At 47.5% G+C, this 288,358-nt stretch overlaps 1 protein-coding gene across 1 annotated transcript; it reads right to left on the bottom strand.

The window, feature by feature from the left end:
* Positions 1–48,320: 48,320 nt before the first annotated feature.
* Positions 48,321–279,435, bottom strand: DQX1 (DEAQ-box RNA dependent ATPase 1). Its single transcript, XM_063926029.1, has 12 exons — positions 279,332–279,435; positions 251,233–251,742; positions 240,847–241,040; positions 187,432–187,810; positions 187,090–187,332; positions 176,150–176,246; positions 162,040–162,198; positions 86,891–87,082; positions 84,005–84,127; positions 64,953–65,137; positions 60,013–60,194; positions 48,321–51,176 (listed from the first exon to the last, which is right to left on the bottom strand). The coding sequence occupies exons 2-12, from the start codon at positions 251,704–251,706 to the stop codon at positions 51,008–51,010; spliced, it is 2,397 nt and encodes a 798-aa protein (XP_063782099.1). The 5' UTR covers positions 251,707–251,742; positions 279,332–279,435; the 3' UTR covers positions 48,321–51,007.
* Positions 279,436–288,358: the final 8,923 nt, after the last annotated feature.

The raw sequence follows: 288,358 nt of genomic DNA, 5'->3' as shown, positions 1-288,358 counted from the left end.
CCGCGCTGTGACCTCCCATTATACATCTACAGATGCTTATATCCCCGCGCTGTGACTTCCCATTATACATCTACAGACCCTTATATCCCCGCGCTGTGACCTCCCATTGTACATCTACAGACGCTTATATCCCCACGCTGTGACCTCCCATTATACATCTACAGACGCTTATATCCCCGCGCTGTGACCTCCCACTGTACATCTACAGACGCTTATATCCCGCGCTGTGACCTCCCATTGTACATCTACAGACGCTTATATCCCCGCGCTGTGACCTCCCATTATACATCTACAGACGCTTATATCCCCGCGCTGTGACCTCACATTGTACATCTACAGACGCTTATATCCCCGCGCTGTGACCTCCCATTATACATCTACAGACGCTTATATCCCCGCGCTGTGACCTCCCATTATACATCTACAGACGCTTATATCCCCGCGCTGCGACCTCCCATTATACATCTACAGACCCTTATATCCCTGCGCTGTGACCTCCCATTATACATCTACAGATGCTTATATCCCCGCGCTGTGAGCTCCCATTATACATCTACAGACGCTTATATCCCCACGCTGTGACCTCCCATTATACATCTACAGACACCTATATCCCCGCGCTGTGAGCTCCCATTATACATCTACAGATGCTTATATCCCCGCGCTGTGACCTCCCATTGTACATCTACAGACGCTTATATCCCCGCGCTGTGACTTCCCATTGTACATCTACAGACGCTTATATCCCCGCGCTGTGACCTTCCATTATACATCTACAGACGCTTATATCCCCGCGCTGTGACCTCCCATTGTACATCTACAGACGCTTATATCCCCACGCTGTGACCTCCCATTGTACATGTATAGACGCTTATATCCCCGCGCTGTGACCTCCCATTGTACATCTACAGACGCTTATATCCCCGCGCTGTGACCTCCCATTATACATGTATAGACGCTTATATCCCCGCGCTGTGACCTCCCATTGTACATGTATAGACGCTTATATCCCCGCGCTGTGACCTCCCATTGTACATCTACAGACGCTTATATCCCCGCGCTGTGAGCTCCCATTATACATCTACAGACACCTATATCCCCGCGCTGTGAGCTCCCATTATACATCTACAGCCGCTTATATCCCTGCGCTGTGACCTCCCATTATACATCTACAGACGCTTATATCCCCGCGCTGTGACCTCCCATTATACATCTACAGACACTTATATCCCCGCGCTGTGACCTCACATTATACATCTACAGACGCTTATATCCCCACACTGTGACCTCCCATTATACATCTACAGACGCTTATATCCCCACACTGTGACCTCCCATTATACATCTACAGACGCTTATATCCCCGCGCTGTGACCTCCCATTGTACATCTACAGACGCTTATATCCCCGCGCTGTGACCTCCCATTATACATCTACAGACCCCTATATCCCTGCGCTGTGACCTCCCATTATACATCTACAGACGCTTATATCCCCGCGCTGTGACCTCACATTGTACATCTACAGACGCTTATATCCCCACGCTGTGACCTCCCATTGTACATCTACAGACGCTTATATCCCTACGCTGTGACCTCCCATTATACATCTACAGACGCTTATATCCCCGCGCTGTGACCTCCCGTTATACATCTACAGACGCTTATATCCCCGCGCTGTGACCTCCCATTATACATCTACAAACGCTTATATCCCCGCGCTGTGACCTCCCATTATACATCTACAGACGCTTATATCCCCACGCTGTGACCTTCCATTATACATCTACAGACGCTTATATCCCCGCGCTGTGACCTCCCATTGTACATCTACAGACGCTTATATCCCCACGCTGTGACCTCCCATTGTACATGTATAGACGCTTATATCCCAGCGCTGTGACCTCCCATTGTACATCTACAGACGCTTATATCCCCGCGCTGTGACCTCCCATTATACATGCATAGACGCTTATATCCCCGCGCTGTGACCTCCCATTGTACATGTATAGACGCTTATATCCCCGCGCTGTGACCTCCCATTGTACATCTACAGACGCTTATATCCCCGCGCTGTGACCTCCCATTATACATCTACAGACGCTTATATCCCCGCGCTGTGACCTCCCGCTATACATCTACAGACGCTTATATTCCCGCGCTGTGACCTCCCATTATACATCTACAGACGCTTATATCCCCGCGCTGTGACCTCCCATTGTACATCTACAGACCCTTATATCCCCGCGCTGTGACCTCCCATTATACATCTACAGACGCTTATATCCCCGCGCTGTGACCTCCCATTATACATCTACAGACGCTTATATCCCCGCACTGTGACCTCCCATTGTACATCTACAGACGCTTATATCCCCGCGCTGTGACCTCCCATTGTACATCTACAGACGCTTATATCCCTGCGCTGTGACCTCCCATTATACATCTACAGACGCTTATATCCCCGCGCTGTGACCTTCCATTATACATCTACAGACGCTTATATCCCCGCGCTGTGACCTCCCATTGTACATCTACAGACGCTTATATCCCCACGCTGTGACCTCACATTGTACATCTACAGACGCTTATATCCCCGCGCTGTGACCTCCCATTGTACATCTACAGACGCTTATATCCCCACGCTGTGACCTCCCATTGTACATCTACAGACGCTTATATCCCCGCGCTGTGACCTCACATTGCACATGTATAGACGCTTATTTCCCCGCGCTGTGACCTCCCATTGTACATGTACAGACGCTTATATCCCCGCGCTGTGACCTCCCATTATACATCTACAGACGCTTATATCCCCGCGCTGTGACCTCCCATTATACATCTACAGACGCTTATATCCCCGCGCTGTGACCTCCCATTGTACATCTACAGACGCTTATATCCCCACGCTGTGACCTCACATTGTACATCTACAGACGCTTATATCCCCGCGCTGTGACCTCCCATTGTACATCTACAGACGCTTATATCCCCACGCTGTGACCTCCCATTATACATCTACAGACGCTTATATCCCCGCGCTGTGACCTCCCATTGTACATGTACAGACGCTTATATCCCTGCACTGTGACCTCCCATTGTACATCTACAGACGCTTATATCCCCGCGCTGTGACCTCCCATTGTACATCTACAGACGCTTATATCCCCGCGCTGTGACCCCCCATTATACATCTACAGACGCTTATATCCCCGCACTGTGACCTCCCATTGTACATCTACAGACGCTTATATCCCCGCGCTGTGACCTCCCATTATACATCTACAGACGCTTATATCCCCGCACTGTGACCTCCCATTGTACATCTACAGACGCTTATATCCCCGCGCTGTGACCTCCCATTATACATCTACAGACGCTTATATCCCCGCGCTGTGACCTCCCATTATACATCTACAGACGCTTATATCCCCGCGCTGTGACCTCCCATTGTACATCTACAGACGCTTATATCCCTACGCTGTGACCTCCCATTATACATCTACAGACGCTTATATCCCCGCGCTGTGACCTCCCATTGTACATCTACAGACGCTTATATCCCCACGCTGTGACCTCCCATTGTACATGTATAGACGCTTATATCCCCGCGCTGTGACCTCCCATTGTACATCTACAGACGCTTATATCCCCGCACTGTGACCTCCCATTGTACATGTATAGACGCTTATATCCCCGCGCTGTGACCTCCCATTATACATCTACAGACCCTTATATCCCCGCGCTGTGACCTCCCATTGTACATGTATAGACGCTTATATCCCCGCGCTGTGACCTCCCATTGTACATCTACAGACGCTTATATCCCCGCACTGTGACCTCCCATTATACTTCTACAGACGCTTATATCCCCACGCTGTGACCTCCCATTATACATCTACAGACGCTTATATCCCCACGCTGTGACCTCCCATTATACATCTACAGACCCTTATATCCCCGCGCTGTGACCTCCCATTGTACATGTATAGACGCTTATATCCCCACGCTGTGACCTCCCATTATACATCTACAGACGCTTATATCCCCACACTGTGACCTCCCATTATACATCTACAGACACTTATATCCCCGCGCTGTGACCTCCCATTATACATCTACAGACGCTTATATCCCCGCGCTGTGACCTCCCATTATACATCTACAGACGCTTATATCCCCGCGCTGTGACCTCCCATTGTACATCTACAGACGCTTATATCCCCGCGCTGTGACCTCCCATTGTACATGTATAGACGCTTATATCCCCGCACTGTGACCTCCCATTGTACATCTACAGACGCTTATATCCCCGCGCTGTGACCTCCCATTGTACATCTACAGACGCTTATATCCCCACGCTGTGACCTCCCATTGTACATCTACAGACGCTTATATCCCCGCACTGTGACCTCTCATTGTACATCTACAGACGCTTATATCCCCGCGCTGTGACCTCCCATTATAAATCTACAGACGCTTATATCCCCGCGCTGTGACCTCCCATTATACATCTACAGACGCTTATATCCCCACGCTGTGACCTCCCATTATACATCTACAGACACCTATATCCCCGCGCTGTGACCTCCCATTATACATCTACAGACGCTTATATCCCCGCGCTGTGACCTCCCATTGTACATGTACAGACGCTTATATCCCCGCGCTGTGACCTCCCATTATACATCTACAGACGCTTATATCCCCGCACTGTGACCTCCCATTGTACATGTACAGACGCTTATATCCCCGCGCTGTGACCTCCCATTATACATCTACAGACGCTTATATCCCCGCGCTGTGACCTCCCATTGTACATCTACAGACGCTTATATCCCCGCGCTGTGACCTCCCATTGTACATCTACAGACGCTTATATCCCCACGCTGTGACCTCCCATTGTACATCTACAGACGCTTATATCCCCGCACTGTGACCTCCCATTGTACATCTACAGACGCTTATATCCCCGCGCTGTGACCTCCCATTATACATCTACAGACGCTTATATCCCCACGCTGTGACCTTCCATTATACATCTACAGACGCTTATATCCCCGCGCTGTGACCTCCCTGTCACGATCCGGGTATCTGGACGCCATTTCTTACCCATCAGATGCCTCCTAAGGCTGGCTCAGCGCTCCAGGACCGGATCCCATCTGTTATCCTGATGTGTACATTCCTGTATCCTCTCCTGTCACTCTGGGACGCTGTCACAGTAAACGCCATATTACACCTGGCATGGCGTCTCCCGCGGCCTCCGCCGCCGTCCCTGAACTTCTGCGTGCAGAGTGTCTGAGTGGCGATTACGTCAGCCGCGGCCTCCGCTGTGTCCGCGTGGTTGGATGTGCATCTGTCAGCCTGGCGCCTCCTGTCTCCGGTGGCCGGCGCCGCCATTACTGTTTTCATTACCACATGGATTACAAACCAAACTTCCCTCCAAGTGTCTGCATGGGCGCAGCCATCTTGGATTCTGTCAGCTGATCATTTCCACCAATCTGTTCTCAGTATTGATAATCTGCATAATTGCCTAGCCAATCCCTTCCTTGCTGCAGGTATAAATACACTGTGCCTGAGCAAGGAAGGCGTCAGTGCTTTGGTTGTCAAACCTAGTTCCTGTTTGTCTCTCTCCTGTGATTGTCTTCCAGGTTCCAGCTCCTGTCTCAAGACTTCCACCATAGAGACCCGCACCAGCATTCCACCTGCGGTGTAGCCTGACTCTCCAATCCATTGTGGATTCATCTGTTTCCAGCTACAACATTACCTGCTTCCAGCTCAGCTTCCAGCAGAGTACAGCTTCCCTTAAAGGGCCGGTGTCCTTTCTACACTTTACCACTCTCCACCGGTATTATTATTTCTCCGCTCTCAAGTTCTACATTTCAGTTCATATTTCATCGCTCCCAAGTTCATTTATTATTTAACTGGTTCCAGCCAGTATCCACTCCGTGCTAACAACAGTCTGGTTCCAGCCAGTATCCACAGCAGCTGTTTTATCTTCAGCAACCCAGCTTTTCCTGGAACACCAGCTGGCACAATCCTGGGTTATCTCCATTGCTACAGTCGGGCCTGGTAAGGACTTTCCATCTAGAAGATCATAAGAACTATCTCACACTACCAGTGCCCTGTGGCTCCTGCCATCCTGTAGTACCCAGGAACTGTATTTATTATTTGCTGACTTTTACGTTTTCTTTTACTGCTGCTGTGTTGCGGAGTTGTCATAATAAACATCATTGACTTTTATCCAAGTTGTCGTGGTCACGCCTTCGGGCAGTTATTATTCATGTTACTTACATGTCCAGGGGTCTGATACAACCTCCCAGGTTCCGGTACATCTCAGCCCCTACAACTGAGGCTGCCTCCCGTCAGCTCAGGCCCTCAGTTGTGACAGTAAGCACTGACCTAATGAATCCAGCCGGAGACCAGGATCAAGCGGCCAGGCCGATGCAAGAACTGGCAGCCCGACTAGAACATCAGGAGGCTGCACAGGGCCACATCATCCGCTGTCTCCAGGATCTCTCTACTCGGCTGGATGGGATTCAGACAACTCTCCGTGGATCAGGCGCGTCTGGTGCGTCAACCACAGTGACTCCAGCTATAACCCCACCCACCTTACCCATTTCTGCTCCACGTCTTCATCTTCCAACGCCAGCAAAATTTGACGGATCTCCAAGATTCTGCAGGGGATTTCTCAACCAGTGTGAGATTCAGTTTGAGCTACAACCTGGCAATTTTCCCAGTGACCGTACAAAAATTGCCTACATTATTTCTCTTCTCAGTGGCTCAGCCCTTGATTGGGCATCACCGTTATGGGAGAGGTCCGACACCCTGCTATCTTCCTACACTGCCTTCGTGTCAACATTCAGGCGCATCTTCGACGAGCCAGGCCGGGTAACCTCAGCTTCATCCGAGATTCTCCGTTTACGCCAGGGGTCACGTACTGTAGGACAATATCTGATACAGTTCCAGATCCTGGCATCCGAACTGGCATGGAACGACGAGGCCCTGTATGCTGCATTCTGGCATGGCTTATCTGAGCGTATTAAAGATGAGTTAGCTACCAGAGACTTACCTTCTAAGTTAGATGAGCTAATCTCACTCTGCACGAAAGTTGATTTACGTTTCAGAGAAAGAGCAACTGAGCGTGGAAGATCATCTGCTCCAAAATCTTCTGCTCCTCCTCCTCGTCAACTGTCACCATCTAAAGATGAGCCCATGCAACTTGGCCGTTCCCGTTTAACTCCTGCTGAGCGCCGAAGACGTCTCTCCGAGTTTCTCTGTCTCTATTGTGCAGCTCCGTCTCACACCATTAATGCCTGTCCCAAACGTCCGGGAAACTCCAAATCCTAGCTCGCCAAGGAGAGGGCCGGCTAGGAGTAATGATCTCCTCTCCATCTCCTCAAGATTGTAATCTCCCAGTCTCGCTTCAAGTTGCTCAACGTTATCGGAACGTCATTGCCCTCCTTGATTCCGGAGCAGCTGGGAACTTTATTACCGAAGCCTATGTTAAACGGTGGTCCCTACCCACCGAGAGACTTCCTTCGTCCATTTCTTTAACTGCCGTGGATGGCAGCAAAATTTTTAATGCAGTTATTTCTTTAAGGACTCTACCAGTTCGTCTGAGAGTGGGAGTTCTTCATTCCGAACTTATTTCTTTTTTAGTGATTCCAAGAGCCACACATCCTGTGGTCCTGGGCCTTCCATGGCTCCGTCTTCACAATCCTACAATTGATTGGACGACTACGCAAATCCTGGCATGGGGTTCCTCCTGTGCTGAGACATGTTTGTTTAAAGTATTGCCTGTCTGTTCTTCCTCCCCCAGGTCGTCTGATGTTCCACCTCCTCCATATCAAGATTTCACGGATGTGTTCAGTAAAGCTTCTGCTGATATCCTTCCTCCTCATAGAGAATGGGACTGTCCGATTGATCTCGTTCCAGGGAAGGTTCCACCTCGAGGCCGAACTTATCCGTTGTCTCTGCCTGAGACGCATTCTATGGAGGAATATATTAAAGAGAACCTAGCAAAGGGGTTCATTCGACCTTCTTCTTCTCCAGCCGGCGCAGGCTTCTTTTTTGTAAAAAAGAAAGATGGTGGTCTGCGGCCGTGCATCGACTACAGAGGTTTGAACGACATTACCATCAAGAACCGTTATCCTTTACCCCTGATTACTGAGCTCTTTGACAGAGTTAGCGGAGCTACCATCTTTACAAAGCTGGACTTGCGAGGTGCATACAATCTCATCCGGATCCGTGAGGGTGACGAGTGGAAGACCGCCTTTAACACCCGTGACGGACATTATGAGTACCTCGTCATGCCCTTCGGATTGAGCAATGCTCCAGCTGTCTTCCAGCATTTTGTCAATGAGATCTTCAGAGACATTCTATACCGTCATGTCGTGGTCTATCTAGACGATATCCTCATTTTTGCCAACGATTTAGAGGAACATCGTTTTTGGGTTAAAGAGGTTCTGTCCCGTCTCTGTGTCAATCATCTCTATTGCAAATTAGAAAAATGCGTCTTTGAAGTCAAGTCCATTCCGTTTCTAGGGTACATTGTGTCCGGTTCCGGACTAGAGATGGATCCTGAGAAACTACAAGCAATCCAAAATTGGCCGGTACCCTTAACCCTCAAAGGGGTCCAGAGGTTCTTAGGGTTCGCCAACTATTACCGAAAGTTTATACGAGACTTTTCCACCATTGTGGCGCCTATTACTGCTTTCACTAAGAAGGGTGCTAACCCGTCCAAGTGGTCTGAAGAAGCCATGCAAGCATTTCATCTTTTAAAACAAAGGTTCATCTCTGCGCCTGTTCTGAAACAGCCTGACATCGACTCTCCTTTCATCTTAGAGGTGGATGCCTCCTCCGTTGGAGTAGGAGCGGTGTTATCTCAGAGGGCTAAAGATGGCCATTTACACCCTTGCAGTTTCTTCTCCCGGAAGTTCTCCCCAGCTGAGCGCAACTATGCCATTGGCGACCAGGAGTTGCTAGCCATCAAGCTCGCTCTAGAAGAGTGGAGGTATCTGTTGGAGGGAGCTTCTCATTCAATCACCATACTTACAGACCACAAGAACCTTTTATACCTGAAGGGCGCACAATGTCTCAACCCTCGTCAGGCCAGATGGGCACTTTTCTTTTCCAGGTTCGACTTTAAACTCCAGTTCTGTCCGGGCTCTCAGAATCGCAAGGCCGATGCCCTTTCCCGCTCATGGGAGCAAGAAAATGAGTCAGAGTCTTCAGACAAGCATCCTATTATAAATCCGTTGGCATTCTCCACGGTAGGGATGGACTCTACGCCCCCATCAGGGAAAAGTTTTGTGAAGCCGATGCTAAGGAAGAAGCTCATGCATTGGGCCCATGCTTCCCGTTTTGCCGGACATACAGGTATCCAAAAAACCCTGGAGTTTATCTCTAGGTCCTATTGGTGGCCAACTCTGAAAAAGGACGTCTTGGAGTTTATTGCATCTTGCCCAAAGTGTGCCCAACATAAAGTATCCCGCCAGTCGCCTGCGGGGCAACTGGTTCCACTATCCGTTCCCCGTCGACCATGGACCCACTTGTCGATGGATTTCATTACAGACTTACCCATGTGCAACAAGTTCAATACCATCTGGGTGGTAGTTGACCGGTTCACCAAGATGGCACACTTCATTCCTCTCACCGGTCTTCCGTCAGCTTCCAAGTTGGCTCAAGTATTCATACAAGAGATCTTCCGACTCCACGGTCTTCCTGAAGAAATTATCTCAGATCGAGGAGTTCAATTCACAGCCAAATTCTGGCGAAGTTTATGTCAAGTCCTCCAAGTCAAGCTAAAGTTTTCCACGGCTTACCATCCTCAGACCAATGGTCAAACCGAGAGGGTGAATCAGGACTTGGAGGCCTTCCTCCGCATCTATGTGTCCTCCTCTCAAGATGACTGGGTTCAATTACTTCCCTGGGCCGAGTTCTGTCATAACAACCAGTATCATTCTTCATCTGCTTCAACACCATTCTTCACTAACTTTGGATTCCACCCTAAAGTCCCTGAGTTCCAACCGCTTCCAGCAACTTCTGTTCCCGCAGTGGATATCACCTTGCATCAGTTTGCCAATATCTGGAAGAGCGTACGATCAGCTCTGCTCAAGGCATCGTTCAGGTACAAGAAGTTTGCGGATAAGAAGCGTCGAGCAGTTCCTGCTCTCAAGGTGGGTGATCGGGTATGGTTATCCACGAAGAATTTGAGGTTAAGAGTTCCCAGTATGAAGTTTGCACCTCGCTATATCGGTCCATTCAAGATTGAACAAGTCATCAATCCTGTTGCTTACAGACTCCAGTTGCCTCCCTTCTTAAAAATACCCAGGACATTCCATGTTTCCCTGTTGAAACCGCTGATCTTGAATCGGTTTCATTCCTCACTTCCTCCAACTCCGAAAGTCCAAACTCAACGAGGCGTTGAGTATGAAGTGGCCAAGATCCTGGACTCACGTCACCGTTACGGTCAACTACAATATCTTATTGACTGGAAGGGTTATGGTCCTGAGGAACGTTCATGGACCAATGCTTCTGATGTCCATGCTCCTGCCTTGGTCCGGAGATTCCATTCCAAGTTTCCTCAAAAGCCAAAGAAGTGTCCTGGGGCCACTCCTAAAGGGGGGGGTGCTGTCACGATCTGGGTATCTGGACGCCATTTCTTACCCATCAGATGCCTCCTAAGGCTGGCTCAGCGCTCCAGGACCGGATCCCATCTGTTATCCTGATGTGTACATTTCTGTATCCTCTCCTGTCACTCTGGGACGCTGTCACAGTAAACGCCATATTACACCTGGCATGGCGTCTCCCGCGGCCTCCGCCGCCGTCCCTGAACTTCTGCATGCAGAGTGTTTGAGTGGCGATTACGTCAGCCGCGGCCTCCGCTGTGTCCGCGTGGTTGGATGTGCATCTGTCAGCCTGGCGCCTCCTGTCTCCGGTGGCCGGCGCCGCCATTACTGTTTTCATTACCACATGGATTACAAACCAAACTTCCCTCCAAGTGTCTGCATGGGCGCAGCCATCTTGGATCCTGTCAGCTGATCATTTCCACCAATCTGTTCTCAGTATTGATAATCTGCATAATTGCCTAGCCAATCCCTTCCTTGCTGCAGGTATAAATACACTGTGCCTGAGCAAGGAAGGCGTCAGTGCTTTGGTTGTCAAACCTAGTTCCTGTTTGTCTCTCTCCTGTGATTGTCTTCCAGGTTCCAGCTCCTGTCTCAAGACTTCCACCATAGAGACCCGCACCAGCATTCCACCTGCGGTGTAGCCTGACTCTCCAATCCATTGTGGATTCATCTGTTTCCAGCTACAACATTACCTGCTTCCAGCTCAGCTTCCAGCAGAGTACAGCTTCCCTTAAAGGGCCGGTGTCCTTTCTACACTTTACCACTCTCCACCGGGATTATTATTTCTCCGCTCTCAAGTTCTACATTTCAGTTCATATTTCATCGCTCCCAAGTTCATTTATTATTTAACTGGTTCCAGCCAGTATCCACTCCGTGCTAACAACAGTCTGGTTCCAGCCAGTATCCACAGCAGCTGTTTTATCTTCAGCAACCCAGCTTTTCCTGGAACACCAGCTGGCACAATCCTGGGTTATCTCCATTGCTACAGTCGGGCCTGGTAAGGACTTTCCATCTAGAAGATCATAAGAACTATCTCACACTACCAGTGCCCTGTGGCTCCTGCCATCCTGTAGTACCCAGGAACTGTATTTATTATTTGCTGACTTTTTACGTTTTCTTTTACTGCTGCTGTGTTGCGGAGTTGTCATAATAAACATCATTGACTTTTATCCAAGTTGTCGTGGTCACGCCTTCGGGCAGTTATTATTCATGTTACTTACATGTCCAGGGGTCTGATACAACCTCCCAGGTTCCGGTACATCTCAGCCCCTACAACTGAGGCTGCCTCCCGTCAGCTCAGGCCCTCAGTTGTGACACTCCCATTATACATCTACAGATGCTTATATCCCGCGCTGTGACCTCCCATTATACATCTACAGACGCTTATATCCCCGCACTGTGACCTCCCATTATACATCTACAGACGTTTATATCCCCGCGCTGTGACCTCCCATTGTACATCTACAGACACTTATTTCCCCGCGCTGTGACCTCCCATTATACATCTACAGACGCTTATACCCCCGCACTGTGACCTCCCATTATACATGTATAGACGCTTATATCCCCGCGCTGTGACCTCCCATTATACATCTACAGACGCTTATATCCCCGCACTGTGACCTCCCATTATACATCTACAGACGTTTATATCCCCGCGCTGTGACCTCCCATTGTACATCTACAGACACTTATTTCCCCGCGCTGTGACCTCCCATTATACATCTACAGACGCTTATACCCCCGCACTGTGACCTCCCATTATACATGTATAGACGCTTATATCCCCGCGCTGTGACCTCCCACTGTACATCTACAGACGCTTATATCCCCGCGCTGTGACTTCCCATTATACATCTACAGACGCTTATATCCCCGCGCTGTGACCTCCCATTGTACATGTATAGACGCTTATATCCCCACGCTGTGACCTCACATTATACATCTACAGACGCTTATATCCCCGCGCTGTGACCTCCCATTATACTTTTACAGTTGCTTATATCCCCGCGCTGTGACCTCCCATTATACATCTACAGACGCTTATATCCCCACGCTGTGACCTCCCATTATACATCTACAGACGCTTATATCCCCGCGCTGTGACCTCCCATTGTACATCTACAGACGCTTATATCCCCGCGCTGTGACCTCCCATTATACATCTACAGACGCTTATATCCCCACGCTGTGACCTCCCATTGTACATCTACAGACGCTTATATCCCCGCACTGTGACCTCCCATTGTACATCTACAGACGCTTATATCCCCGCACTGTGACCTCCCATTGTACATCTACAGACACTTATATCCCCGCGCTGTGACCTCCCATTATACATCTACAGACGCTTATATCCCCGCGCTGTGACCTCCCATTATAAATCTACAGACGCTTATATCCCCGCGCTGTGACCTCCCATTATACATCTACAGACGCTTATATCCCCGCGCTGTGACCTCCCATTATACATCTATAGACGCTTATATCCCCGCACTGTGACCTCCCATTGTACATCTACAGACGCTTATATCCCCGCGCTGTGACCTCCCATTATAAATCTACAGACGCTTATATCCCCGCGCTGTGACCTCCCATTATACATCTACAGACACTTATATCCCCGCGCTGTGACCTCCTGTTATACATCTACAGACGCTTATATCCCCGCGCTGTGACCTCCCATTGTACATGTATAGACGCTTATATCCCCGCGCTGTTACCTTCCATTATACATCTACAGACGCTTATATCCCCACGCTGTGACCTCCCATTGTACATCTACAGACGCTTATATCCCCACGCTGTGACCTCCCATTGTACATCTACAGACGCTTATATCCCCGCGCTGTGACCTCCCATTGTACATCTACAGACGCTTATATCCCCGCGCTGTGACCTCCCATTGTACATGTATAGACGCTTATATCCCCGCGCTGTGACCTCCCATTGTACATCTACAGACGCTTATATCCCCGCGCTGTGACCTCCCGCTATACATCTACAGACGCTTATATCCCCGCGCTGTGACCTCCCATTGTACATCTACAGATGCTTATATCCCCGCGCTGTGACCTCCCATTGTACATCTACAGACGCTTATATCCCCGCGCTGTGACCTCCCATTATACATCTACAGACGCTTATATCCCCGCGCTGTGACCTCCCATTGTACATCTACAGACGCTTATATCCCCGCGCTGTGACCTCCCATTATACATCTACAGACGCTTATATCCCCGCGCTGTGACCTCCCGTTATACATCCACAGACGCTTATATCAGCGCGCTGTGACCTCCCATTGTACATGTATAGACGCTTATATCCCCGCGCTGTGACCTCCCATTATACATCTACAGACGCTTATATCCCCACGCTGTGACCTCCCATTGTACATCTACAGACGCTTATATCCCCGCGCTGTGACCTCCCATTATACATCTACAGACGCTTATATCCCCGCACTGTGACCTCCCATTATACATCTACAGACGCTTATATCCCCGCGCTGTGACCTCCCATTATACATCTACAGACGCTTATATTCCCGCGCTGTGACCTTCCATTATACATCTACAGACGCTTATATCTCCGCGCTGTGACCTCCCATTATACATCTACAGACGCTTATATCCCCGCGCTGTGACCTCCCATTATACATCTACAGACGCTTATATCCCCGCGCTGTGACCTCCCATTATACATCTACAGATGCTTATATCCCCGCGCTGTGACCTCCCATTATACATCTACAGACGCTTATATCCCCGCAATGTGACCTCCCATTATACATCTACAGATGCTTATATCCCCGCGCTGTGACCACCCATTGTACATCTACAGACGCTTATATCCCCGCGCTGTGACCTCCCATTGTACATCTACAGACGCTTATATCCCCGCGCTGTGACCTCCCATTATACATCTACAGACGCTTATATCCCCACGCTGTGACCTCACATTGTACATCTACAGACGCTTATATCCCCGCGCTGTGACCTCCCATTATACATCTACAGACGCTTATATCCCCGCGCTGTGACCTCCCATTATACATCTACAGACGCTTATATCCCCACGCTGTGACCTCACATTGTACATCTACAGACGCTTATATCCCCGCGCTGTGACCTCCCATTGTACATCTACAGACGCTTATATCCCCGCGCTGTGACCTCCCATTATACATCTACAGACGCTTATATCCCCGCGCTGTGACCTCCCATTGTACATCTACAGACGCTTATATCCCCACGCTGTGACCTCCCATTGTACATCTACAGACGCTTATATCCCCACGCTGTGACCTCCCATTATACATTTACAGACGCTTATATCCCCGCACTGTGACCTCCCATTGTACATCTACAGACGCTTATATCCCCACGCTGTGACCTCCCATTGTACATCTACAGACGCTTATATCCCCGCGCTGTGACCTCCCATTGTACATGTATAGACGCTTATATCCCCACGCTGTGACCTCCCATTGTACATCTACAGACGCTTATATCCCCACGCTGTGACCTCCCATTATACATCTACAGACGCTTATATCCCCACGCTGTGACCTCCCATTGTACATCTACAGACCCTTATATCCCCGCGCTGTGACCTCCCATTGTACATGTATAGACGCTTATATCCCCACGCTGTGACCTCCCATTGTACATCTACAGACGCTTATATCCCCACGCTGTGACCTCCCATTATACATCTACAGACGCTTATATCCCCGCGCTGTGACCTCCCATTGTACATCTACAGACGCTTATATCCCCACGCTGTGACCTCCCATTATACATCTACAGACGCTTATATCCCCACGCTGTGACCTCCCATTATACATCTACAGACACTTATATCCCCGCGCTGTGACCTCCCATTGTACATCTACAGACGCTTATATCCCCGCGCTGTGACCTCCCATTGTACATCTACAGACGCTTATAACCCCGCACTGTGACCTCCCATTGTACATCTACAGACGCTTATATCCCCGCGCTGTGACCTCCCGTTATACTACAGATGCTTATATCCGCGCGCTGTGACCTCCCATTGTACATGTATAGACGCTTATATCCCCGCGCTGTGACCTCCCATTGTACATCTACAGACGCTTATATCCCCGCGCTGTGACCTCCCATTATACATCTACAGACGCTTATATCCCCGCGCTGTGACCTCCCATTGTACATCTACAGACGCTTATATCCCCGCGCTGTGACCTCCCATTGTACATCTACAGACGCTTATATCCCCGCGCTGTTACCTCCCATTGTACATCTACAGACGCTTATATCCCTACGCTGTGACCTCCCATTGTACATCTACAGACGCTTATATCCCCACGCTGTGACCTCACATTATACATGTATAGACGCTTATATCCCCGCGCTGTGACCTCCCATTGTACATCTACAGACGCTTATATCTCCACGCTGTGACCTCCCATTATACATCTACAGACGCTTATATCCCCGCGCTGTGACCTCCCATTATACATCTACAGACGCTTATATCCCCGCACTGTGACCTCCCATTGTACATCTACAGACGCTTATATCCCCGCGCTGTGACCTCCCATTGTACATGTATAGACGCTTATATCCCCACGCTGTGACCTCCCATTGTACATGTATAGACGCTTATATCCCCGCTCTGTGACCTCCCGTTATACATCTACAGATGCTTATATCCCCACGCTGTGACCTCCCATTATACATCTACAGACGCTTATATCCCCGCGCTGTGACCTCCCATTGTACATCTACAGACGCTTATATCCCCGCGCTGTGACCTCCCATTATACATCTACAGACGCTTATATCCCCGCGCTGTGACCTCCCATTATACATCTACAGACGCTTATATCCCCGCGCTGTGACCTCCCATTGTACATCTACAGAGCCTTATATCCCCGCGCTGTGACCTCCCATTATACATCTACAGACGCTTATATCCCCGCGCTGTGACCTCCCATTGTACATCTACAGACGCTTATATCCCCGCGCTGTGACCTCCCATTATACATCTACAGACGCTTATATCCCCGCGCTGTGACCTCCCATTATACATCTACAGACGCTTATATCCCCGCGCTGTGTCCTCCCTTTGTACATCTACAGACGCTTATATCCCCGCGCTGTGACCTCCCATTATACATCTACAGACCCTTATATCCCCGCGCTGTGACCTCCCATTATACATCTACAGACGCTTATATCCCCGCGCTGTGACCTCCCATTATACATCTACAGACGCTTATATCCCGCGCTGTGACCTCCCATTATACATCTACAGACGCTTATATCCCCGCGCTGTGACCTCCCATTGTACATCTACAGACGCTTATATCCCCGCGCTGTGACCTCCCATTATACATCTACAGACGCTTATATCCCCGCGCTGTGACCTCCCATTGTACATCTACAGATGTTTATATCCCCGCGCTATGACCTCCCGTTATACATCTACAGACGCTTATATCCCCGCGCTGTGACCTCCCATTATACATCTACAGACGCTTATATCCCCACGCTGTGACCTCACATTGTACATCTACAGACGCTTATATCCCCGCGCTGTGACCTCCCATTGTACATCTACAGACGCTTATATCCCCGCGCTGTGACCTCCCATTATACATCTACAGACGCTTATATCCCCGCGCTGTGACCTCCCATTGTACATCTACAGACGCTTATATCCCCACGCTGTGACCTCCCATTGTACATCTACAGACGCTTATATCCCCACGCTGTGACCTCCCATTATACATCTACAGACGCTTATATCCCCGCACTGTGACCTCCCATTGTACATCTACAGACGCTTATATCCCCACGCTGTGACCTCCCATTGTACATCTACAGACGCTTATATCCCCGCGCTGTGACCTCCCATTGTACATGTATAGACGCTTATATCCCCACGCTGTGACCTCCCATTGTACATCTACAGACGCTTATATCCCCACGCTGTGACCTCCCATTATACATCTACAGACGCTTATATCCCCACGCTGTGACCTCCCATTGTACATCTACAGACCCTTATATCCCCGCGCTGTGACCTCCCATTGTACATGTATAGACGCTTATATCCCCACGCTGTGACCTCCCATTGTACATCTACAGACGCTTATATCCCCACGCTGTGACCTCCCATTATACATCTACAGACGCTTATATCCCCGCGCTGTGACCTCCCATTGTACATCTACAGACGCTTATATCCCCGCACTGTGACCTCCCATTGTACATCTACAGACGCTTATATCCCCACGCTGTGACCTCCCATTATACATCTACAGACGCTTATATCCCCACGCTGTGACCTCCCATTATACATCTACAGACACTTATATCCCCGCGCTGTGACCTCCCATTGTACATCTACAGACGCTTATATCCCCGCGCTGTGACCTCCCATTGTACATCTACAGACGCTTATAACCCCGCACTGTGACCTCCCATTGTACATCTACAGACGCTTATATCCCCGCGCTGTGACCTCCCGTTATACTACAGATGCTTATATCCGCGCGCTGTGACCTCCCATTGTACATGTATAGACGCTTATATCCCCACGCTGTGACCTCCCATTGTACATCTACAGACGCTTATATCCCCGCGCTGTGACCTCCCATTATACATCTACAGACGCTTATATCCCCGCAATGTGACCTCCCATTGTACATCTACAGACGCTTATATCCCCGCGCTGTGACCTCCCATTATACATCTACAGACGCTTATATCCCCGCACTGTGACCTCCCATTGTACATCTACAGACGCTTATATCCCCGCGCTGTTACCTCCCATTGTACATCTACAGACGCTTATATCCCTACGCTGTGACCTCCCATTGTACATCTACAGACGCTTATATCCCCACGCTGTGACCTCACATTATATATGTATAGACGCTTATATCCCCGCGCTGTGACCTCCCATTGTACATCTACAGACGCTTATATCTCCACGCTGTGACCTCCCATTATACATCTACAGACGCTTATATCCCCGCGCTGTGACCTCCCATTATACATCTACAGACGCTTATATCCCCGCACTGTGACCTCCCATTGTCCATCTACAGACGCTTATATCCCCGCGCTGTGACCTCCCATTGTACATGTATAGACGCTTATATCCCCACGCTGTGACCTCCCATTGTACATGTATAGACGCTTATATCCCCGCTCTGTGACCTCCCGTTATACATCTACAGATGCTTATATCCCCACGCTGTGACCTCCCATTATACATCTACAGACGCTTATATCCCCGCGCTGTGACCTCCCATTGTACATCTACAGACGCTTATATCCCCGCGCTGTGACCTCCCATTATACATCTACAGACGCTTATATCCCCGCGCTGTGACCTCCCATTGTACATCTACAGAGCCTTATATCCCCGCGCTGTGACCTCCCATTATACATCTACAGACGCTTAAATCCCCGCGCTGTGACCTCCCATTGTACATCTACAGACGCTTATATCCCCGCGCTGTGACCTCCCATTATACATCTACAGACGCTTATATCCCCGCGCTGTGACCTCCCATTATACATCTACAGACGCTTATATCCCCACGCTGTGTCCTCCCATTGTACATCTACAGACGCTTATATCCCCGCGCTGTGACCTCCCATTATACATCTACAGACCCTTATATCCCCGCGCTGTGACCTCCCTTTATACATCTACAGACGCTTATATCCCCGCGCTGTGACCTCCCATTATACATCTACAGACGCTTATATCCCGCGCTGTGACCTCCCATTATACATCTACAGACGCTTATATCCCCGCGCTGTGACCTCCCATTGTACATCTACAGACGCTTATATCCCCGCGCTGTGACCTCCCATTATACATCTACAGACGCTTATATCCCCGCGCTGTGACCTCCCATTGTACATCTACAGACGTTTATATCCCCGCGCTATGACCTCCCGTTATACATCTACAGACGCTTATATCCCCGCGCTGTGACCTCCCATTATACATCTACAGACGCTTATATCCCCACGCTGTGACCTCACATTGTACATCTACAGACGCTTATATCCCCGCGCTGTGACCTCCCATTGTACATCTACAGACGCTTATATCCCCGCGCTGTGACCTCCCATTATACATCTACAGACGCTTATATCCCCGCGCTGTGACCTCCCATTGTACATCTACAGACGCTTATATCCCCACGCTGTGACCTCCCATTGTACATCTACAGACGCTTATATCCCCACGCTGTGACCTCCCATTATACATCTACAGACGCTTATATCCCCGCACTGTGACCTCCCATTGTACATCTACAGACGCTTATATCCCCACGCTGTGACCTCCCATTGTACATCTACAGACGCTTATATCCCCGCGCTGTGACCTCCCATTGTACATGTATAGACGCTTATATCCCCACGCTGTGACCTCCCATTGTACATCTACAGACGCTTATATCCCCACGCTGTGACCTCCCATTATACATCTACAGACGCTTATATCCCCACGCTGTGACCTCCCATTGTACATCTACAGACCCTTATATCCCCGCGCTGTGACCTCCCATTGTACATGTATAGACGCTTATATCCCCACGCTGTGACCTCCCATTGTACATCTACAGACGCTTATATCCCCACGCTGTGACCTCCCATTATACATCTACAGACGCTTATATCCCCGCGCTGTGACCTCCCATTGTACATCTACAGACGCTTATATCCCCGCACTGTGACCTCCCATTGTACATCTACAGACGCTTATATCCCCACGCTGTGACCTCCCATTATACATCTACAGACGCTTATATCCCCACGCTGTGACCTCCCATTATACATCTACAGACACTTATATCCCCGCGCTGTGACCTCCCATTGTACATCTACAGACGCTTATATCCCCGCGCTGTGACCTCCCATTGTACATCTACAGACGCTTATAACCCCGCACTGTGACCTCCCATTGTACATCTACAGACGCTTATATCCCCGCGCTGTGACCTCCCGTTATACTACAGATGCTTATATCCGCGCGCTGTGACCTCCCATTGTACATGTATAGACGCTTATATCCCCACGCTGTGACCTCCCATTGTACATCTACAGACGCTTATATCCCCGCGCTGTGACCTCCCATTATACATCTACAGACGCTTATATCCCCGCAATGTGACCTCCCATTGTACATCTACAGACGCTTATATCCCCGCGCTGTGACCTCCCATTATACATCTACAGACGCTTATATCCCCGCACTGTGACCTCCCATTGTACATCTACAGACGCTTATATCCCCGCGCTGTTACCTCCCATTGTACATCTACAGACGCTTATATCCCTACGCTGTGACCTCCCATTGTACATCTACAGACGCTTATATCCCCACGCTGTGACCTCACATTATACATGTATAGACGCTTATATCCCCGCGCTGTGACCTCCCATTGTACATCTACAGACGCTTATATCTCCACGCTGTGACCTCCCATTATACATCTACAGACGCTTATATCCCCGCGCTGTGACCTCCCATTATACATCTACAGACGCTTATATCCCCGCACTGTGACCTCCCATTGTCCATCTACAGACGCTTATATCCCCGCGCTGTGACCTCCCATTGTACATGTATAGACGCTTATATCCCCACGCTGTGACCTCCCATTGTACATGTATAGACGCTTATATCCCCGCTCTGTGACCTCCCGTTATACATCTACAGATGCTTATATCCCCACGCTGTGACCTCCCATTATACATCTACAGACGCTTATATCCCCGCGCTGTGACCTCCCATTGTACATCTACAGACGCTTATATCCCCGCGCTGTGACCTCCCATTATACATCTACAGACGCTTATATCCCCGCGCTGTGACCTCCCATTATACATCTACAGACGCTTATATCCCCGCGCTGTGACCTCCCATTGTACATCTACAGAGCCTTATATCCCCGCGCTGTGACCTCCCATTATACATCTACAGACGCTTAAATCCCCGCGCTGTGACCTCCCATTGTACATCTACAGACGCTTATATCCCCGCGCTGTGACCTCCCATTATACATCTACAGACGCTTATATCCCCGCGCTGTGACCTCCCATTATACATCTACAGACGCTTATATCCCCACGCTGTGTCCTCCCATTGTACATCTACAGACGCTTATATCCCCGCGCTGTGACCTCCCATTATACATCTACAGACCCTTATATCCCCGCGCTGTGACCTCCCATTATACATCTACAGACGCTTATATCCCCGCGCTGTGACCTCCCATTATACATCTACAGACGCTTATATCCCGCGCTGTGACCTCCCATTATACATCTACAGACGCTTATATCCCCGCGCTGTGACCTCCCATTGTACATCTACAGACGCTTATATCCCCGCGCTGTGACCTCCCATTATACATCTACAGACGCTTATATCCCCGCGCTGTGACCTCCCATTGTACATCTACAGACGTTTATATCCCCGCGCTATGACCTCCCGTTATACATCTACAGACGCTTATATCCCCGCGCTGTGACCTCCCATTATACATCTACAGACGCTTATATCCCCGCGCTGTGACCTCCCATTATACATCTACAGACGCTTATATCCCCACGCTGTGACCTCCCATTATACATCTACAGACGCTTATATCCCCGCGCTGTGACCTCCCATTGTACATGTATAGACGCTTATATCCCCGCGCTATGACCTCCCATTGTACATCTACAGACGCTTATATCCCCGCGCTATGACCTCCCGTTATACATCTACAGACGCTTATATCCCCGCGCTATGACCTCCCGTTATACATCTACAGACGCTTATATCCCCGCGCTGTGACCTCCCATTATACATCTACAGACCCTTATATCCCCGCGCTGTGAGCTCCCATTATACATCTACAGACGCTTATATCCCCGCGCTGTGACCTCCCATTGTACATGTATAGACGCTTATATCCCCGCGCTATGACCTCCCATTGTACATCTACAGACGCTTATATCCCCGCGCTATGACCTCCCGTTATACATCTACAGACGCTTATATCCCCGCGCTATGACCTCCCGTTATACATCTACAGACGCTTATATCCCCGCGCTGTGACCTCCCATTATACATCTACAGACCCTTATATCCCCGCGCTGTGACCTCCCATTATACATCTACAGACGCTTATATCCCCGCACTGTGACCTCCCATTGTACATGTATAGACGCTTATATCCCCGCACTGTGACCTCCCGTTATACTACAGACGCTTATATCCCCGCGCTGTGACCTCCCATTATACATCTACAGACCCTTATATCCCTGCGCTGTGACCTCCCATTATACATCTACAGACGCTTATATCCCCGCGCTGTGACCTCCCATTGTACATCTACAGACGCTTATATCCCCGCGCTGTGACCTCCCATTGTACATGTATAGACGCTTATATCCCCGCGCTGTGACCTCCCATTGTACATCTACAGACGCTTCTATCCCCGCGCTGTGACCTCCCATTATACATCTACAGACGCTTATATCCCCGCGCTGTGACCTCCCGTTATACATCTACAGACGCTTATATCCCCGCGCTGTGACCTCCCATTGTACATCTACAGACGCTTATATCCCCGCGCTGTGACCTCCCATTGTACATCTACAGACGCTTATATCCCCGCGCTGTGACCTCCCATTGTACATGTATAGACGCTTATATCCCCGCGCTGTGACCTCCCATTGTACATCTACAGACGCTTATATCCCCGCACTGTGACCTCCCATTGTACATCTACAGACCCTTATATCCCCGCGCTGTGACCTCCCATTATACATCTACAGACGCTTATATCCCAGCACTGTGACCTCCCATTGTACATCTACAGACGCTTATATCCCCGCACTGTGACCTCCCATTGTACATCTACAGACCCTTATATCCCCGCGCTGTGACCTCCCATTATACATCTACAGACGCTTATATCCCCGCACTGTGACCTCCCATTATACATCTACAGACGCTTATATCCCCGCGCTGTGACCTCCCATTGTACATCTACAGACGCTTATATCCTCGCGCTGTGACCTCCCATTATACATCTACAGACGCTTATATCCCCGCGCTGTGACCTCCCATTATACATCTACAGACGCTTATATCCCCGTGCTGTGACCTCCCATTGTACATCTACAGACGCTTATATCCCCGCGCTGTGACCTCCCATTATACATCTACGGAAGCTTATATCCCCGCGCTGTGACCTCCCATTATACATGTATAGACGCTTAAATCCCCGCGCTGTGACCTCCCATTATACATCTACAGACGCTTATATCCCCACGCTGTGACCTCCCAATGTACATGTATAGACGCTTATATCCCCGCGCTGTGACTTCCCATTATACATCTACAGACGCTTATATCCCCGCGCTTTGACCTCCCATTGTACATCTACAGACGCTTATATCCCCGCGCTGTGACCTCCCATTGTACATCTACAGACGCTTATATCCCCGCGCTGTGAATTCCCATTGTACATCTACAGACGCTTATATCCCCACGCTGTGACCTCCCATTATACATCTACAGACGCTTATATCCCCGCGCTGTGACCTTCCATTATACTTCTACAGACGCTTATATCCCCGCGCTGTGACCTCCCATTATACATCTACAGACGCTTATATCCCCGCGCTGTGACCTCCCATTGTACATCTACAGACGCTTATATCCCCGCGCTGTGACCTCCCATTGTACATCTACAGACGCTTATATCCCCACGCTGTGACCTCCCATTATACATCTACAGACGCTTATATCCCCGCGCTGTGACCTCCCATTATACATCTACAGACGCTTATATCCCCGCGCTGTGACCTCCCATTATACATCTACAGACGCTTATATCCCCGCACTGTGACCTCCCATTATACATCTACAGACGCTTATATCCCCGCGTTGTGACCTCCCATTATACATCTACAGACGCTTATATCCCCGCGCTTTGACCTCCCATTGTACATGTATAGACGCTTATATCCCCACGCTGTGACCTCCCATTGTACATGTATAGACGCTTATATCCCCGCGCTGACTTCCCATTATACATCTACAGACGCTTATATCCCCGCGCTTTGACCTCCCATTATACATCTACAGACGCTTATATCCCCGCGCTGTGACCTCCCATTATACATCTACAGACGCTTATATCCCCGCGCTGTGACCTCCCATTGTACATCTACAGACGCTTATATCCCCACGCTGTGACCTCCCATTATACATCTACAGACGCTTATATCCCCGCGCTTTGACCTCCCATTATACATCTACAGACGCTTATATCCCCGCGCTGTGACCTCCCATTATACATGTACAGGCGCTTATATCCCCGCGCTTTGACCTCCCATTATACATCTACAGACGCTTATATCCCCGCGCTGTGACCTCCCATTGTACATGTACAGACGCTTATATCCCCGCGCTATGACCTCCCGTTATACATCTACAGACGCTTATATCCCCACGCTGTGACCTCCCATTATACATCTACAGACGCTTATATCCCCGCGCTGTGACCTCCCATTATACATCTACAGACGCTTATATCCCCGCGCTGTGACCTCCCATTGTACATCTACATACGCTTATATCCCCACGCTGTGACCTCCCATTATACATCTACAGACGCTTATATCCCTACGCTGCGACCTCACATTGTACAGGTATAGACGCTTATATCCCCACGCTGTGACCTCCCATTGTACATGTATAGACGCTTATATCCCCACGCTGTGACCTCCCATTGTACATCTACAGACGCTTATATCCCCGCGCTGTGACCTCCCATTATACATCTACAGACGCTTATATCCCCACGCTGTGACCTCCCATTATACATCTACAGACGCTTATATCCCCACGCTGTGACCTCCCATTGTACATCTACAGACGCTTATATCCCCGCGCTGTGACCTCCCATTATACATCTACAGACGCTTATATCCCTACGCTGCGACCTCACATTGTACATCTACAGACGCTTATATCCCCGCGCTTTGACCTCCAGTTATACATCTACAGACGCTTATATCCCCGCGCTGTGACCTCCCATTATACATTTACAGACGCTTATATCCCCGCGCTGTGACCTCCCATTATACATCTACAGACGCTTATATCCCCGCGCTGTGACCTCCCATTATACATCTACAGACCCTTATATCCCCGCGCTGTGACCTCCCATTATACATCTACAGACGCTTATATCCCCGCGCTGTGACCTCCCATTATACATCTACAGACGCTTATATCCCCACGCTGTGACCTTCCATTATACATCTACAGACGCTTATATCCCCGCGCTGTGACCTTCCATTATACATCTACAGACGCTTATATCCCCGTGCTGTGACCTTCCATTATACATCTACAGACGCTTATATCCCCGCGCTGTGACCTTCCATTATACATCTACAGACGCTTATATCCCCGCGCTGTGACCTCCCATTATACATCTACAGACGCTTATATCCCCGCGCTGTGACCTCCCATTATACATCTACAGACGCTTATATCCCCGCGCTGTGACCTCCCATTATACATCTAGACGCTTATATCCCCGCGCTGTGACCTTCCATTATACATCTACAGACGCTTATATCCCCGCGCTGTGACCTCCCACTGTACATCTACAGACGCTTATATCCCCACGCTGTGACCTCCCATTATACATCTAAAGACGCTTATATCCCCGCGCTGTGACCTCCCATTATACATCTACAGACGCTTATATCCCCGCGCTGTGACCTCCCATTGTACATCTACAGACGCTTATATCCCCGCGCTGTGACCTTCCATTATACATCTACAGACGCTTATATCCCCGCGCTGTGACCTCCCGTTATACATCTACAGACGCTTATATCCCCGCGCTGTGACCTCCCGTTATACATCTACAGACACTTATATCCCCGCGCTGTGACCTCCCATTATACATCTACAGACGCTTATATCCCCGCGCTGTGACCTCCCATTATACATCTACAGACACTTATATCCCCGCGCTGTGACCTCACATTATACATGTATAGACGCTTATATCCCCGCGCTGTGACCTCCCATTGTACATCTACAGACGCTTATATCTCCACGCTGTGACCTCCCATTATACATCTACAGACGCTTATATCCCCGCGCTGTGACCTCCCATTATACATCTACAGACGCTTATATCCCCGCACTGTGACCTCCCATTGTCCATCTACAGACGCTTATATCCCCGCGCTGTGACCTCCCATTGTACATGTATAGACGCTTATATCCCCACGCTGTGACCTCCCATTGTACATGTATAGACGCTTATATCCCCGCTCTGTGACCTCCCGTTATACATCTACAGATGCTTATATCCCCACGCTGTGACCTCCCATTATACATCTACAGACGCTTATATCCCCGCGCTGTGACCTCCCATTGTACATCTACAGACGCTTATATCCCCGCGCTGTGACCTCCCATTATACATCTACAGACGCTTATATCCCCGCGCTGTGACCTCCCATTATACATCTACAGACGCTTATATCCCCGCGCTGTGACCTCCCATTGTACATCTACAGAGCCTTATATCCCCGCGCTGTGACCTCCCATTATACATCTACAGACGCTTAAATCCCCGCGCTGTGACCTCCCATTGTACATCTACAGACGCTTATATCCCCGCGCTGTGACCTCCCATTATACATCTACAGACGCTTATATCCCCGCGCTGTGACCTCCCATTATACATCTACAGACGCTTATATCCCCACGCTGTGTCCTCCCATTGTACATCTACAGACGCTTATATCCCCGCGCTGTGACCTCCCATTATACATCTACAGACCCTTATATCCCCGCGCTGTGACCTCCCATTATACATCTACAGACGCTTATATCCCCGCGCTGTGACCTCCCATTATACATCTACAGACGCTTATATCCCGCGCTGTGACCTCCCATTATACATCTACAGACGCTTATATCCCCGCGCTGTGACCTCCCATTGTACATCTACAGACGCTTATATCCCCGCGCTGTGACCTCCCATTATACATCTACAGACGCTTATATCCCCGCGCTGTGACCTCCCATTGTACATCTACAGACGTTTATATCCCCGCGCTATGACCTCCCGTTATACATCTACAGACGCTTATATCCCCGCGCTGTGACCTCCCATTATACATCTACAGACGCTTATATCCCCGCGCTGTGACCTCCCATTATACATCTACAGACGCTTATATCCCCACGCTGTGACCTCCCATTATACATCTACAGACGCTTATATCCCCGCGCTGTGACCTCCCATTGTACATGTATAGACGCTTATATCCCCGCGCTATGACCTCCCATTGTACATCTACAGACGCTTATATCCCCGCGCTATGACCTCCCGTTATACATCTACAGACGCTTATATCCCCGCGCTGTGACCTCCCATTATACATCTACAGACCCTTATATCCCCGCGCTGTGAGCTCCCATTATACATCTACAGACGCTTATATCCCCGCGCTATGACCTCCCGTTATACATCTACAGACGCTTATATCCCCGCGCTGTGACCTCCCATTATACATCTACAGACCCTTATATCCCCGCGCTGTGAGCTCCCATTATACATCTACAGACGCTTATATCCCCGCGCTGTGACCTCCCATTGTACATGTATAGACGCTTATATCCCCGCGCTATGACCTCCCATTGTACATCTACAGACGCTTATATCCCCGCGCTATGACCTCCCGTTATACATCTACAGACGCTTATATCCCCGCGCTATGACCTCCCGTTATACATCTACAGACGCTTATATCCCCGCGCTGTGACCTCCCATTATACATCTACAGACCCTTATATCCCCGCGCTGTGACCTCCCATTATACATCTACAGACGCTTATATCCCCGCACTGTGACCTCCCATTGTACATGTATAGACGCTTATATCCCCGCACTGTGACCTCCCGTTATACTACAGACGCTTATATCCCCGCGCTGTGACCTCCCATTATACATCTACAGACCCTTATATCCCTGCGCTGTGACCTCCCATTATACATCTACAGACGCTTATATCCCCGCGCTGTGACCTCCCATTGTACATCTACAGACGCTTATATCCCCGCGCTGTGACCTCCCATTGTACATGTATAGACGCTTATATCCCCGCGCTGTGACCTCCCATTGTACATCTACAGACGCTTATATCCCCGCGCTGTGACCTCCCATTATACATCTACAGACGCTTATATCCCCGCGCTGTGACCTCCCGTTATACATCTACAGACGCTTATATCCCCGCGCTGTGACCTCCCATTGTACATCTACAGACGCTTATATCCCCGCGCTGTGACCTCCCATTGTACATCTACAGACGCTTATATCCCCGCGCTGTGACCTCCCATTGTACATGTATAGACGCTTATATCCCCGCGCTGTGACCTCCCATTGTACATCTACAGACGCTTATATCCCCGCACTGTGACCTCCCATTGTACATCTACAGACCCTTATATCCCCGCGCTGTGACCTCCCATTATACATCTACAGACGCTTATATCCCAGCACTGTGACCTCCCATTGTACATCTACAGACGCTTATATCCCCGCACTGTGACCTCCCATTGTACATCTACAGACCCTTATATCCCCGCGCTGTGACCTCCCATTATACATCTACAGACGCTTATATCCCCGCACTGTGACCTCCCATTATACATCTACAGACGCTTATATCCCCGCGCTGTGACCTCCCATTGTACATCTACAGACGCTTATATCCTCGCGCTGTGACCTCCCATTATACATCTACAGACGCTTATATCCCCGCGCTGTGACCTCCCATTATACATCTACAGACGCTTATATCCCCGTGCTGTTACCTCCCATTGTACATCTACAGACGCTTATATCCCCGCGCTGTGACCTCCCATTATACATCTACGGAAGCTTATATCCCCGCGCTGTGACCTCCCATTATACATGTATAGACGCTTAAATCCCCGCGCTGTGACCTCCCATTATACATCTACAGACGCTTATATCCCCACGCTGTGACCTCCCAATGTACATGTATAGACGCTTATATCCCCGCGCTGTGACTTCCCATTATACATCTACAGACGCTTATATCCCCGCGCTTTGACCTCCCATTGTACATCTACAGACGCTTATATCCCCGCGCTGTGACCTCCCATTGTACATCTACAGACGCTTATATCCCCGCGCTGTGAATTCCCATTGTACATCTACAGACGCTTATATCCCCACGCTGTGACCTCCCATTATACATCTACAGACGCTTATATCCCCGCGCTGTGACCTTCCATTATACATCTACAGACGCTTATATCCCCGCGCTGTGACCTCCCATTATACATCTACAGACGCTTATATCCCCGCGCTGTGACCTCCCATTGTACATCTACAGACGCTTATATCCCCGCGCTGTGACCTCCCATTGTACATCTACAGACGCTTATATCCCCACGCTGTGACCTCCCATTATACATCTACAGACGCTTATATCCCCGCGCTGTGACCTCCCATTATACATCTACAGACGCTTATATCCCCGCGCTGTGACCTCCCATTATACATCTACAGACGCTTATATCCCCGCACTGTGACCTCCCATTATACATCTACAGACGCTTATATCCCCGCGTTGTGACCTCCCATTATACATCTACAGACGCTTATATCCCCGCGCTTTGACCTCCCATTGTACATGTATAGACGCTTATATCCCCACGCTGTGACCTCCCATTGTACATGTATAGACGCTTATATCCCCGCGCTGACTTCCCATTATACATCTACAGACGCTTATATCCCCGCGCTTTGACCTCCCATTATACATCTACAGACGCTTATATCCCCGCGCTGTGACCTCCCATTATACATCTACAGACGCTTATATCCCCGCGCTGTGACCTCCCATTGTACATCTACAGACGCTTATATCCCCACGCTGTGACCTCCCATTATACATCTACAGACGCTTATATCCCCGCGCTTTGACCTCCCATTATACATCTACAGACGCTTATATCCCCGCGCTGTGACCTCCCATTATACATGTACAGGCGCTTATATCCCCGCGCTTTGACCTCCCATTATACATCTACAGACGCTTATATCCCCGCGCTGTGACCTCCCATTGTACATGTACAGACGCTTATATCCCCGCGCTATGACCTCCCGTTATACATCTACAGACGCTTATATCCCCACGCTGTGACCTCCCATTATACATCTACAGACGCTTATATCCCCGCGCTGTGACCTCCCATTATACATCTACAGACGCTTATATCCCCGCGCTGTGACCTCCCATTGTACATCTACATACGCTTATATCCCCACGCTGTGACCTCCCATTATACATCTACAGACGCTTATATCCCTACGCTGCGACCTCACATTGTACATGTATAGACGCTTATATCCCCACGCTGTGACCTCCCATTGTACATGTATAGACGCTTATATCCCCACGCTGTGACCTCCCATTGTACATCTACAGACGCTTATATCCCCGCGCTGTGACCTCCCATTATACATCTACAGACGCTTATATCCCCACGCTGTGACCTCCCATTATACATCTACAGACGCTTATATCCCCACGCTGTGACCTCCCATTGTACATCTACAGACGCTTATATCCCCGCGCTGTGACCTCCCATTATACATCTACAGACGCTTATATCCCTACGCTGCGACCTCACATTGTACATCTACAGACGCTTATATCCCCGCGCTTTGACCTCCAGTTATACATCTACAGACGCTTATATCCCCGCGCTGTGACCTCCCATTATACATCTACAGACGCTTATATCCCCGCGCTGTGACCTCCCATTATACATCTACAGACGCTTATATCCCCGCGCTGTGACCTCCCATTATACATCTACAGACCCTTATATCCCCGCGCTGTGACCTCCCATTATACATCTACAGACGCTTATATCCCCGCGCTGTGACCTCCCATTATACATCTACAGACGCTTATATCCCCACGCTGTGACCTTCCATTATACATCTACAGACGCTTATATCCCCGCGCTGTGACCTTCCATTATACATCTACAGACGCTTATATCCCCGTGCTGTGACCTTCCATTATACATCTACAGACGCTTATATCCCCGCGCTGTGACCTTCCATTATACATCTACAGACGCTTATATCCCCGCGCTGTGACCTCCCATTATACATCTACAGACGCTTATATCCCCACGCTGTGACCTCCCATTATACATCTACAGACGCTTATATCCCCGCGCTGTGACCTCCCATTATACATCTAGACGCTTATATCCCCGCGCTGTGACCTTCCATTATACATCTACAGACGCTTATATCCCCGCGCTGTGACCTCCCACTGTACATCTACAGACGCTTATATCCCCACGCTGTGACCTCCCATTATACATCTAAAGACGCTTATATCCCCGCGCTGTGACCTCCCATTATACATCTACAGACGCTTATATCCCCGCGCTGTGACCTCCCATTGTACATCTACAGACGCTTATATCCCCGCGCTGTGACCTTCCATTATACATCTACAGACGCTTATATCCCCGCGCTGTGACCTCCCGTTATACATCTACAGACGCTTATATCCCCGCGCTGTGACCTCCCGTTATACATCTACAGACACTTATATCCCCGCGCTGTGACCTCCCATTATACATCTACAGACGCTTATATCCCCGCGCTGTGACCTCCCATTATACATCTACAGACACTTATATCCCCGCGCTGTGGCCTCCCATTATACATCTACAGACGCTTATATCCCCGCGCTGTGACCTCCCATTATACATCTACAGACGCTTATATCCCCGCGCTGTGACCTCCCACTGTACATCTACAGACGCTTATATCCCCGCGCTGTGACCTCCCATTATACATCTACAGACGCTTATATCCCCGCGCTGTGACCTTCCATTATACATCTACAGACGCTTATATCCCCGCGCTGTGACCTTCCATTATACATCTACAGACGCTTATATCCCCGCGCTGTGACCTCCCACTGTACATCTACAGACGCTTATATCCCCACGCTGTGACCTCCCATTGTACATCTACAGACGCTTATATCCCCGCGCTGTGACCTCCCATTATACATCTACAGACGCTTATATCCCCGCGCTGTGACCTCCCATTGTACATGTATAGACGCTTATATCCCCACGCTGTGACCTCCCATTGTACATCTACAGACGCTTATATCCCCACGCTGTGACCTCCCATTATACATCTACAGACGCTTATATCCCCACGCTGTGACCTCCCATTGTACATCTACAGACCCTTATATCCCCGCGCTGTGACCTCCCATTGTACATGTATAGACGCTTATATCCCCACGCTGTGACCTCCCATTGTACATCTACAGACGCTTATATCCCCACGCTGTGACCTCCCATTATACATCTACAGACGCTTATATCCCCGCGCTGTGACCTCCCATTGTACATCTACAGACGCTTATATCCCCGCACTGTGACCTCCCATTGTACATCTACAGACGCTTATATCCCCACGCTGTGACCTCCCATTATACATCTACAGACGCTTATATCCCCACGCTGTGACCTCCCATTATACATCTACAGACACTTATATCCCCGCGCTGTGACCTCCCATTGTACATCTACAGACGCTTATATCCCCGCGCTGTGACCTCCCATTGTACATCTACAGACGCTTATAACCCCGCACTGTGACCTCCCATTGTACATCTACAGACGCTTATATCCCCGCGCTGTGACCTCCCGTTATACTACAGATGCTTATATCCGCGCGCTGTGACCTCCCATTGTACATGTATAGACGCTTATATCCCCACGCTGTGACCTCCCATTGTACATCTACAGACGCTTATATCCCCGCGCTGTGACCTCCCATTATACATCTACAGACGCTTATATCCCCGCGCTGTGACCTCCCATTGTACATCTACAGACGCTTATATCCCCGCGCTGTTACCTCCCATTGTACATCTACAGACGCTTATATCCCTACGCTGTGACCTCCCATTGTACATCTACAGACGCTTATATCCCCACGCTGTGACCTCACATTATACATGTATAGACGCTTATATCCCCGCGCTGTGACCTCCCATTGTACATCTACAGACGCTTATATCTCCACGCTGTGACCTCCCATTATACATCTACAGACGCTTATATCCCCGCGCTGTGACCTCCCATTATACATCTACAGACGCTTATATCCCCGCACTGTGACCTCCCATTGTCCATCTACAGACGCTTATATCCCCGCGCTGTGACCTCCCATTATACATCTACAGACGCTTATATCCCCGCGCTGTGACCTCCCATTGTACATCTACAGACGCTTATATCCCCGCGCTGTGACCTCCCATTGTACATCTACAGACGCTTATATCCCCGCACTGTGACCTCCCATTGTACATCTACAGACGCTTATATCCCCGCGCTGTTACCTCCCATTGTACATCTACAGACGCTTATATCCCTACGCTGTGACCTCCCATTGTACATCTACAGACGCTTATATCCCCACGCTGTGACCTCACATTATACATGTATAGACGCTTATATCCCCGCGCTGTGACCTCCCATTGTACATCTACAGACGCTTATATCTCCACGCTGTGACCTCCCATTATACATCTACAGACGCTTATATCCCCGCGCTGTGACCTCCCATTATACATCTACAGACGCTTATATCCCCGCACTGTGACCTCCCATTGTCCATCTACAGACGCTTATATCCCCGCGCTGTGACCTCCCATTGTACATGTATAGACGCTTATATCCCCACGCTGTGACCTCCCATTGTACATGTATAGACGCTTATATCCCCGCTCTGTGACCTCCCGTTATACATCTACAGATGCTTATATCCCCACGCTGTGACCTCCCATTATACATCTACAGACGCTTATATCCCCGCGCTGTGACCTCCCATTGTACATCTACAGACGCTTATATCCCCGCGCTGTGACCTCCCATTATACATCTACAGACGCTTATATCCCCGCGCTGTGACCTCCCATTATACATCTACAGACGCTTATATCCCCGCGCTGTGACCTCCCATTGTACATCTACAGAGCCTTATATCCCCGCGCTGTGACCTCCCATTATACATCTACAGACGCTTAAATCCCCGCGCTGTGACCTCCCATTGTACATCTACAGACGCTTATATCCCCGCGCTGTGACCTCCCATTATACATCTACAGACGCTTATATCCCCGCGCTGTGACCTCCCATTATACATCTACAGACGCTTATATCCCCACGCTGTGTCCTCCCATTGTACATCTACAGACGCTTATATCCCCGCGCTGTGACCTCCCATTATACATCTACAGACCCTTATATCCCCGCGCTGTGACCTCCCATTATACATCTACAGACGCTTATATCCCCGCGCTGTGACCTCCCATTATACATCTACAGACGCTTATATCCCGCGCTGTGACCTCCCATTATACATCTACAGACGCTTATATCCCCGCGCTGTGACCTCCCATTGTACATCTACAGACGCTTATATCCCCGCGCTGTGACCTCCCATTATACATCTACAGACGCTTATATCCCCGCGCTGTGACCTCCCATTGTACATCTACAGACGTTTATATCCCCGCGCTATGACCTCCCGTTATACATCTACAGATGCTTATATCCCCGCGCTGTGACCTCCCATTATACATCTACAGACGCTTATATCCCCGCGCTGTGACCTCCCATTATACATCTACAGACGCTTATATCCCCACGCTGTGACCTCCCATTATACATCTACAGACGCTTATATCCCCGCGCTGTGACCTCCCATTGTACATGTATAGACGCTTATATCCCCGCGCTATGACCTCCCATTGTACATCTACAGACGCTTATATCCCCGCGCTATGACCTCCCGTTATACATCTACAGACGCTTATATCCCCGCGCTATGACCTCCCGTTATACATCTACAGACGCTTATATCCCCGCGCTGTGACCTCCCATTATACATCTACAGACCCTTATATCCCCGCGCTGTGAGCTCCCATTATACATCTACAGACGCTTATATCCCCGCGCTGTGACCTCCCATTGTACATGTATAGACGCTTATATCCCCGCGCTATGACCTCCCATTGTACATCTACAGACGCTTATATCCCCGCGCTATGACCTCCCGTTATACATCTACAGACGCTTATATCCCCGCGCTATGACCTCCCGTTATACATCTACAGACGCTTATATCCCCGCGCTGTGACCTCCCATTATACATCTACAGACCCTTATATCCCCGCGCTGTGACCTCCCATTATACATCTACAGACGCTTATATCCCCGCACTGTGACCTCCCATTGTACATGTATAGACGCTTATATCCCCGCACTGTGACCTCCCGTTATACTACAGACGCTTATATCCCCGCGCTGTGACCACCCATTATACATCTACAGACCCTTATATCCCTGCGCTGTGACCTCCCATTATACATCTACAGACGCTTATATCCCCGCGCTGTGACCTCCCATTGTACATCTACAGACGCTTATATCCCCGCGCTGTGACCTCCCATTGTACATGTATAGACGCTTATATCCCCGCGCTGTGACCTCCCATTGTACATCTACAGACGCTTATATCCCCGCGCTGTGACCTCCCATTATACATCTACAGACGCTTATATCCCCGCGCTGTGACCTCCCGTTATACATCTACAGACGCTTATATCCCCGCGCTGTGACCTCCCATTGTACATCTACAGACGCTTATATCCCCGCGCTGTGACCTCCCATTGTACATCTACAGACGCTTATTTCCCCGCGCTGTGACCTCCCATTGTACATGTATAGACGCTTATATCCCCGCGCTGTGACCTCCCATTGTACATCTACAGATGCTTATATCCCCGCACTGTGACCTCCCATTGTACATCTACAGACCCTTATATCCCCGCGCTGTGACCTCCCATTATACATCTACAGACGCTTATATCCCAGCACTGTGACCTCCCATTGTACATCTACAGACGCTTATATCCCCGCACTGTGACCTCCCATTGTACATCTACAGACCCTTATATCCCCGCGCTGTGACCTCCCATTATACATCTACAGACGCTTATATCCCCGCACTGTGACCTCCCATTATACATCTACAGACGCTTATATCCCCGCGCTGTGACCTCCCATTGTACATCTACAGACGCTTATATCCTCGCGCTGTGACCTCCCATTATACATCTACAGACGCTTATATCCCCGCGCTGTGACCTCCCATTATACATCTACAGACGCTTATATCCCCGCGCTGTGACCTCCCATTGTACATCTACAGACGCTTATATCCCCGCGCTGTGACCTCCCATTATACATCTACGGAAGCTTATATCCCCGCGCTGTGACCTCCCATTATACATGTATAGACGCTTAAATCCCCGCGCTGTGACCTCCCATTATACATCTACAGACGCTTATATCCCCACGCTGTGACCTCCCAATGTACATGTATAGACGCTTATATCCCCGCGCTGTGACTTCCCATTATACATCTACAGACGCTTATATCCCCGCGCTTTGACCTCCCATTGTACATCTACAGACGCTTATATCCCCGCGCTGTGACCTCCCATTGTACATCTACAGACGCTTATATCCCCGCGCTGTGAATTCCCATTGTACATCTACAGACGCTTATATCCCCACGCTGTGACCTCCCATTATACATCTACAGACGCTTATATCCCCGCGCTGTGACCTCCCATTATACATCTACAGACGCTTATATCCCCGCGCTGTGACCTCCCATTATACATCTACAGACGCTTATATCCCCGCGCTGTGACCTCCCACTGTACATCTACAGACGCTTATATCCCCGCGCTGTGACCTCCCATTATACATCTACAGACGCTTATGTCCCCGCGCTGTGACCTTCCATTATACATCTACAGACGCTTATATCCCAGCGCTGTGACCTTCCATTATACATCTACAGACGCTTATATCCCCGCGCTGTGACCTCCCACTGTACATCTACAGACGCTTATATCCCCACGCTGTGACCTCCCATTGTACATCTACAGACGCTTATATCCCCGCGCTGTGACCTCCCATTATACATCTACAGACGCTTATATCCCCGCGCTGTGACCTCCCATTGTACATGTATAGACGCTTATATCCCCACGCTGTGACCTCCCATTGTACATCTACAGACGCTTATATCCCCACGCTGTGACCTCCCATTATACATCTACAGACGCTTATATCCCCACGCTGTGACCTCCCATTGTACATGTATAGACGCTTATATCCCCGCGCTGTGACCTCCCATTGTACATGTATAGACGCTTATATCCCCACGCTGTGACCTCCCATTGTACATCTACAGACGCTTATATCCCCACGCTGTGACCTCCCATTATACATCTACAGACGCTTATATCCCCGCGCTGTGACCTCCCATTGTACATCTACAGACCCTTATATCCCCGCGCTGTGACCTCCCATTGTACATGTATAGACGCTTATATCCCCACGCTGTGACCTCCCATTGTACATCTACAGACGCTTATATCCCCACGCTGTGACCTCCCATTATACATCTACAGACGCTTATATCCCCGCGCTGTGACCTCCCATTGTACATCTACAGACGCTTATATCCCCGCACTGTGACCTCCCATTGTACATCTACAGACGCTTATATCCCCACGCTGTGACCTCCCATTATACATCTACAGACGCTTATATCCCCACGCTGTGACCTCCCATTATACATCTACAGACACTTATATCCCCGCGCTGTGACCTCCCATTGTACATCTACAGACGCTTATATCCCCGCGCTGTGACCTCCCATTGTACATCTACAGACGCTTATAACCCCGCACTGTGACCTCCCATTGTACATCTACAGACGCTTATATCCCCGCGCTGTGACCTCCCGTTATACTACAGATGCTTATATCCGCGCGCTGTGACCTCCCATTGTACATGTATAGACGCTTATATCCCCACGCTGTGACCTCCCATTGTACATCTACAGACGCTTATATCCCCGCGCTGTGACCTCCCATTATACATCTACAGACGCTTATATCCCCGCGCTGTGACCTCCCATTGTACATCTACAGACGCTTATATCCCCGCGCTGTGACCTCCCATTATACATCTACAGACGCTTATATCCCCGCACTGTGACCTCCCATTGTACATCTACAGACGCTTATATCCCCGCGCTGTTACCTCCCATTGTACATCTACAGACGCTTATATCCCTACGCTGTGACCTCCCATTGTACATCTACAGACGCTTATATCCCCACGCTGTGACCTCACATTATACATGTATAGACGCTTATATCCCCGCGCTGTGACCTCCCATTGTACATCTACAGACGCTTATATCTCCACGCTGTGACCTCCCATTATACATCTACAGACGCTTATATCCCCGCGCTGTGACCTCCCATTATACATCTACAGACGCTTATATCCCCGCACTGTGACCTCCCATTGTCCATCTACAGACGCTTATATCCCCGCGCTGTGACCTCCCATTGTACATGTATAGACGCTTATATCCCCACGCTGTGACCTCCCATTGTACATGTATAGACGCTTATATCCCCGCTCTGTGACCTCCCGTTATACATCTACAGATGCTTATATCCCCACGCTGTGACCTCCCATTATACATCTACAGACGCTTATATCCCCGCGCTGTGACCTCCCATTGTACATCTACAGACGCTTATATCCCCGCGCTGTGACCTCCCATTATACATCTACAGACGCTTATATCCCCGCGCTGTGACCTCCCATTATACATCTACAGACGCTTATATCCCCGCGCTGTGACCTCCCATTGTACATCTACAGAGCCTTATATCCCCGCGCTGTGACCTCCCATTATACATCTACAGACGCTTAAATCCCCGCGCTGTGACCTCCCATTGTACATCTACAGACGCTTATATCCCCGCGCTGTGACCTCCCATTATACATCTACAGACGCTTATATCCCCGCGCTGTGACCTCCCATTATACATCTACAGACGCTTATATCCCCACGCTGTGTCCTCCCATTGTACATCTACAGACGCTTATATCCCCGCGCTGTGACCTCCCATTATACATCTACAGACCCTTATATCCCCGCGCTGTGACCTCCCATTATACATCTACAGACGCTTATATCCCCGCGCTGTGACCTCCCATTATACATCTACAGACGCTTATATCCCGCGCTGTGACCTCCCATTATACATCTACAGACGCTTATATCCCCGCGCTGTGACCTCCCATTGTACATCTACAGACGCTTATATCCCCGCGCTGTGACCTCCCATTATACATCTACAGACGCTTATATCCCCGCGCTGTGACCTCCCATTGTACATCTACAGACGTTTATATCCCCGCGCTATGACCTCCCGTTATACATCTACAGACGCTTATATCCCCGCGCTGTGACCTCCCATTATACATCTACAGACACTTATATCCCCGCGCTGTGACCTCCCATTATACATCTACAGACGCTTATATCCCCACGCTGTGACCTCCCATTATACATCTACAGACGCTTATATCCCCGCGCTGTGACCTCCCATTGTACATGTATAGACGCTTATATCCCCGCGCTATGACCTCCCATTGTACATCTACAGACGCTTATATCCCCGCGCTATGACCTCCCGTTATACATCTACAGACGCTTATATCCCCGCGCTATGACCTCCCGTTATACATCTACAGACGCTTATATCCCCGCGCTGTGACCTCCCATTATACATCTACAGACCCTTATATCCCCGCGCTGTGAGCTCCCATTATACATCTACAGACGCTTATATCCCCGCGCTGTGACCTCCCATTGTACATGTATAGACGCTTATATCCCCGCGCTATGACCTCCCATTGTACATCTACAGACGCTTATATCCCCGCGCTATGACCTCCCGTTATACATCTACAGACGCTTATATCCCCGCGCTATGACCTCCCGTTATACATCTACAGACGCTTATATCCCCGCGCTGTGACCTCCCATTATACATCTACAGACCCTTATATCCCCGCGCTGTGACCTCCCATTATACATCTACAGACGCTTATATCCCCGCACTGTGACCTCCCATTGTACATGTATAGACGCTTATATCCCCGCACTGTGACCTCCCGTTATACTACAGACGCTTATATCCCCGCGCTGTGACCTCCCATTATACATCTACAGACCCTTAAATCCCTGTGCTGTGACCTCCCATTATACATCTACAGACGCTTATATCCCCGCGCTGTGACCGCCCATTGTACATCTACAGACGCTTATATCCCCGCGCTGTGACCTCCCATTGTACATGTATAGACGCTTATATCCCCGCGCTGTGACCTCCCATTGTACATCTACAGACGCTTATATCCCCGCGCTGTGACCTCCCATTATACATCTACAGACGCTTATATCCCCGCGCTGTGACCTCCCGTTATACATCTACAGACGCTTATATCCCCGCGCTGTGACCTCCCATTGTACATCTACAGACGCTTATATCCCCGCGCTGTGACCTCCCATTGTACATCTACAGACGCTTATATCCCCGCGCTGTGACCTCCCATTGTACATGTATAGACGCTTATATCCCCGCGCTGTGACCTCCCATTGTACATCTACAGACGCTTATATCCCCGCACTGTGACCTCCCATTGTACATCTACAGACCCTTATATCCCCGCGCTGTGACCTCCCATTATACATCTACAGACGCTTATATCCCAGCACTGTGACCTCCCATTGTACATCTACAGACGCTTATATCCCCGCACTGTGACCTCCCATTGTACATCTACAGACCCTTATATCCCCGCGCTGTGACCTCCCATTATACATCTACAGACGCTTATATCCCCGCACTGTGACCTCCCATTATACATCTACAGACGCTTATATCCCCGCGCTGTGACCTCCCATTGTACATCTACAGACGCTTATATCCTCGCGCTGTGACCTCCCATTATACATCTACAGACGCTTATATCCCCGCGCTGTGACCTCCCATTATACATCTACAGACGCTTATATCCCCGCGCTGTGACCTCCCATTGTACATCTACAGACGCTTATATCCCCGCGCTGTGACCTCCCATTATACATCTACGGAAGCTTATATCCCCGCGCTGTGACCTCCCATTATACATGTATAGACGCTTAAATCCCCGCGCTGTGACCTCCCATTATACATCTACAGACGCTTATATCCCCACGCTGTGACCTCCCAATGTACATGTATAGACGCTTATATCCCCGCGCTGTGACTTCCCATTATACATCTACAGACGCTTATATCCCCGCGCTTTGACCTCCCATTGTACATCTACAGACGCTTATATCCCCGCGCTGTGACCTCCCATTGTACATCTACAGACGCTTATATCCCCGCGCTGTGAATTCCCATTGTACATCTACAGACGCTTATATCCCCACGCTGTGACCTCCCATTATACATCTACAGACGCTTATATCCCCACGCTGTGACCTCCCATTATACATCTACAGACGCTTATATCCCCACGCTGTGACCTCCCATTATACATCTACAGACGCTTATATCCCCGCGCTTTGACCTCCCATTGTACATGTATAGACGCTTATATCCCCACGCTGTGACCTCCCATTGTACATGTATAGACGCTTATATCCCCGCGCTGACTTCCCATTATACATCTACAGACGCTTATATCCCCGCGCTTTGACCTCCCATTATACATCTACAGACGCTTATATCCCCGCGCTGTGACCTCCCATTATACATCTACAGACGCTTATATCCCCGCGCTGTGACCTCCCATTGTACATCTACAGACGCTTATATCCCCACGCTGTGACCTCCCATTATACATCTACAGACGCTTATATCCCCGCGCTTTGACCTCCCATTATACATCTACAGACGCTTATATCCCCGCGCTGTGACCTCCCATTATACTTGTACAGGCGCTTATATCCCCACGCTTTGACCTCCCATTATACATCTACAGACGCTTATATCCCCGCGCTGTGACCTCCCATTGTACATGTACAGACGCTTATATCCCCGCGCTATGACCTCCCGTTATACATCTACAGACGCTTATATCCCCACGCTGTGACCTCCCATTATACATCTACAGACGCTTATATCCCCGCGCTGTGACCTCCCATTATACATCTACAGACGCTTATATCCCCGCGCTGTGACCTCCCATTGTACATCTACATACGCTTATATCCCCACGCTGTGACCTCCCATTATACATCTACAGACGCTTATATCCCTACGCTGCGACCTCACATTGTACATGTATAGACGCTTATATCCCCACGCTGTGACCTCCCATTGTACATGTATAGACGCTTATATCCCCACGCTGTGACCTCCCATTGTACATCTACAGACGCTTATATCCCCGCGCTGTGACCTCCCATTATACATCTACAGACGCTTATATCCCCACGCTGTGACCTCCCATTATACATCTACAGACGCTTATATCCCCACGCTGTGACCTCCCATTGTACATCTACAGACGCTTATATCCCCGCGCTGTGACCTCCCATTATACATCTACAGACGCTTATATCCCTACGCTGCGACCTCACATTGTACATCTACAGACGCTTATATCCCCGCGCTTTGACCTCCAGTTATACATCTACAGACGCTTATATCCCCGCGCTGTGACCTCCCATTATACATCTACAGACGCTTATATCCCCGCGCTGTGACCTCCCATTATACATCTACAGACGCTTATATCCCCGCGCTGTGACCTCCCATTATACATCTACAGACCCTTATATCCCCGCGCTGTGACCTCCCATTATACATCTACAGACGCTTATATCCCCGCGCTGTGACCTCCCATTATACATCTACAGACGCTTATATCCCCACGCTGTGACCTTCCATTATACATCTACAGACGCTTATATCCCCGCGCTGTGACCTTCCATTATACATCTACAGACGCTTATATCCCCGCGCTGTGACCTTCCATTATACATCTACAGACGCTTATATCCCCGCGCTGTGACCTTCCATTATACATCTACAGACGCTTATATCCCCGCGCTGTGACCTCCCATTATACATCTACAGACGCTTATATCCCCACGCTGTGACCTCCCATTATACATCTACAGACGCTTATATCCCCGCGCTGTGACCTCCCATTATACATCTAGACGCTTATATCCCCGCGCTGTGACCTTCCATTATACATCTACAGACGCTTATATCCCCGCGCTGTGACCTCCCACTGTACATCTACAGACGCTTATATCCCCACGCTGTGACCTCCCATTATACATCTAAAGACGCTTATATCCCCGCGCTGTGACCTCCCATTATACATCTACAGACGCTTATATCCCCGCGCTGTGACCTCCCATTGTACATCTACAGACGCTTATATCCCCGCGCTGTGACCTTCCATTATACATCTACAGACGCTTATATCCCCGCGCTGTGACCTCCCGTTATACATCTACAGGCGCTTATATCCCCGCGCTGTGACCTCCCGTTATACATCTACAGACACTTATATCCCCGCGCTGTGACCTCCCATTATACATCTACAGACGCTTATATCCCCGCGCTGTGACCTCCCATTATACATCTACAGACACTTATATCCCCGCGCTGTGGCCTCCCATTATACATCTACAGACGCTTATATCCCCGCGCTGTGACCTCCCATTATACATCTACAGACGCTTATATCCCCGCGCTGTGACCTCCCACTGTACATCTACAGACGCTTATATCCCCGCGCTGTGACCTCCCATTATACATCTACAGACGCTTATATCCCCGCGCTGTGACCTTCCATTATACATCTACAGACGCTTATATCCCCGCGCTGTGACCTTCCATTATACATCTACAGACACTTATATCCCCGCGCTGTGACCTCCCACTGTACATCTACAGACGCTTATATCCCCACGCTGTGACCTCCCATTGTACATCTACAGACGCTTATATCCCCGCGCTGTGACCTCCCATTATACATCTACAGACGCTTATATCCCCGCACTGTGACCTCCCATTATACATGTATAGACGCTTATATCCCCGCACTGTGACCTCCCATTATACATCTACAGACGCTTATATCCCCGCGCTGTGACCTCCCATTATACATCTACAGACGCTTATATCCCCGCGCTGTGACCTCCCATTATACATCTACAGACGCTTATATCCCCGCGCTGTGACCTCCCATTATACATCTACAGACGCTTATATCCCCGCACTGTGACCTCCCATTATACATCTACAGACGCTTATATCCCCGCGCTGTGACCTCCCATTATACATCTACAGACGCTTATATCTCCGCGCTGTGACCTCCCATTATACATCTACAGACGCTTATATCTCCGCACTGTGACCTCCCATTGTACATCTACAGACCCTTATATCCCCGCGCTGTGACCTCCCACTGTACATCTACAGACGCTTATATCCCCGCGCTGTGACCTCCCATTATACATCTACAGACGCTTATATCCCCGCGCTGTGACCTCCCATTATACATCTACAGACCCTTATATCCCCGCGCTGTGACCTCCCATTATACATCTACAGACGCTTATATCCCGCGCTGTGAGCTCCCATTATACATCTACAGATGCTTATATCCCCGCGCTGTGACCTCCCATTATACATCTACAGACGCTTATATCCCCACGCTGTGACCTCCCATTATACATCTACAGACGCTTATATCCCCACGCTGTGACCTCCCATTATACATCTACAGACGCTTATATCCCCGCGCTGTGACCTCCCATTATACATCTACAGACGCTTATATCCCCACGCTGTGACCTCCCATTATACATCTACAGGCGCTTATATCCCCGCGCTGTGACCTCCCGTTATACATCTACAGACGCTTATATCCCCGCGCTGTGACCTCCCATTATAAATCTACAGACGCTTATATCCCCGCGCTGTGACCTCCCATTGTACATCTACAGACGCTTATATCCCCGCGCTGTGACCTCCCATTATACATCTACAGACCCTTATATCCCCGCGCTGTGACCTCCCATTATACATCTACAGACGCTTATATCCCCGTGCTGTGACCTTCCATTGTACATCTACAGACGCTTATATCCCCGCGCTGTGACCTCCCATTATACATCTACAGATGCTTATATCCCCGCGCTGTGACCTCCCATTATACATCTACAGACGCTTATATCCCCGCGCTGTGACCTCCCATTATACATCTACAGACGCTTATATCCCCGCGCTGTGAGCTCCCATTATACATCTACAGACGCTTATATCCCCACGCTGTGACCTCCCATTATACATCTACAGACGCTTATATCCCCGCGCTGTGACCTCCCATTATACATCTACAGACGCTTATATCCCCGCGCTGTGACCTTCCATTGTACATCTACAGACGCTTATATCCCCGCACTGTGACCTCCCGTTATACATCTACAGACGCTTATATCCCCGCGCTGTGACCTCCCATTATACATCTACAGATGCTTATATCCCGCGCTGTGACCTCCCATTGTACATCTACAGACGCTTATATCCCCGCGCTGTGACCTCCCATTATACATCTACAGACGCTTATATCCCCACGCTGTGACCTCCCATTATACATCTACAGACGCTTATATCCCAGCACTGTGACCTCCCATTATACATCTACAGACGCTTATATCCCCGCGCTGTGACCTCCCATTATACGTCTACAGACCCTTATATCCCCGCACTGTGACCTCCCATTATACATGTACAGACGCTTATATCCCCGCGCTGTGACCTCCCATTATACATCTACAGACGTTTATATCCCCGCGCTGTGACCTCACATTGTACATCTACAGACGCTTATATCCCCGCGCTGTGACCTCCCATTATACATCTACAGACGCTTATATCCCCACGCTGTGACCTCACATTGTACATCTACAGACGCTTATATCCCCGCGCTGTGACCTCCCATTGTACATCTACAGACGCTTATATCCCCACGCTGTGACCTCACATTGTACATCTAAAGACGCTTATATCCCCACGCTGTGACCTCACATTGTACATCTACAGACGCTTATATCCCCACGCTGTGACCTCCCATTATACATCTACAGACGCTTATATCCCCGCGCTGTGACCTCCCATTGTACATGTATAGACGCTTATATCCCCGCGCTGTGACCTCCCATTGTACATCTACAGACGCTTATATCCCCGCCCTGTGACCTCCCATTGTACATCTACAGACGCTTATATCCCCACGCTGTGACCTCACATTATACATGTATAGACGCTTATATCCCCGCGCTGTGACCTCCCATTGTACATCTACAGACGCTTATATCCCAGCGCTGTGACCTCCCATTGTACATCTACAGACGCTTATATCCCCGCGCTGTGACCTCCCATTGTACATCTACAGACGCTTATATCCCCACGCTGTGACCTCACATTGTACATCTACAGACGCTTATATCCCCACGCTGTGACCTCACATTGTACATGTATAGACGCTTATATCCCCGCGCTGTGACCTCCCATTGTACATCTACAGACGCTTATATCCCCGCGCTGTGACCTCCCATTGTACATCTACAGACGCTTATATCCCCGCGCTGTGACCTCCCATTATACATCTACAGACGCTTATATCCCCACGCTGTGACCTCCCATTGTACATCTACAGACGCTTATATCCCCACGCTGTGACCTCCCATTGTACATCTACAGACGCTTATATCCCCACGCTGTGACCTCCCCATTGTACATCTACAGACGCTTATATCCCCGCGCTGTGACCTCCCATTGTACATCTACAGACGCTTATATCCCCACGCTGTGACCTTACATTGTACATGTATAGACGCTTATATCCCCGCGCTGTGACCTCCCATTGTACATGTATAGACGCTTATATCCCTGCGCTGTGACCTCCCATTGTACATCTACAGACGCTTATATCCCCGCGCTGTGACCTCCCATTATACATCTACAGACGCTTATATCCCCGCGCTGTGACCTCCCATTGTACATCTACAGACGCTTATATCCCCGCGCTGTGAGCTCCCATTGTACATCTACAGACGCTTATATCCCAGCACTGTGACTTCCATTGTACATCTACAGACGCTTATATCCCCGCGCTGTGACCTCCCATTGTACATCTACAGACGCTTATATCCCCGCGCTGTGAGCTCCCATTGTACATCTACAGACGCTTATATCCCCGCGCTGTGAGCTCCCATTGTACATCTACAGACGCTTATATCCCCAGTCTTGCAACAGTAAGTTTGTTAATGTTGTCTGAAAATAGACATTATTACTCCTACTATAGCCTACAATCTGATCAGGCGCAGAGGTGGACGTCTTAGGCTCTAGTCCTACCACAGTGTGGTTCCCTGGTAGACAGACCATCCCGATGTCCCTTCCCCTGTGTCACTGGCAGAAGTTGCTCCCCTTACTAGGTATTCCATGGAACATCACGTACAGTCCGTCACTGCAGCACTTTAGAAACAAACCACAACTTACTGACATGAAATTAATCATAAGGTTTATTGTGATATTTGGAGACACCACATGCAGACTCTACACAGATACGTGTAGTGATAAATATTATTTTGGCAAAAAAGCCAGAAATTTGGACACAATTCATAATAAGCAGCAACATTAGTGTACAGAATTCATTGCACAAAGTCCATTATCAGGATCCCTGGATCATGTACAGACCACAATTATATGATGTCCCTGACAAAAATCTCTACACAGAGCACAGAACTATATACAGTAATCAGCAGGATCAGATGCTGGTATATTATCCGCATGTGCTGCCATGTCCTGTGTATACAGCTATTATCCTTCTTCATATACTGTAGGCAACCCACACCTCCATCAGACCCCGGTCACTGGCTAATGCCTCCTAAATATAGGCCATCCAAACCTCCATCAGATCCCAGTCACTGGCTAATGCCTCCTAAATATAGGCCATCCAAACCTCCATCAGACCCCAGTCACTGGCTAATGCTTCCTAAATATAAGCCATCCAAACCTCTTTCAGACCCCGGTCACTGGCTAATGCCTCCTAAATATAGGCCATCCAAACCTCCATCAGATCCCAGTCACTGGCTAATGCCTCCTAAATATAGGCCATCCAAACCTCCATCAGATCCCAGTCACTGGCTAATGCCTCCTAAATATAGGCCATCCAAACCTCCATCAGACCCCAGTCACTGGCTAATGCTTCCTAAATATAAGCCATCCAAACCTCTTTCAGACCCCGGTCACTGGCTAATGCCTCCTAAATATAGGCCATCCAAACCTCCATCAGATCCCAGTCACTGGCTAATGCCTCCTAAATATAGGCCATCCAAACCTCCATCAGACCCCAGTCACTGGCTAATGCCTCCTAAATATAGGCCATCCAAACCTCCATCAGACCCCAGTCACTGGCTAATGCTTCCTAAATATAAGCCATCCAAACCTCTTTCAGACCCCGGTCACTGGCTAATGCTTCCTAAATATAGGCCATCCAAACCTCCATCAGATCCCAGTCACTGGCTAATGCCTCCTAAATATAGGCCATCCAAACCTCCATCAGACCCCAGTCACTGGCTAATGCCTCCTAAATATAGGCCATCCAAACCTCATTCAGACCCCGGTCACTGGCTAATGCTTCCTAAATATAGGCCATCCAAACCTGATTCAGACCCCGTTCACTGGCTAGTGTCTCCTAAATATAGGCCATTCAAACCTCCATCAGACATCAGTTACTGGCTAATGCCTCCTAAATATAGGCCATCCAAACCTCATTCAGACCCCGGACACTGGCTAATGCTTCCTAAATATAGGCCATCCAAACCTCCATCAGACCCCAGTCACTGGCTAATGCTTCCTAAATATAAGCCATCCAAACCTCCATCAGACCCCGGTCACTGGCAAATGCTTCCTAAATATAGGCCATCCAAACCTCCATCAGACCCCGGTCACTGGCCAATGCTTCCTAAATATAGGCCATCCAAACCTCCATCAGACCCCGTTCACTGGCTAATGCTTCCTAAATATAGGCCATCCAAACCTCCATCAGACCCCAGTCACTGGCTAATGTCTCCTAAATATAGGCCATCCAAACCTCCATCAGACCCCGTTCACTGGCTAATCCCTCCTAAATATAGGCCATCCAAACCTCCATCAGACTCGGTCACTGGCTAATGCTTCCTAAATATAGGCCATCCAAACCTCTTTCAGACCCCGGTCACTGGCTAATGCTTCCTAAATATAGGCCATCCAAACCTCCATCAGACCCCAGTCACTGGCCAATGCTTCCTAAATATAGGCCATCCAAACCTCCATCAGACCCCGGTCACTGGCTATCAACTGTTACATAAAAGCCACCCAAACCTCCATCAGGCCCTCTTACATATAAAACAGCCAAACCTCCATCAGACCCTGGTCACTGGCTATCGCCTGTTACATATAAACCACCAAAGCCTCCATCAGGCCCTCTTACATATAAGCCACCCAAACCTCCACCAGGCCCTCTTACATATAAGCCACCCAAACCTTTACCAGGCCCTCTTACATATAAGCCACCCAAACCTCCACCAGGCCCTCTTACATATAAGCCACCAAACCTCCATCAGACCCTGGTCACTGGCTATCGCCTCCTACATATAAGCCACCAAAGCCTCCATCAGGCCATAGGGAAAAGAAGATACATAAGCACCTGACTGTGTTATCTGGAAAGAGAATGGAGGTAGTGATGCAGTTCAAGTAAGCACCTCTCTGCAGCACGCAAAGGTGCGGGAAACATTATATCAGACACAGACAAAGTCCACTCGTTCATTAGGTGGGTCACCCACGCGTACGGCTGTCAGGGCAATTTCAGGCTCAGCAGGTGACATTTCTAAATAAAAATGAAAAGTGTAAAAACAGTAACGAAAAAATGCTCTCTGTGTATAAAAACTATAAATACCGTGTCATAAAAGTCGCAACGTCCATCTTTCATAGTCTATCTCCTCAGCATGTACCATCAGATGACGTGCTAGGACAGACAAAAATGTAGGGACACCTTACACACTAAGCTACATATAGACCCCGCTGTAATCTCAGGCGGTTATTGGCAGGATTACGTCAGGACTGGTCCTTACTCCTGAGAGCAACTATGGTGCTGGAGGCGGCTGCTCCCGCCTTGGCTCAGTAACTATATAAAGTGCACACGTCTTCCTCACTGCACGCAGCAAGAGTCCTTCCCATCTTCCTCCCTCACAGGATCATCTTCCTCCTCCAGGAACGTCTCATGGTCCTGAAGCGTCTCCCGCAGTTCCATAAGAAGATCCCGGCTCTCACTCGCAGGGAGGTTACTCAGGTAATACTGAGGTGCAAACTCCAACAACCTGTTACATAAAAAGGACCATCAAAGGTTGAGACCACAGATCAGAGGGTAGGAGATCAGAGGGTGGCAGATTGGAGGGTGGCTGAGGGAACACAGAGAGAGGCATGCTGTGGCAGGATGGGGCCTGAGGCCACAGATCAGAGGGTGGAGTTCAGAGGGTGGCTGAGGGAACACAGAGAAAGGCATGCGGTGGCAGGATGGGGCCTGAGACCACTGATCAGAGGGTGGAGATCAGTGGGTGGCTGAGGGAACACAGAGAGAGGCATGCGGTAGCAGGATGGAGCCTGAGACCACAGATCAGAGGGTGGCTGAGGGAACACAGAGAAAGGCATGCAGTGGCAGGATGGAGCCTGAGACCACAGATCAGAGGGTGGCTGAGGGAACACAGAGAAAGGCATGCAGTGGTAGGATGGAGCCTGAGACCACATATCAGAGGGTGGAGATCAGAAGGTGGCTGAGGGAACACAGAGAGAGGCATGCGGTGGCAGGATGGAGCCAGAGGCCACAGATCAGAACACAGAGAGAGGCATGCAGTGGCAGGATGGAGCCTGAGACCACATATCAGAGGGTGGCTGAGGGAACACAGAGAAAGGCATGCGGTGGTAGGATGGGGCCTGAGACCACAGATCAGAGGGTGGCTGAGGGAACACAGAGAGAGGCATGCGGTGGCAGGATGGAACCTGAGACCACATATCAAAGGGTGGAGATCAGAGGGTGGCTGAGGGAACACAGAGAGAGGCATGCGGTGGTAGGATGGGGCCTGAGACCACAGATCAGAGGGTGGCTGAGGGAACACAGAGAGGGGCATGCGGTGGAAGGATGGAGCCTGAGACCACATATCAGAGGGTGGAGATCAGAGGATGGCTGAGGGAACACAGAGAAAGGCATGCAGTGGCAGGATGGAGCCAGAGGCCACAGATCAGAACACAGAGAGAGGCATGCGGTGGCAGGATGGAGCCAGAGGCCACAGATCAGAGGATGGCTGAGGGAACACAGAGAGAGGCATGCGGTGGCAGGATGGAGCCAGAGACCACAGATCAGAGGGTGGCTGAGGGAACACAGAGAGAGGCATGCGTGGCAGGATGGAGCCAGAGGCCACAGATCAGAACACAGAGAGAGGCATGCAGTGGCAGGATGGAGCCTGAGACCACATATCAGAGGGTGGCTGAGGGAACACAGAGAAAGGCATGCGGTGGCAGGATGGAACCTGAGACCACATATCAAAGGGTGGAGATCAGAGGGTGGCTGAGGGAACACAGAGAGAGGCATGCGGTGGTAGGATGGGGCCTGAGACCACAGATCAGAGGGTGGCTGAGGGAACACAGAGAGGGGCATGCGGTGGAAGGATGGAGCCTGAGACCACATATCAGAGGGTGGAGATCAGAGGATGGCTGAGGGAACACAGAGAAAGGCATGCAGTGGCAGGATGGAGCCTGAGACCACAGATCAGAGGGTGGAGATCAGAGGGTGGCTGAGAGAACACAGAGAGAGGCATGCAGTGGCAGGATGGAGCCTGAGACCACATATCAGAGGGTGGCTGAGAGAACACAGAGAAAGGCATGCAGTGGCAGGATGGAGCCTGAGACCACATATCAGAGGGTGGAGATCAGAGGGTGGCTGAGGGAACACAGAGAGAGGCATGCGGTGGTAGGATGGGGCCTGAGACCACAGATCAGAGGGTGGCTGAGAGAACACAGAGAAAGGCATGCAGTGGCAGGATGGAGCCTGAGACCACATATCAGAGGGTGGAGATCAGAGGATGGCTGAGGGAACACAGAGAGAGGCATGCAGTGGCAGGATGGAGCCTGAGACCACATATCAGAGGGTGGAGATCAGAGGGTGGCTGAGGGAACACAGAGAGAGGCATGCGGTGGCAGGATGGAGCCAGAGGCCACAGATCAGAACACAGAGAGAGGCATGCGGTGGCAGGATGGAGCCAGAGGCCACAGATCAGAGGCTGGCTGAGGAACACAGAGAGAGGCATGCGGTGGTAGGATGGGGCCTGAGACCACAGATCAGAAGGTGGCTAAGAGAACACAGAGAAAGGCATGCAGCGGCAGGATGGAGCCTGAGATCACATATCAGAGGGTGGAGATCAGAGGATGGCTGAGGGAACACAGAGAAAGGCATGCGGTGGTAGGATGGGGCCTGAGACCACATATCAGAGGGTGGAGATCAGTGAATGGCTGAGGGAACACAGAGAGAGGCATGCAGTGGCAGGATGGAGCCTGAGACCACATATCAGAGGGTGGAGATCAGAGGGTGGCTGAGGGAACACAAAGAAAGGCATGCGGTGGCAGGATGGGGCCTGAGACCACAGATCAGAGGGTGGAGATCAGAGGGTGGCTGAGGGAACACAGAGAGAGGCATGCGGTGGCAGGATGGAGCCTGAGACCACATATCAGAGGGTGGAGATCAGAGGGTGGCTGAGGGAACACAAAGAGAGAGGCATGCGGTGGCAGGATGGAGCCAGAGGCCACAGATCAGAGGGTGGCTGAGGAAACACAGAGAAAGGCATGCGGTGGCAGGATGTAGCCTGAGACCACAGATCAGAGGGTGGCTGAGGGAACACAGAGAAAGGCATGCAGCGGCAGGATGGAGCCTGAGATCACATATCAGAGGGTGGAGATCAGAGGATGGCTGAGGGAACACAGAGAAAGGCATGCGGTGGTAGGATGGGGCCTGAGACCACATATCAGAGGGTGGAGATCAGTGAATGGCTGAGGGAACACAGAGAGAGGCATGCAGTGGCAGGATGGAGCCTGAGACCACATATCAGAGGGTGGAGATCAGAGGGTGGCTGAGGGAACACAGAGAGAGGCATGCGGTGGCAGGATGGAGCCAGAGGCCACAGATCAGAACACAGAGAGAGGCATGCAGTGGCAGGATGGAGCCTGAGACCACATATCAGAGGGTAGAGATCAGAGGGTGGCTGAGGGAACACAGAGAGAGGCATGCGGTGGTAGGATGGGGCCTGAGACCACAGATCAGAGGGTGGCTGAGAGAACACAGAGAGAGGCATGCAGTGGCAGGATGGAGCCTGAGACCACAGATCAGAGGGTGGCTGAGAGAACACAGAGAAAGGCATGCAGTGGCAGGATGGTGCCTGAGACCACATATCAGAGGGTGGAGATCAGAGGGTGGCTGAGGGAACACAGAGAGAGGCATGCGGTGGTAGGATGGGGCCTGAGACCACAGATCAGAGGGTGGCTGAGAGAACACAGAGAGAGGCATGCGGTGGTAGGATGGGGCCTGAGACCACAGATCAGAGGGTGGCTGAGAGAACACAGAGAAAGGCATGCAGTGGCAGGATGGAGCCTGAGACCACATATCAGAGGGTGGAGATCAGAGGGTGGCTGAGGGAACACAGAGAGAGGCATGCGGTGGCAGGATGGAGCCAGAGGCCACAGATCAGAACACAGAGAGAGGCATGCGGTGGCAGGATGGAGCCAGATGCCACAGATCAGAGGATGGCTGAGGGAACACAGAGAGAGGCATGCGGTGGCAGGATGTAGCCTGAGACCACAGATCAGAGGGTGGCTGAGGGAACACAGAGAGAGGCATGCAGTGGCAGGATGGAGCCAGAGGCCACAGATCAGAACACAGAGAGAGGCATGCGGTGGCAGGATGGAGCCAGAGGCCACAGATCAGAGGGTGGCTGAGGGAACACAGAGAGAGGCATGCGGTGGCAGGATGGAGCCTGAGACCACAGATCAGAGGGTGGCTGAGGGAACACAGAGAGAGGCATGCGGTGGCAGGATGGAACCTGAGACCACAGATCAGAACACAGAGAGAGGCATGCGGTGGCAGGATGGATCCTGAGACCACATATCAGAGGGTGGAGATCAGAGGGTGGCTGAGGGAACACAGAGAGAGGCATGCGGTGGCAGGATGGAGCCAGAGGCCACAGATCAGAACACAGAGAGAGGCATGCGGTGGCAGGATGGAGCCAGAGGCCACAGATCAGAGGATGGCTGAGGGAACACAGAGAGAGGCATGCGGTGGCAGGATGTAGCCTGAGACCACAGATCAGAGGGTGGCTGAGGGAACACAGAGAGAGGCATGCAGTGGCAGGATGGAGCCAGAGGCCACAGATCAGAACACAGAGAGAGGCATGCGGTGGCAGGATGGAGCCAGAGGCCACAGATCAGAGGGTGGCTGAGGGAACACAGAGAGAGGCATGCGGTGGCAGGATGGAGCCAGAGACCACAGATCAGAGGGTGGCTGAGGGAACACAGAGAGAGGCATGCGGTGGCAGGATGGAGCCAGAGGCCACAGATCAGAACACAGAGAGAGGCATGCGGTGGCAGGATGGAGCCTGAGACCACATATCAGAGGGTGGAGATCAGAGGGTGGCTGAGGGAACACAGAGAGAGGCATGCGGTGGCAGGATGGAGCCAGAGGCCACAGATCAGAACACAGAGAGAGGCATGCGGTGGCAGGATGGAGCCAGAGGCCACAGATCAGAGGATGGCTGAGGGAACACAGAGAGAGGCATGCGGTGGCAGGATGGAGCCTGAGACCACAGATCAGAGGGTGGCTGAGGGAACACAGAGAGAGGCATGCAGTGGTAGGATGGGGCCTGAGACCACAGATCAGAGGGTGGAGATCAGAGGGTGGCTGAGGGAACACAGAGAGAGGCATGCGGTGGTAGGATGGGGCCTGAGACCACAGATCAGAGGGTGGCTGAGAGAACACAGAGAAAGGCATGCAGTGGCAGGATGGAGCCTGAGACCACATATCAGAGGGTGGAGATCAGAGGATGGCTGAGGGAACACAGAGAGAGGCATGCAGTGGCAGGATGGAGCCTGAGACCACATATCAGAGGGTGGAGATCAGAGGGTGGCTGAGGGAACACAGAGAGAGGCATGCGGTGGCAGGATGGAGCCAGAGGCCACAGATCAGAACACAGAGAGAGGCATGCGGTGGCAGGATGGAGCCAGAGGCCACAGATCAGAGGATGGCTGAGGGAACACAGAGAGAGGCATGCGGTGGCAGGATGGAGCCTGAGACCACAGATCAGAGGGTGGCTGAGGGAACACAGAGAGAGGCATGCAGTGGTAGGATGGGGCCTGAGACCACCATTATTAGATCGACACTAAAAGGATCTACAGGTAATAGGTCTACCACTAATAATAGACATGCATTAGGCCGACAGGGTCAAATGGTCAACATAGAATATGTAGACATTAGGAAAGGTCGACATGGTCAAAAGGTCGACATGGAAATGGTTGACACAAAAAAGGTAGACACAATTTTTTTTGTTTTTTAGAGTGTTTTGTCACTTTTCTGCCACAAAGAAGCTTTATTAGTGTACCGCTTCGCTCGCCATGCTTCGGGCAAGGAGCCGCGCTCCGCTACCGCAGCGCCCAACACAGGTTACTATTCCCTGCTGTAGTCCACGTGGATGGTACAGTATGAAAAAGTTGAAAAAAAAACTGGAAAAAAAAACCCTTCTGTCTACCATATGTGTGTCGACCATCATGATGTCGAACGTTTGACCCTGTCGACATGTTGTACTGTCTACCTTGTACATGTCGACCTTTTGACCCTGTTGACCTAATGCATGTCTACTATTGGTGGTAAACCTATAGACTATAGATCTATAGTCTAGATCTGGGAGGATGCAGCCATTGTTGGGGGTGGAATCTCTGTTGTTGCAGCTGGTGTTGCGGGCAGGACCTGTAATGATGTAGCCGATGCTGAGGGTGAGCTCTGGAACAATACAGTCATGGTGGGGGCCGGATCTGGGACAATACAGGCATGTTGGGGGCGGGATCTGGGACAATACAGGCATGTTGGGGGCGGGATCTGGGACAATACAGGCATGTTGGGGGCGGGATCTGGGACAATACAGTGATGTTGGGGGCGGGATCTGGGACAATATAGCCATATTGGGGCGGGATCTGGGACAATACAGCCATGTTGGGGGCGGGACCTGGGACAATACAGTCATGTTGGGGCCGGGATCTGGGACAATACAGTCATGTTGGGGGCGGGATCTGGGACAATACAGGCATGTTGGGGGTGGGACCTGGGACAATACAGGCATGTTGGGGGCGGGACCTGGGACAATACAGTGATGTTGGGGGTGGGATCTGGGACAATACAGCCATGTTGGGGCGGGATCTGGGACAATACAGTCATGTTGGGGGCGGGATCTGGGACAATACAGTCATGTTGGGGGCGGGATCTGGGACAATACAGGCATGTTGGGGGCGGGATCTGGGACAATACAGGCATGTTGGGGGTGGGATCTGGGACAATACAGTGATGTTGGGGGCGGGCTCTGGGACAATACAGCCATGTTGGGGGCGGGATCTGGGACAATACAGGCATGTTGGGGGCGGGATCTGGGACAATACAGGCATGTTGGGGGCGGGATCTGGGACAATACAGGCATGTTGGGGGCGGGATCTGGGACAATACAGGCATGTTGGGGGCGGGATCTGGGACAATACAGGCATGTTGGGGGCGGGATCTGGGACAGTGCAATCCATGGTGTGGGAGGAATCTGGGACAATATAGTCATGTTGGGGGCGGGATCTGGGACAATACAGTCATGTTGGGGGTGGGCTCTGGGACAAAACAGTGATGTTGGGGGCAGAATCTGGGACAATACAGTCAATGTTAGGGGTGGGATCTGGGGCAATACAGTCATGTTGGGGGCGGGACCTGGGACAATACAGTGATGTTGGGAGAGGGATCTGGGACAATACAGTGATGTTGGGGGCGAGATCTGGGACAATACAGGCATGTTGGGGGCGGGACCTGGGACAATACAGGCATGTTGGGGGCGGGACCTGGGACAATACAGTGATGTTGGGGGTGGGATCTGTGACAATACAGTGATGTTGGGGGAGGGACCTGGGACAATACAGTCATGTTGGGGGCGAGATCTGGGACAATACAGTCATGTTGGGGGCGGGACCTGGGACAATACAGTCATGTTGGGGGCGGGACCTGGGACAATACAGTCATGTTGGGGGCGGGATCTGGGACAATATAGTCATGTTGGGGGCGGGATCTGGGACAATATAGTCATGTTGGGGGCGGGATCTGGGACAATATAGTCATGTTGGGGGCGGGATCTGGGACAATACAGTCATGTTGGGGGTAGGATCTGGGACAATACAATGATGTTGGGGGCGGGATCTGGGACAATACATCACATTGGGGGCGGCACCTGGGACAATACAGTGATGTTGGGGCGGGACCTGGCACAATACAGTCATGTTGGGGGCGGGACCTGGGACAATACAGTCATGTTGGGGGCGGGACCTGGGACAATACAGTCATGTTGGGGGCGGGATCTGGGACAATACAGCCAATGTCGTGGGTCGGACCTGGGACAATACAGTCAATGTAGTGGGCGGGACCTGGGACAATACAGTCATGTTGGGGGCGGGATCAGGTACAATACAGGCATGTTGGGGGTGGGATCTGGGACAATATAGTCCTGTTGGGGGCGGGATCTGGGACAATACAGTGATGTTGGGGGCATGATCTGGGACAATACAGTGATGTTGGGGGCGGGATCTGGGACAATACAGTGATGTTGGGGGCGGGACCTCAGACAACACAGTCATGTTGGAGGCGGGACCTGGGACAATATAGTCATGTTGGGGGCGGGATCTGGTACAATATAGTCATATTGGGGGCGGGACCTGGGACAATACAGTCATGTTGGGGGCGGAATCTGGGACAATACAGTCATGTTGGGGGCGGGATCTGGGACAATATAGTCATGTTGGGGTCGGGACCTGGGACAATACAGTCATGTTGGGGGCGGGACCTGGGACAATACAGTCATGTTGGGGGCGGGATCTGGGACAATATAGTCATGTTGGGGGCGGGATCTGGGACAATATAGTCATGTTGGGGGCGGGATCTGGGACAATATAGTCATGTTGGGGGCGGGATCTGGGACAATACAGTCATGTTGGGGGTAGGATCTGGGACAATACAATGATGTTGGGGGCGGGATCTGGGACAATACATCACATTGGGGGCGGCACCTGGGACAATACAGTGATGTTGGGGCGGGACCTGGCACAATACAGTCATGTTGGGGGCGGGACCTGGGACAATACAGTCATGTTGGGGGCGGGACCTGGGACAATACAGTCATGTTGGGGGCGGGATCTGGGACAATACAGCCAATGTCGTGGGTCGGACCTGGGACAATACAGTCAATGTAGTGGGCGGGACCTGGGACAATACAGTCATGTTGGGGGCGGGATCAGGTACAATACAGGCATGTTGGGGGCGGGATCTGGGACAATATAGTCCTGTTGGGGGCGGGATCTGGGACAATACAGTGATGTTGGGGGCATGATCTGGGACAATACAGTGATGTTGGGGGCGGGATCTGGGACAATACAGTGATGTTGGGGGCGGGACCTCAGACAACACAGTCATGTTGGAGGCGGGACCTGGGACAATATAGTCATGTTGGGGGCGGGATCTGGTACAATATAGTCATGTTGGGGGCGGGATCTGGGACAATACAGTCATGTTGGGGGTAGGATCTGGGACAATACAGTGATGTTGGGGGCGGGATCTGGGACAATACATCACATTGGGGCGGCACTTGGGACAATACAGTGATGTTGGGGTGGGATCTGGGACAATACAGTGATGTTGGGGGCGGGATCTGGGACAATACAGTGATGTTGGGGGCGGGACCTGGGACAATACAGTCATGTTGGGGACGGGATCTGGGACAATACAGCCAATGTTAATGGAAAGGTTTGTGATGAGGCTGATAATACTGAGAAGGGAAGTTGGGATGAAAGGAAAGACATAAGCGGAGAATCTGGGGATTGAGGACTCACATGTCAGGCAGGATCTCTGTAGCGACACTGATACAGTTGTCCTGAGAGATGCTGAAGTCATGGTATAACACCCAGGCGGGAGGAGAGGCGTGGCCATAGTACACGGATGAGGGATGTAGATTAGCCACGTGTTTGTGTGTCAGCATCACGTAATTCCCTTGCCCATCCACATCACGGGCCACCTGGTGAAGAAGATATATAGACATCTGTGATATGAGTAATGCAGGACTTCCCTGGTACTAATGCTTTATGCAGCGTTCTCACCATAATTATATAAATAGAGGTAACAAGAAAAATGCATTTTTTCTCACGGTAAAATCTCTTCCTCGGAGTCTATCTGGAGGACACTGCGTCATTACCACTGGGAATTCCCAAAGCAAGCTAACAGGGATGGGGGGGATTTCATGTTTGGCAAAGACGCTCACAAAATCTTATTGCCAAAGTTGTCGTCTGCCATCCTGAACATGTGAAAATGGTAGAATTTTGTGAAAGTGTGCACAGACTACCAGGACGCTGCTTTGCACAGCTGCACCACTGAGGCGCCATGATGAACTGCCCAAGACGCGCCCAAAGCATTCGTGGAGTGAGCTTGCAGTGGGATAGGGAGAGGAACAGCAGAAGACAGAGGTGACCGAATTGCAGAGGTGACCGAATGAGCAACAGTGTTTTTAGAAGCTGGCCAACCCCGCTGAGGATCAGCAAAGAATCCACAGAGGAAGCATCCTGCGGGAAGGCCAGAAGAACAATGTCTTGAATGAGATGGAACGCGAATACAACCTTAGGGAGAAAGGAAGGCTTAGTTCTTAAAACCATCTGATAAGAATGGAAAACGAGCAGAGGAGGTTTGCATGGCAAAACAGCCAATTCAGAGACTCTACGAACACCACTTTCAATATGAGGAACCTCGATTCATCAAATTCCAGAGGCTCAAAGGGAGCCTTTTGAATATGTGCCAGTATGAGATTCTGTTCCCAAGGAGGGACAGGAGGCACGTACGGAGGCTGGATAGGAAAGACCCCCTGAAGAAAGGTTTAAACGACTGGAAAGGAGGATAATTTCCTCTGGAAAAAAAATAGATGGCCTTTCAATGAGGAAAGACGGAAGCCTTTGGTCAACCCATCCTGGAGAAAAGACCAGAGCCGAGGCAAACGAAAAACCTCAGCTGAAGACTTAGGCGCTCACACCAGGAGATATACAACCTCCAGACGCTGTGATAAATTTTGGAAGTCACTGATTTTCTGGTTTGATCCATAGTCCGAACCATTGATCAAGACAAACCCTTCACCCTCAAGACGTTGGATTCAAAAGCCATGCCGTCAAAGCCAGACGGTATAAATCCAGGTGCCGACCTTGAAGCAGAATGTCTGGCCGAAGGTGCAGATGGTTGAGTCGCTTGCAACATATGCAAAAGAAAAGCGTACCATTGACAACGTGGCCAGTCTGTAACAATAAGGATGACTAAGGTGAGCCAGTTGCCAAATGCGTTGAGACAATCTTGGAAGCACTGCCAGAGGTGAACATGGATATCCAAGGCAAAACTGCCAAGGAATCATCATGGCATTCACAAGAGTCGACATCATGGCGTCCACAAAAGTCGCGTAAGGGTCTTGTGAGTGATCGCTGTACCGAGGAAGCTTCTGTTCAAGCGATGAAATCTATGTTGGGAGTGGCCCACATAGACACGAGAGTCTGAAACACTTCCTGATTTAGTTCCCAATTGCCTGGATGAAGAATGTGGTGGCTGAGAAAATCCGCTTCCCAGTTGTCCATTCCCGGGATGTAGACTGACACCATGGCTGGAACCCAACGCTCCACCCAACATAGGATGTGGCAGACTTCATGCATGGCCCTCCAGCTGCAAATACCACATTGTTTGTTGATGTAAGACACCGCTGTGGCATTGTCCAACTGGAAGAGAACCGGGTGACCCTGAAGGATGGGTTGAGCTTGAATTAAGGTATGTCGGATGGCTCCCCAGTTCTAGTATGTAAATCAGTAAGGATGTTTCTAGTGCGGCCCAAAGTCCCTGAAAATACTGATCCTGAAATGCTGCGACCCAGGCATCCATGGTGACAATGACCAAGGTTCAAATTGAAAACGAGGAGCCCTTGAACAGGTTCAGAAGCTGAAGCTACTACATGAGGGACTGATGGGTTTGAGGAGAGGCAGAGAAGCTGTTTGTCCAACCAGGAACCAGTCATGAAGAAGCTGAAGTTGAAGCGGGCAGGCATGGAATCGGGATAATGGACCCGCCTCAAAGGTCACCACCATCTTGCCTAGGAGTTGCATGCATATGAGAAGCAACTGCAGCAACGACCGAACATCCTGAATCTTGTCTGGGGTAGAAACACCTGTTAAGGTGTGGAAGTGGAGACCTAGAAACACCATCTGCTGAGAAGGGATGAGCTTGGACTTGGGAAAGTTTACCAGCCAGCCAAAAGACTGGATATAGTCCACAATGAGCTGCTGAGAAGGGAATCGGAAGAAGTTTTGAGCAACAGGTTGTCCAGATATGGAATTATGCTGCCACTGTTGCATCTGAGCAAGGCCACCATGTGAGCAATCATTTTTTTGAACACCCGGGGGCTGCCGAGAGCCCGAATGGTAAGGACTGAAACTGAAAATACAACAGCAAACTGCAGAAGATGGTTGTGGGCATCGCAGTTTGTCACGTGTCATGACTGTATGCATTCTGTGTGCCCTGGGTAAACTGTTCTCACGGTACTAGAAGTAATAACCTGGCCGTGACCATGATGTGAATTATTAAAATGTTTATTTCATGAATGTCTGTTTGGTATTAATGGCTAGTTTCAAAACTGTGTCTACATTGTGTAAGCTACTTGCTGAACCAAGTGGCAAAGTGTGAACTAAGAACCTTTTGAAGGCTAAACTTCCTTGGGAATAGAGTTTGCTGTTCACAGTAGAGGCCCTTGTTCAAGCTTTGGGCCCAGACAAACAAGCTGGGAGAGTGTCTGCTTCATACCGCTTTCAGGTCGCACTGCCAGGTCCTTCCCAGGATACCCAGCATTGGACCCTTTCTCACTGACTTCCTGACCTGGCAATATGCCGGGTTGGGTTGCCATCGTGGGCGGGGATGGAGGCGGCATCAGGGGCGGGTGCAGAGGTGGCGCTGGGAGATGAGATCATATCCACGCCGCCTCTGCCTATACTGTGAACGGGTCGCATCGCCCTCGGCAACCCGTTCACACTGCACCTGACCCGGTAATAACCCTTCTTTATTCCCGGGTTGAAATACCGGGTCAGGCGACCTGGGAATTCGTCAGTGACCCTTTTCACACCGCACAGCGGCCCTCGTCGATCCGGCAATATACCGGGTCGATACTGGGCTATTTGTGCAGTGTGAAAGGGGTATTAGAATGTATTCAGCCTTTCCTGCCATAAATACTATCCAAATTGTGGGATCCAATATTCTACCAAAAGGTATAACTATTAGGCCATGTGCCTTTAAGGTTCCATATGCCCAACTTCCTGAATAGCCAAAATACATTTCTGTCTATGGAAGCCAAAAATTCCCCAGCCTTCATGACGCCTATGACAGAACGGATGGACTCCATTTTGAACTTGTCCCAGTAGAAAAAAGGGTTCAACAGTTTGAGATGTAGGATTGGAAGGAATGACCTGTCTAGTTTGCCCACCAGAAAAAGACTGGAATAAAAACCCAAACCCTGCTGGTGAGGAAGTACTGGAATAATGACGCCGGAAATGGAAAGAGATGAAGCGGCCTGGAGGAGAGCCCATTTCCTGCCAGGATCATGAGGAAGAGGGGTAACAAAAAATAGGTCTTGAATGGGAAGTTCAAGATCCAGAATGTACCGCTCACCCAATGATCCGGCTCTGTTTGAAGCGAAACATCCCAGAACTTGAGCAAGCGGGCCCCCACTACCTGAGGGCTGAGCGCCGATTGTGGAACATCATGCAGAAGGCTTGGTTCCAGGTCGACGGATGACAAGGGATCCACGCCCATGGAAAGCGTCTCTGCAGGGAACATGGAAAGTTCTTCAAAATGACTGGAAACTTCTTCTACCTTGGGGCTGAGATGATCAGGATCTAGGAGCCCTCTGCTATGGAGCCAAGACTGGGAAGTAAGGACTTTTGCCCCCAGTGGCTTGAGAAATAATATCATTGACAAAAGCTTCAGAAATCTGTTCCACTAAAGTAAAGGCCTCAGAAGGATCATTAGACTGAATGCCCGACACAACCTTAACCGCCCGAGCGCTAGTCAAAATAGGGTGAAGTGAAACGCCAGAAAGAGTGAATACAGATTTAAAGATGGCCTTGCTTTTTCTATCCATATGATACTTTAAAGTAACTGTCTGGACTTAAGCAATAACAGTTGCTTTAGTCAACCACGTAATCGGTATGTCCACCTTCGGGAAAATCACCCACAGTTGTGTGTCCTTGTCGGCAAGAGGATAAAGAAATTTACATTTTTTGGGGGCCTGGAACTTAGTATCAGGTTTAAGCCAGGCTTCTTTTAATACCTCCTGAAAGTGGGAAAAAGACGGAAAAACGGAGACCTGCTTCTTCTTGTGTTTGAAAAGAGTGGTGGAACTCAACTCCTGTAGCTGTAGGGTCTGACGAACATCAATTAAAAGATCGACTCCCAAACCTGCCATGAAATCCTCTTCCCAACCACTAGTGTCTCCCCATTCAGGGTTACCTCACCCTCCTCTGGAAATGAAGCAGCTGAATCTGGATCGCCACCAGGAAAGATCAGTGAAGCAGGCACGGATTCACGTTTGGTGACCCTAGATGATGCGACCATTTTATTTAAAGAGGTTGCCATTTTGGATAAACATCTGCCCATATCAGTGTGAAAGTATACGGGAAAACGATGGGGTAAATATGGAATGCCCCATGGTGTGATGAAATACGTATAACCTCTAGGATCTCCGTTCTCACAGTTATAATAATCCCACCTTCAGGAAACCTCCGGATAACAGCGCCTTTGTGATGTTCAGCATGCAGTCCTCGTCAGGGAAAGCCGGAGCAGAGATTGGGAGCTCGATCCTCTGCATGATATCGGTCAGTTCTGCACGGAGCATATCAGCCTGGTGCAGAGCCCGCGGGCATACTGCAAAATGGGCACACCAGCTGTCACCCTCTACAAAATACAAAGGTAGCTCGTTACTATTTCATTATACAGTGCAGAGAAGAGAAAGCAGGACACTACCCCCTGCCTATAGGGAATAAAGAAACACAGGGACGATGGAGGAACAATAATAACAAGACAATCTTACATAATACATTGTTAAATCTCTTTCTGCGAGGTACGCTGGGGTTCCACAGGGAATAACATTGGGGTCTAGAGTTGAATCTTGATCCGAGGCACCAACAGGCTAAAGCTTTGACTGTTCCCAGGATGCACTGCACCGCCTCCTCTATAGCCCCGCCTCCAGGCACTGAAGCTCAGTTTTGTTAACCAGTCCAATGCAGTAGCAGGTAAGAGAGACGGAAGATGTTAGTCACATAGAACCACATTCTCACGACAGGAGAAGGTATCAGCGGCTAATGCAATACAAACCCAAAGAAGCTAAGTGCGTCAGGGTGGGCGCCCTGTGGAACCCAGTGTACCTTGCAGAAAGAGATTTAACAAAGGTAAGTTCTTACTATAAATCTAATTTTCTGCAGCGGGGTACACTGTATTCCACAGGGAATAACATCAGGGATGTCCTAAAGCAGTTCCTCATGGGAGGGGACGCACTGTAGTGGGTACAAGAACCCGGCGTTCAAAGGAAGCATCGAAGGCATAGAACCTTATGAACGTGTACACAGAGGACCACGTAGCTGCCTTGCACAATTGCGGACGCGCCACGGTGGGCCGCCCAAGAAGGTCCAAAAGACCGAGTAGAATGGGCTTTGATAGCAGCAGGAGCTGGAAGTCCAGCCTGTACATAAGCTTGTGCAATCACCATTCTAATCCATCTGGCCAAGGTCTGCTTATTCGCAGGCCAGCCACGTTTATGAAAACCAAACAGTACAAAGAGAGAATCAGATCTCCTAAGGGAAGCAGTTCTCCTCACATAGATACGGAGAGCCCGTACCACATCCAAAGACCGCTCTTTGGAGGTCAAACCAGGAGAGACAAAGGCCGGAACCACAATCTCACAATGTCTCTGTCACAACTGAGGGCTGGTGCTGACCAGGGGGAAGCCTCAGTTGTAGGGGCTGAGGTATATGTGTACCTGGGAGGCAGTACAGGGTTCTTGGACATGCAGGGAACCTTTAGAACAAATGCCCGAAGGCGTGACCACGACAACAAGGGAAAGTTCAAAGGTTTTATTAAACACAGTTCAGAGGAATACTGATGACTTGGTACTGGTAATAGGAAACACAGTTCAGAGAAATACTTGGGATCGATGACGGAACACCGATGGTGACTTTGGGATCGTTGGTAAGCTTTGAGTGAAGCTGGGGTTCGCAGATAGAAATGCTCTATTGTACTTAGAAGCACAGGTGAAGCATGAAGTGATGCTGGGGATCGCTGGAGAGCTGTAGAAGAAGCTGGAGAATGGCTGCTGGAAAGCCGGAGTTCAGACACAGGTGAATCAGGGTAGACTGTAGAGGGTTAATCACTGGAGTGTCGGGTTACACTGCAGAGTATAATCACCAGGGAGTCAGGCTGTACTGCAGAGAAAGTCCATGGGAGGACTGCACACTGGAATCACTGAAGACAATTGAAGCACTGACATCTTTCCACCCCAGGAACAGGATATTTATACCTGCTGGGAAGCAGGGATTGGCTGGCTGATTAACCAGAGACCAGAGTGCAGCTGCTGTGTAATCAGGCTGAGAACAGAGTGCAGCTGATAGGCTGAAAGGTAACATGTGATTAGGAAAACATGGCTGCGCCCATGGTAGCTTTTGGAGGGAAAGATTGTTTGTAACTTGAATGTGAGCTTTAACCATGAAGCTGCCAGAATCACAGTAAAGAGATTTGAGACAATGAGATGCAGCGTGCTGCACACAGACAGTGCAGATGGAATCCAGGCTTGGAACACTGGGACAGTCTCAGGAGGCATTTGGAAGGTAATTACTGATAAGGAATTACCTAGATCGTGACAGCACCCCCTCCTTTAGGAGTGGCCCCAGGACACTTCTTATTAGTTCTTTACCTGAACAAATGGAAGGATCTAGATTGAATCCTGATGAACTTGAACTGGCTGGGACCAGAGGAGACTGTACCGGATCTATGGACGAGACCAAATTAAGTCCAGACAACCTTGAACCGGTTGAGACCGGCAGAGACTTTAGACCGACGGATAGGACCGGATTAGATACGAAGGTATTGGAATCGGCTGGAACCGAAGGAGGCTGATCCGGACAGACGGATGGGACCGGATTGGGTCCAGAAAAGCTTGAACCGGCTGGGACCGGAGGAGTCTTCGGATTGATGGTTGAATCAGCTGGAACTGAAGGAGTCTTTGGACCTACGGATGGAATCAGATTGGGTCCAGAGATAACGGAATCGGCTGGAACCGAAGGAATCTTCAGACAGACGGATGGAACCGGATGGAGTCTAAAGACAGTTGAATCAGCTGGAACTGAAGGAGTCAGAATCCGGTTAGAACCGGAATGAGTGGTATCCGAGTGTTCAGTTAGACCATCCTGGACCTGGTCCATGCTGGATGCCAACAGGGTGGTGCTCTCTGAAGACGGCAAACAGGAGTTCATAACTGCATCTGTAGCACAAAAATTTCCATCTGGGAACTTGGCTCTGGATACTTCCCTTGGGACTGAAACTTTGGTGACCCCTCCTGGGGTTGATGAATCAGACACCTCTCTCAGGGTTGTTTTCTCCAGCACCCTCCTGGGGTTGACAGATCAGAAACTCCTTTTTGAGAAGACTCATATGCCCCTACTAGAGCTTGAACATTGGATACCCCTCCTAGGGCTGTAGACACAGACACCCCCCCTCCTTGGGCTGTAGACACAGACGCCCCTCCTTGGGCTGTAGAAACAGACGCCCCTCCTTGGGCTGAGTAAAGAGCATCATCATTCCAGGAAAGTTCGGACGCTAGGATCTGGTACTGTACCAGATATTTACCGACTGTTCGTGTCCCAAGACGTAGCCGGAGGATATCAGAGGAGGCAGAGGTCACACGACCTGGTTCATCAAAGATGCGCCTGAAGGTTGCCACGAAATCTGCATATGAAGAGAGCAGGGCATCAGACTTCTCCCATAGAGGTGATACCCAATCGAGGGCGGAGCCACTGAGGAGGGAGATGATGTAAGCAACCTTGGTGCGGTCAGTTGGGAAACTGCCAGGCTGTAACTCAAAATATATCTCACACTGATTTAGGAAACCCCGACAGGCTTTTGGGGAACCATCAAACTTGGCAGGTGTCTGTAAATGGAGACAAGGAGCAGAAACGGGAATGGTGGGTGGGGATACGACCAAAGGTACTGCAGTCGGCACACTGGATGCCCCTGAACCACGGAGGGTTACTTGTATTCCATCCAGCTGAGAGGAGAGGTCCTGGAGACAGCGGATCACATGGCCCTGTGCAGTCTCCTGACGTTCAAGGCAGGCTGCAAGTTCTTGCATCGGCCTGGTCGCTTGGACCTGGTCTCCGGCCGGATCCATTAGGTCAGTGCTTACTGTCACAACTGAGGGCTGGTGCTGACCAGGGGGAAGCCTCAGTTGTAGGGGCTGAGGTATATGTGTACCTGGGAGGCAGTACAGGGTTCTTGGACATGCAGGGAACCTTTAGAACAAATGCCCGAAGGCGTGACCACGACAACAAGGGAAAGTTCAAAGGTTTTATTAAACACAGTTCAGAGGAATACTGATGACTTGGTACTGGTAATAGGAAACTGTTAGGCGCCGAGGGTCCGCTCGTCAGTGCGGCCCGGCGCCTAGCAACTAGGGACGCCGCATGCGGACAGCCGCCGGTTCCCTAGCAACGCTAGACGCCGGGCGCACGGAGCCGCACAGACCCTAGCAACGGGGACGCCACTGTCGGACCGCGTTCCCCGTTGCTGGGTCTAAGTTAATCACCTCACTGGTTCCTGGCCGTGCAGCATGCAGCTGCACGGCATGTTGTAATTAGCCCTGTCTGGCTCCTGATTGGAGGGCTTCCATTTAAAGGCACTCTCAGGACTTCTCACAGACGCCGGTTATAGCTTCCTGTTTGCTGTGTCAGTTGCAGAGAGTTTTCCAGTCCTGTTCTATCCGGTCGTTCCTGTCCTCAGTGATCCAGTACTCGGAAGTTGTCATCCTTTCCTGGAGTCCAGACCGAGCACCTTTAACATCCTGTGGTGTTCGTGAGTCGCGGCGTAGCCGTGTGTTGCGGCTTGACCGCTTACTATTTATTATTTTGTTATATTGTGTTTCGGAGCTTTTTGCGGAGGATTCCGCTCCCACAAATCCACTCTGGTATCCAGCGGTGCTGGATAGGAGTAACGGATTAGTGGATTTTTGGTTGTCCTTTTCCCTGGCGGTTTGTCCGCACATACTTCTGGTTTAAGTTAGTTAGCTTGTAGCCCCTGGCCTGGTTGCTGAGTCAGAGGGCCCCTTGTTATCACCCTGTCTCGGATTTCCCTTTGTCTCCCATTAAGACCTGAGGGGGCATCGGAGTTGGGCAGACATAATCCGCCCTTCAAACGCGGCTGCCATGGGCTCAAGCAACCATAGTCTCGCAGGGGATTTCTGATTACACGGGCGAGACAACGGAGTTAGGGCGCCAGGGGTTACTAGGCTTTCCCGCTCCCGTAACCAGCATTTCCTTCCAGTACTCTGGCCTTTGTCATAAGATCTCCTCTGGTCAGAAGTACTGGAATCATAACATTATAACCGGCCAGACCAAAACTTAAAATTTAACAGGGTTTGATTTTTTCCCTTATTCAGTTTTGAAGATTTGTCGGCCTCATGAATCCCACTGGTTTAGGGCCAAATCCTGGCCAGCTTCTAGTTAGCCAGATTCAAGAACTTACTCAGATGGTTCAGGATCTTTCCCTTCGGGTGAGGTCACAGGAAGATCTTTTACGGACTTCCCCGAGGGTCGTTCCTGAACCGAAAATGCATTTGCCTGACCGTTTTTCTGGTGATAGGAAGCAGTTTTTTAATTTTAAAGAGTCTTGTAAACTTTATTTTCGTTTAAGACCAGTCTCCTCAGGTACGGAATCTCAGCGGGTCGGAATTATTATTTCTTTACTTCAGGGGGATCCCCAGACCTGGGCTTTTGGTTTAAGAACAGAGGATCCGGCATTGTTGTCTGTAGACGCCTTTCTGGGGTCTTTAGGGCTATTGTATGATGACCCTGATAGAGAGGCATCCGCCGAGAGTCAGTTACGTGCTCTCAGACAGGGTAGGAATCCCGCAGAGATTTATTGTACGGAGTTTCGCCGTTGGTCGAACGACTGTGGATGGAATGACCCAGCCCTGCGCAGTCAGTTTCGCCTCGGCTTATCTGAGTCTATAAAAGACAGTCTCCTTCAGTATCCCGCTCCTGAGACTCTCGATAAACTCATGGAGCTTTCTATTAAGATTGATCGTCGTCTCAGAGAGCGGAGGGCTGAAAAAGGAGCACCTGTCGGGTCTACCCCTTGTGTTTTTTCCATTCCTGTGGACATAGAGGAGCCCATGCAGATGGGTCTCTCCAAGCTGTCTCCTGAAGAAAGAACCAGAAGGCAAAATTCTGGTCTTTGTTTGTACTGTGGGGGTAAAGGACATTTTGCCCGTAATTGTCCGAGCAAGTCGGGAAACGCCTCGACCAAGTGAATTGTGAGGGGGTTCACTTTGGTCTGCAGCTTATCTCCTCGAATAATTCCCTGTTAGTCCCAGCTAAAGTTTCCTTTGGCAGCCTCTGTTCTTCGGTGTCGGCTTTCGTTGACAGTGGAGCTGCAGGGAACTTTATGGACTTAACGTGGGCCAAGGCCTTAGGTATTCCTCAGTTAACCTTGGGTAGGCATATCACCATGCATGGTTTAGATGGGAGTCCCTTATCCAATGGGGTTATTTCTCTCTGTACACCCCCTGTTCTACTTTCGGTTGGAGCTCTTCATTCCGAAAAAATTGAATTTTTCCTTACCCATTGCCCAGCAGTTCCAGTGGTTCTGGGTCACCCTTGGCTGGCCTTTCATAATCCCATCATTGATTGGCAGTCGGGGGAGATCTCACAATGGGGTACCATCTGTAATAAGGAATGTATTACGCTTCCCCTCAGAATTGCTGCTGTCATTCCCGCACCCATTCCTGTGGAATACCAGGATTTTGTTGATGTATTTTCCAAGGGCAATGCGGACATTCTGCCTCCCCATCGGCCTTATGATTGTGCTATTGAGCTAATTCCTGGTGCCACATTGCCAAAGGGAAGGTTATATGCATTGTCCGGACCAGAAACTGTGGCCATGAATGAGTATGTTAAAGAGAGCCTAGGGAAAGGATTTATCAGGCCATCTAAATCCCCTTTAGATGCAGGCTTCTTCTTTGTGGAGAAGAAAGATGGATCACTCAGACCCTGCATTGACTTTAGAGCCTTGAATAAGATCTCAGTAAAAAATACTTACCCTTTGCCGCTGATTTCTGTCCTCTTTGATCAGCTGCGTTCGGCTGTGATTTTTTCTAAGATTGACCTGAGAGGAGCGTATAACCTCATCCGAATCAAGTCAGGAGATGAGTGGAAAACGGCATTCAGTACTCAATCGGGTCACTACGAGTATCTGGTGATGCCATTCGGCCTGTCTAACGCTCCGGCAGTTTTCCAGGATCTCATTAACGATGTGCTCCGTGATTTTCTTGGAAGATTCGTAGTCGTCTACTTAGACGATATTTTGATCTATTCTGACTCTATTGAACAACATGTTACCCAGGTGCGTCAGGTTCTTCAAAAATTACGTGAAAATCACCTATATGCCAAGCTGGAGAAGTGTGAATTTCATGTCACGGAGGTATCCTTTTTAGGGTACATTATTTCCCCTCGGGGATTCTGTATGGAACCAAAGAAGCTCCAAGCCATCCTTAGTTGGGCGCAACCCACCAACTTAAAAGCAATTCAGCGCTTTTTAGGGTTTGCGAATTATTATAGAAGATTTATTCATTCTTTCTCCGACCTGGTTGCTCCCATTGTGGCACTGACTAAGAAGGGAGCGGATCCAACCAACTGGTCACGTGAAGCTGAAGTATCTTTTCAGGCCTTGAAACAAGCCTTCATCTCAGCCCCAGTCCTCAGACATCCCAACCCAGAATTGCCTTTCATTGTTGAGGTTGATGCCTCGGAGGTTGGAGTAGGGGCTATCCTGTCTCAGAAGGATCCGGACTCTCTAGAATTACATCCTTGTGCCTTTATGTCCAGGAAATTCTCTTCTGCTGAATCCAACTACGATGTTGGTAACCGGGAATTACTGGCTATTAAATGGGCTTTCGAGGAGTGGAGGCATTGGCTTGAGGGAGCAACACATACCATTTCAGTTTTGACTGATCACAAAAATCTTCAGTACATCGAATCAGCTAAACGGCTGAATGCCCGGCAGGCTCGTTGGGCTTTATTTTTTACTCGTTTCAAGTTTTTTATCACCTTCAGGCCAGGTTCCAAGAATACCAAGGCGGATGCCCTGTCACGCAGTTTTCTTCCAGTTCATGATAACAGTCCTGTTACTCCCATACTTCCTCGGGCAGGTCTCACACAAGATTTATTCACCCAGTTAAAGCAGCTTCAACATCAAGCTCCTGGAAATACTCCTGCTGGTCGTCTTTATGTCCCTGAGTTTTTGAGAGCAACTGTTTTGACTGAGTTTCATGATAGCAAAGTTGCCGGGCATCCGGGGATCTCTAAGACTTTGGAATTAGTCTCCCGCTCAGTATGGTGGCCTGGTCTTTCCAAAGACATTAAGGAGTTTGTTTTTTCTTGTCAAGTCTGTGCACAGCATAAAGTTCCCCGTTCCTTGCCTATCGGTCAACTTATGCCCTTAAATGTTCCTCTCAGGCCATGGTCTCATATTTCCATGGATTTTGTGGTAGACCTCCCTCTGTCAGCCGGATGCCGAGTCATATGGGTAGTAGTGGACCGTTTTAGCAAGATGGCCCATTTCATTGCTCTTCCCCGACTGCCATCTGCCCAGGGATTGGCAGTTTTGTTCCTCCGCCATGTTTTCAGACTCCATGGATTACCCACTGATATTGTTTCTGATCGGGGTCCACAATTCATTGCACAATTTTGGAAGTCTTTTTGTGCCTCATTAAAGATGAAATTGTCTTTAACGTCCGGCTACCATCCCCAATCCAACGGGCAGACTGAGCGAGTTAATCAATCATTAAAACAGTATTTGCGTTTGTACTCGGCCAAACTCCAAAATGATTGGTCCGAGTTTCTTCCTTTGGCGGAGTTTGCTTACAACAATGCCTGTCATTCCTCCACCAATGTGTCTCCATTTTTTACAGTTTTCGGTTTTCACCCCAGGGCTAATTCCTTTTTTCAACATTCCTCTGTCTCCTCGCTGACCTTGACCTCTCATCTCAGACTCATTTGGAGAAAAGTGCACCTTGCTCTCAGAAAAGCGGCATTTCGGGAGAAAAATTTTTCTGACAGGCTCCGGCGGCCTTGCACTTTTAAAGTAGGAGATAGGGTATGGTTGTCGACTCGCAACATTAAACTTCGACAAACCTCAGCCAGATTGGGCCCCAAATTTATTGGACCATTTCATATTATAAAAAAAATCAATCCAGTTGCTTTCCGGTTACATTTACCAAGAACTCTCCGGATCGGAAATACGTTCCATTGCTCCTTGTTGAAACCATACGTTTCTTCCAGTAGATTTCCTCGAAAGGTCTCTCAGGGGAAATCACCAGTAGATGTACATGGTCAGCAGGAGTTCTTGGTGGAGAAGGTTCTCGATTCCAAGTTGTCCCGGGGTCGGCTTTATTTTCTGGTACATTGGAGAGGTTATGGTCCAGAAGAAAGGTCTTGGGTCCTGGATAAGGATCTCCATGCCCCGAGGCTCAAGAGGGCATTTTTTCGAGAATTTCCTCAGAAACCTGGCCTTAGGGGTTCCTTGACCCCTCCTCAAGGGGGGGGTACTGTTAGGCGCCGAGGGTCCGCTCGTCAGTGCGGCCCGGCGCCTAGCAACTAGGGACGCCGCATGCGGACAGCCGCCGGTTCCCTAGCAACGCTAGACGCCGGGCGCACGGAGCCGCACAGACCCTAGCAACGGGGACGCCACTGTCGGACCGCGTTCCCCGTTGCTGGGTCTAAGTTAATCACCTCACTGGTTCCTGGCCGTGCAGCATGCAGCTGCACGGCATGTTGTAATTAGCCCTGTCTGGCTCCTGATTGGAGGGCTTCCATTTAAAGGCACTCTCAGGACTTCTCACAGACGCCGGTTATAGCTTCCTGTTTGCTGTGTCAGTTGCAGAGAGTTTTCCAGTCCTGTTCTATCCGGTCGTTCCTGTCCTCAGTGATCCAGTACTCGGAAGTTGTCATCCTTTCCTGGAGTCCAGACCGAGCACCTTTAACATCCTGTGGTGTTCGTGAGTCGCGGCGTAGCCGTGTGTTGCGGCTTGACCGCTTACTATTTATTATTTGGTTATATTGTGTTTCGGAGCTTTTTGCGGAGGATTCCGCTCCCACAAATCCACTCTGGTATCCAGCGGTGCTGGATAGGAGTAACGGATTAGTGGATTTTTGGTTGTCCTTTTCCCTGGCGGTTTGTCCGCACATACTTCTGGTTTAAGTTAGTTAGCTTGTAGCCCCTGGCCTGGTTGCTGAGTCAGAGGGCCCCTTGTTATCACCCTGTCTCGGATTACCCTTTGTCTCCCATTAAGACCTGAGGGGGCATCGGAGTTGGGCAGACATAATCCGCCCTTCAAACGCGGCTGCCATGGGCTCAAGCAACCATAGTCTCGCAGGGGATTTCTGATTACACGGGCGAGACAACGGAGTTAGGGCGCCAGGGGTTACTAGGCTTTCCCGCTCCCGTAACCAGCATTTCCTTCCAGTACTCTGGCCTTTGTCATAAGATCTCCTCTGGTCAGAAGTACTGGAATCATAACAGAAACACAGTTCAGAGAAATACTTGGGATCGATGACTGAACACCGATGGTGACTTTGGGATCGTTGGTAAGCTTTGAGTGAAGCTGGGGTTCGCAGATAGACATGCTCTATTGTACTTAGAAGCACAGGTGAAGCATGAAGTGATGCTGGGGATCGCTGGAGAGCTGTAGAAGAAGCTGGAGAATGGCTGCTGGAAAGCCGGAGTTCAGACACAGGTGAATCAGGGTAGACTGTAGAGGGTTAATCACTGGAGTGTCGGGTTACACTGCAGAGTATAATCACCAGGGAGTCAGGCTGTACTGCAGAGAAAGTCCATGGGAGGACTGCACACTGGAATCACTGAAGACAATTGAAGCACTGACATCTTTCCACCCCAGGAACAGGATATTTATACCTGCTGGGAAGCAGGGATTGGCTGGCTGATTAACCAGAGACCAGAGTGCAGCTGCTGTGTAATCAGGCTGAGAGCAGAGTGCAGCTGATAGGCTGAAAGGTAACATGTGATTAGGAAAACATGGCTGCGCCCATGTTTGCTTTTGGAGGGAAAGATTGTTTGTAACTTGCATGTGAGCTTTAACCATGAAGCTGCCAGAATCACAGTGAAGAGTTTTGAGACAATGAGATGCAGCGTGCTGCACACAGACAGTGCAGATGGAATCCAGGCTTGGAACACTGGGACAGTCTCAGGAGGCATTTGGAAGGTAAATTCTGATAAGGAATTACCTAGATCGTGACAGTCTCCCTTAAAAGGGATCACCTCCAAGGTCTTTTTTCTTACGTCCTAGAGGATGCTGGGGTCCATTTTAGTACCATGGGGTATAGACGGTTCCGCAGGAGCCTTCGGCACTTTAAGACATTTCAACAGTGTGAACTGGCTCCTCCCTCTATGCCCCTCCTTCAGACCTCAGTTTAGAAAATGTACCCGGGAGACTGGATGCACACTAGTGGAGCTCTACAGAGCTTTGCTGGAAAAAGACTTTCTCAGGTTTTTTAATTTTACAGTGAAGCTGCTGGCAATAGTCTCCCTGCTTCGTGGGACTTAGGGGGTGGGAGTAGGAACCAACTTCTCAGTTAGTTTAATGGCTCTGCTTCCGCTGACAGGACACCATTAGCTCCTGAAGGGTACTGAACACAGCCCAAGCCTGGCCAGCGTTCACTCCCACAGCACTGCCGCCACCCCCTAACAGAGTCAGAAGGCTGGTGAGTATATTGCCGGAGGCCTGCAGAGAGGGGACACGCGCAGCGGCGGGACACTGCGCACCATGTCTCTCAGCACCAGGGTGCAGAGCGCGGGGGGGGGGGCGCGCTCTGAGGGCATGTTTTAAAACCTTACTCTCTCTGGCAAAAAGGGTACATACATGTACAGCCGCTGATGTGCCATCCCCAGCCAGTATAAATATTACATTGCTGAGGCTGAAGGGCGGGGCTTCTCCTCAGACTTGCCAGAACACTCACTGGGCGCCATTTTCTTCTGCAGAAACTCCAGTGTGAAGCTCCTGAACGCTGTTTCTCCTCATGACAACGCTGATGCAAGTACAGGGTGTTATAGAAGGGGCAGAGAGTGGTCATTATAATTAGGTCTGTGTGCCTATTATTGGTATATGCGCTGTAAGTGGGTAATATTTCTGCAATTCATAATAAGGCGCTGTGTGTGGACTGGCAAATCCCTCTGTGTCTCTCTGACAGACTTTAGTGTGGGTCTGGCCCCAATAGCTCCTGTGTGATGTGTGTGTGTGTGTGTGTGTGTGTGTGTGTGTGTGTGTGTGTGTGTGTTTACAAGTGTGTAACATGTCAGACATTGGGGAGGGTTCTTCCCAGGAAGAACCCATTTTAGATGCACAAGAGGGTAATGTGGTGGCCCTTCCCTCTCAGAAGGAGCCGGAGTGGGTGAGAATGTTGCAGAAGAATATGTCAGTGCTTGCAAAGAAATTCAACAGACTAAATATTGGAGGCAGTCTGTGGAGGATGCACTGTTTACTGACCCCTCCATATCATCCACTCAGGTCCCATCCAGTTCCCAGAAAAGATCTCTGGCACAGATAATGCAAGGGGACACAGACACAGATTCCGACTCTGATGTCGACACTGGGGATTTGACAAGGGTAGACCCCAAATTAGCCAAAAGCATACAATGTATGATAGTTGCTATAAAGGAAGTGTTGGAGTTTCCTGAAACAACACTGGTCCCAGAGGAAAAGGATTATTTTAAATCAAATAAAAAGCAGGTTGTGACTTTTCCTCCTTCAAAGGATTTGAATGCGTTCTTTGAAAAATCCTGGGCTAATCCTGAGAAGAAATTTACCCTTCCCAGAAGGATACGTGTAGCGTACGCTTTCCCAGAGGAAGACAGGCACAAATGGGAGACACCCCCAATGATAGACACCTCAGTTTCTCGGCTGTCTAAGAAAATAGTTTTGCCTGCTTTAAAAGATCCAGCTGACCATAAATTAGAAACAACCCTAAAACCCATATATACGGCTAACGGAACGTTACTCAGGCCCACCATTGCTTGTGCATGGGTGGGTAACGCTGTGGAAAAATGGTCTAACAACTTGCTTGTTAACATAGACACAGTTGACGGGGATGAAATAGTCCTAACTCTCGGCCATATCAAAGATGCTGCAGGTTTCTTAGTTGAAGCTATGAATGATATTGGGTTGCTGAATTCAAGATCCTCCGCTATGGCGATTTCAGCCCGCAGGGCGCTGTGGATCCGCCAATGGAATGCTGATGCGGAATCAAAAAAGAATATTGAGGCGCTTCCTTACAATGGAGAAGCCCTCTTTGGAGACAAGCTGGATGCCATGATTTCAACAACTACATCAGGCAAGTCAGCATTTCTGCCATCCGCCGCTGCTCCACCTAGGAAAGGATTTCATTCTCATATGATGCAATCCTTTCAGCCCAACAAGTCCAAAAAGGCAGAGGGTACCCCCTTCTTCGCAGGAAGGGGTCGAGGAAGAGGTAAAAAATCTACAACACCATCAGGCTCGCAGGAGCAGAAGTCAACAGCTACTTCTGCTAAAACCTCAGAAGGATGCTGGGGCTCCCCAGCGGGAGTAAGATAGGGTGGGCGGCAGCCGCACCAGGCATACCTGTGGTTTGCGGTGCAGGACTGCCACTACCAGTTCCAAACATTGCCTTTCGGGCTCTCCACGGCTCCGAGAATATTCACCAAGGTGATGGCGGAGATGATGGTTCTTCTTCGCAAGAAAGGAGTCAAAGTCATCCCATACTTGGACGATCTCCTCATAAAAGCAGGATCCAGGAAGAAACTAGTGCAGAACATTGCACTTTCCCTGACGGTGCTGCAACAGCACGGTTGGATCATAAACCTTCCAAAATCACAATTGGAACCCACAATGAGGTTATCATTTCTGTGAATGATATTGGACACGGAAGCACAGAAAGTATTCCTACCGGTGGAAAAGGCTCTGTAGATCCAGAGGATAGTCAAACAAGTTTTGAAAACAGCACGCATATCGATTTCATCAGTGCATCCGCCTGCTGGGGAAGATGCGGCCTACAAGGCTCTACAATTTGGCCGATTCCACGCCAGGGTGTTCCAATGGGACCTACTGGACAAGTGGTCCAGATCGCACCTACATATGCACCGGAGGATAATCCTGTCAACAAAAGCCAGTATTTCACTCTTGTTGTGGCTTCAAAGTTCTCACCTCCTGGAGGGACGCAGGTTCGGGATTCAGACTTGGATCCTGGTGACCACAGATGCAAGCCTCCGAGGTTGGGGAGCAGTCACGCAAGGGGAAAGCTTCCAAGGAAGATGGTCAAGTCAAGAAGTACTCCTTCACATAAACATTATGGAATTGAGAGCTGTGTACAACAGCCTTCATCAAGCGGCACACCTTCTTCAAGGTCATCCCATACAGATCCAGTCAGACAATGTAACGGCAGTAGCTTACATAAACCGCCAGGGCAGAACAAAAAAACTGAGCGGCAATGGCAGAGGTGACAAAGATACTCCTCTGGGCAGAAAGACATGCAAAAGCTCTGTCGGCAATTTTCATTCCAGGAGTGGACAACTGAGAAGCAGACTTCCTCAGCAGACACGATCTCCATCCAGGAGAATGGGGCCTTCACCCAGAAGTCTTTGCAGAGGTAGCAGATCGTTGGGGCATTCCTCAAGTAGATATGATGGCATCACGTCTCAACAAGAAGCTTCAGAAATATTGTTCCAGGTCGAGAGACCCACAAGCAATAGCAATGAAGGCACTGGTGACCCAGTGGGTGTTTCAGTCGGTGTATCTGTTTCCCTCCACTTCCACTAATACCAAAAGTTCTCAAGATCATCAGAAGAACAAAGGTTCGAGCAATTCTCATTGCTCCAGACTAGCCAAGGAGGGCTTGGTATCCAGATCTTCAGGAGTTTTTACTGGAAGATCCTCAGCCTCTTCCCCTTCACGAGGACCTGCTTCGGCAGGGGCCGTTTGTTTATCAAGACTTATTGCGGCTGCGTTTGACGGCATGGCTGTTGAGCGCCAGATCCTAGCCCGTAAGGGTATTCCCAATGAAGTAATTCCCACACTTATTCTGGCCAGGAAAGGGGTAACGTCCAAACATTACCATCGTATTTGGAGAAAATATGTATCATGGTGTGAATCCAAGAAGTCTCCTGCGGTGGAGATTAAATTAGGACATCATCTCCTATTTCTACATGCGGGTGTGGATGCTGGCTTGAGATTAGGGTCTATCAAGGATCAAATTTCGGCCTTGTCCATTTTCTTTCAGAAACAGTTGGCTTCCCTTCCTGAGGTCCAGACGTTCGTGAAGGGGGTTCTGCGCATCCAACCTCCCTTTGTGCCTCCTGCGGCGCCATGGGATCTTAATGTGGTGTTGCAGTTCCTTAAATCGGACTGGTTTGAGCCTCTAAAAGAGGTAGAGTTGAAGTTTCTCACTTGGAAAGTGGTCATGCTGCTGGCCTTGGCCTCAGGCAGACGAGTGTCTGAATTAGGGGCTCTGTCACACAAGAGTCCTTATTTGATTTTTCATGAAGATAGAGCTGAACTGCAGACGCGTCAGCATTTTCTTCCAAAGGTTGTGTCTTATTTCCATATCAACCAACCTGTGGTGGTGCTAGTGGCTTCTGACACCTCAGCTGTTTCAAAGTCCTTAGATGTCGTCAGAGCGTTGAGGACTTATGTTGCAAGAACGGCTCGGATAAGGAAAACAGAATCTTTGTTTGTCCTCTATGACCCCAACAAGATTGGGGGTCCTGCTTCTAAGCAGACTATTGCGCGCTGGATCAGAGGTACCATTCAGCACGCTTATTCCACGTCAGGATTGCCGTTACCGAGTTCGGTAAAGGCCCACTCTACAAGGAAGGTGGGTTCTTCCTGGACGGCTGCCCGGGGTGTCTCGGCGTTGCAAATTTGCCGAGCAGCTACTTGGTCAGGGGCAAACCCGTTTGCTAAGTTTTACAGGTTTGACACCTTGGCTGCTGACGACCTTCAGTTTGGTCAGTCAGTTCTGCAGGAACATTAGCACTTTCCCACCCGTACTGGGAGCTTTGGTACATCCCCATGGTACTAAAATGGACCCCAGCATCCTCTAGGACGTAAGAGAAAAAAGGATTTTAATTACCTACCGGTAAATCCTTTTCTCGTAGTCTGTAGAGGATGCTGGGCGCCCGCCCAGTGCTCATTTTCCTGCAAATTACGTTTTGTCTTTTTACACAGGTTCTCATGTGGTAAGATGTTCACAGCTGTTGCGCTATGCATGCACGTTAGCATGGGTTATGTTATGGCCATGTTAGGCGACATGTTGTGTATGGTGTGAGCTGGTGTGAATCTCGCCACTAGTTTAATAGTAATTCTTCTCTCGAGAATGTACGTCTCCTCGGGCACAGTTCCAATACTGAGGTCTGGAGGAGGGACATAGAGGGAGGAGCCAGTTCACACTGTTAAAAAGTCTTAAAGTGCCGAAGGCTCCTAGGGAACCATCTATACCCCATGGTACTAAAATGGACCCCAGCATCCTCTACGGACTACGAGAAAAGGATTTACCGGTAGGTAATCAAAATCTTATTTTTAGAGTCCAGGTCCACCGACCAAGACCGCAACCACAGAGTCCGGCAAGCCAGAATAGATGTAGTAGACGCTTTAGCCGCCAAAACACCGGCATCAGAGGCCGCCTCCTGAATGTAATGGGGGGCTGTGGTAATATATGATAGGCATTGTCTGGCATCATCAGGAAAAGAGGGTAGCTCCGCCTCAACAACCCCAGGGTTCAATACCTTTTGCAGCCCAAGAAGCTGGTATAGTGGGTCTATGCACAGCTCCAGCATGAGTGTAAATGGACTTCAAGCAACCCTCCACACGCTTATCCGTAGGTTCCTTCAGAGAGGTGACGGTAGTGACAGGCAGAGTAGATGACACCACCAGACGCGCGACATGTGAATCCACCGGTGGTGGTGTTTCCCAATACTTACGTAACTCTGTAGAGAGGGCATAACGAGCTAGCATCTTCTTAGACAGGGAGAATTTCTTTCCTGGAGACTCCCAGGATTCCTGACGTATGTCACCTAAATGGTCAGAATGTGGCAAAACTAATTTAGTAACCTACCGAAGCTTGAACTTATCAGGTTTCTTAGACGTATCTGGAGGGTCAGTTTCATCATCAATCTGAAGAATCAGTTTGATAGCCTCCAATAGGTCAGGAACATCAACCTGTGGAATAGATTCCCCATCAGAAGCGTCTGCATCAGTGTCTGAGGGGTCAGTATATGCGCCATCTTCATCGGAAGATGTATCCGAAACATGTGTGGATTGTGAGGAAGTAATGGTCCCGCTTAGATGACCCTTTGGACCTAGGAGGGCGAGGGTTAGGCTTTTGTTTAACCAAAGACTGATGTAATTGCTGTAACTGAGTTGACAGAGTTCTGCCGATGGCGGATTAACTGCAGGGACAATATGTGACTGTAATGGCTCAGGAGGTCTCACATGGGGCGCAAATCTAGTTACTAGCGTAGTCAGTAAATTAGAAGCAGCCCAAGGTGGGTCTTGGTGAGCTCCCGTTACTGCAGACTAACTGGGGGGTATAGAACCCCCGGTACCCGGACCCTCAGCTGGAATATTTTCCTCAGATAAATCCGCAGTGTCAGCCACGGATCTCCCGCCCTGTGCAGCAGACATTATATGGAAACGTAGCCTTAGGGCGTAACAGTACAACATAGCCAGACACAGTACCTGACAGAAACCCCCTGTGGAGTGCGACTGCAAATGCAGAACACAGACAGAGGATTTAAGTGGTATATATTGTGACTGAAAACACAGAGAAAAATAAAAAACAGTATATCCTGTGAAATTATATATATATATATATATATATATATATATCCATTGAGTCCACACTCACTGCTACAGTCCACAACAAAGGCGGTGCTCCATAAAGGGCTCCCAAGAAGTCCAAGATATATCCAGAGAAAATACAGGCACTCACCACTTCCTTAATGATGAAGAAATGGGCTGCTGGGTATGTACCTGCTGTGATCTTATTTGTCTTGAAAAAGGCTCAGACGGAGCCGAAACGTCGACATGATATGCTGACATGCTGTTGACTGTCTCTATGTGAGACACACCTGTGATTGGTAATAAATTTCTTCATCATTAAGTAAGTGGTGAGTGCCTGGATTTTCTCTGGATATATATATATATATATATATGACCCTGATGCACTTAGCCCCCCTCAGGGTACAGAATATAGGGATAGCAATATGTGTGAGATACACGGAATAGAGACCACACAGCAGCTATAGGCACACACAGTCACATGTACAATGCAGACATTATTACACACAACAATAAAACTGCACTAGACTAGCAATACTAAGTAACTGGACTACTGAGTAAAGCTATGTATGAATACAGATATAACAATGCACAGTAAACACTGGATATATATCACACGGTACTTGTAGTAAATATCCCTGTAGTAATGCACTTGTTCTTAACTAACGCTGTCTAAACGACATGTAGAATACTTAAGTGTATTCTTCGACGGAGTCAAGCGCAACACAGCCCCTTGCGGGCTTGCTGCGCTCGCCATGCTGCGGGCACGGTGCCTCGCTACGCTCGGCACACTAATTTATTCTCCATCTACGGGTGTCGTGGACACCCACAGAGGGAGAATATGTCGTGATTGTGACGGTCGGGATCCCGGTGTCGGTATTCTTGATCGCATCCCACTATGGAGCCTGTACTAAACGGATTTTAGTAAATCCGACCTGTGCTCCTTGCCCTGGTGGATATAGCGGTGTCCCTGCACGGCCACAGAGTCCACGCCAGCGGTGCGGTCTGTCTACAGAGACCGCAGCCGGATCGCGATTTCAGCGGGTCCCACCTGGGGGACCCTCTTACCTCCTCCCTGAAGTGCGGCCACGCGATCCAGGAGAGCAGCAGCGGTGATGTGTGCCTGATGAGACCGGAGCCTCCGCTGTAAGTACCCGGCAACCAGGGCGCGGGAGTATACAGCGCTGCTGGGGGAGATGAGGGAGCCGCAGCACGATATGTCAGCGTGACATATAGCATCTAGTACCTGTGCTGCGGTCCTTGTAGTCTTCAATCTTCAGAAAATCTCTTTTCAGTGCTGCCCAGCGCAGCCCCCCATTACCTGCCTGCACTGCAGACACCAACTTACACACTGAGCTCCAGTGCCTGGAGGCGGGGCTATAGAGGAGGCGGTGCAGTGCATCCTGGGAACAGTCAAAGCTTTAGCCTGTTGGTGCTTCAGATCAAGATCCAACTCTACACCCCAATGTTATTCCCTGTGGAATACCCCGCTGCAGAAAGTAATTTTCCATATCACTAAAGCTACATGAAAGAATATATAGAGAAGATGTAAAATAACCGACATCCCAATCTAAAAGCTGAGCCCCCAGAGAAATGCCTCCATTATAACCTACAATCCTTCTAGTGATCCTAGCCAGAGTTACAGAGAGGACAATGGCAACGGGAGTACCCACCTTCTTTGTAGTGATTGTAGACATTAATCAGGGTCATGTGATCGCCTTCAGGAACCTGCAGATCACGACGAGCGCTGAGCACAGACTCACTATGTGGAGGCGGCAGGAAGCAGCAAGGGGCAACTAGGGCAGAACACAGGATAATTACACTATGGAAGTGAAAGTGAGCGGGCATTGCCGATACCAAATATCCCACCCTATAACTCCTCCTACATCTCATCCATATATCCCTCCCTATAACTCCTCCTACATCTCATCCAAATATCCCTCCCTATAACTCCTCCTACATCTCATCCATATATCCCTCCCTATAACTCCTCCTACATCTCATCCATATATCCCTCCCTATAACTTCTCCTACATCTCATCCATATATCCCTCCCTATAACTCCACCTACATCTCATCCATATATCCCTCCCTATGACTCCACCTACATCTCATCCATATATCCCTCCCTATAACTCTTCCTACATCTCATCCATATATCCCTCCCTATAACTCCTCCTACATCTCATCCATATATCCCTCCCTATAACTCCTCCTACATCTCATCCATATATCCCTCCCTATAACTCCACCTACATCACATCCATATATCCCTCCCTATAACTCCTCCTACATCTCATCCATATATCCCTCCCTATAACTCCACCTACATCTCATCCATATATCCCTCCCTATTACTCCTCCTACATCTCATCCATATATCCCTCCCTATAACTCCTTCTACATCTCATCCATATATCCCTCCCTATAACTCCTCCTACATCTCATCCATATATCCCTCCCTATAACTCCTCCTACATCTCATCCATATATCCCTCCCTATTACTCATCCTACATCTCATCCATATATCCCTCCCTATAACTCCTCCTACATCTCATCCATATATCCCTCCCTATAACTCCTCCTACATCCCATCCATATATCCCTCCCTATAACTCCTCCTACATCTCATCCATATATCCCACCCTATAACTCATCCTCCTTCTCATCCAAATATCCCTCCCTATAACTTCTAATACATCTCATCCATATATACCATCCTATAACTCCTCCTGCATCTCATCCATATATCCCTCCCTATAACTCCTCCTGCATCTCATCCATATATCCCTCCCTATAACTCCTCCTACATCTCATCCATATATCCCTCCCTATAACTCCTCCTACATCTCATCCATATATCCCTCCCTATAACTCCTCCTGCATCTCATCCATATATCCCTCCCTATAACTCCTCCAGCATCTCATCCATATGTCCCTCCCTATAACTCCTCCTGCATCTCATCCATATATCCCTCCCTATAACTCCTCCTACATCTCATCCATATATCCCTCCCTATAACTCCTCCTACATCTCATCCATATATCCCTCACTATAACTCCTCCTACATCCCTCCCTATAACTCCTCCTACATCTCATCCATATATCCCTCCCTATAACTCCTCCTACATCTCATCCATATATCCCTCCCTATAACTCCTCCTACATCTCATCCATATATCCCTCCCTATAACTCCACCTACATCTCATCCATATATTCCTCCCTAAAACTCCTCCTACATCTCATCCATATATCCCTCCCTATAACTCCTCCTACATCTCATCCATATATCCCTCCCTATAACTCCTCCTACATCTCATCCATATATCTCCCTATAACTCCTACTACATCTCATCCATATATCCCTCCCTATAACTCCTCCTAAATCTCATCCATATATTCCTCCATATAGCTCCTCCTACATCTCATCCATATATCCATTCCTATTACTCCTCCTACATCTCATCCATATATCCCTCCCTATAACTCCTCCTACATCTCATCCATATATCCCACCCTATAACTCCACCTACATCTCATCCATATATCCCTCACTATAGCTCCACCTACATCTCATCCATATATTCCTCCATATAACTCCTCCTACATCTCATCCATATATCCCTCCCTATAACTCCTCCTACATCTCATCCATATATCCCTCCCTATAACTCCTCCTACATCTCATCCATATATCCCTCCCTATAACTCCTCCTACATCCCATCCATATATCCCTCCATATAACTCCTCCTACATCTCATCCATATATCCCTCCCTATAACTCCTCCTACATCTCATCCATATATCCCACCCTATAACTCATCCTCCTTCTCATCCAAATATCCCTCCCTATAACTCCTCCTACATCTCATCCATATATCCCTCCCTATAACTCCTCCTACATCTCATCCATATATCCCTCCCTATAACTCCACCTACATCTCATCCAAATATCCCTCCCTATAACTCCTCCTGCATCTCATCCATATATCCCTCCCTATTACTCCTCCTACATCTCATCCATATATACCATCCTATAACTCCTCCTACATCTCATCCATATATCCCTCCCTATAACTCCTCCTACATCTCATCCATATATACCATCCTATAACTCCTCCTACATCTCATCCATATATCCCTACCAATAACTCCTCCTACATCTCATCCATATATCCTCCCTATAACTCCTCCTACATCTCATCCATATATCCCTCCCTATAACTCCTCCTACATCTCATCCATATATCCCTCCCTATAACTCCTCCTACATCTCATCCAAACATCCCTCCCTATAACTCCTCCTACATCTCATCCATATATCCCTCCCTATAACTCCTCCTACATCTCATCCATATATCCCTCCCTATAACTCCTCCTACATCTCATCCATATATCCCTCCCTATAACTCCTCCTACATCTCATCCAAACATCCCTCCCTATAACTCCTCCTACATCTCATCCATATATCCCTCCCTATAACTCCTCCTACATCACACCCACATTACCCCTCCACTCGATTTATCCCATTACACGGTAACACCCCACTCATACCGGTCAGCATGGCCGCCAGTGTTAGCATTTCGGAGACACACTGAAACTCGCAGGCAGCTATGAGAGTCTTTGAGATTTGCGGATCCAATGAAAACTCCGACATGACTATTCCAACCTCTGAAAGATTTCCATCATCGTCCAGAGCTGCAAGGTAGTCCAGGTCCTCCAGAGCCTGCATGAGAGTCTCAGGGGCTGGGGAAAAGACAGAACATCACCCGTATAAGAGAATGGTGAGAGGATATACAGCATGAGTAACAGAGGTGACAGAGAACACATAGAATATCACCCGTATAAGAGAATGGTGAGTAGATATACAGCATGAGTAACAGAGGTGAGAGAGAACACACACAGAATATCACCCGTATAAGAGAATGGTGAGGAGATATACAGCATGAGTAACAGAGGTGAGAGAGAACACACAGAATATCACCCATATAAGAGAATGGTGAGAGGATATACAGCATGAGTAACAGAGGTGAGAGAGAACACACAGAATATCACCCGTATAAGAGAATGGTGAGGAGATATACAGCATGAGTAACAGAGGTGACAGAGAACACACAGAATATCACCCGTATAAGAGAATGGTGAGAGGATATACAGCATGAGTAACAGAGGTGAGAGAGAACACACAGAATATCACCCGTATAAGAGAATGGTGAGGAGATATACAGCATGAGTAACAGAGGTGAGAGAGAACACACAGAATATCACCCGTATAAGAGAATGGTGAGGAGATATACAGCATGAGTAACAGAGGTGACAGAGAACACACAGAATATCACCCGTATAAGAGAATGGTGAGGAGATATACAGCATGAGTAACAGAGGTGAGAGAGAACACACAGAATATCACCCGTATAAGAGAATGGTGAGGAGATATACAGCATGAGTAACAGAGGTGACAGAGAACACACAGAATATCACCCGTATAAGAGAATGGTGAGGAGATATACAGCATGAGTAACAGAGGTGAGAGAGAACACACAGAATATCACCCGTATAAGAGAATGGTGAGGAGATATACAGCATGAGTAACAGAGGTGACAGAGAACACACAGAATATCACCCGTATAAGAGAATGGTGAGGAGATATACAGCATGAGTAACAGAGGTGAGAGAGAGAACACACAGAATATCACCCGTATAAGAGAATGGTGAGAGGATATACAGCATGAGTAACAGAGGTGACAGAGAACACACAGAATATCACCCGTATAAGAGAATGGTGAGGAGATATACAGCATGAGTAACAGAGGTGAGAGAGAACACACAGAATATCACCCGTATAAGAGAATGGTGAGGAGATATACAGCATGAGTAACAGAGGTGACAGAGAACACACAGAATATCACCCGTATAAGAGAATGGTGAGGAGATATACAGCATGAGTAACAGAGGTGAGAGAGAGAACACACAGAATATCACCCGTATAAGAGAATGGTGAGAGGACATACAGCATGAGTAACAGAGGTGACAGAGAACACACAGAATATCACCCGTATAAGAGAATGGTGAGGAGATATACAGCATGAGTAACAGAGGTGAGAGAGAGAACACACAGAATATCACCCGTATAAGAGAATGGTGAGAGGACATACAGCATGAGTAACAGAGGTGACAGAGAACACACAGAATATCACCCGTATAAGAGAATGGTGAGGAGATATACAGCATGAGTAACAGAGGTGAGAGAGAACACACAGAATATCACCCGTATAAGAGAATGGTGAGAGGATATACAGCATGAGTAACAGAGGTGACAGAGAACACACAGAATATCACCCGTATAAGAGAATGGTGAGGGGATATACAGCATGAGTAACAGAGGTGAGAGAGAACACACAGAATATCACCCGTATAAGAGAATGGTGAGGAGATATACAGCATGAGTAACAGAGGTGACAGAGAACACACAGAATATCACCAGTATAAGAGAATGGTGAGGAGATATACAGCATGAGTAACAGAGGTGAGAGAGAACACACAGAATATCACCCGTATAAGAGAATGGTGAGAGGATATACAGCATGAGTAACAGAGGTGACAGAGAACACACAGAATATCACCCGTATAAGAGAATGGTGAGGGGATATACAGCATGAGTAACAGAGGTGAGAGAGAACACACAGAATATCACCCGTATAAGAGAATGGTGAGGAGATATACAGCATGAGTAACAGAGGTGACAGAGAACACACAGAATATCACCAGTATAAGAGAATGGTGAGGAGATATACAGCATGAGTAACAGAGGTGAGAGAGAACACACAGAATATCACCCGTATAAGAGAATGGTGAGGAGATATACAGCATGAGTAACAGAGGTGAGAGAGAACACACAGAATATCACCCGTATAAGAGAACGGTGAGGAGATATACAGCATGAGTAACAGAGGTGAGAGAGAACACACAGAATATCACCCGTATAAGAGAATGGTGAGGAGATATACAGCATGAGTAACAGAGGTGACAGAGAACACACAAAATATCACCCGTATAAGAGAATGGTGAGAGGATATACAGCATGAGTAACAGAGGTGACAGAGAACACACAGAATATCACCCGTATAAGAGAATGGTGAGGAGATATACAGCATGAGTAACAGAGGTGAGAGAGAACACACAGAATATCACCCGTATAAGAGAATGGTGAGGAGATATACAGCATGAGTAACAGAGGTGACAGAGAACACACAGAATATCACCCGTATAAGAGAATGGTGAGGAGATATACAGCATGAGTAACAGAGGTGAGAGAGAGAACACACAGAATATCACCCGTATAAGAGAATGGTGAGAGGACATACAGCATGAGTAACAGAGGTGACAGAGAACACACAGAATATCACCCGTATAAGAGAATGGTGAGGAGATATACAGCATGAGTAACAGAGGTGAGAGAGAACACACAGAATATCACCCGTATAAGAGAATGGTGAGAGGATATACAGCATGAGTAACAGAGGTGACAGAGAACACACAGAATATCACCCGTATAAGAGAATGGTGAGGGGATATACAGCATGAGTAACAGAGGTGAGAGAGAACACACAGAATATCACCCGTATAAGAGAATGGTGAGGAGATATACAGCATGAGTAACAGAGGTGAGAGAGAACACACAGAATATCACCCGTATAAGAGAATGGTGAGGAGATATACAGCATGAGTAACAGAGGTGAGAGAGAACACACAGAATATCACCCGTATAAGAGAATGGTGAGAGGATATACAGCATGAGTAACAGAGGTGACAGAGAACACACAGAATATCACCCATATAAGAGAATGGTGAGGAGATATACAGCATGAGTAACAGAGGTGACAGAGAACACACAGAATATCACCCGGATAAGAGAATGGTGAGGAGACATACAGCATGAGTAACAGAGGTGACAGAGAGTACACACAGAATATCACCCGTATAAGAGAATGGTGAGGAGATATACAGCATGAGTAACAGAGAACACACAGAATATCACCCGTATAAGAGAATGGTGAGGAGATATACAGCATGAGTAACAGAGGTGACAGAGAACACACAGTATATCACCCGGATAAGAGAATGGTGAGGAGATATACAGCATGAGTAACAGAGGTGAGAGAGAACACACAGAATATCACCCGTATAAGAGAATGGTGAGGAGATATACAGCATGAGTAACAGAGGTGACAGAGAACACACAGAATATCACCCGTATAAGAGAATGGTGAGAGGATATACAGCATGAGTAACAGAGGTGACAGAGAACACACAGAATATCACCCGTATAAGAGAATGGTGAGAGGATATACAGCATGAGTAACAGAGGTGACAGAGAACACACAGAATATCACCCGTATAAGAGAATGGTGAGGAGATATACAGCATGAGTAACAGAGGTGAGAGAGAACACACAGAATATCACCCATATAAGAGAATGGTGAGGAGATATACAGCATGAGTAACAGAGGTGAGAGAGAACACACAGAATATCACCCGTATAAGAGAATGGTGAGGAGATATACAGCATGAGTAACAGAGGTGACAGAGAACACACAGTATATCACCCGTATAAGAGAATGGTGAGGAGACATACAGCATGAGTAACAGAGGTGAGAGAGAACACACAGAATATCACCCGTATAAGAGAATGGTGAGAGGATATACAGCATGAGTAACAGAGGTGAGAGAGAACACACAGAATATCACCCGTATAAGAGAATGGTGAGGAGACATACAGCATGAGTAACAGAGGTGACAGAGAACACACAGAATATCACCCGTATAAGAGAATGGTGAGAGGATATACAGCATGAGTAACAGAGGTGAGAGAGAACACACAGAATATCACCCGTATAAGAGAATGGTGAGGAGATATACAGCATGAGTAACAGAGGTGTGAGAGAACACACAGAATATCACCCGTATAAGAGAATGGTGAGGAGATATACAGCATGAGTAACAGAGGTGAGAGAGAACACACAGAACATCACCCGTATAAGAGAATGGTGAGAGGATATACAGCATGAGTAACAGAGGTGACAGAGAACACACAGTATATCACCCGTATAAGAGAATGGTGAGGAGATATACAGCATGAGTAACAGAGGTGACAGAGAACACACAGAATATCACCCGTATAAGAGAATGGTGAGAGGATATACAGCATGAGTAACAGAGGTGACAGAGAACACACAGAATATCACCCGTATAAGAGAATGGTGAGGAGATATACAGCATGAGTAACAGAGGTGAGAGAGAACACACAGAATATCACCCGTATAAGAGAATGGTGAGGAGATATACAGCATGAGTAACAGAGGTGAGAGAGAACACACAGAATATCACCCGTATAAGAGAATGGTGAGGAGATATACAGCATGAGTAACAGAGGTGAGAGAGAACACACAGAATATCACCCGTATAAGAGAATGGTGAGGAGATATACAGCATGAGTAACAGAGGTGAGAGAGAACACACAGAATATCACCCGTATAAGAGAATGGTGAGGAGATATACAGCATGAGTAACAGAGGTGACAGAGAACACACAGAATATCACCCGTATAAGAGAATGGTGAGAGGATATACAGCATGAGTAACAGAGGTGACAGAGAACACACAGAATATCACCCGTATAAGAGAATGGTGAGGAGATATACAGCATGAGTAACAGAGGTGAGAGAGAACACACAGAATATCACCCGTATAAGAGAATGGTGAGGAGATATACAGCATGAGTAACAGAGGTGAGAGAGAACACACAGAATATCACCCATATAAGAGAATGGTGAGGAGATATACAGCATGAGTAACAGAGGTGAGAGAGAACACACAGAATATCACCCGTATAAGAGAATGGTGAGGAGATATACAGCATGAGTAACAGAGGTGACAGAGAACACACAGAATATCACCAGTATAAGAGAATGGTGAGGAGATATACAGCATGAGTAACAGAGGTGAGAGAGAACACACAGAATATCACCCGTATAAGAAAATGGTGAGGAGATATACAGCATGAGTAACAGAGGTGAGAGAGAACACACAGAATATCACCCGTATAAGAGAACGGTGAGGAGATATACAGCATGAGTAACAGAGGTGAGAGAGAACACACAGAATATCACCCGTATAAGAGAATGGTGAGGAGATATACAGCATGAGTAACAGAGGTGACAGAGAACACACAAAATATCACCCGTATAAGAGAATGGTGAGAGGATATACAGCATGAGTAACAGAGGTGACAGAGAACACACAGAATATCACCCGTATAAGAGAATGGTGAGGAGATATACAGCATGAGTAACAGAGGTGAGAGAGAACACACAGAATATCACCCGTATAAGAGAATGGTGAGGAGATATACAGCATGAGTAACAGAGGTGACAGAGAACACACAGAATATCACCCGTATAAGAGAATGGTGAGGAGATATACAGCATGAGTAACAGAGGTGAGAGAGAGAACACACAGAATATCACCCGTATAAGAGAATGGTGAGAGGACATACAGCATGAGTAACAGAGGTGACAGAGAACACACAGAATATCACCCGTATAAGAGAATGGTGAGGAGATATACAGCATGAGTAACAGAGGTGAGAGAGAACACACAGAATATCACCCGTATAAGAGAATGGTGAGAGGATATACAGCATGAGTAACAGAGGTGACAGAGAACACACAGAATATCACCCGTATAAGAGAATGGTGAGGGGATATACAGCATGAGTAACAGAGGTGAGAGAGAACACACAGAATATCACCCGTATAAGAGAATGGTGAGGAGATATACAGCATGAGTAACAGAGGTGAGAGAGAACACACAGAATATCACCCGTATAAGAGAATGGTGAGGAGATATACAGCATGAGTAACAGAGGTGAGAGAGAACACACAGAATATCACCCGTATAAGAGAATGGTGAGAGGATATACAGCATGAGTAACAGAGGTGACAGAGAACACACAGAATATCACCCATAAAAGAGAATGGTGAGGAGATATACAGCATGAGTAACAGAGGTGACAGAGAACACACAGAATATCACCCGGATAAGAGAATGGTGAGGAGACATACAGCATGAGTAACAGAGGTGACAGAGAGTACACACAGAATATCACCCGTATAAGAGAATGGTGAGGAGATATACAGCATGAGTAACAGAGAACACACAGAATATCACCCGTATAAGAGAATGGTGAGGAGATATACAGCATGAGTAACAGAGGTGACAGAGAACACACAGTATATCACCCGGATAAGAGAATGGTGAGGAGATATACAGCATGAGTAACAGAGGTGAGAGAGAACACACAGAATATCACCCGTATAAGAGAATGGTGAGGAGATATACAGCATGAGTAACAGAGGTGACAGAGAACACACAGAATATCACCCGTATAAGAGAATGGTGAGAGGATATACAGCATGAGTAACAGAGGTGACAGAGAACACACAGAATATCACCCGTATAAGAGAATGGTGAGAGGATATACAGCATGAGTAACAGAGGTGACAGAGAACACACAGAATATCACCCGTATAAGAGAATGGTGAGGAGATATACAGCATGAGTAACAGAGGTGAGAGAGAACACACAGAATATCACCCATATAAGAGAATGGTGAGGAGATATACAGCATGAGTAACAGAGGTGAGAGAGAGCACACAGAATATCACCCGTATAAGAGAATGGTGAGGAGATATACAGCATGAGTAACAGAGGTGACAGAGAACACACAGTATATCACCCGTATAAGAGAATGGTGAGGAGACATACAGCATGAGTAACAGAGGTGAGAGAGAACACACAGAATATCACCCGTATAAGAGAATGGTGAGAGGATATACAGCATGAGTAACAGAGGTGAGAGAGAACACACAGAATATCACCCGTATAAGAGAATGGTGAGGAGACATACAGCATGAGTAACAGAGGTGACAGAGAACACACAGAATATCACCCGTATAAGAGAATGGTGAGAGGATATACAGCATGAGTAACAGAGGTGAGAGAGAACACACAGAATATCACCCATATAAGAGAATGGTGAGGAGATATACAGCATGAGTAACAGAGGTGTGAGAGAACACACAGAATATCACCCGTATAAGAGAATGGTGAGGAGATATACAGCATGAGTAACAGAGGTGAGAGAGAACACACAGAACATCACCCGTATAAGAGAATGGTGAGAGGATATACAGCATGAGTAACAGAGGTGACAGAGAACACACAGTATATCACCCGTATAAGAGAATGGTGAGGAGATATACAGCATGAGTAACAGAGGTGACAGAGAACACACAGAATATCACCCGTATAAGAGAATGGTGAGAGGATATACAGCATGAGTAACAGAGGTGACAGAGAACACACAGAATATCACCCGTATAAGAGAATGGTGAGGAGATATACAGCATGAGTAACAGAGGTGAGAGAGAACACACAGAATATCACCCGTATAAGAGAATGGTGAGGAGATATACAGCATGAGTAACAGAGGTGAGAGAGAACACACAGAATATCACCCGTATAAGAGAATGGTGAGGAGATATACAGCATGAGTAACAGAGGTGAGAGAGAACACACAGAATATCACCCGTATAAGAGAATGGTGAGGAGATATACAGCATGAGTAACAGAGGTGAGAGAGAACACACAGAATATCACCCGTATAAGAGAATGGTGAGGAGATATACAGCATGAGTAACAGAGGTGAGAGAGAACACACAGAATATCACCCGTATAAGAGAATGGTGAGGAGATATACAGCATGAGTAACAGAGGTGACAGAGAACACACAGAATATCACCCGTATAAGAGAATGGTGAGAGGATATACAGCATGAGTAACAGAGGTGACAGAGAACACACAGAATATCACCCGTATAAGAGAATGGTGAGGAGATATACAGCATGAGTAACAGAGGTGAGAGAGAACACACAGAATATCACCCGTATAAGAGAATGGTGAGGAGATATACAGCATGAGTAACAGAGGTGAGAGAGAACACACAGAATATCACCCATATAAGAGAATGGTGAGGAGATATACAGCATGAGTAACAGAGGTGAGAGAGAACACACAGAATATCACCCGTATAAGAGAATGGTGAGGAGATATACAGCATGGGTAACAGAGGTGACAGAGAACACACAGTATATCACCCGTATAAGAGAATGGTGAGGAGACATACAGCATGAGTAACAGAGGTGAGAGAGAACACACAGAATATCACCCGTATAAGAGAATGGTGAGAGGATATACAGCATGAGTAACAGAGGTGAGAGAGAACACACAGAATATCACCCGTATAAGAGAATGGTGAGGAGACATACAGCATGAGTAACAGAGGTGACAGAGAACACACAGAATATCACCCGTATAAGAGAATGGTGAGGAGATATACAGCATGAGTAACAGAGGTGAGAGAGAACACACAGAATATCACCCGTATAAGAGAATGGTGAGGAGATATACAGCATGAGTAACAGAGGTGAGAGAGAACACACAGAATATCACCCGTATAAGAGAATGGTGAGGGGACATACAGCATGAGTAACAGAGGTGACAGAGAGAACACACAGAATATCACCCGTATAAGAGAATGGTGAGGAGATATACAGCATGAGTAACAGAGGTGAGAGAGAACACACAGAATATCACCCGTATAAGAGAATGGTGAGAGGATATACAGCATGAGTAACAGAGGTGAGAGAGAACACACAGAATATCACCCGTATAAGAGAATGGTGAGGAGATATACAGCATGAGTAACAGAGGTGTGAGAGAACACACAGAATATCACCCGTATAAGAGAATGGTGAGGAGATATACAGCATGAGTAACAGAGGTGAGAGAGAACACACAGAACATCACCCGTATAAGAGAATGGTGAGAGGATATACAGCATGAGTAACAGAGGTGAGAGAGAACACACAGAATATCACCCGTATAAGAGAATGGTGAGGAGATATACAGCATGAGTAACAGAGGTGAGAGAGAACACACAGAATATCACCCGTATAAGAGAATGGTGAGGAGATATACAGCATGAGTAACAGAGGTGAGAGAGAACACACAGAATATCACCCGTATAAGAGAATGGTGAGGAGATATACAGCATGAGTAACAGAGGTGACAGAGAACACACAGAATATCACCCGTATAAGAGAATGGTGAGGAGATATACAGCATGAGTAACAGAGGTGAGAGAGAACACACAGAATATAACCCGTATAAGAGAATGGTGAGGAGATATACAGCATGAGTAACAGAGGTGAGAGAGAACACACAGAATATCACCCGTATAAGAGAATGGTGAGGAGATATACAGCATGAGTAACAGAGGTGAGAGAGAACACACAGAATATCACCCGTATAAGAGAATGGTGAGGAGATATACAGCATGAGTAACAGAGGTGAGAGAGAACACACAGAATATCACCCGTATAAGAGAATGGTGAGGAGATATACAGCATGAGTAACAGAGGTGAGAGAGAACACACAGAATATCACCCGTATAAGAGAATGGTGAGGAGATATACAGCATGAGTAACAGAGGTGACAGAGAACACACAGAATATCACCCGTATAAGAGAATGGTGAGAGGATATACAGCATGAGTAACAGAGGTGACAGAGAACACACAGAATATCACCCGTATAAGAGAATGGTGAGGAGATATACAGCATGAGTAACAGAGGTGAGAGAGAACACACAGAATATCACCCGTATAAGAGAATGGTGAGGAGATATACAGCATGAGTAACAGAGGTGACAGAGAACACACAGAATATCACCCGTATAAGAGAATGGTGAGAGGATATACAGCATGAGTAACAGAGGTGAGAGAGAACACACAGAATATCACCCGTATAAGAGAATGGTGAGGAGATATACAGCATGAGTAACAGAGGTGTGAGAGAACACACAGAATATCACCCGTATAAGAGAATGGTGAGGAGATATACAGCATGAGTAACAGAGGTGACAGAGAACACACAGAATATCACCCGTATAAGAGAATGGTGAGAGGATATACAGCATGAGTAACAGAGGTGAGAGAGAACACACAGAATATCACCCGTATAAGAGAATGGTGAGGAGATATACAGCATGAGTAACAGAGGTGTGAGAGAACACACAGAATATCACCCGTATAAGAGAATGGTGAGGAGATATACAGCATGAGTAACAGAGGTGAGAGAGAGAACACACAGAATATCACCCGTATAAGAGAATGGTGAGGAGATATACAGCATGAGTAACAGAGGTGAGAGAGAACACACAGAATATCACCCGTATAAGAGAATGGTGAGGAGATATACAGCATGAGTAACAGAGGTGACAGAGAACACACAGAATATCACCCGTATAAGAGAATGGTGAGGAGATATACAGCATGAGTAACAGAGGTGACAGAGAACACACAGAATATCACCCGTATAAGAGAATGGTGAGGAGATATACAGCATGAGTAACAGAGGTGAGAGAGAGAACACACTGAATATAACCCATGTAAGAGAATGGTGAGGAGATATACAGCATGAGTAACAGAGGTGACAGAGAACACACAGAATATCACCCGTATAAGAGAATGGTGAGGAGATATACAGCATGAGTAACAGAGGTGAGAGAGAACACACAGAATATCACCCGTATAAGAGAATGGTGAGGAGATATACAGCATGAGTAACAGAGGTGAGAGAGAACACACAGAATATCACCCGTATAAGAGAATGTTGAGGAGATATACAGCATGAGTAACAGAGGTGACAGAGAACACACAGAATATCACCCGTATAAGAGAATGGTGAGAGGATATACAGCATGAGTAACAGAGGTGAGAGAGAACACACAGAATATCACCCGTATAAGAGAATGGTGAGGAGATATACAGCATGAGTAACAGAGGTGACAGAGAACACACAGAATATCACCCGTATAAGAGAATGGTGAGGAGATATACAGCATGAGTAACAGAGGTGACAGAGAACACACAGAATATCACCCGTATAAGAGAATGGTGAGGAGATATACAGCATGAGTAACAGAGGTGAGAGAGAACACACAGAATATAACCCGTATAAGAGAATGGTGAGGAGATATACAGCATGAGTAACAGAGGTGAGAGAGAACACACAGAATATCACCCGTATAAGAGAATGGTGAGGGGACATACAGCATGAGTAACAGAGGTGACAGAGAGAACACACAGAATATCACCCGTATAAGAGAATGGTGAGGAGATATACAGCATGAGTAACAGAGGTGAGAGAGAACACACAGAATATCACCCGTATAAGAGAATGGTGAGAGGATATACAGCATGAGTAACAGAGGTGAGAGAGAACACACAGAAAATCACCCGTATAAGAGAATGGTGAGGAGATATACAGCATGAGTAACAGAGGTGTGAGAGAACACACAGAATATCACCCGTATAAGAGAATGGTGAGGAGATATACAGCATGAGTAACAGAGGTGACAGAGAACACACAGAATATCACCCGTATAAGAGAATGGTGAGAGGATATACAGCATGAGTAACAGAGGTGAGAGAGAACACACAGAATATCACCCGTATAACAGAATGGTGAGGAGATATACAGCATGAGTAACAGAGGTGAGAGAGAACACACAGAATATCACCCGTATAAGAGAATGGTGAGGAGATATACAGCATGAGTAACAGAGGTGAGAGAGAACACACAGAATATCACCCGTATAAGAGAATGGTGAGGAGATATACAGCATGAGTAACAGAGGTGAGAGAGAACACACAGAATATCACCCGTATAAGAGAATGTTGAGGAGATATACAGCATGAGTAACAGAGGTGACAGAGAACACACAGAATATCACCCGTATAAGAGAATGGTGAGAGGATATACAGCATGAGTAACAGAGGTGAGAGAGAACACACAGAATATCACCCGTATAAGAGAATGGTGAGGAGATATACAGCATGAGTAACAGAGGTGACAGAGAACACACAGAATATCACCCGTATAAGAGAATGGTGAGGAGATATACAGCATGAGTAACAGAGGTGACAGAGAACACACAGAATATCACCCGTATAAGAGAATGGTGAGGAGATATACAGCATGAGTAACAGAGGTGAGAGAGAACACACAGAATATCACCCGTATAAGAGAATGGTGAGGAGATATACAGCATGAGTAACAGAGGTGAGAGAGAACACACAGAATATCACCCGTATAAGAGAATGGTGAGGGGACATACAGCATGAGTAACAGAGGTGACAGAGAGAACACACAGAATATCACCCGTATAAGAGAATGGTGAGGAGATATACAGCATGAGTAACAGAGGTGAGAGAGAACACACAGAATATCACCCGTATAAGAGAATGGTGAGAGGATATACAGCATGAGTAACAGAGGTGAGAGAGAACACACAGAATATCACCCGTATAAGAGAATGGTGAGGAGATATACAGCATGAGTAACAGAGGTGTGAGAGAACACACAGAATATCACCCGTATAAGAGAATGGTGAGGAGATATACAGCATGAGTAACAGAGGTGACAGAGAACACACAGAATATCACCCGTATAAGAGAATGGTGAGAGGATATACAGCATGAGTAACAGAGGTGAGAGAGAACACACAGAATATCACCCGTATAACAGAATGGTGAGGAGATATACAGCATGAGTAACAGAGGTGTGAGAGAACACACAGAATATCACCCGTATAAGAGAATGGTGAGGAGATATACAGCATGAGTAACAGAGGTGAGAGAGAGAACACACAGAATATCTCCCGTATAAGAGAATGGTGAGGAGATATACAGCATGAGTAACAGAGGTGAGAGAGAACACACAGAATATCACCCGTATAAGAGAATGGTGAGGAGATATACAGCATGAGTAACAGAGGTGACAGAGAACACACAGAATATCACCCGTATAAGAGAATGGTGAGGAGATATACAGCATGAGTAACAGAGGTGAGAGAGAGAACACACTGAATATAACCCATGTAAGAGAATGGTGAGGAGATATACAGCATGAGTAACAGAGGTGACAGAGAACACACAGAATATCACCCGTATAAGAGAATGGTGAGGAGATATACAGCATGAGTAACAGAGGTGAGAGAGAACACACAGAATATCACCCGTATAAGAGAATGGTGAGGAGATATACAGCATGAGTAACAGAGGTGAGAGAGAACACACAGAATATCACCCGTATAAGAGAATGTTGAGGAGATATACAGCATGAGTAACAGAGGTGACAGAGAACACACAGAATATCACCCGTATAAGAGAATGGTGAGAGGATATACAGCATGAGTAACAGAGGTGAGAGAGAACACACAGAATATCACCCGTATAAGAGAATGGTGAGGAGATATACAGCATGAGTAACAGAGGTGAGAGAGAACACACAGAATATCACCCGTATAAGAGAATGGTGAGAGGATATACAGCATGAGTAACAGAGGTGAGAGAGAACACACAGAATATCACCCGTATAAGAGAATGGTGAGGAGATATACAGCATGAGTAACAGAGGTGAGAGAGAACACACAGAATATCACCCGTATAAGAGAATGGTGAGGGGACATACAGCATGAGTAACAGAGGTGACAGAGAGAACACACAGAATATCACCCGTATAAGAGAATGGTGAGGAGATATACAGCATGAGTAACAGAGGTGAGAGAGAACACACAGAATATCACCCGTATAAGAGAATGGTGAGAGGATATACAGCATGAGTAACAGAGGTGAGAGAGAACACACAGAATATCACCCGTATAAGAGAATGGTGAGGAGATATACAGCATGAGTAACAGAGGTGTGAGAGAACACACAGAATATCACCCGTATAAGAGAATGGTGAGGAGATATACAGCATGAGTAACAGAGGTGAGAGAGAACACACAGAACATCACCCGTATAAGAGAATGGTGAGAGGATATACAGCATGAGTAACAGAGGTGACAGAGAACACACAGTATATCACCCGTATAAGAGAATGGTGAGGAGATATACAGCATGAGTAACAGAGGTGACAGAGAACACACAGAATATCACCAGTATAAGAGAATGGTGAGGAGATATACAGCATGAGTAACAGAGGTGAGAGAGAACACACAGAATATCACCCGTATAAGAGAATGGTGAGAGGATATACAGCATGAGTAACAGAGGTGACAGAGAACACACAGAATATCACCCGTATAAGAGAATGGTGAGGGGATATACAGCATGAGTAACAGAGGTGAGAGAGAACACACAGAATATCACCCGTATAAGAGAATGGTGAGGAGATATACAGCATGAGTAACAGAGGTGACAGAGAACACACAGAATATCACCAGTATAAGAGAATGGTGAGGAGATATACAGCATGAGTAACAGAGGTGAGAGAGAACACACAGAATATCACCCGTATAAGAGAATGGTGAGGAGATAAACAGCATGAGTAACAGAGGTGAGAGAGAACACACAGAATATCACCCGTATAAGAGAACGGTGAGGAGATATACAGCATGAGTAACAGAGGTGTGAGAGAACACACAGAATATCACCCGTATAAGAGAATGGTGAGGAGATATACAGCATGAGTAACAGAGGTGACAGAGAACACACAGAATATCACCCGTATAAGAGAATGGTGAGGAGATATACAGCATGAGTAACAGAGGTGACAGAGAACACACAGAATATCACCCGTATAAGAGAATGGTGAGTAGATATACAGCATGAGTAACAGAGGTGAGAGAGAACACACACAGAATATCACCCGTATAAGAGAATGGTGAGGAGATATACAGCATGAGTAACAGAGGTGAGAGAGAACACACAGAATATCACCCGTATAAGAGAATGGTGAGGAGATATACAGCATGAGTAACAGAGGTGAGAGAGAACACACACAGAATATCACCCGTATAAGAGAATGGTGAGAGGATATACAGCATGAGTAACAGAGGTGAGAGAGAACACACAGAATATCACCCATATAAGAGAATGGTGAGAGGATATACAGCATGAGTAACAGAGGTGAGAGAGAACACACAGAATATCACCCGTATAAGAGAATGGTGAGGAGATATACAGCATGAGTAACAGAGGTGAGAGAGAACACACAGAATATCACCCGTATAAGAGAATGGTGAGAGGATATACAGCATGAGTAACAGAGGTGAGAGAGAACAAACAGAATATCACCCGTATAAGAGAATGGTGAGGAGACATACAGCATGAGTAACAGAGGTGAGAGAGAGAACACACAGAATATCACCCGTATAAGAGAATGGTGAGAGGATATACAGCATGAGTAACAGAGGTGACAGAGAACACACAGAATATCACCCGTATAAGAGAATGGTGAGGAGATATACAGCATGAGTAACAGAGGTGAGAGAAAACACACAGAATATCACCCGTATAAGAGAATGGTGAGGAGATATACAGCATGAGTAACAGAGGTGACAGAGAACACACAGAATATCACCCGTATAAGAGAATGGTGAGGAGATATACAGCATGAGTAACAGAGGTGAGAGAGAACACACAGAATATCACCCGTATAAGAGAATGGTGAGGAGATATACAGCATGAGTAACAGAGGTGAGAGAGAGAACACACAGAATAATACCCGTATAAGAGAATGGTGAGAGAACATACAGCATGAGTAACAGAGGTGACAGAGAACACACAGAATATCACCCGTATAAGAGAATGGTGAGGAGATATACAGCATGAGTAACAGAGGTGACAGAGAACACACAGAATATCACCAGTATAAGAGAATGGTGAGGAGATATACAGCATGAGTAACAGAGGTGAGAGAGAACACACAGAATATCACCCGTATAAGAGAATGGTGAGAGGATATACAGCATGAGTAACAGAGGTGACAGAGAACACACAGAATATCACCCGTATAAGAGAATGGTGAGGGGATATACAGCATGAGTAACAGAGGTGAGAGAGAACACACAGAATATCACCCGTATAAGAGAATGGTGAGGAGATATACAGCATGAGTAACAGAGGTGACAGAGAACACACAGAATATCACCAGTATAAGAGAATGGTGAGGAGATATACAGCATGAGTAACAGAGGTGAGAGAGAACACACAGAATATCACCCGTATAAGAGAATGGTGAGGAGATAAACAGCATGAGTAACAGAGGTGAGAGAGAACACACAGAATATCACCCGTATAAGAGAACGGTGAGGAGATATACAGCATGAGTAACAGAGGTGTGAGAGAACACACAGAATATCACCCGTATAAGAGAATGGTGAGGAGATATACAGCATGAGTAACAGAGGTGACAGAGAACACACAGAATATCACCCGTATAAGAGAATGGTGAGAGGATATACAGCATGAGTAACAGAGGTGACAGAGAACACACAGAATATCACCCGTATAAGAGAATGGTGAGGAGATATACAGCATGAGTAACAGAGGTGAGAGAGAACACACAGAATATCACCCGTATAAGAGAATGGTGAGGAGATATACAGCATGAGTAACAGAGGTGACAGAGAACACACAGAATATCACCCATATAAGAGAATGGTGAGGAGATATACAGCATGAGTAACAGAGGTGAGAGAGAGAACACACAGAATATCACCCGTATAAGAGAATGGTGAGAGGACATACAGCATGAGTAACAGAGGTGACAGAGAACACACAGAATATCACCCGTATAAGAGAATGGTGAGGAGATATACAGCATGAGTAACAGAGGTGACAGAGAACACACAGAATATCACCAGTATAAGAGAATGGTGAGGAGATATACAGCATGAGTAACAGAGGTGAGAGAGAACACACAGAATATCACCCGGATAAGAGAATGGTGAGAGGATATACAGCATGAGTAACAGAGGTGACAGAGAACACACAGAATATCACCCGTATAAGAGAATGGTGAGGGGATATACAGCATGAGTAACAGAGGTGAGAGAGAACACACAGAATATCACCCGTATAAGAGAATGGTGAGGAGATATACAGCATGAGTAACAGAGGTGAGAGAGAACACACAGAATATCACCCGTATAAGAGAATGGTGAGGAGATATACAGCATGAGTAACAGAGGTGAGAGAGAACACACAGAATATCACCCGTATAAGAGAATGGTGAGAGGATATACAGCATGAGTAACAGAGGTGACAGAGAACACACAGAATATCACCCATATAATAAGAATTTACTTACCGATAATTCTATTTCTCGGAGTCCGTAGTGGATGCTGGGGTTCCTGAAAGGACCATGGGGAATAGCGGCTCCGCAGGAGACAGGGCACAAAAGTAAAGCTTTTACAGGTCAGGTGGTGTGTACTGGCTCCTCCCCCTATGACCCTCCTCCAGACTCCAGTTAGGTACTGTGCCCGGACGAGCGTACACAATAAGGGAGGATTTTGAATCCCGGGTAAGACTCATACCAGCCACACCAATCACACCGTACAACTTGTGATCTAAACCCAGTTAACAGTATGATAACAGAGGAGCCTCTGAAAGATGGCTTCCTAAACAATAACCCGAATTAGTTAACAATAACTATGTACAAGTATTGCAGATAATCCGCACTTGGGATGGGCGCCCAGCATCCACTACGGACTCCGAGAAATAGAATAATCGGTAAGTAAATTCTTATTTTCTCTATCGTCCTAAGTGGATGCTGGGGTTCCTGAAAGGACCATGGGGATTATACCAAAGCTCCCAAACGGGCGGGAGAGTGCGGATGACTCTGCAGCACCGAATGAGAGAACTCCAGGTCCTCCTTTGCCAGGGTATCAAATTTGTAAAAATTTACAAACGTGTTCTCCCCTGACCACGTAGCTGCTCGGCAGAGTTGTAATGCCGAGACCCCTCGGGCAGCCGCCCAAGATGAGCCCACCTTCCTTGCGGAATGGGCCTTAACAGATTTAGGCTGTGGCAGGCCTGCCACAGAATGTACAAGTTGAATTTTGTTACAAATCCAACGAGCAATCGACTGCTTAGAAGCAGGTGCACCCAACTTGTTGGGTGCATACAGTATAAACAGCGAGTCAGATTTTCTGACTCCAGCCGTCCTTTAAATGTATATTTTTAAGGCTCTGACAACGTCCAACAACTTGGAGTCCTTCAAGTCGTCTGTAGCCGCAGGCACTACAATAGGCTGGTTCAGGTGAAACGCTGATACCACCTTAGGGAGAAAATGCGGACGCGTCCGCAGCTCTGCCCTATGTCGAATGGAAAATTAAATAAGGGCTTTTATAAAACAAAGCCGCCAGTTCAGATACTCTCCCGGCCGAAGCCAGGGCCAGTAACATAGTCACTTTCCATGTGAGATATTTCAAATCCACATTCTTTAGTGGATCAAACCAATTGGATTTGAGGAAATCTAAAACTACATTTAGATCCCACGGTGCCACCTTAGGCACCACAGGAGGCTGTATATGCAGTACTCCTTTGATAAAAATCTGGACCTCAGGGACTGAGGCCAATTCTTTTTGGAAGAATATCGATAGGGCCGAAATTTGAACCTTAATAGATCCCAATTTGAGACCCATAGACAATCCTGATTGCAGGAAATGTAGGAAAACGACCCAGTTGAAATTCCTCCATCGGAGCACTCCGCTGCTCGCACCACGCAACATATTTTCGCCAAATACGGCGATAATGCTTCGCGGTGACTTCCTTCCTTGCCTTTATCAAGGTAGGAATGACTTCTTCTGGAATGCCTTTTCCTTTTAGGATCTGGCATTCAAACGCCATGCCGTCAAACGCAGCCGCGGTAAGTCTTGAAAAAGACAAGGACCCTGCTGAAGCAGGTCCCTTCTCAGAAGTAGAGGCCACGGATCGTCCGTGACCATCTCTTGAAGTTCCGGGTACCAAGTCCTTCTTGGCCAATCCGGAGCCACTAGTCTTACTCCTCTTTGCCGTATAATCCTCAATACCTTTGGTATGAGAGGCAGAGGAGGAAACACATATACCGACTGGTACACCCAAGGTGTTACCAGCGCGTCCACAGCTATTGCCTGCGGATCTCTTGACCTGGCGCAATACCTGTCCAGTGTTTTGTTGAGGCGAGACGCCATCATGTCCACCATTGGTTTTACCCAACGGTTTAATAGCATGTGGAAAACTTCTGGATGAAGTCCCCACTCTCCCGGGTGAAGGTCGTGTCTGCTGAGGAAGTCTGCTTCCCAGTTGTCCACGCCCGGGATGAATACTGCTGACAGTGCTATCACGTGATTCTCCGCCCAGCGAAGGATCCTGGCAGCTTCTGCCATTGCCCTCCTGCTTCTTGTGCCGCCCTGTCTGTTTACATGGGCGATTGCCGTGATGTTGTCCGACTGGATCAACACCGGTCTTCCTTGAAGCAGAGGTTCCGCCTGGCTTAGAGCATTGTAGATTGCTCTTAGTTCCAGAATGCTTATGTGAAGAGACTTTTTCAGGCTCGACCACACTCCCTGGAAATTTCTTCCCTGTGTGACTGCTCCCCAGCCTCTCAGGCTGGCATCCGTGGTCACCAGGATCCAATCCTGCATGCCGAATCTGCGGCCCTCCAATAGATGAGCCTCCTGCAACCACCACAGACGGGATACCCTTGTCCTCGGCGACAGGGTTATCCGCAGGTGCATCTGAAGATGCGACCCTGACCATTTGTCCAACAGATCCCTTTGCATGGAATCTGCCGAAAGGGATTGCTTCGTAAGAAACTACCATTTTTTTTCCCAGGACTCTTGTGCATTGATGTACAGACACCTTTCCTGGTTTTAGGAGGTTCCTGACCAGGTCAGATAACTCCTTGGCTTTTTCTTCGGGAAGAAAAACCTTTTTCTGAACTGTGTCCAGAATCATCCCCAGGAACAGCAGACGAGTTGTCGGCATTAATTGGGATTTTGGAATATTCAGAATCCATCCGTGCTGCTTTAGCACCTCTTGAGATAGTGCTAAACCCATCTCTAGCTGTTCTCTGGACCTTGCCCTTATTAGGAGATCGTCCAAGTATGGGATAATTAATACGCCTTTTCTTCGAAGAAGAAATATTATCTCGGCCATTACCTTTGTAAAGACCCGAGGTGCCGTGGACAAACCAAACGGCAGCGTCTGAAACTGATAGTGACAGTTTTGTACAACGAACCTGAGGTACCCCTGGTGTGAGGGGTAATTGGAACGTGGAGATACGCATCCTTGATGTCCAAGGATACCATAAAGTCCCCTTCTTCCAGGTTCGCTATCACTGCTCTGAGTGACTCCATCTTGAACTTGAACTTCTTTATGTACAGGTTCAAGGACTTCAGATTTAGAATAGGCCTTACCGAGCCATCCGGCTTCGGTACCACAAAAAGAGTGGAATAATACCCCTTCCCTTGTTGTAGAAGAGGTACCTTGACTATCACCTGCTGAGAATACAGCTTGTGAATGGCTTCCAAAACCGTCTCCCTTTCTGAGGGGGACGTTGGTAAAGCAGACTTCAGGAAACGGCGAGGTGGCTCTGTCTCTAATTTCAACCTGTACCCCTGAGATATTATCTGCAGGATCCAGGGATTTACCTGCGAGTGAGCCCACTGCGCGCTGTAATTCTTGAGACGACCGCCTACCGCCCCCGAGTCCGCTTGCGAAGCCCCAGCGTCATGCTGAGGCTTTTGTAGAAGCCGGGGAGGGCTTCTGTTCCTGGGAAGGAGCTGCCTGTTGCTGTCTCTTCCCTCGTCCTCTGCCTCGTGGCAGATATGAATAGCCCTTTGCTCTCTTATTTGTAAAGGAACGAAAGGGCTGCGGTTGAAAGGTCGGTGCCTTTTTCTGTTGGGGAGTGACTTGAGGTAGAAAGGTGGATTTCCCGGCCGTAGCCGTGGCCACCAAATCCGATAGACCGACCCCAAATAACTCCTCTACGCATCGCCTGTCCACTGTCGTGTCCATAAAGCTCTTCTGGCCGAAATGGACATAGCACTTACCCGTGATGCCAGTGTGCAGATATCTCTCTGTGCATCACGCATATAAAGAAATGCATCCTTTATTTGTTCTAACGACAGTAAAATATTGTCCCTGTCCAGGGTATCAATATTTTCGATCAGGGACTCTGACCAAACTACCCCAGCACTGCACATCCAGGCAGTCGCAATAGCTGGTCGTAGTATAACACCTGCATGTGTGTATATACCTTTTTGGATATTTTCCATCCTCCTATCTGATGGATCTTTAAGTGCGGCCGTCTCAGGAGAGGGTAACGCCACTTGTTTTGATAAGCGTGTTAGCGCTTTGTCCACCCTAGGAGGTGTTTCCCAGCGCTCCCTAACCTCTGGCGGGAAAGGGTATAAAGCCAATAACTTCTTTGAAATTAGCAGTTTTTTATCGGGCACCCCACGCTTCATCACACACGTCATTTAATTCTTCTGATTCGGTAAAAACTACTGGTAGTTTTTTCACACCCCACATAATACCCTGTTTAGTGGTACCTGTAGTATCAGCTAAATGTAACATCTCCTTTATTGCCAAAATCATATAACGTGTGGCCCTACTGGAAAATACGGTTGATTCGTCACCTTCACCACCGGAATCAGTGCCTGTGTCTGGGTCTGTGTCGACCGACTGAGGCAAGGGGCGTTTTACAGCCCCTGACGGTGTTTGAGGCGCCTGGACAGGCACTAATTGAGTGTCCGGCCGCCTCATGTCGGCAAACGACTGCTTAAGCGAGTTGACGCTATCCCGTAATTCCACAAATAAAGGCATCCATTCTGGTGTCGACCCCCTAGGAGGTGACATCCTCATATTTGGCAATTGCTCCGCCTCCACACCAATAACGTCCTCATACATGTCGACACACACGTACCGACACACAGCAGACACACAGGGAATGCTCTATACGAAGACAGGACCCACTAGCCCTTTGGGGAGACAGAGGGAGAGTCTGCCAGCACACACCAAAAAGCGCTATATATGACAGGGATAGCCTTATGATTAAGTGCTCCCTTATAGCTGCTTTTATATTAATATATTGCCATTTATTTTGCCCCCCCTCTCTGTTATACCCTGTTTCTGTAGTGCAGTGCAGGGGAGAGACCTGGGAGCCTTCCTGACCAGCGGAGCTGTGACAGAAAATGGCGCCGTGTGCTGAGGAGATAGGCCCCGCCCCTTTTTCGGCGGGCTCGTCTCCCGCTATTTAGTACATTTAGGCAGGGGTAAATATCTCCATATAGCCTCTGGGGCTATATGTGAGGTATTTTTAGCCTTTTTAAAGGTTTTCATTTGCCTCCCAGGGCGCCCCCCCCCCAGCGCCCTGCACCCTCAGTGACTGCCGTGTGAAGTGTGCTGAGAGGAAAATGGCGCACAGCTGCAGTGCTGTGCGCTACCTTAAGAAGACTGCAGGAGTCTTCAGCCGCCGATTCTGGACCTCTTCTTGCTTCAGCATCTGTGAGGGGGCCGGCGGCGTGGCTCCGGTGACCATCCAGGCTGTACCTGTGATCGTCCCTCTGGAGCTTCATGTCCAGTAGCCAAGAAGCCAATCCATCCTGCACGCAGGTGAGTTCACTTCTTCTCCCCTCTGTCCCTCGTTGCAGTGATCCTGTTGCCAGCAGGAATCACTGTAAAATAAAAAACCTAAGCTAAACTCTCTAAGCAGCTCTTTATGAGAGCCACCTAGAATTGCACCCTTCTCGGCCGGGCACAAAAATCTAACTGGAGTCTGGAGGAGGGTCATAGGGGGAGGAGCCAGTACACACCACCTGACCTGTAAAAGCTTTACTTTTGTGCCCTGTCTCCTGCGGAGCCGCTATTCCCCATGGTCCTTTCAGGAACCCCAGCATCCACTTAGGACGATAGAGAAAAGAGAATGGTGAGGAGATATACAGCATGAGTAACAGAGGTGACAGAGAACACACAGAATATCACCCGGATAAGAGAATGGTGAGGAGACATACAGCATGAGTAACAGAGGTGACAGAGAGAACACACAGAATATCACCCGTATAAGAGAATGGTGAGGAGATATACAGCATGAGTAACAGAGGTGACAGAGAACACACAGAATATCACCCGTATAAGAGAATGGTGAGGAGATATACAGCATGAGTAACAGAGGTGACAGAGAACACACAGAATATCACCCGTATAAGAGAATGGTGAGGAGATATACAGCATGAGTAACAGAGGTGTGAGAGAACACACAGAATATCACCCATATAAGAGAATGGTGAGAGGATATACAGCATGAGTAACAGAGGTGAGAGAGAACAAACAGAATATCACCCGTATAAGAGAATGGTGAGGAGATATACAGCATGAGTAACAGAGGTGAGAGAGAGAACACACAGAATATCACCCGTATAAGAGAATGGTGAGAGGATATACAGCATGAGTAACAGAGGTGACAGAGAACACACAGAATATCACCCGTATAAGAGAATGGTGAGGAGATATACAGCATGAGTAACAGAGGTGAGAGAGAACACACAGAATATCACCCGTATAAGAGAATGGTGAGGAGATATACAGCATGAGTAACAGAGGTGAGAGAGAACACACAGAATATCACCCGTATAAGAGAATGGTGAGGAGATATACAGCATGAGTAACAGAGGTGAGAGAGAACACACAGAATATCACCCGTATAAGAGAATGTTGAGGAGATATACAGCATGAGTAACAGAGGTGACAGAGAACACACAGAATATCACCCGTATAAGAGAATGGTGAGAGGATATACAGCATGAGTAACAGAGGTGAGAGAGAACACACAGAATATCACCCGTATAAGAGAATGGTGAGGAGATATACAGCATGAGTAACAGAGGTGACAGAGAACACACAGAATATCACCCGTATAAGAGAATGGTGAGGAGATATACAGCATGAGTAACAGAGGTGACAGAGAACACACAGAATATCACCCGTATAAGAGAATGGTGAGGAGATATACAGCATGAGTAACAGAGGTGAGAGAGAACACACAGAATATCACCCGTATAAGAGAATGGTGAGGAGATATACAGCATGAGTAACAGAGGTGACAGAGAACACACAGAATATCACCCGTATAAGAGAATGGTGAGTAGATATACAGCATGAGTAACAGAGGTGAGAGAGAACACACACAGAATATCACCCGTATAAGAGAATGGTGAGGAGATATACAGCATGAGTAACAGAGGTGAGAGAGAACACACAGAATATCACCCGTATAAGAGAATGGTGAGGAGATATACAGCATGAGTAACAGAGGTGAGAGAGAACACACACAGAATATCACCCGTATAAGAGAATGGTGAGAGGATATACAGCATGAGTAACAGAGGTGAGAGAGAACACACAGAATATCACCCATATAAGAGAATGGTGAGAGGATATACAGCATGAGTAACAGAGGTGAGAGAGAACACACAGAATATCACCCGTATAAGAGAATGGTGAGGAGATATACAGCATGAGTAACAGAGGTGAGAGAGAACACACAGAATATCACCCGTATAAGAGAATGGTGAGGAGATATACAGCATGAGTAACAGAGGTGAGAGAGAACAAATAGAATATCACCCGTATAAGAGAATGGTGAGGAGATATACAGCATGAGTAACAGAGGTGAGAGAGAGAGAACACACAGAATATCACCCGTATAAGAGAATGGTGAGAGGATATACAGCATGAGTAACAGAGGTGACAGAGAACACACAGAATATCACCCGTATAAGAGAATGGTGAGGAGATATACAGCATGAGTAACAGAGGTGAGAGAAAACACACAGAATATCACCCGTATAAGAGAATGGTGAGGAGATATACAGCATGAGTAACAGAGGTGACAGAGAACACACAGAATATCACCCGTATAAGAGAATGGTGAGGAGATATACAGCATGAGTAACAGAGGTGAGAGAGAACACATAGAATATCACCCGTATAAGAGAATGGTGAGGAGATATACAGCATGAGTAACAGAGGTGAGAGAGAGAACACACAGAATAATACCCGTATAAGAGAATGGTGAGAGAACATACAGCATGAGTAACAGAGGTGACAGAGAACACACAGAATATCACCCGTATAAGAGAATGGTGAGGAGATATACAGCATGAGTAACAGAGGTGACAGAGAACACACAGAATATCACCAGTATAAGAGAATGGTGAGGAGATATACAGCATGAGTAACAGAGGTGAGAGAGAACACACAGAATATCACCCGTATAAGAGAATGGTGAGAGGATATACAGCATGAGTAACAGAGGTGACAGAGAACACACAGAATATCACCCGTATAAGAGAATGGTGAGGGGATATACAGCATGAGTAACAGAGGTGAGAGAGAACACACAGAATATCACCCGTATAAGAGAATGGTGAGGAGATATACAGCATGAGTAACAGAGGTGAGAGAGAGAACACACAGAATATCACCCGTATAAGAGAATGGTGAGGGGACATACAGCATGAGTAACAGAGGTGACAGAGAGAACACACAGAATATCACCCATATAAGAGAATGGTGAGGAGATATACAGCATGAGTAACAGAGGTGAGAGAGAACACACAGAATATCACCCGTATAAGAGAATGGTGAGAGGATATACAGCATGAGTAACAGAGGTGAGAGAGAACACACAGAATATCACCCGTATAAGAGAATGGTGAGGAGATATACAGCATGAGTAACAGAGGTGTGAGAGAACACACAGAATATCACCCGTATAAGAGAATGGTGAGGAGATATACAGCATGAGTAACAGAGGTGAGAGAGAACACACAGAACATCACCCGTATAAGAGAATGGTGAGAGGATATACAGCATGAGTAACAGAGGTGACAGAGAACACACAGTATATCACCCGTATAAGAGAATGGTGAGGAGATATACAGCATGAGTAACAGAGGTGACAGAGAACACACAGAATATCACCCGTATAAGAGAATGGTGAGAGGATATACAGCATGAGTAACAGAGGTGACAGAGAACACACAGAATATCACCCGTATAAGAGAATGGTGAGGAGATATACAGCATGAGTAACAGAGGTGAGAGAGAACACACAGAATATCACCCGTATAAGAGAATGGTGAGGAGATATACAGCATGAGTAACAGAGGTGAGAGAGAACACACAGAATATCACCCGTATAAGAGAATGGTGAGGAGATATACAGCATGAGTAACAGAGGTGAGAGAGAACACACAGAATATCACCCGTATAAGAGAATGGTGAGGAGATATACAGCATGAGTAACAGAGGTGAGAGAGAACACACAGAATATCACCCGTATAAGAGAATGGTGAGGAGATATACAGCATGAGTAACAGAGGTGACAGAGAACACACAGAATATCACCCGTATAAGAGAATGGTGAGAGGATATACAGCATGAGTAACAGAGGTGACAGAGAACACACAGAATATCACCCGTATAAGAGAATGGTGAGGAGATATACAGCATGAGTAACAGAGGTGAGAGAGAACACACAGAATATCACCCGTATAAGAGAATGGTGAGGAGATATACAGCATGAGTAACAGAGGTGAGAGAGAACACACAGAATATCACCCATATAAGAGAATGGTGAGGAGATATACAGCATGAGTAACAGAGGTGAGAGAGAACACACAGAACATCACCCGTATAAGAGAATGGTGAGAGGATATACAGCATGAGTAACAGAGGTGACAGAGAACACACAGTATATCACCCGTATAAGAGAATGGTGAGGAGATATACAGCATGAGTAACAGAGGTGACAGAGAACACACAGAATATCACCCGTATAAGAGAATGGTGAGAGGATATACAGCATGAGTAACAGAGGTGACAGAGAACACACAGAATATCACCCGTATAAGAGAATGGTGAGGAGATATACAGCATGAGTAACAGAGGTGACAGAGAACACACAGAATATCACCCGTATAAGAGAATGGTGAGAGGATATACAGCATGAGTAACAGAGGTGAGAGAGAACACACAGAATATCACCCGTATAAGAGAATGGTGAGGAGATATACAGCATGAGTAACAGAGGTGTGAGAGAACACACAGAATATCACCCGTATAAGAGAATGGTGAGGAGATATACAGCATGAGTAACAGAGGTGAGAGAGAACACACAGAACATCACCCGTATAAGAGAATGGTGAGAGGATATACAGCATGAGTAACAGAGGTGACAGAGAACACACAGTATATCACCCGTATAAGAGAATGGTGAGGAGATATACAGCATGAGTAACAGAGGTGACAGAGAACACACAGAATATCACCCGTATAAGAGAATGGTGAGAGGATATACAGCATGAGTAACAGAGGTGACAGAGAACACACAGAATATCACCCGTATAAGAGAATGGTGAGGAGATATACAGCATGAGTAACAGAGGTGAGAGAGAACACACAGAATATCACCCATATAAGAGAATGGTGAGAGGATATACAGCATGAGTAACAGAGGTGAGAGAGAACACACAGAATATCACCCGTATAAGAGAATGGTGAGGAGACATACAGCATGAGTAACAGAGGTGACAGAGAACACACAGAATATCACCCGTATAAGAGAATGGTGAGGAGATATACAGCATGAGTAACAGAGGTGAGAGAGAACACACAGAATATCACCCGTATAAGAGAATGGTGAGGAGATATACAGCATGAGTAACAGAGGTGAGAGAGAACACACAGAATATCACCCGTATAAGAGAATGGTGAGGGGACATACAGCATGAGTAACAGAGGTGACAGAGAGAACACACAGAATATCACCCGTATAAGAGAATGGTGAGGAGATATACAGCATGAGTAACAGAGGTGAGAGAGAACACACAGAATATCACCCGTATAAGAGAATGGTGAGGAGATATACAGCATGAGTAACAGAGGTGAGAGAGAACACACAGAATATCACCCGTATAAGAGAATGGTGAGGAGATATACAGCATGAGTAACAGAGGTGTGAGAGAACACACAGAATATCACCCGTATAAGAGAATGGTGAGGAGATATACAGCATGAGTAACAGAGGTGAGAGAGAACACACAGAACATCACCCGTATAAGAGAATGGTGAGAGGATATACAGCATGAGTAACAGAGGTGACAGAGAACACACAGTATATCACCCGTATAAGAGAATGGTGAGGAGATATACAGCATGAGTAACAGAGGTGACAGAGAACACACAGAATATCACCCGTATAAGAGAATGGTGAGAGGATATACAGCATGAGTAACAGAGGTGACAGAGAACACACAGAATATCACCCGTATAAGAGAATGGTGAGGAGATATACAGCATGAGTAACAGAGGTGAGAGAGAACACACAGAATATCACCCGTATAAGAGAATGGTGAGGAGATATACAGCATGAGTAACAGAGGTGAGAGAGAACACACAGAATATCACCCGTATAAGAGAATGGTGAGGAGATATACAGCATGAGTAACAGAGGTGAGAGAGAACACACAGAATATCACCCGTATAAGAGAATGGTGAGGAGATATACAGCATGAGTAACAGAGGTGAGAGAGAACACACAGAATATCACCCGTATAAGAGAATGGTGAGGAGATATACAGCATGAGTAACAGAGGTGACAGAGAACACACAGAATATCACCCGTATAAGAGAATGGTGAGAGGATATACAGCATGAGTAACAGAGGTGACAGAGAACACACAGAATATCACCCGTATAAGAGAATGGTGAGGAGATATACAGCATGAGTAACAGAGGTGAGAGAGAACACACAGAATATCACCCGTATAAGAGAATGGTGAGGAGATATACAGCATGAGTAACAGAGGTGAGAGAGAACACACAGAATATCACCCATATAAGAGAATGGTGAGGAGATATACAGCATGAGTAACAGAGGTGAGAGAGAACACACAGAATATCACCCGTATAAGAGAATGGTGAGGAGATATACAGCATGAGTAACAGAGGTGACAGAGAACACACAGTATATCACCCGTATAAGAGAATGGTGAGGAGACATACAGCATGAGTAACAGAGGTGAGAGAGAACACACAGAATATCACCCGTATAAGAGAATGGTGAGAGGATATACAGCATGAGTAACAGAGGTGAGAGAGAACACACAGAATATCACCCGTATAAGAGAATGGTGAGAGGATATACAGCATGAGTAACATAGGTGAGAGAGAACACACAGAGCATCACCCGTATAAGAGAATGGTGAGGAGACATACAGCATGAGTAACAGAGGTGACAGAGAACACACAGAATATCACCCGTATAAGAGAATGGTGAGGAGATATACAGCATGAGTAACAGAGGTGAGAGAGAACACACAGAATATCACCCGTATAAGAGAATGGTGAGGAGATATACAGCATGAGTAACAGAGGTGAGAGAGAACACACAGAATATCACCCGTATAAGAGAATGGTGAGGGGACATACAGCATGAGTAACAGAGGTGACAGAGAGAACACACAGAATATCACCCGTATAAGAGAATGGTGAGGAGATATACAGCATGAGTAACAGAGGTGAGAGAGAACACACAGAATATCACCCGTATAAGAGAATGGTGAGAGGATATACAGCATGAGTAACAGAGGTGAGAGAGAACACACAGAATATCACCCGTATAAGAGAATGGTGAGGAGATATACAGCATGAGTAACAGAGGTGTGAGAGAACACACAGAATATCACCCGTATAAGAGAATGGTGAGGAGATATACAGCATGAGTAACAGAGGTGAGAGAGAGAACACACAGAATATCACCCGTATAAGAGAATGGTGAGGAGATATACAGCATGAGTAACAGAGGTGAGAGAGAGAACACACAGAATATCACCCGTATAAGAGAATGGTGAGGAGATATACAGCATGAGTAACAGAGGTGAGAGAGAACACACGGTATATCACCCGTATAAGAGAATGGTGAGGAGATATACAGCATAAGTAACAGAGGTGAGAGAGAGAACACACAGAACATCACCCGTATAAGAGAATGGTGAGGAGATATACAGCATGAGTAACAGAGGTGACAGAGAACACACAGAATATCACCCGTATAAGAGAATGGTGAGGAGACATACAGCATGAGTAACAGAGGTGAGAGAGAACACACAGAATATCACCCGTATAAGAGAATGGTGAGGAGATATACAGCATGAGTAACAGAGGTGACAGAGAGAACACACAGAATATCACCCGTATAAGAGAATGGTGAGGAGATATACAGCATGAGTAACAGAGGTGACAGAGAACACACAGAATATCACCCGTATAAGAGAATGGTGAGGAGATATACAGCATGAGTAACAGAGGTGAGAGAGAACACACAGAATATCACCCGTATAAGAGAATGGTGAGGAGATATACAGCATGAGTAACAGAGGTGAGAGAGAACACACAGAATATCACCCGTATAAGAGAATGGTCAGGAGATATACAGCATGAGTAACAGAGGTGAGAGAGAACACACAGAATATCACCCGTATAAGAGAATGGTGAGGGTATATACAGCATGAGTAACAGAGGTGAGAGAGAACACACAGTATATCACCCGTATAAGAGAATGGTGAGGGGATATACAGCATGAGTAACAGAGGTGAGAGAGAGAACACACAGAATATCACCCGTATAAGAGAATAGTGAGGAGATATACAGCATAAGTAACAGAGGTGAGAGAGAACACACAGAATATCACCCGTATAAGAGAATGGTGAGGAGATATACAGCATGAGTAACAGAGGTGACAGAGAACACACAGAATATCACCCGTATAAGAGAATGGTGAGAGGATATACAGCATGAGTAATAGAGGTGAGAGAGAACACACAGTATATCACCCGTATAAGAGAATGGTGAGAGGATATACAGCATGAGTAATAGAGGTGAGAGAGAACACACAGAATATCACCCGTATAAGAGAATGGTGAGGAGATATACAGCATGAGTAACAGAGGTGAGAGAGAACACACAGAACATCACCCGTATAAGAGAATGGTGAGGAGACATACAGCATGAGTAACAGAGGTGAGAGAGAACACACGGTATATCACCCGTATAAGAGAATGGTGAGGAGATATACAGCATAAGTAACAGAGGTGAGAGAGAGAACACACAGAACATCACCCGTATAAGAGAATGGTGAGGAGATATACAGCATGAGTAACAGAGGTGACAGAGAGAAAACACACAGAATATCACCCGTATAAGAGAATGGTGAGGAGATATACAGCATAAGTAACAGAGGTGAGAGGGAACACACAGAATATCACCCGTATAAGAGAATGGTGAGGAGACATACAGCATAAGTAACAGAGGTGAGAGAGAACACACAGAATACACCCGTATAAGAGAATGGTGAGGAGATATACAGCATAAGTAACAGAGGTGACAGAGAACACACAGAATATCACCCGTATAAGAGAATGGTGAGGAGACATACAGCATGAGTAACAGAGGTGAGAGAGAACACACAGAATATCACCCGTATAAGAGAATGGTGAGGAGATATACAGCATGAGTAACAGAGGTGAGAGAGAACACACAGAATATCACCCGTATAAGAGAATGGTGAGGAGATATACAGCATGAGTCATAGAGGTGAGAGAGAACACACAGAATATCACCCGTATAAGAGAATGGTGAGGAGATATACAGCATGAGTAACAGAGGTGAGAGAGAACACACAGAATATCACCCGTATAAGAGAATGGTGAGGAGATATACAGCATGAGTAACAGAGGTGAGAGAGAACACACAGAATATCACCCGTATAAGAGAATGGTGAGGAGATATACAGCATGAGTCATAGAGGTGAGAGAGAACACACAGAATATCACCCGTATAAGAGAATGGTGAGGAGATATACAGCATGAGTAACAGAGGTGAGAGAGAACACACAGAATATCACCTGTATAAGAGAATGGTGAGGAGATATACAGCATGAGTAACAGAGGTGAGAGAGAACACACAGAATATCACCCGTATAAGAGAATGGTGAGGAGACATACAGCATGAGTAACAGAGGTGAGAGAGAACACACAGAATATCACCCGTATAAGAGAATGGTGAGAGGATATACAGCATGAGTAACAGAGGTGACAGAGAACACACAGAATATCACCCGTATAAGAGAATGGTGAGGGGATATACAGCATGAGTAACAGAGGTGAGAGAGAACACACAGAATATCACCCGTATAAGAGAATGGTGAGGAGATATACAGCATGAGTAACAGAGGTGAGAGAGAGAACACACAGAATATCACCCGTATAAGAGAATGGTGAGGGGACATACAGCATGAGTAACAGAGGTGACAGAGAGAACACACAGAATATCACCCATATAAGAGAATGGTGAGGAGATATACAGCATGAGTAACAGAGGTGAGAGAGAACACACAGAATATCACCCGTATAAGAGAATGGTGAGAGGATATACAGCATGAGTAACAGAGGTGAGAGAGAACACACAGAATATCACCCGTATAAGAGAATGGTGAGGAGATATACAGCATGAGTAACAGAGGTGTGAGAGAACACACAGAATATCACCCGTATAAGAGAATGGTGAGGAGATATACAGCATGAGTAACAGAGGTGAGAGAGAACACACAGAACATCACCCGTATAAGAGAATGGTGAGAGGATATACAGCATGAGTAACAGAGGTGACAGAGAACACACAGTATATCACCCGTATAAGAGAATGGTGAGGAGATATACAGCATGAGTAACAGAGGTGACAGAGAACACACAGAATATCACCCGTATAAGAGAATGGTGAGAGGATATACAGCATGAGTAACAGAGGTGACAGAGAACACACAGAATATCACCCGTATAAGAGAATGGTGAGGAGATATACAGCATGAGTAACAGAGGTGAGAGAGAACACACAGAATATCACCCGTATAAGAGAATGGTGAGGAGATATACAGCATGAGTAACAGAGGTGAGAGAGAACACACAGAATATCACCCGTATAAGAGAATGGTGAGGAGATATACAGCATGAGTAACAGAGGTGAGAGAGAACACACAGAATATCACCCGTATAAGAGAATGGTGAGGAGATATACAGCATGAGTAACAGAGGTGAGAGAGAACACACAGAATATCACCCGTATAAGAGAATGGTGAGGAGATATACAGCATGAGTAACAGAGGTGACAGAGAACACACAGAATATCACCCGTATAAGAGAATGGTGAGAGGATATACAGCATGAGTAACAGAGGTGACAGAGAACACACAGAATATCACCCGTATAAGAGAATGGTGAGGAGATATACAGCATGAGTAACAGAGGTGAGAGAGAACACACAGAATATCACCCGTATAAGAGAATGGTGAGGAGATATACAGCATGAGTAACAGAGGTGAGAGAGAACACACAGAATATCACCCATATAAGAGAATGGTGAGGAGATATACAGCATGAGTAACAGAGGTGAGAGAGAACACACAGAACATCACCCGTATAAGAGAATGGTGAGAGGATATACAGCATGAGTAACAGAGGTGACAGAGAACACACAGTATATCACCCGTATAAGAGAATGGTGAGGAGATATACAGCATGAGTAACAGAGGTGACAGAGAACACACAGAATATCACCCGTATAAGAGAATGGTGAGAGGATATACAGCATGAGTAACAGAGGTGACAGAGAACACACAGAATATCACCCGTATAAGAGAATGGTGAGGAGATATACAGCATGAGTAACAGAGGTGACAGAGAACACACAGAATATCACCCGTATAAGAGAATGGTGAGAGGATATACAGCATGAGTAACAGAGGTGAGAGAGAACACACAGAATATCACCCGTATAAGAGAATGGTGAGGAGATATACAGCATGAGTAACAGAGGTGTGAGAGAACACACAGAATATCACCCGTATAAGAGAATGGTGAGGAGATATACAGCATGAGTAACAGAGGTGAGAGAGAACACACAGAACATCACCCGTATAAGAGAATGGTGAGAGGATATACAGCATGAGTAACAGAGGTGACAGAGAACACACAGTATATCACCCGTATAAGAGAATGGTGAGGAGATATACAGCATGAGTAACAGAGGTGACAGAGAACACACAGAATATCACCCGTATAAGAGAATGGTGAGAGGATATACAGCATGAGTAACAGAGGTGACAGAGAACACACAGAATATCACCCGTATAAGAGAATGGTGAGGAGATATACAGCATGAGTAACAGAGGTGAGAGAGAACACACAGAATATCACCCGTATAAGAGAATGGTGAGAGGATATACAGCATGAGTAACAGAGGTGAGAGAGAACACACAGAATATCACCCGTATAAGAGAATGGTGAGGAGACATACAGCATGAGTAACAGAGGTGACAGAGAACACACAGAATATCACCCGTATAAGAGAATGGTGAGGAGATATACAGCATGAGTAACAGAGGTGAGAGAGAACACACAGAATATCACCCGTATAAGAGAATGGTGAGGAGATATACAGCATGAGTAACAGAGGTGAGAGAGAACACACAGAATATCACCCGTATAAGAGAATGGTGAGGAGATATACAGCATGAGTAACAGAGGTGACAGAGAGAACACACAGAATATCACCCGTATAAGAGAATGGTGAGGAGATATACAGCATGAGTAACAGAGGTGAGAGAGAACACACAGAATATCACCCGTATAAGAGAATGGTGAGGAGATATACAGCATGAGTAACAGAGGTGAGAGAGAACACACAGAATATCACCCGTATAAGAGAATGGTGAGGAGATATACAGCATGAGTAACAGAGGTGTGAGAGAACACACAGAATATCACCCGTATAAGAGAATGGTGAGGAGATATACAGCATGAGTAACAGAGGTGAGAGAGAACACACAGAACATCACCCGTATAAGAGAATGGTGAGAGGATATACAGCATGAGTAACAGAGGTGACAGAGAACACACAGTATATCACCCGTATAAGAGAATGGTGAGGAGATATACAGCATGAGTAACAGAGGTGACAGAGAACACACAGAATATCACCCGTATAAGAGAATGGTGAGAGGATATACAGCATGAGTAACAGAGGTGACAGAGAACACACAGAATATCACCCGTATAAGAGAATGGTGAGGAGATATACAGCATGAGTAACAGAGGTGAGAGAGAACACACAGAATATCACCCGTATAAGAGAATGGTGAGGAGATATACAGCATGAGTAACAGAGGTGAGAGAGAACACACAGAATATCACCCGTATAAGAGAATGGTGAGGAGATATACAGCATGAGTAACAGAGGTGAGAGAGAACACACAGAATATCACCCGTATAAGAGAATGGTGAGGAGATATACAGCATGAGTAACAGAGGTGAGAGAGAACACACAGAATATCACCCGTATAAGAGAATGGTGAGGAGATATACAGCATGAGTAACAGAGGTGACAGAGAACACACAGAATATCACCCGTATAAGAGAATGGTGAGAGGATATACAGCATGAGTAACAGAGGTGACAGAGAACACACAGAATATCACCCGTATAAGAGAATGGTGAGGACATATACAGCATGAGTAACAGAGGTGAGAGAGAACACACAGAATATCACCCGTATAAGAGAATGGTGAGGAGATATACAGCATGAGTAACAGAGGTGAGAGAGAACACACAGAATATCACCCATATAAGAGAATGGTGAGGAGATATACAGCATGAGTAACAGAGGTGAGAGAGAACACACAGAATATCACCCGTATAAGAGAATGGTGAGGAGATATACAGCATGAGTAACAGAGGTGACAGAGAACACACAGTATATCACCCGTATAAGAGAATGGTGAGGAGACATACAGCATGAGTAACAGAGGTGAGAGAGAACACACAGAATATCACCCGTATAAGAGAATGGTGAGAGGATATACAGCATGAGTAACAGAGGTGAGAGAGAACACACAGAATATCACCCGTATAAGAGAATGGTGAGAGGATATACAGCATGAGTAACATAGGTGAGAGAGAACACACAGAGCATCACCCGTATAAGAGAATGGTGAGGAGACATACAGCATGAGTAACAGAGGTGACAGAGAACACACAGAATATCACCCGTATAAGAGAATGGTGAGGAGATATACAGCATGAGTAACAGAGGTGAGAGAGAACACACAGAATATCACCCGTATAAGAGAATGGTGAGGAGATATACAGCATGAGTAACAGAGGTGAGAGAGAACACACAGAATATCACCCGTATAAGAGAATGGTGAGGGGACATACAGCATGAGTAACAGAGGTGACAGAGAGAACACACAGAATATCACCCGTATAAGAGAATGGTGAGGAGATATACAGCATGAGTAACAGAGGTGAGAGAGAACACACAGAATATCACCCGTATAAGAGAATGGTGAGAGGATATACAGCATGAGTAACAGAGGTGAGAGAGAACACACAGAATATCACCCGTATAAGAGAATGGTGAGGAGATATACAGCATGAGTAACAGAGGTGTGAGAGAACACACAGAATATCACCCGTATAAGAGAATGGTGAGGAGATATACAGCATGAGTAACAGAGGTGAGAGAGAGAACACACAGAATATCACCCGTATAAGAGAATGGTGAGGAGATATACAGCATGAGTAACAGAGGTGAGAGAGAGAACACACAGAATATCACCCGTATAAGAGAATGGTGAGGAGATATACAGCATGAGTAACAGAGGTGAGAGAGAACACACGGTATATCACCCGTATAAGAGAATGGTGAGGAGATATACAGCATAAGTAACAGAGGTGAGAGAGAGAACACACAGAACATCACCCGTATAAGAGAATGGTGAGGAGATATACAGCATGAGTAACAGAGGTGACAGAGAACACACAGAATATCACCCGTATAAGAGAATGGTGAGGAGACATACAGCATGAGTAACAGAGGTGAGAGAGAACACACAGAATATCACCCGTATAAGAGAATGGTGAGGAGATATACAGCATGAGTAACAGAGGTGACAGAGAGAACACACAGAATATCACCCGTATAAGAGAATGGTGAGGAGATATACAGCATGAGTAACAGAGGTGACAGAGAACACACAGAATATCACCCGTATAAGAGAATGGTGAGGAGATATACAGCATGAGTAACAGAGGTGAGAGAGAACACACAGAATATCACCCGTATAAGAGAATGGTGAGGAGATATACAGCATGAGTAACAGAGGTGAGAGAGAACACACAGAATATCACCCGTATAAGAGAATGGTCAGGAGATATACAGCATGAGTAACAGAGGTGAGAGAGAACACACAGAATATCACCCGTATAAGAGAATGGTGAGGGTATATACAGCATGAGTAACAGAGGTGAGAGAGAACACACAGTATATCACCCGTATAAGAGAATGGTGAGGGGATATACAGCATGAGTAACAGAGGTGAGAGAGAGAACACACAGAATATCACCCGTATAAGAGAATAGTGAGGAGATATACAGCATAAGTAACAGAGGTGAGAGAGAACACACAGAATATCACCCGTATAAGAGAATGGTGAGGAGATATACAGCATGAGTAACAGAGGTGACAGAGAACACACAGAATATCACCCGTATAAGAGAATGGTGAGAGGATATACAGCATGAGTAATAGAGGTGAGAGAGAACACACAGTATATCACCCGTATAAGAGAATGGTGAGAGGATATACAGCATGAGTAATAGAGGTGAGAGAGAACACACAGAATATCACCCGTATAAGAGAATGGTGAGGAGATATACAGCATGAGTAACAGAGGTGAGAGAGAACACACAGAACATCACCCGTATAAGAGAATGGTGAGGAGACATACAGCATGAGTAACAGAGGTGAGAGAGAACACACGGTATATCACCCGTATAAGAGAATGGTGAGGAGATATACAGCATAAGTAACAGAGGTGAGAGAGAGAACACACAGAACATCACCCGTATAAGAGAATGGTGAGGAGATATACAGCATGAGTAACAGAGGTGACAGAGAGAAAACACACAGAATATCACCCGTATAAGAGAATGGTGAGGAGATATACAGCATAAGTAACAGAGGTGAGAGGGAACACACAGAATATCACCCGTATAAGAGAATGGTGAGGAGACATACAGCATAAGTAACAGAGGTGAGAGAGAACACACAGAATACACCCGTATAAGAGAATGGTGAGGAGATATACAGCATAAGTAACAGAGGTGACAGAGAACACACAGAATATCACCCGTATAAGAGAATGGTGAGGAGACATACAGCATGAGTAACAGAGGTGAGAGAGAACACACAGAATATCACCCGTATAAGAGAATGGTGAGGAGATATACAGCATGAGTAACAGAGGTGAGAGAGAACACACAGAATATCACCCGTATAAGAGAATGGTGAGGAGATATACAGCATGAGTCATAGAGGTGAGAGAGAACACACAGAATATCACCCGTATAAGAGAATGGTGAGGAGATATACAGCATGAGTAACAGAGGTGAGAGAGAACACACAGAATATCACCTGTATAAGAGAATGGTGAGGAGATATACAGCATGAGTAACAGAGGTGAGAGAGAACACACAGAATATCACCCGTATAAGAGAATGGTCAGGAGATATACAGCATGAGTAACAGAGGTGAGAGAGAACACACAGAATATCACCCGTATAAGAGAATGGTGAGAGGATATACAGCATGAGTAATAGAGGTGAGAGAGAACACACAGTATATCACTCGTATAAGAGAATGGTGACAGGATATACAGCATGAGTAACAGAGGTGAGAGAGAACACAGAATATCACCCGTATAAGAGAATGGTGAGGAGATATACAGCATGAGTAACAGAGGTGACAGAGAACACACAGAATATCACCCGTATAAGAGAATGGTGAGAGGATATACATCATGAGTAACAGAGGTGAGAGAGAACACACAGAATATCACCCGTATAAGAGAATGGTGAGGAGACATACAGCATAAGTAACAGAGGTGAGAGAGAACACACAGAATATCACCCGTATAAGAGAATGGTGAGGAGATATACAGCATGAGTAACAGAGGTGACAGAGAACACACAGAATATCACCCGTATAAGAGAATGGTGAGGAGACATACAGCATAAGTAACAGAGGTGAGAGAGAACACACAGAATATCACCCGTATAAGAGAATCGTGAGGAGATATACAGCATGAGTAACAGAGGTGAGAGAGAACACACAGAATATCACCCGTATAAGAGAATGGTGAGGAGATATACAGCATGAGTAACAGAGGTGACAGAGAACACACAGAATATCACCCGTATAAGAGAATGGTGAGGAGACATACAGCATAAGTAAAAGAGGTGAGAGAGAACACACAGAATATCACCCGTATAAGAGAATGGTGAGGAGATATACAGCATGAGTAACAGAGGTGACAGAGAACACACAGAATATCACCCGTATAAGAGAATGGTGAGGAGAAATACAGCATGAGTAACAGAGGTGACAGAGAACACACAGTATATCACCCGTATAAGAGAATGGTGAGGAGATATACAGCATGAGTAACAGAGGTGAGAGAGAACACACAGAATATCACCCGTATAAGAGAATGGTGAGGAGATATACAGCATGAGTAACAGAGGTGACAGAGAACACACAGAATATCACCCGTATAAGAGAATGGTGAGGAGATATACAGCATGAGTAACAGAGGTGAGAGAGAACACACAGAATATCACCCGTATAAGAGAATGGTGAGGAGATATACAGCATGAGTAACAGAGGTGAGAGAGAACACACAGAATATCACCCGTATAAGAGAATGGTGAGGAGATATACAGCATGAGTAACAGAGGTGACAGAGAACACACAGAATATCACCCGTATAAGAGAATGGTGAGGAGACATACAGCATAAGTAACAGAGGTGAGAGAGAACACACAGAATATCACCCGTATAAGAGAATGGTGAGGAGATATACAGCATGAGTAACAGAGGTGACAGAGAACACACAGAATATCACCCGTATAAGAGAATGGTGAGGAGATATACAGCATGAGTAACAGAGGTGACAGAGAACACACAGAATATCACCTGTATAAGAGAATGGTGAGGAGATATACAGCATGAGTAACAGAGGTGACAGAGAACACACAGAATATCACCCGTATAAGAGAATGGTGAGGAGATATACAGCATGAGTAACAGAGGTGACAGAGAACACACAGAATATCACCCGTATAAGAGAATGGTGAGGAGATATACAGCATGAGTAACAGAGGTGAGAGAGAACACACAGAATATCACCCGTATAAGAGAATGGTGAGGAGATATACAGCATGAGTAACAGAGGTGACAGAGAACACACAGAATATCACCCGTATAAGAGAATGGTGAGGAGATATACAGCATGAGTAACAGAGGTGAGAGAGAACACACAGAATATCACCCGTATAAGAGAATGGTGAGGAGATATACAGCATGAGTAACAGAGGTGACAGAGAACACACAGAATATCACCCGTATAAGAGAATGGTGAGAGGATATACAGCATGAGTAACAGAGGTGACAGAGAACACACAGAATATCACCCGTATAAGAGAATGGTGAGGAGATATACAGCATGAGTAACAGAGGTGAGAGAGAACACACAGAATATCACCCGTATAAGAGAATGGTGAGGAGATATACAGCATGAGTAACAGAGGTGACAGAGAACACACAGAATATCACCCGTATAAGAGAATGGTGAGGAGATATACAGCATGAGTAACAGAGGTGAGAGAGAACACACAGAATATCACCCGTATAAGAGAATGGTGAGGAGATATACAGCATGAGTAACAGAGGTGTGAGAGAACACACAGAATATCACCCGTATAAGAGAATGGTGAGGAGATATACAGCATGAGTAACAGAGGTGAGAGAGAACACACAGAACATCACCCGTATAAGAGAATGGTGAGGAGATATACAGCATGAGTAACAGAGGTGACAGAGAGATCACACAGAATATCACCCGTATAAGAGAATGGTGAGGAAATATACAGCATGAGTAACAGAGGTGAGAGAGAACACACAGAATATCACCAGTATAAGAGAATGGTGAGGGTATATACAGCATGAGTAACAGAGGTGAGAGAGAACACACAGAATATCACCCGTATAAGAGAATGGTGAGGAGATATACAGCATGAGTAACAGAGGTGAGAGAGAACACACAGAACATCACCCGTATAAGAGAATGGTGAGGAGATATACAGCATGAGTAACAGAGGTGAGAGAGAACACACAGAATATCACCAGTATAAGAGAATGGTGAGGGTATATACAGCATGAGTAACAGAGGTGAGAGAGAGAACACACAGAATATCACCCGTATAAGAGAATGGTGAGAGGATATACAGCATGAGTAATAGAGGTGAGAGAGAACACACAGAATATCACCCGTATAAGAGAATGGTGAGGAGATATACAGCATGAGTAACAGAGGTGAGAGAGAACACACAGAACATCACCCGTATAAGAGAATGGTGAGGAGACATACAGCATGAGTAACAGAGGTGAGAGAGAACACACGGTATATCACCCGTATAAGAGAATGGTCAGGAGATATACAGCATAAGTAACAGAGGTGAGAGAGAGAACACACAGAACATCACCCGTATAAGAGAATGGTGAGGAGATATACAGCATGAGTAACAGAGGTGACAGAGAGAAAACACACAGAATATCACCCGTATAAGAGAATGGTGAGGAGATATACAGCATAAGTAACAGAGGTGAGAGAGAACACACAGAATATCACCCGTATAAGAGAATGGTGAGGAGACATACAGCATAAGTAACAGAGGTGAGAGAGAACACACAGAATACACCCGTATAAGAGAATGGTGAGGAGATATACAGCATAAGTAACAGAGGTGACAGAGAACACACAGAATATCACCCGTATAAGAGAATGGTGAGGAGACATACAGCATGAGTAACAGAGGTGAGAGAGAACACACAGAATATCACCCATATAAGAGAATGGTGAGGAGACATACAGCATGAGTAACAGAGGTGAGAGAGAACACACAGAATATCACCCGTATAAGAGAATGGTGAGGAGATATACAGCATGAGTAACAGAGGTGAGAGAGATCACACAGAATATCACCCGTATAAGAGAATGGTGAGAGGATATACAGCATGAGTAATAGAGGTGAGAGAGAACACACAGTATATCACCCGTATAAGAGAATGGTGACAGGATATACAGCATGAGTAACAGAGGTGAGAGAGAACACACAGAATATCACCCGTATAAGAGAATGGTGAGGAGATATACAGCATGAGTAATAGAGGTGAGAGAGAACACACAGAATATCACCCGTATAAGAGAATGGTGAGGAGATATACAGCATGAGTAACAGAGGTGAGAGAGAACACACAGAATATCACCTGTATAAGAGAATGGTGAGGAGATATACAGCATGAGTAACAGAGGTGAGAGAGAACACACAGAATATCACCCGTATAAGAGAATGGTCAGGAGATATACAGCATGAGTAACAGAGGTGAGAGAGAACACACAGAATATCACCCGTATAAGAGAATGGTGAGAGGATATACAGCATGAGTAATAGAGGTGAGAGAGAACACACAGTATATCACTCGTATAAGAGAATGGTGACAGGATATACAGCATGAGTAACAGAGGTGAGAGAGAACACAGAATATCACCCGTATAAGAGAATGGTGAGGAGATATACAGCATGAGTAACAGAGGTGACAGAGAACACACAGAATATCACCCGTATAAGAGAATGGTGAGGAGACATACAGCATAAGTAACAGAGGTGACAGAGAACACACAGAATATCACCCGTATAAGAGAATGGTGAGAGGATATACAGCATGAGTAACAGAGGTGAGAGAGAACACACAGAATATCACCCGTATAAGAGAATGGTGAGGAGATATACAGCATGAGTAACAGAGGTGACAGAGAACACACAGAATATCACCCGTATAAGAGAATGGTGAGGAGATATACAGCATGAGTAACAGAGGTGACAGAGAACACACAGAATATCACCCGTATAAGAGAATGGTGAGGAGATATACAGCATGAGTAACAGAGGTGAGAGAGAACACACAGAATATCACCCGTATAAGAGAATGGTGAGGAGATATACAGCATGAGTAAAAGAGGTGAGAGAGAACACACAGAATATCACCCGTATAAGAGAATGGTGAGGAGATATACAGCATGAGTAACAGAGGTGACAGAGAACACACAGAATATCACCCGTATAAGAGAATGGTGAGGAGACATACAGCATAAGTAACAGAGGTGAGAGAGAACACACAGAATATCACCCGTATAAGAGAATGGTGAGGAGATATACAGCATGAGTAACAGAGGTGAGAGAGAACACACAGAATATCACCGGTATAAGAGAATGGTGTGGAGATATACAGCATGAGTAACAGAGGTGACAGAGAACACACAGAATATCACCCGTATAAGAGAATGGTGAGGAGACATACAGCATAAGTAACAGAGGTGAGAGAGAACACACAGAATATCACCCGTATAAGAGAATGGTGAGGAGATATACAGCATGAGTAACAGAGGTGACAGAGAACACACAGAATATCACCCGTATAAGAGAATGGTGAGGAGATATACAGCATGAGTAACAGAGGTGACAGAGAACACACAGAATATCACCCGTATAAGAGAATGGTGAGGAGATATACAGCATGAGTAACAGAGGTGAGAGAGAACACACAGAATATCACCCGTATAAGAGAATGGTGAGGAGATATACAGCATGAGTAAAAGAGGTGACAGAGAACACACAGAATATCACCCGTATAAGAGAATGGTGAGGAGATATACAGCATGAGTAACAGAGGTGAGAGAGAACACACAGAATATCACCCGTATAAGAGAATGGTGAGGAGATATACAGCATGAGTAACAGAGGTGACAGAGAACACACAGAATATCACCCGTATAAGAGAATGGTGAGAGGATATACAGCATGAGTAACAGAGGTGACAGAGAACACACAGAATATCACCCGTATAAGAGAATGGTGAGGAGATATACAGCATGAGTAACAGAGGTGAGAGAGAACACACAGAATATCACCCGTATAAGAGAATGGTGAGAGGACATACAGCATGAGTAACAGAGGTGAGAGAGAACACACAGAATATCACCCTTATAAGAGAATGGTGAGGAGATATACAGCATGAGTAACAGAGGTGAGAGAGAACACACAGAATATCACCCGTATAAGAGAATGGTGAGGAGATATACAGCATGAGTAACAGAGGTGACAGAGAACACACAGAATATCACCCGTATAAGAGAATGGTGAGGAGATATACAGCATGAGTAACAGAGGTGAGAGAGAACACACAGAATATCACCCGTATAAGAGAATGGTGAGGAGATATACAGCATGAGTAACAGAGGTGTGAGAGAACACACAGAATATCACCCGTATAAGAGAATGGTGAGGAGATATACAGCATGAGTAACAGAGGTGAGAGAGAACACACAGAACATCACCCGTATAAGAGAATGGTGAGGAGATATACAGCATGAGTAACAGAGGTGACAGAGAGATCACACAGAATATCACCCGTATAAGAGAATGGTGAGGAAATATACAGCATGAGTAACAGAGGTGAGAGAGAACACACAGAATATCACCAGTATAAGAGAATGGTGAGGGTATATACAGCATGAGTAACAGAGGTGAGAGAGAACACACAGAATATCACCCGTATAAGAGAATGGTGAGGAGATATACAGCATGAGTAACAGAGGTGAGAGAGAACACACAGAACATCACCCGTATAAGAGAATGGTGAGGAGATATACAGCATGAGTAACAGAGGTGAGAGAGAACACACAGAATATCACCAGTATAAGAGAATGGTGAGGGTATATACAGCATGAGTAACAGAGGTGAGAGAGAGAACACACAGAATATCACCCGTATAAGAGAATGGTGAGAGGATATACAGCATGAGTAACAGAGGTGACAGAGAACACACAGAATATCACCCGTATAAGAGAATGGTGAGGAGATATACAGCATGAGTAACAGAGGTGAGAGAGAACACACAGAATATCACCAGTATAAGAGAATGGTGAGGGTATATACAGCATGAGTAACAGAGGTGACAGAGAACACACAGAATATCACCCGTATAAGAGAATGGTGAGGAGACATACAGCATAAGTAACAGAGGTGAGAGAGAACACACAGAATATCACCCGTATAAGAGAATGGTGAGGAGATATACAGCATGAGTAACAGAGGTGAGAGAGAGAACACACAGAATATCACCCGTATAAGAGAATGGTGAGGAGATATACAGCATGAGTAACAGAGGTGAGAGAGAACACACAGAATATCACCCGTATAAGAGAATGGTGAGGAGATATACAGCATGAGTAACAGAGGTGAGAGAGAACACACAGAATATCACCCGTATAAGAGAATGGTGAGTAGATATACAGCATGAGTAACAGAGGTGACAGAGAACACACAGAATATCACCAGTATAAGAGAATGGTGAGTAGATATACAGCATGAGTAACAGAGGTGACAGAGAACACACAGAATATCACCCGTATAAGAAAATGGTGAGGAGATATACAGCATGAGTAACAGAGGTGAGAGAGAGAACACACAGAATATCACCCGTATAAGAGAATGGTGAGGAGATATACAGCATGAGTAACAGAGGTGAGAGAGAACACACAGAATATCACCCGTATAAGAGAATGGTGAGGAGATACACAGCATGAGTAACAGAGGTGAGAGAGAGAACACACAGAATATCACCCGTATAAGAGAATGGTGAGGAGACATACAGCATGAGTAACAGAGGTGAGAGAGAACACACAGAATATCACCCGTATAAGAGAATGGTGAGGGTATATACAGCATGAGTAACAGAGGTGAGAGAGAACACACAGAACATCACCCGTATAAGAGAATGGTGAGGAGATATACAGCATGAGTAACAGAGGTGACAGAGAACACACAGAATATCACCCGTATAAGAGAATGGTGAGGAGATATACAGCATGAGTAACAGAGGTGACAGAGAACACACAGAATATCACCCGTATAAAAGAATGGTGAGGAGATATACAGCATGAGTAACAGAGGTGACAGAGAACACACAGAATATCACCCGTATAAGAGAATGGTGAGGAGATATACAGCATGAGTAACAGAGGTGACAGAGAACACACAGAATATCACCCGTATAAGAGAATGGTGAGGAGGTATACAGCATGAGTAACAGAGGTGACAGAGAACACACAGAATATCACCCGTATAAGAGAATGGTGAGGAGATATACAGCATGAGTAACAGAGGTGAGAGAGAACACACAGAATATCACCCGTATAAGAGAATGGTGAGGAGACATACAGCATGAGTAACAGAGGTGAGAGAGAACACACAGAATATCACCCGTATAAGAGAATGGTGAGGGTATATACAGCATAAGTAACAGAGGTGAGAGAGAACACACAGAACATCACCCGTATAAGAGAATGGTGAGGAGATATACAGCATGAGTAACAGAGGTGACAGAGAACACACAGTATATCACCCGTATAAGAGAATGGTGAGGAGATAAACAGCATGAGTAACAGAGGTGACAGAGAACACACAGAATATCACCTGTATAAAAGAATGGTGAGGAGATATACAGCATGAGTAACAGAGGTGACAGAGAACACACAGAATATCACCCGTATAAGAGAATGGTGAGGAGATATACAGCATGAGTAACAGAGGTGACAGAGAACACACAGAATATCACCCGTATAAGAGAATGGTGAGGAGATATACAGCATGAGTAACAGAGGTGACAGAGAACACACAGAATATCACCCGTATAAGAGAATGGTGAGGAGATATACAGCATGAGTAACAGAGGTGAGAGAGAACACACAGAACATCACCCGTATAAGAGAATGGTGAGGAGATATACAGCATGAGTAACAGAGGTGAGAAAGAACACACAGAATATCACCCGTATAAGAGAATGGTGAGGAGATATACAGCATGAGTAACAGAGGTGACAGAGAACACACAGAATATCACCCGTATAAGAGAATGGTGAGGATATATACAGCATGAGTAACAGAGGTGACAGAGAACACACTGAATATCACCCGTATAAGAGAATGGTGAGGAGATATACAGCATGAGTAACAGAGGTGAGAGAGAACACACAGAATATCACCCGTATAAGAGAATGGTGAGGAGATATACAGCATGAGTAACAGAGGTGAGAGAGAACACACAGAATATCACCCGTATAAGAGAATGGTGAGGAGATATACAGCATGAGTAATAGAGGTGAGAGAGAACACACAGAATATCACCCGTATAAGAGAATGGTGAGGGGATATACAGCATGAGTAACAGAGGTGAGAGAGAACACACAGAATATCACCCGTATAAGAGAATGGTGAGGAGATATACAGCATGAGTAACAGAGGTGAGAGAGAACACACAGAATATCACCCGTATAAGAGAATGGTGAGGAGACATACAGCATGAGTAACAGAGGTGAGAGAGAACACACAGAATATCACCCGTATAAGAGAATGGTGAGGAGATATACAGCATGAGTAACAGAGGTGACAGAGAACACACAGAATATCACCCGTATAAGAGAATGGTGAGGAGGTATACAGCATGAGTAACAGAGGTGACAGAGAACACAAAGAATATCACCCGTATAAGAGAATGGTGAGGGGATATACAGCATGAGTAATAGAGGTGACAGAGAAAACACAGAATATCACCCGTATAAAAGAATGGTGAGGAGATATACAGCATGAGTAACAGAGGTGACAGAGAACACACAGAATATCACCCGTATAAGAGAATGGTGAGGAGATATACAGCATGAGTAACAGAGGTGAGAGAGAACACACAGAATATCACCCGTATAAGAGAATGGTGAGAGGATATACAGCATGAGTAACAGAGGTGACAGAGAACACACAGAATATCACCCGTATAAGAGAATGGTGAGGAGATATACAGCATGAGTAACAGAGGTGACAGAGAACACACAGAATATCACCTGTATAAGAGAATGGTGAGAGGATATACAGCATGAGTAACAGAGGTGACAGAGAACACACAGAATATCACCCGTATAAGAGAATGGTGAGGAGATATACAGCATGAGTAACAGAGGTGAGAGAGAACACACAGAATATCACCCGTATAAGAGAATGGTGAGGAGATATACAGCATGAGTAACAGAGGTGACAGAGAACACACAGAATATCACCCGTATAAGAGAATGGTGAGGAGGTATACAGCATGAGTAACAGAGGTGACAGAGAACACACAGAATATCACCCGTATAAGAGAATGGTGGGGAGATATACAGCATGAGTAACAGAGGTGACAGAGAACACACAGAATATCACCCGTATAAGAGAATGGTTAGGAGATATACAGCATGAGTAACAGAGGTGACAGAGAACACACAGAATATCACCGTATAAGAGAATGGTGAGGAGATATACAGCATGAGTAACAGAGGTAACAGAGAGAAAACACACAGAATATCACCCGTATAAGAGAATGGTGAGGAGACATACAGCATAAGTAACAGAGGTGAGAGAGAACACACAGAATATCACCCGTATAAGAGAATGGTGAGGAGACATACAGCATAAGTAACAGAGGTGAGAGAGAACACACAGAATATCACCCGTATAAGAGAATGGTGAGAGGATATACAGCATGAGTAACAGAGGTGAGAGAGAACACACAGTATATCACCCGTATAAGAGAATGGTGAGGAGATATACAGCATAAGTAACAGAGGTGACAGAGAATGGTGAGGAGATATACAGCATGAGTAACAGAGGTGAGAGAGAACACACAGAATATCACCGTATAAGAGAATGGTGAGGAGATATACAGCATGAGTAACAGAGGTGAGAGAGAACACACAGAATATCACCCGTATAAGAGAATGGTCAGGAGATATACAGCATGAGTAACAGAGGTGAGAGAGAACACACAGAATATCACCCGTATAAGAGAATGGTGAGAGGATATACAGCATGAGTAATAGAGGTGAGAGAGAACACACAGTATATCACTCGTATAAGAGAATGGTGACAGGATATACAGCATGAGTAACAGAGGTGAGAGAGAACACAGAATATCACCCGTATAAGAGAATGGTGAGGAGATATACAGCATGAGTAACAGAGGTGACAGAGAACACACAGAATATCACCCGTATAAGAGAATGGTGAGGAGATATACAGCATGAGTAACAGAGGTGACAGAGAACACACAGAATATCACCCGTATAAGAGAATGGTGAGAGGATATACATCATGAGTAACAGAGGTGAGAGAGAACACACAGAATATCACCCGTATAAGAGAATGGTGAGGAGACATACAGCATAAGTAACAGAGGTGAGAGAGAACACACAGAATATCACCCGTATAAGAGAATGGTGAGGAGATATACAGCATGAGTAACAGAGGTGACAGAGAACACACAGAATATCACCCGTATAAGAGAATGGTGAGGAGACATACAGCATAAGTAACAGAGGTGAGAGAGAACACACAGAATATCACCCGTATAAGAGAATGGTGAGGAGATATACAGCATGAGTAACAGAGGTGAGAGAGAACACACAGAATATCACCGGTATAAGAGAATGGTGTGGAGATATACAGCATGAGTAACAGAGGTGACAGAGAACACACAGAATATCACCCGTATAAGAGAATGGTGAGGAGACATACAGCATAAGTAACAGAGGTGAGAGAGAACACACAGAATATCACCCGTATAAGAGAATGGTGAGGAGATATACAGCATGAGTAACAGAGGTGACAGAGAACACACAGAATATCACCCGTATAAGAGAATGGTGAGGAGATATACAGCATGAGTAACAGAGGTGACAGAGAACACACAGAATATCACCCGTATAAGAGAATGGTGAGGAGATATACAGCATGAGTAACAGAGGTGAGAGAGAACACACAGAATATCACCCGTATAAGAGAATGGTGAGGAGATATACAGCATGAGTAAAAGAGGTGACAGAGAACACACAGAATATCACCCGTATAAGAGAATGGTGAGGAGATATACAGCATGAGTAACAGAGGTGAGAGAGAACACACAGAATATCACCCGTATAAGAGAATGGTGAGGAGATATACAGCATGAGTAACAGAGGTGACAGAGAACACACAGAATATCACCCGTATAAGAGAATGGTGAGAGGATATACAGCATGAGTAACAGAGGTGACAGAGAACACACAGAATATCACCCGTATAAGAGAATGGTGAGGAGATATACAGCATGAGTAACAGAGGTGAGAGAGAACACACAGAATATCACCCGTATAAGAGAATGGTGAGAGGACATACAGCATGAGTAACAGAGGTGAGAGAGAACACACAGAATATCACCCTTATAAGAGAATGGTGAGGAGATATACAGCATGAGTAACAGAGGTGAGAGAGAACACACAGAATATCACCCGTATAAGAGAATGGTGAGGAGATATACAGCATGAGTAACAGAGGTGACAGAGAACACACAGAATATCACCCGTATAAGAGAATGGTGAGGAGATATACAGCATGAGTAACAGAGGTGACAGAGAACACACAGAATATCACCCGTATAAGAGAATGGTGAGGAGATATACAGCATGAGTAACAGAGGTGAGAGAGAACACACAGAATATCACCCGTATAAGAGAATGGTGAGGAGATATACAGCATGAGTAACAGAGGTGTGAGAGAACACACAGAATATCACCCGTATAAGAGAATGGTGAGGAGATATACAGCATGAGTAACAGAGGTGAGAGAGAACACACAGAACATCACCCGTATAAGAGAATGGTGAGGAGATATACAGCATGAGTAACAGAGGTGACAGAGAGATCACACAGAATATCACCCGTATAAGAGAATGGTGAGGAAATATACAGCATGAGTAACAGAGGTGAGAGAGAACACACAGAATATCACCAGTATAAGAGAATGGTGAGGGTATATACAGCATGAGTAACAGAGGTGAGAGAGAACACACAGAATATCACCCGTATAAGAGAATGGTGAGGAGATATACAGCATGAGTAACAGAGGTGAGAGAGAACACACAGAACATCACCCGTATAAGAGAATGGTGAGGAGATATACAGCATGAGTAACAGAGGTGAGAGAGAACACACAGAATATCACCAGTATAAGAGAATGGTGAGGGTATATACAGCATGAGTAACAGAGGTGAGAGAGAGAACACACAGAATATCACCCGTATAAGAGAATGGTGAGAGGATATACAGCATGAGTAACAGAGGTGACAGAGAACACACAGAATATCACCCGTATAAGAGAATGGTGAGGAGATATACAGCATGAGTAACAGAGGTGAGAGAGAACACACAGAATATCACCAGTATAAGAGAATGGTGAGGGTATATACAGCATGAGTAACAGAGGTGACAGAGAACACACAGAATATCACCCGTATAAGAGAATGGTGAGGAGACATACAGCATAAGTAACAGAGGTGAGAGAGAACACACAGAATATCACCCGTATAAGAGAATGGTGAGGAGATATACAGCATGAGTAACAGAGGTGAGAGAGAGAACACACAGAATATCACCCGTATAAGAGAATGGTGAGGAGATATACAGCATGAGTAACAGAGGTGAGAGAGAACACACAGAATATCACCCGTATAAGAGAATGGTGAGGAGATATACAGCATGAGTAACAGAGGTGAGAGAGAACACACAGAATATCACCCGTATAAGAGAATGGTGAGTAGATATACAGCATGAGTAACAGAGGTGACAGAGAACACACAGAATATCACCAGTATAAGAGAATGGTGAGTAGATATACAGCATGAGTAACAGAGGTGACAGAGAACACACAGAATATCACCCGTATAAGAAAATGGTGAGGAGATATACAGCATGAGTAACAGAGGTGAGAGAGAGAACACACAGAATATCACCCGTATAAGAGAATGGTGAGGAGATATACAGCATGAGTAACAGAGGTGAGAGAGAACACACAGAATATCACCCGTATAAGAGAATGGTGAGGAGATACACAGCATGAGTAACAGAGGTGAGAGAGAGAACACACAGAATATCACCCGTATAAGAGAATGGTGAGGAGACATACAGCATGAGTAACAGAGGTGAGAGAGAACACACAGAATATCACCCGTATAAGAGAATGGTGAGGGTATATACAGCATGAGTAACAGAGGTGAGAGAGAACACACAGAACATCACCCGTATAAGAGAATGGTGAGGAGATATACAGCATGAGTAACAGAGGTGACAGAGAACACACAGAATATCACCCGTATAAGAGAATGGTGAGGAGATATACAGCATGAGTAACAGAGGTGACAGAGAACACACAGAATATCACCCGTATAAAAGAATGGTGAGGAGATATACAGCATGAGTAACAGAGGTGACAGAGAACACACAGAATATCACCCGTATAAGAGAATGGTGAGGAGGTATACAGCATGAGTAACAGAGGTGACAGAGAACACACAGAATATCACCCGTATAAGAGAATGGTGAGGAGATATACAGCATGAGTAACAGAGGTGAGAGAGAACACACAGAATATCACCCGTATAAGAGAATGGTGAGGAGACATACAGCATGAGTAACAGAGGTGAGAGAGAACACACAGAATATCACCCGTATAAGAGAATGGTGAGGGTATATACAGCATAAGTAACAGAGGTGAGAGAGAACACACAGAACATCACCCGTATAAGAGAATGGTGAGGAGATATACAGCATGAGTAACAGAGGTGACAGAGAACACACAGTATATCACCCGTATAAGAGAATGGTGAGGAGATAAACAGCATGAGTAACAGAGGTGACAGAGAACACACAGAATATCACCTGTATAAAAGAATGGTGAGGAGATATACAGCATGAGTAACAGAGGTGACAGAGAACACACAGAATATCACCCGTATAAGAGAATGGTGAGGAGATATACAGCATGAGTAACAGAGGTGACAGAGAACACACAGAATATCACCCGTATAAGAGAATGGTGAGGAGATATACAGCATGAGTAACAGAGGTGACAGAGAACACACAGAATATCACCCGTATAAGAGAATGGTGAGGAGATATACAGCATGAGTAACAGAGGTGAGAGAGAACTACAGAACATCACCCGTATAAGAGAATGGTGAGGAGATATACAGCATGAGTAACAGAGGTGAGAAAGAACACACAGAATATCACCCGTATAAGAGAATGGTGAGGAGATATACAGCATGAGTAACAGAGGTGACAGAGAACACACAGAATATCACCCGTATAAGAGAATGGTGAGGATATATACAGCATGAGTAACAGAGGTGACAGAGAACACACTGAATATCACCCGTATAAGAGAATGGTGAGGAGATATACAGCATGAGTAACAGAGGTGAGAGAGAACACACAGAATATCACCCGTATAAGAGAATGGTGAGGAGATATACAGCATGAGTAACAGAGGTGAGAGAGAACACACAGAATATCACCCGTATAAGAGAATGGTGAGGAGATATACAGCATGAGTAATAGAGGTGAGAGAGAACACACAGAATATCACCCGTATAAGAGAATGGTGAGGGGATATACAGCATGAGTAACAGAGGTGAGAGAGAACACACAGAATATCACCCGTATAAGAGAATGGTGAGGAGATATACAGCATGAGTAACAGAGGTGAGAGAGAACACACAGAATATCACCCGTATAAGAGAATGGTGAGGAGACATACAGCATGAATAACAGAGGTGAGAGAGAACACACAGAATATCACCCGTATAAGAGAATGGTGAGGAGATATACAGCATGAGTAACAGAGGTGACAGAGAACACACAGAATATCACCCGTATAAGAGAATGGTGAGGAGGTATACAGCATGAGTAACAGAGGTGACAGAGAACACAAAGAATATCACCCGTATAAGAGAATGGTGAGGGGATATACAGCATGAGTAATAGAGGTGACAGAGAAAACACAGAATATCACCCGTATAAAAGAATGGTGAGGAGATATACAGCATGAGTAACAGAGGTGACAGAGAACACACAGAATATCACCCGTATAAGAGAATGGTGAGGAGATATACAGCATGAGTAACAGAGGTGAGAGAGAACACACAGAATATCACCCGTATAAGAGAATGGTGAGAGGATATACAGCATGAGTAACAGAGGTGACAGAGAACACACAGAATATCACCCGTATAAGAGAATGGTGAGGAGATATACAGCATGAGTAACAGAGGTGACAGAGAACACACAGAATATCACCTGTATAAGAGAATGGTGAGAGGATATACAGCATGAGTAACAGAGGTGACAGAGAACACACAGAATATCACCCGTATAAGAGAATGGTGAGGAGATATACAGCATGAGTAACAGAGGTGAGAGAGAACACACAGAATATCACCCGTATAAGAGAATGGTGAGGAGATATACAGCATGAGTAACAGAGGTGACAGAGAACACACAGAATATCACCCGTATAAGAGAATGGTGAGGAGGTATACAGCATGAGTAACAGAGGTGACAGAGAACACACAGAATATCACCCGTATAAGAGAATGGTGGGGAGATATACAGCATGAGTAACAGAGGTGACAGAGAACACACAGAATATCACCCGTATAAGAGAATGGTTAGGAGATATACAGCATGAGTAACAGAGGTGACAGAGAACACACAGAATATCACCGTATAAGAGAATGGTGAGGAGATATACAGCATGAGTAACAGAGGTAACAGAGAGAAAACACACAGAATATCACCCGTATAAGAGAATGGTGAGGAGACATACAGCATAAGTAACAGAGGTGAGAGAGAACACACAGAATATCACCCGTATAAGAGAATGGTGAGGAGACATACAGCATAAGTAACAGAGGTGAGAGAGAACACACAGAATATCACCCGTATAAGAGAATGGTGAGAGGATATACAGCATGAGTAACAGAGGTGAGAGAGAACACACAGTATATCACCCGTATAAGAGAATGGTGAGGAGATATACAGCATAAGTAACAGAGGTGACAGAGAATGGTGAGGAGATATACAGCATGAGTAACAGAGGTGAGAGAGAACACACAGAATATCACCGTATAAGAGAATGGTGAGGAGACATACAGCATGAGTAACAGAGGTGACAGAGAACACACAGAATATCACCCGTATAAGAGAATGGTGAGGAGATATACAGCATGAGTAACAGAGGTGAGAGAGAACACATTGAATATCACCCGTATAAGAGAATGGTGAGGAGATATACAGCATGAGTAACAGAGGTGAGAGAGAATATACAGAATACCACCAGTATAAGAGAATGGTGAGGAGATATACAGCATGAGTAACAGAGGTGAGAGAGAACACACAGAATATCACCCGTATAAGAGAATGGTGAGGAGACATACAGCATGAGTAACAGAGGTGAGAGAGAACACACAGAACATCACCCGTATAAGAGAATGGTGAGGAGACATACAGCATGAGTAACAGAGGTGAGAGAGAACACACAGAATATCACCCGTATAAGAGAATGGTGAGGAGACATACAGCATGAGTAACAGAGGTGAGAGAGAACACACTGAATATCACCCGTATAAGAGAATGGTGAGGAGATATACAGCATGAGTAACAGAGGTGACAGAGAACACACAGTATATCACCCGTATAAGAGAATGGTGAGGAGATATACAGCATGAGTAACAGAGGTGAGAGAGAACACACAGAATATCACCCGTATAAGAGAATGGTGAGGAGATATACAGCATGAGTAACAGAGGTGACAGAGAACACACAGAATATCACCCGTATAAGAGAATGGTGAGGAGATATACAGCATGAGTAACAGAGGTGAGAGAGAACACACAGAATATCACCCGTATAAGAGAATGGTGAGGAGATATACAGCATGAGTAACAGAGGTGAGAGAGAACACACAGAATATCACCCGTATAAGAGAATGGTGAGAGGATATACAGCATGAGTAACAGAGGTGACAGAGAACACACAGTATATCACCCGTATAAGAGAATGGTGAGGAGATATACAGCATGAGTAACAGAGGTGAGAGAGAACACACAGAATATCACCCGTATAAGAGAATGGTGAGGAGATATACAGCATGAGTAACAGAGGTGACAGAGAACACACAGAATATCACCCGTATAAGAGAATGGTGAGAGGATATACAGCATGAGTAACAGAGGTGACAGAGAACACACAGAATATCACCCGTATAAGAGAATGGTGAGGAGATATACAGCATGAGTAACAGAGGTGACAGAGAACACACAGAATATCACCCGTATAAGAGAATGGTGAGTAGATATACAGCATGAGTAACAGAGGTGACAGAGAACACACAGAATATCACCCGTATAAGAGAATGGTGAGGAGATATACAGCATGAGTAACAGAGGTGAGAGAGAACACACAGAATATCACCCGTATAAGAGAATGGTGAGGAGATATACAGCATGAGTAACAGAGGTGAGAGAGATCAAACAGAATATCACCCGTATAAGAGAATGGTGAGAGGATATACAGCATGAGTAATAGAGGTGAGAGAGAACACACAGTGTATCACCCGTATAAGAGAATGGTGACAGGATATACAGCATGAGTAACAGAGGTGAGAGAGAACACACAGAATATCACCCGTATAAGAGAATGGTGAGGAGATATACAGCATGAGTAACAGAGGTGAGAGAGAACACACAGAATATCACCTGTATAAGAGAATGGTGAGGAGATATACAGCATGAGTAACAGAGGTGAGAGAGAACACACAGAATATCACCCGTATAAGAGAATGGTCAGGAGATATTCAGCATGAGTAACAGAGGTGAGAGAGAACACACAGAATATCACCCGTATAAGAGAATGGTGAGAGGATATACAGCATGAGTAATAGAGGTAAGAGAGAACACACAGTATATCACTCGTATAAGAGAATGGTGACAGGATATACAGCATGAGTAACAGAGGTGAGAGAGAACACACAGAATATCACCCGTATAAGAGAATGGTGAGGAGATATACAGCATGAGTAACAGAGGTGACAGAGAACACACAGAATATCACCCGTATAAGAGAATGGTGAGGAGATATACAGCATGAGTAACAGAGGTGAGAGAGAACACACAGAACATCACCCGTATAAGAGAATGGTGAGGAGACATACAGCATGAGTAACAGAGGTGAGAGAGAACACACAGAATATCACCCGTATAAGAGAATGGTGAGGAGACATACAGCATGAGTAACAGAGGTGAGAGAGAACACACTGAATATCACCCGTATAAGAGAATGGTGAGGAGATATACAGCATGAGTAACAGAGGTGAGAGAGAATATACAGAATACCACCAGTATAAGAGAATGGTGAGGAGATATACAGCATGAGTAACAGAGGTGAGAGAGAACACACAGAATATCACCCGTATAAGAGAATGGTGAGGAGATATACAGCATGAGTAACAGAGGTGACAGAGAACACACAGAATATCACCCGTATAAGAGAATGGTGAGGAGATATACAGCATGAGTAACAGAGGTGAGAGAGAACACACAGAATATCACCCGTATAAGAGAATGGTGAGGAGATATACAGCATGAGTAACAGAGGTGAGAGAGAACACACAGAATATCACCCGTATAAGAGAATGGTGAGAGGATATACAGCATGAGTAACAGAGGTGACAGAGAACACACAGTATATCACCCGTATAAGAGAATGGTGAGGAGATATACAGCATGAGTAACAGAGGTGAGAGAGAACACACAGAATATCACCCGTATAAGAGAATGGTGAGGAGATATACAGCATGAGTAACAGAGGTGACAGAGAACACACAGAATATCACCCGTATAAGAGAATGGTGAGAGGATATACAGCATGAGTAACAGAGGTGACAGAGAACACACAGAATATCACCCGTATAAGAGAATGGTGAGGAGATATACAGCATGAGTAACAGAGGTGACAGAGAACACACAGAATATCACCCGTATAAGAGAATGGTGAGTAGATATACAGCATGAGTAACAGAGGTGACAGAGAACACACAGAATATCACCCGTATAAGAGAATGGTGAGGAGATATACAGCATGAGTAACAGAGGTGAGAGAGAACACACAGAATATCACCCGTATAAGAGAATGGTGAGGAGATATACAGCATGAGTAACAGAGGTGAGAGAGATCAAACAGAATATCACCCGTATAAGAGAATGGTGAGAGGATATACAGCAAGAGTAATAGAGGTGAGAGAGAACACACAGTGTATCACCCGTATAAGAGAATGGTGACAGGATATACAGCATGAGTAACAGAGGTGAGAGAGAGCACACAGAATATCACCCGTATAAGAGAATGGTGAGGAGATATACAGCATGAGTAACAGAGGTGAGAGAGAACACACAGAAAATCACCTGTATAAGAGAATGGTGAGGAGATATACAGCATGAGTAACAGAGGTGAGAGAGAACACACAGAATATCACCCGTATAAGAGAATGGTCAGGAGATATTCAGCATGAGTAACAGAGGTGAGAGAGAACACACAGAATATCACCCGTATAAGAGACTGGTGAGAGGATATACAGCATGAGTAATAGAGGTAAGAGAGAACACACAGTATATCACTCGTATAAGAGAATGGTGACAGGATATACAGCATGAGTAACAGAGGTGAGAGAGAACACACAGAATATCACCCGTATAAGAGAATGGTGAGGAGATATACAGCATGAGTAACAGAGGTGACAGAGAACACACAGAATATCACCCGTATAAGAGAATGGTGAGGAGATATACAGCATGAGTAACAGAGGTGACAGAGAACACACAGAATATCACCCGTATAAGAGAATGGTGAGGAGATATACAGCATGAGTAACAGAGGTGAGAGAGAACACACAGAACATCACCCGTATAAGAGAATGGTGAGGAGATATACAGCATGAGTAACAGAGGTGAGAGAGAACACACAGTATATCACCCGTATAAGAGAATGGTGAGGAGATATACAGCATAAGTAACAGAGGTGAGAAAGAGAACACACAGAACATCACCCGTATAAGAGAATTGTGAGGAGATATACAGCATGAGTAACAGAGGTGACAGAGAGAAAACACACAGAATATCACCCGTATAAGAGAATGGTGAGGAGACATACAGCATAAGTAACAGGGGTGAGAGAGAACACACAGAATATCACCCGTATAAGAGAATGCTGAGGAGACATACAGCATAAGTAACAGAGGTGAGAGAGAACACACAGAATATCACCCGTATAAGAGAATGGTGAGGAGATATACAGCATAAGTAACAGAGGTGAGAGAGAACACAGAATATCACCCGTATAAGAGAATGGTGAGAGGATATACAGCATGAGTAACAGAGGTGAGAGAGAACACACAGAATATCACCCGTATAAGAGAATGGTGAGGAGATATACAGCATGAGTAACAGAGGTGAGAGAGAACACACAGAATATCACCCGTATAAGAGAATGGTGAGGAGATATACAGCATGAGTAACAGAGGTGAGAGAGAACACACAGAATATCACCCGTATAAGAGAATGGTGAGGAGATATACAGCATGAGTAACAGAGGTGAGAGAGAACACACAGAATATCACCCGTATAAGAGAATGGTGAGGAGATATACAGCATGAGTAACAGAGGTGAGAGAGAACACACAGAATATCACCCGTATAAGAGAATGGTGAGGAGATATACAGCATGAGTAACAGAGGTGAGAGAGAACACACAGAATATCACCCGTATAAGAGAATGGTGAGGAGATATACAGCATGAGTAACAGAGGTGAGAGAGAACACACAGAACATCACCCGTATAAGAGAATGGTGAGGAGATATACAGCATGAGTAACAGAGGTGAGAGAGAACACACAGAATATCACCCGTATAAGAGAATGGTGAGGGGATATACAGCATGAGTAACAGAGGTGACAGAGAACACACAGAATATCACCCGTATAAGAGAATGGTGAGGATATATACAGCATGAGTAACAGAGGTGACAGAGAACACACTGAATATCACCCATATAAGAGAATGGTGAGGAGATATACAGCATGAGTAACAGAGGTGAGAGAGAACACACAGAATATCACCCGTATAAGAGAATGGTGAGGAGATATACAGCATGAGTAACAGAGGTGAGAGAGAACACACAGAATATCACCCGTATAAGAGAATGGTGAGGAGATATACAGCATGAGTAATAGAGGTGAGAGAGAACACACAGAATATCACCCGTATAAGAGAATGGTGAGGGGATATACAGCATGAGTAACAGAGTTGACAGAGAACACACAGAATATCACCCGTATAAGAGAATGGTGAGGAGATATACAGCATGAGTAATAGAGGTGAGAGAGAACACACAGAATATCACCCGTATAAGAGAATGGTGAGGAGATATACAGCATGAGTAACAGAGGTGAGAGAGATCAAACAGAATATCACCCGTATAAGAGAATGGTGAGAGGATATACAGCATGAGTAATAGAGGTGAGAGAGAACACACAGTGTATCACCCGTATAAGAGAATGGTGACAGGATATACAGCATGAGTAACAGAGGTGAGAGAGAACACACAGAATATCACCCGTATAAGAGAATGGTGAGGAGATATACAGCATGAGTAACAGAGGTGAGAGAGAACACACAGAATATCACCTGTATAAGAGAATGGTGAGGAGATATACAGCATGAGTAACAGAGGTGAGAGAGAACACACAGAATATCACCCGTATAAGAGAATGGTCAGGAGATATTCAGCATGAGTAACAGAGGTGAGAGAGAACACACAGAATATCACCCGTATAAGAGAATGGTGAGAGGATATACAGCATGAGTAATAGAGGTAAGAGAGAACACACAGTATATCACTCGTATAAGAGAATGGTGACAGGATATACAGCATGAGTAACAGAGGTGAGAGAGAACACACAGAATATCACCCGTATAAGAGAATGGTGAGGAGATATACAGCATGAGTAACAGAGGTGACAGAGAACACACAGAATATCACCCGTATAAGAGAATGGTGAGGAGATATACAGCATGAGTAACAGAGGTGACAGAGAACACACAGAATATCACCCGTATAAGAGAATGGTGAGGAGATATACAGCATGAGTAACAGAGGTGAGAGAGAACACACAAAACATCACCCGTATAAGAGAATGGTGAGGAGATATACAGCATAAGTAACAGAGGTGAGAGAGAACACACAGTATATCACCCGTATAAGAGAATGGTGAGGAGATATACAGCATAAGTAACAGAGGTGAGAGAGAACACACAGAACATCACCCGTATAAGAGAATTGTGAGGAGATATACAGCATGAGTAACAGAGGTGACAGAGAGAAAACACACAGAATATCACCCGTATAAGAGAATGGTGAGGAGACATACAGCATAAGTAACAGGGGTGAGAGAGAACACACAGAATATCACCCGTATAAGAGAATGGTGAGGAGATATACAGCATAAGTAACAGAGGTGAGAGAGAACACAGAATATCACCCGTATAAGAGAATGGTGAGAGGATATACAGCATGAGTAACAGAGGTGAGAGAGAACACACAGAATATCACCCGTATAAGAGAATGGTGAGGAGATATACAGCATGAGTAACAGAGGTGAGAGAGAACACACAGAATATCACCCGTATAAGAGAATGGTGATGAGATATACAGCATGAGTAACAGAGGTGACAGAGAACACACAGAATATCACCCGTATAAGAGAATGGTGAGGAGATATACAGCATGAGTAACAGAGGTGACAGAGAACACACAGAATATCACCCGTATAAGAGAATGGTGAGGAGATATACAGCATGAGTAACAGAGGTGAGAGAGAACACACAGAATATCACCCGTATAAGAGAATGGTGAGGAGATATACAGCATGAGTAACAGAGGTGAGAGAGAACACACAGAATATCACCCGTATAAGAGAATGGTGAGGAGATATACAGCATGAGTAACAGAGGTGAGAGAAAACACACAGAACATCACCCGTATAAGAGAATGGTGAGGAGATATACAGCATGAGTAACAGAGGTGAGAGAGAACACACAGAATATCACCCGTATAAGAGAATGGTGAGGGGATATACAGCATGAGTAACAGAGGTGACAGAGAACACACAGAATATCACCCGTATAAGAGAATGGTGAGGATATATACAGCATGAGTAACAGAGGTGACAGAGAACACACTGAATATCACCCATATAAGAGAATGGTGAGGAGATATACAGCATGAGTAACAGAGGTGAGAGAGAACACACAGAATATCACCCGTATAAGAGAATGGTGAGGAGATATACAGCATGAGTAACAGAGGTGAGAGAGAACACACAGAATATCACCCGTATAAGAGAATGGTGAGGAGATATACAGCATGAGTAATAGAGGTGAGAGAGAACACACAGAATATCACCCGTATAAGAGAATGGTGAGGGGATATACAGCATGAGTAACAGAGTTGACAGAGAACACACAGAATATCACCCGTATAAGAGAATGGTGAGGAGATATACAGCATGAGTAATAGAGGTGAGAGAGAACACACAGAATATCACCCGTATAAGAGAATGGTGAGGGGATATACAGCATGAGTAACAGAGGTGAGAGAGAACACACAGAATATCACCCGTATAAGAGAATGGTGAGGAGATATACAGCATGAGTAACAGAGGTGAGAGAGAACACACAGAATATCACCCGTATAAGAGAATGGTGAGAGGATATACAGCATGAGTAACAGAGGTGACAGAGAACACACAGAATATCACCCGTATAAGAGAATGGTGAGGAGATATACAGCATGAGTAACAGAGGTGAGAGAGAACACACAGAATATCACCCGTATAAGAGAATGGTGAGGAGATATACAGCATGAGTAACAGAGGTGACAGAGAACACACAGAATATCACCCGTATAAGAGAATGGTGAGGAGGTATACAGCATGAGTAACAGAGGTGACAGAGAACACACAGAATATCACCCGTATAAGAGAATGGTGGGGAGATATACAGCATGAGTAACAGAGGTGACAGAGAACACACAGAATATCACCCGTATAAGAGAATGGTTAGGAGATATACAGCATGAGTAACAGAGGTGACAGAGAACACACAGAATATCACCCGTATAAGAGAATGGTGAGGAGATATACAGCATGAGTAACAGAGGTAACAGAGAGAAAACACACAGAATATCACCCGTATAAGAGAATGGTGAGGAGACATACAGCATAAGTAACAGAGGTGAGAGAGAACACACAGAATATCACCCGTATAAGAGAATGGTGAGGAGACATACAGCATAAGCAACAGAGGTGAGAGAGAACACACAGAATATCACCCGTATAAGAGAATGGTGAGAGGATATACAGCATGAGTAACAGAGGTGAGAGAGAACACACTGAATATCACCCGTATAAGAGAATGGTGAGGAGATATACAGCATGAGTAACAGAGGTGAGAGAGAATATACAGAATACCACCAGTATAAGAGAATGGTGAGGAGATATACAGCATGAGTAACAGAGGTGAGAGAGAACACACAGAATATCACCCGTATAAGAGAATGGTGAGGAGATATACAGCATGAGTAACAGAGGTGACAGAGAACACACAGAATATCACCCGTATAAGAGAATGGTGAGGAGATATACAGCATGAGTAACAGAGGTGAGAGAGAACACACAGAATATCACCCGTATAAGAGAATGGTGAGGAGATATACAGCATGAGTAACAGAGGTGAGAGAGAACACACAGAATATCACCCGTATAAGAGAATGGTGAGAGGATATACAGCATGAGTAACAGAGGTGACAGAGAACACACAGTATATCACCCGTATAAGAGAATGGTGAGGAGATATACAGCATGAGTAACAGAGGTGAGAGAGAACACACAGAATATCACCCGTATAAGAGAATGGTGAGGAGATATACAGCATGAGTAACAGAGGTGACAGAGAACACACAGAATATCACCCGTATAAGAGAATGGTGAGAGGATATACAGCATGAGTAACAGAGGTGACAGAGAACACACAGAATATCACCCGTATAAGAGAATGGTGAGGAGATATACAGCATGAGTAACAGAGGTGACAGAGAACACACAGAATATCACCCGTATAAGAGAATGGTGAGTAGATATACAGCATGAGTAACAGAGGTGACAGAGAACACACAGAATATCACCCGTATAAGAGAATGGTGAGGAGATATACAGCATGAGTAACAGAGGTGAGAGAGAACACACAGAATATCACCCGTATAAGAGAATGGTGAGGAGATATACAGCATGAGTAACAGAGGTGAGAGAGATCAAACAGAATATCACCCGTATAAGAGAATGGTGAGAGGATATACAGCATGAGTAATAGAGGTGAGAGAGAACACACAGTGTATCACCCGTATAAGAGAATGGTGACAGGATATACAGCATGAGTAACAGAGGTGAGAGAGAACACACAGAATATCACCCGTATAAGAGAATGGTGAGGAGATATACAGCATGAGTAACAGAGGTGAGAGAGAACACACAGAATATCACCTGTATAAGAGAATGGTGAGGAGATATACAGCATGAGTAACAGAGGTGAGAGAGAACACACAGAATATCACCCGTATAAGAGAATGGTCAGGAGATATTCAGCATGAGTAACAGAGGTGAGAGAGAACACACAGAATATCACCCGTATAAGAGAATGGTGAGAGGATATACAACATGAGTAATAGAGGTGAGAGAGAACACACAGTATATCACTCGTATAAGAGAATGGTGACAGGATATACAGCATGAGTAACAGAGGTGAGAGAGAACACACAGTATATCACCCGTATAAGAGAATGGTGAGGAGATATACAGCATGAGTAACAGAGGTGACAGAGAACACACAGAATATCACCCGTATAAGAGAATGGTGAGGAGATATACAGCATGAGTAACAGAGGTGAGAGAGAACACACAGAATATCACCCGTATAAGAGAATGGTCAGGAGATATTCAGCATGAGTAACAGAGGTGAGAGAGAACACACAGAATATCACCCGTATAAGAGAATGGTGAGAGGATATACAGCATGAGTAATAGAGGTGAGAGAGAACACACAGTATATCACTCGTATAAGAGAATGGTGACAGGATATACAGCATGAGTAACAGAGGTGAGAGAGAACACACAGAATATCACCCGTATAAGAGAATGGTGAGAGGATATACAGCATGAGTAACAGAGGTGAGAGAGAACACACAGAATATCACCCGTATAAGAGAATGGTGAGGAGATATACAGCATGAGTAACAGAGGTGACAGAGAACACACAGAATATCACCCGTATAAGAGAATGGTGAGGAGATATACAGCATGAGTAACAGAGGTGACAGAGAACACACAGAATATCACCCGTATAAGAGAATGGTGAGGAGATATACAGCATGAGTAACAGAGGTGAGAGAGAACACACAGAACATCACCCGTATAAGAGAATGGTGAGGAGATATACAGCATGAGTAACAGAGGTGAGAGAGAACACACAGTATATCACCCGTATAAGAGAATGGTGAGGAGATATACAGCATAAGTAACAGAGGTGAGAGAGAGAACACACAGAACATCACCCGTATAAGAGAATTGTGAGGAGATATACAGCATGAGTAACAGAGGTGACAACGAGAAAACACACAGAATATCACCCGTATAAGAGAATGGTGAGGAGACATACAGCATAAGTAACAGGGGTGAGAGAGAACACACAGAATATCACCCGTATAAGAGAATGGTGAGGAGACATACAGCATAAGTAACAGAGGTGAGAGAGAACACACAGAATATCACCCGTATAAGAGAATGGTGAGGAGATATACAGCATAAGTAACAGAGGTGAGAGAGAACACAGAATATCACCCGTATAAGAGAATGGTGAGAGGATATACAGCATGAGTAACAGAGGTGAGAGAGAACACACAGAATATCACCCGTATAAGAGAATGGTGAGGAGATATACAGCATGAGTAACAGAGGTGAGAGAGAACACACAGAATATCACCCGTATAAGAGAATGGTGAGGAGATATACAGCATGAGTAACAGAGGTGACAGAACACACAGAATATCACCCGTATAAGAGAATGGTGAGGAGATATACAGCATAAGTAACAGAGGTGACAGAGAACACACAGAATATCACCCGTATAAGAGAATGGTGAGGAGACATACAGCATGAGTAACAGAGGTGAGAGAGAACACACAGAATATCACCCGTATAAGAGAATGGTGAGGAGACATACAGCATGAGTAACAGAGGTGAGAGAGAACACACAGAATATCACCCGTATAAGAGAATGGTGAGAGGATATACAGCATGAGTAATAGAGGTGAGAGAGAACACACAGTATATCATCCGTATAAGAGAATGGTGACAGGATATACAGCATGAGTAACAGAGGTGAGAGTGAACACACAGAATATCACCTGTATAAGAGAATGGTGAGGAGATATACAGCATGAGTAACAGAGGTGAGAGAGAACACACAGAATATCACCCGTATAAGAGAATGGTGAGGAGATATACAGCATGAGTAACAGAGGTGAGAGAGAACACACAGAATATCACCCGTATAAGAGAATGGTGAGAGGACATACAGCATGAGTAATAGAGGTGAGAGAGAACACACAGTATATCACTCGTATAAGAGAATGGTGACAGGATATACAGCATGAGTAACAGAGGTGAGAGAGAACACACAGAATATCACACGTATAAGAGAATGGTGAGGAGATATACAGCATGAGTAACAGAGGTGACAGAGAACACACAGAATATCACCCGTATAAGAGAATGGTGAGGAGATATACAGCATGAGTAACAGAGGTGACAGAGAACACACAGAATATCACCCGTATAAGAGAATGGTGAGGAGATATACAGCATGAGTAACAGAGGTGACAGAGAACACACAGAATATCACCCGTATAAGAGAATGGTGAGGAGATATACAGCATGAGTAACAGAGGTGAAAGAGAACACACAGAATATCACCCGTATAAGAGAAAGGTGAGAGGATATACAGCATGAGTAACAGAGGTGAGAGAGAACACACAGAATATCACCCGTATAAGAGAATGGTGAGAGGATATACAGCATGAGTAACAGAGGTGACAGAGAACACACAGAATATCACCCGTATAAGAGAATGGTGAGGAGATATACAGCATGAGTAACAGAGGTGAGAGAGAACACACAGAATATCACCCGTATAAGAGAATGGTGAGGAGATATACAGCATGAGTAACAGAGGTGAGAGAGAACACACAGAATATCACCCGTATAAGAGAATGGTGAGAGGATATACAGCATGAGTAATAGAGGTGAGAGAGAACACACAGTATATCACTCGTATAAGAGAATGGTGACAGGATATACAGCATGAGTAACAGAGGTGAGAGAGAACACACAGAATATCACCCGTATAAGAGAATGGTGAGGAGATATACAGCATGAGTAACAGAGGTGACAGAGAACACACAGAATATCACCCGTATAAGAGAATGGTGAGGAGATATACAGCATGAGTAACAGAGGTGAGAGAGAACACACAGAATATCACCCGTATAAGAGAATGGTCAGGAGATATTCAGCATGAGTAACAGAGGTGAGAGAGAACACACAGAATATCACCCGTATAAGAGAATGGTGAGAGGATATACAGCATGAGTAATAGAGGTGAGAGAGAACACACAGTATATCACTCGTATAAGAGAATGGTGACAGGATATACAGCATGAGTAACAGAGGTGAGAGAGAACACACAGAATATCACCCGTATAAGAGAATGGTGAGGAGATATACAGCATGAGTAACAGAGGTGACAGAGAACACACAGAATATCACCCGTATAAGAGAATGGTGAGGAGATATACAGCATGAGTAACAGAGGTGAGAGAGAACACACAGAACATCACCCGTATAAGAGAATGGCGAGGAGATATACAGCATGAGTAACAGAGGTGAGAGAGAACACACAGTATATCACCCGTATAAGAGAATGGTGAGGAGATATACAGCATAAGTAACAGAGGTGAGAGAGAGAACACACAGAACATCACCCGTATAAGAGAATTGTGAGGAGATATACAGCATGAGTAACAGAGGTGACAACGAGAAAACACACAGAATATCACCCGTATAAGAGAATGGTGAGGAGACATACAGCATAAGTAACAGGGGTGAGAGAGAACACACAGAATATCACCCGTATAAGAGAATGGTGAGGAGACATACAGCATAAGTAACAGAGGTGAGAGAGAACACACAGAATATCACCCGTATAAGAGAACGGTGAGGAGATATACAGCATAAGTAACAGAGGTGAGAGAGAACACAGAATATCACCCGTATAAGAGAATGGTGAGAGGATATACAGCATGAGTAACAGAGGTGAGAGAGAACACACAGAATATCACCCGTATAAGAGAATGGTGAGGAGATATACAGCATGAGTAACAGAGGTGAGAGAGAACACACAGAATATCACCCGTATAAGAGAATGGTGAGGAGATATACAGCATGAGTAATAGAGGTGAGAGAGAACACACAGAATATCACCCGTATAAGAGAATGGTGAGGAGACATACAGCATGAGTAACAGAGGTGAGAGAGAACACACTGAATATCACCAGTAAGAATGGTGAGGAGATATACAGCATGAGTAACAGAGGTGACAGAGAACACACATAATATCACCCGTATAAGAGAATGGTGAGGAGATATACAGCATGAGTAACAGAGGTGAGAGAGAACACACAGAATATCACCCGTATAAGAGAATGGTGAGGAGACATACAGCATGAGTAACAGAGGTGAGAGAGAACACACAGAATATCACCCGTATAAGAGAATGGTGAGAGGATATACAGCATGAGTAACAGAGGTGAGAGAGAACACACAGAATATCACCCGTATAAGAGAATGGTGAGGAGATATACAGCATGAGTAACAGAGGTGACAGAGAACACACAGAATATCACCCGTATAAGAGAATGGTGAGGAGATATACAGCATAAGTAACAGAGGTGACAGAGAACACACAGAACATCACCTGTATAAGAGAATGGTGAGGAGACATACAGCATGAGTAACAGAGGTGACAGAGAACACACAGAATATCACCCGTATAAGAGAATGGTGAGGAGATATACAGCATGAGTAACAGAGGTGAGAGAGAACACACAGAATATCACCCGTATAAGAGAATGGTGAGGAGATATACAGCATGAGTAACAGAGGTGAGAGAGAACACACAGAATATCACCCGTATAAGAGAATGGTGAGAGGATATACAGCATGAGTAACAGAGGTGACAGAGAACACACAGAATATCACCCGTATAAGAGAATGGTGAGGAGATATACAGCATGAGTAACAGAGGTGAGAGAGAACACACAGAATATCACCCGTATAAGAGAATGGTGAGGAGATATACAGCATGAGTAACAGAGGTGAGAGAGAACACACAGAATATCACCCGTATAAGAGAATGGTGAGGAGATATACAGCATGAGTAACAGAGGTGACAGAGAACACACAGAATATCACCCGTATAAGAGAATGGTGAGGAGATATACAGCATGAGTAACAGAGGTGACAGAGAACACACAGAATATCACCCGTATAAGAGAATGGTGAGGAGATATACAGCATGAGTAACAGAGGTGAGAGAGAACACACAGAATATCACCCGTATAAGAGAATGGTGAGGAGATATACAGCATGAGTAACAGAGGTGAGAGAGAACACACAGAATATCACCCGTATAAGAGAATGGTGAGGAGATATACAGCATGAGTAACAGAGGTGAGAGAGAACACACAGAATATCACCCGTATAAGAGAATGGTGAGGAGATATACAGCATGAGTAACAGAGGTGAGAGAGAACACACAGAATATCACCCGTATAAGAGAATGGTGAGGAGATATACAGCATGAGTAACAGAGGTGAGAGAGAACACACAGAACATCACCCGTATAAGAGAATGGTGAGAGGATATACAGCATGAGTAACAGAGGTGACAGAGAACACACAGAATATCACCCGTATAAGAGAATGGTGAGAGGATATACAGCATGAGTAACAGAGGTGACAGAGAACACACAGAGCATCACCCGTATAAGAGAATGGTGAGGGGATATACAGCATGAGTAACAGAGGTGACAGAGAACACACAGAATATCACCCGTATAAGAGAATGGTGAGAGGATATACAGCATGAGTAACAGAGGTGACAGAGAACACACAGAATATCACCCGTATAAGAGAATGGTGAGGAGATATACAGCATGAGTAACAGAGGTGAGAGAGAACACACAGAATATCACCCGTATAAGAGAATGGTGAGGAGATATACAGCATGAGTAACAGAGGTGAGAGAGAACACACAGAATATCACCCGTATAAGAGAATGGTGAGGAGATATACAGCATGAGTAACAGAGGTGAGAGAGAACACACAGAATATCACCCGTATAAGAGAATGGTGAGGAGATATACAGCATGAGTAACAGAGGTGACAAAGAACACACAGTATATCACCCGTATAAGAGAATGGTGAGGAGACATACAGCATGAGTAACAGAGGTGACAGAGAACACACAGAATATCACCCGTATAAGAGAATGGTGAGAGGATATACAGCATGAGTAACAGAGGTGAGAGAGAACTCACAGAATATCACCCGTATAAGAGAATGGTGAGGAGATATACAGCATGAGAAACAGAGGTGAGAGAGAACACACAGAATATCACCCGTATAAGAGAATGGTGAGGAGATATACAGCATGAGTAACAGAGGTGACAGAGAACACACAGAATATCACCCGTATAAGAGAATGGTGAGGAGATATACAGCATGAGTAACAGAGGTGAGAGAGAACACACAGAATATCACCCGTATAAGAGAATGGTGAGGAGATATACAGCATGAGTAACAGAGGTGACGGAGAACACACAGAATATCACCCGTATAAGAGAATGGTGAGAGGATATACAGCATGAGTAACAGAGGTGAGAGAGAACACACAGAATATCACCCGTATAAGAGAATGGTGAGGAGATATACAGCATGAGTAACAGAGGTGACAGAGAACACACAGTATATCACCCGTATAAGAGAATGGTGAGGAGATATACAGCATGAGTAACAGAGGTGAGAGAGAGAACACACAGAATATCACCCGTATAAGAGAATGGTGAGGAGACATACAGCATGAGTAACAGAGGTGAGAGAGAACACACAGAATATCACCCGTATAAGAGAATGGTGAGGAGATATACAGCATGAGTAACAGAGGTGAGAGAGAACACACAGAATATCACCCGTATAAGAGAATTGTGAGGAGATATACAGCATGAGTAACAGAGAACACACAGTATATCACCCGTATAAGAGAATGGTGAGGAGACATACAGCATGAGTAACAGAGGTGACAGAGAACACACAGAATATCACCCGTATAAGAGAATGGTGAGAGGATATACAGCATGAGTAACAGAGGTGAGAGAGAACACACAGAATATCACCCGTATAAGAGAATGGTGAGGAGATATACAGCATGAGTAACAGAGGTGACAGAGAACACACAGAATATCACCCGTATAAGAGAATGGTGGGAGGATATACAGCATGAGTAACAGAGGTGAGAGAGAACACACAGAATATCACCCGTATAAGAGAATGGTGAGGGGATATACAGCATGAGTAACAGAGGTGAGAGAGAACACACAGAATATCACCCGTATAAGAGAATGGTGAGGAGATATACAGCATGAGTAACAGAGGTGAGAGAGAACACACAGTATATCACCCGTATAAGAGAATGTTGAGGAGACATACAGCATGAGTAACAGAGGTGACAGAGAACACACAGTATATCACCAGTATAAGAGAATGGTGAGGAGATATACAGCATGAGTAACAGAGGTGAGAGAGAACACACAGAATATCACCCGTATAAGAGAATGGTGAGGAGATATACAGCATGAGTAACAGAGGTGAGAGAGAGAACACACAGAATATCACCCGTATAAGAGAATGGTGAGGAGATATACAGCATGAGTAACAGAGGTGACAGAGAACACACAGAATATCACCCGTATAAGATAATGGTGAGGAGACATACAGCATGAGTAACAGAGGTGAGAGAGAACACACAGAATATCACCCGTATAAGAGAATGGTGAGGAGATATACAGCATGAGTAACAGAGGTGACAGAGAACACACAGAATATCACCCGTATAAGAGAATGGTGAGGAGATATACAGCATGAGTAACAGAGGTGAGAGAGAGAACACACAGAATATCACCCGTATAAGAGAATGGTGAGAGGATATACAGCATGAGTAACAGAGGTGACAGAGAACACACAGAATATCACCCGTATAAGAGAATGGTGAGAGGATATACAGCATGAGTAACAGAGGTGAGAGAGAGAACACACAGAATATCACCCGTATAAGAGAATGGTGAGGGGATATACAGCATGAGTAACAGAGGTGAGAGAGAACACACAGAATATCACCCGTATAAGAGAATGGTGAGAGGATATACAGCATGAGTAACAGAGGTGAGAGAGAGAACACACAGAATATCACCCGTATAAGAGAATGGTGAGGGGATATACAGCATGAGTAACAGAGGTGAGAGAGAACTCACAGAATATCACCCGTATAAGAGAATGGTGAGGAGATATACAGCATGAGTAACAGAGGTGACAGAGAACACACAGAATATCACCCGTATAAGAGAATGGTGAGGAGATATACAGCATGAGTAACAGAGGTGAGAGAGAACACACAGAATATCACCCGTATAAGAGAATGGTGAGGAGATATACAGCATGAGTAACAGAGGTGACAAAGAACACACAGAACATCACCCGTATAAGAGAATGGTGAGGAGATATACAGCATGAGTAACAGAGGTGACAGAGAACACACAGAATATCACCCGTATAAGAGAATGGTGAGGAGATATACAGCATGAGTAACAGAGGTGAGAGAGAACACACAGAATATCACCCGTATAGGAGAATGGTGAGGAGATATACAGCATGAGTAACAGAGGTGACAGAGAACACACAGAATATCACCCGTATAAGAGAATGGTGAGGAGATATACAGCATGAGTAACAGAGGTGACAGAGAACACACAGAATATCACCCGTATAAGAGAATGGTGAGGAGATATACAGCATGAGTAACAGAGGTGAGAGAGAACACACAGAACATCACCCGTATAAGAGAATGGTGAGGAGATATACAGCATGAGTAACAGAGGTGAGAGAGAACACACAGAATATCACCCGTATAAGAGAATGGTGAGGGGATATACAGCATGAGTAACAGAGGTGACAGAGAACACACAGAATATCACCCGTATAAGAGAATGGTGAGGAGACATACAGCATGAGTAACAGAGGTGAGAGAGAACACACAGAATATCACCCGTATAAGAGAATGGTGAGGAGACATACAGCATGAGTAACAGAGGTGAGAGAGAACACACAGAATATCACCCGTATAAGAGAATGGTGAGGAGATATACAGCATGAGTAATAGAGGTGACAGAGAACACACAGAATATCACCCGTATAGGAGAATGGTGAGGAGATATACAGCATGAGTAACAGAGGTGACAGAGAACACACAGAATATCACCCGTATAAGAGAATGGTGAGGAGACATACAGCATGAGTAACAGAGGTGAGAGAGAACACACAGAATATCACCCGTATAAGAGAATGGTGAGGAGATATACAGCATGAGTAACAGAGGTGAGAGAGAACACACAGAATATCACCCGTATAAGAGAATGGTCAGGAGATATACAGCATGAGTAACAGAGGTGAGAGAGAACACACAGAATATCACCCGTATAAGAGAATGGTGAGGAGATATACAGCATGAGTAACAGAGGTGAGAGAGATCACACAGAATTATCTAAGTATTAGGGTGTTGGGGAGAGACAGTGTGTCACATATAGAGAGAGGGTGTTGGGAACAGGACAGTATGTGACATAGAGAGAGAGTGTGAGAGGTTGGGAACAGGACAGTATGTGACATATAGAGAGAATGTGAGAGGTTGGGAACAGGACAGTATGTGACATATAGAGAGAGTGTGAGAGGTTGGGAACAGGACAGTATGTGACATAGAGAGGCAGTATGTGACATAGAAAGACAGTATGTGACATAGAGAGAGAGTGTGAGAGGTTGGGAACAGGACACACAGTCTCTCAGGTTATGGATGAACACATCTGATATAACAGAGAACCGGGCAGGGGGAGTCTCGGGGTCAGGGAGAAGAGACGATCCCTGTATTTGCAGTAAGTGACAGCTCAGTATTACCCCTGCACACAGATAAGACAGTCAGAAGTCTCATTTATCTCAATTCTATATTACCTGGTCTGTCCAAAAAATCCCACTGTCCGAGGTCTGCGATGTCCAGCCGCTTCAGCAAGAGGACCATGCGGCTCAGATTCTCCTGCAGGATTCCCGGGGGGGAGAACTCCGTCATCTCTGACTCATACGCGCTGTCCGAGTAGAGGCGGTAGCAAATCCCTAACAAAGCAAACACATAACACCTCAACACACAGGACGCACAACAGCTAATACACAGGACGACACGCAACACAGAACACACAATACAGAGTACACTGTACCACAAGGGACACACAATGAAAAACACAAGGTACCATATAATATCAAACACACCATACCACACAATGCCGAACACACAGTGCCACACAGGATAATAACACCAAACACACAGTGCCACACAGGATAATGATACCGAACACACAGTGCCACACAGGATAATGACACCGAACACACAGTGCCACACAGGATAATGATACCGAGCACACAGTGCCACACAGGATAATAACACCAAACACACAGTGCCACACAGGATAATGATACCGAACACACAGTGCCACACAGGATAATGATACCGAACACACAGTGCCACACAGGATAATGATACCGAACACACAGTGCCACACAGGATAATAACACCAAACACACAGTGCCACACAGGATAATAACACCAAACACACAGTGCCACACAGGATAATGATACCGAACACACAGTGCCACACAGGATAATGATACCGAACACACAGTGCCACACAGGATAATGACACCGAACACACAGTGCCACACAGGATAATGACACCGAACACACAGTGCCACACAGGATAATAACACCGAGCACACAGTGCCACACAGGATAATGATACCGAACACACAGTGCCACACAGGATAATGACACCGAACACATAGTGCCACACAGGATAATGATACCGAACACACAGTGCCACACAGGATAATAACACCAAACACACAGTGCCACACAGGATAATAACACCAAACACACAGTGCCACACAGGATAATGATACCGAACACACAGTGCCACACAGGATAATGATACCGAACACACAGTGCCACACAGGATAATAACACCAAACACACAGTGCCACACAGGATAATAACACCAAACACACAGTGCCACACAGGATAATGATACCGAACACACAGTGCCACACAGGATAATAACACCAAACACACAGTGCCACACAGGATAATGATACCGAACACACAGTGCCACACAGGATAATGATACCGAACACACAGTGCCACACAGGATAATAACACCAAACACACAGTGCCACACAGGATAATGATACCGAACACACAGTGCCACACAGGATAATGATACCGATCACACAGTGCCACACAGGATAATAACACCAAACACACAGTGCCACACAGGATAATAACACCAAACACACAGTGTCACACAGGATAATGATACCGAACACACAGTGCCACACAGGATAATGATACCGAACACACAGTGCCACACAGGATAATAACACCAAACACACAGTGCCACACAGGATAATAACACCAAACACACAGTGTCACACAGGATAATGATACCGAACACACAGTGCCACACAGGATAATGATACCGAACACACAGTGCCACATAGGATAATGATACCGAACACACAGTGTCATACAGGATAATAATACCAAACACACAGTGTCACACAATACCGAACACACAGTGCCACACAATACCGAACACACAGTGCCACACAATACCGAACACACAGTGCGACACAGGATAATGATACCGAACACACAGTGTCACACAGGATAATGATACCGAACATACAGTGCCACACAATACCGAACACACAGTGCCACACAATACCGAACACACAGTGCGACACAGGATAATGATACCGAACACACAGTGTCACACAGGATAATGATACCGAACACAGTGTCACACAGGATAATAATACCGAACACACAGTGTCATAAAGGATAATAATACCGAACACACAGTGCCACACAGGATAAAGATACCGAACACACAGTGCCACACAGGATAATAATACCGAACACACAGTGCCACACAGGATAATGATACCAAACACACAGTGCCACACAGGATAATGATACCAAACACACTGTGTCATACAGGATAATAATACCGAACACACAGTGCCACACAGGATAAAGATACCGAACACACAGTGCCACACAGGATAATGATACCGAACACAGTGTCACACAGGATAATGATACCGAACACACAGTGCCACACAGGATAATGATACCGAACACACAGTGCCACACAGGATAATAATACCGAACACACAGTGCCACACAGGATAATGATACCAAACACACAGTGCCACACAGGATAATGATACCAAACACACTGTGTCATACAGGATAATAATACCGAACACACAGTGCCACACAGGATAAAGATACCGAACACACAGTGCCACACAGGATAATGATACCGAACACAGTGTCACACAGGATAATGATACCGAACACACAGTGCCACACAGGATAATGATACCAAACACACTGTGTCATACAGGATAAGAATACCGAACACACAGTGCCACACAGGATAAAGATACCGAACACACAGTGCCACACAGGATAAAGATACCGAACACACAGTGCCACACAGGATAATGATACCGAACACACAGTGCCACACAGGATAAAGATACCGAACACACAGTGCCACACAGGATAATGATACCGAACACAGTGTCACACAGGATAATGATACCGAACACACAGTGTCATAAAGGATAATAATACCGAACACACAGTGCCACACAGGATAAAGATACCGAACACACAGTGCCACACAGGATAATGATACAGAACACACAGTGCCACACAGGATAAAGATACCGAACACACAGTGCCACACAGGATAATGATACCAAACACACAGTGCCACACAGGATAATAATACCGAACACACAGAGCCACACAGGATAATGATACCAAACACACAGTGCCACACAGGATAATGATACCAAACACACTGTGTCATACAGGATAATAATACCGAACACACAGTGCCACACAGGATAAAGATACCGAACACACAGTGCCACACAGGATAATGATACCGAACACAGTGTCACACAGGATAATGATACCGAACACACAGTGCCACACAGGATAATGATACCGAACACACAGTGCCACACAGGATAATAACACACAGTGCCACACAGGATAATAACACCAAACACACAGTGTCACACAGGATAATCATACCGAACACACAGTGCCACACAGGATAATAACACCAAACACACAGTGCCACACAGGATAATAACACCAAACACACAGTGTCACACAGGATAATGATACCAAACACATAGTGTCACACAGGATAATGATACCGAACACACAGTGCCACACAGGATAATAACACCGAACACACAGTGCCACACAGGATAATGATACCGAACACACAGTGCCACACAGGATAATGATACCGAACACACAGTGCCACACAGGATAATGATACCGGACACACAGTGTCATACAGGATAATAATACCAAACACACAGTGTCACACAGGATAATGATACAAAACACACAGTGCCACACAATACCAAACACACAGTGCCACACAATACCGAACACACAGTGCCACACAATACCGAACACACAGTGCCACACAATACCGAACACACAGTGCCACACAATACCGAACACACAGTGCCACACAGGATAATGATACCGAACACACAGTGCCACACAGGATAATGATACCGAACACACAGTGTCACACAGGATAATGATACCGAACACAGTGTCACACAGGATAATGATACCGAACACACAGTGTCATAAAGGATAATAATACCGAACACACAGTGCCACACAGGATAATGATACCAAACACACAGTGCCACACAGGATAATGATACCGAACACACAGTGCCACACAGGATAATGATACCAAACACACAGTGCCACACAGGATAATGATACCAAACACACTGTGTCATACAGGATAATAATACCGAACACACAGTGCCACACAGGATAAAGATACCGAACACACAGTGCCACACAGGATAATGATACCGAACACACAGTGCCACACAGGATAATGATACCGAACACACAGTGTCACACAGGATAATGATACAGAACACACAGTGCCACACAGGATAATGATACCGAACACACAGTGCCACACAGGATAAAGATACCGAACACACAGTGCCACACAGGATAATGATACCAAACACACAGTGAAACACAGGATAAAGATACAGAACACACAGTGCCACACAGGATAATGATACCAAACACACAGTGCCACACAGGATAATGATACCAAACACACAGTGTCATACAGGATAATAATACAGAACACACAGTGCCACACAGGATAAAGATACCGAACACACAGTGCCACATAGGATAATGATACCGAACACAGTGTCACACAGGATAATGATACCGAACACACAGTGCCACACAGGATAATGATACCGAACACAGTGTCACACAGGATAATAATACCGAACACACAGTGCCACACAGGATAATGATACCAAACACACTGTGTCATACAGGATAATAATACCGAACACACAGTGCCACACAGGATAATGATACCGAACACACAGTGCCACACAGGATAATGATACCAAACACACAGTGCCACACAGGATAATGATACCAAACACACTGTGTCATACAGGATAATAATACCGAACACACAGTGCCACACAGGATAAAGATACCGAACACACAGTGCCACACAGGATAATGATACCGAACACAGTGTCACACAGGATAATAATACCGAACACACAGTGCCACACAGGATAATGATACCAAACACACTGTGTCATACAGGATAATAATACCGAACACACAGTGCCACACAGGATAATGATACCGAACACACAGTGCCACACAGGATAATGATACCGAACACACAGTGCCACACAGGATAATGATACCGAACACACAGTGCCACACAGGATAATGATACACAGTGCCACACAGGATAATAACACCAAACACACAGTGTCACACAGGATAATCATACCGAACACACAGTGCCACACAGGATAATGATACCAAACACACAGTGCCACACAGGATAATAACACCAAACACACCGTGTCACACAGGATAATGATACCGAACACACAGTGCCACACAGGATAATGATACCAAACACATAGTGTCACACAGGATAATGATACCGAACACACAGTGCCACACAGGATAATAACACCGAACACACAGTGCCACACAGGATAATGATACCGAACACACAGTGCCACACAGGATAATGATACCGAACACACAGTGCCACACAGGATAATGATACCGGACACACAGTGTCATACAGGATAATAATACCAAACACACAGTGCCACACAGGATAATAACACCAAACACACCGTGTCACACAGGATAATGATACCGAACACACAGTGCCACACAGGATAATGATACCAAACACATAGTGTCACACAGGATAATGATACCGAACACACAGTGCCACACAGGATAATAACACCGAACACACAGTGCCACACAGGATAATGATACCGAACACACAGTGCCACACAGGATAATGATACCGAACACACAGTGCCACACAGGATAATGATACCGGACACACAGTGTCATACAGGATAATAATACCAAACACACAGTGCCACACAGGACAATGATACCGAACACACAGTGCCACACAATACCAAACACACAGTGCCACACAATACCGAACACACAGTGCCACACAATACCGAACACACAGTGCCACACAATACCGAACACACAGTGCCACACAATACCGAACACACAGTGCCACACAATACCGAACACACAGTGCCACACAAGATAATGATACCGAACACACAGTGCCACACAGGATAAAGATACCGAACACACAGTGCCACACAGGATAATGATACCGAACACACAGTGTCATAAAGGATAATAATACCGAACACACAGTGCCACACAGGATAAAGATACCAAACACACAGTGCCACACAGGATAATGATACCGAACACACAGTGCCACACAGGATAATGATACCGAACACACAGTGCCACACAGGATAATGATACCAAACACACAGTGCCACACAGGATAATGATACCGAACACACAGTGCCACACAGGATAATGATACCAAACACACAGTGCCACACAGGATAATGATACCAAACACACTGTGTCATACAGGATAATAATACCGAACACACAGTGCCACACAGGATAAAGATACCGAACACACAGTGCCACACAGGATAATGATACCGAACACAGTGTCACACAGGATAATGATACCGAACACACAGTGCCACACAGGATAATGATACCGAACACACAGTGCCACACAGGATAATGATACCGAACACACAGTGTCACACAGGATAATGATACAGAACACACAGTGCCACACAGGATAATGATACCGAACACACAGTGCCACACAGGATAATGATACCAAACACACAGTGAAACACAGGATAAAGATACCGAACACACAGTGCCACACAGGATAATGATACAGAACACACAGTGCCACACAGGATAATGATACCGAACACACAGTGCCACACAGGATAATGATACCGAACACACAGTGCCACACAGGATAATGATACCGAACACACAGTGCCACACAGGATAATGATACCGAACACACATTGCCACACAGGATAATGATACCGAACACACAGTGCCACACAGGATAAAGATACCGAACACACAGTGCCACACAGGATAAAGATACCGAACACACAGTGCCACACAGGATAATGATACCAAACACACAGTGAAACACAGGATAAAGATACCGAACACACAGTGCCACACAGGATAATGATACCAAACACACAGTGCCACACAGGATAATAATACCGAACACACAGTGCCACACAGGATAAAGATACCGAACACACAGTGCCACACAGGATAAAGATACCGAACACACAGTGCCACACAGGATAATGATACCAAACACACAGTGAAACACAGGATAAAGATACCGAACACACAGTGCCACACAGGATAATGATACCAAACACACAGTGTCATACAGGATAATAATACAGAACACACAGTGCCACACAGGATAATGATACCGAACACAGTGTCACACAGGATAATGATACCGAACACACAGTGCCACACAGGATAATGATACCGAACACAGTGTCACACAGGATAATAATACCGAACACACAGTGTCACACAGGATAATGATACCGAACACACAGTGCCACACAGGATAATGATACCGAACACACAGTGCCACACAGGATAATGATACCGAACACACAGTGCCACACAGGATAAAGATACCGAACACACAGTGCCACACAGGATAATGATACCGAACACACAGTGCCACACAGGATAAAGATACCGAACACACAGTGCCACACAGGATAATGATACCGAACACACAGTGCCACAAAGGATAAAGATACCGAGTACACAGTGCCACACAGGATAATGATACCGAACACACAGTGCCACACAGGAGAAAGATACCGAACACACAGTGCCACACAGGATAATGATACCGAACACACAGTGCCACACAGGATAAAGATACCGAACACACAGTGCCACACAGGATAATGATACCGAACACACAGTGTCACACAGGATAAAGATACCGAACACACAGTGCCACACAGGATAAAGATACCGAACACACAGTGCCACACAATACCAAACACACAGTGCCACACAGGATAAAGATACCGAACACACAGTGCCACACAGGATAAAGATACCGAACACACAGTGCCACACAGGATAATGATACCAAACACACAGTGCCACACAGGATAATGATACCGAACACACAGTGCCACACAGGATAATAATACCGAACACACAGTGCCACACAGGATAATGATACCAAACACACAGTGCCACACAGGATAATGATACCAAACACACAGTGCCACATAGGATAAAGATACCGAACACACAGTGCCACACAGGATAATGATACCGAACACAGTGTCACACAGGATAATGATACCGAACACACAGTGCCACACAGGATAATGATACCGAACACAGTGTCACACAGGATAATGATACCGAACACACAGTGCCACACAGGATAATGATACCGAACACACAGTGCCACACAGGATAATGATACCGAACACACAGTGCCACACAGGATAAAGATACCGAACACACAGTGCCACACAGGATAATGATACCAAACACACAGTGCCACACAGGATAAAGATACCGAACACACAGTGCCACACAGGATAATGATACCAAACACACAGTGCCACACAGGATAATGATACCAAACACACAGTGTCATACAGGATAATAATACCGAACACACAGTGCCACACAGGATAATGATACCGAACACAGTGTCACACAGGATAATGATACCGAACACACAGTGCCACACAGGATAATGATACCGAACACAGTGTCACACAGGATAATAATACCGAACACACAGTATAATGATACCGAACACACAGTGCCACACAGGATAATGATACCGAACACACAGTGCCACACAGGATAATGATACCAAACACACAGTGCCACACAGGATAAAGATACCGAACACACAGTGCCACACAGGATAATGATACCGAACACACAGTGCCACACAGGATAAAGATACCGAACACACAGTGCCACACAGGATAATGATACCGAGCACTCAGTGCCACACAGGATAAAGATACCGAACACACAGTGACACACAGGATAAAGATACTGAACACACAGTGCCACACAGGATAATGATACCGAACACACAGTGCCACACAGGATAATGATACCGAACACACAGTGCCACACAGGATAAAGATACCGAACACACAGTGCCACACAGGATAATGATACCGAACACACTCTGTGTAGGGGCTTGGATTGTTTAAGTGCTGCTTGGATTTGTAAGTGTGAGTTTTAAACAGCAAAAAGGTGAGTTAGAATACAGAAAAAGGTGAGTTTTATAATACACCATCAGGAACACACATTTGCAGTACCATTAAACTTCTGGTGAGGCTGCAAGGGGCTGACCTTGTGAGTGAGTGAGAGGGCCTCTTACTTGGAGTAGCAGAGGGGCTGTGATTGTGCGTGTGTGCGGGGCTTTTTTTTTTTTTTTTTTGCAGGAGCTGGAAGCCGAGTGAAAAGGAGGTGCAGTGAGCTGGAACAACTGCAACTGCTAAGTGGAGTATAGGTGCCGCAGGAGAGAGTACTACGGCTGCATAAAAGTGAAGGACCAAGAACCACACAAAGATAGATAAGTATAAACCAGCTTAATTTATTGTATAAGTGAGATTGCTTGTCTTCTACTTTTTATTTTTGCTGCTTTTTCTTTGAGAGTAACAGGGAGTTAGACCTTACAAACAATATGGGAGGGGCTGTGATTGAGGACCTCACTCAGTGCATGTCGTGCAAGATGTATGCACACCTGGAGCTACCGGCCCAGTGTGATTACATCTGCACGAGGTGTGTGCGAACGGCTGCCCTGGAAGCCCAGGTAACTGATCTAGAGCAAACCGTTACGCGACTGAGGGGGATTCACAATCTCGAGCGTAGTTTAGACAGAATGGTGGAGGAGTTGCGGGAGGGGTCACTGGTAGAAGAGGATGATGACCAGGTAGCCAGTTGGGTCACAGTTAGAAGGAAGAATAAGAGGGGGAGGCTCGACATCTCCGAACTATCAAACCCGAACAAATTTGCCCGATTGGACGAGGAATCGGAGGATGATAGTGAAGAAATGACGGTGCCGGAGGAGACTGCTCCCTCTAGCATCCAGAGGAGCGGTCCCTCTGGCGCGGTTGGGATAAAAGATAGAGAGGTACCTAGTCAGATGGTGGTGGTAGGGGATTCTATCATCAGGAAGACAGATAGGGCAATCTGCTACCGGGACCGTGATCGCCGTACAGTCTGTTGTCTCCCGGGTGCTCGGGTACGGCACATCGTGGACCGGGTAGATAGATTGTTGGGAGGGGCTGGGAAAGACCCGGCGGTCTTGGTGCACGTTGGCACCAATGACAAAGTTAGCGGAAGGTGGGATGTCCTTAAGAAAGACTATAGGGACTTAGGAAAGAAACTGAAGGCAAGGACATCTAAGGTAATATTCTCGGAATTATTACCCGTGCCACGCGCTAGTCCAGGGAGGCAGAGGGAGATTAGGGAGGTAAATGTGTGGCTTAGGGATTGGTGCAGGAAAGAGGGGTTTGTGTTCCTGGAACACTGGCGGACTTCTCAGTCAGGCGCCATCTCTTTTGTCGCGACGGATTGCACCTGACTGAGGAGGGGGCAGCGGTGCTGGGGGGAAGGATGGTTGGAAGGTTGGAGGAGATTTTAAACTAGGAGCCTGAGGGGAGGGTTTAGCTAGAAACTACGGGTCATGCAGTGAGAATAGTGGGGATGGCGGTAGTAAACGAAATGGGGGAGAAGTTGGGGGGAGGGTAAGAGCAGGCAGTAAGGTTACTAACATGGGTACTTAAAGATATTTTACCAAAGCACTAACCAATGACGATTACAGGTCATCCTTGCCACATAAGATGAAAGATGTCCCTAACGCAAGGGGAAATACTTATCTTAGTTGTATGTATGTAAACGCTAGAAGCATTACTGGTAAAAAGGGCGAACTAGAAATACTTGCAGCAAGCAAACAGTATGATATTATAGGCATTACTGAAACTTGGTGGGATGAATCTCATGATTGGACAGTCAATCTAGAGGGCTATACACTGTTTAGAAGAGACAGACTAAATAAAAGGGGTGGAAGGGTGTGCCTTTACGTAAAGCCGTTTTTAAAACCTGATATACGGGAAGATATTCAGAAGGGGACTGTAGACACTGTCGAGACATTATGGGTAGAAATTGCATGCGGGGAAAAAGGAATAAAGAAGTTAGTATTGGGTGTATGCTATAGGCCGCCTGGTATCAACGCATCTGATGATGAATTGTTACTAAAGCAAATTGAAAGAGCAGCAGGAGTAGGAGACATAGTAGTGATGGGAGATTTTAACTATCCAGAGATAAACTGGAAAAACGATTCATGTGATACTGCTAGGGGCAATATGTTTTTAAACACACTTAATGATAACTACTTAGTCCAACTAATTGAGGAACCAACCAGGTACAATGCAATCTTAGACCTGGTATTAACAAACAATGGGGATTTAGTATCAGGTATTATAGTAGGGGAACCCATAGGAAACAGCGACCACAATATGGTCACATTCAATATCAGTTTCCATAAACAGCCCTATACTGGCTCAACTAGGACTCTAAACTTTAGCAAAGCGAATTTTGAAAAGATGAGGGTATTTTTCAGGGATATTGAATGGGAAGGTTTGTTTTTAGGAAAAAATGCTACGGAGAAATGGGAGGTACTAAAATTCCTGCTTGCTAAAAATACACTCAAATTTATTCCTACGAGCAACAAAAAAAGGAATAAAAATCATAAACCGATGTGGCTTAACAAAAAGATAAAGGAACTTATGGGCAAGAAAAGGAGCGCATTTACAAAATACAAATCTGACAGGGAAGCAGAGTTATTTCAGCACTATAAGGAATATAACAAAATATGCAAAAAGGAAATAAGAGCGGCTAAAGTAGAAACTGAAAAACTAGTAGCAAAGGAAAGCAAAGCGAATCCCAAAAAATTATTTAAATACATTAATGGCAAGAGATTAAAGAAGGAGAGTATAGGCCCTTTAAAAGACAAGTTGGGAGTCTTAAGCAAAAATGATAATGACATAGCGGACACACTAAATGAGTTTTTTTCAACAGTATTTACTAGAGAGGACCCAATTCAGGGACTAACACATAATCTCAATAATGACAATATCACACTGATAGGTACTTATTTAAGCGAGGAAGTAGTCTGTGACCGATTAAAACATTTAAAGATTAATAAGTCACCAGGTCCCAATGGTATTCACCCAAGGGTTCTAATGGAGCTTCACTCTGAACTTGCAAAACCGCTATTTTTGATCTTTAAGGATTCAGTAATATCAGGTATGGTTCCCAAAGACTGGCGTATAGCGGAAGTAGTGCCTGTATTCAAAAAGGGAAGTAAAGCTGAACCAGGTAATTATAGACCAGTTAGTCTTGCATCTATAGTGGGGAAAGTATTGGAAGGTATTCTAAGAGATAGTATTCAGAAGTTCCTTGAAACAAATAAGGTCATTAAAAGGAATCAACATGGGTTTATGAAGGACAGATCCTGTCAAACCAACTTACTTGGCTTTTATGAAACAGTAAGCGCAAACCTAGATCAGGGTAAAGACGTGGATGTAATCTTTTTAGACTTTGCCAAAGCGTTCGATACTGTACCACACATGAGACTTATCTACAAGCTACAAGAAACAGGGCTAGGAAGCACAATATGCACTTGGGTCAAAAACTGGTTAGATAATAGGGAGCAGCGCGTTGTGGTTAATGGATCTTTTTCAACTTGGACTGAAGTGCTAAGTGGTGTGCCGCAAGGCTCAGGATTAGGACCGCTATTGTTCAATATTTTCATTAACGACCTAACAGAAGGTCTAGAGAGCATGGTGTCAATTTTTGCAGATGATACCAAATTGTGTAAGGCTATAAATACAGAGGAGGATGCCGAGTCTCTTCAGAACGACTTAGTTAAATTAGAAGCATGGGCAGCCAAATGGAGAATGCGCTTCAACACAGACAAGTGTAAGGTAATGCACTGTGGTAACAAGAACAAAAATTACACCTACTTACTAAATGGGGTAAAATTAGGGGATTCTGTACTGGAAAAGGACTTAGGTGTCCTCATAGATAGCAAGCTAAGCAGTAGTACCCAAAGTAGGACTGCAGCAAAGAAGGCTAATAAGATATTAGCATGCATAAAACGGGGTATTGATGCTAGGGACGAGAGTATTATACTCCCGTTATATAAATCACTAGTGAGGCCACACCTTGAATACTGTGTACAATTCTGGGCACCGTACTACAAAAAGGATATCCTGGAGCTTGAAAAGGTACAGAGGAGGGCGACCAAACTAATTAAGGGCATGGAGACGATGGAATACAAGGAAAGGCTTGAAAGACTAGGCATGTTTACATTGGAAAAGCGGAGACTAAGAGGGGATATGATCAACATCTACAAATATATAAGGGGACAATACACAGAGCTTGCGCGGGACCTGTTTTTGGTTAGATCAACACAGAGGACTCGTGGACACTCGCTCAGGTTAGAGGAGAGGAGATTCCGCACAATACGCCGTAAAGGCTTTTTCACGGTAAGGACAATACGTGCTTGGAATTCCCTGCCCGAGGGAGTTGTAATGGCGGAATCTGTCAACACCTTTAAGAATGGGTTAGATAAATTCCTATTGGATAAGGATATCCAGGGGTATGGTGCATAGTCATGCATTATAGTTACTATAAATAGGGATAAAATGCAACGGCTGACAGCAGCATCAGTCAGAAATTTTAGTCAAATCATCATGCATAGGAGACCACAAATAGGTTGAACTCGATGGACAATTGTCTTTTTTCATCCTCAGATACTATGTTACTATGTTACACAGTGTCATACATGATAATGATACCGAACACAGTGCCACACAATACCAAACACACAGTGCCACACAATACCGAACACACAGTGCCACACAATACCAAACACAGTGCCACACAATACCAAACACACAGTGCCACACAATACCAAACACACAGTGCCACACAATACCAAACACACAGTGCCACACAATACCAAACACACAGTGCCACACAATACCAAACACACAGTGCCACACAATACCAAACACACAGTGCCACACAATACCGAACACACAGTGCCACACAATACTGAACACACAGTGCCACACAATACCAAACACACAGTGCCACACAATACCGAACACACAGTGCCGCACAATACCAAACACACAGTGCCACACAGTACAAACAACACTGAATACATATGGGACACACAGTATCACACAGCGCTCTGCACAGGAGACAGGAGGTCAGTGTACACATCACATTAGAGGCCCATGTGAGTATAAAGATGGGGGGAGAGAGATATAAATTCTGCCCCACCCTATGACAACCTCACCAGTGTCCTGCGGTGACAGGTGCAGCCAGACGCCCCACACTAAGGATACAAGCCAGGACTGTACTCACCATGCTGATCCTGCGCTCTCATCCTGCGAATCTCCGCACGTGTTTTACTTATTCTCCGATACACCTGAGAATCTGCACGAATCCGAGGATTGTACACCTGGGGAAAGAGATTTCTATGTTACAGCAATATATGTACATGAGCCCGTCACATGTGCAGTGCATGTAATACATGTTTACATACATGTTACACAGAAAAGAGAGCGTTGTCTGATAACGCACAGCAATAGGTGGAACGTAATATCCAGAGATAACAGAGATATGTGGGCAGAAGAGCTAGCACTTGCTGAGCCTTTTCATTGTGCCTCTGTTATCTACCAGATCTCAGTCATTGGCCAAGAGGGGTTGCCCTTCATCCTGTGACGGGAGAGGTTGCCCTGCATCCTGTGACGGGAGAGGTTGCCCTGCATCCTGTGACGGGAGAGGTTGCCCTGCAACCTGTGACGGGAGATGTTGCCCTGCAACCTGTGACGGGAGAGGTTGCCCTGCATCCTGTGACGGGAGAGGTTGCCCTGCATCCTGTGACGGGAGAGGTTGCCCTGCATCCTGTGACGGGAGAGGTTGCCGTGCAGCCTGTGACGGGAGAGGTTGCCCTGCAGCCTGTGACGGGAGAGGTTGCCCTGCATCCTGTGACGGGAGAGGTTGCCCTGCATCCTGTGACGGGAGAGGTTGCCCTGCATCCTGTGACGGTAGAGGTTGCCCTGCATCCTGTGCCGGGGGAGGTTGCCCTGCAGCCTGTGACGGGAGAGGTTGCCCTGCATCCTGTGACGGTAGAGGTTGCCCTGCATCCTGTGCCGGGGGAGGTTGCCCTGGTAGAGTATGCACCAATTGAATGGCCACCCAAGAGCCACCAGTGGGTCTCTTTTCAGTCACCATCTGGGCCTGCACTGTTTAGCCGTCTTTCAGTCGGTTCCCTGGGAGGGAATGTTCTTGGTGTGGGCATAAGAAAGAGTTCCTGTTTCCATATAGAAATGTTACATTTAGTGAACACGACTAGACAGCAAGAGAATGGGGCCTCTCCCATGTGATCGCCTGGTTAACTCATGAGATGCCGATATGCAGTCAGACTGGAAATATGGAAGGAACGGACAGTATGTCGGCGACCGTAGAAGCACTATGGCTGAGTGTGTCACGTTCTGAAGAATGAGCCTGACAACATATCCTGAATTGTGCACGTAATTGCGGATATTGCTGGATCTGACAATGGGGACAATAGAAAGAGTAATGAACCTCACAATGATGAGTACAAAAAAGAGTATATGGAGGGCTGATCAAACGAACAAACCTGGTAAAAGGAGAGAGTAGATGGACAGGACGGATCTGACAAAGGAGAGAGTAGATGGACAGGACGGATCTGACAAAGGAGAGAGTAGATGGACAGGAGAGATCTGACAAAGGAGAGAGTAGATGGACAGGACGGATCTGACAAAGGGGAGAGTAGATGGACAGGACGGATCTGACAAAGGAGAGAGTAGATGGAAAGGACAGATCTGACAAAGGAGAGAGTAGATGGACAGGACGGATCTGACAAAGGAGAGAGTAGATGGACAGGACAGATCTGACAAAGGAGAGAGTAGATGGACAGGACAGATCTGACAAAGGAGAGAGTAGATGGACAGGACTGATCTGACAAAGGAGAGAGTAGATGGACAGGACGGATCTGACAAAGGAGAGAGTAGATGGACAGGACGGATCTGACAAAGGAGCGAGTAGATGGACAGGACGGATCTGACAAAGGAGAGAGTAGATGGACAGGACGGATATGACAAAGGAGAGAGTAGATGGACAGGACAGATCTGACAAAGGAGAGAGTAGATGGACAGGACTGATCTGACAAAGGAGAGAGTAGATGGACAGGACGGATCTGACAAAGGAGAGAGTAGATGGACAGGACGGATCTGACAAAGGAGAGAGTAGATGGACAGGACAGATCTGACAAAGGAGAGAGTAGATGGACAGGACAGATCTGACAAAGGAGAGAGTAGATGGACAGGACAGATCTGACAAAGGAGAGAGTAGATGGACAGGACGGATCTGACAAAGGAGAGAGTAGATGGACAGGACGGATCTGACAAGGAGACAGTAGATGGACAGGGCAGATCTGACAAAGGAGAGAGTAGATGGACAGGACAGATCTGACAAAGGAGAGAGTAGATGGATAGGACAGATCTGACAAAGGAGAGAGTAGATGGATAGGACAGATCTGACAAAGGAGAGAGTAGATGGACAGGACGGATCTGACAAAGGAGAGAGTAGATGGACAGGACAGATCTGACAAATGAGAGAGTAGATGGACAGGACAGTTCTGACAAAGGAGAGAGTAGATGGACAGGGCAGATCTGACAAAGGAGAGAGTAGATGGACAGGACTGATCTGACAAAGGAGAGAGTAGATGGACAGGACTGATCTGACAAAGGAGAGAGTAGATGGACAGGACGGATCTGACAAAGGAGAGAGTAGATGGACAGGACGGATCTGACAAAGGAGAGAGTAGATGGACAGGACAGATCTGACAAAGGAGAGAGTAGATGGACAGGATGGATCTGACAAAGGAGAGAGTAGATGGACAGGACAGATCTGACAAAGGAGAGAGTAGATGGACAGGACTGATCTGACAAAGGAGAGAGTAGATGGACAGGATGGATCTGACAAAGGAGAGAGTAGATGGACAGGACGGATCTGACAAAGGAGAGAGTAGATGGACAGGACTGATCTGACAAAGGAGAGAGTAGATGGACAGGACGGATCTGACAAAGGAGAGAGTAGATGGACAGGACGGATCTGACAAAGGAGAGAGTAGATGGACAGGACGGATCTGACAAAGGAGAGAGTAGATGGACAGGACGGATCTGACAAAGGAGAGAGTAGATGGACAGGACGGATCTGATAAAGGAGAGAGTAGATGGACAGGACGGATCTGACAAAGGAGAGAGTAGATGGACAGGATGGATCTGACAAAGGAGAGAGTAGATGGACAGGACGGATCTGACAAAGGAGAGAGTAGATGGACAGGACGGATCTGACAAGGAGAGAGTAGATGGACAGGGCAGATCTGACAAAGGAGAGAGTAGATGGACAGGGCAGATCTGACAAAGGAGAGAGTAGATGGACAGGGCAGATCTGACAAAGGAGAGAGTAGATGGACAGGGCAGATCTGACAAAGGAGAGAGTAGATGGAAAGGACAGATCTGACAAAGGAGAGAGTAGATGGACAGGACTGATCTGACAAAGGAGAGAGTAGATGGATAGGACAGATCTGACAAAGGAGAGAGTAGATGGACAGGGCAGATCTGACAAAGGAGAGAGTAGATGGACAGGGCAGATCTGACAAAGGAGAGAGTAGATGGACAGGGCAGATCTGACAAAGGAGAGAGTAGATGGAAAGGACAGATCTGACAAAGGAGAGAGTAGATGGACAGGACAGATCTGACAAAGGAGAGAGTAGATGGAAAGGACAGATCTGACAAAGGAGAGAGTAGATGGACAGGACAGATCTGACAAAGGAGAGAGTAGATGGACAGGACAGATCTGACAAAGGAGAGAGTAGATGGAAAGGACAGATCTGACAAAGGAGAGAGTAGATGGACAGGACAGATCTGACAAAGGAGAGAGTAGATGGACAGGGCAGATCTGACAAAGGAGAGAGTAGATGGACAGGGCAGATCTGACAAAGGAGAGAGTAGATGGACAGGGCAGATCTGACAAAGGAGAGAGTAGATGGACAGGGCAGATCTGACAAAGGAGAGAGTAGATGGACAGGGCAGATCTGACAAAGGAGAGAGTAGATGGAAAGGACAGATCTGACAAAGGAGAGAGTAGATGGACAGGGCAGATCTGACAAAGGACAGAGTAGATGGACAGGGCAGATCTGACAATGGAGAGAGTAGATGGACAGGACAGATCTGACAAAGGAGAGAGTAGATGGACAGGACAGATCTGACAAAGGAGAGAGTAGATGGACAGGACAGATCTGACAAAGGAGAGAGTAGATGGACAGGGCAGATCTGACAAAGGAGAGAGTAGATGGACAGGACAGATCTGACAAAGGAGAGAGTAGATGGAAAGGACAGATCTGACAAAGGAGAGAGTAGATGGACAGGGCAGATCTGACAAAGGAGAGAGTAGATGGACAGGACAGATCTGACAAAGGAGAGAGTAGATGGACAGGACGGATCTGACAAAGGAGAGAGTAGATGGACAGGACGGATCTGACAAAGGAGAGAGTAGATGGATAGGACAGATCTGACAAAGGAGAGAGTAGATGGACAGGACAGATCTGACAAAGGAGAGAGTAGATGGACAGGACAGATCTGACAAAGGAGAGAGTAGATGGACAGGACGGATCTGACAAAGGAGAGAGTAGATGGATAGGACAGATCTGACAAAGGAGAGAGTAGATGGACAGGACAGATCTGACAAAGGACAGAGTAGATGGACAAGGCAGATCTGACAAAGGAGAGAGTAGATGGATAGGACAGATCTGACAAAGGAGAGAGTAGATGGACAGAATGGACCTGGCAATGGAGAGAGGACATGGACAGATTGGAGAAAGTAGATGGACAGGATGGATCTGTCAATGGAGAGAGTGGGCAGGATGGACGGAAATAACCAGGCAAAGGATAAAGTAGATCAATGGGATGGACTTGGCAATGGAGAGAGAAGATGAAGAATACAGAAAATTATAGTGAGGAGTAGATGGAGCACAATAAGGTTCCTCTGCATGGTTCTAGCTTCCACCATTAGCTGAGAATCAATGTAAGAGTCTTCTTCTGCATCACCAGAAAGGTGTTCTACGATATGATCCTAGACTATATATTGAAGACCATATTATTACCTGTAATACTCAGCTATAAAGCTTTGCCCCTCTCCATCTGTGTCAGAAAATAGGATTTTGGTACTTACCAGGTAAATCCTTTTCTTTGAATCCATAGGGGGCACTGGAGTACTCTTGGGATATGGACGGCTTCCACCGGAAGAAGGCACTGAATAAATTAATTTTGAGACTACTCCTCCCCTCCATATCCTGCAGCACTTCAGTGTTTTTTACTGAGCCGAACAGGATCGATAGAGAGATTGACAAAAGGAGAATTACATATAGTCTCACAGACAACAATAAAGTTGACACAACGTAACAGACAACTAAACAGTTGACACCATAACTGATTAACCCTTGTTAAATTTAAACCAGTCGTGAAAGTGTGTTACCATAAGAACCACTGAACTCCTAAAACAGGTAAACTGCTCTGGGTGGGCGTCCAGTGCCCCCTATGGATTCAAAGAAAAGGATTTACCTGGTAAGTACCAAAATCCTATTTTCTTTTTCATCCACTAGGGGTCACTGGAGTACTCTTGGGATGTACCAAAGTCTCCTCCGTGGCGGGAGAGCTGTTTGGCCCTTGTAACACTAAACGGCCAAAGCTAGATGCTGATGCCACGAACGTATCAAACTTGTAAAAGCGCACAAACGTGTGCACTGACGACCAAGTAGCCGCACGGCAAAGCTGTGTCGTAGAAGCCCCACGACTCGCTGCCCATGACGTCCCCACAGAACGTGTGGAATGAGCTGTTACTGAAGTAGGTGGCTGTAACTTAGCATAAAGGTAAGCCTGACGTATAGTCAGTTTGATCCATCTGGATAAGGTCTGCTTAGAGGCTGGCCAACCCCTCTTAGCTGCGTCATAGAGAACAAACAACGTATCTGTCTTACGCACAGTAGACGTTCGGGAAACATAGATGCGCAATGCGCGAACTACATCCAACATTCCAGAATCTCCTGTTAACACAGGAACTACTATTGGTTGATTGATGTGAAAAGACGACACTACTTTTGGTAGAAAAACGGGATTCGTCCGAAGTTCCGCTCTGTCATCATGAAAAATTAAATACGGTGACTTGCATGACAAGGCACCCAAATCTGAAACACGCTTAGCCGAGGCTAAGGCTAAAAGAAAAATCGTTTTCCAAGTGAGAAATTTAATATCCACTTGTTGTAAGGGTTCAAAGTAATCGGACTGTAAGAAATCTAAAACCAGATTCAAGTCCCATGGTGCTGTAGGTGGAATGAAAGGAGGCTGTATCCTCTTTACACCCTGTAGAAACGTATGTATTGACTGCAACGAGGCCAATTTCCTTTGAAAATAAATTGACAACGCAGATACCTGCACCTTTAGTGTGGAAAGACGTAGTCCTCCATCTAACCCCATTTGTAAAAATAACAAAAGACGGGATAATTTAAAAGACGATGTCGGAAATTTTCGAGCTTCACACCAACCTATATAAGTACGCCAAATTCTATAATAATGAGCTGCCGTAACCGGCTTCCTAGCTCGTACCATGGTTGGTATAACAGACTCAGGAATGCCCTCTTTCCTTAAGATGGCCTTTTCAACAGCCACCCCGTCAAACGCAGCCGCGCTAAATCGGGGTAGAGGAACGGACCCTGTTGTAACAGGTCCGGACGTAGTGGGAGTGGCCATGGATCGTCTGCGAGTAACCCGAGAAGATCCGAGAACCAAGCCCTCCGAGGCCAATGAGGCGCTATTAGAATGACTGTGACGAACCCTCTCTTGATCCGTTTTAGCACCAGCGGGAGCAGCGGAAACGGTGGAAACAGATACACAAGGCTGTATGGCCACGTGGCTGTGAGAGCATCCACCGCCACTGCCCCTGGATCTCTTGTTCTGGACACATATCTTGACACCTGATGATTGTGGCGGGATGCCATTAGATCCACCTGAGGGTAACCCCACTTCTGGATCAACATCTGAAAAACTTCTGGATTTAATGCCCACTCTCCTGGATGAAAATCCCGACGACTGAGAAAATCTGCCTCCCAGTTGTCCACTCCAGGAATGAACACTGCCGATAATATCACCTGGTGATATTCGGCCCATCTTAGGATCCGAGCTACTTCCCGCATAGCCATGCGGCTTCTCGTTCCTCCTTGTTTGTTTATGTATGCGACTGCCGTCGCATTGTCTGACTGCACCTGCACAGTCTGAAAACGAAACATGTACACCGCTTGTCTTAGAGCATTGTAAATCGCCCTGAGTTCCAGAACATTTATGGATAGCGATCTTTCGTGATCCGCCCAGAGGCCCTGGAGCCGATAACTCTGAACTACAGCTCCCCAACCTCTGAGACTTGCGTCCGTTGTCAGAATTATCCAATTCGCGACTCCGAATCGTCTCCCTGCAGATAGATTGTGTATTTTTAACCACCAGAGAAGAGACACCCTGACTTGTGGTGACAACCTCACCCTGTGGTGCAGCTGCAGATGTGATCCCGACCACTGTGCTAACACCTCCAGTTGAAACGGACGTGAGTGAAATCTTCCGAACTGAAGTGCTTCGAAAGCCGCCACCATTGTGCCTAAAAGGCGAATGCACAAATGTACTGAGACTGTGCGTGGCTTGAGCACTAATTGCACCAGATGACGAATGCCCTGTACTTTCTGTTGTGGCAAGTAAACCCTTTGTTTTACTGTATCGAGAATCATCCCTAGGAATTGAAGTCGTTGACACGGAATTAGATGTGATTTCTTTAAACTGACTATCCAACCGTGCTGAACTAGTACATTGTACGTTAGCAAGGCATGTTGGAGAAGCAATTGTTGAGACGGAGCCTTTATGAGTAGATCGTCTAAATACGGAACAATTATTACCCCTAGGGACCTGAGATGAGCTGTCATCACGGACATTACCTTGGTGAATACCCGAGGCGCTGATGAGAGGCCAAACGGTAGAGCCTGAAATTGGTAATGGTCTCGCCTTATCGCAAACCTTAAAAAACTTTGGTGAGGTGGCCAAATCGGAATGTGCAAATACGCATCCTTGAGATCCAGTGCAATCATGAATTCCTGTGGCTCTAACCCTGCAATTACTGACCTGAGAGATTCCATCTTGAATCTGTGGTAAGTGACGTAATGATTGAGACCTTTTAGGTTCAATATTGGCCTGACTGAGCCATCTGGTTTTGGTACCAGAAACAGACTGGAATAATAACCCTGCCCCTGTTCCTGCACAGGGACCGGAATTATCACTGCAGCATTCAGCAGAGACTGAATGGCAACCTGCAGAACTGCTTTCTTGTCGTCCGACACAGGCAGTCCTGTCGTGAAAAATCTTCCTGTCGGAAGATAATCGAACTCTATTTTGTAACCCTCTAATACTAAATTGCGGATCCACCCATCTGTGGACGTCTGCAGCCACGCCCCCTGAAAGCTCTGAAGGCGTGCTCCCACAATTGGAGATCCGAGATGGGCTGGGAGCCCGTCATGCCACTGGTTTGTTAGTGGTCTTGGTGTCTTGACGACGTGCATTGGATTGTCGGGCACTACGTCCCCGACCTCTTCTGCCCGGCGTGACTGCTCCTCCCTGCCCACGAAAGGGCTGAGTTCTAAAGGATTTGAACGCCGGACCAGAATATTTCCGTTTAGGTATAGTTGTAGGCGAAGGAAGAAAAACAGACTTCCCTCCAGTAGCCTCAGAAATCCATTTGTCCAATTCAGGACCAAAAAGTTTCTCGCCATCATAAGGCAATGTCCGTCTCCGCCTGCCAAGAACGCAGCCAAAGTGCTCGTCGTACTATGACTAGCGATGAGGACAGGCGAGAAGTAAGCTGACAGACGTCAGTAGAAGCTGTACATAAATATTCAGCAGCTTCCCAGATTTGATCTGCGAGAAGTATAAGATGATCATCTTGCAGAGCCGACTTGAGCTCTTTTATCCATACCATTAAAGCTTTAGTAACCCAAATGCCAACCAACCCAGGTCTCAGCAGCACTCCAGCTGCTGTATACATGGACCTTAGCATAGCCTCTATTTTACGATCTGCAGGGTCTTTAAGTGTAGTAGCAGTTGGTACTGGTATGGTTAACTTCCTTGTAAGTTTAGATACGGATGAATCCACCAATGGTGGGTTCTCCCATGTAGCTGTCATGGCCTCTGGAAACGGGTAACTCGATTTAAATCTACGAGGAATAGAAAACCGTTTGTCCGGATTTTTCCGTGACTCCAGTAACATTTTATTAAGAGATTCCGAGATAGGGAAACACATCGGAGATCTCTGTCGTTTAGTAAAGACTACTTCATCATTCGTCAGTGGCTCCTCAGTTTCTGTAAACTCCAGCGACTGACGAACTGCTCTGATGAGATTGTCAATACCTGGGCTGTCAAAGTCGTCACCTTCTGACTGTTGTTCTATTTCGCCCTCCTCATACTCCTGTTCAGTGAGATCTAGTATCCCAGAGACAGGAAAATTAGTAGGAAAAGGAAACTTATCTTTTCCACTCAAGGTGGACTTATGACCAGCTTGAGATTCTCCAGGTAACTCAAATGGTCTCATTTTAAACTCAGATCTTGCCGCCTCTCTTTCTTCACGAGAGGCGGCCAGCTCTGATTGTAAACCAACTAATACATCTGCAAGTAAAGCCCACGGAGGGTCCTGAGATGCTGGCTTTACTTCTGGAATGGAAATCGTATTTATGGCTGTATTAACAACACATGCTGTACATGTGGTGGATCCATCAGGCAACACACTCTTACAGACATGACATGACAAATGTTTCTTAGATTTTGCTGGTGTCTTACTCATTATGACAGACAATACAAACTCCACACAGACAGACTGCACGACTCAGTAATAACACCAAAGTTCCTGGTATATATCTTAGGCAAGTGCAGTGCCTGCTAATACGAAAACTGACCCAAAAATTCCCCTAGTACCACTCTTAGCTGAGATGTAAAATAGGAAACCTGGAACAGACAGGAGAACATTAAACATACTAAGCACCAAGTTTTGTTTTTTTCTTAAAACTTAACACTGCCCAATACTGTTAAAGTCTCCCCCCCCCACTCCCACGACCTCCGTGTACAGCACCGGGTCTGGGCCTGTGGAAGTTTTTGCAAAGGGCCGTGTGAGCGGCCTGTCCTGTAGGCCCCGGACAACGGAACTCCTCGGCTGCTGCGGGCGGATGGCGGAAGCAGAGAGCGTGCTGCATAGAGCCGTGGAGCGGCCTATGCACACGTGCTCCCGCCCGCCACACACAGCATGGCGGCGTGTCTGTGTAGCCAAGCAGCGCTGCTGCTGCGCAGGGAGCAGCGGTCTCCTAGGATGCTGGGGGCCGGAGAGTGAGAGCGCGCCCCGGGCAGCGGTGAGTACCAAATAATCCCCCACAGTGGAGCGGCAGCAAGCGCTGACCGCCCCAACCCCACATACCTGGACCGTGACAGAAGTCTATGACGGGGCTTTCATCCAAGCTCCGTCCAGCTTTCCTGCAGGCAGCCTGCAAGTGGAGTGAGGGAGCTCTTTACAGAGAGGTCCGACACTCACGGCTACTCAGCCGCTTCCACTGTCCCTGACCCACGCCTGTTAGAAGGGGGGAAAGGACGTGGAAATTGACGGAAAAAAAAAACTTAGAAAAAAAATTCCAATACTTTGTGGACGAGCTCCACTATGCCTTCTAACTGTGTCGAGCACAGAAAAAACACTGAAGTGCTGCAGGATATGGAGGGGAGGAGTAGTCTCAAAATTAATTTATTCAGTGCCTTCTTCCGGTGGAAGCCGTCCATATCCCAAGAGTACTCCAGTGACCCCTAGTGGATGAAAAAGAAAATATTATTGAGCTCAGCTGTCTGTGTGGGAGGAAGTTCCTGTAATATTGAGCTCATGTGACCATGCAGAGCCAATGTCCTGACAGCTGGCAGTCTGATGATGTCACAGGGTGCTGCTCAGCAATGCAGGGAGCATGCTTCTCTCAGTACATACCATAGAGAGGATGAGTGTACAGACTACACAGCTGGAACATACAGTAAGTGTAACATGCTTAGCTATATGTCTGCCTCACATACAGATGTAACTCGTTGACATGATCTCATTAACATCTAGAACACACAAATTAGGACAATAAGAATGATGACTGAATCATCATACATTATACTCACAGATCGTAATTCACTTCCAGTGTCAATGACATATCGTATTCCCGGAAGAGAGAAGGACAATTCTGCTAGAGAGAATGAAAGATAAACATGGCGCTCATAATCGGACGCACTGTGTGAGTCCTCATAGACAGACTGCATAGAAATTCCATCACCGGGTAAGAGAGTCATAGGCAACAGGGACCCCAAACTAGGACTCAGAGATACCGATTCTGTTGAAAGTGCTTTGGAGCACCGCTGTACCTCCTGTGGAATACAGAACAAAGAACAATCAGACAGAATATATTCTGATAACTACATAATATTCCCACCACCCACATGGTCAGCACACAGGGTCCTACTCACCTCTTCACTGGCCAGGAACACCAAAACATCTCCTGGCTCATTTCTGCGGTGAATATCCAGAACCATGTGACACGCAGTAATGACATGGTCTTGAGAGTGTGAAGGCCGATAGACAACACTTGGCATCTGTTCCTGGGCTGGAACCCTGACAACGGAGGCACTTGTCCCTAAAAAGTCAACCAGACGTTGCTGCAGTCCTGGTGATGTCATCACCACCAATCGTAGAGCAGGTCTCTGCTGAGTGACGTCCTTCAAGAGGCTCAAGAGAAGGTCAGTGGCCACCGTACGTTCATCTACCTCATCCAAAATAACCACACCAGCAGTCTGCATCAGTGGGTTAGAGGTGGTTTCTTGGAGAAGAAGAGAGTCCCAGCAGAATCTGCACATGACAGATATATCTGTAACATACTGTACTTATAGGCATGGAAAACCCAAGATTACGTCTCTGTCAGACATGATAATAATGACATAGCTCTAATACCAGTTACATACATGTGCTACAGGGACACTGAATACGCTCATGGTCTCCTTCTAGAATTGTGAGCTTATTGCCTATTAACAAGAAAAGCCACGTGATAGATTAGACTCTTATACTTTCTTATTAATGATCTGATAATACTATACAGTGCTGTATGATGATAACAGAGTGATTAAAACTAGAACCTATTAAAGCGGATTGCTGTACATGGCTACTGTAAAGATACGCAAATTCCAGACAAAGAAACACAGTTGCCCGCAGAATATAGATGTCTATGTGTAGGCTCGTGTTGGCACATGAAGAAGTTGGCAGGAGACCAGTAGCAGGTAGACGCAAGACAAACCAGTCTGCACTGGTGGAGGACAATCCAGCAGAACACAATAGCCCAGACAGAGGTCAGTAAAGTCAACATTCAGGAAGAACCAAGTCTAGCCTGAGGTCAGGGCAGGCATCAAACAGCGTAATTAGGGTCTCATCCAAGCAGAGAATAGTTAAGTCAAAGATGAAGATGATGTATCTATGGGGGCAGTGAAAGAAACAACAGCCTGCCTACATAGATGCAGGTACTAGGGTCAATCAGATGAATGTCTGGAGACTTGGATACCAGGCAGGAGAAGGGGGATACAAGAGGACCTCAGGAAAAGGGCAGGAAAGCGGACCTCAGTACACGAGGCAGGTAAAGGGGACCAAGGTACACGGGGCAGGTAACGGGGACCTCAGTACATGAGGCAGGTAAAGGGGACCAAGGTACATGAGACAGGTAAAGGGGACCTCGGTACATGAGGCAGGTAAAGGGGACCTCAGTACATGAGACAGGTAAAGGGGACCTCTGTACATGAGGCAGGTAAAGGGGACCTCTGTACATGAGACAGGTAAAGGGGACCTCGGTACATGAGGCAGGTAAAGGGGACCTCTGTACATGAGGCAGGTAAAGGGGACCTCTGTACATGAGACAGGTAAAGGGGACCTCGGTACATGAGGCAGGTAAAGGGGACCTCAGTACATGAGACAGGTAAAGGGGACCTCTGTACATGAGGCAGGTAAAGGGGACCTCTGTACATGAGACAGGTAAAGGGGACCTCGGTACATGAGGCAGGTAAAGGGGACCTCAGTACATGAGGCAGGTAAAGGGGACCTCTGTACATGAGACAGGTAAAGGGGACCTCGGTACATGAGGCAGGTAAAGTAGACCTCAGTACATGAGGCAGGAAAAGGGGACCTCGGTACATGAGGCAGGTAAAGGGGACCTCGGTACATGAGGCAGGTAAAGGGGACCTCTGTACAAGAGGCAGGTAAAGGGGACCTCAGTACACGAGACAGGTAAAGGGGACCTCGGTACACGAGGCAGGTAAAGAGGACCTCAGTACATGAGACAGGTAAAGGGGACCTCGGTACACGAGGCAGGTAAAGAGGACCTCAGTACATGAGACAGGTAAAGGGGACCTCAGTACATGAGGCAGGTAAAGGGGACCTCAGTACATGAGGCAGGTAAAGGGGACCAAGGTTCACGAGGCAGGTAAAGAGGACCTCGGTACATGAGGCAGGTAAAGGGGACCTCAGTACATGAGGCAGGTAAAGGGGACCTCAGTACATGAGGCAGGTAAAGGGGACCTCGGTACATGAGGCAGGTAAAGGGGACCTCTGTACATGAGACAGGTAAAGGGGACCTCGGTACATGAGGCAGGTAAAGGGGACCTCAGTACATGAGGCAGGTAAAGGGGACCTCTGTACATGAGACAGGTAAAGGGGACCTCGGTACATGAGGCAGGTAAAGGGGACCTCAGTACATGAGGCAGGTAAAGGGGACCACGGTACATGAGACAGGTAAAGAGGACCTCAGTACATGAGACAGGTAAAGGGGACCTCAGTACATGAGACAGGTAAAGGGGACCTCAGTACATGAGGCAGGTAAAGAGGACCTCAGTACATGAGGCAGGTAAAGGGGACCTCAGTACATGAGGCAGGTAAAGGGGACCTCGGTACAAGAGACAGGTAAAGAGGACCTCGGTACATGAGACAGGTAAAGAGGACCTCGGTACACGAGACAGGTAAAGGGGACCTCGGTACACGAGACAGGTAAAGGGGACCTCGGTACACGAGGCAGGTAAAGAGGACCTCAGTACATGAGACAGGTAAAGGGGACCTCAGTACATGAGGCAGGTAAAGGGGACCTCAGTACATGAGGCAGGTAAAGGGGACCAAGGTTCACGAGGCAGGTAAAGAGGACCTCGGTACATGAGGCAGGTAAAGGGGACCTCAGTACATGAGGCAGGTAAAGGGGACCTCAGTACATGAGGCAGGTAAAGGGGACCTCAGTACATGAGGCTGGTAAAGGGGACCTCGGTACATGAGGCAGGTAAAGAGGACCTCGGTACATGAGGCAGGTAAAGGGGACCTCAGTACATGAGGCAGGTAAAGGGGACCTCGGTACATGAGACAGGTAAAGGGGACCTCGGTACATGAGGCAGGTAAAGGGGACCTCGGTACATGAGGCAGGTAAAGGGGACCAAGGTACATGAGACAGGTAAAGGGGACCTCGGTACATGAGGCAGGTAAAGGGGACCTCAGTACATGAGACAGGTAAAGGGGAGCTCGGTACATGAGGCAGGTAAAGGGGACCTCAGTACATGAGGCAGGTAAAGGGGACCTCGGTACATGAGGCAGGTAAAGGGGACCTCGGTACATGAGGCAGGTAAAAGGGACCTCGGTACATGAGGCAGGTAAAGGGGACCTCGGTACATGAGGCAGGTAAAGGGGACCTCGGTACATGAGGCAGGTAAAGGGGACCTCGGTACATGAGGCAGGTAAAGGGGACCTCGGTACATGAGGCAGGTAAAGGGGACCTCGGTACATGAGGCAGGTAAAGGGGACCTCAGTACATGAGACAGGTAAAGGGGACCTCGGTACACGAGGCAGGTAAAGAGGACCTCAGTACATGAGACAGGTAAAGGGGACCTCAGTACATGAGGCAGGTAAAGGGGACCTCAGTACATGAGGCAGGTAAAGGGGACCTCAGTACAAGAGGCAGGTAAAGGGGACCAAGGTTCACGAGGCAGGTAAAGAGGACCTCGGTACATGAGGCAGGTAAAGGGGACCTCAGTACATGAGGCAGGTAAAGGGGACCTCGGTACATGAGGCAGGTAAAGGGGACCTCAGTTCATGAGGCAGGTAAAGGGGACCTCGGTACATGAGGCAGGTAAAGGGGACCTCTGTACATGAGACAGGTAAAGGGGACCTCGGTACATGAGGCAGGTAAAGGGGACCTCAGTACATGAGGCAGGTAAAGGGGACCTCAGTACATGAGACAGGTAAAGGGGAGCTCGGTACATGAGGCAGGTAAAGGGGACCTCAGTACATGAGACAGGTAAAGGGGACCTCGGTACATGAGGCAGGTAAAGGGGACCTCGGTACATGAGGCAGGTAAAGGGGACCTCAGTACAAGAGGCAGGTAAAGGGGACCAAGGTTCACGAGGCAGGTAAAGAGGACCTCGGTACATGAGGCAGGTAAAGGGGACCTCAGTACATGAGGCAGGTAAAGGGGACCTCGGTACATGAGACAGGTAAAGGGGACCTCAGTACATGAGACAGGTAAAGGGGACCTCAGTACATGAGACAGGTAAAGGGGACCTCGGTACATGAGGCAGGTAAAGGGGACCTCGGTACATGAGGCAGGTAAAGGGGACCTCAGTACATGAGACAGGTAAAGGGGAGCTCGGTACATGAGGCAGGTAAAGGGGACCTCAGTACATGAGGCAGGTAAAGGGGACCTCGGTACATGAGGCAGGTAAAGGGGACCTCGGTACATGAGGCAGGTAAAGGGGACCTCGGTACATGAGGCAGGTAAAGGGGACCTCGGTACATGAGGCAGGTAAAGGGGACCTCGGTACATGAGGCAGGTAAAGGGGACCTCAGTACATGAGGCAGGTAAAGGGGACTAACATGGATAAGTAAATACAAAATAAAAGCTAAATGTCAGTTTGTCTATTGCTTAAAAAAAAGTGTTGCTTTAAATGTGATTTTTATATATTTGCAAAAACTGTAATTTTTAGTCAAAACAAAAAGTTAAGGCCAGCTGCGCAGTGTATCATAAAACTGCGGTTAGCTAGTGTTTTGCAAAATAAAAAATTGTATTTTGCAAAATAAAAATAATTAAAAGTAGGTAAGAGGTAAAAATCTATTTTAATATTAAACAGTCATAATCACAAAATGTTAAGCTAATTAATTAAAAATTCCCCATAAGGGGAGTATATAAATTAATAATATATTCTAATAAATAAATTGTGATTGGTTTATGTATATAATTGGTCTGCTAATTTAATTAAATCATGTAACGCTGTAATAACAAGTATATAAAATAAAATCAATTTGTCAATGATCAGTTCATAATATTCTTTTATCGTAAACCCTGTAAATTTCACAATGCTATAAATCTATCAAAAAGACTTCATTGTTCTTCAATTACTTAAAACGGCTATAACATTTTGGAGGTCGCCGCCGAGATCAGCCCAACATTGACACACGAAGAAGGAAGGTGGACTGGTGCCGGTGTACCTGGATCAACCGTGGCCACAGGTAAGAGCGGTTATCTTACTTCTGCTCCATGTGTCCCTGCCTCGGTCCGCTGCCTTTGTGTGTTCTTGTTGGTTTGTAACTCTTTGAAGTCTTTTTGAAGATTGTGAGTATGGAACCAAATTGAATTTAACTGCATTTTATTACCAGTTACAGTAATTTGTATAAAGTGTTAAGATTGTAATTCCTGTTATCATAGTCAAAGATTACAATGGGATCTTTTGTCTGCCATAACTTGCTAAATTCAGAGTGAAGTCTGTGAGTGATTGTAAGTGTGATTGGCCGAGGCTTCACGCCGGCAAAGTCTGGACAGGGCCCATGTAGGAAAGAAGCTCCGGTTAAACTCTCCTATGCTGGAGAGTATCAGGGATACTCACCCACTGTAAAAAGCACCTTGTACACAAGAAGGCCAAGCTTAGCAGAGTGTGGAACACGTGTGCCTGTTCAGAGCCGTGGCACCTAACGAGGTGGTGGGGTTTCCTAAGTGAAGTAATATCTCTATAAACAAGGGGAGCGTCCCTGTTTACCATTGTATTGGACATTGAGGCTGGACTTTAAAATAAAAATTAGCCATTACAATGGGTCAAGAGATGTCCACACCGAAGGGCTCTACTATGTTAGAGATCCCGCACGGCAGTCCAGCAAGTGTGATGTATCAGAGATATGGAAGTGTGGCTGTGAAATTTCTCAGGAAATGGCATACAAGACAACCTGAAATACCTGTGATAGGAACCTTTGATATGCAGAAATGGACAGACTTAAGGGGTAAAATAAGAAAAAGGGAGGAGTGGAAAGCTTACACACTATGGCTGAAGGCATCTAATGTAACCCCACCACCAGCCTATGTTGCACAAATGTCCTGTCATGTAGATAATGAAGGAACGTTACAATTACAACCCAGGCATGTCCCCCCACGGGTAGTGCAGGCAATGCCAGTAAAGACACTAGAACAGGAAAGCCCAGACCCACTAGAACACATACTCCCAGCAATGATGGCACTGGCTGGTGCCCCAAGTGCCCCTCCAGTACAGGAGAAGAAAAAGGTAATAAGGGCTCTAGTAAACCCCAAGACTGAAAAACATGACACTTACCTTGTAGGAAAAAATGGAATTTGGGTAGCGCAGATGGATTTGTTTGATGGGGATGACGATTCTGCTGGATTTACGTTTATAACCCCCTCAGTCAGACATATAAAGCTCAGTATAATAACATAGATGGTAAAACTGTCACACACACTTTATGCAAAAACAAACAAAAAATTTAGTCCCCTATGAAGATAAATTACCAGTAATGGAAGCACATTTTGCAGACATACACCCATCGAACATTGTGGCTTCTGGCACTCGTAGCACACCCACCCAGGGCAAACCACCTGCAACAATGCCTCTGAAAGTGGTAACTACAGATCGGGGTGCACAGTGGTCCATACATGTTCCTTGGTCAAAGGCTGAATTACACCAAATTTGCACAAAACTAGCAAATTCTAGAATAAAGCCAGCAAAAGTCAAAACCAAACTCAAGCGCTTGTACAAAGTACATCAACTGACACATAGTGACATGGCACAATTATTTACTGCGTTGCTCACAACTGAGGAATACAAGAAGCTCGCAACGGATGCAGGGTGGGATGCAAAAGGGTTTAAGCCTGCCTTAGACGTTGCTAAAAATAAGCTGGACCAACAATAAAAAAATGTGATAACAGCCTTTACAGAGCAGTTTCCTTGCCAGCCTAACTGAAAAAAAATAATAATAATTAAACAAGGTCCTACAAAAACAGTTAAAAATTATTGGGGCAAATTCAAAACTAAGGTCCAAAATTATGAAGGCATTAAAAATATATTTGGCCAGGAAGTTCTTCAGCCCATGTTATCTGAAGCTCTTGTGAAAGGTCTTAAGTCTCAAATAAAAACCCGTTTGACCATCAATAATCCCCTATGGCGTAAGAAGTGCCCAGAAGATCTGGTCACTCTGGCTATATACCATGAAAACAATTTGGTGGTCAAAAAATTGAACACAAAAACCAAGCTCATAAACCTACAGGTCAAAGCTGCACAAGCCACCTGTGACCTAGCTAATAGACCAATTAATTATAGTATGGGTGCCAGGCGATCATCAGACAGATCGCAACTTACCTGTTACAATTGCCAAAGAAAAGGACACTTTGCAAGGGACTGCAGACGCCCTAAAAAACCAAGGCAGTCCCAGGCAAAGAAGGGCACCACAAAAAGTGATAAGAATTTACAATGACAGGATACTGCAGCTCCCGTAAAAACCATGACTGTAATATCTTGTAACTCTCAAGAACCTACTATTGATTTAAAAATTGAAAATTCTAAACATTCTTTCCTGATTAACACGGGTGCTGCACAATCCCTAATAGCAAACAAGGTCACTTTACCTACCACAATGTTGTACATGCAGTAGGTGTGGCAAAGTAATCCCCTTAAAAAAAAAACACAAAATGTAAAAGTAACAGTTGAACCCTTAACAAGTGACCACTCCTTCTTGCTAGCAGCTAATGCCCCCACAAATTTATTGAAAAGGAATTTACTGTGTAAATCGGAATGCACAGTATTTTGCACTCCAGATGGGGTATACCTACAGGTACCAGATTCCAACAAAGACTTGGTCACTGATGCACTGCTCAGTGACCCTCCTTCTACAAAAAAGGTGGAACTGAATACCTTGGGTGTACTCCCCCCTGAAGTGTCTGAAATGTTGTCAACAATTCCAGACCAGCTGTGAACCACTGGCTCCAACAATGTGGGAAAAATCCTAAATGCTCCACCAATAAAAGTCAAGCTCAAAGCAGGAGCAGTAATTCCCAGGAGACCACAATACCCCTTAAAGCCTGAAGCTGAACAGGGGGTGTTCCCAGTAATCCAAGAACTTCTACAACAGGGGGTGTTGGTTAAAACCCAAAGCCAGGCCAATACGCCCATCTTTCCTGTAACAAAAAGTAATTATTGCTTAGTTCAGGACCTAAGGGCAATTAATGCAATCGTTGAACCCTTGCACCCAGTGGTACCAAACCCCGCTACCATATTAATGCAAATCCCCGCAGACAGCACTTATTTTTCAGTGGTTAATCTGTGTCCAGCATTTTTCTCCATACCAATACATCCAAACAGTCAGTACCTTTTTGCATTTACCTATAGGGGTAACCAGTACACCTGGACAAAAATGGTCCAGGGCTACCTCAATCCCCTACAATATTTAGCCAGTCCCTTGCGAAAAACCTTCAAAAACTCATCCTACCAGGTGAATCTACATTAATTCAGTATGTAAACAATTTGTTACTTTGTTCCCCAGATTTTAAAACATCACTTAAAAACACAGCTAAGCTTTTAAGGTTCCTTGTAACAAATGGACACAAGGTGTCCAAAAACAAATTGCAACTATGTCAAACAAAGGTGTCATATATAGGCCACTGTTTATCTGAAGGCCTCAGACACCTGTCCCCAGATAGGATTGCTGCCATCCAAAACATAAGGTTGCCCATTAACAAAAAAAAGTTAAAAGGTTTCCTTAAAATGGTGGGTTACTGTAAAAACTGGGAACCTAACTACTCACAGCTAACTGCACCCTTGTATGAGCTGACCAAAGCTTCTGTACCAGAGCCCCTCATACATACAGAACAAACAACTGTGTCATTTCAGCAACTTAAAGATGACCTGACAGCGGCCCCTGCTCTGGGGCTGCCTAACTATAAACAAGTATTTTCTCTTTTTTGCCATGAACACCTAGGCCATGCCATAGGTGTCCTTACACAGTTTCATAAAAAAAGCAAAGACCTGTTGCTTATTACAGTGCCCAATTAGACCCAGTAGCACGTGGTCTATCTGTTTGCCTGCAAGCCATAGCAGCAGCTGCATTACTGGTAGACAAGTCAGCAGACATTGTATTGGGCTGTGATCTAAAAGTTTATGTCCCCCATGCCATAGCAGCCCTTCTTACCTGCCAAAAGACAAGACATGTCACTGCAGCACGCCTGACAAAGTGAAAATTGGCCCTCATTATGCCCACAAACATCACCATCATCAAGTGCAATATTTTTAACCCTGCAACACTTTTACCGGTAAATGAAACTAATAAGTTTCAGAGAGAGGAATGGAAAAAAGTAAAATGGGGGAAAGCAAAACAACATATCCCACATAATTGCTTAAAATATGTTAATGAACAATCCACCCCTAGGGTGGACCTGAAGAAAATACCACTGCAAAATCCTGATCTGGTTTACTATGTTAATGGTAGCTGCCACAAACAAACAAAAACAAAAGCTACTCAACCAAAATATGCTGTGGTGGATGACACACAAACTGTTTTTTCCTCCCCACTTCCACCACCACACTCAGCACAGATGGCAAAGCTCAAAGCTTTAACTAAATCATGTCAACTAGCTGAAAAAAAACCCTGTAAATATATATACAAACAGCAGGTACGCGTTTAAAGTTACACACAATTTTGGTAAACTGTGAAAACACAAAAACTTCCTCACAGCAACAAGCAATCCAATTGCACATGCAGAGGCAGTAAAAAAATTATTAAATGCTATACAACTGCCCTCACAAATAGCAGTTATTAAATGTCAAGCTCACATAACTGGCCATCATAAAGTTACAAAAAAAAAACAAAAGGGCAAATGCTGCAGCAAAAGTGGCAGCCCAACAAAAGGTTAAAATTAAAAATGTTTGTATGGTAACTAATGTATGCATACCAAGTAAACAAACATTAATCAATATGCAAAAAGTATGTAATTTACAAAAAAAAAACAAGTAAAAAAGTGCAAAGTGTACCCAAAACAGCAAAGGCCTGTGGCACAGCTCTAAAGGTAAGCCTGTTGCCCCTAAATCACTCTTGCCAGCATTGGCACAAATGTCCCATAAACTAACCCATGCAGGTAAAACGGCCACAATAAGTCTAATTCGGACTTATTGGTATGCACCTGGCTTTGCGTCAGTGGCAACCAAGTACTGTGCTTCTTGCATTACCTGCTTGCAAAAAAATGCTGGAAGGGCAGTCAAAACAATACCTTCACACATTCCCCAAAAAACTGGTCCCTTCCAAATCCTACAAATTAATTACATTCAGCTTCCAAAGGATAAAATGCTTCAGTATGTTTTGGTTTGTGTCGACACATTTAGCGGTTGGGTAAAGAGATATGCTGTGGCCAGTGCAATTACAGCAAAAAAACTGGTACAAAAATTTGTATGTAGGTATGGCATACCATATGTAATATCATCAAACCAAGGTACACATTTTACTGAACTAGTGTTCAAAAAAATGTGCCAGCTTCTTGGCATTAAACAACAGCTACACACCGCATACCATCCGCAATCTAGCGGCAAAGTAAAACGCTATAACGAAACCATTAAAAATAAGCTGGCCAAGACATGTAAAAAAACTAGCTTGCAGTGGCCAAAAGCTTTGCCATTAGTGTTGCACTCAATCAAAACAACACCAAGGGGGGAGTTGAACATTTCTCCCTATAAAATACTGTTTAAGAAATTGCCCAATGTTGCTGTGACAGGACGATACCGTACGGAAGCACTCGCAGCTTCCGCGTCCCGTTGACTGCGCACAGAATGGAAGGTCAAGCCGCACGAGGCCTGACCACATAGGGGATTCCCGCTTACCGTCAGTAACCGCCTGTTACTGACTCCACCCACTGCGCTGTGGGCGGGTTCTCGCTGCCACCACCAAACTCCTAACCTGCCGTGGCGTTTGGAACCACGGTTCTGCTCTGTATGTGCCGACGCACTGCTTTACCACACCTGTGTGGTGTCGACGAATCCCCACTAGCCACTTGCTAGGCATCTACCGGTAGCTGGCGGAAGGCGGAGCTTGGAGACGTCAGGTGCTTCCCTGGACAGCCGGAGAACGGGGCTAGGTTTGGCCTAACCCTGTTGGTCACAAGATGAAGCAGTCTTCTTGAGGCAAAGATGTTTATTTGCTCAAATAACCTTTAAAAAGGCTCCTCCCTATTGCTAGGGGCAACAGCATACAATCAAGATGTTTTCAGCAGAAGAAGATGTTACAATACACACTCCTATGGGCCAACTGCCCTTCTTTTATCCCTCTCCAAGACCCCTTACCACAGGGGGTAAGCCCGCCCTGTGGTGTACAACCAATCAATGTTTACCCATGAGCTGTGCATGCTCTGGTCTCATGCACACCTAACATTGTTCCCTATGGACAGTGGGGAGTGGTCGGTCTCCTTTGACGCTCCTACCTTGGAGAATCAGGATACTCCCCGGTGCCGTCCAGTCTGGCTGGGGGGAAGTTTTCCCTCCTAAATCTGACTTCCAGAAACCTGCCCGGGACCCCTCTCACTGCCTGCAGCCTGGATTTGGGCTCCAGAGCTGGGCAGCCGGGCTCCCCGGTCCAGGTTTCTTGGCACTACGGCTGATCTCCATGGAGCTCCAAGAAACCACTCAGCTTGTTTTATAGCTAAGCTGCTTCTCTTTCTCCCTGTGCCCATTGGAAATGTGAGGCTGGATGGGAAAGCATTCCGTTTTTAGGGAAAAGGTCTGGGAGAATCCATCAGCCTGCACAGCTATGGATTCCCCCCTCCTGGGACACACAATCAAGTAAGTGCATTTTATCTTTAAATACATTACATTTTAAATCACACTGTACATTTCCCTGTAACTATACACTGAGCCTGTGCCCTGCACAGACTCTACATACTCAGGCACTGCAGTGCCTTCCCTAGCCCTGCAGCCTGGCTGCTAGGGCTCTCTGTGTGCTGGAGGTATGGGGCTGGCTTCCCCCACCCTCCAGCCTGTCTGCCTGCCACTGGGGTCCAGGGAGCTGGCTCTCCCTGTCCCCCCAGTGTGGCACTACCTTTGTGGCCTCGCCGCACGCAGCGGCGCACCCCCCTGTACCTAAGCCCGGCGGCCCGGGACACTTGTCCCGGCCGCCGTGACTCTGGCTTTGTTTCAGCGCTGAGGCGCCGGGAGCGTAGCTCCCGGACCCCAGCGCTCACCATCCTGCTGGGCAGCCTAATTTCAGCCACGCCGCTAGGGAGCCGGCTAGCCCGGTCCCCCATGAGCGGCGCCTGTCTGGTAGCCTCGCTGCAGCGTCCGGCGGGGAGCCGGGCTGCAGCGCACCCCCCTCGCCGGCTAGCAGCCCGGGACGTCCGCCCCGGCTGCTGCGGCTGGCCACCCGTGCTGGGCTGAGGCGCCGGGAGCAGAGCTCCCGGCCCCCAGCGGCGGCTCTCACATAGAGCACTGCAGCGGGAGCTGAGCTCCCAGCCGCAGCGCTCACCCTTCTCCCCGGCGCGCACACTCCAGTGCGCCCGGGGCTACACTGACCGCTGCCGGGAGCGGAGCTCCCGGACTCCGGCGGTCAGCGGCTGCCTCCTCTCCCCCGGCGTGCACACTCTGCTGAGCGCGCCGGGGGCTGTCCTCCCTGCCGTGGTCTTCGGAGGGGTCCGGGACCACGGCACAGTTTAAAATACATTTTTGACATTAATAAAACACGGCGCCTAGCGCCCACAATACATTTTTTAAATCTGGCGCCAAGCGCCCTTTGTCCTTAAAAATGGCGCCGGGCACTAGGGATTAACCCCTTCAGTGCCAGGGCGGCCATTTGCCTCGTGGCTGGGGGTCTCTCCGGCCACACTCCTCCCCCCCCATTCAAGCGGGTCAACCAGGGACCCATGTCCCAACGATTTGGGTCCTGGTCCCGCAGTCCGTTGGGGTGAAGGGGACGCTACCTGGGGGGTGTAGGCTCTGGCCTAGACAGTTCATCCATAGTGTAGTGGGCCTCTCTTCGTGGGTGCACAATGTTCAAATAGTCCACCTGAAGTCCAAGTTCAAGGCTCCACCACAAAAGTCTGTCCAATTCCCCCAAGGTAGGTTGCAGCCACCTAACAGGTAGGTGGTAAGTCACCACTGTGGGGGGCCGGTTACAAACAAGTGCCACCCACGGTGTCCCAACTGTGGCATACCCCACCTCCCACAATAGCAGTTTTCTACTCAAACAGGCCACAGGGTGCTCCTGCCCATATGGCTCTTTCTGGCTCGGTACAGCTCCCAGTCCGTGCAGTGGCGCAATAGTTCGTAACACACAGTCCTGGTCAAGAATGTGCGCCATCAGCACTGGAGCGGGTACCCGAGTCTTCTTCAATGACTGGAATGCCAACTCGCAAGCGGGTGCAAAGTCCACTGACTTGGGAATGCCCTTCCTAGCCATCTCTGTCAAGGGGTTCACTACAGGACTAAAGTCAATGACAACATGTCCGTAGGGCCTTACAGGTTCTAAGGTCAGTACCGGTCTGGGTGATGTGGGTCGGGGACAGCCTCTGGTTGCCTCCACCCCCTCTGGGTTGGGCCTACCCCTGTCTCCTCCCACATGGTGCCCCAGGCACTGCACCTCCGTCATTCCTACCTGGCAACTGTCTGCCCTAACTGTCAGACCTGCCCTCCAATCCTCTTCTGTCGACCTATGACTCGGGAAACCTACCCTGTCACCTAGGCCTACTCCTTCCTCCTCGTCCGCTACCTGTGCCACAGGGATGGCGGCCAGACCACCAGCCTCTGGATCCTGTGTGGCATCCACTACAGGGAGGCTGCGTGTCTTCCCCGATCTACTGCGCACAGGCAGGGGACCTGCTATGTCCACAGCAACTTGCTGCAAGGGTTCTCCTATGGGCAGAGGCCCAGAGACAACACAACCGCTGGAGTGCCCCGGCTGCCAACGCATGGCACCAGCCTTACAGTTGGTCTGGGCGTCATCCGACATTCCAGACCAGGGTAAGCTCTGTGTCAGGCACTTCAGGGTACGGTCTGTCCCCGGGTTACTGTCCAAAGGGGTTTCACTGGCAACCGACACCGGTGGCGCAGGAACGTTCCCTGAGGGGACCAGTTGGACACATTCCCTATCTGGTCTATCCCCTCCCACTTTCCTGTCTACCCTGTACCTTAACCCTTCCCGCCCGGTCAAACTTCCTGCCCCAACCCTGTCAAGGCCGCTGCCAGAGTGGCGCCTCATGCCTTTCGGGGATGGGTCAGAGAGTTGAGCCTCCCTAAACTCCTGCCTGTGGCCCTCAATCTCTCCTAAATTGGGACACTCTACAGGGGGATCTAGGTGGGGACTACTAGGGTCAGTCTGGTAGGGGTCAGTCATGGAAAAGTCAGTGTGGTTTCTCATACTCACCGCCGGAGTTGGCAAACCACTTGGGTCAGGAGCATCATTGGGCACCCCCACAGGATCAAACGAGCTGGAACCGACATCCTCTGCGTTGCTACTGGACGTGGGCATACCAGAGGCAAAAGGCATGCGGGGTCGATGTGCTGATCTAGCCGCTGTAATCTTTTCCTCTGGGCTGGTTGATGCTGTGGTTGGCTGTGCTGGCAGTTGTCTAGCAGCTGTAGTCTTTTCCTCTGGGCTGGGCTGTGCTGGAGTAGCTGATGTCAACGGTGGTTTTGGAACTTGACTCCGGAGAATGGCGCCAACAAACGTAGTGACGATCCCACCACCCAGATCATTTCCTAGGACCACATCAGTTGGGACCCCATCCATGACGGCAACTTCTCGCAACTCTGGTCCAGCTCCCCAGTCCAGGTAGACTCTTGCCATGGGAACCGCTTTTTCTGTTCCTTCTGCCAGGGTGATCGTGGCAGTGCGACCCTGCAATACTGCAGCAGGATCTATAAGGTGGGGGCTCACCACAGTGATTGAGGCCCCAGAGTCTCTTAGGCCTTCTCCCTGCAGGGGTCCCACGTGGACTGGCTGCAGGTGCCTCCACATGTTGTGTAGGGGCTGTTTGGCCATGCAGGTGACTCTCTCCGCAGAGTGCACCTGTCTCTCGCCACACTTCATCGGACTGACTGGAGGGGGAACAGTCTCTGTAGGCTCATCTCCTCTCGTCAAACAAGCGATCCGGGCTCCAGCACTCGGATTTGGGGCACGAGTCTGGGGTGCTTGGGATGCAGGACAGTTCATCCTCAGATGTCCGATTTTCCCACAGCCGTAGCACTTCTTCTCCAGTCGTGGCACCGATGATCTCTGATCAGTTGCAGGGACGCTGCGGTGCGGTTGCTGGCCAAGAGCACCCGGGTTGGAAGATGCTTGTCTTTGGGGGTGATGAGCTGAAGAGGGTGGTCCCCTTGGTGGTACAGTCTGTTGGAGCTGGCTGCTGGCGGGGCGCTTCTGCCCCTGTGGCCGAATTGCCACATACTTGTCTGCTAATTGGGCAGCCATCTTTAAGCTGGGTGGCTCCCGATCTAGCACCCACTCCTTCACTTCTTGGGTGCACCTGCAGTAGAACTGCTCCCTGCAGATCAGGTCGATCAGTGCGTCCCATGTAGTGGCTTCCGAATCCTTCACCCACTTCACCACGTACTGCCGCAGCTGGGAGGCGAACTGCTCATGGGTGCTGCTAGGATTCTTAGGCAAGTCTCTGAATTTCTTCCTGTAAGACTCCGGAGTGATGAAGAATCGCTGGAGGAGGGCCTTCTTGACTTCGTCGTAGTTCCCACAGTCCTCCGTCGCCACTCCTCGATAGGCCTCCAAGGCCTCTCCATGCAGAGTGGGCACAAGGTGTCTCACCCACTCTGACTTGGGTAGATCATGTAGTTTACAAGTCCTCTCAAAGACTTGCAAATGTCCATCAATGTCCCCATCACTGTCTGCAAACTTGGCAAACTGAACTCGTCCTGATCTGTGTAAAACAGCTGACAACGGCTCCCGGGGTACCACGGCCTGTGGTGCCCGCTCCGCATGCCACATCCGAATGACAAGCATGCGTTCTTGCTCCGTTGCCCTTTCCCCCAATTCCGCTAGCCGATCTGCTAGGGTATCCGGGTCGCCCCCCCTGGGACGTTGGGATCCTGGCCCTGCTAGGGATTGCTGGGAAACATTGCTGCTGTAAGAGAGGGCGGGGCTTGTGGTTCTCACCGGTTCCTCACGAAGGTCCACTGTTGGGCCGTCCTCTGCGATGCTGACGCCGTCAGTGCTTTCCACCTCCGCCCGATGAGACTCCTCCCAGCTCCTGAGCGCCGCCTTCATGACGCTTCTGGACGCGTTGGAAGGGATATCCACACCCTTCCCCTAGCATACGATCTCCAGATCCTCCTTGGACATTCCGCCATCTTGTGCGTCCTCCTGCGCTGCAGTTACTCCTCTCCTGAGTAACTCGGCTTCTCCAATCAGGTGATGAAAAGCCGCCTGGGATGATCCCACCTCTATGCCACCATTTTCTGTGACAGGACGGTACCGTACGGAAGCACTCGCAGCTTCCGCGTCCCGTTGACTGCGCACAGAATGGAAGGTCAAGCCGCACGAGGCCTGACCACATAGGGGATTCCCGCTTACCGTCAGTAACCGCCTGTTACTGACTCCACCCACTGCGCTGTGGGCGGGTTCTCGCTGCCACCACCAAACTCCTAACCTGCCGTGGCGTTTGGAACCACGGTTCTGCTCTGTATGTGCCGACGCACTGCTTTACCACACCTGTGTGGTGTCGACGAATCCCCACTAGCCACTTGCTAGGCCTCTACCGGTAGCTGGCGGAAGGCGGAGCTTGGAGACGTCAGGTGCTTCCCTGGACAGCCGGAGAACGGGGCTAGGTTTGGCCTAACCCTGTTGGTCACAAGATGAAGCAGTCTTCTTGAGGCAAAGATGTTTATTTGCTCAAATAACCTTTAAAAAGGCTCCTCCCTATTGCTAGGGGCAACAGCATACAATCAAGATGTTTTCAGCAGAAGAAGATGTTACAATACACACTCCTATGGGCCAACTGCCCTTCTTTTATCCCTCTCCAAGACCCCTTACCACAGGGGGTAAGCCCGCCCTGTGGTGTACAACCAATCAATGTTTACCCATGAGCTGTGCATGCTCTGGTCTCATGCACACCTAACATTGTTCCCTATGGACAGTGGGGAGTGGTCGGTCTCCTTTGACGCTCCTACCTTGGAGAATCAGGATACTCCCCGGTGCCGTCCAGTCTGGCTGGGGGGAAGTTTTCCCTCCTAAATCTGACTTCCAGAAACCTGCCCGGGACCCCTCTCACTGCCTGCAGCCTGGATTTGGGCTCCAGAGCTGGGCAGCCGGGCTCCCCGGTCCAGGTTTCTTGGCACTACGGCTGATCTCCATGGAGCTCCAAGAAACCACTCAGCTTGTTTTATAGCTAAGCTGCTTCTCTTTCTCCCTGTGCCCATTGGAACTGTGAGGCTGGATGGGAAAGCATTCCGTTTTTAGGGAAAAGGTCTGGGAGAATCCATCAGCCTGCACAGCTATGGATTCCCCCCTCCTGGGACACACAATCAAGTAAGTGCATTTTATCTTTAAATACATTACATTTTAAATCACACTGTACATTTCCCTGTAACTATACACTGAGCCTGTGCCCTGCACAGACTCTACATACTCAGGCACTGCAGTGCCTTCCCTAGCCCTGCAGCCTGGCTGCTAGGGCTCTCTGTGTGCTGGAGGTATGGGGCTGGCTTCCCCCACCCTCCAGCCTGTCTGCCTGCCACTGGGGTCCAGGGAGCTGGCTCTCCCTGTCCCCCCAGTGTGGCACTACCTTTGTGGCCTCGCCGCACGCAGCGGCACACCCCCCTGTACCTAAGCCCGGCGGCCCGGGACACTTGTCCCGGCCGCCGTGACTCTGGCTTTGTTTCAGCGCTGAGGCGCCGGGAGCTCCCGGACTCCGGCGGTCAGCGGCTGCCTCCTCTCCCCCGGCGTGCACACTCTGCTGAGCGCGCCGGGGGCTGTCCTCCCTGCCGTGGTCTCCGGAGGGGTCCGGGACCACGGCACAGTTTAAAATACATTTTTGACATTAATAAAACACGGCGCCTAGCGCCCACAATACATTTTTTAAATCTGGCGCCAAGCGCCCTTTGTCCTTAAAAATGGCGCCGGGCACTAGGGATTAACCCCTTCAGTGCCAGGGCGGCCATTTGCCTCGTGGCTGGGGGTCTCTCCGGCCACAGTTGCTATTGCACCCGCATATAAACTCAGTAAAACAAATAACTTAACTGTAAACTATCTTATTTCATTAAGCAACCAGCTAAAAAAGATCCAATCTACTGTAATCAGCACACAACCAACTCCTGTAAAAGGTGCTTGTCATAATCTACAACCTGGTAATAAGGTAATGGTCAAAAATTTCCTAAAATCGGGCTCGCTAAAAAAACGGTAAAAAAAACCTTACCAAGTCTTGTTAACAACCCCAACTGCTGTTAAAAAAAAAAAAAAAAAAACTTTGTAAATACACTCCACCCACTGCAAAAAAGTCACGCCTCCTGAAACAGCACATGTAAAAAATATTATCCAAAACTCCTCTGCACTTCACCAGTAAAACCAGCAAGTGAGTGGTTCGGGCATAATAATCCCTTGAGCCACTTGCCAACGCAGTATCTCTGTAAAGGGCACATAACTCCTAAAAAAGTACTGTAAAAACCAAGAACACCAAAAGCAATACTAAACAGGATAATGCTAATAGGCCAAAGGCCAAACCGTGAACTATAGGGGTGCATTCTCTTATGGGCATGTCTAATTACAATTATACTCATTGTGCTTAAGTGTTGTATATACATTCCAGGGTCTGTTAACAATGTAACCAGTAAAACAGGTAATGTAACATTTTACAATAAAACGTTATTCAAAACGTGTGTGTAAGGCCTTACAAAAAAATAATTATAACATTTTTTTTTACAGGTAATTCCATAATAGCAATTCACAGTAAAATTGCAAAGGCTCTCAACACAAGCAAATGTTAAATTTGTACCCACCTACCCATCAGTGTAAATGCAGGTATACCCCTCCTAGCTCATTACATAAGCACAACAAACATAATAAACAAAAACTGGTCTTGTCATAAGCAAAAAAATGGTAGTCGTATTTGTGCCAATAAGACACCTAAAGTACAAAATATAGTAAACTTCCCATATTTAAATGTCTCAAACAAAGGTCTGCTGCATTCACCTGCTCTACAAGTAACCACAGCCACAAAAGCCCTAAATTTTGTTTAAGTGTCAACCCAAAGCCAGGCAAGTACACGTTAAGTAAAAAAAAAATTAGTCAGGGTAAAAAAACAAAACCTAAAATATACTTGTGGCCGGAGAGACCCCCATCCCACGTGGACAATGGCCGCTGCGGCACTGAAGAGGTTAACCCTCGTGCCCGGCGCCATATTAAGGGACAATGGGCGCTTGGCGTCACTGTTAAACGTACTTACGGCGCTGGGCGCGGACTGTTTAAAAATATGTTTAATGATGTGTCTTAACATGTCATATGTAGTGCTCTGTGCACAATTGCAGGAATGCATGTTTAACTGTATTTATATTTAAGATGTGGTCACCTGCATATTTAAAGGAAAATGCACTTACTATAGCTGTCTGAATAATCATCTCCTGTCAGTAGGAAGTGGCATGCTAATGGCCCTGTCCTAGCAGAGAGGTGTGAATGACAAGACCTTTTGATGTGTAAGTTCCTTAGAGATATATGCTAATCACGTGGGATCTCCTTATCCCATATATAAAGTCTATGGGCTTGGAACCTGTTTGTTTCATGTAGCCGATTTAATTGATATACGAATCCTGAATGGCAGATGCAGGAAGGAAGAACATTTGTTTGGTAAATCCAATACAAACCATATTTGAAGTTATGTGTTAAATGTATCAATGGTGAAGTGTAACCTCCCAGGTGGTAGGAATTGGAGTTTAAATTATACAAAACTTTGTCTGTGTGTGGCAGGAAAAAGGAAATAGCTTTTTTGCACTTACTGACATCCTTGTAAAATGTAATTTATTTATATTTTGTGCGATAACCTGATTGGTTGGAGAAGACAGGGAGCGCAAACCCCCCTGTGGTACTGTGTGGAAAATTGACATAAAAAGGAGGCCTGCGTGCCTCCAGATTGTAATTGTACCATCTTTATTCTGCTGGAACATCTTGCTGTATGCTGTTGCAGAGTCTTTTTTAAGGCTATTATTGAGCAAATAAACATCTCATCTGCCTCAAGAAGATTGCTTCATCTTGTGACCTACAGGGTTATGCCAAACATAGCCCCGTCCTCCGGCTGTCCAGGGAAGCACCTAACGTCTCCAAGTTCCACCTTCTGCCAGCTACCGGTAGAGGCCTAGCAAGTGGCTAGTGGGGATTCGTCAACACCACACAGGTGTGGTAAGGCAGTGCGTCGGCACATACAGAGCAGAACCGTGGTTCCAAACGCCACGGCAGGTTAGGAGTTTGGTGGTGGCAGCATAAACCCGCCCACAGCGCAGTGGGTGGAGTCAGTAACAGGCGGTTACTGACGGTAAGCGGGAATCCCCTATGTGGTCAGGCCTCGTGTGACCTGACCCTCCATTCTGTACGCAGGAGACGGGACGCGAAAGCGGCAAGTGCTTTCGTACGGGACCGTCCTGTCACAGAAATTGTTGGCATAGCGGTGGGATAATCCCAGGCGGCTTTTCATCACCCGATTGGAGAAGCCGAGTTACTCAGGGGAGGAGTAACTGCAGCGCAGGAGAACGCACAAGATGGCGGAATTCAGCGGAATGTCCAAGGATGATCTGGAGATCGTGTGCCAGGAGAAGGGTGTGGATATCCCTTTCAACACTTCCAGAAGCGTCATGAAGGTGGCGCTCATGAGCGTGGAGGAGTCCCATAGGGCGGAGGTGGAAAGCACTGACGGCGTCAGCATCGCAGAGGACGGCCCAACAGTGGACCTTTGTAAGGAACCGGTGAGACCCACAAGCCCCGCCCTCTCTCACAGCAGCAATGTTTCCCAGCAATCCCTAGCAGGGCCAGGATCCCAACGTCCCAGGGGGGGCGGCCCGGATACCCTAGCAGATCGGCTAGCGGAATTGGGGGAAAGGGCAACGGAGCAAGAACGCATGCTTGTCATTCGGATGTGGCATGCGCAGCGGGCACCACAGGCCGTGGTACCCCGGGAGCCGTTGTCAGCTGTTGTACACAGATCAGGACGCATTCAGTTTGCCAAGTTTGCAGACAGTGATGGGGACATTGATGTACATTTACAAGTTTTTGAAAGGACTTGTAAACTACACGATTTACCCAAGTCGGAGTGGGTGAGACACCTTGTGCCCACTCTGCATGGAGAGGCCTTGGAGGCCTATTGAGGAGTGGCCACGGAGGACTGTGGGGATTACGACGAAGTCGTGAAGGCCCTCCTCCAGCGATTCTTCATCACTCCAGAGTCTTACAGGAAAAAGTTCAGAGACTTGCCCAAGAATCCTAGCAGCACCCATGGGCAGTTTGCCACCCAGCTGCGGCAGTACGTGGTGAAGTGGGTGAAGGATTCTGAAGCCACTACATGGGACGCACTGATTGACCTGATCTGCAAGGAGCAGTTCTACCGCAGGTGCGCCCCAGAAGTGAAGGAGTGGGTGCAAGACCGGGAGCCACCCAGCTTAAAGATGGCTGCCCAGTTAGCAGACAAGTATGTGGCAATTCGGCCGCAGGGCCAGAAGCGCCCAGCCAGCAGCCAGCTCCAAAAGACTGTACCACCAAGGGAACCCCCCTCTTCAGCTCATCACCCCCAAAGACAAGCATCTTCAAACCTGGGTGCTCTTGGCCAGCAACCGCACCGCAGCGTCCCTGCAACTGATCAGAGATCATAGGTGCCACGACTGGAGAAGAAGTGCTACGGCTGTGGGAAAATCGGACATCTGAGGATGAACTGTCCTGCATCCCAAGCACCCCAGACTCGTGCCCCAAATCCGAGTGCTGGAGCCCGGCTCGCTTGTTTGACGAGAGGAGATGAGCCTACAGAGACTGTTCCCCCTCCAGTCAGTCCGATGGAGTGTGGCGAGAGACAGGTGCACTCTGCGGAGAGAGTCACCTGCATGGCCAAACAGCCCCTACACAATATGTGGAGGCACCTGCAGCCGGTCCACGTGGGACCCCTGCAGGGAGAAGGCCTAAGAGACTCTGGGGCCTCAATCACTGTGGTGAGCCCCCACCTTATAGATTCTGCTGCAGTATTGCAGGGTCGCATTGCCAAGGTCACCCTGGCAGATGGAACAGAGAAAGAAGTGCCCATGGACAGAGTCTACCTCGACTGGGGAGCTGGACAAGAGCTAAGAGATGTTGCCGTAATGGATGGCCTCCCAACTGATGTCGTCTTGGGGAATGATCTCGGTGGAGGGATCGTTACTGCCTTTGCGAACGCCATCACCCGGTGTCAAGCAGCCAGACTACAGTCTTCATCATCTCTGCCAGCGTAGCCCAGCCCAGAGGAAAAGACCACAGCGGCAAGATCAGCACATCTGCCCCTTGCCTCTGGTGGGCCTACATCCCCTAGCAACGCAGAGGATGTCGGTTCTAGTTTGTTGAATCCTGTGTGGGTGCCCAGTGATGCTCCTGTCCCTAGTGGTTTGCCAACTCCGTCGGTAAGTATGAGTGACCACCCTGACCCTACCATGACTGACCCCAACTTGACTGACCCCAACATTCCACCTGTAGAGTGTCCAGACTTAGGAGAAAGTGAGGGCCGCAGGCAGGAGTTTAGGGAAGCTCAGCTCTCTGACCCATCCCTGGAAGGTATGAGGCGCCAAGCTGGCCGCGGCCTTGCTGGGATGGGGGCAGGGAGTGTGACCTGGTGGAAAGGGTTACTGTACCGGGTAGCCAAGGTAGAAGGGGATAGGCCTGTGCGGGAGCAAGTTCAACTGGTGGTTCCCAGGAGCTTTCGGAAGCAACTGATGTCAGTTGCACACGAAATCCCTTTGGCGGGACACCAGGGGAGGGACCAAACACTGAGGCGCCTGACACAGAACTTTTTTTGGCCCGGAGTGTTGGAAGACGTCCGAACCTACTGTAAGTCCTGTGATGTATGCCAACGGCTTGGACGCCCCAGTGCTCGGGCTCCCCTGAGGTCTTTGCCAATAGTCGGGGAACCTTTCCAACGAGTGGCCATTGACATAGTAGGTCCCCTACCTGTGCCCAGTAGATCGGGGAAGAGATACATCCTCACCGTGGTGGATTATGCTACCCGGTATCCAGAGGCTGTGGCTCTGTCCGCCATCACTGCGGAAAAGGTAGCGGACGCTCTGCTAGGCATATTTAGTAGAGTAGGGTTCCCCAGTGAGATCCTAACTGATCAAAGGACGCAGTTCATGAGTGATCTGGCTCAGTGTCTCTAGGCGAGGTGCGGAGAGCGTCAACTCCGCACTGCCCCCTATCATCCCCAGACTAACGGACTTTGCGAGAGATTTAATGGCACTCTGAAGCAGATGCTACGGGCATTTGTGACTTCGGAGGGGGGAGACTGGGAGCGATACCTGCCGCACCTCCTGTTTGCATATCGGGAAGTGCCCCAGGAGTCAACCGGATTCTCGCCCTTCGAGTTACTATATGGCCGCAGAGTCCGTGGACCTCTCGACCTGTTCCGGGAGTCTTGGGAGGGGGAGCTGATCCACCAGGATGAGTCCGTGGTGGAGTATGTGTTGAAGCTCAGAGATCAGTTAGAGAATCTCATGGGACTAGCGCAAGCGAATCTTGCGGAAGCACAGACCAAGCAGAAGACTTGGTATTACCAGGGTGCGCGTGCTCGGGTCTTTGGAGTAGGGCAGAAGGTGCTGGTTCTGGTGCCCACACGTCAGAACAAGCTCCAGGCTGCCTGGGCGGGACCGTACACGGTCGCAGAACGCCTAAGCGACATTACCTACGTGGTGTCATTTGACAGCGATGGTAGGAGGCAGCGTACCTACCATATAAACATGTTAAAGGCATACCACGAGCGTGTGGAGTTGGTAGCCGCTGTGTGCTGCCTGCCGATGGAGGAACCAGGAAAAGATCCCATTCCTGACCTCCTCGCGGATGCCAAGGGTGAGGGTGGTGTAGAGGAAGTAAGCTGGAGCAGTGAGCTTGGTAACCACAAGAGGGAGCAGCTGGAGTCAGTGCTGCAGTCCTTTGAGGCCCAGTTCAGCAGGAAGCCCGGCCTGACTTCCCTACGTGCCCATCATGTAGACACTGGTGAGCATAGGCCGATTCGGCAACCCGCGTATCGGGTCTCACCAGAGGCGCAGGCGAGTATCTACCAAGAGGTGCAGGAGATGTTAGCGCTAGGCGTAATCACGCGCTCCCACAGTCCCTGGGCCGCCTCCGTTGTACTGGTTCCCAAGAAGGACCGGACAACCAGGTTCTGCGTAGACTACCGCCGGTTGAACGAAGTGACCAAATCCGACGCCTATCCCCTACCCTGCATTGACGCACTGTTAGACGAGTTGGCTGGAGCGAAATACATCTCTACGTTCGACCTGAGCAAGGGGTATTGGCAGATACCAATGACTCCCGAGGCTCAGGAATGGTCCGCCTTCATCACCTCCTTTGGCTTGTTTGAGTTCAAAACCATGCCATTTGGGATGAAGAATGCGCCAGCCACCTTCCAGAGTGTAAAGAAAAAAATTTTTTACACCAAAAAGAAATTGCGCTATCAAGCTGCAGGTCAGTGGACACTCAGAAGTGGGATGTTACCCTCATCCCAAATGAAGAATACCTAGAACTGTTAGAATTTCTAAGTGTCTCCTATCCTGCGCTCTCCTCAATTTTATAATAAAACAAGGAAAAAGAAGGTGTATCTCTACTTATCTTAAGTCAGGTAATTTTCTCTTAGTATTATTACTCCTTCTTCCTACCCCCTTGTGCTGTCAAACGGGGTGTGTGTTCATTCCAGGGTTATACATGTAAAAGAGAGGTTATAAAACACTCTAGTGTATTAACCTTTTAACAATCAAAACACAATCCCTTGCCAGGAATTGTGGATTATAAGAACAGGAAACAATCGTAAAAAAAGTGTTTCTATTTAATAATTCAAAAAAAGAATAAAAAATCCAGGCATAAAATCTTCATCACATAGAACAAGATTTTCACATCCAAGCAAGGTATGAGGGTGGCTTCCTACCAGATTTGGGGTTTTATAAGTGCACCAAAATTTGTCGCTGTGTTGATGTCTCCAACGTCCCCGGGAACGGTCAGCTCCAAGCAATGGGCACCTCGTCCTCTCCTCGTCCAGGTAATCAGCCACCGGAATGTCACAAATCAGCTGATTTGTGACATTCCGGTGGCTGATTACCTGGACGAGGAGAGGACGAGGTGCCCATTGCTTGGAGCTGACCGTTCCCGGGGACGTTGGAGACATCAACACAGCGACAAATTTTGGTGCACTTATAAAACCCCAAATCTGGTAGGAAGCCACCCTCATACCTTGCTTGGATGTGAAAATCTTGTTCTATGTGATGAAGATTTTATGCCTGGATTTTTTATTCTTTTTTTGAATTATTAAATAGAAACACTTTTTTTACGATTGTTTCCTGTTCTTATAATCCACAATTCCTGGCAAGGGATTGTGTTTTGATTGTTAAAAGGTTAATACACTAGAGTGTTTTATAACCTCTCTTTTACATGTATAACCCTGGAATGAACACACACCCCGTTTGACAGCACAAGGGGGTAGGAAGAAGGAGTAATAATACTAAGAGAAAATTACCTGACTTAAGATAAGTAGAGATACACCTTCTTTTTCCTTATTTTATTATAAAATTGAGGAGAGCGCAGGATAGGAGACACTTAGAAATTCTACCTTCCAGAGTGTGGTCGATGACCTGCTGAAGGGGTTCAGAGATTTCATCCAGGCCTACTTGGACGACATTGCTGTCTTCAGCCGAACCTGGGAAGAGCACCTGAGGCACGTGGGGTTGGTGTTAGAGAGGATTCGGTGGGCAGGTCTGACCATCAGGGCAGACAAGTGCCAAATGGGGATGTCAGAGGTACAGTACCTGGGACACAGTGTGGGGGGAGGTAAGGTGAAGCCTGAACCAGCGAAGGTGGAGGCAATCCGCGACTGGCCCCGGCCCACAACCCAGAGACAGGTCCTGGCTTTCTTAGGGATCGCAGGGTACTACAGACGTTTTGTCCCTGACTTTAGTTCCGTGGCCAAACCCCTGACTGATCTGACTAAGAAGAAACTCCCCAAGATAGTTGACTGGATGACCAAATGTGAGTTGGCATTCCAGTCGTTGAAAACCGCTCTAGTACAAGCCCCAGTACTGATGGCGCCGGACTATAGTAAAAACTTTGTTGTACAGACTGATGCGTCACAGTACGGACTCGGGGCAGTACTGAGCCAGGAGGGGCCGGATGGACAGGAGCACCCTGTGGCCTATTTGAGCAGAAAGCTGCTACCACGGGAGGTGGGGTATGCCACAATTGAAAATAGGATTTTGGTACTTACCAGGGAAATCCTTTTCTTTGAATCCATAGGGGGCACTGGAGTACTCTTGGGATATGGACGGCTTCCGCAGGAACAGGGCACTGAATATTTAAATTTAGAACTCTCCACCCCTCCATATCCCAGAGTACATCAGTGTTTTTTACTGAGCCGAACAGGAGCTAGAGAGGTTGACAATGGAGAATTACATATAACATAACGGACAACAATAAAGTTGACACATAACGTTACTGACAACTAAACAGTTAACACCATAACCAGCACTTGATAATTTTAACCAGTCGGTGAGTGTGTTACCATAAGATCCCCTGAACTTACCACAAACCAGGTACAACTGCTCTGGGTGGGCGTCCAGTGCCCCCTATGGATTCAAAGAAAAGGATTTACCTGGTAAGTACCAAAATCCTATTTTCTTTTTCATACACTAGGGGTCACTGGAGTACTCTTGGGACGTACCAAAGCTTCCCCCGTGGGCGGGAGAGCTGTTTGGCACCTGTAACACTAGGCGGCCAAAGCTAGATGCTGATGCCGCAAACGTATGAAACTTAAAAGCGCACAAACGTGTGCACTGAAGACCATGTAGCCGCACAGCAAAGCTGCGTCGTAGAAGCTCCACGACCAGCTGCCCATGAAGTTCCCACAGAATGTGTGGAATGAGCTGTTACTGATGTAGGCGGCTGTAACCTAGCATGAAGGTAAGCCTGACGTATGGTCAGTTTAATCCATCTGGATAAGGTCAGCATAGAAGCTGGCCAACCCATCTTGGAAGCATCATAGAGAACAAACAACGTATCCGTCTTACGAACAGTAGACGTTCGGGATACATAAACGCGCAGTGCGCGTACCACATCTAAAGTTCCTGAATCTCCTGTTAACACAGGAACTACTATTGGTTGATTGATGTGAAAAGATGACACTACCATTGGTAAGAAAGCAGGATTCGTCCGAAGTTCCGCTGTGTCATCATGAAACACCAAATACGGTGACTTGCATGACAAGGCACCCAAATCTGAAACACGCCTTGCCTAAGCTAAGGCTAGGAGCAAAATTGTTTTCCAAGTGAGAAACTTAATATCCACTTGTTGTAAGGGTTCAAAATATGAAGACTGTAAGAAATCTAAAACCAGATTCAAGTCCCATGGCGCTGTAGGTGGAATGAATGGAGGCTGTACTCTTAGGACACCTTTGCAGAAAAGTGTGTACAGACGGCAATAGAGCCAATCGTCTTTGAAAGTAAATTGACAAAGCAGATACCTGCACTTTTAGTGTAGATAAACGCAGTCCTCCATCTAACCCCGTCTGTAGAAATAACAAAAGACGGAATAACTTGAAAGATGATGTCGGAAACTTCCGAGCTTCACACCAACCTATATAGGCACGCCAAATACTGTAATAATGAGCTGCCGTAACCGGCTTCCTAGCTCGTAACATGGTTGGTATAACCGATAATGGAATGCCCTCTCTTCTTAAGAGGGCGGTCTCAACAGCCACCCCGTCAAACGCAGCCGCGCTAAATCGAGGTAAAGGAACGGACCCTGTTGTAACCGGTCCGAACGTAGTGGGAGCGGCCAAGGATCGTCTGCGAGTAGTCCGCGGAGATCCGATAACCAAGCTCTCCGAGGCCAATGAGGCGCCACTAGTATGACTGTGACGGACTCTCTTTTGATTCGTTTTAGCAACAGAGGAGCAGCGGAAACGGTGGAACCAGATACACGAGGCTGTGCGGCCACGCGATTGTGAGAGCATCCACCGCCACTGCCTTTGGATCTCACGTTCTGGACACATACTGGGGCGTTTGGTGATTGTGGCGAGATGCCATCAGGTCCACTTGAGGGTAACCCCACCTCAGGACCAACATGTGAAACACCTCTGGATTCAATGCCCATTCTCCTGGATGAAAATCCCAATGGCTGAGATAATCCGCCTCTCAGTTGTCCACTCCCGGAATGAAGACTGCCGACAATATCACTTGGTGATGCTCGGCCCAATCGAGGATTCGAGCTACTTCCCGCATTGCCATGCGGCTTCTCTTTCCTCCTTGTTTGTAGATGTACGCGACTGCCGTCGCGTTGTCTGACTGCACCTGGACAGGCTGAGACCGAAGTATGCACTGCTTGTCGCAGCGCATTGTAAATTGGCCGGAGTTCCAGGACATTTATAGACAGCAATCTTTCGTGATCCGCCCAGAGACCCTGGAGCTGATCATTTTGAACTACAGCTCCCCAACCTCTGAGACTCGCGTCCGTCGTTAGAATTATCCAATTCCAGGCGCCGAACCGTTTCCCAGCGGTTAGATTGTGTACATTGAGCCACCAGAGTAGAGAGACTCTGGCCCGTGGCGACAACCGCACCCTGTGGTGAATTTGCAGATGCGAGCCCGACCACTGTGCGCGCACATCCAGTTGAAAAGGACGTGAGTGAAATCTTCCGAACTGAAGCGCCTCGAAAGCCGCCACCATGGTGCCTAAGAGGCGAATGCACAAATGTACCGAGACTGTGCGTGGCTTGAGCACTAATCCTACCAGATGACGAATGATCTGTACTTTCTGTTCTGGTAGGTAAATTCTCTGATTTACCGCATGGAGGATCATACCTAGGAATTGCAGTCGTTGAGACGGAATCAGATGTGATTTCTTGAAGTTGACAATGCAACCGTGCTGAACTAGTACATCGTACGTCAGCAACGCATGTTGGACGAACATCTGTTGAGATGGAGCTTTGATGAGCAGATCGTCCAAGTACGGAACTATTATCACTATCAGGGATCTGAGATGTTTGGTGAATACCCGAGGCACTGACGAGAGGCCAAACGGTAGAGCCTGAAACTGGTAATGGTTTTGCCGTATTGCAAACTGCAAGAACCTCTGATGAGGTGGCCAAATCGGAATGTGTAAGTACGCATCCTTGAGATCCAGCGCAATCATGAATTCCTGTGGCTCTAAACCTGCAATTACTGACTGCAGAGATTCCATCTTGAATCTGTAGTAAGTGACGTACTGATTGAGGCCCTTCAAGTTCAATATTGGCCTGACCGAGCCATCCGGCTTTGGTACCTACAAACAGACTGGAATAATAACCCTGACCTTGTTGGTGTACAGGGACCGGAATCAAAACTGCTGACTCCAGCAGGGACTGAATGGCAATTTGCAGAACCGCCCTCTTGTCGTCCGACACAGGCAGTCCGGTCTTGAAAAACCGCAGTGGCGGGAGACAGTCGAACTCTATCTTGTAACCTTTAAACACTAAATTGCGGATCCACCCATCTGTGGACGTCTGGAACCATGCCAAATGGAACGTCTGAAGGCGTGCTCCCACAATTGGAGATCCAAGATGGGCTTGGAGTCCGTCATGCCACTGGCTTGTCTGTGACCTTAGCGCCTTGACGACTGGCGTTAGTTTGTTGGAAACCACGCCCTCGACCACCGGGCATGGCTGGTCCTCTACCACGGCCTCGAAAGGGCTGAGGCCGAAAGGATTTGAACGCCGGCCCGAGTATTTCCGTCTAGGTACCGTTGGAGGCAATGGTAAGAAAACCGACTTACCTCCCGTGGCCTCAGCAATCCATTTGTCCAATTCAGGACCAACCAACTTCTCGCCACCCTAAGGTAACGCCTCTATACCTCTTTTGACCTCCGCCTCTGCTTGCCAAGAGCGCAGCCAGAGTGCTCGTCGTGCTGTAACTAGCGACGATGAAAGGCGAGAAGTGAGCTGTCAGACGTAAGTAGAAGCTGTACATAGATAATCAGCAGCTTCACAAATTTGATCAGCGAGAAGTATAAGGTGATCCATGTAGGGCAGACTTGAGTTCTGTTATCCATACCATCAGCGCCTTAGTAACCCAAATGCCAACCAACCCAGGTCCAAGCAACACTCCTGCTGCTATATACATGGATTTTAGCATAGCTTCTATTTTACGGTCTGAAGGGTCTTTAAGCGTAGTATCGTTGGTACTGGTATGGTTAATTTCTTAGTAAGTTTAGACCTAGCCGAATCCACCAATGGCGGATTCTCCCATGTAGCTGTCACAGCCTCTGGAAACGGGTAACTAGACTTAAATCTGCGAGGTACAGAAAACCGTTTATCTGGATTCTGTCGCGTTCCCGAAACAGGAAAACACATCGGAGTCCTCTGCCGTTTAGCAAAGACGACTTCATTATTTGTCAGAGGCTCCTCAGTTTCCGTAAACTTCAGAGACTGATGCACCGCTCGGATGAGATTATCAATGCCTAGGCTGTCAAAATCTTCACTATCTGACTGCTGGTCTACTTCGCCCTCCTCACCCTCATCTTGCGCACTGAGGTCTGGCCTAGAATCGTCAGAATGCAACATAGCAGAAACTGGTAAATCATAAGACAAATGAAATTTATCCCTACTACCCAAAATGGACTTGGACATTTGGCAAGGCTGAGACCCCTCCGGTAGTTCTAGCGGTCTTACCCTAGACTCAGATCTTGCCGCTTCCAGCTCCTGTCGAGCGGCGGCCAATTCTGATTGCAATCCAGCCATGACATCCGCTAGCGTAGCCCATGGCGGGTCCGGGGATGAAACCGGAGCAGAAATTGTATTCGTAGCTGAATCCACAAAACATACTGTACATGTGGTATTGTTACAGACATGGCAGGGAAACTGCTTTTTAGGTTTTGCTGGTGCCTTACTCATTATGCAGACAGACAATACAATATACAAAAGACAGACAACTTGCACAACTCAGTAAAATAGTACTAAGGTGTGTCTATATATATATATCTGGCCAAGAGCAGTGCACGTGGCCACTACTATATGAAACCTGATCCCAAATTCCCACTAACACCCCTGCGCCTCCGGTGGAGTAGAGATGCAGGACAGGAATGTTCTGGAATCACAACAGGAAGACAGGAAGCATGGTTAAAATGGCCCCCATGCCTCACAGCGCAGGGTATATTTAACAAGTGCAGCAAACCCGTTCATATAGGCTTAACAGCCTATGTCATTAATGCTGTCACCCCCTTTTTGCAGCCCTCCGCTAAAGTGTATCCTTCCCCCCCTTCTGCTCCCTCCCCTGTGGCCCATGTACCGCTGTCTGAGCGGGAGTTACCGGGGAGCGGGTCCACGTTTGGGTGCAGGGAGCGCTGTAATGGAGAGCGGTCCTGCAGCGGCGGCCGGTGGGTGTGAGCGGCGGCCGGCGGGGTCTTAGCGGCGGAGGAGCGCGGCGCTGATCGGAGCGGTTGCCGGGGCGGTCAGTTAGGAGAGGCGGGTGAGGGCGCAGCGGTGCCGGCTCTGAACATTGTCCCCACACAGCGGGGCGGCAGCGTGCGCTGACCGCCCTGTCCACCCAGCATACCTGACTCCAGAAGCGATGGCTGTGACGGGGCTTCTATCTGTAAGCTCCGTCCAGCTGTAGCAGCAGGCTTGTGAGCTGCGTGTGGCTGTGAGGGTGCTCTTTGTGAGGACCGACACGTTATGCGCTGCTCCGTGCAGCGGCACTATCCCGGACCAATGTTTTTAGTAGAAACTGGGAAGGGATGTGCTGAAGTTGTAAAAATTAAAATCAAAATCAAAAAATATTCACTAAGTGTGGCAGCCCGACACCAGCCCTGTTGCTCCGATGAGCACAGAAAAAACACTGAGGTACTCTGGGATATGGAGGGATGGAGAGTTCTAAATTTAAATATTCAGTGCCCTGTTCCTGCGGAAGCCGTCCATATCCCAAGAGTACTCCAGTGACCCCTAGTGGATGAAAAAGAAAAGGAGTGTTTGGCTATTGTTTGGGCTGTGAAGAAGCTTCAGCCCTATTTGTATGGCCGCCATTTTACGGTGGTAACGGACCACAATCTATTACGGTGGCTCCAGCACACCACGGGGGAAAACGGCAGACTGTTGCGGTGGAGCCTTGCTCTTCAGGTTTATGACTTTCATATTATCCACAAGCAAGGCAAGGCTCATAGCAATGCGGATGGACTGTCACGTCAGGAGGAGCCTGAACCCCCAAAGAACTCCCGGTAACCCCATTAAGGACTGCGGGACCAGGGACAAAATCGTTGGGACATGGGTCCCTGGTTGACCCGCTTGAATGGGGGGGGGGGGGAGGAGTGTGGCCGGAGAGACCCCCAGCCCACGTGGACAATGGCCGCTGCGGCACTGAAGGGGTTAACCCTCGTGCCCGGCGCCATATTAAGGGACAATGGGCACTTGGCGTCACTGTTAAATGTACTTACGGCGCTGGGCGCGGACTGTTTAAAAGTTTGTTTAATGATGTGTTTTAACATGTCATATGTAGTGCTCTGTGCACAATTGTAGGATTGCATGTTTAACTGTATTTATTTTATATTCAAGATATGGTCACCTGTACTTTAAAGGGGAAAATGCACTTACTCTTATCAATGTCTGAATAATCATCTCCTGTCAGTAGGAAGTGGCATGCTAATGGCCCTGTCCTAGCGAGAGGTGTGAATGACAAAACCTTTTGATGTGTAAGTTCCTTAGAGAGAGAGATGCTAATCATGGGGATCTCCTTATCCCATATATAAAGTCTATGGGCTTGGAACCTGTTTGTTTCATGTAGCTGATTTAATTGATATACGAATCCTGAATGGCAGATGCAGGAAGGAAGAACATTTGTTTGGTAAATCCAATACAAACCGTATTTGAAGTTATGTGTTAAATGTATCAATGGTGAAGTGTAACCTCCCAGGTGGTAGGAATTGGAGTTTAAATTATACAAAACTTTGTCTGTGTGTGGCAGGAAAAAGGAAATAGCTTTTTTGCACTTACTGACATCCTTGTAAAATGTAATTTATTTATATTTTGTGCGATAACCTGATTGGTTGGAGAAGACAGGGAGGGCTTACCCCCCTGTGGTACTGTGTGGAAAATTGACATAAAAAGGAGGCCTGCGTGCCTCCAGATTGTAATTGTACCATCTTTATTCTGCTGGAACATCTTGCTGTATGCTGTTGCAGAGTCTTTTTTAAGGCTATTATTGAGCAAATAAACATCTCATCTGCCTCAAGAAGATTGCTTCATCTTGTGACCTACAGGGTTATGCCAAACATAGCCCCGTCTTCCGGCTGTCCAGGGAAGCACCTAACGTCTCCAAGTTCCGCCTTCCGCCAGCTACCGGTAGAGGCCTAGCAAGTGGCTAGTGGGGATTCGTCAACACCACACAGGTGTGGTAAGGCAGTGCATCGGCACATACAGAGCAGAACCGTGGTTCCAAACGCCACGGCAGGTTAGGAGTTTGGTGGTGGCAGCATAAAACCGCCCACAGCGCAGTGGGTGGAGTCAGTAACAGGCGGTTACTGACGGTAAGCGGGAATCCCCTATGTGGTCAGGCCTCGTGTGACCTGACCCTCCATTCTGTGTGCAGGAGACGGGACGCGAAAGCGTAGAGTGCTTTCATACGGGACCGTCCTGTCACAATACTAACTGTACTAAAGCCACATTTGTAGTTCAAAAGTCAAATAAGTGTACACTAACAAACCTCAAACACTGTTGGCACTCAATAAATACAAATAAAGCGCTAACACCTAATAACACCCTATATCAGTTACTGCGTAATGGGTGTACTCTTAATAACAGCACGTGTAAAAATGTCAATGGCAATAACATCAAGTACTTTATAATATACATAAAAATCATTTACACCAAAATATTTAAAATGCCTCTGCCTAATGGTATGTATTGGGTTTGTAAAAAATGGGCATATTCATAAATTCCTTTAGGTGCCAAAAAACAATGTGTGCTCTCCTATGTAGTCCCCTTAGTAAAAGCCACTACTAAGCTAAAATCAATACCCAAAAAATATCCCTGTAAAACATAATTTAGTGTCAAGTAACTTTACATATTTAAAACATCATAGCAAAAAAAAATAATAATGTATCTTTCAAATTTTCTAATGGTAAACGTACGGCTAAAACTTTATTCCCTCTGTCCACTATTTATCTTGTTAAAAAAAGCTGTGTCCCAAACCTTAACAGTACTAAATCAAATGGTAAAAAAATTGATAGTTTCAATCAATCAAACAGTAAAAAAGTTGGCTCAAGTAAAAAAAAGTGGCTTTACAAAATAAAATGGCACTAAATCAGTTGTTGGCAGCAAAAGAGGGCACGTGTGCAGTAGTAAAACAAAAATGTTGTACATATATTAAAAATCACAAAGCTAAAATAGGTGCTCATCTAAGCAAGGTAAAAAAGTTGCAGCAAAAAATAAAAAGGTTAAGTGCTAGTAAAAGTTAAAATCCACTTAAATGACTAAAAAAAAGTATTGCAAAGCTTTTCTCTAAAATATTGCAGTACATTGTGTTTGTTGCCCTAATTGTAAAAATCATCTACCTTGCCATCAAGTGTAAACCAGTAGTTTGTGTGCAATGTGGTAAAAAATTTGAAAGGTTAAAAGTGCACCATAAAATAACCATTGTGGTGGTAAATAATAAGGTTCCACTAAAACAGGTAACTCAAAAAACTAGTCAGGGGCAGCAAAAAAAAAAACAGGTGGTATATGCTAACATAAGCAAGTCTTCTAAAAGTTTACAACTCCAAAAAGCAAAGCCCATATACCAGGCTTTCAGAAAAAATCAGGCAGGTTAAAAAAAACATACAACTTATTAATTTTACTTATAAACTAAATAACAGGGTAAAAATTAATCAAAATAAGTATGTTAAACATAAAATACAAGCAAGTTTCACCTAACTGTGTCAAAACCCTCTTAGCCAACACCGGAAGGTTCCTATAAAAAAAATAAAAAATTCCCGTCCGGTGCGGTAAGCATTGGCGCCAGGCCCATCCCCGTAAACCTACCTTTTGCCTATGTTGTGCGTCTACCTAACCCTCATTAAAAATTAAAACTAAACCTTCTAATTTGTGTAGTAAAGTGCCAAGTAAATTAGCAAAAAAAAAAAACAATATAAATAAGTAAATACAAAATAAAAGCTAAATGTCAGTTTGTCTATTGCTTAAAAAAAGTGTTGCTTTAAATGTAATTTTTATATGTTTGCAAAAACTGTAATTTTTAGTCAAAACAAAAAGTTAAGGCCAGCTGCGCAGTGTATCATAAAACTGCGGTTAGCTAGTGTTTTGCAAAATAAAAAATTGTATTTTGCAAAATAAAAATAATTAAAAGTAGGTAAAAGGTAAAAATTTATTTTAATATTAAATAGTCATAATCGTAAAATGTTAAGCTAATTAATTAAAAATTCCCCATAAAAAAAGTATATAAATTAATAATATATTCTAATAAATAAATTGTACTTAGTTTATGTATATAATTGGTCTGCTAATTTAATTAAATCATGTAACGCTGTAATAGCAAGTATATAAAATAAAATCAATGTGTCAATGTTTAGTTCATAATATTCTTTTATCGTAAGCCCTGTAAATTTCACAATGCAATAAATCTATCAAAAAAACTTAATTGTTCTTCAATAACTTAAAACGACTATAACAGGGACCTCGGTACATGAGGCAGGTAAAGGGGACCAAGGTACATGAGGCAGGTAAAGGGGACCAAGGTACATGAGGCAGGTAAAGGGGACCAAGGTACATGAGGCAGGTAAAGGGGACCAAGGTACATGAGGCAGGTAAAGGGGACCAAGGTACATGAGGCAGGTAAAGGGGACCACGGTACATGAGACAGGTAATGGGGACCTCGGTACACGAGAAAGGTAAAGGGGACCTCGGTACACGAGACAGGTAATGGGGACCTCGGTACAGGAGACAGGTAATGGGGCTCTCAGTACATGAGGCAGGTAACGGGGACCTCAGTACATGAGGCAGGTAACGGGGACCTCAGTACATGAGACAGGTAACGGGGACCTCAGTACATGAGGCAGGTAAAGGGGACCAAGGTACATGAGACAGGTAATGGGGACCTCAGTACACGAGGCAGGTAAAGGGGACCAAGGTACATGAGGCAGGTAAAGGGGACCTCGGTACATGAGGCAGGTAAAGGGGACCTCAGTACACGAGGCAGGTAAAGGGGACCTCAGTATATGAGGCAGGTAAAGGGGACCAAGGTACATGAGGCAGGTAAAGAGGACCTCAGTACATGAGGCAGGTAAAGGGGACCTCAGTACATGAGGCAGGTAAAGGGGACCTCGGTACACGAGGTAGGTAATGGGGACCAAGGTACATGAGGCAGGTAAAGGGGACCAAGGTACATGAGGCAGGTAAAGGGGACCAAGGTTCATGAGGCAGGTAAAGGGGACCAAGGTTCATGAGACAGGTAAAGGGGCCTCGGTACACGAGACAGGTAAAGGGGACCTCAGTACAAGAGACAGGTAATGGGGACCTCAGTACATGAGACAGGTAAAGGGGACCTCGGTACATGAGGCAGGTAAAGGGGACCTCAGTACATGAGGCAGGTAAAGGGGACCTCGGTACATGAGGCAGGTAAAGGGGACCTTGGTACATGAGGCAGGTAAAGGGGACCTTGGTACATGAGGCAGGTAAAGGGGACCACGGTACACGAGGCAGGTAATGGGGACCTCAGTACATGAGGCAGGTAAAGGGGACCTCAGTACATGAGGCAGGTAAAGGGGACCTTGGTACATGAGGCAGGTAAAGGGGACCTTGGTACATGAGGCAGGTTAAGGGGACCTCAGTACATGAGACAGGTAAAGGGGACCTCAGTACACGAGACAGGTAAAGGGGACCTCGGTACATGAGGCAGGTAAAGGGGACCTCAGTACATGAGACAGGTAAAGGGGACCTCGGTACATGAGGCAGGTAAAGGGGACCTTGGTACATGAGGCAGGTAAAGGGGACCACGGTACACGAGGCAGGTAAAGGGGACCTCAGTACACGAGACAGGTAAAGGGGACCACAGTACATGAGGCAGGTAAAGGGGACCTCAGTACATGAGGCAGGTAAAGGGGACCTCAGTACATGAGGCAGTTAAAGGGGACCTCAGTACATGAGGCAGGTAAAGGGGACCTCAGTACACGAGACAGGTAAAGGGGACCTCAGTACATGAGGCAGGTAAAGGGGACCTGAGTACATGAAGCAGGTAAAGGGGACCTCAGTACATGAGGCAGGTAAAGGGGACCTCAGTACATGAGACAGGTAAAGGGGACCTCAGTACATGAGGCAGGTAAAGGGGACCTCGGTACACGAGGCAGGTAAAGGGGACCTCAGTACATGAGGCAGGTAACGGGGACCTCAGTACATGAGGCAGGTAACGGGGACCTCAGTACATGAGGCAGGTAACGGGGACCTCGGTACATGAGACAGGTAAAGGGGACCTCAGTACAAGAGACAGGTAAAGGGGACCAAGGTACACGAGGCAGGTAATGGGGACCTCAGTACATGAGGCAGGTAAAGGGGACCTTGGTACATGAGGCAGGTAAAGGGGACCTCGGTACAAGAGACAGGTAAAGGGGACCTCGGTACACGAGGCAGGTAACGGGGACCTCAGTACATGAGACAGGTAAAGGGGACCTCGGTACACGAGGCAGGTAAAGGGGACCTCAGTACACGAGGCAGGTAAAGGGGACCACAGTACATGAGACAGGTAAAGGGGACCTCGGTACATGAGGCAGGTAAAGGGGACCTCGGTACATGAGACAGGTAAAGGGGACCTTGGTACATGAGGCAGGTAAAGGGGACCTCAGTACATGAGACAGGTAAAGGGGACCTTGGTACACGAGGCAGGTAAAGGGGACCTTGGTACATGAGGCAGGTAAAGGGGACTGTGGCCGGAGAGACTAGCCAGCCACACGTGTAATGGCGTCGGCGGCACTGAAGGGGTTAACCCTCGTGCCCGGCGCCATGTTACGGACTGTTAAAAAGTTTGTTTAATGATGTGTTTTACTTTTAACATGTCATATGTAGTGCTCTGTGCACCATTGCAGGAAGACATGTTTAAATGTATTTATTTTATATTCAAGACAGGCTTGGTGTATATTTAAAGGAAAAATGCAGTTACTATAGCTGTCTGAATAAGCAACTCATCCTCTGGAAATAGGAAGGGGCATGCTAAGGGCCCTGTACTAGCAGTGAGGTGTGAAGGACAATACCTTTTGATGTGTAAGTTCCTTAGAGAGAGATGCTAATCACTGGGTTTATGGGCTTGGAACTTGTTTCATGTAGGCGATTTGATATACGATCCGTGAATGGAAGATAAAGGAAGGAAGACTGTTTGTTTGTATTGTAGCCATTCCTGTTGTAATCTTAAACACTGGGATTGCCTGCAGATGGGAATGACCAGAAACATCTGTATTTTGAAGATATGTGATAAATTTATCAATAGTGAATGTTAATCTGATACCAAACGTTGTCTGGGTGACAGGAAGGAGGATATTGTTTTATTGCACTTATATCCTTGTAAAATGTAATTTATTGGTATTTTGTAAAATAACCTGATTGGTGGAGAAGACAGGGAGGGCTTACCCCCTGTGGTACTGTGTGGAAAACTGACATAAAAAGGAGACCTGCGTGCCTCCAGTGTGTAGTTGTACCATCTTTATTCTGCTGAAACATCTGATTGTATGCTGTTGCCCCTAGCAATAGGGAAGGGTTCTCTTTAGAACTATTGAGCAAATAAACATCTTTGCCTCAAGAAGACTGCTTCATCTTGTGACCAACAGGGTTAGGCCAAACCTAGCCCCGTCCTCCGGCTGTCCAGGGAAGCACCTGACGTCTCCAAGCTCCGCCTTCCGCCAGCTACCGGTAGAGGCCTAGCAAGTGGCTAGAGGGGATTCATCAACACCACACAGCTGTGGTAAAGCAGTGCGTCGGCACATACAGAGCAGAACCGTGGTTCCAAACGCCACGGCAGGTTAGGAGTTTGGTGGTGGCAGCGAGAACCCGCCCACAGTGCAGTGGGTGGAGTCAGTAACAGGCGGTTACTGACGGTAAGCGGGAATCCCCTATGTGGTCAGGCCTCGTGCGGCTTGACCTTCCAGTCTGTGCGCAGTCGACGGGACGCGGCAAGCGGTGAGTGCTTCCGTACGGTACCGTCCTGTCACAGAAATTGGTGGCATAGTGGTGGGATATTCCCAGGCGGCTTTTCATCACCCGATTGGAGAAGCCGAGTTACTCAGGAGAGGAGTAACTGCAGCGCAGGAGAACGCACAAGATGGCGGAATTCAGCGGAATGTCCAAGGAGGATCTGGAGATCGTATGCCAGGGGAAGGGTGTGGATATCCCTTCCAACGCGTCCAGAAGCGTCATGAAGGCGGCGCTCAGGAGCGTGGAGGAGTCTCATCGGGCGGAGGTGGAAAGCACTGACGGCGTCAGCATCGCAGAGGACGGCCCAACAGTGGACCTTCGTAAGGAACCGGTGAGAACCACAAGCCCCGCCCTCTCTCACAGCAGCAATGTTTCCCAGCAATCCCAAGCAGGGCCAGGATCCCAACGTCCCAGGGGGGGCGGCCCGGATACCCTAGCAGATCGGCTAGCGGAATTGGGGGAAAGGGCAACGGAGCAAGAGCGCTTGATCATCATCCAGATGTGGTGTGATGAGCGGGCACCACAGGCCGTGGTACCCCGGGAGCCGTTGTCAGCTGTTGTATACAGATCAGGACGTATACAGTTTGCCAAGTTTGCAGACAGTGATGGGGACATTGATGGACATTTGCAAGTTTTTGAAAGGACTTGTAAACTACACGATTTACCCAAGTCGGAGTGGGTGAGACACCTTGTGCCCACTCTGCATGGAGAGGCCTTGGAGGCCTATCGGGGAGTGGCCACGGAGGACTGTGGGAACTACGACGAAGTCGCGAAGGCCCTCCTCCAGCGATTCTTCATCACTCCAGAGTCTTACAGGAAGAAGTTCAGAGACTTGCCAAAGAATCCTAGCAGCACCCATGGGCAGTTCGCCACCCAGCTGCGGCAGTATGTGGTGAAGTGGGTGAAGGATTCGGAAGCCACTACATGGGACGCACTGATTGACCTGATCTGCAGGGAGCAGTTCTACCGCAGGTGCGCCCAAGAAGTGAAGGAGTGGGTGCTAGATCGGGAGCCACCCAGCTTAAAAATGGCTGCCCAACTAGCCGACAAATATGTGGCAATTCGGCCACGGGGGCAGAAGCGCCCCGCCAGCAGCCAGCTCCAACAGACTGTACCACCAAGGGGACCACCCTCTTCAGCTCATCACTCCCAAAGACAAGCATCTTCCAACCCGGGTGCTCTTGGCCAGCAACCGCACCGCAGCGTCCCTGCAACTGATCAGAGATCATCGGTGCCACGACTGGAGAAGAAGTGCTACGGCTGTGGGAAAATCGGACATCTGAGGATGAACTGTCCTGCATCCCAAGCACCCCAGACTCGTGCCCCAAATCCGAGTGCTGGAGCCCAGCTCGCTTGTTTGACGAGAGGAGATGAGCCTACAGAGACTGTTCACCCTCCAGTCAGTCCGATGGAGTGTGGCGAGAGACAGGTGCACTCTGCGGAGAGAGTCACCTGCATGGCCAAACAGCCCCTACACAACATGTGGAGGCACCTGCAGCCAGTCCACGTGGGACCTCTGCAGGGAGAAGGCCCAAGAGACTCTGGGGCCTCAATCACTGTGGTGAGCCCCCACCTTATAGATCCTGCTGTAGTATTGCAGGGTCGCACTGCCACGGTCACCCTGGCAGAAGGAACAGAAAAAGCGGTTCCCATGGCAAGAGTCTACCTGGACTGGGGAGCTGGACCAGAGTTGCGAGAAGTTGCTGTCATGGATGGTCTCCCAACTGATGTGGTCCTAGGAAATGATCTGGGTGGTGGGATCGTCACTATGTTTGTTGGCGCCATTCCCCGGAGTCAAGTTCCAAAACCACCGTTGACATCAGCTACTCCAGCACAGCCCAGCCCAGAGGAAAAGACTACAGCTGCTAGACAACTGCCAGCACAGCCAACCACAGCTTCAACCAGCCCAGAGGAAAAGATCACAGCGGCTAGATCAGTACATCAGCCCCGCATGCCTTTTGCCTCTGGTATGCCTACGTCCCCTAGCAACGCAGCTCGTTTGATCCTGTGGGGGTGCCCAATGATGCTCCTGACCCAAGTGGTTTGCCAACTCCGGCGGTGAGTATGAGAAACCACACTGACTTTTCCATGACTGACCCCTACCAGACTGACCCTAGTAGTCCCCACCTAGATCCCCCTGTAGAGTGTCCCAATTTAGGAGAGATTGAGGGCCACAGGCAGGAGTTTAGGGAGGCTCAACTCTCTGACCCATCCCCGAAAGGCATGAGGCGCCACTCTGGCAGCGGCCTTGACAGGGTTGGGGCAGGAAGTTTGACCGGGCGGGAAGGGTTAAGGTACAGGGTAGATAGGAAAGTGGGAGGGGATAGACCAGATAGGGAATGTGTCCAACTGGTCCCCTCTGGGAAAGTTCCTGCGCAACCGGTGTCGGTTGCCAGCGAAACCCCTTTGGACAGTAACCCGGAGACAGACCGTACCCTGAAGTGCCTGACACAGAGCTTACCCTGGTCTGGAATGTCGGATGACGCCCAGACCACAGGTAAGGCTGGTGCCATGCGTTGGCAGCCGGGGCACTTCAGCGGCTGTGTTGTCTCTGGGCCTCTGCCCATAGGAGAACCCTTGCAGCAAGTTGCTGTGGACATAGCAGGTCCCCTGCCTGTGCGCAGTAGATCGGGGAAGACACGCAGCCTCCCTGTAGTGGATGCCACACAGGATCCAGAGGCTGGTGGTCTGGCCGCCATCACTGTGGCACAGGTAGCGGACGAGGAGGAAGGAGTAGGCCTAGGTGACAGGGTAGGTTTCCCGAGTCATAGGTCGACAGAGGAGGATGGGAGGGCAGGTCTGACAGTTAGGGCAGACAGTTGCCAGATAGGTATGACGGAGGTGCAGTGCCTGGGGCACCATGTGGGGGGAGACAGGGGTAGGCCCAACCCAGAGGGGGTGGAGGCAACCAGAGGCTGTCCCCGACCCACATCACCCAGACCGGTACTGACCTTAGAACCTGTAAGGCCCTACGGACATGTTGTCATTGACTTTAGTCCTGTAGTGAACCCCTTGACAGAGATGGCTAGGAAGGGCATTCCCAAGTCAGTGGACTTTGCACCCGCTTGCGAGTTGGCATTCCAGTCATTGAAGGAGGCTCGGGTACCCGCTCCAGTGCTGATGGCGCACATTCTTGACCAGGACTGTGTGTTACGAACTATTGCGCCACTGCACGGACTGGGAGCAGTACCGAGCCAGAAAGAGCCATATGGGCAGGAGCACCCTGTGGCCTGTTTGAGCAGAAAACTGCTATGGTGGGAGGTGGGGTATGCCACAATTGGGACACCTTGGGTGTCACTTGTTTGTAACCAGCCCCCCACCGTGGTGACTTACCACCTACCTGTTAGGTGGCCGCAACCTACCTTGGGGAAATTGGACAGACTTTTGTGGTGGCGCCTTGAACTTGGACTTCAGGTGGACTATTTGAACATTGTGCACCCACGAAGAGAGGCCCACTACACTATGGATGAACTGTCTAGGCCAGAGCCTACAACCCCCAGGTAGCATCCCCTTCACCCCAACGGACTGCGGGACCAGGACCCAAATCGTTGGGACATGGGTCCCTGGTTGACCCGCTTGAATGGGGGGGGAGGAATGTGGCCGGAGAGACTAGCCAGCCACACGTGTAATGGCGTCGGCGGCACTGAAGGGGTTAACCCTCGTGCCCGGCGCCATGTTACGGACTGTTTAAAAGTTTGTTTAATGATGTGTTTTACTTTTAACATGTCATATGTAGTGCTCTGTGCACCATTGCAGGAAGACATGTTTAAATGTATTTATTTTATATTCAAGACAGGCTTGGTGTATATTTAAAGGAAAAATGCAGTTACTATAGCTGTCTGAATAAGCATCTCTTATCCTCTGGAAATAGGAAGTGGCATGCTAAGGGCCCTGTACTAGCAGTGAGGTGTGAAGGACAATACCTTTTGATGTGTAAGTTCCTTAGAGAGAGATGCTAATCACTGGGTTTATGGGCTTGGAACTTGTTTCATGTAGGCGATTTGATATACGATCCGTGAATGGAAGTTAAAGGAAGGAAGACTGTTTGTTTGTATTGTAGCCATTCCTGTTGTAATCTTAAACACTGGGATTGCCTGCAGATGGGAATGACCAGAAACATCTGTATTTTGAAGATATGTGATAAATTTATCAATAGTGAATGTTAATCTGATACCAAACGTTGTCTGGGTGACAGGAAGGAGGATATTGTTTTATTGCACTTATATCCTTGTAAAATGTAATTTATTGGTATTTTGTAAAATAACCTGATTGGTTGGAGAAGACAGGGAGGGCTTACCCCCTGTGGTACTGTGTGGAAAACTGACATAAAAAGGAGACCTGCGTGCCTCCAGTGTGTAGTTGTACCATCTTTATTCTGCTGAAACATCTGATTGTATGCTGTTGCCCCTAGCAATAGGGAAGGGTTCTCTTTAGAACTATTGAGCACATAAACATCTTTGCCTCAAGAAGACTGCTTCATCTTGTGACCAACAGGGTTAGGCCAAACCTAGCCCCGTCCTCCGGCTGTCCAGGGAAGCACCTGACGTCTCCAAGCTCCGCCTTCCGCTAGCTACCGGTAGAGGCCTAGCAAGTGGCTAGAGGGGATTCGTCAACACCACACAGCTGTGGTAAAGCAGTGCGTCGGCACATACAGAGCAGAACCGTGGTTCCAAACGCCACGGCAGGTTAGGAGTTTGGTGGTGGCAGCGAGAACCCGCCCACAGCGCAGTGGGTGGAGTCAGTAACAGGCGGTTACTGACGGTAAGCGGGAATCCCCTATGTGGTCAGGCCTCGTGCGGCTTGACCTTCCAGTCTGTGCGCAGTCGACGGGACGCGGCAAGCGGTGAGTGCTTCCGTACGGTACCATCCTGTCACAGGGACCTTGGTACACGAGGCAGGTAAAGGGGACCTTGGTACATGAGGCAGGTAAAGGGGACCTTGGTACACGAGGCAGGTAAAGGGGACCTTGGTACACGAGGCAGGTAAAGGGGACCTTGGTACACGAGGCAGGTAAAGGGGACCTTGGTACATGAGGCAGGTAAAGGGGACCTTGGTACACGAGGCAGGTAAAGGGGACCAAGGTACACGAGGCAGGTAAAGGGGGCCTCGGTACAAGAGACAGGTAAAGGGGACCTCAGTACATGAGGCAGGTAAAGGGGACCTCAGTACATGAGGCAGGTAAAGGGGACCTCGGTACAAGAGACAGGTAAAGGGGACCAAGGTACACGAGGCAGGTAATGGGGACCTCAGTACAAGAGACAGGTAAAGGGGACCTTGGTACAAGAGACAGGTAAAGGGGACCTCGGTACAAGAGACAGGTAAAGGGGACCAAGGTACATGAGACAGGTAAAGGGGACCTCGGTACAAGAGACAGGTAAAGGGGACCTCGGTACAAGAGACAGGTAAAGGGGACCTCAGTACAAGAGACAGGTAAAGGGGACCAAGATACACGAGGCAGGTAATGGGGACCTCAGTACATGAGGCAGGTAAAGGGGACCTCGGTACATGAGGCAGGTAAAGGGGACCTCGGTACATGAGGCAGGTAAAGGGGACCTCGGTACACGAGGCAGGTAATGGGGACCATGGTACACGAGGCAGGTAAAGGGGACCTCGGTACATGAGGCAGGTAACGGGGACCTCAGTACATGAGGCAGGTAAAGGGGACCAAGGTACATGAGACAGGTAATGGGGACCACGGTACATGAGGCAGGTAATGGGGACCTTGGTACATGAGGCAGGTAAAGGGGACCTCAGTACATGAGGCAGGTAAAGGGGACCTTGGTACATGAGGCAGATAAAGGGGACCTCGGTACATGAGGCAGGTAATGGGGACCACGGTACACGAGGCAGGTAAAGGGGACCTCGGTACATGAGGCAGGTAACGGGGACCTCAGTACATGAGGCAGGTAAAGGGGACCAAGGTACATGAGACAGGTAATGGGGACCACGGTACATGAGGCAGGTAATGGGGACCTCGGTACATGAGGCAGGTAAAGGGGACCTCAGTACATGAGGCAGGTAAAGGGGACCTCGGTACATGAGGCAGGTAAGGGGACCTCAGTACATGAGGCAGGTAAAGGGGACCTCAGTACATGAGACAGGTAAAGGGGACCTTGGTACATGAGGCAGGTAAAGGGGACCTTGGTACATGAGGCAGGTAAAGGGGACCTTGGTACATGAGGCAGGTAAAGGGGACCTCGGTACACGAGACAGGTAAAGGGGACCTCGGTACATGAGGCAGGTAAAGGGGACCTCAGTACAAGAGACAGGTAAAGGGGACCTCAGTACATGAGGCAGGTAAAGGGGACCTCAGTACATGAGGCAGGTAAAGGGGACCTCAGTACATGAGGCAGGTAACGGGGACCTCAGTACATGAGGCAGGTAAAGGGGACCAAGGTACATGAGACAGGTAATGGGGACCTCAGTACATGAGACAGGTAATGGGGACCTCAGTACATGAGGCAGGTAAAGGGGACCTCAGTACATGAGGCAGGTAAAGGGGACCTCAGTACATGAGGCAGGTAAAGGGGACCTCAGTACATGAGGCAGGTAAAGGGGACCTCAGTACATGAGGCAGGTAACGGGGACCTCAGTACATGAGGCAGGTAAAGGGGACCAAGGTACATGAGACAGGTAATGGGGACCTCAGTACATGAGACAGGTAATGGGGACCTCAGTACATGAGGCAGGTAAAGGGGACCTCAGTACATGAGGCAGGTAAAGGGGACCTCAGTACATGAGGCAGGTAAAGGGGACCTTGGTACATGAGGCAGGTAATGGGGACCTCGGTACATAAGACAGGTAAAGGGGACTGTGACGACACGTGATGACACAGCCGGCGCGTTGTGTCGCACAGTGGTAAAAGACACGTGGTTACTTTCCTAGCCCTGGTCCTACACATGGACTTCACCAATTGGCAATATGTTATTAGTTATATGCTAGGCAATATTGTATTGTATTGTGTGGTTATTATATTGTACAGTTATATTTTATCTGTTATATTTGGTATATGTAGTTTATTTGGTTATTATATATTCAATGTAATTGTTAACTGAATAAGTCTAGGCCAGAGTGTTAGTAACATAGTTAAATCAGTTCATTGTAATGTAAGTCCCCTAGCTGTACACTCAGATGTGATTAGGATGGTTATGTAGTTAACAGGTTCTGTATGGAGATGCAGGTAATCTGATCCTGTGCACTCCATTGTGTACAAGAGTCCAGACACCTCGTCTCCATTCCTGACTGACCAGCTTGTGTGATGAATAGACAGGGGAGGGTATAACAAGAGGAGTGAGCTCTGCTGGGGGGAAGAGATCTGACAGAGAAGGTCAGAGAGTGGCAGGAGACTGGCTAAGAAGTAATGTTCTGTCAGGAGTTCCAGGAGGGATTGTCGTGTAGAATTGGATCACAGAAGTGTGCTGAGCTGTTTATAACCCATTCTGTTCAATAAACCACTGTTGGTTTTTCATCTACCACCATGACTGAATGATTTGGAACCCGGTATCCTCACAGGGACCAAGGTACACGAGGCAGGTAAAGGGGACCTCGGTACATGAGGCAGGTATTTGGGACCTCAGTACATGAGGCAGGTAACGGGGACCACGGTACATGAGGCAGGTAAAGGGGACCTTGGATACAAGGCAGGAGAAGGGGTACACGAGGCAGGATAAGGGGACCTTAGATACAAGGCAGGAGACACCAGGACACCAGGCAGTAGAAGGGGTACATGAGGCAGGCAAAGGGGTCCTAGGTACATGAGGCAGGTAAAGGGGGTCTGCAATATACTAGGCAGGTAAAGGTGACCTCGGGACTCAGGGAAGACAAAGGGGATCTTGGACACGAGGCAAGAGAAGGGGGACCTTGTACAGAAGGCAGGAGAAGTAATACATGAGGCAGGAGAAGGATACCTCGGGACACAAGACAGGCAAAGAGGACCTCAGGACACGAGGCAGAAGAAGGTGACCTTGGGTCACGAGGCAGGAGTAGGGGACCTTGGAAACTAGGAAGGAGAAGGATACCTCGGGACACGAGGCAGAAGAAGGGGACCTTGGGTCACGAGGCAGGAGAAGGGGACCTTGGGTCACGAGGCAGGAGAAGGGGACCCCAGGATATGAGGCAGACAAACGGGACCATAGTACATGAGGCAGGCAAAGGGGACCTTGGGACATGAGGCAGGCAAAGGTGACCCAGGGCACGAGGCTGGTGAATGGGACCTCAGGACACGAGGCAGGGTAAGGGTACCTCAGGACACAGGACATCAGGCACAGGACACAGGGTACCTCATAAACTCAGGACACAAGGCAGGAGAAGGGGACCCAGGACACGAGGCAGGAGAAGGGGACCATAGGACATGAGGTAGGAGAAGGGACACAAGGCAGGAGAAGGGGACCCAGTACTTGAGGCAGGAGAAGGGGACACAGGACACAAGGCAGGAGAAGGTGACCCAGGACATGAGGCAGAAGGGGACCCAGGACATGAGGCAGTGGACAGAAACTCAAACCACAAGGAAGGAGAAGGGGACCCAGGACACGAGCTAGGAGAATGGGACCTCAGGACATGAGGCAAGAGAAGGGGACCCAGGACAGGAGAAGGGGACCCAAAACACAAAGCAGGAGAATGGGATCTCAGGACATGAGTCAGGAGAAAGGGACCCAGGAAATGAGGCAGTGGACAGAAACTCAAACCACAAGGAAGGAGAAGGGGACCCAGGACATGAGCTAGGAGAATGGTACCTCAGGACACGAGGCAGGAGCAGGGGACCCAGGACACGAGGCAGGAGCAGGAGACCCAGGACACGAGGCAAGAGAAGGGAACCTAGGACACGATTCAGAAGAAGGGGACCTCAGGACACGAGGCAGGAGCAGGGGACCCAGGACACGAGGCAGGAGCAGGAGACCCAGGACACGAGGCAGGAGAAGGGAACCTAGGACACGATTCAGAAGAAGGGGACCTCAGGACACGAGGCAGGAGCAGGGGACCCAGGACACGAGGCAGGAGCAGGAGACCCAGGACACGAGGCAAGAGAAGGGAACCTAGGACACGATTCAGAAGAAGGGGACCTCAGCTCACGAGGCAGGAGCAGGGGACCCAGGACACGAGGCAGGAGCAGGAGACCCAGGACAAGAGGCAGGAGAAGGGAACCTAGGACACGATTCAGAAGAAGGGTACCTCAGGACACGAGGCAGTAGCAGGGGACCCAGGACACGAGGCAGTAAAACTCAGGACACGATATATAAATCATCAAATACATTTAGATTCTGTTGGTAAGTGATACAACTCAAAAATATCTTCAGACATGAAATGAAAACAGAAACATAGTGTAAAACGGTCATGTACGGAGACCACGCTTAGTGAAGTAGAAAGGAGAACAAAGTTGTATTAGAATGAACCTTGGAAAGAGAAATGGGACACTATCTACAATGATGTATTTGCTTACAACACTTTAGCTTTCTTACAGGTGCATCACATTTTAGAAGTAGACTTGACAGAAGTGAGAAACCACAGGACACAACCCCAGAGAAAACACACAAACATTGGGACCAAACTCCCTGTTGATAGATCTTTACCAGATAAAAGCTTGAATTGGGCTCATAATGGTTTCTTTGACCATAATCCTTCAGAAATGATCACTCAGTTCGGAGTAGTGAAGGTGTCAGCATACTCAGAAAGATATAAAACCTTGCAGCGTGATACATTTAAAAACCTTTCAATGGAAAACAAAACATATAAGAACATGTGGCAGAAGTCACTTCCTACCGGACATCACGTGTAGCTGATGTAAGTGGTCATCTGGTAAAGATCTTTCCACAGGGACTGGTGAGTGCCAGTTATTGTCTATTTTATTCTATGGATACCTGTGTTAGAACGTTGTGGAGTGTCTTTCTGCTAAACTGGTTACACAATAGGTGATATGGGTCGGACTGATATATCGGGTGCATAGTGTAGTGGGTATCCGCTATGTCTCTGGCGATACACGCTTCCATGTGTCGTCAGCAACATCCTCCGTTGGCCCTGCATTTTCCATTGCAGTTGTGTAATATTTCCTGTACAGCAGCCGTGAATCATGCTTTCTACTGGCCTCTTCCTTTTCTTGGGCTTTTCCTTTGCACCTTGCTTCTTTATCTGATTCTAGTAGTTTTTTTCATTTGTCTATTAAGGCGCAGGCAGAGTTTACGGTTTTTATGTTTTTACTTGCGCACATTCTTCCACTAAGTCTAAGGTGATGTTACAGACCCACGGTCTGATCTTTCTCTCTTTAATTTGGCATGTCTGTCTGAGGGACTCATTTATTGCCGTTTATGTGTCAGTCCAGCTGTGGTTTACACCATCATTAGGTAATAGGGGTGTGAACCTGTTTTTGAGCAGAATTTGAAAGTTCTTGTTAGGCGTTAAAGTCTAAAATTGGTGATGGTTTCAAGAAATTTGGCGCTTTTAGGTGGATGTTCAGCTAAATGATGATCTGATCCAATTGATGCTCCACGCATTGCTCTCACGCCATGGAAGGCATAGAGGAGAATATAATCTAGCATACTTTTATCTCTTCCATTATTGGAGAAGCGAGTTAAGAGATGGTTTTGTAAGTGTTGGATCCAGATGTTACATATTGTTGTGGTTGGCAAACGGAAGTAGGCGAAGACCATTACCATTTAGGTGACCACAGTCATACGGGCCTAGTGTTTTTTGGGGGAAGGGGGAGTTGTCAGGATCCATCATGGATCTGATCAAAAATAAGGTAATGTTCACATTGCATGTTGTAACCATGTATATTCTGCATGGAAATGTCATTTTTAAAACTGTATGCCAAAGTGCCCTTCTGTAATTATCTCCAGGTAATGGAAATGAATTAGAGGACATTTGGATTGTATGTGTACTGTACACAGCACGGGGCGTGTGTGAGCTACAGAGGACTTTGCAGCTTGTAAACAGGACACTCTCTTTCCTGACTAAGGGGGTTATTCAGTACGGATTGCAGAATCTGCAATCCTTTCTTACGCATGCTGGGGGACGGCAAGGCCGCCCAACATGCAGAATGGAATTCCCGGCGGCTGCGACCGCAATTAAATTGTGGTCTCAGCAACTGTGGATGACCCCCTGCGGCCGCAGCTAGGCTGCGTATGCAGGAGGTTCGTCGCCATTTTTTAGATCGGAGCGACTGTGTGTAACATCATGCAGCTGCCCTGAAAACGTCGCCAACCTGCCCCAGGGTTGCCAGCCCCCTGCCAGCCCTGCGAATGCATGTCAATCAGATCGCATTGGCCGGTTGCGCACGTTCAGGACAGGGCCTGCACAGGCGCATTGGTGCCGGGAACGGGGTTATTGCGGACCCATCCCTGAGTAACCCCCTAAAGTCATTAATCTGCTCAATATGGACAGACCACAGGTCTTTTCCTACAGAATGAAACAAGATAAGTAAGCACCCCTGCATGATGAGTGGGGAAACCCCTGGGTTACGTGCCGAAACCATCAGTTTGGGTATTGAAGGGTTACAATCCACAAGGGTGGGGTCTCTTTTTGGAGTAGCTGCCAGGGAGGATAGGAATGAGCAGGAGGTGCCACTACTGGAGGAGAAGACAGCTGGAGGGTGCCCCAATCTCATCTGTTCCGTCATCTCCTCCATGGCTGAACAACAGGCCTTGTTTTCTGAACTTATTTCTATTTTCTTGAAATTGCCTGAAATGTGTGTGTACTTATAAACTAATGATATATACTTTATAACTCTCTTTTTTGCAGCTGTAAACTCTGAAGTAATTCTTAACATTAAATCCTAATTTCTAGTTCTGATTTTGTACCTGAACACCCTCCTTTAAGATATAGACGGGCCCCTACTATTAAAGACAGGATTGTAAGGAGTGCAATACGTGGAGAAAGAAGAGTCCGGAACTCGTAGAAGAGGCTTCCACAGATGTGGGCATTGCTTACTAGAAACATAGACTAGAGGTAAGTCTTATTGTGCGTGGGAGGGCATTCCACAGAGTGGGTGCAGCCCGGAGAGAGTCCTGCATTGTGAGTGGGAGCGAGTAATGAGTGTGGATGAGAGACGCAGGTCTTGTGAAGAGCGAAGAGGTCTGGTTGGGAGATATTATGAGATAAGAGAAGTGATGTATGTTGGTGTAGCTTGGTTAATGGCCTTCTGTGTAAGTAAAAGTATTTTATATTGAATACGGTAGAGTACAGGTAACCAATGGAGGGACTGACAGAGCGGATCTGCAGACGATGACCGTCTAGCGAGGAAGATCAGCCTCGCAGCTGCATTCAGAATGGATTGTAGTGGTGAGAGCCCATGTTTGTAAGACTATAAAAATGACAGAACAGAATTGAGGTAAACGGAAGGGTGTATGCGATTACTCATTACTTAAATTGTGACTCATGAAATATAGTATGTGCTATGCAATGTAGGTGATGGTTAGAGCTGGATAGGTGGCAGCGCCGTATATTGGGGGTATATGGAGCATGGTGCACACACACAAGCAAAACACAGACATTCAGGAAGCATAAACGTAAAAACGCCAGACCGCCACGTACAACGCAGACGTAAAGCACAGGAGGCACTACGCCAACGCTGCAGCGACACAAGAGAACGCCCACCAGAAGGAGGTCACGGACGATATCACAGAGGGTGAGAGATTGAGGCCTGTACATTACTAGGTTTATAACTAGCCCTTGTAACGTCCTCAGATCTGATTCTTTTAGAATGTTCTTGTATATCAAATACACATTATTATTATTATTATTATTATTATTATTATAAGGGGCGAATGCAGCACCCTGCTTACCTTAGTATAGTACCAGCGGAGGTATGTGTGTCATACGTGTACCCTGCTTACCTTAGTATAGTACCAGCGGAGGTATGTGTGTCATACGTGTACCCTGCTTACCTTAGTATAGTACCAGCGGAGGTATGTGTGTCATGCGTGTACCCTGCTTACCTTAGTATAGTACCAGCGGAGGTGTGTGTGTCATGCGTGTACCCTGCTTACCTTAGTATAGTACCAGCGGAGGTATGTGTGTCATACGTGTACCCTGCTTACCTTAGTATAGTACCAGCGGAGGTATGTGTGTCATACGTGTACCCTGCTTACCTTAGTATAGTACCAGCGGAGGTATGTGTGTCATGCGTGTACCCTGCTTACCTTAGTAAAGTACCGGCGGAGGTATGTGTGTCATGCGTGTACCCTGCTTACCTTAGTATAGTACCAGCGGAGGTATGTGTGTCATGCGTGTACCCTGCTTACCTTAGTAAAGTACCAGCGGAGGTATGTGTGTCATACGTGTACCCTGCTTACCTTAGTATAGTACCAGCGGAGGTATGTGTGTCATACGTGTACCCTGCTTACCTTAGTATAGTACCAGCGGAGGTATGTGTGTCATACGTGTACCCTGCTTACCTTAGTATAGACCAGCGGAGGTGTGTGTGTCATACGTGTACCCTGCTTACCTTAATATAGTACCAGCGGAGGTGTGTGTGTCATGCGTGTACCCTGCTTACCTTAGTATAGTACCGGTGGAGGTATGTGTGTCAAGCGTGTACCCTGCTTACCTTAGTATAGTACCAGCGGAGGTATGTGTGTCATACGTGTACCCTGCTTACCTTAGTATAGACCAGCGGAGGTATGTGTGTCATACGTGTACCCTGTTTACCTTAGTATAGTACCAGCGGAGGTATGTGTGTCATACGTGTACCCTGCTTACCTTAGTATAGTACCAGCGGAGGTATGTGTGTCATACGTGTACCCTGCTTACCTTAGTATAGTACCAGCGGAGGTATGTGTGTCATGCGTGTACCCTGCTTACCTTAGTATAGTACCAGCGGAGGTGTGTGTGTCATGCGTGTACCCTGCTTACCTTAGTATAGTACCGGCGGAGGTGTGTGTGTCATACGTGTACCCTGCTTACCTTAGTATAGTACCGGCGGAGGTATGCGTGTCATGCGTGTACCCTGCTTACCTTAGTATAGTACCGGCGGAGGTATGCGTGTCATGCGTGTACCCTGCTTACCTTAGTATAGTACTGGCGGAGGTATGTGTGTCATACGTGTAAACTGCTTACCTTAGTATAGTACCGGAGGAGGTATGTGTGTCATACGTGTACCCTGCTTACCTTAGTATAGTACCAGCGGAGGTGTGTCATTCGTGTACACTGCTTACCTTAGTATAGTACCAGCGGAGGTGTGTCATGCGTGTACCCTGCTTACCTTAGTATAGTACCAGCGGAGGTATGTGTGTCATACGTGTACCCTGCTTACCTTAGTATAGTACCAGCGGAGGTACAGTCCTCATGTGGGACTGAAAATCCAATTTCATGACCCAAGTTCAGGTCCATCTCATCCGCCACTCTGAGAGCTAAACTGAAGGCCGCTGCAGCATAAGGCTGGGAGCAGATGACGGAGCCCTCGCTGTACCCCTGGGAAAGCGTAAACTCTGCGCACCACTGGGGGACCTGTGAGAGAGAAATGCATCAGTACATCCTACACAGTCACCGATCATGCAGTACCCGTATGTAATAACCAGCTGACTGACAGGCTACAGGAGGCAGAATGGCGGAATGGCGTAGACTGACAATCAATGAGACGCTGATGTGACTGAAAGGTTGATGGACCGTGATAATGCTGAAATAGAACTGGTTCATAATCCAGAAGACAATGATGGTGGAACTGGATGACGGTCAGGAGGACACTGATAACGGAGTAACGGAACAGGATGACGGCCAGGAGGACACTGATAACGGCGTAACTGAACTGGATGACGGCCAGGAGCACACTGATAACGGTGTAACGGAACTGGATGACGGCCAGGAGGACACTGATAACGGTGTAACGGTACTGGATGACGGCCAGGAGGACACTGATAACGGCGTAACTGAACTGGATGATGGCCAGGAGGACACTGATAACGGTGTAACGGAACAGGATGACGGCCAGGAGGACACTGATAACGGTGTAACGGAACTGGGTGACGGCCAGGAGGACACTGATAACGGTGTAACGGAACTGGGTGACGGCCAGGAGGACACTGATAGCGGTGTAACGGAACTTGATGATGGCCAGGAGGACACTGATAACGGTGTAACGGAACTGGATGATGGTCAGGAGGACACTGATAACAGTGTAACGGAACTGGATGACGGCCAGGTAGGACACTGATAGCGGTGAAACGGAACTGGATGATGGCCAGGAGGACACTGATAACGGTGTAACGGGACAGGATGACGGCCAGGAGGACACTGATAACGGCGTAACTGAACTGGATGATGGCCAGGAGGACACTGATAACGGTGTAACGGAACAGGACGACGGCCAGGAAGACACTGATAATGGTGTAACGGAACTGGATGACGGCCAGGACACTGATAGCGGTGTAACGGAACTTGATGATGGCCAGGAGAACACTGATAACGGTGTAACGGAACAGGATGACGGCCGGAGGACAATAATAACAGTGTAACGGAACTGATGAAGGCCAGGAAGGACACTGATAACGGTGTAACTGTACTGGATGACGGCCAGGAGGACACTGATAGCGGTGAAACGGAACTGGATGATGGTCAGGAGGACACTGATAACGGTGTAACGGAACTGGATGTCGGCCAGGAGGACACGGGTAATGGTGTAACTGAACTGGATGACGGACAGGAGGACACCGATAACGGTGTAACGGAACTGGATGATGGTCAGGAGGACACTGATAACGGTGTAACGGAACTGGATGTCGGCCAGGAGGACACGGGTAATGGTGTAACTGAACTGGATGACGGACAGGAGGACACTGATAACGGTGTAACGGAACTGGATGTCGGCCAGGAGGACACGGGTAATGGTGTAACTGAACTGGATGACGGACAGGAGGACACTGGTAATGGTGTAACTGAACTGGATGACGGACAGGAGGACACTGATAACGGTGTAACTGAACTGGATGATGGTCAGGAGGACACTGATAACGGTGTAACTAAACTGGATGACGGACAGGAGGACACTGATAACGGTGTAACTGAACTGGATGATTGTCAGGAGGACACGGGTAATGGTGTAACTGAACTGGATGACGGACAGGAGGACACTGATAACGGTGTAACTGAACTGGATGATTGTCAGGAGGACACCGATAACGGTGTAACTGTACTAGATGACGGCCAGGACGACACTGATAATGGTGTAACGGACCTGGATGATGGTCAGGAGGCCACGGGTAATAGTGTAACTGAACTGGATGACAGCCAGGAGGACACCGATAACGGTGTAACGGAACTGGATGATGGTCAGGAGGACACTGATAACGGTGTAACGGAACTGGATGTCGGCCAGGAGGACACGGGTAATGGTGTAACTGAACTGGATGACGGACAGGAGGACACTGATAACGGTGTAACGGAACTGGATGATGGTCAGGAGGACACTGATAACGGTGTAACTGAACTGGATGATGGTCAGGAGGACACTGATAACGGTGTAACGGAACTGGATGACGGCCAGGTAGGACACTGATAGCGGTGAAACGGAACTGGATGATGGCCAGGAGGACACTGATAACGGTGTAACGGGACAGGATGACGGCCAGGAGGACACTGATAACGGCGTAACTGAACTGGATGATGGCCAGGAGGACACTGATAACGGTGTAACGGAACAGGACGACGGCCAGGAAGACACTGATAATGGTGTAACGGAACTGGATGACGGCCAGGACACTGATAGCGGTGTAACGGAACTTGATGATGGCCAGGAGAACACTGATAACGGTGTAACGGAACAGGATGACGGCCGGAGGACAATAATAACAGTGTAACGGAACTGATGAAGGCCAGGAAGGACACTGATAACGGTGTAACTGTACTGGATGACGGCCAGGAGGACACTGATAGCGGTGAAACGGAACTGGATGATGGTCAGGAGGACACTGATAACGGTGTAACGGAACTGGATGTCGGCCAGGAGGACACGGGTAATGGTGTAACTGAACTGGATGACGGACAGGAGGACACCGATTACGGTGTAACGGAACTGGATGATGGTCAGGAGGACACTGATAACGGTGTAACGGAACTGGATGTCGGCCAGGAGGACACGGGTAATGGTGTAACTGAACTGGATGACGGACAGGAGGACACTGATAACGGTGTAACGGAACTGGATGTCGGCCAGGAGGACACGGGTAATGGTGTAACTGAACTGGATGACGGACAGGAGGACACTGGTAATGGTGTAACTGAACTGGATGACGGACAGGAGGACACTGATAACGGTGTAACGGAACTGGATGATGGTCAGGAGGACACTGATAACGGTGTAACTGAACTGGATGATGGTCAGGAGGACACTGATAACGGTGTAACTAAACTGGATGACGGACAGGAGGACACTGATAACGGTGTAACTGAACTGGATGATTGTCAGGAGGACACGGGTAATGGTGTAACTGAACTGGATGACGGACAGGAGGACACTGATAACGGTGTAACTGAACTGGATGATTGTCAGGAGGACACCGATAACGGTGTAACTGTACTAGATGACGGCCAGGACGACACTGATAATGGTGTAACGGACCTGGATGATGGTCAGGAGGCCACGGGTAATAGTGTAACTGAACTGGATGACAGCCAGGAGGACACCGATAACGGTGTAACGGAACTGGATGATGGTCAGGAGGACACTGATAACGGTGTAACGGAACTGGATGATGGTCAGGAGGACACTGATAACGGTGTAACGGAACTGGATGTCGGCCAGGAGGACACGGGTAATGGTGTAACTGAACTGGATGACGGACAGGAGGACACTGATAACGGTGTAACGGAACTGGATGATGGTCAGGAGGACACTGATAACGGTGTAACTGAACTGGATGATGGTCAGGAGGACACGGGTAATGGTGTAACTGTACTAGATGACGGCCAGGAGGACACTGATAATGGTGTAACGGAACTGGATGATGGTCAGGAGGACACGGGTAATGGTGTAACTGTACTAGATGACGGCCAGGAGGACACTGATAACGGTGTAACTGTACTAGATGACGGCCAGGACGACACTGATAATGGTGTAACGGAACCAGATGACGGCCAGGACGACACTGATAATGGTGTAACGGAACCAGATGACGGCCAGGACGACACTGATAATGGTGTAACGGAACCGGATGACGGCCAGGAGGACACTGATAACGGTGTAACTGAACTGGATGATGGTCAGGAGGCCACGGGTAATGGTGTAACTGAACTGGATGACGGCCAGGAGATCACTAATAATAGTGTAACTGAACTGGATGACAGCCAGGACGACACTGATAATGGTGTAACGGAACCAGATGACGGCCAGGACGACACTGATAATGGTGTAACGGAACCAGATGACGGCCAGGACGACACTGATAATGGTGTAACGGAACCGGATGACGGCCAGGAGGACACTGATAACGGTGTAACTGAACTGGATGATGGTCAGGTGGACACTGATAATGGTGTAACGGAACTGGATGATGGTCAGGAGGACACTGATAACGGTGTAACTGAACTGGATGATCGCCAGGAGGACACTGATAACGGTGTATTGGAACTGGATGATGGTCAGGAGGACACTGATAACGGTGTAACGGAACTGGATGACAGCCAGGACACTGATAATGGTGTAACTGTACTAGATGACGGCCAGGAGGACACTGTTAATGGTGTAACTGTACTAGATCACGGCCAGGAGGACACTGATAATGGTGTAACGGAACTGGATGACAGCCAGGAGTACACTGATAACGGTGTAACGGAACTGGGTGACGGCCAGGACACTGATAACGGTGTAACTGAACTGGATGATGGCCAGGTGGACAATGATAAATGTGTATTGGAACTGGATGATGGTCAGGAAGACAATGAAAACGGTGTAACGGAACTGGATGACAGCCAGGAGGATACTGATAACGGTGTAACGGAACTGGATGACGGACAGGAGGACACTGATAACGGTGTAACGGAACTGGATGACAGCCAGGAGGATACTGATAACGGTGTAACGGAACTGGATGACGGACAGGAGGACACTGATAGCAGTGTAACTGAACTGGATGACGGCCAGGAGGACACTGATAACGGTGTATTGGAACTGGATGATGGTCAGGAGGACACTGATAATGATGTAACTGTACTAGATGACAGCCAGGAGGACATTGATAGCGCTGTAACTGTACTAGATGACAGCCAGGAGGACATTGATAGCGGTGTAACTGTACTAGATGACAGCCAGGAGGACATTGATAGCGCTGTAACTGTACTAGATGACGGTTGAGAACACTGATAATGGTGCAATGGAACTAGATGACGGCCAGGAAGGACACTGATAATGGTGTAACTGTACTAGATGACGGCCAGGAGGACACTGATAATGGTGTAACTGTACTAGATGACGGCCAGGAGGACACTGATAATGGTGTAACGGAACTGGATGACAGCCAGGTGGACACTGATAACGGTGTATCGGAACTGGATGACGGACAGGAGGACACCGATAGCGGTGTAACTGTACTAGATGACGGTGGAGAACACCGATAATGGTGTATTGGAACTGGATGATGGTCAGGAGGACACTGATAACGGTGTAACTGCACTGGATGATGGCCAGGAGGACACTGATAATGGTGTAACTGAACTGGATGATGGTCAGGTGGACACTGATAATGGTGTAACGGAACTGGATGATGGTCAGGAGGACACTGATAACGGTGTATTGGAACTGGATGATGGTCAGTAGGACACTGATAACGGTGTAACTGAACTGGATGATGGCCAGGGGGACACTGATAACGGTGTAACGGAACTGGATAACGGCCAGGAGGACACTGATAACGGTGTAACGGAACTGGATGACGGCCAGGAGGACACTGATAACGGTGTAACGGAACTGGATGATGGCCAGGAGGACACTGATAACGGTGTAACTGTACTAGATGATGGCCAGGAGGACACTGATAATGGTGTAACTGTACTAGATTACGGCCAGGACACTGAAGATGGTGTAATGGAACTGGATGACAGCCAGGAGGACACTGATAACGGTGTAACTGAACAGGGTGACGGCCAGGAGGACACTGATAATGGTGTAACTGAACTGGATGATGGCCAGGTGGACAATGATAACGGTGTAACGGAACTGGATGACAGCCAGGAGGATACTGATAACGGTGTAACGGAACTGGATGACGGACAGGAGGATACTGATAGCAGTGTAACTGTACTAGATGACGGACAGGAGGACACTGATAGCGGTTTAACTGTACTAGATGACGGTTGAGAACACTGATAATGGTGCAATGGAACTAGATGACGGCCAGGAGGACACTGATAATGGTGTAACGGAACTGGATGACGGCCAGGAGGACACTGATAACGGTGTAACTGTACTAGATGACGGCCAGGAGAACACTGATAATGGTGTAACTGTACTAGATGATGGCCAGGAGGACACTGATAATGGTGTAACTGTACTAGATGATGGCCAGGAGGACACTGATAATGGTGTAACTGTACTAGATGATGGCCAGGAGGACACTGATAATGGTGTAACTGTACTAGATGACGGCCAGGAAGGACACTGATAATGGTGTAACTGTACTAGATGATGGCCAGGAGGACACTGATAATGGTGTAACTGTACTAGATGACGGCCAGGAAGGACACTGATAATGGTGTAACTGTACTAGATGATGGCCAGGAGGACACTGATAATGGTGTAACTGTACTAGATCACGGCCAGGAGGACACTGATAATGGTGTAACGGAACTGGATGACAGCCAGGATGACACTGATAACGGTGTAACTGAACTGAATGATGGCCAGGTGGACAATGATAACGGTGTATTGGAACTGGATGATGGTCAGGAGGACACTGATAACGGTGTAACGGAACTGGATGACGGCCAGGAGGACACTGATAATGGTGTAACTGAACTGGATGACGGCCAGGAGGACACTGATAACGGTGTAACGGAACTGGATGACGGCAAGGAGGACACTGATAACGGTGTATTGGAACTGGATGACGGCCAGGAGGACACTGATAACGGTGTAACTGTACTAGATGACAGCCAGGAGGACATTGATAGCGGTTTAACTGTACTAGATGACGGTTGAGAACACTGATAATGGTGCAAAGGAACTAGATGACGGCCAGGACGACACTGATAATGGTATAACGGAACTGGATGACGGCCAGGAAGGACACTGATAATGGTGTAACTGTACTAGATGACGGCCAGGAGGACACTGATAATGGTGTAACTGTACTAGATGACGGCCAGGAGGACACGGATAATGGTGTAACTGTACTAGATGACGGCCAGGAGGACACTGATAATGGTGTAACGGAACTGGATAACGGCCAGTAGGACACAGATAACAGTGTAACTGAACTGGATGACAGCCAGGAGGACACTGATAATGGTGTAACGGAACTAGATGACGGACAGGAGGACACTGATAGCGGTGTAACTGTACTAGATGAGGGACAGGAGAACACTGATAGCGGTGTAACTGTACTAGATGACGGTGGAGAACACTGATAATGGTGTATTGGAACTGGATGATGGTCAGGAGGACACTGATAACGGTGTAACTGAACTGGATGATGGCCAGGAGGACACTGATAATGGTGTATTGGAACTGGATGATGGTCAGTAGGACACTGATAACGGTGTAACTGAACTGGATGATGGCCAGGGGGACACTGATAACGGAGTAACGGAACTGGATAACGGCCAGGAGGACACTGATAACGGTGTAACGGAACTGGATGACGGCCAGGAGGACACTGGTAACGGTGTAATGGAACTGGATGATGGCCAGGAGGACACTGATAACGGTGTAACTGTACTAGATGATGGCCAGGAGGACACTGATAACGGTGTAACTGTACTAGATGATGGCCAGGTGGACACTGATAATGGTGTAACTGAACTGGATGATGGCCAGGTGGACAATGATAACGGTGTATTGGAACTGGATGATGGTCAGGAGGACACTGATAACGGTGTAACGGAACTGGATGACAGCCAGGAGGATACTGATAACGGTGTAACGGAACTGGATGACGGACAGGAGGACACTGATAGCAGTGTAACTGTACTAGATGACGGTTGAGAACACTGATAATGGTGTAATGGAACTAGATGACGGCCAGTAGGACACAGATAACAGTGTAACGGAACTGGATGACAGCCAGGTGGACACTGATAACGCTGTAACGGAACTGGATGACGGACAGGAGGACAATGATAGCGGTGTAACTGTACTAGATGAGGGACAGGAGAACACTGATAACAGTGTAACTGAACTGGATGATGGTCAGGAGGACACTGATAATGGTGTAACTGAACTGGATGATGGTCAGGAGGACACTGATAATGGTGTAACTGAACTGGATGACGGCCAGGAGGACACTGATAACGGTGTAACGGAACTGGATGACGGCCAGGAGGACACTGATAACGGTGTAACGGAACTGGATGACGGCCAGGAGGACACTGATAGCGGTGTAACTGTACTAGATGACGGTTGAGAACACTGATAATGGTGTAATGGAACTAGATGACGGCCAGTAGGACACAGATAACAGTGTAACGGAACTGGATGACAGCCAGGTGGACACTGATAACGCTGTAACGGAACTGGATGACGGACAGGAGGACAATGATAGCGGTGTAACTGTACTAGATGAGGGACAGGAGAACACTGATAACAGTGTAACTGAACTGGATGATGGTCAGGAGGACACTGATAATGGTGTAACTGAACTGGATGATGGCCAGGAGGACACTGATAATGGTGTAACTGAACTGGATGACGGCCAGGAGGACACTGATAACGGTGTAACGGAACTGGATGACGGCCAGGAGGACACTGATAACGGTGTATTGGAACTGGATGACGGCCAGGAGGACACTGATAACGGTGTAACTGAACTGGATGACGGCCAGGAAGGACACTGATAACGGTGTAACGGAACTGGATGATGGTCAGGAGGACACTGATAATGATGTAACTGTACTAGATGACGGCCAGGAGGACACTGATAATGGTGTAACTGTACTAGATGACGGCCAGGAGGACACTGATAATGGTGTAACTGTACTAGATGACGGCCAGGAGGACACTGATAATGGTGTAACTGTACTAGATGACGGCCAGGAGGACACTGATAATGGTGTAACTGAACTGGATGATGGCCAGGAGGACACTGATAATGGTGTAACTGAACTGGATGACGGCCAGGAGGACACTGATAACGGTGTAACGGAACTGGATGACGGCCAGGAGGACACTGATAACGGTGTATTGGAACTGGATGACGGCCAGGAGGACACTGATAACGGTGTAACTGAACTGGATGACGGCCAGGAAGGACACTGATAACGGTGTAACGGAACTGGATGATGGTCAGGAGGACACTGATAATGATGTAACTGTACTAGATGACGGCCAGGAGGACACTGATAATGGTGTAACTGTACTAGATGACGGCCAGGAGGACACTGATAATGGTGTAACTGTACTAGATGACGGCCAGGAGGACACTGATAATGGTGTAACTGTACTAGATGACGGCCAGGAGGACACTGATAATGGTGTAACTGTACTAGATGACGGCCAGGAGGACACTGATAACAGTGTATTGGAACTGGATGATGGTCAGGTGGACACTGATAACGGTGTAACGGAACTGGATGACGGCCAGGAGGACACCGATAACTGTGTATTGGAACTGGATGACGGCCAGGAGGCCACTGATAACGGTGTATTGGAACTGGATGATGGTCAGGTGGACACTGATAACTGTGTAACGGAACTGGATGACGGGCAGGAGGACACTGATAACGGTGTAACGGAACTGGATGACGGGCAGGAGGACACGGATAACGGTGTAATGGAATTGGATGACGGCCAGCAGGACACCGATAACGGTGTATTGGAACTGGATGATGGTCAGGAGAACACTGATAACGGTGTAACTGAACTGGATGATGGCCAGCAGGACACCGATAACAGTGTAACGGAACTGGATGATGGTCAGGAGGACACTGATAGCGGTGTAACGGAACTGGATGACGGCCAGCAGGACACTGATAACGCCTGTAATCACTGACTGCCCAGAGCCAGGAACTAGCACTTTGCCTGTAATCTTCTTTCCTCCTCTAGTATCTGCAACTCCTCTATAAATCAGTATAATTACACTATCTCCCCAGTCCAACATAAACCTTTACAACTATTATAAACATTGGGCAGCTTTGTTTCTGCACTGAAATTTCAAACTAAGCTAGAACACCCTCAAAATCGCTCTGCACATTATTCACCTCTTCCCCAGGGACAGAGACCGTCTGTCCATCCACGGTGACCAGCATGGGACAGAGACAGTCTCTCCATGCACAGTGACCAGCATAGGACAGAGACAGTCTCCCCAGGCACAGTGACCAGCATAGGACAGAGACAGTCTCCCCAGGCACAGTGACCAGCATAGGACAGAGAACGTCTCCCCAGGCACAGTGACCAGCATAGGACAGAGACAGTCTCCCCAGGCACAGTGACCAGTAGAGTTATAGGAAAAACTTTAAGCACTGACCATGTGTTATGGGAGAATAAATGAAATATCACCTGTGTACTTTTGCCGGATCCAGGCTCTCCACACAGAAGCACAATGTTACTGGTTTGAAGGCTCTCCATGAACTGGTATTTTACAGCCCAAATAGGCAATGTACGGCGTTTGGCAAAGAGCTGGTAATACCGAGAGGAAAATGGCAGTCCATCAAACGGATTTTGCTCCAGGTCTCCTGAGTCCTCTTCACCATCTTGCAGGAGAATATGGTCCTCCTCTCCATCTTGCAGGTGAATATGGTCCTCCTCTCCATCTTGCAGGAGAATGTGGTCCTCCTCTCCATCTTGCATGAGAATGTGGTCCTCCTCTCCGTCTTGCAGGAGAATATGGTCCTCCTCTCCATCTTGCAGGAGAATATGGTCCTCCTCTCCGTCTTGCAGGAGAATATGGTCCTCCTCTCCGTCTTGCAGGAGAATATGGTCCTCTTCACCATCTTCCTGCTGCCAATCATCGGAACAGCCTAACGACTCCATTCCCTCTGTGATGGATTCTACGTAACCACTACAACCCTGGAGACAGAGAAGACGAGAGAGAGAGACGGGTGATATTGTGATGAGACATCCAGCACAGGAAGGAGGATGTGGCGACCATTACTATGGTACATAATGATTTACATGAAACGCTGACCTTATTGTACGTATGCGCAAGAACAGCAATAATTACTGCGCTTGGCGTTTTTTGTTTTGTTTAATATAGTTTTAATTATAAATATTTTTGCTCGCTATTCATAAACAGGAGGCGCGTTTTTATTTATACCTATAATTGGATTTATTTAAAGGTTTTTAATATCCCACACAAACAAGGGATGCGTTTATGTGACCGGCAGTCAGGAGACCACCGACGCCGGGATCCTGAAAACGGAATAGCCCGCCAGTCGGCATGTCAACCAACAGGGACTATTCCAACTCGTGGGTGTCCACAACACCCATGGAGTGGGAATAGCTGGATGAGCATGGCTACATCTGTGGAGTGTAGTGCAAAAAACTAGTGGCATTATGTTTGCCTGCGCCTTGTCGCAGCATGGTGTATTCAGTCACAGTGTAATGAATGGAGTCTCCGGCGGGAGCAATACTGGTGTTCGTCCACCAGGTGTCGCTTTTGAAAACAATGCAAAGTCCAGCGACGTTCGTAGTTTAAGAACGACTTTTTTACATGATCCCTACATTAAGCAGAAATGTGAACACAGAAAAAGATTTGCTCAGCGTTTCCAACGCACACAAAGAAAAGTGCAGATCAGAGTTCTACACAGCGCTCTAAAAGAAAAAGAATCATTACAATCAGCGATAGTTGGGACACACAGCACTTTAAAAAAAACTTACAATGAGCGACATTACTATTTCACTGCAGGTGTGTGACACCTGTCTCCATAGCTCTCTGGGCATAGTGGTAACAAGTTCTGTCGTGCTTTATATACAGTCTGTCACGCTCGACGAAGACTGAGGTTCCGACAACCGAGCTTGGGCTGGAAGGACAGCTGACTGTGTAGGAAGTAGACGAGGTGGTTGAATGTAATTCTTCCTCATGAGGTGGAGGCCTAGTAGGTGTAGAGTTGGCTGGTGAGCAGAAGAAAGAGTGAGGACTCTGTAGGAGGTTAACTGTATCTTTAATGAAGAAACAACTGTGCACCGATACTTGAGGAATTGAAAGACACAGGGAGAGAACTGGAGTCAATGATTAAACGATTTGAGGAATGGAGCTGAAGATCACCGGTATTTGAGGAACTGAAAAACTGTGGTTTATGATTGGTAGACAAGGCTGAAGGAGGCTGGGTTTTGAAGGTCTGAAAGACTGTGGCTTGTGACTGGTAGACAAGGTTGAAGGAGACCGGTCTTGAAGAACTCAAAGACAGTGACTTGAGCTTGGAGAGCGAGGCTGAAGAACTCAGATTCTGAAGAAACGAAGACTGTGGTTTGGGCTAGCGAGACGCCCGCAGTTTAGTACCCGAAGCCTCTTAACGACCGGGAGCCCGTGAGCTCCCCCACGAGTGGCGACGGGTTTAAGCGACAGAACAACAGCAGCGATAGGTCAAGGACTGATGATAGCAACCGAAACCGGTGAACCAGGAGCAGCCTGGGAGTATAGAGCTGGAGCACCTTTCACAGGAAAGTAACTTGAAGCACTGGCACTCTCTCCCTGAGCCTTTTATAAGGGAAGACTGCACCGGATTGGTTGGAAGCAGAGTGTGAATTCAATTGGCAGATCTCTGGTCTCCAACATGGCCGCCCCCAGCACTGGGGACATTCTCAGCTGCAGCACTTTAGCTAACCCAGATCCGGCCCGACTTCCTGAAACATAGTAACTGCCAGGGGGCTCTGATGCAGCGACTGCCCACCGGACCCCGACCCCTGGAAGCCGCACACACGCCCAAGGACCCGCTGCAAGCAGCTCCCCGCAGTCGCACCAACTACCAGGATGGCAACCCCTGGGAGACCACACCGGAAGTAAGGCTCCGGATACTGACAGTACCCCCCTCTTTTTTAGGGACTCTGGACATCTTCTGGCTTTCTCCGGGTTTTTGCCATGAAAGGCCCAGACCAATCTTGGGGCATGAACGTCCTCTGCCGAAACCCAGGATCTTTCCTCTGGGTCATATCCCTTCCAGTCAATAAGATATTGGAGGCGACCATATCTTCTAAGGCAATCAAGGATCTTGTGAACCTCAAATTCTTCTCCTTGAGCAGCTTGAACCTTAGGAAGCTTAGGAAGTGCAGCCTGAAAACGATTACGTATGAGAGGCTTCAGTAAGGAGATGTGGAAAGCATTAGGGATCTTCAAATAAGGAGGCAACGTGACCTTCTATGATACTGGATTCAATACTCCTTCTATAGGATATGGTCCAATAAAACTGGGGGCAAATTTCCTAGAGGGAACTTTGAGTCTTAAGTTCCGAGTGGAAATCCAGACTTGATCTCCCACTTTGAGGCTAGGAACCGCCTTCCGCCTCTGATCTGCAAAGAGTTTGTATTTATTGGATGTTTTGGGCAAAGCCTTATGAACTTGTTTCCATGACTTCGAAAACTGTCGAAGAGCTAACTCCGCAGCAGGGACTTCGAGAGCAAAGAGTGGCTGGAAAACAGGAACACATGGGTGGAATCCATAATCCACATAAAACGGCTAAATGATAAAGATTGTTGTGAGCAAATTCAGCGAATGGGAGATAGTCCAGCCAATCATCCTGAGAAGAAGACATGAAGATTCGCAGGAAGGTCTCTAAGTCTTGGTTCACTCTCTCAGTCTGGCCGTCCGATTGGAGATGGTATGCGGAAGAAAAATTAAACTTTATCCCAAGGGCCAAGCACAACGCTTTCCAAAATTTAGCCACGAACTGAGGCCCTCGATCGGAAACAATCTCTTGTGGAAGACCATGTAACCGGAAGATGTCTCATATAAACTGTTTCGACAGATGTGACACATATGGTAACCCTGAGAGCGGAACAAAGTGTGCCATTTTGGAGAACCAGTCCACAATGACCCAAATGGTGTTTTGTCCTCTAGAGACTGGCAAATCAGTTATAAAGTCCATGGAGATGTGTGTCCAAGGTTTCTGTGGGACCAGTAGGGGATGAAGCAAACCAGGTGGCGATCCTTTTGGGCTCTTATGTTAAGCGCACTTTGGACAGGCAGCTATGAATTCCAAAACATCTGTCTTCAGATGAGGCCACCAGTAGGAGCGTTGGATGAATTTAACAGTCTTGAGGCTACCTGCATGTTCCATACAAGGTGAGGTATGAGCCCACGTGAGCAGTCTTTTTCGAAGTTCCAGTGCAACAAAGGTTCTTCCTGGAGGAGGAAGTGGAGCAGTATGGGTTGCAGCGAAAGAGGCAGGATCCAGGATGAATTGTATGTCCGGAAGATCTGTGGACTTATCCGAATTTAATGAACGAGAAAGTGCATCTGCTTACCAATTGAGAGAATCCGGATGATAACTGAGCTTGAAAGAAAAACGGGAGAAGAAGAGTGCCCACCTGGCCTGCCGTGGGCGGTCTGAAGATATAAAAAATATTTGTGGCCTGTGGTTACAGAGATTGGGTGCTGAGCTCCTTCCAGCAAGTACCTCCACTCCTCAAAGGTAAGTTTTATAGTCAGCAAATCTTGTTCCCCAATAGCGTAGTTTTGTTCCCCCGGAGAGAATCTTTGGGAAAAATAAGCACAGGGATGAGCTTTCTGGTCCTCGAAGAACTGGGATAAGACGGCTCCCACTCCTACTGAAGAAGCATCCACCTCTACCTGAAAGGGACGACTGAGATCGGGTTGTTGAAGGATAGGAGCAGACATGAAGGCCTCTTTAAGAAACAAAAAAGCTTTTAGTGCCTCAGGTGGCCAAGCTGCAGTGTTAGCCCCTTTTCTCGTTAGTGCTGTAATAGGAGCAATGATGGAAGAGTAATCTTTAATGAACTTCCTATAGAAATTGGTGAAGCCCAAAAAACACTGGATTCCATTCAGAGTGACAGGAAGGGTCCAATCTCTGATTGCCTGGACTTTGGCAGGGTCCATCTGTAATTCCCTCCCAGAGATGATGTAACCTAAAAAGGAGATGGAGGGAACCTCAAACGTGCACTTCTCCAGTTTACAAAAGAGTCGATTCTCCCTTAGACGTATCAAGACTTCTTTGACCTGTTCTCGATGGACGTTCAGATCTTTGGAAAATATCAGGATATCGTCCAGATACCCAACCAGGCACTTATAGAGGAGATCCCGAAATAACTTGTTGACATAATTCTGGATCACTGCTGGAGCACTGCACAGGCCAAAGGGCATCACCAGATATTCGTAATGCCCATCGCGGGTATTGAACGCTGTCTTCCACTCGTCTCCCGCGCGAATGTGTATAAGGTAATAAGACTTGTCAGATTGAGACTGTTTGCCATAACCCTTTCCTTTTGCTTTTCCTTGAGTCCAAAAGGGCTGAAAAGCTGGAAATCTAGGCTTGGATTTGTATGTGGAAGGAAACTTCACTTTATTGGGAGTCTGCTTCTGACTCCAAAATACTGTTTAATTCTTTACCAAAAAGAATATCTCCAGTAAAAGACAAACACTCCAGAACCTTCTTGGATTCTGAATCAGCTTTCCATGTACGTAGCCAAACTGCTCTGCGAGCTGCTACTGATGAGGCTGATGCCTGGGAGGCAATTGTACCCATATCCAAGGCTGCTTCTTCCATAAAAATTTTTGCTCTCTAGATGCCAAAGGAAGATCATCCTCCAATGCATCAGCCCAGGCTGCCACTGCTTTTGCCATCCAGGCTGAAGCCATGGCTGGGCTTACGATTGCCCCAGACAAGGAGAAAATGGTTTTAAGAAAACCATCTATTTTTCTATCCGTGACATCATTTAAAGATGCTGAAGGCAGAGGTAATGTATATTTCCACACCAATCAAATGACATGCATGTTTACTTTGGGAGTCACCTCCCTTTTTAAACAGTCCCCAGCCGGGAGAGGATAATGGGAATTCCATTTCTTTGGAATTCTAAACTTCTTACTGGGTGTTATCCAAGCCTCTTGCATAATTTCCGTCAGCTGTTCTGACCAAGGAAATTCAGTCCTAACTGTTTTGGGACATTTAAACACAGGTGCCTTGGATTTTAACACATGCTCTGCTGCCTCCTCTAAGGATAGAATGTCTTACATAGCACTAATTAGCTCAGGTATGTCCACAGAACTGAAACCTTCATCCTCATCTCTGTATGCAGACTCGGAGTGCAATGAGTCCTCATTCTCCACCGAGTCCCCATCTGAAACATTTGTAGACTGTGAAGATGTTTCATGTATATGTGATTTACTTCCATCGGTCTTTCAGCCTGTTTTTGTTGAAAGGCTGCAGATTCCTGTACTGGATGTGATAAACCCCAGGTGGATGTTGCATTTAAGGGTTAATAGGGAAACCTATCCCTGATATAGGGGCTGGCATTATCCGCTCAGCTATACTGGATAAGGTCTGTGCAAAAGTAGCCCATGGGGGTTCCATTTGAACCTGATTATTCAGGAGGCTTTGGTGAAAACTAAAACAGTTTAGGGGGTAATTCAGATCTGATCATAGCAGCAAATTTGTTAGCAGTTGGGCAAAACCATGTGTACTGCAGGGGGGGGGGGGCAGATGTAACATGTGCAGAGAGAGTTAGATTTGGGTGGGGTGTGTTCAAACTGAAATCTAAATTGCAGAGTAAAAATAAAGCAGGCAGTATTTACCCTGCACAGAAACAAAATACCCCACCCAAATCTAACTCTCTCTGCACATTACATCTGCCACACCTGCAGTGCACATGGTTTTGCCCAACTGCTAACAAATTTGCTGCTACAATCAGGTCTAAATTACGCTTATAATCCATGTTGAATCAGATCCTGAGAGGTTAACCCTGCTTTGCTGGACAAACATGAAAGGAGTGTTGGTGTTGCTAAGGAGAGTGTATCCTCCTCACCCTTGCTGCTCTTAGACATGATAAAGAAATCACACACCTGTACAGTGTTACTACACAATTTGTGAATGAAATCACTTTAAAATTTGTTAAAGTGACATACAATCTGACACCTCCCTGCTTTGCACCAGCATTGAGGATCGGAATAGACAGAGAAAACTGACAAAATTATAGTAAAGTCAGCAATCACACTAGCAATCAGTCACATGTTATACATTAGTATAATAAGCAATATGAGCACATCATCAACTACAGATACAGTTCAAGTATGTAGGAGAAACATATTACTGCATTACCTTATATAGGACGTTAAGCGTATTCAGTCGCACAGCGAAAGAAAACAGCAGTAATAGTCTACAGACTCATATGCATCAGGCACTTATTCAACTACTTGTACTCAAAGGTAGATAGAGACTTACTAGGGTATTCAATTATCCGCAAATTTGCGGTAATCGGGCGAAAATTGCCGCAAAAATGCTCAGTTTTTCAGCCTATTTAATTCCAAACGGGTTTCACGTGAAAATTCTTGCAGTGAAAAGTGCAGGTGAAAATGGGGAAATCAGCCTGTACCCCAAAAAATGCTAAACTAACATAGGAAAACATAAGAGAAGTGTGTTAGAGATCACATTAGAGCGTTTTTGGGTACTTAAATTGTATGAAATGGCTGTTATATGCATTTTTTTTTAAAATGCAAAAAAATGATAGAAAGCAAGTTTTTTTGAGCAAAATAAATGCTCTCATTAAATTTGGGGTACATGAAAATGGGTATAAGTATATATTTGGGTCATTTTAGGGTACTTTAAAAAAAAAAAGTGGAAACAGACCGATTACTCTCATCTGCAAGCCTAAAAACACCTGTCTCACTCATAAAGCATCCCAATATACCTGTCCCATACCTTGAACCCCGATTTCCATCACTTTGCACTTTTTCACCCCAAAAATGACATGTCATTATTGGCTAATTAAAAATAATTAAAAACTTCAACGTGCCTAATTAGTCATTAAGGGGGGTGTCCCAGGAGTTCTGTACCATATCCAAACATTTTTACCTTAAAATAGTGACTTTTCCCAACTTTTCACCTGCTCAGAGTAGGTGAAGTGAAATTAGTGAAAAAATGATCACCGATAAATTTTCCCTGCAAATTGAATAGTCCGTTTTTTCGCGCGAAAAGTCCGTTATTGCTGCTAATTGAATATACCCCTTAGTGCTGTATCACCCGGCTCAGGAGAGTGGGATATAGGGAGACTCACCCCGCTTCCAGGATCGATCAATATATTTGCGAACGCTGAGTGGATCCAGACGCTCTTAGTGTACACACTTGCCCCGTGAAACTACAGTGAACACAGACGCACCAGTCACAAAGCCGCCTATGCTTCGACTGGGTCCTTTTAGATACACAACGTCTCAGATGGAAGCGGGAAAACAGTTCATGGCGGGAAACTCAGAGGAAACTGGTCATGAACTGGGGAGAGGGGCGACCAGGAGAGCGTCCGACTCACCACGGCTGACATCAACCCTAGGGATCACGGCCTTATACTACCCCTGAAGCCTATAATCCCTGAGGCCTAGCACTGGAGCACCCGTGGTGGCAGCCACATCAGCGACTGTTCGGTAGTCTCCTCCCAGTACAGCGCGGCTGTGTCCGTGTTCCCCCTCTAAGCGGAACCGATGCCTTACCTTCTCCCCGTGCTCCGGCCACAGCCTGGTAACGTCTGCTGGACCTGCCAGTAACATCCGACACAGACGCCCGCCGAAACAGCACTTGTACCGTGGGTAAGCTTTGTCGCGACCCGGCGGTGAGTTGTTGGAGCGACTCTTTCCAATATGCGTATAAGACGCTGTTTAGAAAGATCACTCAAGAAAAAAATAAGAATTTACTTACCGATAATTCTATTTCTCGTAGTCCGTAGTGGATGCTGGGGACTCCGTAAGGACCATGGGGAATAGTGGCTCCGCAGGAGACTGGGCACATCTAAAGAAAGCTTTAGGACTATCTGGTGTGCACTGGCTCCTCCCCCTATGACCCTCCTCCAAGCCTCAGTTAGGATACTGTGCCCGGACGAGCGTACACAATAAGGAAGGATTTTGAATCCCGGGTAAGACTCATACCAGCCACACCAATCACACCGTACAACTTGTGATCTGAACCCAGTTAACAGCATGATAACAGAGGAGCCTCTAGAAAAGATGGCTCACTACAGCAATAACCCGATTTTTTGGTAACAAAAACTATGTACCAGTATTGCAGACAATCCGCACTTGGGATGGGCGCCCAGCATCCACTACGGACTACGAGAAATAGAATTATCGGTAAGTAAATTCTTATTTTCTCTAACGTCCTAAGTGGATGCTGGGGACTCCGTAAGGACCATGGGGATTATACCAAAGCTCCCAAACGGGCGGGAGAGTGCGGATGACTCTGCAGCACCAAATGAGAGAACTCCAGGTCCTCCTCAGCCAGGGTATCAATTTTGTAGAATTTTACAAACGTATTTGCTCCTGACCAAGTAGCTGCTCGGCAAAGTTGTAAAGCCGAGACCCCTCGGGCAGCCGCCCAAGATGAACCCCCTTCCTTGTGGAGTGGGCATTTACAGATTTTTGGCTGTGGCAGGCCTGCCACAGAATGTGCAAGCTGAATTGTACTACAAATCCAACGAGCAATAGTCTGCTTAGAAGCAGGAGCACCCAGCTTGTTGGGTGCATACAGGATAAACAGCGAGTCAGTTTTTCTGACTCCAGCCGTCCTGGAAACATATATTTTCAGGGCCCTGACAACGTCTAGCAACTTGGAATCCTCCAAGTCCCTAGTAGCCGCAGGCACCACAATAGGTTGGTTCAGGTGAAAACGCTGAAACCACCTTAGGGAGAAACTGAGGACGAGTCCTCAATTCCGCCCTGTCCGAATGAAAAATCAGATAAGGGCTTTTACAGGATAAAGCCGCCAATTCTGACACGCGCCTGGCCCAGGCCAGGGCCAACAGCATGACCACTTTCCATGTGAGATATTTTAACTCCACAGATTTAAGTGGTTCAAACCAATGTGACTTTTGGAACCCCAAAACCTACATTGAGATCCCAAAGTGCCACTGGAGGCACAAAAGGAGGCTGTATATGCAGTACCCCTTTTACAAACGTCTGAACTTCAGGGACTGAAGCTAGTTCTTTTTGGAAGAAAATTGACAGGGCCGAAATTTGAACCTTAATGGACCCCAATTTCAGGCCCATAGACTCTCCTGTTTGCAGGAAATGTAGGAATCGACCCAGTTGAATTTCCTCCGTCGGGCCTTACTGGCCTCACACCACGCAACATATTTTCGCCAAATGCGGTGATAATGTTTTGCGGTTACATCCTTCCTGGCTTTGATCAGGATAGGGATGACTTCATCCGGAATGCCTCTTTTTCTTCAGGATCCGGCGTTCAAAACCGCCATGCCGTCAAACGCAGCCGCGGTAAGTCTTGGAACAGACAGGATCCTTGCTGGAGCAGGTCCCTTCTTAGAGGTAGAGGCCACGGATCCTCCGTGAGCATCTCTTGAAGTTCCGGTTACCAAGTCCTTCTTGGCCAATCCGGAGCCACGAATATAGTGCTTACTCCTCTCCATCTTATCAATCTCCGTACCTTGGGTATGAGAGGCAGAGGAGGGAACACATACCCTGACTGGTACACCCACGGTGTTACCAGAGCGTCTACAGCTATTGCCTGAGGGTCCCTGGACCTGGCGCAATACCTGTCGAGTTTTTCCCAACGGTTTATAATCATGTGGACGACTTCTGGGTGAAGTCCCCACTCTCCCGGGTGGAGGTCGTGTCTGCTGAGGAAGTCTGCTTCCCAGTTGTCCACTCCCGGAATGAATACTGCTGACAGTGCTATCACATGATTTTCCGCCCAGCGAAGAATCCTTGCAGCTTCTGCCTTGCCCTCCTGCTTCTTGTGTCACCCTGTCTGTTTACGTGGGTGACTGCCGTGATGTTGTCCGACTGGATCAACATCGGCTGACCTTGAAGCAGAGGTCTTGCTAAGCTTAGAGCATTGTAAATGGCCCTTAGCTTCAGGATATTTATGTGAAGTGATGTCTCCAGGCTTGACCATAAGCCCTGGATATTCCTTCCCTGTGTGACTGCTCCCCAGCCTCGCAGGCTGGCATCCGTGGTCACCAGGATCCAGTCCTGAATGCCTAATCTGCGGCCCTCTGGAAGATGAGCACTCTGCAACCACCACAGGAGAGACACCCTTGTCCTTGGTGACAGGGTTATCCGCTGATGCATCTGAAGATGCGACCCGGACCATTTGTCCAGCAGGTCCCACTGGAAAGTTCTTGCGTGGAATCTGTCGAATGGGATTGCTTCGTAAGAAGCCACCCTTTTACCCAGAACCCTTGTGCACTGATGCACTGAGACTTGGCTCGGTTTTAGGAGGTTCCTGACTAGCTCGGATAACTCCCTGGCTTTCTCCTCCGGGAGAAACACCTTTTTCTGGACTGTGTCCAGGATCATCCCTAGGAACAGAAGACACGTCGACGGAACCAGCTGCGATTTTGGAATATTGAAAATCCAATCGTGCTGCCGCAACACTACCTGAGATAGTGCTACACCGACCTCCAACTGTTCCCTGGATCTTACCCTTATCAGGGAATTGTCCAAGTAAGGGATAACTAAAATTCCCTTCCTTCGAAGGAATATCATCATTTCGGCCATTACCTTGGTAAAGACCCGGGGTGCCGTGGACCATCCCTACGGCAGCGTCTGAACTGATAGTGACAGTTCTGTACCATAAACCTGAGGTACCCTTGGTGAGAAGGGTAAATTTTGACATGAAGGTAAGCATCCTTGATGTCCCGAGACATCATGTAGTCCCCTTCTTCCAGGTTCGCAATCACTGCTCTGAGTGACTCAATCTTGAATTTGAACCTCTGTATGTAAGTGTTCAAAGATTTTAGATTTAGAATCGGTCTCACCGAGCCGTCCGGCTTCGGTACCACAACAGTGTGGAATAATACCCCGTTCCCTGTTGCAGGAGGGGTATCTTGATTATCACCTGCTGGGAATACAGCTTGTGAATGGCTTCCAAAGCTGTCTCCCTGTCAGAAGGAGACATCGGTAAAGCCGACTTTAGGAAACGGCGAGGGGGAGACGTCTTGAATTCTAATTTGTACCCCTGAGATATCACCTGAAGGATCCAGGGGTCTACTTGCGAGTGAGCCCACTGCGCGCTGAAATTCATTGAGACGGGCCCCCCACCGTGCCTGATTCTGCTTGTAAAGCCCCAGCGTATACTGAGGGCTTGGCACAGGCGGGAGAGGGCTTCTGTTCCTGGGAACTGGCTGATTTCTGCAGCCTTTTTCCTCTCCCTCTGTCACGGGGCAGAAATGAGGAACCTTTTGCCCGCTTGTCCACGAAAAGACTGCGCCTGATAATACGGCGTCTTCTCATGTTGAGAGGCGACCTGGGGTACAAACGTGGATTTCCCAGCCGTTGCCGTGGCCACCAGGTCTGAAAGACCGACCCCAAATAACTCCTCCCCTTAATAAAGCAATACTTCCAAATACCGTTTGGAATACGCATCACCTGACCACTGACGTGTCCATAACCCTCTACTGGTAGAAATGGACAACGCACTTAGACTTGATGCCAGTCGGCAAATATCCCTCTGTGCATCACGCATATATAGAAATGCATCTTTTAAATGCTCTATAGGCAAAAATATACTGTCCCTATCTAGGGTATCAATATTTTCAGTCAGGGAATCCGACCACGCCAACCCAGCACTGCACATCCAGGCTGAGGCGATTGCTGGTCGCAGTATAACACCAGTATGTGTGTAAATACATTTTAGGATACCCTCCTGCTTTCTATCAGCAGGATCCTTAAGGGCGGCCATCTCAGGCGAGGGTAGAGCCCTTACAAGCGTGTGAGCGCTTTACCCACCCTAGGGGGTGTTTCCCAACGCACCCTAACCTCTGGCGGGAAAGGATATAATGCCAATAACATTTTAGAAATTATCCGTTGTTATCGGGGGAAACCCACGCATCATCACACACCTCATTTGATTTCTCAGATTCAGGAAAACTACAGGTAGTTTTTCCTCACCGAACATAATACCCCTTTTTTGGTGGTACTCGTATTATCAGAAATGTGTAAAACATTTTTCATTGCCTCAATCATGTAACTTGTGGCCCTACTGGAAGTCACATTTGTCTCTTCACCGTCGACACTGGAGTCAGTATCCGTGTCGGCGTCTATATCTGCCATCTGAGGTAACGGGCGCTTTAGAGCCCCTGACGGCCTATGAGACGTCTGGACAGGCACAAGCTGAGTAGCCGGCTGTCTCATGTCAACCACTGTCTTTTATACAGAGCTGACACTGTCACGTAATTCCTTCCAACAGTTCATCCACTCAGGTGTCGACCCCCTAGGGGGTGACATCACTATTACAGGCAATCTGCTCCGTCTCCACATCATTTTTCTCCTCATACATGTCGACACAAACGTACCGACATACAGCACACACACAGGGAATGCTCTGATAGAGGACAGGACCCCACTAGCCCTTTGGGGAGACAGAGGGAGAGTTTGCCAGCACACACCAGAGCGCTATATATATACAGGGATAACCTTATATAAGTGTTTTTCCCCTTATAGCTGCTGTATAGTTTATACTGCGCCTAATTAGTGCCCCCCTCTCTTTTTTAACCCTTTCTGTAGTGTAGTGACTGCAGGGGAGAGCCAGGGAGCTTCCCTCCAACGGAGCTGTGAGGGAAAATGGCGCCAGTGTGCTGAGGAGATAAGGCCGCCGATAAGGGGGCGGAGCCTATCTCCTGTTTTTCTATGTATTCTGGCAGCGGTTAAATGCATCCATATAGCCCAGGAGCTATATGTGATGCATTTTTTTGCCATCAAAGGTGTTTTTATTGCGTCTCAGGGCGCCCCCCCCCCAGCGCCCTGCACCCTCAGTGACCGGAGTGTGAAGTGTGCTGAGAGCAATGGCGCACAGCTGCAGTGCTGTGCGCTACCTTGTTGAAGACAGGACGTCTTCTGCCGCCGATTTTCCGGACCTCTTCTGCCTTCTGGCTCTGTAAGGGGGCCGGCGGCGCGGCTCTGGGACCCATCCAAGCTGGGCCTGTGATCGTCCCTCTGGAGCTAATGTCCAGTAGCCTAAGAAGCCCAATCCACTCTGCACGCAGGTGAGTTTGCTTCTTCTCCCCTTAGTCCCTCGATGCAGTGAGCCTGTTGCCAGCAGGTCTCACTGAAAATAAAAAACCTAAACTAAAACTTTCACTAAGAAGCTCAGGAGAGCCCCTAGTGTGCACCCTTCTCGTTCGGGCACAGAGATCTAACTGAGGCTTGGAGGAGGGTCATAGGGGGAGGAGCCAGTGCACACCAGATAGTCATAAAGCTTTCTTTAGATGTGCCCAGTCTCCTGCGGAGCCGCTATTCCCCATGGTCCTTACGGAGTCCCCAGCATCCACTTAGGACGTTCGAGAAATAGTAAGACTATAAAAATAAAAAGCAGCGGCCCTCTGACCATGGTCCGGCTCCTACCGCACCAAACACAATACTGATTTGCCTGAGCCAGTGGGCGGGGATATATGGACGGGCCCGTTGCATGCTGGGAGGCTGAAAAGCTTTGACCGTTTGGTGCAAATCCGCTGTCGCTCCATCATATCCCAATGTTATCCTGTGGATAACCTGTGGACCCTGGAGGAGAAAAAATAAGAATTTACTTACCGATAATTCTATTTCTCGTAGTCCGTAGTGGATGCTGGGACTCCGTCAGGACCATGGGGTTTAGCGGCTCCGCAGGAGACAGGGCACAATAATAAAAGCTTTAGGATCAGGTGGTGTGCACTGGCTCCTCCCCCTATGACCCTCCTCCAAGCCTCAGTTAGGATACTGTGCCCGGACGAGCGTGCATAATAAGGAAGGATATTGAATCCCGGGTAAGACTCATACCAGCCACACCAATCACACCGTACAACCTGTGATCTGAACCCAGTTAACAGTATGATAACAACGAAGGAGCCTCTGAAAAGATGGCTCACAACAAGAATAACCCGATTTTTGTAACAATAACTATGTACAAGTATTGCAGACAATCCGCACTTGGGATGGGCGCCCAGCATCCACTACGGACTACGAGAAATAGAATTATCGGTAAGTAAATTCTTATTTTCTCTAACGTCCTAAGTGGATGCTGGGGACTCCGTCAGGACCATGGGGATTATACCAAAGCTCCCAAACGGGCGGGAGAGTGCGGATGACTCTGCAGCACCGAATGAGAGAACTCCAGGTCCTCCTCAGTCAGGGTGTGCCCCTGACCAAGTAGCAGCTCGGCAAAGTTGTAAAGCCGAGACCCCTCGGGCAGCCGCCCAAGATGAGCCCACCTTCCTTGTGGAATGGGCTTTTACTGATTTTGGCTGTGGCAAGCCTGCCACAGAATGTGCAAGCTGAATTGTACTACAAATCCAGCGAGCAATCATCTGCTTAGAAGCAGGAACACCCATCTTGTTGGGTGCATACAGGCTAAACAGCGAGTCAGATTTTCTGACTCCAGTCGTCCTGGAAACATATATTTTCAGGGCCCTGACAACGTCAAGTAACTTGGAGTCCTCCAAGTCCCTAGTAGCCGCAGGTACCACAATAGGTTGGTTCATGTGAAAAACAGAAAACACCTTAAGGAGAAATTGAGGACGAGTCCTCAATTCTGCCCTGTCAGAATGAAAAATTAAGTAAGGGCTTTTATATGATAAAGCCGCCCATTCTGACACACGCCTGACTGAAGCCAGGGCTAATAGAATCTTCACCTTCCATGTGAAATATTTTAATTCCACAGTGGTAAGTGGATCAAACCAATGTGACTTTAGGAAACTCAAAACAACATTGAGATCCCAAGGTGCCACTGGGGGCACAAAAAGAGGCTGTATATGCAGTACCCCTTTTACAAACGTCTGAACTTCAGGCACTGAAGCCAGTTCTTTCTGGAAGAAATTCGACAGGGTCGAAATTTGAACCTTAATGGACCCTAATTTTAGGCCCATAGACAGTCCTGTTTTCAGGAAATGTAGGAAACGACCCAGTTGGAATTCCTCTGTAGGGACCTTCTTGGCCTCACACCACGCAACATATTTTCGCCAAATGCGGTGAAAATGTTTTGCGGTTACATCCTTCCTGGCTTCGACCAGGGTAGGGATGACTTCATCTGGAATGCCCTTTCAGGATCCGGCGTTCAACTGCCATGCCGTCAAACGCAGCCGCGGTAAGTCTTGGAACAGACAAGGCCCCTGCTGGAGCAGGTCCTTTCTTAAAGGTAGAGGCCACGGATCTTCCGTGAGCATCTCTTGAAGTTCCGGGTACCAAGTCCTTCTTGACCCATCCGGAACCACGAGTATCGTTCTTACTCATCTCCTTCTTATGATTCTCAGTACTTTTGGTATGAGATGCATAGGAGGGAACACATACCCTGACTGGTACACCCACAGTGTTACCAGAGCGTCCACCACTATTGCCTGAGGGTCCCTTGACCTGGCGCAATATTTGTCTAGTTTTTTGTTCAGGCGGGACGCCAACATGTCCACCTTTGGTTTTTCCCAACGGTTTACAATCATGTGGAAGACTTCCCGCTGAAGTCCCCACTCTCCCGGGTGGAGGTTATGCCTGCTGAGGAAGTCTGCTTCCCAGTTTTCCACTCCCGGAATTAACACTGCTGAGAGTGTTATCACATGATTTTTCGCCCAGCGAAGAATCCTTGCAGTTTCTGCCATTTCCCTCCTGCTTCTTGTGCCGCCCTGTCTGTTTTCGTGGGCGACTGCCGTGATGTTGTCCCACTGGATCAATACCGGCTGACCTTGAAGCAGAGGTCTTGCTAAGCTTAGAGCCTTGTAAATTGCCCTTAGCTCCAGTATATTTATGTGGAGAGAAATCTCCAGACTTGATCACACTCCCTGGAAATTTTTTCCTTGTGTGACTGCTCTCCAGCCACTCAGGCTGGCATCCATGGTCACCAGGACCCAGTCCTGAATGCCGAATCTGCGGCCCTTTCATAGATGAGCACTCTGCAGCCACCGCAGAAGAAAACACCCTTGTCCTTGGAGACAGGGTTATCCGCTGATGCATCTGAAGATGCGATCCGGACCATTTTCCCAGCAGATCCCACTGAAAGGTTCTTGCGTGAAATCTACCGAATGGGATCGCTTTGTAAGAAACCACCATTTTTCACAGGACCCTTGTGCAATGATGCACTGATACTTTTCCTGGTTTTAGGAGGTTCCTGACTAGCTCGGATAACTCCCTGGCTTTCTTCTCCGGGAGAAAACATCCTTTTCTGGACTGTGTCCAGAATCATCCCTAGGAACATTAGACGTGTCGTCGGAAAAAGCTGCGATTTTGGAATATTTAGAATCCACTCGTGCTGTCGTAGAACTACTTGAGATAGTGCTACTCCGACCGCCAACTGTTCTCTGGACCTTGCCCTTATCAGGAAAGCGTCCATATTTCTTTTAGGAAGAATCATCATTTCGGCCATTACCTTGGTAAAGACCCGGGGTGCCGTGGACAATCCAAACGGCAGCGTCTGAACTGATAGTGACAGTTCTGTACCACGAACCTGAGATACCCTTGGTGAGAAGGGCAAAATTTGGACATGTAGGTAAGCGTCCCTGATATCCAGTGACACCATATCGTCCTGGTTCGCTATCACTTCTCTGAGTGACTCCATCTTGATTTGAACCCTTGTATGTAATTGTTCAAATCTTTCAGATCTCACCGAGCCGTCTGGCTTCAGTACCACAATATAGTGTGGAATAATACCCCTTCCCTTGTTGTAGGAGGGGTACTTTGATTATCACCTGCTGGGAATACAGCCTGTGAATTTTTTTTATTTCCCCCCCCCCCCCCCCCCCCCCCCAATACTGCCTCCCTGTCGGAGGGAGACGTTGGTAAAGCAGACTTCAGGAACTTGTGAGGGGAAGACGTCTCGAATTTCCAATGTACACCTGGGATACTACGTGTAGGATCCAGGAGTCCACTTGCGAGTGAGCCCACTGCGTGCTGAAACTCTTGAGATGACCCCCCACCGCACCTGAGTCCGCTTGTATGGCCCCAGCGTCATGCTGCGGACTTGGCAGAAGCTGTGGAGGACTTCTGTTCCTGGGAATGGGCTGCCTGCTGCAGTCTTCTTCCCTTTCCTCTAACCCTGGGCAGATATGACTGGCCTTTTGCCCGCCTGCCTTTATGGGTACGAAAGGACTGAGACTGAAAAGACTGTGTCCTTTTTTGCTGAGATGTGACTTGGGGTAACAAAAGTGGATTTTCCAGCTGTTGCCATGGCCACCAGGTCCGATGGACCGCCCCTTTATACGGCAATACTTCCATGTGCCGTCTGGAATCTGCATCACCTGACCACTGTCATGTCTATAAACATCGTCTGGCAGATATGGACATCACATCTACTCTTGATGCCAGAATGCAAATATCCCTCTGCGCATCTCGCATATATAGAAATGCATCCTTAAAATGCTCTATAGTCAATAAAATATTGTTCCTGTCAAGGGTATCAATATTTTCAGTCAGGAAATCCGACCAAGCCCCCCCAGCGCTGCACATCCAGGCTGAGGCGATTGCTGGTCGTAGTATAACACCAGTATGTGTGTATATACTTCTTAGGATATTTTTCAGCTTCCTATCAGCTGGCTCCTTGAGGACGGCCGTATCTGGAGACGGTAACGCCCCTTGTTTTTATAAGCGTGTGAGCACCTTATCCACCCTAAGGTGTGTTTCCCAACTCGCCCTCACTTCTGGCGGGAAAAAGTATACCTCCAATAATTTTCCATCGGAGGAACCCCACGTATCATCACACACTTCATTTAATTTATCTGATTCAGGAAAAACTACAAGTAGTTTATTCACACCCTACATAATACCCTTATTTGTGGTACTTGTAGTATCAGAAATATGTAACACCTCCTTCATTGCCCTTAACATGAAACGTGTGGCCCTAAAGGAAAATACGTTTGTTTCTTCACCGTCGACACTGAAGTCAGTGTCCGTGTCTGTGTCTACCAACTGAGGTAAATGGGCGTTTTTACAAGCCCCTGACGGTGTCTGAGACGCCTGGACAGGTACTAATTTGTTTGCCGGCCGTCTCATGTCGTCAACCGACCTTGCATCGTGTTGACATTATCACGTAATTCCTAAATAAGCCATCCATTCCGGTGTCGACTCCCTAGAGAGTGACATCACCAATACAGGCAATTTGCTCCGCCTCCTCACCAACATCATCCTCCTACATGTCGACACACACGTACCGACACACAGCACACACACAGGGAATGCTCTGATAGAGGACAGGACCCCACTAGCCCTTTGGGGAGACAGAGGGAGAGTTTGCCAGCACACACCAAAAACGCTATAATTATCCAGGGACAACCCCTTATACAAGTGTTTTCCCTTATAGCATTTTCACATATGTAATCATATCGCCAAATAAGTGCCCCCCCTCTCTGTTTTAACCCTGTTTCTGTAGTGCAGTGCAGGGGAGAGCCTGGGAGCCTTCCTCACAGCAGAGCTGAGCAGGAAAATGGCGCCGTGTGCTGAGGAGAATAGGCCCCGCCCCCTAAAACGGCGGGCTCTTCTCCCGGAGTTTGTGAGTTCTGGCAGGGGTTAAATACATCCATATAGCCTCAAGGGCTATATGTGATGTATTTTAGCCATAAAAAAGGTATAATACATTGCTGCCCAGAGCGCCCCCCCCAGCGCCCTGCACCCTCAGTGACCGCTGGTATGAAGTGTGCTGACAACAATGGCGCACAGCTGCAGTGCTGTGCGCTACCTTATGAAGACTGAAAGTCTTCTGCCGCCTGTTTCTGGACCTCTGGACCTCTTCAACTTCGGCATCTGCAAGGGGGGTCGGCGGCACGGCTCCGGGACGAACCCCAGGGTGAGACCTGTGTTCCGACTCCCTCTGGAGCTAATGGTGTCCAGTAGCCTAAGAATCCAATCCATCCTGCACGCAGGTGAGTTTTCTTCTCTCCCCTAAGTCCCTCGTTGCAGTGAGCCTGTTGCCAGCAGGACTCACTGTAAAATAAAAAACCTAACTTAAACTTTTATTCTAAGCAGCTCAGGAGAGCCACCTAGATTGCACCCTTCTCGGCCGGGCACAAAGATCTAACTGAGGCTTGGAGGAGGGTCATAGGGGGAGGAGCCAGTGCACACCACCTGATCCTAAAGCTTTTATTATTGTGCCCTGTCTCCTGCGGAGCCGCTAAACCCCATGGTCCTGACGGAGTCCCCAGCATCCACTTAGGACGTCAGAGAAAATGTGTTTTAAATGTATGTGCATGACTGAGCTGGGACTGCAGGTTCCGCGCTGCAGCACTGCGACAGGTGAGAGCCTGGGGCAGTATGTCTGTATATGCACCTACCTGTGTCCCTGGTGGTCTAGGGGGAATCTAGAGCTCGTTGCAGCCTCCCCCATAGAAGCAGCATGGAGAGGTAGAGAGGAAGCAGGCCGGCCCAAGCAGTGTTTCAGGGAGCTCCAAATAGCTTCCCCTCCCTGGGGACCCTGGCTGCCCGTCTCTGGAGGGACGTTTAGAGGGAACCTCACCCCACATGTGTTGGCACCAGGGTGGGAGCGACACAGCAGGTGGGCTCAGGACTAGCGGAGTGACCACTGCCCACAGTCCATAGGGGACAATGTAAATGTGCACACGGTAAAGACAACAGGGCGGCACTACCCCTGTGGCATTGTGTGGTGAGGGTGTGTGCCCCAGAATGTACATACCCCCTGACACATCAACAACTACTCACCTGCAGTGACGTGAGTATGTAGCACAGTGGAGAGCAGTGTAGCTGTATGTAGCACAGTGAGGAGCAGTGTAGGTGTATGTAGCACAGTGGGGAGCAGTGTAGGTGTATGTAGCACAGTGGGGAGCAGTGTAGGTGTATGTAGCACAGTGGAGAGCAGTGTAGCTGTATGTAGCACAGTGAGGAGCAGTGTAGGTGTATGTAGCACAGTGGGGAGCAGTGTAGGTGTATGTAGCACAGTGGGGAGCAGTGTCACCTGTATGTAGCACAGTGGGGAGCAGTGTAGGTGTATGTAGCACAGTGGGGAGCAGTGTAGGTGTATGTAGCACAGTGGGGAGCAGTGTAGCTGTATGTAACACAGTGGAGAGCAGTGTAGCTGTATGTAGCACAGTGGGGAGCAGTGTAGGTGTATGTAGCACAGTGGGGAGCAGTGTAGGTGTATGTAGCACAGTGGGAAGCAGTGTGGGTGTATGTAGCACAGTGGGGAGCAGTGTAGGTGTATGTAGAACAATGGGGAGCAGTGTCAGCTGTATGTAGCACAGTGGGGAGCAGTGTAGGTGTATGTAGCACAGTGGGGAGCAGTGTCACCTGTATGTAGCACAGTGGGGAGCAGTGTAGGTGTATGTAGCACAGTGGGGAGCAGTGTAGGTGTATGTAGCACAGTGGGGAGCAGTGTAGCTGTATGTAACACAGTGGAGAGCAGTGTAGCTGTATGTAGCACAGTGGGGAGCAGTGTAGGTGTATGTAGCACAGTGGGGAGCAGTGTAGGTGTATGTAGCACAGTGGGGAGCAGTGTAGGTGTATGTAGCACAGTGGGGAGCAGTGTAGGTGTATGTAGCACAGTGGGGAGCAGTGTAGCTGTATGTAGCACAGTGGGGAGCAGTGTAGCTATATGTAGCACAGTAGGGAGCAGTGTAGCTGTATCTAGCACAGTGGGGAGCAGTGTAGGTGTATGTAGCACAGTAGGTGTATGTAGCACAGTGAGGAGCAGTGTAGGTGTATGTAGCACAGTGGGGAGCAGTGTAGGTGTATGTAGCACAGTGGGGAGCAGTGTAGGTGTATGTAGCACAGTGGGGAGCAGTGTAGCTGTATGTAACACAGTGGAGAGCAGTGTAGCTGTATGTAGCACAGTGGGGAGCAGTGTAGGTGTATGTAGCACAGTGGGGAGCAGTGTAGGTGTATGTAGCACAGTGGGGAGCAGTGTAGGTGTATGTAGCACAGTGGGGAGCAGTGTAGGTGTATGTAGAACAATGGGGAGCAGTGTCAGCTGTATGTAGCACAGTGGGGAGCAGTGTAGGTGTATGTAGCACAGTGGGGAGCAGTGTAGCTGTATGTAACACAGTGGAGAGCAGTGTAGCTGTATGTAGCACAGTGGAGAGCAGTGTAGCTGTATGTAGCACAGTGAGGAGCAGTGTAGCTGTATGTAGCACAGTGGGGAGCAGTGTAGGTGTATGTAGCACAGTGGGGAGCAGTGTCACCTGTATGTAGCACAGTGGGGAGCAGTGTAGGTGTATGTAGCACAGTGGGGAGCAGTGTAGGTGTATGTAGCACAGTGGGGAGCAGTGTAGGTGTATGTAGCACAGTGGGGAGCAGTGTAGGTGTATGTAGCACAGTGGGGAGCAGTGTAGGTGTAAGTAGCACAGTGGGGAGCAGTGTAGCTGTATGTAACACAGTGGAGAGCAGTGTAGCTGTATGTAGCACAGTGGGGAGCAGTGTAGGTGTATGTAGCACAGTGGGGAGCAGTGTAGGTGTATGTAGCACAGTGGGGAGCAGTGTAGGTGTATGTAGCACAGTGGGGAGCAGTGTAGGTGTATGTAGAACAATGAGGAGCAGTGTCAGCTGTATGTAGCACAGTGGGGAGCAGTGTAGGTGTATGTAGCACAGTGGGGAGCAGTGTAGCTGTATGTAACACAGTGGAGAGCAGTGTAGCTGTATGTAGCACAGTGGAGAGCAGTGTAGCTGTATGTAGCACAGTGAGGAGCAGTGTAGGTGTATGTAGCACAGTGGGGAGCAGTGTAGGTGTATGTAGCACAGTGGGGAGCAGTGTCACCTGTATGTAGCACAGTGGGGAGCAGTGTAGGTGTATGTAGCACAGTGGGGAGCAGTGTAGGTGTGTGTAGCACAGTGGGGAGCAGTGTAGCTGTATGTAACACAGTGGAGAGCAGTGTAGCTGTATGTAGCACAGTGGGGAGCAGTGTAGGTGTATGTAGCACAGTGGGGAGCAGTGTAGGTGTATGTAGCACAGTGGGGAGCAGTGTAGGTGTATGTAGCACAGTGGGGAGCAGTGTAGGTGTATGTAGCACAGTGGGGAGCAGTGTAGGTGTATGTAGCACAGTGGGGAGCAGTGTAGGTGTATGTAGCACAGTGGGGAGCAGTGTAGGTGTATGTAGCACAGTGGGGAGTAGTGTAGGTGTATGTAGCACAGTGGGGAGCAGTGTAGGTGTATGTAGAACAATGGGGAGCAGTGTCAGCTGTATGTAGCACAGTGGGGAGCAGTGTAGGTGTATGTAGCACAGTGGGGAGCAGTGTAGCTGTATGTAACACAGTGGAGAGCAGTGTAGCTGTATGTAGCACAGTGGAGAGCAGTGTAGCTGTATGTAGCACAGTGAGGAGCAGTGTAGGTGTATGTAGCACAGTGGGGAGCAGTGTAGGTGTATGTAGCACAGTGGGGAGCAGTGTCACCTGTATGTAGCACAGTGGGGAGCAGTGTAGGTGTATGTAGCACAGTGGGGAGCAGTGTAGGTGTATGTAGCACAGTGGGGAGCAGTGTAGCTGTATGTAACACAGTGGAGAGCAGTGTAGCTGTATGTAGCACAGTGGGGAGCAGTGTAGGTGTATGTAGCACAGTGGGGAGCAGTGTAGGTGTATGTAGCACAGTGGGGAGCAGTGTAGGTGTATGTAGCACAGTGGGGAGCAGTGTAGGTGTATGTAGCACAGTGGGGAGCAGTGTAGGTGTATGTAGCACAGTGGGGAGCAGTGTAGGTGTATGTAGCACAGTGGGGAGCAGTGTAGGTGTATGTAGAACAATGGGGAGCAGTGTCAGCTGTATGTAGCACAGTGGGGAGCAGTGTAGCTGTATGTAGCACAGTGGGGAGCAGTGTAGCTGTATGTAGCACAGTGGGGAGCAGTGTAGCTGTATGTAGCACAGTGGGGAGCAGTGTAGCTGTATGTAGCACAGTGGGGAGCAGTGTAGCTGTATGTAGCACAGTGGGGAGCAGTGTAGCTGTATGTAGCACAGTGGGGAGCAGTGTAGCTGTATGTAGCACAGTGGGGAACAGTGTAGCTGTATGTAGCACAGTGGGGAGCAGTGTAGCTGTATGTAGCACAGTGGGGAGCAGTGTAGCTGTATGTAGCACAGTGGGGAGCAGTGTAGCTGTATGTAGCACAGTGGGGAGCAGTGTAGCTGTATGTAGCACAGTGGGGAGCAGTGTAGCTGTATGTAGCACAGTGGGGAGCAGTGTAGCTGTATGTAGCACAGTGGGGAGCAGTATCGGTGTATGTAGCACAGTGGGGAGCAGTGTAGCTGTATGTAGCACAGTGGGGAGCAGTGTAGGTGTATGTAGCACAGTGGGGAGCAGTGGAGGTGTATGTAGCACAGTGAGGAGCAGTGTAGCTGTATCTAGCACAGTGGGGAGCAGTGTAGGTGTATGTAGCACAGTGGGGAGCAGTGTAGGTGTATGTAGCACATTGGGGAGCAGGGTAGGTGTATGTAGCACAGTGGGGAGCAGTGGCAGCTGTATGTAGCACAGTGGGGAGCAGTGTCAGCTGTATGTAGCACAGTGGGGAGCAGTGTAGCTGTATGTAGCACAGTGGGGAGCAGTGTAGCTGTATGTAGCACAGTGGGGAGCAGTATCGGTGTATGTAGCACAGTGGGGAGCAGTGTAGGTGTATGTAGCACAGTGGAGAGCAGTGTAGGTGTATGTAGCACAGTGGGGAGCAGTGTAGGTGTATGTAGCACAGTAGGGAGCAGTGTAGCTGTATGTAGCACAGTGGGGAGCAGTGTAGGTGTATGTAGCACAGTAGGGAGCAGTGTAGCTGTATGTAGCACAGTGGGGAGCAGTGTAGGTGTATGTAGCACAGTGGGGAGCAGTGTAGCTGTATGTAGCACAGTGGGGAGCAGTGTAGCTGTGTGTAGCACAGTGGGGAGCAGTGTAGCTGTGTGTAGCACAGTGGGGAGCAGTGTAGGTGTATGTAGCACAGTGGGGAGCAGGGTAGGTGTATGTAGCACAGTGGGGAGCAGTGTAGCTGTATGTAGCACAGTGGGGAGCAGTGTCAGCTGTATGTAGCACAGTGGGGAGCAGTGCAGGTGTATGTAGCACAGTGGGGAGCAGTGTCGGTGTGTGTAGCACAGTGGGGAGCAGTGTCGGTGTGTGTAGCACAGTGGGGAGCAGTATAGATGTATGTAGCACAGTGGGGAGCAGTGTAGCTGTATGTAGCACAGTGGAGAGCAGTGTAGCTGTATGTACCAAAGTGGGGAGCAGTGTAGGTGTATGTAGCACAGTGGGGAGCAGTGTAGGTGTATGTAGCACAGTGGGGAGCAGTGTAGCTGTATGTAGCACAGTGGGGAGCAGTGTAGCTGTATGTAGCACAGTAGGGAGCAGTGTAGGTGTATGTAGCACAGTGGGGAGCAGGGTAGGTGTATGTAGCACAGTGGGGAGCAGTGTAGCTGTATGTAGCACAGTAGGGAGCAGTGTCAGCTGTCTCTAGCACAGTGGGGAGCAGTGTAGCTGTATGTAGCACAGTAGGGAGCAGTGTAGCTGTATGTAGCACAGTAGGGAGCAGTGTAGGTGTATGTAGCACAGTGGGGAGCAGTGTAGGTGTATGTAGCACAGTGGGGAGCAGTGTAGGTGTATGAAGCACAGTGAGGAGCAGTGTAGCTGTATCTAGCACAGTGGGGAGCAGTGTAGGTGTATGTAGCACAGTGGGGAGCAGTGTAGGTGTATGTAGCACAGTGGGGAGCAGGGTAGGTGTATGTAGCACAGTGGGGAGCAGTGTAGCTGTATGTAGCACAGTAGGGAGCAGTGTCAGCTGTATGTAGCACAGTGGGGAGCAGTGTAGCTGTATGTAGCACAGTGGGGAGCAGTGTAGCTGTATGTAGCACAGTGGGGAGCAGTATCGGTGTATGTAGCACAGTGGGGAGCAGTGTAGGTGTATGTAGCACAGTGGGGAGCAGTGTAGCTGTATGTAGCACAGTGGGGAGCAGTGTAGCTATATGTAGCACAGTAGGGAGCAGTGTAGCTGTATCTAGCACAGTGGGGAGCAGTGTAGGTGTATGTAGCACAGTAGGTGTATGTAGCACAGTGAGGAGCAGTGTAGCTGTATCTAGCACAGTGGGGAGCAGTGTAGGTGTATGTAGCACAGTGGGGAGCAGTGTAGGTGTATGTAGCACAGTGGGGAGCAGGGTAGGTGTATGTAGCACAGTGGGGAGCAGTGTAGCTGTATGTAGCACAGTGGGGAGCAGTGTAGGTGTATGTAGCACAGTGGGGAGCAGTGTAGCTGTATGTAGCACAGTGGGGAGCAGTGTAGGTGTATGTAGCACAGTGGGGAGCAGTGTCGGTGTGTGTAGCACAGTGGGGAGCAGTATAGATGTATGTAGCACAGTGGGGAGCAGTGTAGCTGTATGTAGCACAGTGGAGAGCAGTGTAGCTGTATGTACCAGAGTGGGGAGCAGTGTAGGTGTATGTAGCACAGTAGGGAGCAGTGTCAGCTGTATGTAGCACAGTGGGGAGCAGTGTAGCTGTATGTAGCACAGTGGGGAGCAGTGTAGGTGTATGTAGCACAGTAGGGAGCAGTGTAGCTGTATGTAGCACAGTAGGGAGCAGTGTAGCTGTATGTAGCACAGTAGGGAGCAGTGTAGGTGTATGTAGCACAGTGGGGAGCAGTGTAGGTGTATGTAGCACAGTGGGGAGCAGTGTAGGTGTATGTAGCACAGTGAGGAGCAGTGTAGCTGTATCTAGCACAGTGGGGAGCAGTGTAGGTGTATGTAGCACAGTGGGGAGCAGTGTAGGTGTATGTAGCACAGTGGGGAGCAGGGTAGGTGTATGTAGCACAGTGGGGAGCAGTGTAGCTGTATGTAGCACAGTAGGGAGCAGTGTCAGCTGTATGTAGCACAGTGGGGAGCAGTGTAGCTGTATGTAGCACAGTGGGGAGCAGTGTAGCTGTATGTAGCACAGTGGGGAGCAGTGTAGCTGTATGTAGCACAGTGGGGAGCAGTATCGGTGTATGTAGCACAGTGGGGAGCAGTGTAGGTGTATGTAGCACAGTAGGGAGCAGTGTAGGTGTATGTAGTACAGTGAGGAGCAGTGTAGCTGTATCTAGCACAGTGGGGAGCAGTGTAGGTGTATGTAGCACAGTGGGGAGCAGTGTAGGTGTATGTAGCACACTGGGGAGCAGGGTAGGTGTATGTAGCACAGTGGGGAGCAGTGTAGCTGTATGTAGCACAGTAGGGAGCAGTGTCAGCTGTATGTAGCACAGTGGGGAGCAGTGTAGCTGTATGTAGCACAGTGGGGAGCAGTGTCGGTGTATGTAGCACAGTGGGGAGCAGTGTCGGTGTGTGTAGCACAGTGGGGAGCAGTATAGATGTATGTAGCACAGTGGGGAGCAGTGTAGCTGTATGTAGCACAGTGGAGAGCAGTGTAGCTGTATGTACCAGAGTGGGGAGCAGTGTAGGTGTATGTAGCACAGTAGGGAGCAGTGTCAGCTGTATGTAGCACAGTGGGGAGCAGTGTAGCTGTATGTAGCACAGTGGGGAGCAGTGTAGCTGTATGTAGCACAGTGGGGAGCAGTGTAGCTGTATGTAGCACAGTGGAGACCAGTGTAGTTGTATGTAGCACAGTGGGGAGCAGTGTAGCTGTATGTAGCACAGTAGGGAGCAGTGTCAGCTGTCTCTAGCACAGTGAGGAGCAGTGTAGGTGTATGTAGCACAGTAGGGAGCAGTGTCAGCTGTATGTAGCACAGAAGGGAGCAGTGTAGGTGTATGTAGCACAGTGGGGAGCAGTGTAGGTGTATGTAGCACAGTGGGGAGCAGTGTAGGTGTATGTAGCACAATGGGGAGCAGTGTATGTGTTTGTAGCACAGTGGGGAGCAGTGTAGCTGTATGTAGCACAGTAGGGAGCAGTGTCAGCTGTATGTAGCACACTGGGGAGCAGTGTAGCTGTATGTAGCACAGTGGGGAGCAGTGTCGGTGTATGTAGCACAGTGGGGAGCAGTGTCGGTGTGTGTAGCACAGTGGGGAGCAGTATAGATGTATGTAGCACAGTGGGGAGCAGTGTAGCTGTATGTAGCACAGTGGAGAGCAGTGTAGCTGTATGTACCAGAGTGGGGAGCAGTGTAGGTGTATGTAGCACAGTAGGGAGCAGTGTCAGCTGTATGTAGCACAGTGGGGAGCAGTGTAGCTGTATGTAGCACAGTGGGGAGCAGTGTAGCTGTATGTAGCACAGTGGGGAGCAGTGTAGCTGTATGTAGCACAGTGGAGACCAGTGTAGTTGTATGTAGCACAGTGGGGAGCAGTGTAGCTGTATGTAGCACAGTAGGGAGCAGTGTCAGCTGTCTCTAGCACAGTGAGGAGCAGTGTAGGTGTATGTAGCACAGTAGGGAGCAGTGTCAGCTGTATGTAGCACAGTAGGGAGCAGTGTAGGTGTATGTAGCACAGTAGGGAGCAGTGTCAGCTGTATGTAGCACAGTAGGGAGCAGTGTAGGTGTATGTAGCACAGTGGGGAGCAGTGTAGGTGTATGTAGCACAGTGGGGAGCAGTGTAGGTGTATGTAGCACAATGGGGAGCAGTGTATGTGTTTGTAGCACAGTGGGGAGCAGTGTAGCTGTATGTAGCGCAGTGGGGAGTAATGTCACTCCTCTGCAGCTCTGTATAACACTGTTATAGGGTCTCACCTTTTGCTGCCTGTCAGTAGAGCTTCCAAACAATTCCGCCCTCACTTGGAGTAACTTCCGCCCTCACCCGATGTCACTTCCGCCCAGATTGCTGCTGGCGCGGAGAGAATGCTGAAGCCACTTCCTGTCTCTGGGACAAACGTCCATTTTCCAGAAGACTAAAACGTACTGATGTCGCCGGAGACAATGAAAAGAGCCGAACTGGGGACGGGGTGCTGGGGAAAGAGCGTTCTCTAGTGACGGGAAGGAAGCCATGTGATGCAGTTTATCTCCTCATACTTCACCTGCACTACTGGTCATGTGTAACAGGAGGTATGCTGTGCCTCATACCTCACCTCTACTACTGATCATGTGTAACAGGAGGTATGCTGTGCCTCAAACATCACTTCCACAACTGATCATGTGTAACAGGAGGTATGCTGTGCCTCATACCTCACCTCTACTACTGGTCATGTGTAACTGGAGGTATGCTGTGCCTCATACCTCACCTCTACTACTGGTCGTGTAACTGGAGGTACGCTGTGCCTCATACATCACTTCCACTACTGATCATGTTTGACTGGAGGTATGCTGTGCCACATTCCTCACCTGCACTACTGGTCATAAGTTACAGAAGGTATGCTATGTCTCATACCTCACCCCTACTACTGGTCATGTGTGACTGGAGGTATGCTGTGCCTCTTACATCACCTCCACTACTGCTTATGTGTAACTGGAGATATGCTGTGCCTCATACCTCACGTGCACCACTGGTCATGTGTGACTGGAGGTATGCTGTGCCTCATATATCACCTCCACTACTGGTCATGTGTGATTGGAGGTATGCTGTGCCTCATACCTCACCTCTACTACTGGTCATGTGTAACTGGAGGTACACTGTTACATACCTCACCTGCACTACTGGTCATGTGTGACTAGAGGTACGCAGTGCCTAATACCTCACAGCCACTGCTGGTCATGTGTGACTGGAGGTACGCTGTGCCTCATACCTCACCTCCACTACTGGTCATGTGTAACAGGAGGTATGCTGTGCCTCATACCTCACCTCTACTACTGGTCATGTGTAACTGGAGGTACACTGTGTCACATACCTCACCTGCACTACTGGTCATGTGTGACTGGAGGTATGCTGTGCCACATTCCTCACCTGCACTACTGGTCGTATGTTACAGAAGGTATGCTGTGCCTCATACCTCACCCCTACTACTGGTCATGTGTGACTGGAGGTATGCTGTGCCTCTTACATCACCTCCACTACTGCTTATGTGTGACTGGAGGTATGCTGTGCCTCATACCTCACCTGCACTACTGGTCATGTGTGACTGGAGGTATGCTGTGCCTCATAATTCACCACTACTGGTCATGTGTTACAGGAGGTATGCTGTGCCTCATACATCACCTCCACTACTGCTTATGTGTGACTGTAGGTACTCTGTGTCTCATACCTCACCTCCACTGCTGGTCATGTGTGACAGGATGTACACTGTGCCTCAACTCAACACTACTGGTCATGTGTTAAAGGATATGCTGTGCCTCAATTCACAACTGCTGGTCATGTGTTACAGGATATGCTGTGCCTCATACATCACCTCCACTACTACTTACGTGTGACAGGAGGCACGCTGTGTCTCATACCTCACCTCCACTGCTGGTCATGTGTGTCAGGTGGTATACTGTGCCTCATAATTCACCCCTACTGGTTATGTGTAAGAGGAGGTTGGGCATGACTCATACCTCACTTCCACTGATAGTCATGTGTGACGGGAGGTATGATGTGCCTTATACCTCACCTCTATTACTGGTCATGTGTAATAGGAGTTAGGGAGTGCCTCATACCTCACCTCCACTGCTGGTCATGTTTGACAGGAGGTACGCTGTTCCTCAAAATTCACCACTACTAGTCATGTGTTACAAGAGGTATGCCATGCCTCATACATCACCTCCTCTACTGCTTATGTGTGACTAAGTACGCTGTGTCTCATATCTCACCTCCACTGCTGGTCATGTGTGACTGGAGGTACACTGTGCCTCATATTCACCACTACTGGTTATGTATAAAAGGAGGTATGCTGTGCCTCATACATCACCTCCACTACTGCTTATGTGTGACTGTAGATACGCTGTGTCTCATATCTGTACTCGCCTACTAACAATGTGTAAAAGAGGTAGGGTGTTCCTCTAGTACCTCATCTCCATTAATGATGTGTAAAAAGAGGTAGGGTGTACCTCAGGCCTCGCCATCTACAGGGGCGCCCCTAAGCACAACGTTATCTGTCGTCCCCCATCATGTCACTGCCCCCCTTCCTCTGGTGGCCTCCAGACTGCCAAAGCAGCACCGGCCGCACCCCCTTCCTGGCACCGGCCGCACCCCCTTCCTGGCACCGGCCGCACCCCCTTCCTGGCACCGGCCGCACCCCCTTCCCGGCACCGGCCGCACCCCTATTCCAGCACCGGCCGCACCCCTATTCCAGCACCGGCCGCACCCCCATCCCAGCACATGCCGCACCCCCTTCTCAGCACCAACCGCACCCCATTCCCAGCACCGGCCGCACCCCCATCCCATCACAGGCCGCACCCCCATCCCAGCACATGCCGCACCCCCTTCCCAGCACCGGCCGCCCTCCCTTCCCAGCACCGGCCGCACCCCCTTCCCAGCACCGGCCGCACCCCCTTCCCAGCGCATGCCGCACCCCCTTCTCAGCACCAGCAGCACAGGCCGCACCCCCATCCCAGCACAGGCCGCACCCCCATCCCAGCGCCGGCCGCACCCCCATCCCAGCGTCGGCCGCACCCCCTTCCCGGCGTCGGCCGCACCCCCTTCCCGGCGCCGGCCGCACCCCTTCCCGGCACCGGCCGCACCCCCATCCCAGCACATGCCACACCCTCTTCCCAGCACCGGCCGCACCCCCATCCCAGCACATGCCGCACCCCCTTCCAGCACCGGCCGCACCCCCATCCCTGCACCGGACGCGCCCCCATCCCAGCCGCACCCCTTTTCCGGCACCGGCCGCACCCCCATCCTGGCACCGGCCGCACCCCCGTTCCGGCACCGGCCGCACCCCCGTTCCGGCACCGGCCGCACCCCCGTCCCGGCACCGGCCGCACCCCCGTCCCGGCACCGGCCGCACCCCCGTCCCGGCACCGGCCGCACCCCCGTCCCCGCACCGGCCGTACCCCCATCCCCGCACATGCCGCACCCCCTTCCCAGCACCGGCCGCACCCCCATCCCAGCCGCACCCCCTTCCCAGCACCCGCGCGTGCTCCCGAAAAAGGGATGTGGCCTATGAAAGGGGGCGTGGCTTTGCGGAGGACCCGCGATCGCGAGCCACGCCCCGTTTTCGTCACTGAGGGGGCATGCCCAGCGCTCTGTGAGCTGCTGGCATGCTCCCTCTCCCTCTGACTCCACTGAATAGACGCTGGGCTGGCCAGGTTCACCAGAGGAGGTCAGGGTGGCAGGAGTGTGGATTGTGTGTAAGGGATACTACTGTGTGGCATAATGTGTATAAGGGTGTGACCGGACGGTCCCGTACGACAGCCCTCACTGCTTTCGCGTCTCGTCCCCAGAACACAGAATGAATGTTTAGGTCACACAAGACCTGGCCACATAGGGGTTTCCTGCTTACCGTCAGTAATAGCCTGTTACTGACTCCACCCACTGCTCCGCGGGTGTGTAGTATGCTGCTACCACCAGACTCCTCTTTACCATGGCGTCTGGAACCATGGTTCTGCTCTGTATGTGTCGACATGCTGTCTTACCACACCTGTGTGGTGTTGACAAATCCCTAATCGTCGCTTGCCTAAGCACAGCACAGTAGCAGGCGGAAGGCGGAGCTTGGAGACGCTGGTTACACCCTGGACAGCCTAGCCCTGCAGGTCACAAGATGAAGCGGTCGTCTTGAGACAGATGATGTTTAATGCCAACAAATAGTTCTGAAAAGAACTCAGCAATACAGCAAGATGTTACAGCAGAATGAAACTGGTATAATACACCTCTGAAGCTCACAGGCCTCCTCTTTTTATACAGTTATACCACAATGCATCTCAGGGGGTAGTTCCCCCCTGAGTTCTTTCCATCCAATCAGGATATTTTACAAAATATAAATAAATTACATTTTAGAAGGATATAAGTGCATGGAGCAATTTCCTCCTTCCTGTCACACACAGCGTTTGGTGTCATTTACACTCCATTCCTACCACCTGAGAGTTTACACTTCGCCATTGATACATTTATCACATACGGTTTGTATTTGATTCCCAAACAAATGTTCCTCATCCTTCCTGCATCTACCATTTAGGATTCGTATATCAATCAAACCAGCTACATAAATAAATACAGGTTCCAAACCCATACCACTGTACATATGGAATAAGGAAATCCCCTGTGATTAACATCTTTCCCCGAGGACCTCACACTACCAGCATTTATCTGCCGTGCCCTATCCAACCTCAAAAGGTTTTGTCATTGACCAGATCTCCTGCTAGGAGAGGGCAGTTAGCATGCCATTTCCTAGTCACAGAAGATAGGGGATCCTTATTCAGACATATATACAGTAGTAAGTGCATTTTTCCCTTTAAAATACATGTGACCACATCTTTAAATAGGATTTTAATTACCTACCTGTAAATCCTTTTTTCGTAGTCTGTAGTGGCTACTGGGGTCCACATTAGTACCATGGGGTATTGATGGGTCCACTAGGAGCCTTGGGCACTTTAAGAAATCAATAGTGTGCTCTGGCTCCTCCCTCTATGCCCCTCCTACCAGACTCAGTCTAGGAAACTGTTCCCGAGGAGACGGACATATCCAGAGGAAGGATTTAACAGAACAGTGGTGAGATTCCGAACCAGCACACACAACCAAGAGGAAAGCCAAGCTAACCAAACTGGAACAGAAACAGCAACAGCTGAACCAACAACAATACTTAACCAAGTAACAGTGCAGGAAACACGAAGCACCGGGTGGCCACCCAGTATCTTCTAAGGTCTACGAGAAAAGGATTTACCGGTAGGTAATTAAAATCCTATTTTCTATTACGTCCTAGAGCAGGGCTGGCCAAACCAGTCCTCGAGATCTACCAACAGTTCACATTTTCCAGACCACCTAGCTGGTGCACAGGTGTAGTCATTACTAATTAAGATGTGCTGCATTCATTCCGAGACACCCCGGGCAGCCGCCCAAGTAGAACCCACCAATCTAGTCGAGTGGGCCTGTACTTTAGGAACCGGCAATCCTGCCATAGAATAAGCCTGTTGGATAGTAAGCCTGATCCAGTGAGCAATAGACTGTTTTGAAGCAGGACACCCAATTTTCTTGGGATCATAGAGAACAAACAGCGAGTCAGATTTTCTGTGACGGGATGTCCGCTTCACATAGATCCTCAAATCCCTCACAACATCCAAGGACTTTGAGGTAGCAGAGGTGTCTGTAAGCACCGGAACCACAATAGGTTGGTTGATATGAAACGCAGACCCCACCTTGGGAAGAAATTGCTGACGTGTTCTGAGTTCAGCTCTATCTTCATGAAAAATCAAATAGGGGCTTTTGTGAGACAACGCCCTCAGTTCCGATACACGCCTTGCTGAAGCCAAGGCCAACAGTGTAACGGTCTTCCACGTAAGAAACTTTACGTCAACCTCCTGTAAAGGCTCAAACCATTCCGATTGTAGAAACTGCAACACCACATTGAGATCCCAAGGTGCCGTGGGAGGCACAAAGGGCGGTTGGATGTGCAGAACCCCCTTCAAGAACATCTGAACCTCAGGGAGGGAAGCCAACTGTTTCTGGAAGAAAATGGATAAGGCTGAAATCTGGACTTTCAAAGAGCCTAAACGTAGGCCCACATCCACACCTGACTGTAGGAAAAGGAGAAACGTCCCAGTTGAAATGCCACTGTAGGAAATTTCCTGTTCTCACACCAAGAGACATATTTTTTCCAAATACGGTAGTAATGTTTAGACGTTACCCCTTTTCTGGCTTGGATCAGGGTCGGAATAACCCTGTCCAGGATCCCCTTCCGGGCTAGAATTTGACGCTCAACTTCCATGCCGTCAAACGTAGCCGTGTTAAGTCTTGATAGACGAATGGCCCCTGTTGTAGAAGGTCCCCGCGAAGAGGTAGAGGCCACGGGACCTCCAGGAGCATCTCTAGTAGATCCGCGTACCAGGCCCTTCTTGGTCAGTCCAGAGCAATGAGAATTGCTTGAACCTTTTCCCTTTTTATTCTTTTGAGAATTCTTGGGATCAATGGAAGAGGTGGAAACACGTAAACCATCTGCTAGATCCATGGAGTCACCAGAGCGTCCACCGCCACTGCTTGTGGGTCCCTCGACCTGGAACAATACAGCCAGAGCTTCTTGTTGAGACGAGAGACCATCATGTTTATTTATGGAGTCCCCCACCAATGTGTCAAGCACTTGAACACCTGCAGGTGAAGACCCCACTCTCCTCGGTGGAGGTCATGTCTGCTGAGGAAGTCCGCTTCCCAGTTGTCTACTCCCGGAATGAAGATTGCCGACAGCGCCACTGCGTGTCTTTCTGCCCAGAAAATTCTTGTTACCTCTGACATTGCTACTCTGCTCTTCATTCTGTCCTGTCGGTTTATGTACGTTACTGCCGTCACATTGTCCGACTGAACTTGAATGGCGTGATCTTGAAGAAGATGTGATGCTTGTAGAAGGGCGTTGTATATGGCCCTTAATTCCAGAACGTTAATCGGAAGAATGGTTTCCTGACTTTACCATTTTCCTTGGAACTGTACCCCCTAGGTGACTGCTCCCCAACCTCTGAGGTTTGCGTCTGTGGTTAGTAGAATCCAATTTTGAATCCCGAACCGTCGACCTTCGGTTAGGGGAGACGTCCGAAGCCACCACAGAAGAGAAATCCTGACTTTTGGCGACAGACGTATCCTCCGGTGCATATGAAGATTCGATCCGGACCATTTGTCCAACAGATCCAGCTGGAAGGGTCTTACGTGAAAACTTCCGTACTGCAACGCCTCGTAAGAGGCTACCATCTTCCCCAGAAGGCGAATGCATAGATGCACCAAAATCCGGGCTGGTTTTAGAACATCCCGCACCGTCTTCTGGATTACTAATGCCTTTTCCAATGGAAGGAATACCTTCTGTGCCTCTGTATCCAGTATCATCCCAAGGAACGGAAGCCTCCGTGTTGGTTCCAGGTGGAATTTTGGTAGGTTCAGAATCCACCCGTGATCCTGGAGTAGTTGGGTTGAGAGGGCAATGCTGACCAACAACCTTTCCCTGGATGGTGCTTTTATCAGCAGATCATCCAGGTACGATATTATGTTCACTCCCTGCTTGTGGAGGAGTAGAATCATCTCTGCCATTACCTTGGTGAACACCCTCGGTGCCGTGGAGAGGCCAAATGGCAGTGCCTGGAACTGGTAGTGACACAGTCCTGTAGTGCAAACCTTAGATAAGCCTGATGAGGCTGCCAGATTGGAATATGAAGGTACGCATCCTTGATATCCAGAGACACTAGGAATTCCCCTTCCTCCAGACCTGAGATCATCGCTCTCAGAGACTCCATCTTGAACTTGAACACCCGCAAGTACGGGTTCAGTGACTTGAGGTTTAAAATGGGCCTTACCGATCCATCCGGTTTCGGTACCACAAATAGGTTGGCGTAATAACCTTTGTTCTGTAGCTGAAGTGGAACTGGGACGATGACCTGAGATTGTACCAGCTTCTGGATTGCAGACTGCAAAATCAGACCTGCTTCTAGAGAAGCTGTTAAGCCTGATTTGAAGAATCTGTGAGGTGGGAGTTCCTGAAACTCCAGCCTGTATCCCTGTGCGATAAGGTCTATGACCCAGGGATCCTGGCATGATGTTGCCCAAATGTGACTGAAATAACGTAACCGGGAACCCACCTGCCTGTCTTCCAGGCAGTGCGGTCCACCGTCATGCTATATGCTTTGAGGAAGCAGAACCGGAGGTCTGTTCCTGAGAACCTGCAGCTGCTGGTTTTCTAGGTTTACCTCTATTGCCTTTGAAGGCTGTAGAAGAACCTTTGGGTTTACCTTTAAATTGTGCAGTCCCAAAGGACTGCAGAGTTGGAGCAGAATAGGTTTTCCTAGCTGGGGGAGCTGCGGAAGGAAGGTACGTAGACTTACACGCCGTAGCCTTGCATATCCATGTATCCAGTTCATCTCCAAAGAGGGCCTCACCTCTGAATGGTAGGCTTTCCACGCCTTTCCTGGAATCCGCGTCCGCAGTCCATTGGCGTAGCCACAAGCCCCTGCGTGCTGACACTGTCATGGCAGTGGTGCGTGCACTGAGCAAACCAATTTCCTTTAAGGCCTCCACCATAAAAGTAGCAGAGTCCTGAATATGCTGTAGGAGTAAAATTATCTCCCCCATGGATAAGGAATCTAACTCGTCAATTAGGTTACTCAACCACTTAGCAATGGCCCTAGTGATCCATGCACAAGCAATAGTGGGTCTCTGGGCCACCCCAGCAGCAGTATATAAAGATTTGAGAGCGGTCTCTTGCGGTCAGCCGTGTCCTTTAAGGGATGCTGCCCCAGGAACAGGTAATACTATCTTACGTGACAACCGAGATACCGATGCGTCCACAATCAGTGGATTTTCCCATTTCTTTCTATCCTCCAGAGGAAAGGGAAAGGATGTAATTAACCTTTTAGGGATCTGAAACTTTTTGTCAGGATTAGCCCGAGTTTCTTCAAACAGAGCATTCAACTCCTTTGATGCTGAAAAAGTAGCTGAGGATTTCTTTTTTACATTAAAATAAGATTCCTCCTCTACCTCAGCCGTCTTGTCAGGAATGTGCAGGACATTTCTGATAGCCTCAATCAGGGCCTGTATTCCCTGTGACAGGGCCGCATCCCCCCCACTCGCATCCACTTCACCCTCCTCTGTGTCTGACGTATCATCATCAGTATCAGCCTGCATGATCTGGGCCAGGGTACGCTTTTGTGGGCAAATGGCGGGGGTCTGAGACGCTGATATGGGAAGTTGGAACTGAATCTCTAGTCATCAGGTCATCCATA

Source organism: Pseudophryne corroboree, chromosome 1 (genome assembly GCF_028390025.1).
Source record: "Pseudophryne corroboree isolate aPseCor3 chromosome 1, aPseCor3.hap2, whole genome shotgun sequence".
Classification (NCBI taxonomy): Eukaryota; Metazoa; Chordata; class Amphibia; order Anura; family Myobatrachidae; genus Pseudophryne; species Pseudophryne corroboree.
The sequence above is the reverse complement of the archived record's forward strand: the minus strand, read 5'-3'. Positions and strand labels throughout refer to the sequence as shown.

Excerpts from the sequence above, each read along its gene's own strand:
- DQX1 (XM_063926029.1), bottom strand. The coding sequence starts at position 251,706 with ATGGAGTCGTTAGGCTGTTCCGATGATTGGCAGCAGGAAGATGGTGAA. Across the intron at positions 187,811-240,846 it reads TCCGCTGGTACTATACTAAG|ATTCTGCTGGGACTCTCTTC; the intron begins GTAAGCAGGGTA and ends TGTCATGTGCAG. Across the intron at positions 187,333-187,431 it reads TGTTCCTGGCCAGTGAAGAG|GAGGTACAGCGGTGCTCCAA; the intron begins GTGAGTAGGACC and ends TGTATTCCACAG.